The sequence below is a fragment of the Talpa occidentalis genome, unplaced genomic scaffold, assembly GCF_014898055.3.
Source record: "Talpa occidentalis isolate TD23 unplaced genomic scaffold, MPIMG_talOcc4v2.1 talOcc4.7, whole genome shotgun sequence".
In the NCBI taxonomy this organism is placed as follows: domain Eukaryota; kingdom Metazoa; phylum Chordata; class Mammalia; order Eulipotyphla; family Talpidae; genus Talpa; species Talpa occidentalis.
In genome coordinates this window covers 86,114,257-86,330,802 of record NW_023605083.1, presented here as the reverse complement: position 1 = coordinate 86,330,802, position 216,546 = coordinate 86,114,257, and the positions used below count along the sequence as shown (strand labels likewise).

Sequence of the window (216,546 nt, the reverse complement as noted above, 5' to 3'; positions counted from 1 at the left end):
CTTTCTACCCTGCAAGTAGCTGATCTACTAATGAGAAAATATTTCTACAAAACCCACTTACCATTAAAAAATCCTATCCAATATTTTTCTAATATAATTTATCAATTTAAACACATTGCATAATGTGATATTCTGTAGCATTCCATTAAAATGATAAATAGCAGTGGGGAGAAAAAAAAAAAGCAAGAGATTAAACATATTGCAGGCAGGATAACTGTATTTAAATAACCCGGGCCCACTGCCGAGGAAAACACATTGTTCCCATCCTCAAATACAGTCTAAACTCAGGCACGCAGCCCTGACTGTAAGGGTATTAATAGGACAGAAGAAGGGGGGCAACAAGAAATGACAGGCAACTTCAGAAGAAATAAAATTTCTATTAGGCTTTGTTATAAGATTACATCAAAGCAATTCATATGTTCTAATCTGGGGAGAGAGAAAGTAACTACTTGGGGTTTGTGCCTGGGGGCTGCCTCTGTGTATTGAACCAGACAGTTTGCATAATGAACAATTTTCATTCAATCAGGATGTCGGCATAGATAGCTCCCACTCAAAGGTCCCAGGCACTGGCTCATAGTTTCTATTCTCTCAGCTCCACCTGCTGGAGAAACAGCATTTCACAGGGGAAAAAGGATGCAGGGCAGAGCCTTTTCAAGCCAGCACTGTAAATTCAGGTCCATAAAGTTAGAGACCTGACTTTAAACACCTCCCAGCAAAGCCAAAAGGCTGTCTGTAAGACACCAGAGCCCATCTCCTCCAACAGGTCCTGGAGGAAGCTCCAGGGGTGGCGACATGAAAACCTCTGCCCTTCCCATTGGGGCATTATAGAAATTGCTGCTTCCATTCTGGGTCAAGCATCAGGGAGACTGAAGTAGCTGGAACGCAGCTTGTCCTGAATGCGGGTGGATGTGGTCACCATTTAAAACACCACCTGGTGAATCATCTTTCAAATTTCCCATCTGTCCAGGTTTTCATAAGATAAGGCCAAAGGTTGGGGGGGGGGGCCCTACCCAAATGCAATTGCGTTTTCATGCACAAAGGAAAACTTAAAAGCTGAACAAATCGTTTTGAAAAAACTGGCACAGACGGCGTTGGCTCGGAGGAAGGAAAGCCCTGGACGAGCTGGCGGTGCCAGGACCTGGGGCTGCAGCCTAATCCCCCTTGATCCCGGGATTTAGCGCGGGCCGCGGCCGCTCGCTCCCCGCCGCCGCGGGAAGGCTCTGCTCCACCTGGCTCGGTCCCCAGCGCGGCGGCGCGGGCTGCTCTCCCGGGGGGAGGCTGCTCGGGAGGGGGAGCGACGTGAAGCCGTGTGAAACTGTTTTCGAAAACCTGGGATGATCATTTAAATGTTTAAAATATGCACATGGTAATTCAAAACTAATTACCCTGAGCACATTTGAAACATTTATGCCATCATCTCTGGATCCTGCCTACTGATTGTGTGCCACGGCTCACTCTGCTGTTTCTATAAACTGCTCCAGCGATTTTAACTTCCAGGCTAAATCAGGCAGCCTCAGGCCCTGCCTCCGCCCCTGCCTGCGGGAGAGACCCTTCCCGACTTCCAGGAGGGGGGCTGCGCCCCATTCCCCGGGAGGGCCATTTGTCACGGTTGTGTGGTTCTGGCTGCCGAATCATTGCTCTCATTGCTGTCCATAATTGTCATTTCCATTATTTAATTTGGGCTAAAATGACCTCTCTTCCCGCCCGCGCGGTCCCCCCGGCCCTCGCCATTTCTCTGCCCTCCGCCTTTGCGTGGTCCCCGTGCCCTAATCCTTTCGGATGCATCAAAAAGTTGCCTTGACATTCGGCTCCTACCTGGTGGGTAGGGGGCGTTTTTTTTAGGAAGGCGGGGGTTGCAAGGTGGCCACGCCCACCTTTTGAGCCTTCTCTTTTGAGACGAGGGCTGGGGTGGGCCTCGCTGCAGGGTCCCCAGCCTCGGCGGAGCAGCTCCCGCGGCCGCGGGCACACGTGCACACGCCACACGCACGTGCACACATGCCTCGTACACTGAGCACACCCCGCTCGCCGGCTGGACTAATTAGACCTCGGCGGGCCCTGAAGCAAATTCTTCCCCCCATTTTCCAGAATAAAATGAGTTGTCTTCCTTTGGAGGCACGAGACAGCACGCGGGCAGCTCAGGGACAGAGAAGGGTGATGCGGCGGCCGAAATGACCGGACACCCCAAGTTTACTCAGAGAGGCTGACCCTAGGCTGGGGAGCTGGCATGGGAAGAGACACAATTCGAATCACGAAATGAGCACTGGCTTGCAAGTGTGCTCGGGCCGCCGCTGGTTCCTTATTAGCGCGTGTGAGACGCCAGTAGCGGGTTTTGGACGTTTAGGAATACAAAACTAGGTTAGATTCCCACAGCCGGCGAATGGTTGATAGAGTGATATTACTGGGTTTAACTAGAGCCATTAAGAGACTCTTCATTATCCCCACACCACCGCCACCAAAGTTATCACATGAGCCATAATGCAAGCGAGAATTTTCATTCCATCAACAAGAGAGGGAGCCAGTCTATCTTTGTCCAAAGAAAATGAGCAGCCCAGCATGAAGCTCGTGAGGAATTGAGTGTACAACACTCCAATAACATCCCCTGCAGGATTCCCTCAGCTATTTAGTTGGCTAAGCAGAGCGGGCTGCACAGGAGCAATCTTCCTGGGTACCTGGCTCGCCAGAACTCCAGCCCTGGGAGCCACTGAAAGGTCAATTAAAGACAAAGGACACTAGCTGAGACCTGCATTCCAAAGGGCTTAAGTACTAAGCTCCGAGGAAATCAAGGTCCAGGCCGCTCCCCTGATGTTCAGCAATCGCTTTTATTATTTCTCTACCAAGATCTACTACCCGAAGCGGCTAATCTCCTTGCTCTCACAGGCGCCGGCTCACATCTCCTCCTGTGCCTACGCAGGGTGTCCTTCCTTCGGCTTGAAGGGGGCTTCTCTCTTCCTGTCAATCCGTATTTCTCACCTTGACAACTCACACATTTTGTGACAACCTCCACCTTTCTGTTCCTTCCTCCCTCGCACTTCTTTCCCACACCACATACTCCGACTGCTCTATATTACTGTGCTTGTTTCGTGTTCTTCCACTTTGTGGGCCCTCCCCTCCCCGATTAGTATTTTGAGACAAGGGATCAAGTCTTCCGCTTTAATTTCTTGTGGCATCTAAATAGGGTTTTCATATTAGTGACACCCACGTTAGCAGCCCTGGCTGACCTAGTTTCACAGCTGGAGTGAGGAGACCCTGAAGACCACCTGGCACACTCCTCCCCACACACAGCAAACACCGCACCCCTCATTCAGATGTTCCTGGTGTCCTATAACTTGCCCAAAGCCAGATTTATTGCTCCAGCTGTAAAGTGTATCTTCTCTAAGCCTCACTTAAAAGCTACCACTTGGCAGAAGATCAAGTTAGAAGTGCCGGGTAGCAGGTGATGGCGAGGGTAGGAGGGGGTGGGGAAGACGGGGTGGAGCAAATAATTGAAGCTCTGTGAACTACCAGCTCAATATTTAACCTAACTGGTAATTTGCTGTGACAATTGTGCCATGAATGGAACACACTACTATGCAGGAATGTCACTCTCTAATTAAGAGGCCTCTGCTTTTCCTCGCCACCCGCACTTTAATAACACACGCAGAATGAGCCTCAGCTCCAGGAGCTAAGGGTTCTGTTAGGAGGCACGGGTGGCAGGGCTGTGGCCTGCACATCCGCCCAAATGATGCCGCCTGGGTGAGCCTGCCAACGCCCTTAGTTCTCCCCAGCCAGAGCGGGGAACAGCGGGGAAGAGCGTTCAGGCCCCTCAAGACTGGAGGCCCACCTGACTGGCAGGCCTCTTCCCTGAGAGTCAGTGCGTGCCGCCACTGCAAATGACAGCTTCCCACAGCTCTGCTCTCCAACCAGGAAGTGTGGGTGTGGGTTTGATCCTTCAAGAGTAACTTTAATAAGGATTTTCCTAACAATGAGAATCCAGGGAAACTCATCTTCCTCTTAAAGACGGCAAGACAGGAACAGTGAAACCCACACCACTCACACCCCTAACCGCTGGCTGAAAGACAAAAGAATAGTATTAAAATCACAGCTCTAAAGAAAGCTGCTGCCATCTTCTAAATGGACGGCTAGATTCATGGAATGTGGCTGAGCAAGACAAACCATTTTCTGCTTAATTAGCGGCTCCTTTATGGAAGGTTTGCTGCCTGGAGAGAACACATTAGAGGCGAGCTCCTTTACTGGGACGTGCCTTTCTAAAGCTATCCGCATTTTAAATAAATAGTGGAGAAGGAAATTGGTGGCGGTGGTGGGAGTAGGGGTGCTATGGAAGCAGAAACGCTATACAAAAGACAAGCTTTGCATTACAAGCCTAAGTGTTGAGGAGATCAGTTTCCCGAGGCAAACACATAAGCCTCTAAAATTTTAGGCCAACAGAAATGACCTCTGTACCATGGCTGACTGAAGATATAAATAAACTTCAATATGAACAGCAGTGTCAACTGTGAGCGGGGAGATGAGAGTCCAATTGAGGCGTATTTTTAAAAAGTCCCAGTTCTTTCGGGCAGGACATTCGTGAGCACACAGAAGCTGCTCCCTGCAGCGAGCTCTCCGGCTTCACCAGGCACCCAGGTGATTACCTAACCATTGAAAGGAAGCTGTACCACACACAAGTTAAATATAGGCTGAGTTATCTGCATTTTACAAGCACCAAGAATGTTATCTGAGGAAGCTGTCATTTTTAATGACAGCACAAGCTTCCAATTACCAGCTGGGCGATACACTAGGGAGAAGCGATGATTTTATAAGAACGGCTCACAATTATTAAAAGTTTACATGATTACTTTGAAATTGAATAGAAATGGTTCTCCTGAGGCAGGTGGGATTAAGTTTGTCACATAGTCTATAATCAAGGCTGAAAAAATTTGTTTTCTTGAAAATCAGACATTTTGAGATTTGTCAACGGGCAGGGTAGAGGGGAGGTGGGGGGACAAAGAGGCAGCCACTGAGAGCCGAGCATGGCTGAAAGGTTGTGAAGAAAAAATAGTCCAGCTGGTGAAGTCAACGTTTTAAATACACCTGCAAATTCACTGGCAAGTTGCAAACTCTTCTGTCAACCCAATGAGAGAGTTAGGGATCTGATGATTGATAAATCCTCTTACACCCACTGTGATCAGGCATTATTCACACAAGGAACCCAGTCTCTTTCGGTGCCGTCTACCTAATATTTCAAGGCATCTAAAAGCTTCATCTGTCGGTGATAAATGAATGACGACTCATTCATTTATGAATGATTATTATCAGGGGCGGCACACATTCTTCCATATAGATCAAACAGTCTCTGATCTAAATGAAAACTACAACTTAGGAGTTTCGAATCACCCGATTCTTTGTGAAATCCTTCCTGATGACTCATTTCCAATGAGCTCTCTCCATTTGTTGAATTTTAATTTGACTTGTACTATTACTACTTAGCCACAAAGCCTTGCTCCTCCAAAAAGACCACAGTTCTTGGGGATGGCGTATTTTCATTTAAAATCACTTAAGAGGGTAGAACAGGTGGACAGTGGACTATTCATAGCTTTAGATAAAAAAAATCAGGTTGACTTGTAGAGCTGACAATCAGAGACTGTTTCTGCCACACTAGCAGAAACCAAGAGGGTTTAGGTCACTTCACAGCCACAGCCCCATCCTGGTGACAGGTGGGACAAACCACCCATGGCTCCCAAGGTTGCCTTCCCCTGTCCTCCCTACGTTAATTTGCCTGCTTGTGCTCCAGAGGACTGTAGAGCCTGCTCAAATTATCTGCCAGCCCTTGATGGCACACAGGGCTAGAGTTATCACTTGACTAAGGCAAAGGAAAACCAATCAGACCCTAACAGAACAACAAAAGGCATGTGTTTTCATAGTGCCACAAAGGGCAGATGTTGGGCCCTCCCTGGTGGCGCAAGGGGTTAAGACACAACCTATGAAGCTATCCACAGCCACTGCAGCACAAGTTCGATCCCCAGCCAGGGAGCTACCCACATGGCGTGGCAGACCTCTCCTGTCCTGCCTGCTGCTCCCCTCAGTGTATTTCAGTACATCTGCCTGTTCTGTTCCCCACTGTGTCTCTGGTGAATCCTCTCACCCCCCAAACCTCTGGCCTGTACCCCAGTTCTTGTATGTATGAATAAATCTTTTTTTCAAAGAAGGGCAAATGTTTCTGCTCATCAAAAGCTGGATTTATAGCAATCAGAAGGTATAAGCACCCTGCAAGTCAACTGCCTCAATACATTTACACACCTAAACAGCCTAATACCAATTACAATCACACAGATCTGTTTTTATTGACAGAGATGTTTATCCTATATGCTGGGAGTGTTACAGATGGTTTGCATAGTATAATCCCATCTTTCATTAAAACTACATTTATATGCATATGTGCATAGAAAAAAGTAGGTTATTGCTGGTCGGTGGGATTGTGGGTAATTTCATTTTTTCTCATCTGCAGTTTATTTTTCTACGATCAATAAGGATTCCTTATGTACGAAATGGTCTTAACAGTTCCCATTCCCTTCCATTTATTTTATTATTTTTTATTTTTTTTAAGATTTATTTATGAGCTGGGGTACAGGCCACAGGTGCGGGGGGTGAGACAGTAGGGAACAGAACAGGCAGACTGACTGAAATACACCGCTGAGGGGAGCAGCAGGCGAGACAGGAGAGGTCTGCATCCCCATGTGGGTTTCTCCCTGGCAGGGCCGGCCCGGGATCGAACTCGTGCTGCAGAGGCTGCGATTGCTTCATAGTGCGGTACTTAACCCCTTGCACCACCAGGGAGGCCCCCCTTCCATTTTTTTAAAGAGATTAACAAAACTTAACAGCTTCATAATAAAGTATACTCAGTGAAGACTTTTCCAAAGAAATGAAAATGAGACATCTGAACTCCATCCTTTTGAAGAAAAACGGATTACTTCCAAAAGTGTTTATAAGAGCCAGAACTCTCACCATCAGAGTAGATTATAAAACTTAAGAGTTATCAACCACATAAAGGGAGGGGAGAAATTCTCTTTGAGAGGAGGAAACAATTTACTACAGGAGGAGCGGCCTTCTAACAAGTGAAAGGAGACTAAACAACCTGTTTCATGTTCTATAAATAAAACCCTGGAAGGCATATTGCCAAAGAAACACAGTCAATATAAACCTTTATATACTGGGTTGCCAAACTTCACTTTAGACAGTATATTAATTATGTAGTCAATAACCATGGGTTTCATTAGTGTATTAAATACCACAATCAATATTATTTATACTTTTCGAAGACAGGCCACTCAGGGAAAAAAGTGGGGGAGGGGGTAAGTTTTGACCCTGCAGTTCAAAAAAGTCAGAACAGTACACTAGAGATTAGCAAGGCTTTACTAGGAAGCATAAAACACTGGAAATATGGACAGAAATCAGATTACCTTTCCTCCCCTCCCCACCCCTACACAATGAGACTGAAGGGAACCCAAGAACCATTTAAAATAAAAGCAAAATTAGATTTTTTTCCCTAATTGCTTCACACTGATGTCATAGTGTATGCAAAATAAACATTGATCTCCGAGTGGAAGATGAGAAATAGAACAAGAACAGCCTTTCGAGGTAAACTAATATCCAAGAGAATTCTAAGAACTGTAGGCCAGAATCTATTTAGGCACTCCTCAGGGACCAGAATCTCTTAAAAGTGTAACAGTGGAGCCAATTTCTGATGCTCTTTTACTGGTGATCTGGCTTTTCAGTAGGGAAATCTGCTGAACATCCTCCGCGGGGGGGCCTCCCTCCCCCAAGATGCTCCCTCCCACCTCACCCTCCATGGATTTCTAATCACACCCCTGTAGACATGCTGCTTTCATCCTGTGGTCACCTGGCATCACTGCCAGTCAGCCCTCTTCCCGGGGTAGACAGATGTGGGAGAGGAGGGAATGCTGGGAGTAGTAGATATAAAAGACTGGTTACTGGACTGAAAGCTAGATCACCACTTCCAACCCACAATTGTGTTGAAGACTATAATTTTCCAGTCAGTGCTTTATAAGCAAGGTCAGACAGAGAAGAACTTCCATAAAAATCATTGAGGCCTCAGCCAGAGAATCAAGTGCAGCTCAATGAACATCTTCTGAGACTAGAATGTGTCCAAACAATTAATGGGTCTGAGAAAAAGACCCTCTATGTCTGCTCCGAGGAAAGGGAGAATCCTGCCTGGTTCATTCAAGAAGAGGACAGCAGAGGTGAAGCAGACAGGCTGCCATCACGGCCGTGACACACTCTTCCCCAAGCTGCACTTCTACCAATTAAAAACCAGGCCCCGACAGCTGTAGGTTGACTACAACTCTGCCTGGATACTTGGAGACAAATGTGCAAATGTCAAGCGGTGGGTTGCAGCAACCAGATAGATAATTAATATGATTAGGAACACACAGTAAGCATGCGCTTGCTGACAGAAAAGCCCAGTAGCATAATTACTGTTTTCTTACTAGCTCACTGTCTACACACATTTCAAAGCCTGGTTGGTGTTAGGCTGCTGTGTAAACATCAATAAAATCCCAGAGTGCGGGATCATCAGCATTTTTGGGCACAATGGCTTTTTGTTTTTAGTATTTTCATTCTTTTAAAGATGTATATCAGGGGCCTCCCCAGTGGCGCAGCGGTTGAGCGCTGGGTTGCGAAGCTGCCCGCAGCCTCTACAGCGCCGGTTCAATGCCCGGCTGCTCCCCGGCCACCAGAGGAGAGTCCCACATGGTGCGCAGACCTCTCCTGCCGCCCGCTGCTCCCCTCAGCAGTGAACTTCGGTCCCTCTGCCTGCTCTGCTCCCCGCTCTGGCTCTGGTGAATTCTCTCACCCTCCCGCGCTTCTGACTGCACCCAGTGCTTCTATAAATAAATAAAAATAAATCTTAAAAAAAAGTCTTAAGAAAAAAAAAAAGATGTATTTCAGGACTGCAAACATTAAAAAGAATGATCCCCATACCTTGGACTAATCTTCGAGTTTGTGACGAGTTAACATCTCCCCCAAGTGAACATTTATTATGAAGGCTAATTAATTGCTTTCCAGTTACAAGAACCCTTTGCATTCAAAGAAAGTAGGATTCACAAGCACAGGATATACTGTTTATTAAAACAAAGCAAGGGAAACGATAGAGTTCTCTCTTCACAATCTCCTCTGTTTAACATGGCTTTAATCAGGGAAAGAAACACATAAATACAAGAAGTATGGATAGGTAGGAAAAGTGTGCATTCACTTAACAAAATGCAACATTGATTGAAGTGAAAACTAAAGCAATGCTTTGTAGTTGCCTGGATGTCCCCAGGGGACAGCAAGCCAATGCTTATCAACCTTCCTCAGAAGAGACAATTTTGATTAACATCAGGCCCATCTGACTCAGTCTATTAAACCCTGAAGGAAGGATATTCTTTCAGATATAAGAGATATGTCTTTGATTAATAATTCTACCCTATTGGCATTCTAAGCATTAACAACTCTGTGGCACCTCTAGGAAGAAAGCCTTTGAATTCTAGGAAGACACTTACTAAAATACCCATGTTCCACGCAACCACTTCTCAGTTCTCCCTCATGAGAAGGAACCCAAATTGCGATGGTGTCACCACTGGAGAAGTGGAAACCTTACTTACATAATTTATTTCACTGTTGCAGATTTAGGGTCAATTGCCTGTGACATAATTCCTGCTTCCAAGATAATGAAATCTTTAAAAAAAAATGACAAAAGCCTGAACAGAGGGAGTGACTGGTACTGTACTGCCTGCCAGCTGACGCCCCCAGGTCTGACAGTTTATACCGCAGCTATTGGAGTGTATTTTCTTTTGCCTACCAATGGTTTCAAAAGCAGACAGAGGGGAAAATGCTTAGTCCACCACAAAGAGGCTCTATGCACTGTGCAGCTAATATGGAATTGTCATACAGGGAGTGAAAAGAAATCAATTTCATCTCAGCTCTTTATTTTCAAACTTCTGCCTAACACATTACTGCGTTTTTCCTGATGTTGGTTATCAGTCTCCTTCCATATTCTCTGTAGTCCACGGGCTTTGCCTCCATCACAGTGGCCTTAATTCGAGACTCATCCTTTGAGAAGAGAAAAGCAGTTTGTGAGTGTGGCATGTGGCAGCAGTGATAACCCCAGTGCTTTAGTGGTTTCAATGAGCCCGGCAGGACAATACATCAAGCCATGCTCAGTCATTCCAATAAAGAAAAAAATTATAAGCACCAAATCCAAGATTTTGGAGGCCGTAAAAATGGACAGAACCACCCTTTAACAGGAGCCCCTTTCCTCGTGTTCCCACACACAGAGAGAGCTACTGACAGAATCCAGATGGGCTCAACCTACAAGGGTGCCTCAAGTTCGATCACTTCTTTATCCGGAGGAGCAGACAGGAGCCCACAGAGGATAACTGTGCCTGTGGCCACATAGCTGGTTCTGAAAACTTTCATTTCATGAAAAGCTGAATGTGGTATAAAAGAAAAAGCCCCTGTGGCAGAGAAGACAAGGTTTGGGTCCCACGTCAATTCTGGGAGGCAACCTCTCTGCACATCACTCTCCTGTCCACACCATGAGGAGACTGAGACTGTTCAGATTCCTCCCTGATCCCACCCCACTCAGACATCCTATCACAGACACCTGAGGCCCTTATTCAATGCTTATTCAATGCTTACAAACATACTTATTAGCAAGTACTAAGGTTAAGGTCCAACAATAAAACAGAACGAGTAAACCCTGCAACAAGCAAGGTTGTTTTCAGAATTCTCCCTCCTCACTCATACATCTACATTCAGGTAATGATGAGCACCTACCGCAGCAGGACAGGCAGAGCATAGCTCACACACCTTCCCATGCTCAGTAATCACTAAATACAGTCACATTCATGAGTGTGGTTAAAAGTGAAGCTCTGAAGTTGGATTGGCTGGACTGGAATTTTCATTCCGCCACTTGCAAGCATGCCTAAAGTAACTTTAGGCAAGGAACTTATTCTCAGAGGCCTACTTTTTCCCATCAGTAAAATGGATTGCCTACATGTATGCAGTGCCTACATAAAGGGTAACTGTGGGGATCCAGTGAGATAATACATGTGAGGGCCATTAGGCCACTAACTTTCAGTAAATAAATGCTGTTTTATTATGACTATGCAATACATAATGCTACAGGCAACTGAGAGAATTTTTAAGGTAATTTTAACTACATGTGGCCTGTGTTTCACATACTGTTGAATCCAAATCGTGTGGAAGAAATTATTTCACCAGACACAGCATTCTTTGTCAGTACATGCACCAAAAAACCCCCAAGCTTCAACTGAATAGTCACACAGCATTTCCCTCTTCCTAGATGTCTGACACTGGATATGATGCTTCACCCTCAGTTTCCTCACCGGAAAACAGACAATGGGCAGGGGAGGGGCAATGAGTAATAAACACAAGGTGCTTAGCATTGGGTCTGGCACACAGGAAGCGATGAACTGACAGCTAACATTACCAGGTTGTTGCTGGTGACAAACTGTCCAACTACCACCCACCTGCTGTGTGGGTGATCTTACTTACATTGTAGGTCTCTAGTTTGACCCTGATCCTGAATATGAAAGTTCGAAAGCTGACATTCTGGAAAATCTCTGTAAATGCATGTGTATTCTGCAAAAACAAATGCAAAACTTTTAAGCATGGGGACTACTGACCATTTGGAAACATGTCTATACATTTTTTAAAAACACTGAGAAAAGTATTACCTGCAGTGATCTGAAATTAAGAATGACTAATCTATATAAAACTGCTTAACTGGAATTTTATTAAAAATTAAAAACATTCTACCTAGTCAAATTCATAGAGATAGAAAGAGAATAATGGTAGCCAGTGGCTGAGAAGAGAGCAAAGTGGGGAATCACTGTTTAATGGGTATTAAAATTCTGGAGATGAATGGTGATGATGGTTGCAAAATGTAAATGTACTTAATGCCACTGAACGGCACATTTAAAAAATGGCTAAAACAGGGCCTCCCTGGTGGTGCAAGAGGTTAAGTTTCAGCACTATGAAGCTATCTACAGCCATGCAGCATCAATTTGATCCTCGGCCAGGGAGCTGACCCACGTGGCACAGCAGATCTCTCCTGTCTCACCCGCTGCTCCCCTCAGCAGTGTATTTCAGTAGATCTGCCTGTTCTGCTCCCCACTCTGTCTCTGGTGAATCCTCTCATCTCCTGCACCTCTGGCCTGTACCCCAGTTCTTGTATGCATAAAATAAACCTTTCCCAAAAAATGGTTAAAAAGGTGAATGTTATGTATATTAAACTATAATTTAAAGAGTCAAAACACTCGTAGAAAACACATTTCTAAACTTTTAGAAGTTTGTGATGATCTAGCATCTTAATCATACATTAAGAGCTGGGGGGGAAACACTCAGAAGAAAGTTCAAAATGCTGTACACATTATTTCAGCCTCTATAATTATAGCTACTGATTTGGTATATGTGCTGCCGAAGCAAGCACTACAGCTACTGATTTGGGAGTAAGTAAACTAATGAAGTAGACAAAGGTTAGGGAAAGTTTAGAAAACAGTCTTCTCCCTCTTTCTCTCACCCCTCATCAGAAGTCTGGTAAACAGAGAAGGATTAGCATAGGCATTTTGTATAAATATGTATAAATTTGTATAACTATATAAGGTTAATAATTCACATCAGCCAAGTATTAGCTTTGCAAGCCCATAGAAGATAAAAACGGCTTTGTTACATAGAATTCTTTTGTTGGGCCTCCCTGGTGGCACAGGGGGTTGAGACGCAGTCTATGAAGCTATCCGCAGCCACTGCAGCATGAGCTCGATCCCCAGCCAGGGAGCTACCTACATAGCACAGCAGACCTCTCCTGCCTCGCCTGCTGCTCCCCTCAGCAGTGTATTTCCATCAATCTGCCTGTTTCCTCACTCTGTCTCTGGTGAATCCTCTTGCCCCCCGCACCTCTGGCCTGTGCCCCAGTTCTTGTATGCATGAATAAATCAATCTTTTAAAAAAACGTAACAAACAAACAAAAAAGTCAAAATTCTTCTTAGTGGCTTTTACAAGTATTCTAATCAATCTGGAGGAAAAAAGAAAAAAAAAACTAGAAAGATGCTAATTTGTGTGACCCAAAAAACACAGCTTTTATTGGTCTTCTTTATGTGTTTTATATGAACATATATTTTCCCCAAGTTTAGCATGATTAGTAATCTATTTTTCTGCATCAACTAAAATTAAATGTGAAAATACAAATGAAAATGAAAGTTATTTTAAAAAGTTACTTGATAAGAATGGCATCTGATGACTGAAATAGCAAATACCTCAGGTGTGAATTTAAACCAGGATTTGATTCAACTTTAGGAAGGTGGTTTATTATGTTAAAAGGCACAACCTGTACTTCAGGTTATTTCAGAAGACACCATATAGACTTCAAGCAATTGCAGGCACACCAACACTGGTGTCCTAACAGTAATATGAGAAACAAGTGGTTTTCTAAGTACTCTTATACATTAAGTCACCATTTCATTGTTAGCACATCCAAGATGGAGGAAATCAGACAAAATCAGATGAGCTCTCAATCATCAGATTAAGAAGCTATATACTAAGAAGCTCCCTCCCCGACCAGGGAGCTAACCTACACATCTCCTGTCTCACCCGCTGCTCCCCGGAGCAGTGTATTTTGGTCGATCTGCCTGGTCTGTTCCCCACTCTGTCTCTGGTGAGTCCTCTCAACCCTGCCTCTGCCCCCTCAGCCTTCTTTATTCTATGCATAAATAAATAAATCTTAAAAAAAAAAAAAGATGTGGCCAACCTTCTCTCTTAACTCCCCAAGATAAGCAGCACTCTGTCCAAGGATGGCCTCTGCAGAATCCTGGAAACAAGTGACCCACTGATTCTCATGAAAATCAGCAATATTTACCTGAAAACAAAAAACAAACCAAAAAAAAACCACCTCGGTATTATTTCAGGAGATAGGGAGATTAACTTTTCCCATTCATTAAAATAATTTTTAGGGGGAAAAAAACCATTACCACAGTATGTACTATCTCCTTTCTAAAGCATGTAACAGCAGCTTAAAATACTAAGGCTGGATCACAGCAGGAACACAACACACTGTGGATATGTGATTTCAGATCTTAGTTCCCTTAAGCTGCAAAGGCCTTGGAACTAAAAATTTTGAATAAGCCTCGAATGCAGGCTCTCTGCACTTTATATTTTACCTTCTCCAAATAGTAGGAGGAGTTCCATGAGGTTCCAGACACTACTGAACATCCTAGACAATTTAAAAGTCTGACCTAAGGGTTTCCTCAGTTACCAAATTTGCCTAGCTACAGAAATGGGACTCCAGTTGGACCATGGTGTAAAATTAAATGGGAGAGTGCCCAAGAATCCACTTGCTAAGGTAAATGGCCTACTAGAAGGGAGAGCAAACATTTTTCTTTAAAGGTGTCATTTTGATGATTTTACATATCCACTTTACATATACCTGGAATTTAACATTAAAATAAAAGAATGTATCAAATACTAGGGCTCACACCTACAGCTTACCCCATGCTGCCCTCCCTCCAGAGGCACTCTGTTCTACAGGGCAAGGAGAGCAACTGTGGAGGGGGCCCACTAGGAAAGCATCCCATGAAACCAGTGTGTCCAGCCCACTCCTTGGAAGTTTTTTTGTTTTTTTTTTTAAAGATTTATTTCTTTCTTTATACAAGCACTGGGTACAGTCAGAAGCGCGGGAGGGTGAGAGAATTCACTGAGCCAGAGTGGGGGAGCAGAACAGGCAGAAGGACCGAAGTACACTGCTGAGGGGAGCAACAGGCGGCAGGAGAGGTCTGCACGCCATGTGGGACCCTCCTCCAGTGGCCTGGGAGCAGCCGGGGATCGAACCGGTGCTGTAGAGGCTGCGGGCAGCTTCGCAACCCAGTGCTCAACCACTGCGCCACCGGGGAGGTCCACTCCTTGGAAGTTTAACAGAAAGTCTGATGGTGGGCCTCCCCTGGTGGCGCAGTGGTTGAGCGCTGAGTTGAGAGCCTGCAGCCTCTGCAGCACCAGTTCGATCCCTGGCCACTGGCAAGGGTCCCAGCAAAAAAAAAAAAAAAAGGAAGTCTGATGGAATAAACTACCTAAAACAATTTTCTTCATCTTACTTCAAAAAATCATTTGCAGAAAACAAGCCTAAATGGAGAACTTCCCTGCCATATATTTGAATGAGAATCCTTTATCTAAAGATTTTTTTCTTCAATTTCCTACTACAAGAAAATACATTGTAGGAAAAAAAAGGAAAATGCAGAAAAATATTCAGAAGGAAGTAAAAATCAACTAGTATTTGTTGGGCCTCCCCGGTGGCGCAGCGGTTGAGCGCTGGGTTGCAAAGCTGCCCGCAGCCTTTGCAGTGCCAGTTTGATCCCCAGCTGCTCCCCGGCCACTGGAGGAGGGTCCCACATGGCGCGCAGACCTCTCCTGCCGCCCACTGCTCCCCTCAGCAGTGTACCTCAGTCCTTCTGCCTGTTCTGCTCCCCGCTCTGGCGAATTCACTCACCCTCCCGCGCTTCTGACTGTACCCAGTGCTTGTATAAATAAATAAATAAATCTTAAAAAAAAAATCAACTAGTATTTGTTGCTTATTATGGTTTTTGTCAAGATTATATAAAACACACCATTTTAAATTTGCTATTTTCAATTAATAAAAGCTAAACACTTATTTGCCATTTAATAATCTTCATTAGCAATAGTTTTCAAACATGTTAACAGTAGAAACTGTCAAATAAATGGCAAATTCTAACAACTACTTGAAGTTGTTATTCCACTACTTACAGGAATTAACCAGAATATTAAGGATATTAAGTTGAATACAAGCTCTCAAAATAAACAACAGGGTAACAGACAACTTTATACAGATTAACATCTCTGATTTTTTTCTTTAGGAGATATCCCCTCCAAGTGTTTACTGTGTCAAAAAAAAAATTTTTTTTAAAGGCTTCTGATATATTAGTGCCAAATCACCTTTTAGAAAAAAAAGTGTCCATTTTCTTTACCTTTATTATAATTTAGTATAATTTAAAAAAGGACTTACACCTTCCATTTTAAAGACTTAAATGAGAAACAATCCTTATAATCAAAACAGCCACAATCCTACATCAGAGTGCAGTCACCTTCCTGATGTACATTCCAGTCAGCTCTAGGAAGGGCGAGAGGTTTTCCACAAGAAAAATAACAAAACATAGGCATCGGCTGTGAACATGTCATTACTGCCCTCCAAAAATGTCATTTCAAATAAATTTATCTTCTTAACAGTTGGTAGGTGAGGGCCACCACTGCTGTCTTTGTATATGCACAGCAGACTGAAATCAGGCAGGTACCTAAATGCAACTTTCTGGTATGCGAAAAGCTTTTAGTAACAGAAAACAGACTGCTATTTTGTTCAGTGGAAGGCTCATTAGCTCCATATTTATAGAATAATAAGCTCTTTAGCACTTCCTCATCTGCAGGCTTCCTACCACAAGTGTCCTTGTTTTTACGGTTGGGCCTGGCCTTTGGTGTGGACTCAAGATAACACCACAGTGGTTCTCATCTACCCATTCTACTTACTGACAGAATCATGCGGTACTTGAAATTGGGAAATTCACTGTCACATTTCTCGCAGCGGTATAATCCGTTCTGTTGATCAATCACTTTCTTATTGCAATCCTGATTTGGACAGGCTTGGTACATGCAGTTCTCTTTGCGAGCAAGAATCACTGTTGCCACAGAGCTAAAATAGTCGGCCTTCAAGAGAAAAAGGGTGACATGGAACACAGAGCACCAGGATTGGACTTAGAGGCAGTCCAAAGCTTGACTTTACTTGTAAGTGGTAAATGTTTACATATGGGAATTCTTAAGATCACAGTCCCATGATTATAGGGAATCATTCATACTGTAGTTTTAGAAATCATTGTGCTGACTACAAAACTCATGAAGCTACAAGTTCTAAAGCATACACTTCCTTAAAGATGAGTTAATTTGAAATTAGAATAAATTAAATACAACTGAAACAGACTACACAAAAGATAAAGATTTTAAAAACTTGTTCTTCCTGTTCTTCTGACCCTCCAAAGGTGACAGATTTAGGAAACAGAGTCATGCAGCAGAGCACAGTGCACATATGGCCAAGCAGCGCTCCCGCTTTAAAAATAACAGCAGTGATTTCTAGGGCCTAGATTCCTATCTATCTATCTATCTATCTATCTATCTATCTATCTATCTATCTATCTATCTATCTATGATGACCCTTTGTCTAAGTCAGGGGTCAGCAAATATTTCTGTAAAAAGCCATATAGTAAATATTTAAGGTTTTATAAAACCACTTGGTCATAGTCTGCTGCAGTTACTCAGTCCTGCTGTTGTGGTACAAGACTATATGTAAATGAAAGCATTTACATGGCTGTATTAAAATAAAACTATTTACAACAGGTGGCAGGTCTGTTTGCATTCTTAAATCCTGGTCTAAGAATGAACAAGCGCCGGGCTTCCCCTGGTGGCGCAGCGGTTGAGCGCTGGGTTGCAAGGCTGTCGGCAAGCCTCTGCAGTGCCAGTTCGATGCCTGGCCACCGGCGAGGGTCCCAAAAAAAAAAAAAAAAAAAAAGAACAAGTGCCTTCCAAGTGGAGAAATCACTGATAAGTAAATATAGTGAGGACTAAGTCACATGCTTGGGCTTTCTGTTGTTGCTATTTCTTTTGCTTTTAAACTCCATTATATAAAGGATAGGGGGTGGATGATATCAGCGTGAGCAGTTCCCTTGTGGTGTACTCTGGGTTCAGAGGTCAGCTAACCTCTGGGCTTCCTAGTATCTCAGCTCAAACAAGGTAAAACAGTAACGTGGATATTTAAAGAGTTTGGGTAAGTTCTCAATCTAAAAGGTTCTAGAGCAAGCCTCCTAGGAGAAGAATTTCCTAGGAGTTATTCAGTATTTTCAGGTAAGGTTTACATTCAAAGCAAGCCTTTAAAATTTGGGTGCAAGAAAGTATTCCTTGGCTTGATTTCTTATTATATACTTTAGATCTAAGAAAGAAAGTGGGTAACAACAGAGCCCTGAGAGAGGCTGGACAACAGATCTGTCCAATGTTTAAAATCTCAGGATGCTGGAGCATATGAGTTACAGTTGATGGCAACAATGGTCAAGGGAACAGGGTAAAATGAGACAGTGAGGGGTAATAAATATTTTGTTATGATATGAAAACAGTAAATTGGGAATTGCTATTTGGGGAGCATAAAGAGAAATCAATGATTTAGGGCCTCCCCGGTGGCGCAGTGGTTGAGCGCTGGGTTGCAAAGCTGCCCGCAGCCTCTGCAGCGCCGGTTCGATCCCTGGCTGCTCCCGGGCCACCGGAGGAGGGTCCCACATAGCGCGCAGACCTCTCCTGCCGCCCGCTGCTCCCCTCAGCAGTGTACTTCGGTCCTTCTGCCTGCTCTGCTCCCTGCTCTGGCTCTGGTGAATTCTCTCACCCTCCTGCGCTTCTGACTGTACCCAGTGCATGTATAAACAAACAAACAAACAAACAGACAAATAAATAAATAAAAGCATTAAAAAAAAAAAAAAAGAGAGAAATCAATGATTTAAATACTGAACTGCTGACAGAATACAGGTTTTGATCTAGATAGGAGTCATTCAATACAACATTGAAATGGAAACTGCAACTAAAGTCAAAAACCCAAGCCAGTTCTTTTCAGAATACTGGTGGTACGAAGTTAACATTCTCTAACCAATGAAAGCACATGTGAATGCCTGATAACTGACACTGAGTCTGACTAATGCTCAGTGTGAGTTATAACCTCAAAAATGATCTCCTTGGTATGTGAGCATTTCAACTGGCAGGAACAATCACAGTAAAGAAGTATGGACTCAGGGCCTTCCCTGGTGGCGCAGGCAGTTGAGCGCCGTGCTGTGAAGCTGTCTGCAGCCTCTGCAGCACCAGTTTGATCCCGGCCGGCCAGCTGGCCGGCGGGTGTCCCACATGACACGGCAGACCTTTCCTGTCATGCCCACTGCTCCCCTCCAGCAGTGTATTTCATCAGTCTGCCTGTTCTGTTCCCTACTCTGTCTCTGGTGAATCCTCTCACCCTCCCGCGCATCTGGCCTATACCCTGGTTCTTGTGTAAAATAAATAAATCTTAAAAAAAAAAAAAAGAAATATGGCCTTGAAGGCAGCTTGGATATTTCCAGTTCTTTAAGATCCCTCTAAGAATTAAATAACTTTCTAAATCAGACTTTCCAACATGTTTATGCCTCAACATACCCGAGGGAGGCAACATGCTATTAATAAACACCTTAACCCTGGCAGCAATTCTCAACCATTGCCACCCTCTGGTCAAAGTCCCAGTTACAAATCTTAGCTCAAAACTCATCTCTGAAAACAAGTGCCAGAAATCAGATCTGAAAACTTTTTGCCTACTTTTGTGCTCTTATGAAGAAAGTTACAAATGCAGGATACCTTGTCTCCATGGCCCAGGTTCTCTGATTTAACCTCGTATAAAGTTTTCCAATTGGTGTTGCTCCCTCCTGTTCCTCCACCCTTCAGATCAGAGATGGAAATACCATCTAAGGCTTGTCCTTCTGAGTCAAACCTGAAAAATAAATGGAGAATCATGACAGGACAGCACACTATATACAAACTAAATCTGTCCCTTCTTTCCATGTCAGATACAAACTATCTACCTTCCTTACCCGCAACTTTCATAGGTCACAGTCACATGAACTATACTATCTTCCTGCTCAATGACCTCTTTTTGTCTCAACTGCTTTGATGCCCCCCAGTGGTCAAGAAAGACCAAAGTACCACAGAACATTTTCTGTGGTAGCTCTGCACAGCAACAATGGCCAGAGGATTCCAATATTAAAAACAGTAACCTAGAATGCCAACAACAAAAAAACAGTACTTTGAGCTCTGGTGTAGTTGTTTGGGCTGCTGATACAATATCATTATTGAAATTTATCAGTACAGAAAGTGATAGCTGACATGTAACAGAGTAGCAAAAATGTTCCCACACCAAAGATCTTTTAAGCCTGATATAGAGTGCAAAAGATGATATAACTCCATGTGATTTCTTAGAAGGTATTATCTGTTTTCTTGCAGATTTATCTTCTTAGTGAGATTTCACATATGCCAAAATTAAAGCTAATTTTCTAAGTTGTTTATTAAAATTCACTATATACTTATTGATCATGGAAACTGCTTGATCATGTATCAGCTGATAGGAAGGAAAGGAAGCCAGGGAGAAAGTGGTTCAGAAACACACTTGTGGCATTGAAGAGTGAGTCTGAGATTAAATAAACAAAACACGTGCTAATGCAACCCAAGAGGAGGAAAACTAAAAGCTAACCAAACAGGTCCCTTAAAGAGGCCATCTAACAGAATGGATGTTGCCCTATGCTTGTAGACAATTGCCTTCTCAGTCTGTCAGGTAAGTGGCAAAATCTGTCACAGAGGCACAGAAAAGTCCATAAATCTGCTTCATCACTACTAGCTACACAAGTTTACGATTTCAAAAACTCCACAGAGACATTTGCCACCAGAGACAGCTTATCAGGAGTCAACAGGGCAAGAAGAGAGGCAGCCCTTCTACAATAAAAATTCCAGTTTGTTATAACTGAGATCTAAACATCCCCTATCCTTGCTTAGGTGTGGTGTTTGTATTCAACTTCATTTTAATGAATTCCAAGTTATTTACTCCTGAGGACAGCCATGTCTTTTTACGCTATTCATAGTTACCGACAAGGAAAATATGAAGACCTTCATCTGGGCATGCAATTAATCTGGGTCAAGCAGCTCCATAGCCCAAAAGTAAATCAAGCAACAAAGACAAAGTTGTGGTTCTTTCTGGTAAGATTATTAGTGGACCCTGCTTTATAATATAACATCAGCTATTAGAAGAGTTAAATAAAGAACATGTGGGTAATACCCATGACATGAACATGCCAGTAGACATTTCATGAAAATATTCAAATACTGGTGCTACTGGCTCGCATTACTCAAAACAAAAATGGAGGAATATGCCATATGAGCTAATTCTTTAGTCAAACCCTGAGGCGTTAACTGGAAAGAAACACATTCCCCCTGTGACTATAGCTATACAAATTATTTAAGCTCAAGCTAAAGTGTTTTCCCTGACCACATCAATTCCTGCATACCACACTTCAGTTTGAAGTGCTCTTTTAAGGCAGTTTTAACACCTAAAAAGCTAGACACAGTGAGGAGATTTTAATAGGCTCGCCTCATCTCTCGAGTGCTCTGGGAATAACAATATAATGCCAACAAAAGCCCATTGTTCCCACTGCACTTTATCAGAATCCAGAGAATACACACTAGAAGATGTGAGCCAGCATCAAAGACTGGATGGAATAACACGCACTTTCTCCCCAACACCACAAAAGCTCTCTGCTTTAAAACTAGGAAAGAAAGATGCCTTCAGGCCTCCAGTCCTTCAGCACATGGCTGCTAACCTGGCCTTACCCTGTTCTGGCAGGATCCTGGTGGGCAAGCAACACTTCCATTCTAATTGCCTCCTCAACTGTCCAGATCTGTCACAGGATTACAGGTTTGTCAGTTTAAGGGCTTTAAAACCATGCTCTCAGAAGGTGTTATACCTCCAAGAAATATAGGAACTGCTCCATTCGGGAAGGAAGCCTTCTGCTTAGCAGACAGTTCATATACTCATCACAATAAGCAAGAGAACAGGCTCTTCTTAAAGTTCCAGTCCACATCCAGCCCCATCACCCATGAAAACCTACCATCCACGAAGCTTATAGGCCTCCGATATGTCAGGATTCACAATGACCGTGCTTGAAGACAGCACAGAGAGGCTCCGACCACCAAAATCAGAAACTCTGGCTCCTTTGATAGCCATCACTGGTTGTCTGGAGCCATCAAATCTATCAGCCTGCATAGCAACAAAAGCATCAAACAGATACAAACAAGTGTCACTGGAAGGAAGAACACTGAACATTTTTATAGGAAACAAGGAAAACAGTCAATAATAGAGCGAATGCAATAAATGGCACACTGATTCTATACAAGATAACCTCGCACAGAAAAATCTGTTCAGAGATATATCAGAACTAATTTAGAGTTAGAGGAAAGAGCATTTCACCTGTAAAACTTAAATCCTAGCAAATCTCATAAAAGTAAATCAAATAAAGGATTTCAAATATTCCCTAGACAGCCAATCCTTCACTGGGAAGGGCCTACATGGCCAGAGCCCCACAACCACCGAATCCCTGAAGGTGCTCTTTCCATCTCCTTCTTCCTGCACATGCTCTGACTGCTCAGTCAAGTACTTACATCTTCTCCCCACAGAGTAGTGGTCACCACTTTCCCTGACATGTCAATCAAGTAGATATTTCTCTTAGAAACTTCTCTGTTGTTAGACTTCACTGTGATTTTAGTGGCGTCTTCATAGCTCTTGCAGATCGCAATGATGTCTGCAACGTTTGAGAGACAGAGAGGGTCAAGGCTCCCATTATAGCATGACCAAGGGTTGAACAACAAGCACTCTAAGTCTTTCACCTATGTGCTCCCCTACATGCTGTCAACAAAGCCAGCCATCACCACTCCCTTTATTCTCATAAAGACTTACCAACAAGCGAGTCTTTAGGCTTGCTCTCTAGGTCACCAATCCCTATGAAATCAAATTTAACTGCAGGTAAGTGATGTCCATCTTCACATGGCACAACAGAAGTTTCACTATTGAAGGTCATCTCATAATCATTCTTAACAGCGGAGAACTGTTTGTTAGCAATCTTCATGGTACCTTTAGAGAAATAATAGACCTGCAAAAGAGGCCAAGGCACGAACTTAGGACAGGTCACCAAAATGGACATAAGAACCCTTCACCATCACACAGCTCTTCAATGGGCAAGAAACCCTTCATCCTTACCTACCCAACATTTTCAGTCCCAGACTTGATACTAACATACCTTGTTCACATCAATAAGGGGAAAGAACTTGTCCACTTGCTCATTGAAAGCAGTAGCTCTGATTTCACCCTGAAGAAGCACACGGGAGGAGAGAATTGTGGCGTTCATTAAATTTTACCAGTGAAAAACAAGATACTTAGGAGTTAAAATGACACCTCTACAGCAGAACAGTTGCAAATGGGATCCATGAGAGGACTAGACTCCAGAAACACAAGTTATTAACCCTGATGAAACAGCACTCGTTTTACCAGCTGGTCCAATGATCATGCTTTGATAAACTTCAGTTAGAAACCTAAAAACAAGCAAACAAACCCCTCACCCCCAAAAGTGGATTTAATATTCTGATAACAAAAATAAAACAACTTTGAACAATGAGTGACACGACTGAAGCCCACAGGAAAGTGCTGAAGGACAATGATTCACCAGCTTCCCTCACGCCTGCATCCTAAGAGAGGAATTACTTCACATTTAGGAGTTGATGCCAAAAATATTATAATAAGTCACGTTTTCAAGCTGCTTGTGATTTGAGTTTTTGCTTTTACTTTTCCATCAGTCAAAATGCTACAGATGGATAAGAAACTTACATAAATGGCTGAAATTTTAGCAAACTGACAGATCAGACTAATGTCAAGTCAAAAATTAGTTTCTGATATTGACCCTGCCATCCGTCGTTACATTTGGGGTGTTAGTCCCTCCTCCAAAAACAAAAAGCAAAAACAAACCACCTGTGCTTTTTCTGTCCCCACAGAGAGCCGAATGAATGCTGGATATACACATTAGGAATTAAAGACAAAATGAATCGGCAGAGAAACAGCTGAAGACTGTCGAGATTCCACAAGTTGGCGATATTTTGTCTTTTCATCATGATTTGGTTTGGTTTAAGTAAAGCATATGGAGAATCTGCACAGCCAGAACCCACTGCCCACAAAACCAGCCACTTATCAAAGTGGCCACTGGATGCCTTCTGCTGTGGCTCAAAGCTCCATGTTGTTTAGAAGCAGATATCAGCTCCTATAGTCTTCACTTAAGCCTGCCAGTCAATCAGACAGAGAATCTCTGGTTTCGCTTGCCCTTGAGGCTATCTATACATTTAGAAAATTAATTTCTGCAGCTACAAATGCTTTAATTTAAGATCAAGGATTTTTATTTATGACCTCTAATTCTCTGCCCCCAGTTAGCATCAAAATACTACAACTGAGAAAACACAATTACCATTGTATCTTTTTGGTCTACTACTGTTTTCCACCTCATAGGATGGGCAAGCCCTCTGACCACGCCCATTTCCCCAGGTGACAAAGACTCACACTTTCATCCACTAGTTCCATAGAGAAGAGCTTCCCTTCCCCTCGGGAATTGCTCCAGGTGCGGATCTGACTTTTGTTGGTAACACGAGCACAAATAGTCCACCTGAAAACCATAGATCATGTTAGCGTTCACAGAGTCTTAGCTGGGAAAGATCTGAAAAGTTCCCTGTCCTCTTCCTACAGCCTTTCTTATCTTATGCATATTCCATTTATCAATGTTAGTTGTATTTTAATCCAGCTAATTAAAACCTCAAGATCACATACAGGTTTGACAGTTTATAGTAAAACATACAAGGTGATTTAATATTAACTCATTCTCTTGTCAAATAAGAAAATTTATAAACTCTCGCCCTTCTCCACAAAGCATCACCAAGGCAACAATATCCCCTTAATGAAAGGTTCCAAGTTAGAAAATGCAGTAACACCAGCAATTATATTTTGCCACTATTTTCAATTATGGGAATTGATATAACTGGTGTCAAACTGCTGTCTCATTTTTAAAATATTGAATATAAATACAAGATTATGGAACATGGAGTTGGTGAGCCACCAAGGCAAATACACTAACTAAAGTACTAAAACCTCAGAGAGGCGTCATTAAAAAAGAAGGCACAAAATCTGAGATCAAATCCTGGTGTCCTTATCTATCATTTCACAGGGGAACATGTTTTCTCTATGTTGCACAGAATTGACAAACAAATGCAAATATATATGAAAGAATTCTAACTAGAGAACTCACTAATTTTCAACTGCTAAAATGATTTTTTAATGGGAAAAACGCTTATGAAAGAAACATCTGTTTGGTTATATTAGTGAGGTTGATATATACAGAATTTTTTTTTAATTTATTTTTATTTATTTAAGCATACAAGAACTGGGGCATAGGCCAGAAGTGCAGGGGGTGAGAGGACTCACCAGAAACAGAATGGGGAGCAGAACAGGTGGATCTACTGAAATACACTGCTGGGGGGAGCATCAGGTGAGACAGGAGAGGTCTGCTGTGCCATGTGGGTTTGCTCCCTGGCCAGAGATTGAACTCATGCCACAGTGGCTGGCATTAGCTTGATAGTACTGAGACTTTAACCCCTGCACCACCAAGGAGGCCCTATAGGATTCTTCTTTTTTTTTTAGATTTATTTATGCATATAAGAGCTGGGGTGGAGGCCAGAGGTGCGGGGGGTGAGAGGAGAACAGGTAAATCTACTGAAATACACTGCTGAGGGAAGCAGCGGGTGAGACAGGAGAGGTCTGCTGCACCACGTGAGTCAGCTCCCTGGCCAGGGATAGAACTGGTGCTGCAGTGGCTGAGGATAGTTTCATAGTGCTACATCTGAACTCCTTGCGCCACCAGGGAGGCCCCTTACAGGATTCTCTTAACTAAATCATAGTAACAACTTTTAGACTAAAAGTCACCTATTCATATGATGAGAAAATGAATTATTTTTCCTCACAAGACTATTAACTAATTCTTTAAGCATCAAATATTTTTCATTTCAAATTCTTCAAAATGAGTAAAACTCCAGAGGCTATGGCAGATTGCTCTTCTTGCCATTTTTAAAATAATTAACAGTTTCCATAATTTGTACTCTCTTCCCCCTCAAGGGGGGGAAAAAAAAAAAAAGAAACTTATTTTGTGTGTGGTAATCTTGAAGCTCATACATAAATAACTCAAGAGCCCATAATAAGCTCTTTATACTGTTATATAAGTTAAATTCTGAACTTATTTATGGGATAACTCACTTGGACTGATAAGGGGTGAGGCTGGCAATGGGCACCACCTTGGACTGTGTTCCCCCAGAAGTGCTCACCAGGCTGCTACCTCCAGATTTGCCAAATATCTTTGAGGCACCATAAGCCTTAGTTAGAGGGGAGCCTTTTAAAACAGACACAAAAAGGACAATGATTATTCTACTTTTATTTTATAAATTGTTAATAACTCAATTACTGATGTATCACTGGTAAAATCACACAAATGAGAAGCAAAATTTTTCCTTTTTTAGTAGCCAATAGAAATGGAGATCAAATAGAGACCCAAAAGAGGCTAGAAAAGCAATCAAATATGAAAGCTGGGTACACAGAAATTCACTATTATATTTGCTGACTTAAGTCCTGAAGTCAAGATGAATAGTAATGACTCCAGACCACTCTTTCGGAGGGCCACCCTTCTTAAACTTTCCCCTTGCATCAATGGGCAAGAAAATGGGTAAGAGAAAGAAAATCAGTCTTCTTAACTAGTAAAATTGATGGCAAATCATTAGCTGCTTAAGAAGAAATGCAAAAGGGTAGGAAGCAAGGGACATAGTGAATGAGCCACCTGAGATAAAGGCTACTGTGACAAAGGGATCACCTCACAACATCCCCAGAGAACTGGACCAAAAAGTCCAGAAGTCTATGAAATTGGTTCCATTGGAAGCAAAGGGCAAGTTTTTGGTTTTTGGTTCAAGTTTTTGGTTTTTGGTTCAGTTTTTGGTTTTTGGTTCAGTTTTGGTTTTTGGTTCAGTTTTTGGTTTTTGGTTCAAGACAAGTAGGCTGCTGACCACCAAGATCTCTTCCGCCTCCTTTATCCAAACCTAAGCAGCAACCCCGCACTTGAAAACAGACAATTAAAGCCTAAAAGCAGATGAATTCCTTATAATCACACTGTTTCTGTAAAGCTTCAACTTCCAAATTGAGAAAATATAATTTAGTCCCATGATTTCATATCTTCTATATCAAAACATTTCTTCAGAATGGAATTTGGCTAGAAATGTAAATCTACCATTACTCAGCACTCATTTATTTATTGAGTTTCCACAGCATGTACTACTTTATGCTAGGTATTTGTAGCACTTAGTAAAAATATACACAGACTGTCCCAGATCTCAAAAATTTCCTATTCTAACTAGGAAGTCAAGAGAGATGACTAAACACATAACTGTAATAATTACCTCAAGATTATGCAAGGAAGCACATGTGCTTTGTGTGCATGCATACATACTAAATATATAATATACAACTACATAAAATACACACACACTCTTCCAGTTTTGTGCCAGATAGCATCACATACTTCCCAGCCTTTTTCTTTCACCACCCAATTGATGAGAACTTTAAAGATTTTTTTTTAAAGATTTACTTATTTATTTTATACAACAACTGGGGTACAGGCCAGATGCACGGGAGGGTGAGAGGATTCACCAGAGACAGAGTGGGGAACAGAACAGGCAGACTGAAGAAATACAGGGGAGCATCAGGCGAGATAGGAGAGGTATGCGGTGCCATGTGGGACCCTCACTGGCCGGCCCGGACTGAACCCACGCTGCAGAGGCTGCGGACAGCTTCACAGCACGGCGCTCAACGGCATGCGCCACTAGGGGAGGCCCAAGAACTTTAAAGATTTTTAAAGACAAACCTCAATATAAGCCAGACAGACTACTGGATTAATAATCTGTGGGGGGGAAGAAGAGTGGAATAACATACTATTTATATATCAGCCTAAGGAAGTGACTTTTATTTTCTTCTTCTTTTTTTTTAGGAAGTGACTTTTATACCATTTGCCATTTTAAGATAAACTATTCTACCACCTCCCGTCAACATAATTGGAGGTTTGAGTATAAATAAATCTATTTATAGAGGGAGGGAGAAAATAGGTAGGTAGATATTGCAAGATAGATAAAACATCAAAGACCAATGGGGAAAACATCACATGTCCAGAAAGTTTCATAGCAACATCAGTGACATCAACTTGGTTTTTCTTAGAATCTTAGCACTGAAAAATGCAAACTTATAGTTGAGGGGAAGAGTGGAGGTGCTGTATGTGAAGCTAGGACAGAAAAAAAGGACCTCAAAATATAAATTCTACAAATCAATTTTCTTTTTTCTTTTCTTTTTTTTTTTTTATTTATTTATTTATTTATTTATTTATTTATTATTTATTTATATATTTATTTATTTATACAAGCACTGGTTACAGTCAGAAGCACAGGAGGGTGAGAGAATTCAACAGAACCAGAGCGGGGAACAGAACAGGCAGACTGACAAAGTACATTGCTGAGGGGAGCAGCGGGTGGCAGGACAGGTCTGTGCACCATGTGGGACCCTCGCCACCGGCCAGGGATTGAACTGGCGCTGCAGAGGCTGCGGGCAGCTTTGCAGCCCAGCACTCAACTGCTGCGCACCAGGGAGGCCCTACAAATCAATTTTCAATGGCAATTCTTGACGTTCCTAAAGCAAAGGCCAGGAAGTAAACAAAATGATTCTGTGACGGCCTCTCAGGACCTGGTGCAGAGAGAGTTAAAAGAAGGATCTATTTCCCATCCATAAGACTGAGACACAGAACATATGACTAACATAAATGTCACTGTCTTCAAGATAAGATAAATAACCAAGTGTACAGGAAACTTGGAGAGAAAAAAGCCAAATTTAATAAGCAGATCCTAGACTGCTAAAAGGCAAGAATTTAAAAGGTATATAAATTCACAAAAAGGTATAAAACCTAAGGTAAGAGGAACTACCAGATAAATTATTACCAGAGAATAGTACATCGCTCTGATTTTTCAAAAAAAGCATATTAAGTATCTTTGAGAGACTATCTTTAATCATTTTTTTCAATCACATACTTTACAATGAAAATTGGAATTATTCTTTGCAAGAAGCAACTGGCATGAACAGCATTTTGAAAAATCTCTTTAGTCCTAGATTGAATTTCAAAATATTCAAAAGCATGATACATATAATCAGCACATGTACTCATGTGGCAATCTTACCCATTCCTGAGCTCCCATTCTGCTGTTGGGGCTTGCTGGTTTGTGGATTGGCTGCTGAGACTGGAGGAGGAACTACCTGCTGCTGTCCATGTCCTGAAGATCAAAAGAGAAAGACCATTTTTGTGCAAATAATTTGGATTAAAGATTTAAACCTAAGTAGAAGAAATACGCTTAAGAAAGTATAAATTTTTGATTTTGTCAAAGACTTTTATGGGTCAGAATTCATTCTGTGCACTCAATTGCATGCAGGATTTTCTAGGGACTCACTTTTGTTTTCATTACATAAAAGGTTGGTTCCATTTACCTTTCACCTGCTTATAATTGATAGCTTTCAGTTTTAATGAGGTGCTCCCCTAAAGCCTTGCCTATTTCTCCTGCATGAACCTGAATAAAGTTACTGGGCTGAATCTGTGACATTGCCATTATTTCCATAGCAACAAATCGATGTCATCAACAGAACTGTGTGTTCACGGCAGGATGTATCAGAAGAAAAGGCTGGGTGGTAAGAAAAACCTAAAAGCAGTTCAATTGTCTCTGAAGTGCTCCTGCTTCAAAGGAAAAGGAGACATTCAGAAAGGACTCTACCCTTCGCCCTCCCAAACAAAGCAACCTTATTTTGCAACTGACAGTTGGTAGAAAATAAGAGTTGAAAGAGCCTTAGGTACCGTGAAGTGCTAGTGAACTGTCACAGCAGGGAGACATGAGAATGGAGTTCAGAAGCAGGTGTGTCAAGGAAACAGAAAGATTAAAAGGAAAGAAGGGGAAATGAACATGTCTCTCAAGCAGAAAATAGTGCCATACCATTAGGGTATTTATTTATCCCTCATCCTTTCCACAAGTGTTTATGAAATTGAAGAATGTTAAAATTGCAAAATAAAAAGAAAATAATAGATTAATGGAATTTGATTTCACCTTTGCGACTGGCACTAAAGGTCGACGTCAACCTAATCTGGGTTGCTCACAGAGAGTGCTTGCAGCAGAAAGAGCAGCTCTGAAAATTTCCTAGCGTGCCGTAAGAACAAAAATGGTGAACACTGCTGGAAAAGCTCCCCCCACACCTGCCTAAGCCTGCTCTCATTACTGGGTTTAGTTCCTGCTGGGCTTTCCAAGGCCCTAATTCAAACAGGCATATGATACACCAATTTCATTTCCTTCTGCCAATATTATGCTTAACTGGTTCAACTAAATAAGAGTTAACTGTGCCATTAGAGTAAAGTAAATTTAGCATAAAATTAAAAAGGTTAAACAGAACTGTTTGTTCCTTACTTCTCCCCATGGAGCGAAAACTTGAGATTTTATTTAGAGGAAAAAAGTACCTAGAATATTTTTTTTTTTTTAAGATTTATTTATTTATACAAGCACTGGGTACAGTCAGAAGCGCAGGAGGGTGAGAGAATTCACCAGAGCCAGAGCGGGGAGCAGAGCAGGCAGAGGACCGAAGTACACTGCTGAAGGGAGCAGTGGGCGGCAGGAGAGGTCTGCGTGCCATGTGGGACCCTCACCCGGTGGCCGGGGATCAAACCGGCACTGCAGAAGCTGCGGGCAGCTTTGCAACCCAGCGCTCAACCTCTGCGCCACCAGGGAGGCCCAAGTATCTAAAATTCATTAACAATGAATTTTTGTGTTTACTTTTTAGTTTTTCCATTATCTCTGAATTTACAGCATCATATGAAATTGTATAGGAGAACTGGCTCTTCCTTGACAGTGTATCTTGTGAAGTAGTATTTTGAAATTCTACATTGAACTTTTTTTAAATCAGTAGAGAAAAGATGAGTCACAGTATTGGGGGTAAGTGGTGGGAAAAAAACATTTTACCTGCTTCATGAAATATATTAGAAATAACCAAAAAATTAAAATGTTCACAGATGGAATCATAAAAACACACAAATCTCTGCTAACCTGCCCCCGCCCAGTTCCTCCCGTCCTTCTACTCTCAAACATATCTAAACTCTAAAGTCCCTTCTTCATTACCAGCTCTGTTTTTTCCAGTATCTAGATGAACAAGTCATTGTCATGGGATCAATGCTAACCTCTTACATTTAATTTCTATCAAAATTTAACTATACTTTCTGAGATACCTAGAGCAGTCAAACTGACAGAAACAGAAAGTAGAATAGCAGTTACCATGAACAGGAATGTGGCGTTATGGTTTAATGGGCACAGAGTATCTGTTTGGGATGATTAAAAGATTCTGGAAGTGGATAGTGGTGATGGTTGCACAACATTAATACCACTGAACTGTACACTTAAGAATGCTTAAGATGTAAATGTTATAACACAAACAGGTAAGTACATATTCAACCACAATTTTTTAAAAAAGCAACTTATCTACCTATTCCAAGATGGACTTTTTTTTTTTTACATTTTTACATGTGAAGTAAAAATGCTTTTTCTTTTTAGTAGTACATAGTATTTACCATGTAGGATCTGATAGTAACTCCAAGTAGACAGTGTCAGAACTAAACTGAATTTTAGGACACCCCACAACTAAACTGAATTGTAGGTGTCCACAGAGAATTCAAGAATTACTTAGCATGGGGAAATGCACTCCTACCACATACATGCCACCAAACCTGGTCATGTTGTATGTGGAGAAAACCAGATTTTTCCTTCATGGAATTCTACCACCATTTCTCCACTATTAAGGAAAAATAAAGAATAACCTGGTTTCTACACCCCTAAATCACTAATTTCATTAAGACTAACAAATCAAGGTGCCTCCCTGGTGGCGCAAGGGATTAAGTCTCAGCACTATGAAGTTATCAGCAGCCACTGCAGCACAAGTTCAATCGCCAACCAGGGAGCTACCCACATGGCACAGCAGACCTCTCCTAACTCGCCTGCTGCTCCCCTCAGCAGCGTATTTCAGTAGCTCTCTGTTCTGCTCTGGTGAATCCTCCGAAACCCCATACCTCTGACCTGTACCCCAGTTCTTGCATGCATAAATAAATCTCTTTTTTAAAAGATTTTTTTATTTATGCATGCAAGAACTGGGGTACAGGCCAGAGGTGCGGGAGGTTAGAGAATTCATTGGAGACAGAGTGGGGAGCAGAACAGGCAGACAGACTGAAGTACACTGCTGAGGGGAGCAGCAGGCGAGTCAGGAGAGGTCCACTGCGCCATGTGAGTAGCTCCCGGGCCAGCCGGGGATCGGGAACTTGTGCTGAACTTGTGCTGAATTCATGCTGCAGAGGCTGCGGACAGCTTCACAGGGCTGTGAATGCAAAAGGTAGAATTCCAGATCTATAAACAGGTAATCAGTTGAGTGCAAAATCAAGTATAAAAAAGCATTTTACCTTCATTATAGGGCACTGGATTGCCAATCTTTAATCCAACTTCTTCAGCTGATTTTAAAACTTCTAATTCCATCAAAATAACTACTCTCCTATAAAGGCAAAGAAATAGAAACAAGTTAGAAAAAATAAATTCAGAAATTCTTCAAAAAACAAGTTACTTAAAAAGCTTTTCCCCAGTAATCATTTTGATAAAACCATTTTCCTTTGTTAAGTTTTTCATTACTGAATAATAACTTGAGAAATACATGGTATCAATTTCTATATAAATATTTCCCTTAATTTTTCAACGTATCATTACCATGGCTTTTTATGATTGCAGGCAGTTTTCATTTCTCATCTAGTCCCTTAATTAAAATGCAATGTCCTTACTACATACCCAAATGCCATGAAAAGAATTTAAATTATTAACACAAGAATATGTGACACAAGACATGATCTGTTTTCAGAAACATACTTTAAGTAATTACCTTTTCCCAGGGAAAACCAATGACTGCAGATTTGTTAACGCAATTATTATCTAACAATTTATACTTCTCTGACCTATATTTAACTTTAATTAAAGACTTTCAAGAATTTCCCAAGGACTTTAGGCCAAAAATAAAAACCTTTCATATAGCCTACAAGGTTCTATATGGTCTGTCCTTGCTGACCTCTTTCCTGCTCATTTCCTGCCCTCCTGCTCTCCAGCCAGCCACAGGCTTTCTTTTAGTTCTGGTATATATTACGCTCACTCCTGTCTTTGCACATGCCACTCTGGCTGTAATGGTCTTCCCTCATTCTGCCTTATCTGATATTCATTTTTTGGCTCTCGTCTCAAATATCACTTTAAGACACTTCCTTAATCTTCAGATTAGGCCAGGTTTCTATTATCCTTTTTAGCCATGAATTTTCCTTCAGATCACTTCTCTTGGACTTAATATATATTAATGTATAATTATGCATATAAAACTTAATTATATTGTCATTATTTGACTATTATATATTAATTTTTTTACATTTTAATTATTCATCATTTGATTATTATCTATTTCTCCAGCTAGACTGTACTTTCAGTAAATGCTAGTGCATTATTAATGCATTAACTGGTCCACAATTGTTGTTTAATGCATACTTAAATAAGAATGTCATGATGTTTGTATTTTACAGAGAACTGCAATAGAAAGAAGGAATTTGAGATAAACACAAGTGGAGGCAAGGAGACCACCGGGAGAGAACTGATGATGGCCTGAATCAGGGTAGTGGGGAGACCAAAAAAATGTGCCTGTTTTGGAACAATAATTAAGCAACAAAAAGTCCAACATCACACTGTATCCTTTTAATACTCTGCCATACTTGGAGTCTTATACAATAGATCAATGTGTGCTACCTTTATCAATTTATCTTATCATAAGTTTATATAATGCCAATGAAATAAGCCTGAAACTATCTGTTCCTGAAAATTAGATGCAGATTCCCTAAAAAAACTATCTGATAGATATTTGGCAGTTATCCAAAATTACTCAAATTACTCCAGAGCACAGAAAAGTAAGGTTTATCAATTACTTAGCATTACTTTAATACCAAAACCTAAGAGAAAAGACAGTCAAAAACTAAAACAAATTTTATCTTGTAATATACATACATTCTAAATAAACTACTTGAAAGATGAATCCAGCTGTGTATCAAAAGAATACACCAGAACCAACTTACAGAAAACACAGATGTCAAAAAAACCTGGAATAAGGGCCTCCCCAGTGGCACAGCAGTTGAGCACTGGGCTGCAAAGCTGCCCACAGCCTCTGCAGCGCCGGTTCGATCCCTGGCCACTGGCGAGGGTCCCACATGGTGTACAGACCTCTCCTACAGCGACCACTGCTCCCCTCAGCAGTGTATTTCATCAGTCTGCCTGTTCTGTTCCCCGCTCTGGCTCTGGTGGATTCTCTCACCCTTCCACGCTTCTGACTGTACCCAGTACTTACATAAATAAGTAAATAAATCTTTAAAAAAAAAAAACACGAATGAATAAAACTTTAAACTGATAAGAACAGATACTACAGTTGATCTTAGCGAAAAGGACGAGAAGCGACTGAAATAAACAAAACCTTAAAAAAAAGAAAACAGGGCCTCCCCGGTGGTGCAGCGGTTGAGCGCTGGGTTGCAAAGCTACCCGTGGCCTCTGCGGTGCCGGTTTGATCCCCGGCTGCTCCCCGGCCACTGGAGGAGGGTCCCACATGGCTCCTGCCGCCCGCTGCTCCCCTCAGCAGTGTACTTCGGTCCTTCTGCCTGTTCTGCTCCCCGCTCTGGCTCTGGTGAATTCTCTCACCCTCCCGCACTTGTGACTGTACCCAGTGCATGTACAAACAAAACAAACAAACAAACAAATAAATAAATAAAAACATGCCTCTATAAAAAAAAAAAAAAAAAAAACAGATGACAAAGGTACATTATGACTTTACAAAGATAAATAAACAAAATCCAGACAGTGGGAAACTGCCTTAGGACAAAGGACAAATGACCTGTATTGTTTGATAGTAAAGAAGAAAAAAAGATACGGAGGAGGATCCCAATGATTCAAAGAGAGTTAACAGACTTTATGCAGGATCCTGATTTAGATAAAATTATTTACACACATGTGAATTGTTGGAAACTGAACACTGACAGCATTATTTGCTATTTTACATATAAAAATGGTATTTTAAAAAGAATTCCTACCTTCTAAAGATATATTAAAATATTTATGGATGAAATAATGATGTCTGAGCTCTGCTTCAAACTTATAGAGGGAAGATATTGAAAGGATATAGAGAAAAAATTTTGGACATCAGGTGATAATGTGAAGCTGGGTGATGGGATATATGAGGATTCACATGATATTCTTTTTAAAAAAAAATAGGTAAAACTATTTTTTTTTCTTTTTTTTTTTTTTTTAAAATTTATTTATTTATATAAGAACCAGGGTACAGGTCAGAGGCGCGGGAGGGTGAGAGAATTCACCAGACACAGAGTGGGGAGCAGAACAGGCAAATGGGCCGAAGACACTGGTGAGGGGAGCAGCGGGCGAGGCAGGAGAGGTCTGCCACGCCATGTGGGTTTCTCCCTGGCGGGCTGGGAATCAAACCCGTGCTGCAGAGGCTGTGGACAGCTTCACAGCGCAGCGCTCAACCTCCTGCGCCACCAGGGAGGCCCTCACATGATATTCTAAAACTAAAAAACTTAGTATTAAATATATAAATTTATTTTGCATTCCAGCAAGATTTTAGTTTGCTTGCTTTGTACTTAACTAATAACTCTAGAATGTATATGGAAAAATAACCACAGGACTGCCAGAACAAAACTTCAGGGAGAAGAAAGGTAAAGGAAGATAACTCTAAGTTACCCACATATTCTATACATAATACTTTAACTGAAAACACTATGGCAGGTGTAATTATCCATATTGAATAGAGAAACCAGATCCCTCATAAATGCTAGTGGAGGGCCTCCCTTGGTGGCACAGGGGTTGAGTGCTGGGCTGGGAAGCTGCCTGCAGCCTCTGCAGCACCGGTTCAATCCCCGGCCACCAGGCAAGGGTCCCACATGGTGCGACAAACCCCTCCTGCCACACCTGCTGCTCCCCTCAGCAGTGTACTTCACCAGTCTGTCTGTTCTGCTCCCCGCTCTGGCTCTGGTGAATTCTCTCACCCTCCCGCGCTTCTGACTGTACCCAGTGCTTGTATAAATAAATCTTAAAAAAATAAATAAATAAATGCTAGTGGAACTATAAATTAGTGTAGGTACTATGTAAAACAGCCTAGTAGTTTCTCAAAAAATTAATCATGAACTCATCATTTGAGGGCCTTCCTGGTGGCCCAAGGGGTTAAGCACCACACTATGAAGCAGTCCGCAGCCTCTGAAGCACAAGTTCAATCCCCAGCTGGCCAGGGATAAATCCACATGGCAAGGCAGACCACTCCTGCCTCGCTCACTGCTCCCCTTCAGCAGTGTATTTCAGTCAGTCTGCCTGTTCTGTTCCCCACTCTGTCTCTGGTGGATCCTTTCACCCCCCACATCTCTGACCCATACCCCAACTCTTGTATGCATAAATAAATAAATCTTTTTTTTTTTAAAGATTTATTTATTTATTATTCATGCAAGCACTGGGTACAGTCAGAAGCACTGGAAGGTGAACGAATTCACCAGAGCCAGAGCGGGGAGCAGAGCAGACAGAAGGACCGAAGTACACTGCTGAGGGGAGCAGCAGGCAGCAGGAGAGGTCTGCGCGCCATGTGGGACCCTCCTCCTGTGGCCGGGGAGCAGCCGGGGATTGAACTGGCACTGCAGAGACCGCGGGCAGCTTCGCAACCCAGAGCTCAACCGCTGCGCCACCGGGGAGGCCCATAAATAAATAAATCTTAAAAAAAAAAACCTCATCATTTGACCCAGCAATTTCACTCCTAGATATATACATAAAAATGGAAACATGTCTACAGGAAAATGTATACACAAATGTCTATATTAATAATTATTGGAAACAAGTCAAACATCCCAACAAATGGGTATACAAAAGGTGACATATCCACACCACAGATCATTATTTGGCCATTAAAAGGAATGAAGTACTGACACATGCTACAACATGAATAAACCTTGAAGACAATATGCTAAGAGAAGGAAAACAGTCACAAAGGACCACATATTATATTTCATTTGTATGAAATGCTTACAATAGGCAAATCTATAGAAACAGAAGGTAGATTAGTGGTTGCCTAGGGCTGGGGAGGACGGAGGTTCAGGATCCTTTACTTCTGTAAAGATTACAGAAGTCATTTTTTGAAGTGATAAAAAATTCTAAAATTCGTAATGATTGTACAACTGAATATACAAAAAATTATTTTATATTTTAAATGAATGAGTTCTTTTGGTATATAAATTATATCTCAATAAAGAAAAAAACAGGGGCCTCTCTAGTGGCACAAGGGGTTAAAGTCTTAGTGCTATCAAGTTATCACCAGCCACTGAAACATGACTTCGATCCCTGCCAGGGAGCTAACCCATATGGTGCAGCAGACCTCTCCTGTCTCGCCCGCTGATCCCCTCAGCAGTGTATCTCAGTAGATCCACCTGTTCTGCTTCCCACACTGTCTCCAGTGAATGCTCTCACTCCCCTCACATCTGGCCTATAACCCAGTTCTTTTATGCATAAATAAATAAAAATAAATCTTAAAAAAAAAAAACAAAAACAGAACCTCTATGATATTGACAAAGGAATGAAAACAGATCAATGGAAAAGATGGCAAACTCAGAAAAGAGCCAGAAAATGGAAAACCAATTTTTCCATACTTACTTTTGCTACCAACCATCAATTTTCCACACAACCATCAGCATAAACTTTTGGTAACTTTCACCATTCCCTGCTCAAAACCTTATGGCTTCCCATTACACTCAGGATAAAATCTAAACTCTTCACTGGGTATTGTAGGTCCTCCATACTTTGGGCTATCCATTTGGAAAAAATTATTCCTCCTTCATACGCTATGTAAAAATAAACCTCAGATGAACTAAAGCCTATAGAAGTATCTAAAGAACTAGTTTTTTAAAATTCCTTAATACTATACTATGAGACACCATATACAAACTATAACAAAAATTGTAAATGATAATTAGCAATTATTTTTAAAAATTAATAGGCCCATGTATTGACAGGGATAAAGGGAACCAAATGCTTTTTTTCCTAATAATACCTTGATTAAGCAATTCATATATCATAAAAATCACCCTTTGAAAGTATAATTAATTCAGTGGTTGTTAGTATATTTAGTATCGTACAAGTGTCACTGATACCTAACTTCAGAACGTTATCACCCAAAAAGAAACCCTGTGCCCTACAAACGCTCCTCATCGCCCCTCCCCCTCACCACTAAATTAATTGTTTCTATGGGTTTGCCTCTTTAGAAATAAGACACTTTTTAAAAAAAATGTATTTATTTTATACATACAAGAGCTGGGGTATAGGCCAGAGGTGTGTGTGTGGGGGGCGGGGTGTAAGAGGATTCACCAGACAGAGTGAGGAGCAGAACAGGCAGACTGACTTAAATACACTGCTGAGGGGAGCAGCAGGTGAGACAGGAGAGTTTTGCTGTCCCATGTGGGTAGCTCCCTTGCCAGGATCAAACTCATGCTGCAGTGGCTGGCGATAGCTTCATATTGCTGATACTTAACCCCCGGTACCACCAGGGAGGCCCAGAAATAGATACTCTTATGCAACATTCATGAATGTGTTAATTCGTATATATTGCCCAACAGATAGCCCCTTGACCTCACAATTCTAGCTATCTAAATATTCAGAAATAACAGCACTAACACATAAAGATAAATATATAAGGACGATTGCTAACAGCTTGTTTGCAAATAAACCTAAATGACCATCGAAAAGGTAAAGAATAAATAAACTCAAGCATATGCATACAGATCCTTAGCAGAAGTAGGAAGAATACAAGGCATGCCACCATGCAGAGGTGGCAGATTAAGGCAAAGCCTATTCTGTCCCCGACTGGAGGCATATACTCAATCACAACAAAGCTCTCCACATTCTCCTACAACCATCCTTAGAAGGCAGAAAAGTGGATAGTAAGCACCACTCAAAGGTAGCCTGCAATGGAAGATAACAGGTCCCCAGTGGGAAGGTTGGCAAGGAGATGTGCCTAGACTATGTCAGAGTGAAAATGAAATCTGGACAGAACTGTCCACATTAAACATGAAAAGAGAGGAAAAAAAGAGAGAGAGGACACAGCAACAATGCAAAACACAGCACTCTATAAAAATGAAGGAGGCAGAGACAAAGAATTCAGTCTAGAATAAAGGATAAGCCAAGAAAGGAAATAATACTTCCCAAGAGTGGTTTGAAAAAAAATTCTTAAGACTAAGAATTCAATAAAACAAAAGTCAAACTGAGAACAAAAGTAACACCACTATATATTTAACATTTAAACTATAAACGTTAAGAAACAGAACAGGAAAAGCTAAAAACTAAACTATTATGCTTGAAAATCTTGAGGAAGTTAATTTATGCAAAAAAAACAAAAACAAAAAAAACAAAAACAAACAAAAAAAAACACCCCTGAAGAAAACTAACGACATGCACAGAGAACAAAGTTATCCTCAACGTCAGTAAAAACCGGAAATCAAATAGAAAACAGCATAAAGGAATAACACACGGAAAACGTCCTTGAAAAGAAGAATGGAATCTGCAGAATGAAAGGGCATGCCATATATCAGAGGGAAAAAAAAATTGACATTGAGACATAGCCTGATTTAAGTCATTAAACTTGAAGAATTCTTCTACCTAAGCCACAGGACCATTCAAGCTTCATCAATTGTCTCAAAGATGTCCTCAAAAACAAAAAGATCTGGTCCAGGATCACTTGTTCTATTTAATTACCACGTCTCTCTGGACTCTTTCAATCTGGAACAACTTCTCAGTCTTTTCTTTTCATGATTGAGATGTGCAGATCAGAGGCCAGTTTTCAGAATGCCCCTAAATCTACCCAAGGCTTTCTCCTGAATGAATACAGACTAGGAATCTTTGGCAAGAATGTAACAGTAATGATGCTGTGTTCTTCTCACTGCATCTTATCAGGTACTACACAACTTCTATTTATACATTATTGGTAATGTTAACATTGGAATAAGGTACTGCCTGCCAGTTTTCTCGAATGTAAGTAGACTTCTTTCCACATTGTGGGGAGGTACTTTAACCCTTAAAATAACTTGATCCTCATCAAACTTTCCCATTTATTCCAGATTGTGTAGTAGACTGAACGGTGCCCCCAAAAGATATACACATCCTACTGCCTGGAACCTATGAACATTGCCTTATATAGAAAAAAAGAACTTTGCAGATTGATTGAATTTAGGGTTGAAATGGTGAAGTTATCCTGTATCACCCTATGGGCTCTAAAAGCAATCACATGTATCCTAATAAGAGACAGGGAAAGCTGGGCCTCCCTGGTGGCACAAGGGGTTAGGACACAACCTATGAAGCTATCCGCAGCCACTGAAGCATAAGTTCGATCCCTGGACGTCCAGGGAGCTACCCACATGGCCCAGCAGACCTCTCCTGTCTTGCCCGCTGCTCCCCTCAGCAGTGTGTTTCAATCTGCCTGTTCTGTTCCCCACTCTGTCTCTGGTGAATCCTCTTACCACTCCCTGTGCCCCACCCCCTACCTCTGGCCTATATCCCAGTTCCAGTATGCATGAATAAATAAATGTTAAAAAAAAAAAAAGGAGAAAGATAAATATGGGATGGCTTCACTTACATGTAAATACAGAGAAACAAAAGAAAAGATTACATCAAACCAGTAACACATCCTATAAAAACAGATTGTGGGGTTGAGGGTATAGGGAGAATAGGTGGAGGAACAGCGGGGAAGGGAGGAACAACGGACTATGGTGGAGGACTGTGGGTGCTTGGTGGTGGGTATGGCAGGAGGACATGCATGTGAGGTGTGATACTACGCATTTAGTTCACATACAATGCTATAAACCAATGTTGCCACAGTAAACAAAGAAAAGGGGAAAAATATTAATGAAGTTATTCTGTAGCTTGTTTTTGTCATTGAATAGGAAGAACTGGCATTATTTACGTGTCATTAAATTTTCATTTAGAACTAATTCATTTCTTTAACTACTACATAATAATCTATAGTACGTACTTGCTCATAATTTATTTAACCATTTCCCTATTCATGAACATTTTGGTTCTTTTCAACTCTGCTGTTACAGTCAATATTTAAATGAACACAATTTAAATATATATATTTAAATTTTTAGATATTTTTACCATGCATAAATTCCCCCTAAACGAACTGCTAAAAGATGTTCTTCAGGAAAGTGTAAATTGAACAAGTGAGAAAGAAACGTGATAAAAGAGGCAAAGGTGAGGTAAACTATGGGTAACTCTAAATAAGCAATGACTTTATAAGAAAATACACTAATTGAAGGAATAAAAACAAACTTCAACTAAGACAATGTGCACAGACCATTTTAAGACCTTCATTTTATTTGGGAGGATGGTTAAAATATTGATCTATTTTAGAATATGTTAACTCAAATATGGATTTTTAAATATGTGTAACAACAAAGAAAATGTAAAATGAACAATTTCCAAATCAATTTAGAGGAAGAAAATTAAAGAAACCACCCAAGACAGGAAAAGAGAAAAAAGCAAGAACACAGTAGTTAACATAAAGTTTAGGGAAAAAACATAATTCTAGCAGAATAAACTCACCAATTAAATTCAAAAAGGATTCTAAAACTGGGCCTTCCTGGTGGCGCAAGGGGTTAAGCACCACACTATGAGGCAATCCAACGCCTCTGCAGCAAGGAGTTCAATCCCTGGCCCACCAGGGAGCAACCCACATGGCGAGGCAGACCTCTCCTGTCTCGTCTGCTGCTCCCCTCAGCAGTGTATTTCCATTAATCTGCCTGTTCTGTTCCCCACTCTGTCTCTGGTGAATCCTCTCACCCACCACATCTCTGGCCTGTACCCCAGTTCTTGTATGCATAAATAAATAAATCTTAAGAAAAAAAAAAGAACAGATAGAAAATAATATAACACACACTGATATACCCTTTTTAAGATGAGAATGTTTATTACAATTGCTTCTTTGTTTTGGCTATTTGTAATTGAAAATAAAAAAACCTGTAAGAAAAATGGAATGTAAATACTCTCCCCAACTAAAATCTTTTATTTTAGCAAGGGTTACTCATGAGGGAATTAATAGTTCTTCTGTTCACCATTTTATCTCTAGCATGTAGCATGGTGTAGTTACTCAACAAAGTATTTACTATGAAAGATTCAAAATTGAAAAGGGGAGCTCTATTAAGTGCCTCTTACTGAAAACAGATACCTTGAGAACCTTAAAACCAGTGTTTTTGAAGAGATTAGAATAAGAAGAGTTCTGCATTCAGCTTTAATCTTCTGTTCTGAAATCTCCAGTTCATTTCTACAGTTCTCTCCCTTTGGAGCCATGTTTTAATCACCCGAGCTCTGAACTCAATAGCTATAAATTCTTAGTTGAAAGCTCATCATTGCCTTTTTTGATTCCCAGTTATATTGACACCTAATGGAATTCTGCTCAAAATTAGTTACCAATCTGTCACAAAATAAAACAGGAAAACAAAAAACAACACATACCTTCCATCTTTCAAAGTGTTAACAATAAATCGGTTAATCTGGCAAATACAATTGCTAGATAATTGTTCTTTCTCAACAAGAGGGTTCAACTGTGTTGCCAACATGAAAGCTGAAAAGCAGAGAGATTACTTTAGTCTCCAAAACATTTCAGTCAAAACAATTCAAAAGCTGATCACACCTATGCTAGCAAAGAAAAGTAATGCCTTAAATATGTTCCTAAAATTGAAACCAGTTAGATTCTTCATAGTAAAAAAGAATAAGGTATAATTTGAGGTGCATTTAAACATCTGCTGCTACCCTGAATGTTATGTATTTCTTAAAGTGCCCAAATCATTTTTCCCATCATTCAGATTTCAAGATAAATACTAAATCTTTTCTACGTCCTTTACACTGTGACTAGAGATGGCAAATGAATCCTGCAAATTTTTTCCCTTCTCTCATGTAAAGTTTCCAACACAGAACTAGAACCTCAAAAAGGGAGGTATAAGATAGCTAACCCGTCATATTCACTAAATGTCAATATCATCCTAAGGGAAATTAATCAAAGAAAACAGAGAGCACCAGTTAGAGAAAATTAATTAAGCCAAGTGGCAGCTTTCCACTAGATTCAGCCTACTGCTGGAAAGTTCTCTGCCAGCTCCAATTGTCTCAATCAAGTGCATAGTCAAGCAAATGAATATTTCTGGAATGCCCCCAAATTACTGCAAAGTGTTGGGTGTGCTTTTATTATTTAATACAAATTCCTGGAATTTTATACCATACTTACAGGATAGAGTGTTCAATCCATCACTCATAAGCAGTCGGTAACGGGGTGGACTATTCCCTGTAGTAATAGGACGAATGTTCTAGGAACAGAAAATTTGATTCATTAACCAGATTGTGTGCCCAGTCTGTAAAGATAAGCAAACCTAAGTGGCAGGAGAGTGGGTTTGCCATTAGTCAACACAAACTTCACTTTTTGCCCATTCTCTTGATACCTAAATCCAAATAAAATTGGATTTGATGATTCTCCCACCAACCTCTTCCCACTAACATTAGTAAGGACTACACAGCTAAACATAAAATAAATTGCCAATACTCTTGCATTCTCTCTCCCCTATTCAAATTTAGTTGAAAATCAATTTTAAAATAACATATAACAAGGTACAGAATATATGGCAGGGGCTATGTAGGAAACATGCTAAAAATGCAAGAAAAAAAAATCCTTACCCTGAAGAGGTTTACAATAGGGTAGAGATAAGAGGGAGATAAGAAAGGTATACACATAATGACATAGGAATAGTCAAAAAACTTATCCCAACTTGAGGAAACCAGATAGTTCTCTGAAAAATAAGTGAAATACGGAAAGTCTTAAGGTGATCGACAGTTACTCTTAGAGTTACAAGGCAACAAACAGGCCTCCTGATTCAGCATCTGCAGGTATGTTCTAAGATTCAGCTTCTATTGACTTCTTAAATTCCCACTAAAATTTAAGAGCTCCTCACATGGATAGAGTTAATGAAGATTTTGAAGCAGACAAGTTCATTTTACTGAATTTTTACTACATAAAATTTTATTGGATTAATAGGTCTTTTCTCTTCCATACCCTATTCCTACTTCTGACACTTATTTTCTGATAAGTTCATTTTAGATAAATCTCTCTGGAGACCATATGTAAGGCAGATTTAATTAAGCCAAACCTACCGGCAGGAAGACAAGAAGGTAGTAAGGATGTATATAGCACTACAGCATCCATCAATTGTGGAAAGAACGAGGAAAGAAAAAGCCTCAAATTTGAGTCTCCAAAGGTCTGATTCTGGCTAACATTGGGGAAAAAAAAGCTTGATTCCTCTCTCAGGGTTTACAGCATGAACTGGACTATTTTTTTTGTGATGATGGAGACAATTTCCCAAAGTAGATAAATGTGTACATGCTTTTATCAAATGTAATTTATAATTACACATAAGTTTAAAAATGTTTGACATAAAACATATGTAGCTACTCACAATGACTTGGAGGATGGGTTTTATGGATGTATCTCCCTGTTGCATTATGGCCTGAAAGAGTAAAAGATTATTGTGACATATGTATGCAAATGATGACTAATATTGGATATATTTTCATAGTTTGGTATTTGAAATAAACTACTGATAATATTGTTAAGAGTTTCTTCAGAGCTTATCATCTGAAAATCTAGCTTACGATTTTCATTCTGGACAAATCATAAAATCATAAAACCGGGACAAATCATAAAATCATACATGTTGACCAGCAAAGACATATCTGAAATACTGGCATTACATCTGTATACATATTTGTAACATTTGTAACATATTAGCACTCATTAGTGCTCAATAAAGAACTAGGTAAGTACAGTAAAATGTTTAAAACAGAATATTATACAGCCTTAAAAATTTGTTCTTGGGCCTCCCTGGTGGTGCAAGTGGTTAAGACAGGACCATGAAGCTATCCGCAGCCACTGCAGCATGAGTTCGATCCCCAGCCAGGGAGCTGACCCACGTGGCACGGCAGAACTTTCCTGTCTCACCCACTGCTCCCCTCACCAGTGTATTTCAGTAAATCTGCCTGTTCTGGTTCCCACTCTGTCTATGGTGAATCCTCTCTCTCTCTCTCTCTCACACACACACACACACAAGCACCTCTGGCCTATATCCCAGTTCTTGTATGCATTAAAAAATAAATCTTAAAAAAAAATTGTTCTTTATATATAAGCGGTTGCCACTTGTGAGCAAACTGTGTGAGTGGGGGGCCATGAGAGAAGCAGACCTTGTACAGCATATTCTTTTGTACCTTTTGGATTTTTATTTTTAATTTTAATTTTTTTTTGGATGGGATTTTTTTAAAGATTTATTTTATTTATGCATACAAGAACTGGGGTTTAGGCCAGAAGCATGGGAGGGGGTGAGAGACAGTGGGGAACAGAACAGGCAGATTGACTGAAATACACTGCTGAGGGAAACAGTGGTGAGACAGGAGAGGTCTGCTGTGCCATGTGGGTCAGCTCTCTGGCGGGGGATCGAACTCATGCTAAGGTGGCTGCTATAGCTTGATAGCACTGACTTTAACCCACGCACCACCAGGGAGGCCCTGGACTTTTTGGATTTTAAGTCTCTTGACTCTTTTACCAATCATTAAAAAATTCTAAAAACACAGAATAACTATCAGGGTCTTAGTCTGTTTATAAAAAAGCCAACATTTCAAGGTAATTATCAGAAAACAGTAGTTAAAAATGGTTGTCTGACATCTGCTTGTACTCATGCTGAAATGATACCACAGAGCTCTTCCAAACATAAAACACTGGACAAAACTGTTTTCAAATATCAGATAACAGGGAGACCATGACCATGATCCCTGAAAGAAGGGAAACGATATGAGACCTGTAATCACCCTGCTTTCACACAGAGTTATTCTCTAGACCACACTGCAGGGAAGGGAATCTAAGGTGAACATGGCAGAACAGGTGAGCACCGCTCCGAATTCAGGGAGGTGAGTTAGCTGGAGTTTGTGGATGCAGAGTACTGGAGAGGGGGCTACACAGGGAAAGCTTTAGTAACCTACACAGGGGTGCCCTTGAGTCTTCTGACTGAATTCTAAGTTGTATATATATAAAGTGAGACTCCACAGGGCCAGGCAAAGAATAAATACAGGCATACCTCATTTTACTGTGCTTCATTTTATTAACAGTGCTTCATAATTTTTGTGTGTGTGTTAACAAACTGAGGGTTTATAGCAGGCAACCTTGACATTGAGAATAACTACTGGCACCATTTTTCCAACAGCATGTGTTCACTTCATGTCTGTGTCACATTTAATTAAGGTGTGTACATTTTTTTTTAAAGAAATAATGCTATTGCACACTTAATAGACTGCAGTATAGTGTAAACATAACTTTCACATGCACTAGGAAACCAAAAAATTCATGGGATTTGCTTTATTAGAACATTTGCTTTATTGCAGTGGTCTGGAACCAAACCCATAATATCTCCAAGACACGTCTGTAGTTGAGAGCTATAAGCTGAAAAATTACTGGCACTCACATTTGAATATATTTGAATTCTAACCAGCCAGAGTAGAGCGAATTCAGTAAATACCTAGTGCATAGTAAAAACCCAGAAAGACCATGCTTTAGAAAAAGGAGTAATCTAGTCCCAAAGTAAAAGCTACTCCACTCTTAAAAGGAGCAGCTGATTTGAAGGTAAATTAACAATCTCCCAATGCAACTCAATATTCTTTTTTTAAAAAAGATTTATTTAATTTTGCATACAAGACCTGGGGTGGGGCCTCCCTGATGGAGCAAGGGGTTAAGCACTGCACTATTAAGCAATCCGCAGCCTCTGCAGCATGAGTTCAATCTCTGGCCAGCCAGGGAGAAACCCACATGGCAAGGCAACCTCTTTTGCCTCGCCCGCTGCTCCCCTCAGCAGTGTATTTTGGTCAGTCTGCCAGTTCTGTTCCCCATTCTGTCTCTGGTGGATCCTCTCACCCCCCATATCTGGCCTGTACCCCAGCTCTTGTATGCATAAATAAGTCTTAAAAAAATAAAAATAAAAAGAAGAGCTGGAGTGTAGACCAGAGGTGCAGGGGGGGTTGGTGAGAGGATTCACTAGAGACAGAACAGGGAGCAGAACAGGTGGATTGACTGAAATACACTGCTGAGGGGAGCAGCAGGTGAGACAGAAGAGGTCTGCTGCGCCATGTGGGTCACCTCCCTGGCCCGGGATCGAATTCATGCCACAGTGGCTGCAGACTTCTTCATACTGCTGTGACTTAACCCCTTGAGCCACCAGGGAGGTCCTATTTAAATATGTATCTATCTTGAGAAGACTTTTTACAACTTATAAGAACACAACCCAACTTTTTAAATAGGCAAAAGACTTGAACAGGCCATTCACAAAGGAAGACACACAAATGGCAAAACATGAAAACATGGCCAACATCACTAGTCATGAGGGAAAGACAAATCAAATGACAGTGAGATAGTATTACACTGGAATTAAAGACTGATAAACCTAGGTTTGGTGATGATATGTAGCAACTAGAATTCTCATAGCCACTGTGATAGCAGTTTGGCAAATCCTTATAAAATTAAAAATTCATTTTACCATATGATTGAGCAATTGCACTCCTAGGTATTTATCTCAGAGGAACGAAAACCTATTCCCACAAAAGCATGTGTACATAAATGTTCATAGCATCTTCATAATAGCTAAAAAAGGAGAAAATAGCCCAAATATCCAACAACAAATACATAAACAAATGTTTATTCATACAATGGCATAGTACTTGGCAATACGAAGACACAAACTACTAAAACACCACGAATAAATCTCAAAAACCATTTTGCTGAAAAGTCAAACAAAAGAATATGTATTATTATTTGATTCCATTTATATTAAGTTTTACAACAGTGAAGACTAACCTACAGTGATAGATATCAGAACGAAAAAAAGCAGAAACCTTGGGTGGGGCAAGGGATGGGAAAAAGATGAGGGTGGTGTGGTTATAGTAGTATAAGTGTCTGTCAAAACTCAAACTGTGCACTTACAATAGGTGTATTTTATCATTTGTAATTAAACTTCAATAAAGTTTTTTTTTTTTAAGTAGCTGCTTGTGATACAGGCTGGGAAAAGGTGAGCAGAAGTAATTTCATTAAAAGCATTCTGTTCTATTTATTTTAAAACAGACACGTGTTACTTTATTCCTCTCAACTTAAAATGTGTAATCAAAAATACTAAATACAGGGGCCTCCCTGGTGATGCAGAGGTTCAAGTCTCAGCACTATCAAGCTATCACCAGCCATTGCGGCCTGAGTTCCATCCCCAGGCAGGGAGTTGACCAACATGGTACAGCAGACCTCCCATCTCACCTACTGCTCCCCTCAGTAGTGTATTTCAGTAGATCCGCCCGTTCTGCTTCCCACTTTGTCTCTGGTGAATGTTCTCACCCCCTGCACCTCTGGCCTACACCCCAGCTCTTGTATACATAAACAAACAAAAAAATCTTTAAGGAAAAAAAAAAGTTTAAAAACAAAAAACAGGGGCCTCCCTGGTGGCGCAAGGAGTTAAGCACCGCACTATGAAGCAATCCACAGCCTCTGTAGCACTAAGTTCGATCCCCGGCTGGCCGACCAGGGAGCAACCCACATGGCGCAGCAGACCTCTCCTGACTTGCTCGCTGCTCCCCTCAGCAGTGTATTTCAGTAGATCTGCCTGTTCTGTTCCCCACTCTGTCTCTGGTAAATCTGCTCACCCCCCACCCCCCCGCATCTCTGGCCTGTACCCCAGCTCTTGTATGCATAAATAAACAAATCTTAAAACAAAAAACAAAATGCCTCTATTTCTAAAATGATACATTGCTTCAGCTAATAATCGGAGTTGACAAAGGTTTTCCCATTCCATCATCAGAAACACAAAATTTTTCTTGTCATTTATCTATGAGTAAAACCTAAGTAATACTTTACCTAATACTAGTATGTTTTCAGAAGTTTGAATAGAGAAAACTAATCAAATATTTAAATAGCCCCATGTCATCATCTTCAAAGTGAAGAACACTTGCTAGTTTTTTTTCTACTACCCCCTCTACCCATTTGTCTTCAAGGCACCAGGTAGCAATTATTAAGAGGGTTACAATTTGCAATCACTTCCCAGGTATAATTATTCTTATTCAGATATTCATTCAATTCTCCCAACTGTTCTTCCCCTTCCTGTTTCTTCCAAGCTTCCTTTCTTTCCCATCCATGCCTGTCCCTTTCTTTTCATTTCCTCAGATGCAACTAGCAAGTACTTATTGACACCTAAAACTTGCCAGCACTGCTCCAGGTATGCTATGTTGAGCAGAGAAAAAAAAACTTCAGGTCTCAAAGAATTTACAATCCAATGAAGAAGACAGAAAGTAGCTGGTGTTAATCAAATCAACAAATAATTGTAAAATTAAATCTGTGATTATCAATAATAGGTAATATATAGTGAACATTTACTACGTATCAGGTATGGGCTAAGCACTTTAAATGTAATAACTCACTTAATCCTTGCATTGACTTCATGCAATAGGTATAGGTAATAGGTATTATTACCCTCATTAACAGCAGCATTCACTATTTTGCCCAAAGATACACAGGTAACAAGTGAACAAACAGAAATTAGGGCCTCAAAATAAAGGTATTTAGCCTACTAAGAGAAGTCAAGAAGGGCATCTCTGAGATTTGAGTATTTTGTTAACCAGTGAAGGGGAGCTAGGCAGAAGAAGAAAATGAAAGTTCAAAGGCCCTGTAAAAGAGAATAATATGGAAAACACCTGGAATTTTTTTTTTAAAAAAGCTGGAACGGAGGAAAGAACAAGTGGGGTTATGCCATGATGGGACAGACGGGAAGATGGTATGCTGAGTGGAAGTAGTCCAGACAAGAAATGCTGGTACCAGTGTGAATAGACAAGTAGATGGATTTAAGAGACATACTTGAAGGTAAAAATGCACTAGACTTAGTGATGGAGTGGGCATGCAGGGTGATGGAGTTTGTAGGAATAACGATTTCGGCATTTCTGGCTAGCACAATTTAATGGATAATGAATGGTATCACTCATCCAGAGAGGGTACATTAAGAGGCCTAGATTAAAGAAGATAAATGGGTTAGCTTTGGGAAATGGGTCTGCTTTGGGGATGAGTTGATTTTTAAATGTCTCAAGATTTAAGGCAAGCAGCGAGATTATAGAGGTTTGTCATTCAGAATAACAGTAGCCCTGAGCCCTGGACAAAGAAATATGCGAGCAAGACATGTAGATAAATAGACGGGGAGGCCGGGCCCTAGAGGACTGCCTTAAGTCAACAAAAATTACAAAGGACCTGCAAAATAAGGCGGGGCGGGGGGTGGGGTGGGGCGGGGACATACTAAGAAAGCTTAACCACGACGGTTAAGAGAGTGTAATGAGTAGGACATGACTCAACAGACTCAAATTCCGCTAAGAACTCTGGTAAGCTGAAAAATTGAAAGTGGGTGCTGCACTGAGCGACTTGGAGGCACTGCTAACTTCAGCCAGGGTTATTTCTATAGTGATAGGGGGAATGACTCACTCAAGGGGATAAAAGGGTTAACGACAGGTGAGCAAAAGAAAGCGCGCACAACAGAAAACTGCAGCAAAGTTTGGCAGTGGACGGGAAGGGGAGGAGACAAAGTGGCCGCTGGGGACTAGCAGGGGAGGCAGGTGAAGATCAAAAAGTTTATCCTGTTTCGTCTTCCGAAGCAAGAAAAGTGTCAGCATGTTTAAAAGCCAATGGGGGGGGGGAAATCCTTGGAAGACAGTGAGATTATTCAGTCACCGGCGGATCCCCCCCCAACCCCCCCAGGCCCCCCAAACAACTGCTCTCGCGTCCCTGCCCCCCATCATTCCGAGCCCCTCTCCCTTCTCCACTCCGCAGAGCCCCAGTGTCCACTGCCACCCCGTCCCGCCGGCCCAGGTCGCAGAAGACGACTCACCGTAATGGCCCCCTCGCTCAGGACACTCATGGCTCCGCTGCGCCAACTCCCGCGCTCCGGCTCCTCTGCAGCCGGAATTCACTCCCGGGGTCGCGCGCGCTCCGGAGTGATTGGCCCGAGCAGCTACTCAGAGCGCGCTGCTCCCGCGTCCTGACCTGCGCGCCGCATGGGGGCGGGCCTAGCAGCCGAGGAGCAAGCTCATTGGCCGAGGCGCGGCGGGACGTTCACGTAACCTGTCCGGGCGCCGCTTCTGGGCCTAGTAGCTGGATGGCGCCGTCTGATCGCCGCGCACCCGGCGCGCCAAGCGTGGTGCGTACGCGGCAAAGGGGCGGGTGGCGCAATATCAGAACTTTGTGACCCGGCCCTGGGAGCGTATCCGGCTGCGACTTTGGCGGGTAGACAGATTGGTAGCCCAGCGGAGAGTTAGTGCTGGTCCCTGGTGGCTGCTGCTAAATGTAGTGAAAGCTGTGACTTGATTCCTTCAGCAACCCAGTGCTGAGCTCCGCTGGTGCCCGACTCACTTTAGCGCAGTGAGGCCTCTGAAGGTAATAAGACCCTATCGCTGCCCTCAGAGGAGAATGCTGTCTGTGGAGGGAGTTTTCTTTTTGAGTAGTTCTAACTTCAGCTAGGCATGGTAAGGGCCCCCGAAGAAATAACGTGTGTAGGAAGCACAGATGGAAAATCAAGAAGGGCTTCCTGAAGGAGGTTCCGTTTGAACTAAATCTTGAAGGATGGGTGGAAATTTTCCAGGTGGCCTCCAAATGAGGGTAGGAATGCTCCTAGCTGAAAGAGCCTGGCAAACTGGGGATAATAGCTCGTTGCAGTAGAGCATAGGAAGAAGTGAGACTTGGGAATAAGCGAGTAAACAGAGGGTCAAATAATGAAGATCTGTACTGGGCTTCCCCAAATGCTAAGAGAAACAGTGATGAATTTAAGGCAGAGCTCTGGCAGTTGTCTCTGGACGATGGAATGAATTGGGGTTGGGTAGGAGTTAAGAAGCACAGATGGAAAATCAAGAAAGGCTTCCTGAAGGAGGTTCCGTTTGAAGTAAATCTTAAAGGATGGGTGGAAATTTTCCAGGTGGCCTCCAAATGAGGGTAGGAATGCTCCTAGCTGAAAGAGCCTGGCAAACTGGGGATAGCTCGTTGCATTACCTCGTTGCACTCAGCACACCATCTTCCCATCTGTCCCATCATGGCATAACCCCACTTGTTCTTTCCTCGGGTCCAGCTTTTTTTTTTTTTTTTTTAATTCCAGGTGTTTTCCAGATTCTTCTCTTTCACAGGGCCTTTGAACTTTCTTTTTCCTCTTCTGCCTAGCTCCCCTCACTGGTTAACAAAATCCTCAAATCTCAGCTTAGAGACACCTTTCTTGACTTCTCTAACTAGGCTAAATATCTTTATTTTGAAGGTAGGAGTTAAGGCATGGATTCTAATTAGTATACTTTGGAGAGAATGCCCGACAGAAGGTGGTCAGGGCTGGAACTGAAGGATTAACCTTAGGATTGAAAGAAAACTAAAGTATGTTTGAAATAGAAATATTCGTTAATTTAAGAGATGCCTGGATGAGTGAGAAAGGAAAATCTGGGATGTCTCTCAGGTTTCTGATTTGAATGACTAGGGCCTGAGAGAACAGGGATGGTGGCTCTAATCTGATTGATTCATTGTTATATAAGCATCACCTGACATGGTACCTGGCACAAAGTAGCTTTCAATAGGAATGAAAGATGTTGAGTGAACTGGTGAGAGTGAATATAAATTCTTTCTTAGCAAATAAGCCACTATAGAAAAAGACCAAAAAGTTTTGTTGTGTAATACTGGAGAAGTATGCATTTGTAGAATTCTAAATTCCTTATTTTCTTCCTCATTTTATAGATCTAAAGTAGCATGGATCTGCCTGTGGATGAGTGGAAATCATACATTCTTCAGAAGTGGTCTTTGCTCCCAAAGTCCATTCAAGTCACCATTTCTACAGCAGAGACTTTAAGTGAAATCTTTCTTCACTCCTCTTCACTTCTTCAGTAAGTGAGTGGAAGCTTTTACCAGGGGAATTTTGATCTCTTTTGCCATGTACTCTCAATAGTATCACTTTTGGTGAAAGGATTAAGTTCAGGTTTTTATATTTGGGGCATTCATCAGTTCTTGCTGTTTCCACAGTTTTTTCTAACTTACTATAGAACAGGTAGAGTTGCTATTTACCTTTTATGTTTAAATAATCACTGCCTTGCCAAAGTGTCTAAGTTGTGAACCTTGCCACATCCCAAAGGATATTGTGGAGTTTCACTAGCTGCACATAGAAATACATAAGTGTTGAAATTTGAAAAGGATCTTAGAGGTCATGTAGTCTAATCCCTGTAGCTTTCAAATACTTTGCGCTCATCAGGATAATTTTTTTTTTAAAGATTTATTTATTTTTATACAAGAATTGGGGTATAGGCCAGAGATGATGGGAGGGTGAGAGGATTTACCAGAGACAGCGTCGGGAATAGAACAGGCAGACAGACTGAAGTACACAGCTGAGGGGAGCAGCGGGTGAGACAGGAGAGGTCTGTCCCACCGTGTGGGTTTCTCCTTGGCGGGCCGAGAATCGAACTTGTGCTGCAGTGGCTGCGGATTGCTTCATAGGTTGCGTCTTAACCCCTGCACCACCAGGGAGGCCCAGGATAATATATTTTTTATATCATAACCTAGTATATACATAAATAAATAAAAACCTGAAACAAAGACCTCCCCGGGGGCATAGAGTTTAAGTCTTAGCTCTGTCATCCTATCACTGCTCCGGCCTGAGTTCAATCCTGGCCAGGGAGCTGAGCCACATATGGTACAGCAGACCTCTCCTGTCTTGCCCATTGCTCCCCTTGGCAGTGTACTTCAGTAAATCACATGTTCTGCTCCCCACTTTGTCTCTGGTGAATCCTCTTACACCCCCCCCACACACACCTCTGGCCTACACTCCAGTTCTTCTATGCAAAATAAATATGTTTTTTAAAAAAAGAAAACTGAAACAAGAGTTTCCCAAGATTTCATTCAGAAAATTTTTATTGATCACCTATTTTGTGTCAGTCACTGTCCTAGGTGTATAGTGAACAAAAAATACATCACTGGGCCTCCCTGGTGGTGCAAGAGGTTAAGATGCAACCCATGAAGCAGTCTGCAGCTGTTGCAACATGAGTTCGCTCCCCGGCCAGGGAGCTACCCACATGGTACAACAGACCTCTCCTGACTTGCCCGTTGCTCCCCTCAGCAGTGTATTTCAGTCTGCCTGTTCTGCTCCCTCTCTGTCTCTGGTGAATCCTCTCATCCCCCGCACCTCTGGCCTGTACCCTAGCTCTTGTATGCATAAATAAATAAATCTTTAAAAAAAAATACATCACTGAACAAAAAAGATCCTTACATTTGAGAACTTTAATTCTAGCAAGAAAGAACAAACAATATACATCAAAAATAAGTAATGTATATATTCTTTAAAGATTTATTTATTTATGCATTCAAGAACTGGGGTACGGTCTAGAGGTGCGGGGGGTGAGAGGATTCACCGGAGACAGAGTGGGGAGCAGAACAGGCAGACTGACTGAAGCACACTGCTAAGGGGAGCAGCACACGAGAAAGGAAAGGTTCAGTGCGCCATGTGGGCTACCACTCTGGCCGGGGATCGAACTCATCTTTGCAGTAGCTGCAGATTGCTTCATAGTGCTGACAGCCAACTCCTTGTGCCACCAGGAAGACCCAATGTATATTATATGTTAAAGGTGAGAAGTACAGTAGAAAAGAGAAAAAAATAGGAAAGGGAAAATGGTACAAATATTGGCCCTTCTTAGTCTGAGTATGAAGTTACTACAGGGTGTGGTAGCAGAATTCTAAATATGACCCCACCATACTCTTGTCCCCTAATTATTCAATTTAACATTAACTTAGGTACTGCTCTGAAGGGTTTTTGCAGATGTAATGGATATCCCAAAGTCAGTTGACCTTAAGGTACAATATTCTGGTTGGGTCTAATCCAATCAAATGAGACCTTTATAAGCAGAGTTAGGGCCTCCCCTGGTGGCATGGCAGTTTACCGCTGGGCTGCGAGGCTGCCCACAGCCTCTGCAGTGCTAGTTCGATCCCCAGCTGCTGGCGAGGGTCCCACATGGCGCGCAGACCTCTCCTGCTGCGCCCACTGCTCCCCTCAGCAGTGTATTTCGTCGGTCTGCCTGTTCTGTTCCCCACTCTGGCTCTGGTGAGTTCTCTCGCCCTCCCGTGCTTCTGACTGTGCTCAGTGCTTGTATAGATAGATAAATCTTTAAAAAAAAAAAAAAAAAAAAGGAGGGCCTCCCCTGGTGGTACAGCGGTTGAGCACTGGGCTGTGAGGCTGCCCACAGCCTCTGCAGCACCAGTTCGTTCCCCTGCCACCGTCGAGGGTCCCACAAAAAAAAAAAAAAAAAGAAAGAAAGAAATTGCCTTTATAAGCAGAGTTATTTCCACCCAGTAGCAAGCAGGAAGGAAAGTCAGAAAGAGTCAAAGCTTGAGATTTGAAAGCAACTTTCATGGCTTCTAAGATGGAGGGACCCACATAAGAAATGCAGGCAGCTTCTAGAAGCTGAGAATAGTTCCTGACTGCCAGCCACCAAAGAAATAGAGACCTCAGACCTATAGTCGCATGCAACCTAAGTGAGCCTGGAAGCAAATTGTTTCCCATATGCTCCATATAAGAAGACACCTTGATTTCATCCTTTTGAGACCCTAAGCAGAGAACTCAGACAAACCTACCATGACTTCTGATGGACAGAAATGTGAGGATAATAAATAGGTGTTACTTTTAGGCAGGTGAATGTGTGGTTATTGTTATACAACAATGGAAAATTAATTCACAGGGTTTTGAGAATGTTATGAGATGATTTTTTTTAAGTTTTTTTTTTTTAGGATTTATTTATTTATGCATATAAGAACTGAGGTACAGGGCCTCCCCGGTGGTGCAGCGGTTGAGCGCTGGGTTGCGAAGCTGCCCGCGGCCTCTGCGGCGCAGGTTCTATCCCCGGCTGCTCCCAGGCCACCAGAGGAGGGTCCCACATGGCGCGCAGACCTCTCCTGCTGCCCGCTGCTCCCCTCAGCAGTGTACTTCGGTCCTTCTGCCTGCTCTGCTCCCTGCTCTGGCTCTGGTGAATTCTCTCACCCTCCCGTGCTTCTGACTGTACCCAGTGCATGTATAAACAAAACAAACAAACAAACAAATAAATAAATAAACATGCCTCTATAAAAAAAAAAAGAAGAAGAAGAACTGAGGTACAGGCCAGAGGTGTGGGAGGTGAGAGGATTCACCAGAGACAGAGCAGGGAACAGAACAGGCAGATTGACTGAAAACACTGCTGAGGGGAGCGGCAGGCAAGACAGGAGAGGTCCGCTGTGCCATGTGGGTATCTCCCTGGCTGGCCGGGGATCAAACTTGTGCTGCAGAGGCTGTGGACTGCTTCATAGAGCTGTCCTTTTTTTATAAGATTTATTTATTTATTTATGCAAGCACTGGGTACAGTCAGAAGCGCGGGAGGTGAGAGAATCCACCAGAGCCAGAGCGGGGAGCAGAGCAGGCAGAAGGACCGAAGTACACTGCTGAGGGGAGCAGCGGGCGGCAGGAGAGGTCTGCGCGCCATGTGGGACCCTCCTCCGATGGCCGGGGAGCAGCCGGGGATCGAACCGGCGCTGCAGAGGCTGCAGGCAGCTTCGCAACCCAGCGCTCAACCGCTGCGCCACCAGGGAGGCCCCATAGAGCTGTCCTTAATCCCTTGCTCCACGAGGAAAGCCCTAAAGATTTATTTATTTATGCATACAAGAGCTGGGGTACAGGCCAGAGATGAGGGGGGTGAGAGGATTTACTAGAGACATAATGGGGAACAGAACAGGCAGATCTGCTAAAATACACTGCTGGGGGGAGCAGTGGGCGAGACAGGAGAGGTCTGCTGCGCCATGTGGGTCACTTCATTGGCCGGGGTTCAAACTCATGCTGTAGTGGCTGCGGCTAGCTTTATAGTGCTGTGTCTTAACCCCTTGCACCACCAGGGAGGCCCGAGATGATTAAATTTCAAAGAAGGAGTTGGCAAACTACAGCATGCAGGGTAGTAAATCCATTCCACAACCTGTTTTTGTGTGTCCATCAATTAAGAACAATTTTTACCAATAAATATTTGCTATCAGTTTGTGATAGGGAACATTGTTTTTGAACTCCAATTAAACAAAATGGTATCCATTTATTTTTAATTCCATTATTGAAAAAAAACTGTACTCAATTATTAAAAACATTTTAGAAAATTGTTTTCTCTTGTTGTATTAAGTACCTGTGCAGTAATCTTGATTTTGCCCATTGACAACCTACAAAGCCTAAATATCTATTCTCTGGCTTCTACAGGAAAAATTTGCTGACCCCTGTTTTAAAGGATTACTCTTGCCACTGTATTTAAGGATTAGGGTGGAAAGAGACTGTTTGGAGGCTTTTGCATTAATCCAGGTGAGAGATGAGACCAGAGTGGTGGTAGTGGGGATGATGAGAAGTGGTTGGATTCTGAAAGTACATTCAATATCATTTCTTGAAAGGTGGGAAATAGTGTATTTGAGAATAAAAGAAGTAAAAAGTGACTGTAGGGATTTATACCTGAAGAGCCAAAGGTAGAAGGATAAAATTACCATCACCTGGGAAAGCTTTTGGTGGAGCTATTTTAGGAAGGAAGATCAAGGCTTCATATTTCAGTTTGAGAGGTCTGGTAGATATTCGAGTGAAGATGTCTAAATGAGCATGGATTTAGGAGAGAGGCCTGGGCTAGAGGTACAGATTTGGGAGCTATATGTTGCATTTCAAGCCATGAGACTGAGGAAACAGATACCAACCTTTTGTCAGCCATTTGGGGCTGATTGATAAATTGGACACTAGAGGAAACCCAAACTCAAGCCCAAATGCGAAATCGTTTGGCTTTATAGAACATTTACTGATTTGTTAGAAAGTTCAGGAAGCCAAAGAAAATGACAAGATAAATTTTCCAGCTTCTTATAGTGCAGAGGATCAAAACCCTAATAATAGAAAGAGGCCTGCAACAAACAAAGATCTCCCTGTCAAGACATTTGTCAGATTTTGAACCTCTGTGGTGTGGTTAAGTTAAAGATATAAGCATAAAACCTTCTGAGACCAAAACTTTCAGGCATGAGGAGACAAGACTCCAATCAAAACTTTAGGCTCTCAATCAAAAGTTCAGGGGCCTCCCTGGTGGCGAACTGGTTGAGCGCTGGGTTGCGAAGCTGCCCACAGCCTCTGCGGCGCCGGTTCGATCCCCGGCTGCTCCCCGGCCACCGGAGGAGGGTCCCATGTGGCACTCAGACCTCTCCTGCCGCCCGCTGCTCCCCTCAGCAGTGTACTTTGGTCCTTCTGCCTGCTCTGCTCCCCGCTCTGGCTCTGGTGAATTCTCTCACCCTCCCGCGCTTCTGACTGTACCCAGTGCATGTATAAACAAAAAACAAAACAAACAAATAAATAACATGCCTCTATTAAAAAAAAAAAGTTCAGGAGGGCCATGTCCAAAGAACAGGGAGAAATCAGAAATTTACTGTTTTAATAACTTGATCCAATCCATTCTTGATTTGATAAAAGTAGGTCTGTCCTATCTATCTAACATAAGAAAGGAGGCACTTTGTGGTAGACGATGGATGTCATCTAGCTTCATTACATCTTCAATGTGTGCTGTCAAGTATACAATAAAAAAATACTAGGCATGCAGAAAGGCCATAAAAATAACCAATAATGAAGGGAAAAAACATTTTTAGGAAAAGGTTGATTGGTCCATATAAAGGAATAAGTGCACACGGGTTTTTAATAACTATGATTAATATGTTTTAGAAAATAGAGAAGATGGACAAAGTAGGAAAAAAGATAGATTTCAGGAGAACTGAATCTATAAAAAAATAAAATAAAATTGAAGTACTTAGGAGTACAGAGGCAAATAATACACCTTACCTTCTGAACATCATACCTCAGCCTTACCTTCCTCAAACATTTTTAGGATGCTTACATTGGCCTGCTAAAATTATCTTGAGTTGTTTTTTCCTTCTCATCCAAAGCAGAAGAGACAAATGGGCATTTGTAGACATGATGGGATGCGAAAACACAATATCCAAAAAATGCTGGCAACACAGTACACTGTAGAATATCAGTTGCTGTGCTACCACGGTGGCACAGCAGGTTGAGCACAGTGCTGTGAAACTGTCCGTAGCCTCTGCAGCGCAGGTTTGATTCCCGGCCGGCTAGGGAAATGCCCACATGGCGCAGCAGACCTCTCCTGTCTCGCCCCATGTGCCCCTCAGCAGTGCTTTCGGTCTGTCTGCCTGTTGTGTTCCCCACTCTGTCTCTGGTGAATCCTCTTACCCTCCTGCTGGCCTGTACCCCAGCTATTGTATAAATAAAATATAAATCTTAAAAAAAAAAATCAGTTGTTTACCCTCATGGCTGACTAGGAAATGGGGTTCACTGCCGTTGCCCAGCATCACAAGAGAATATTTTAGCAGTATTGCTAGCCCAGGAAAAGATCAAATTTCCAAATATGGTTTCTACTAAATGCTTATCATTTTCTTTTTTCTTTTTTTTAAAGATTTATTTATTTATACAAGCACTGGGTACAGTCAGAAGTGTGGGAGGGTGAGAGAATTCACCAGAGCCAGAGCGGGGAACAGAACAGGCAGAGAGATGAAATACACTGATGAGGGGAGAAGCGGGCGGCAGGAGAGGTCTGCGCGCCATGTGGGACCCTCGCTCGGCAGCCAGGGATCGAACCAGTGCTACTGAGGCTGTGGGCAGCTTCACAACCCACCGCTCAACCACTGCGCCACCAGGAAGGCCCTGAATGCATATCATTTTCACACCTTCCTAAGGTTGAAAAATCAAACCCATGCTTTAGTGGCTGAGGATAGCTTCATAGTGCTGCGACTTAACCCGTTGCCCCACCAGGGAGGTCCTAGTATCATATGTTTGTGGATAAATATGGACATATTTCTATGCTCTACTAGATTATGTGCTTTGTTCTGTGAGGCTTTTCCCCCAACATCATTCCTTAATCCTTCTAGCAACTCCATAACATTTTAGTATAATTATACCACAACTTACTATTTTTCTTATTGACAGGCAATTATGTCTTCTTTTTTACTGTTACAAACAATGCTGAAGTGAATAACTTATATATGTATTTTTGTGCACATATTTAAGCATTTAAGACAGATATTTAGAAGAGGAATGTGTCAGTAGTTATAAGCATGTCATATTTAATAAATGCTGCCAAATTGTCTTCCAAGATGACTTTATTTTTTAAAAGATTTATTATTATTTATGCATACAAGAGCTGGGGTACAGGCCAGAGATGCAGGGAGTGAGAGGATTCACCAGAGACAGAGTGGGGAACACAACAGGCAGACTGACTGAAATACACTGCAGCTGGCAAGAGTGGGCAAGATAGAAGAGGTCTGCTTCACCATGTGGGTGCTCGCTGGCTGGCCAGGGATCGAACTTGTGCTGCAGAGGCTGCAGATTGCTTCATAGTGCAGTGCTTAACCCCTTGCGCCACCAGGGCGGCCCCCCCAAATGACTTTAATAGCTTACCTTGAAGGCATATTTGAATTACTTTCCCATAACCTTACCAGCATTCTTTAATTTTGCTAACCTTGAGAATTAAAAAAAAAAAAATCTCGTTTTAATTTGCAGTTTTCTGATTATTAGTAAAATAATGCGCCATTTCAACCTAACAACCCGTTTCTGTTTCTTCCATGAATCATTTGTGTCCTTGATCATTTTTCTAGTGACTTGTCTGTCTTTCTCTTATTAATTTACAGATCTTTATAAATCTGGCTATAATTATTTGCTATATGTGTTACTAATTTTTCTCCTAATCTATTATCATTGTTACTTGTGGCACCTTGCATTTTGCAGATTGTGTGTATGTGTTCTAACTTTTATACAACCCATACATGTCATTTTCTTATAGGACTTTCGGGTATTGGTATTTTCTATGCTAAAACTTTTGCTTAGCATAGTCTACCCCAAGATTTTAAAATCTTCTTTTTTCATAGTTTTGCGTTTGACTTTTAGTTCTCTATAATCCATCCGGAATTTTTGTGTATGATATGAGGTATATAGTTCCATCTTTTTTTCCAGACAGATCATTTTTCCACAGCATTTATTGAATAGTCCATCCTTTCCCCCAGTGTGGGGCTTCAAAATCCACATTTATTAAAAATTAAATTCCTGGGCCTCCCCGGTGGCTCAGCAGTTGAGCGCTGGGTTGCGAAGCTGCCCGAAGCCTCTGCGGCGCCAGTTGGATCCCCGGCTGCTCCCCTCAGCAGCGTACATTGGTTCTTCTGCCTGCTCTGCTCTCCACTCTGGCTCTGGTGAATTCTCTCACCCTCCTGCGCTTCTGACTGTACCCAGTGCTTGTATAAATAAATAAATTAAAAAAAAAATTCCTGCTTATCCACAGATTTGTTTCTTGACTATTTTCTATGCTAAAACCAAAGTGTTTTCATTACTGTGATTTTATAGTATTATATTAGAATTCATACAGTTTCAAGTGACAGAAACTTAGCTCAAAGTAGGAAATTTATAGATTATGAAACTAGGATATCCAAAGGCATGTCTATCCAGGGACTTAAATGCTGTCATCAGACTGTACCTCTTCATCTATCAGACAGACTCTCACCACCTGATGGGCACTAGGACCATTGGTGCTTTGGGCATACACCGATGGTTTAATACTTAATAGCCCTATGACAAGAAGTTATCTTTCCCAAGAGTTTGGCAGAAAATTTCTGGGCTGCATTGTGATCATCCTAACTTTGATTGCACATGTGTCCTTTCAACAAAAGGTTTGGAGCTCCTCTGACTGGCCAGGCCTGTATCACATGCCAGCTCTGTTATGTGATTGGAGTCAACTCTACTTCGAGTGCAGGAATGATTTCCCCCATCCTGAGATTTCATTGCCAGAGTAAGGGAAGAAACATTCAAAAGCAGGGCAGTCTAGTACAAATGTGACTTTACTATCTATTAAGCTAGATTCCCATGCACACATCAAAAACACTTGGCTGTTTTGTCTGTGTTTCCCTCATGTGAACTTCAGAATTGACTTGTCAAGTTCCATAAAAAATGTTGAATTTTTTGGGGGGGCCTCCCTGATGGCACAGGCGGTTGAGCACCACACTGTGAAGCTGTCCGCAGCCTCTGCAAAGTGGGTTTGATCCCGGCCAGCCTGCGAGAATCCCACATGGCATGGCAGACCTCTCCTGTCTCGCCCACTGCTCCCCTCAGCAGTGTATTTCGTCAGTCTGCCTGTTCTGTTCCCCGCTCTGTTTCTGGTGAATCCTCTCACCCCCCGTGCATCTGGTCTGTAACCCCAGATCTTGTATATACAAATAAATAAATCTCTAAAAAAAATGTTGAGGGCCTCCCTGGTGGCGCAGCGGTTGAGCGCTGGGCTACGAAGCTGCCTGCAGCCTCTGCAGCGCCAGTTCTATCCCGGCCACCAGCGAGGGTCCCACATGGCGCGCAGACCTCTCCTGCCATGCCTGCTGCTCCGCTCAGCAGTGTACTTCAGTCCTTCTGCCTGTTCTGCTCCCCGCTCTGGCTCTGGTGAATCCTCTCACCCTCCCACGCTTCTGACTGTACCCAGTGCTTGTATAAATAAATAATTTTTTTTTAAAAATTAAAAAAAATATATTGAATTTTTGGGCCTTCCTGGTGGTGCAAGGGGTTAAGCACCACACTATGAAGCAATCCGAAGCCTCTGCAGCGTGAGTTCAATCCCCAGAGGCCAGGGAGCAACCCACATGGCGCAGCAGACCTCTCCTGTCTTGTCTGCTGCTCCCCTCAGCAGAGTATTTCACTCAGTCTGCCTGTTCTGTTCCCCACTGTCTCTGGTGAATCCTCTCACCCCCTGCATCTCTGGCCTGTCTGTACCCCAGCTCTTGTATGCATAAATAAATAAATCTTTTTTAAAAAGTTGAATTTTTGATTGGAGTTATGTTGGATTTATAGATTCATTTAGGGACATTTGACATCTTTAAAATATTAAGTTTCCTTGTCCAAGAAAAAGGTATGTCTTGCCATTTGTTTACGGCTTCTTTTATGTCCTTCAGTAAGGTTATATTGTTTTCTTTATATAGGTCTTGCACATTTCCTCTTAGGTTTATTCTTACTTGTAAGGTTTTTGTTGTTACTGTGACTAAGACTTTTTTCCTCCCAATTATATTCTCTTAACTGATAATTGATGGTATAAATTAAACCCAGGATTTTTTTATTATCATGTAATTGGCCATATAATTCTACTTTCATATTATTGCATCATATTTATGCTAATCCACTTCTAAGTTTTAGGTAAGTGACTATATCTGCAAATAGTAATCCTTTCCAATATTTGTAGCTCATATTTCACTTTTTAATTATAGCATCAGCTAGGCCTTTAGTGTATTATTGATAGTAGTAGCCATTTAGGACATTTGTCCTAGGTTTATTGTAGATGCCCTTTTGCAGTTTCAGGAAGTTGCCCTATATGCTAAGATGAATAGGTGTTGAATTTTATCAAATACTTTTTAAATATATTTTGGGAGGAATTATATTATTTTCTCCTTTAATTTGTTAGTGTAGCACTTATATCAGTACATTTACTCAAATTGAACTTTTTAAAAAATAATTATGCATACATGAGCTATGGTGTAGGCCAGAGTTGTGCATGTAGGGGGGGGTTGTTTGAGAACATTCACCAGAGACAAAGAATAGAACATCAGAACAGGCAAATTGACTGAAATACACTGCTGAGGGGAGCAGTGGGCGAGACAGGAGAGGTCTGATGCACCATGGGGATCAGGGTTTGAACTCAAACTGCCTAGTGTTGAGACTTAGCCCCTTTCGCCACCAGTGAGGCCCTCAAGTTGAACTGTTTTAGAGGTAAGCCATCTTTCATCTATCATTCTTTTAACAAATGACTAGTTTCAATTTGTTAATATTTTTAGAATTTTTATATATATCTCTGTTCAGAATTGATATTAACCTTCATGTTCTTTTTTTGTGCTCTATTTATTAACCTTTGGTACCAGGATTATGTAGCCACATAACATGAATTGAGAGCTTCCCTTTTTTGTGTACTCTGAAATAGTTTCTATAAATAGGAATTATTTGATTCTTTTTTTTAAGGATTTATTTATTTATACAAGATCTGGGGTTCAGGTCAGAAGCATGGGAGGGTGAGAGGATTCACTAGAGACAGAGCGGGGAGCAGAACAGGCAGACGGAGCAGTGGGTGAGACAGGAGAGGTCTGCCACGCCATATGAGTATCTCCCTGGCTGCCTGGGAATCGAACCTGCGCTGCAGAGGCTGCGGACAGCTTCATAGGGCTGTGCTCAACTCCCTGTGCCACCGGGGAGGCCTGGAATTATTTGATTCTTAAAGACTTCTAGAAAATCCTATAAAACCATATAGACCTGGTGCCTTATTAAGTAGAAATACTTTCCTTTTTTAGTTTAATTTTTCATCAGAATAATAATCATATTGTATAAGGAGTCAAAGAGTACTTCAAAACTTACAAAGAAAGCAACAACCCTTTTCCTACTCTTCTCCATTCCTGTTCCCCAGAGACTGGTACTTTAAATTATTTTATTTTTTTAAAGATTTATTTATTTATTTATTTATGCAAGCACTGGGTATAGTCAGAAGCATGGGAGGGTGAGAGAATTCACCAGAGCCAGAGTGGAGAGTAGAACAGGCAGAAGGACCGAAGTACACTGCTGAGGGGAGCAGTGGGCGGCAGGAGAGGTCTGTGCACAATGTGGGACCCTCCTCTGGTGGCCGGGGAGCAGCCGGGGATCGAACCGGTGCTGCAGAGGCCGCAGGCAGCTTTGCAACCCAGTGCTCTACCGCTGCGCCACCGGGGAGGCCCTACTTTAAATTATTTTGACTGTTTTTTCTTACATAAGTAAGTAAAAGAAGGAAAGGCGGAGACATTTGTCTTTACAGAAAAGTACCACTTAATAAATTTAGAAATAATGACAAAATTAGAAAATTGATATTTTGTAATATCCAATGCAATGACTGACTCTGGCAATGATGGTCAATGGATGCTGCAATCATTAGAAGAAAAATCATTAATAAACATTATTCACATGATCTCAAAATACAGCCCATATAATAAGGTATCTTTATATTGGAGAGATCCAATAGTCACCAATTTAACCAAATGACCAAACTTAGTATCACCATAGTAAGTTCTACTTGATATTATGTATCTCCTCTCTTGAAGCAATAGGATATATATGGATTTAACTGTATACTAATACTCTTGACAAAACTGGTTTAATATGAATCTAACCATCAGAAAACAATGAGACAAAGCCAGAATGTGGACCATTTCTCTTGAGTCTTCCAATAAGTTAGTTGTAAAAAATAAACAAAATATATAGGACTACATCAAAAGACACTAAATAACAACTAAATGCATTATATTAGAACATTGATTTTGGATCTGTTTGGTAGTTGGGGTAAGAAAAAAATATGAGACATTTTAGGAATAATTGAGAAAATGAAATGATTTATGAATTAATGTTAATATTTTTAGGCAAGATAATGATATTGTGATATCAGATTACAGGAGAATATCCTTACTCTTAGCAGAGGCTTACTGAAATTTAGAGATGAACTTCTGTGACTACGCTTAACTATTACATAGTTTAGGGAACAGAGGTGTGTATATTAATGTGTATGAGTTACCAAGTTACTGTGCCTCCGCTCCAGTCTTAATCTTGCATCCTTTACAATGGGGTTGGGACTTTCTGCTTTGACAGTTAACTCTATGAGAGGCTTTACCTCTCTAAGGCAAGACTAGAAGAAAGAGAACTTGGTTCTTTCTGTCTGCTTCCTAATAGAATCCACACATAAAAGAATAGTTAGGGACCTTCCTGGTGGCACAGGGGTTAAAATCTCAGTGCTATCAAACTGTTCCCAGCCACTGAAGCATGAGTGAGTTCAAATTTGCTCCCCATCCACAGCCAGGGAGCTGGCCCACATGGTGCAGCAGACCTCTCCTATCTTGCCTACTGTTCCCCTCGGGAGTGTATTTCAGTCGGTCTGCCTATTCTGCTCCCCAGTCAGTCTCTGGTGAATCCTCTCCCCCAAAACCTCTGGCTTACACCCCAGCTCTTATATGCATAAATAAAATAAATCTTAAAAAAAAAGACAAATTGGACTTCATGAAAATTTTAAGTTTTTCATTCATGAACGAACAATATCAACAGTAAGAAGACAAAGGATAGAATAGGAGAAAATATTTGTATCTCATTAGGGATTAATATCTAGAATATATAGAGAATTCCTAAGACTCAATACCAGCAAACAGCCTTGTAGAAAAATGGGCAAAGGACTGGAATAGAAATTTCTCCCAATATGTACAAATGGTCAATAAGCGCATGAAAAGATGCTCCTAGTGTTACTACTCATGAATTGAAGGAAATGCAATTAAAAACAGGAGGTAACTATCTGACTACTATCTGACTTCTATCTGAAAAATTGAAAATAGCAAATGTTGGTGAGGATGTAGAGCAAATTGGAGCCCTTGTGTACAGTTGGTGGGAATGTAAAATGCTATAGCCACAGGAAAATAGTATGGTGGTTCCCCAAAAATTAAAGTGTTATTACCATGTGATCTACCAATCCAACTTCTGACTTTAGTTGCAAAAGAATTGAAAGTGGAGGGGCCTCCCTGGTGGCGTAAGGGGTTAAGCATCAGCACTGTGAAGCAATCTGCAGCTACTAGAGCACAAGTTCGATCCCCAATCAGGGAGCTACACCCATGGCCCAGCAGACCTCTCCTGTCTCACCTGCTGCTCCCCTCAGCAGTGTATCTCAGTAGATCCACCTGTTCTGCTCCCCACTCTGTCTCTGGTGAATCCTCTCTGTCCTGTACCCCAGTTCCTGTATAGATAAATAAATAAATCTTACCCAAAAAAAGAATTGAAAGTGGAATTTAAACAGGTATTTATACACCAATATTCAATGGCAGTATTATTCACAATAGCCAAAGGTGGAAACAACCCAAATATCCATCCACAGATGAATGGATGACCAAAAGGTGGTATATTCATGCAACGAAATAGTATTCAGTTGTAAAAAGGCATGAAATTCTGGTACATATCACAACATGGATGAACCTTGAAAACATTATGCCAAATGAAATAAACCAAGCATAAAAGAACAAATATTGTTTGATTCCCTTTATGTGAAGCACCTAGAATAGACAAAGTCATAGAGACATAAAATATAAGTTACCACAGGCTGGGGGAGGGAGGAATGAGGAGTTACTGTATAATGAGTATAGAGTTTCCATTTGGGATTATCGAAAAATTCTGGAAATGAGAGTAATAATGATTGTACAGTATTGTGGACTACTTAATGCCACTGAACTATATACTTTAATATGGTTAAAATGAAAATTTGTTATATATATTTTTCACAATAAGAATTAGAAAAAAATTGTTCCATATCACTCAACCTTTTTTTTTTTTTTTTACATTTTAAAAGAACTGGTTTATTAAGAAAAGGAGAGGGCCTCCCCTGTGACACAGTGATTGAGCGCTGGGTTGCGAAGCTCCCCACAGCCTCTGCAGCGCTTGTTTGATCCCCGGCCACCCGGCGAGGGTCCCACTTGGCGTGCAGACCTCTCCTGCCGCCCACTGCTCCCCTCGGCAGTGTATTTCATCAGTCTGCCTGCTCTGCTCTCCACTCTGACTCTGGTGAATTCTCTCACCCTCCCGTGCTTCTGACTGTACCCAGTGTTTATATAAATAAATAAATCTTTTTTTTTAAAAAAAAAAGACACCTGCATAGACACAGAAATGACAGTCTAAAGGCAGTCTTGGGACCACTTGCTCAAAATTTTTATAACATTCCAGAAGAAAAATTGAAAAATTTAAAAAGAATAGAGCATCCATTTACTTTTCAAAACTTTGAATCATTTACTGAGTTAAGCTTGGTGTCTAAAGAAAATGAATTATTGCGACTTAGTTCTTCATCGCACTGAAGAACAATTATGAAACATGGTCTATTATCATTTTGGATTAAGTGTAAAGAATATCTATTGTTAGGTAAGAATAGTTTTATTACTATTTACAACTTCTTTGTTTGAACAAGGATTTTTCATGTTTAATCTAATTAAAACAAAAGAAAAAAAATAAGTCTGCAGTACACCAGATATGCATGGGGTATTATCCTCATTTTTTCTAGGGTAGAATAAATTTAGAACCGGCATGAACACCTTTGAATTAAATGAAGTACTATTTTACTTTTTGTGTTATTTATTTTGAGATTTCTACATATTGTTTACAAATACTTAAAATCACTTAATATTGACTTACAGTATATGACAAAAATAATGTTTTGTGGCATTTCATATACATACACAGGCATCATTCTGAATCACAGTGTAAAAGGATTTGTAATAGTAAGTCTTTTTTAAAAAAGATTTATTTTATTTATGCCTGCAAGAGCTGGCGTGTAGGTCAGAAGTGCAGAGGCGTGAGAGGGTTCACCAGGGACAGCGTGGGGAGCAGAGCAAGCGGAACTATCGAAATACACTGCTGAGGAGAGCAGCGGGTGAGAGAGGAGAGGGCCAGACAGGAGAGGTCTGCTGTGCCGTGTGGGTTAGCTCCCTGACAGGGGAAATAGAACTTATGCTGCAGTGGCTGGGGATAGCTTGATAGCTCTGAGACTTTAACCCCTGCCCAGCAGGGAGGCCCTGTATACTTATATTTTTAACTTGCTAAGTTAAGGAAATTTCAGTTACTTGCAAAAATAGTACAGAGGATTGCTGTGTAATACCTTCCTTCAAATTCCCCAAATGTCAATATTTGACTGTATTACTCTTATGATTCTCTCCCCATCTTCTTTCTCCTCCCACCCCCATTCTCTGCCTCCCTTGTCTCTGCCAGTCACTTACTCAAATATTTTGAACAGTAAGTGGAGAATACATCTTGGTGCAAAGACTTTATATTATTTCTTTCTCCACATCAAGGCTTCTTTGTGATGTATTATTCAAGGGTAGTTCATTGGCCAGTGCTTATGAAATAAAGAATAAAAATTAGCACTCTGACCTCTGAATTGAAATTCTAGTCCATATGTCTCTGAGACCACAAAATTTCTCTCCAAGTCACAGCATATAATACGAACAACCTCATGTGTCCCACGATTTTGCAAACACTCCTTGTTCAAGTGCAATGGTTAAGAACTTTCCTTAAAATAAGTTTGTATGTTGTTTCTCTGTTTGTTTGTTCATGAAGACCTGAAGATGAAATGTTTTTGAAAAGGCTTTCTAGAGGTTACCTTGTGGAAAAGGACCCTGATGCTACTCTTTTCTACAGAGAACAAGGAAACAAAAAATTTCAGAAGAAGGATTATATGGGAGCCACAGTACTGTACTCTAAGGTAAAGCAATCCCAGCTCAGCTCAGCTGTCTCAACAGTTTAACAATGTATATTTTTCAAAAGATAGACTCATATTGCAAAATTATATAGAGCCTGTGTTAGCTTTGTTTATAGTTTGTGGATTGACTTTTTTTAATTGACTTAAAAAAAAAAAACTGGTAGAACTGTTCCTTTAACTATATTCTGAAATAGGGCAGTTAAATAAAATGTCCTGAGTTCTATCAAGAAATTTCTATTCCCGTATTTCTTCAGACTCTTTGTAGCATGAAGCTTGTTGTCCTACCTTACCCATGTCTGTCAGTCTCTCATCTGTCATTGAATTGTATGCCATTTTTGTCTGAATGACTTATGAGACAGTTACTTTGGCCTTCTTGAAAATAGCCAGATTTTTGGTTAACCAGTGTTAGCTTGCAACCAGTATTACTTAGATTAAATTAGAAAGGAAAATAAGCTCAATTTCCACTGCCTGGTTGAATTCCATTTTGAAGGTTGTCAGCAAATATTTAAAATTACCCTAAGCAGTATTTTTCAGCCGATCTGCCTGTTCTCTTCCCCATTCTGTCTCTGGTGAATCCTCTCACCCTGCACACCTCTGGCCTGTACCCTGGTTCTTGTATACATAAATAAATAAATCTTTAATTAATAAATAAAATTACACTAAGCAATACTGAGCTAGATTTTGAGGAGGAATAGTGACTTTTCACAATCTGTTGCTCTTATTGTCCTATTTACATAGTAGGAACTGAAATAAGATCTCTGAGAGACTTCTTCCCATAACTTTTTATAGATAGATATGAACTTAATAGGTAGCATGAATATATGGACTTGTACCAACATCTTACACATTAAAAGAATGAGTGTAAAGTTGAAAAGCATACCTCTATTCTGAACAGGCCTGTACTTAAAGTTTGAAATTAATTTTCCAGAACTGTCATGCCCCAAATTGCAACTTCCATAATAGCTGATAAAAGTCCTGCTTTGAAAGGTTACAAGAAAGAATCTAGCTAAATAATGTAATCATTAGTGATTACAGAAGAATTAAAGTCCATTAGCTGTAATGATCTAATAAATAGCTTAATTTTTTTTAGAGCTAATCTCTTCAACTTTATGTATGTGCATCATGAATGTGTTTGTATGGGAAGTTGTTCAAGGAAAATAAATAGTGAAATCAGACACAAATTTGAGGTTTGCTCTGAATTTGGAAGAGATGAGCCTACTTAACTCATGAAGCTAATATTTTGATAATGACAGTCCTTTGCAATTTTTTTATAAAACTGCTATTTTCTTTTTTAAAATAATATTTGTTGGTTTTGTCTGATTGTAAATGTAATGTATATTTACTTGGAAAATATACAGAAGCACAAAGAGTGAAATATCCCATAACCATTGATAGGCACTGTTAACATTTTTGTTTCTGTCCATTCAGCCAGACTGCCTCACCTCAGAAAATGTTTTTCTTTTACAAAGTTGCAATAATGCTGTACTTACTGTTTTGTAATCTGCTTTTTTCCCTCAGTGATTTATTGAAACCATTTTGTCATGTTATTAAATTTTCCACTAGCACGTGATTCTTTACAGCAGTCTTAGTGTTCCATTATCAAGAACTGTACTTGGGGCCTCCCCGGTGGCACAGCGGTTGAGTGCTGGGTTGCGAAGCTGCGCGGTCTCTGCAGCGCCAGTTCAATCCCCGGCTGCTCCCCGGCCACAGGAGGAGGGTCCCACATGGTGCGCAGACCTCTCCTGCCACCCGCTGCTCCCTCAGCAGTGTACTTCGGTCCTTCTGTCTGCTCTGCTCCCTGCTCTGGCTCTGGTGAATTCGTTCACTTCCAGTGCTTCTGACTGTACCCAGTGCTTGCATGAATAATAAATAAATAAAAAAAAAAAAAAAAAAAAAAAAGAACTGTACTTGATTTAGCATCTCCTAATATTGGCAGATTGTTTGGTATCATAAAGCTGCAATGAACATCTTTCTCCATAAATATTTTTACACATCTGTTTATTCCCTTAGTATAAATTCCTAGAATGGCCATTCTGGGTCAATCAGATGCATTTTTTAAAGGTTTATGGTCTTTATACTGAATTTTCTTTAGAGTAGAACTGGTTAACATCCCTTCTAGCATAGTGTGGGAATGTTCATTTTTCTCTGTCCTCAGCAATACTGTTATTATGGCTTTTATTATTATTTTATCTATTTTTGAGTAGGAAATAATTCATAGCAAGAATATATAATGTGATCTACTCCTCCTATCCTCTAGACCTAACTTCCCATCCGTGGAAGCACCTTTGAATGTATCTTTCCAGAGGTACTTTGACATATATACATATATACAAATAATCTCCCACTCCTGCATACACATACTCTTCTTACATAAAAAGACCATTCTATACACACTGCCAGCACCACATTTCTTTTCACTTAGTATCTTTTTTTTTTTTTTTAAGATTTATTTATTTATTTATTTATACAAGCACTGGGTATAGTCAGAGGCGCGGGAGGGTGAGAGAATTCACCAGAGCCAGAGCAGAGAGTAGAACAGGCAGAGTGACGAAGTACACTGCTGAGGGGAGCAGTGGGCAGCAGGAGAGGTCTGCGCGCCATGTGGGACCCTCGCCTGGTGGCCAGGAATCGAACCAGTGCTGCAGAGGCTTCGGGCAGCTTCACAACCCAGCGCTCAACCACTGTGCCACCAGGAAGTCCCTCACTTAATATCTTAAGATCTTTCTTATATCAGTACTTGAAGACCTTCCTCACTCTTTTTTTTTCCAGTGACTACATGGTATTTCATTATATGGATATATAGTATTTATTCAGTTAGTATCCTGCAGATCAGTATTTAAGTTGTATCTTATTTCTGTTTCATATAATTCTGTGATAGCAAACTTTGTGTATTATTCAGTACATATCTATAGGAAAAGTGATTGTATCTGTAGGATAAATTCTTAGAAGAATTGCTAGGTCAATGGAGATACGTATGTTGAAAGATGTATATGTATACCTTAGTTGTTTCCATAATCACAATATCCATTTACCCTCCCACTGGCAACTTCTGAGAATGCCTATTATTCCATTCCTTTGCTCCAACTCACTGTGCTGTCAGTTTCCTTTTTGTCACTCTGATAGATTAAAAAAACATTATCTCAATAGTTTCAATTTGCATTTTACTGACAATGAGGTATTTCCCATTAGAACACTCTGCTCATATCATTTGCGTATTTTCCTGTTGACTGTCATTTTATTGATCTGTAGAAACTGTTCATAAAGTAAAGAAATGAGCCCTTGCCCATGATATGAATTGAAAATATTTTTCCAGTTCAGTTTTTGTCTTTTGATATTGCTCTTATTGGCTTCTGCTATAAAAATTTTTTTGTGTAGTCAAATTAGCCTTTTATGACTTCTGGTTTTTGTGTCACGAAAGAGATTCCTGGGCCTCCCTAGTGGTGCAAGGGGTTAAGCACAGCACTGTGACGCTATTCACAGCCTCTGCAGCATGAGTTTGATCCCCAGCCAGCCAGGGAGCTACCCATATGGCATATCAGACTCTCGTTTCTTGCCCGCTGCTCCCTCAGCAGTGTATTTCAGTAGATCTGCCTGCTCTGCTCCCTACTCTGTCTCTGATAAATCCTCTCACCTCCCCTCCTTCTCACAGGCCCTCCCCTTCCCCATCCCGCACCTCTGGCCTACTCCCCAGCTCTTGTATGCATAAATAAATAAATCTTGAGGAAAAAAAATCTGATTCCTTATTCCAACATTATTTTATTTATTTATTTATTAATATTTTTAGGGCCTTCCCGGTGGTGCAAGGGGTTGAGCACAGCACTGTGAAGTTGTCCGCAGCCTCTGCAGCACTAGTTTGATCCTCGATCCCCAACGGCCAGGGAGCAGCCCACATAGAGCAGCAGACCTCTCCTGTCTTACCCGCTCTCTGTTCTGCTCCCCACTCTCTCTGGTGAATCCTCTCACCCCCTGCACCTCTGGCCTGTACCCTAGTTCTTGTATGCATAAATAAATAATCTCAAAAAAAAAATAAAGATTTATTTTTATTTATGCATACAAGAACTGGGGTGTAGGCCAGAGGTGTCAGGGGTGAGAGGATTCACTAGAGACAGAGTGGGGAACAGAACAGGCAGATCTACTGAAATACACTGCTGACGGGAGCAGTGGGTGAGACAGGAGAGGTCTGCTGCACCATGTGGGCTAGCTCCCTGGCTGGAGATCAAATTCCACGGTGGCTGGTGATAGCTAGATAGCTCCACCGTCTTTAACCCCTGCACCACCAGGGAGGCCTTCCAATGTTACTTTAGACTATTGCTATTGTTTTTTCTGGTGCTTTTATAGTTTCATTTTTCACATTCAGATTTAGAGTCAGAATTTATTCTAATGAAGCTTTATCATCTATGCAGAGCCAACTTTATTTTTCCTCAGTGATTACCTAATTATTCCAATATTTTCGTTGAATGATCCCCATCTTTTCTCTACTGATTTGAAATGTCACCATTATAACTTATCAATCCTTGCCAATTTGGTGGTAAAAAGAAGGTACCTTTTTCTGCTTTCATTTTCATTTATTTGTCTGTCCATATGTGAGCTATCCTTTTGTTTTCCATATATCACTAGGAAATATGCTATTTTTTCTTTTTTGAAGTTCTGTGTGTGCCACTTACCATTTGTTATATGTAAGATTATGCTTGCAATATTTCCCTCCATTTTCATTTACCTTCAGTATTGTTTATGTCTGAAGCTGTGTCTGATGCTCTTATCTTCCAGGTTTTTTTTTTTTTTAAAGATTTATTTATTTATACAAGAACTAGGGTAAAGGCCAGAGGCTTGGGAGGATGAGAGAATTCACAAGAGATGGAGTGGGGAGCAGAACAGACAGACTGAAAACACTGATGAGGGGAGCAGTGGGCGAGGCAGGAGAGATCTGCCATGCCATGTGGGCATTTCCCTGGCCTGCCAGGAATTGAACTGGCAGAGATAGCGGACAACCTCACAGTGCTGCACTCAACCTGCTGTGCCACTGGGGAGGCCCTTTCCAAGTATTTTGAATATTCATTTCCTTACTCTAGCTTCACAGCATTGCTATAAGGTTGTTAAAAATAAAGCTAAAGCACGAAGAGATGCAGTAGTTTTCCCAATTTCTTACACACTTTAATAGTGAAACACCTATTGCCTGAAAAAAAAAATGCTTTCAAAATACTAGTTTTCATTTAAACCTTTAACCAGTTCATTATTTTGCAGGGAATATCACATTCAAGGCCGAACACTGAAGACATTTCACTGTGTTATGCCAATCGCTCTGCAGCCCTTTTCCACCTGGGTCAGTTTGAAGTGAGTATCACAGTGTGAATGGAGAGGGTCTGTGGAGGGGGTCGCTTGAAGACTAGACATAAAACACTAAAATTGAGACATGCTGCTGAATTGGTTAAATGGAAGCAAATTGACATCTTCACAAATTATTCTCTTTCTCCTGATTCATTTCACCTATCACAAGTGATCATTGGGTTGGTGTTGACTGACAAGGAAAAGTTATGGTACATTCTACAGGGCCACGTATTAAACTCAATGGGTCAGCGGTTCATGGTGTCCAGATCAACTGTGAGATATGTTACTAATAATATTTCATGTTCCAAGTATTGGCAGAATTTTTACTTGCTTGGATATTTGTTTTTTTAATTAAGTAGAGTATGTTCAAGATTATTTCTACTGGGGCCTTCCTGGTGGCACAGGGGTTAAAGACAGCGCTATCAAGCTATCACCAGCCACTGCAGTATGAGTTTAATCCCGACCAGTCAGAGAGCAACCCACATGGTGCAGCAGACCTCTCCTGCCTCGCCCACTGCTCCCCTCAGCAGTGTATTTCAGTAGATTTGCCTGTTGTGCTCCCTACTCTCTCTCTGTTGGATTCTCTCAGCAGCCCCACCCCCCCAACCTCTGGCTTATACCCAGTTCTTGTATGCATAAATAAATAAATCTTTATAAAAAAAAAGATTTCTATAGTAATGTAGCTCATGCATATATGCGTTTTGAGTTGGGAAAGTAAGAGTTGCCTTGAAATGCCCGTATATACCTATGAAGACATGGGCCTTATGTGAGTTACTTTCTCTTCATACCCTAATTGAAGTCTAAGAATAAGCTCTAAATGACATTTGGTATATTCATTTTGGTATTCCAGAGAAAGTTAAATTATACCCTAGAGTTAAGAACTGTTTGAATAGGCAACTATGAACCAGAGACACTTTTTTTTTTTTTAAATCGTCACTTCTCTTTTTTTTTTTAAGATTTATTTATTTATTTATATAAGCACTGGGTACAGTCAGAAGCACGGGAGAGTGAGAGAATTCACCAGAGTCAGAGCGGGGAGCAGAACAGGCAGACCGAAGAAGAAATACACTGCTGGGGGAGCAGCGGGTGGCAGGAGAGGTCTGCGCACCATGTGGGACACTCGCCCGGAGGCCGGGGATCGAACCAGTGCTGCAGAGGCTGGGAGCAGCTTCGCAAGCCAGCGCTGAACCGCTGCGCCACCAGGCGAGGCCCCAGAGACACTTTTTGTGGGGTGAGGGGTGGGAGGGGAGGGATTGGGGTCAAAATGGGGGGGTTGCAATTGTATGGGGAATATAAAAATAAAATTTATTAAAAAAAAAAAAAAAGAACTGTTTGAATAGGGCCTCCCTGGTTGCACAGGGGTTAAAGTCTCAGCACTATCAAGCTATTACCATTGCAGTATGAGTTCCATCCCCAGCCAGTGAGCTAACCCGCATGGGGCAGCAGACCTTTCCTGTCTCCCTGCTGCTCCCCTCATCAGTGTATTTTTTTTTAAGGTTTATTTATTTATACAAGAACCGGGGTACAGGCCAGATGTGCTAGAGGGTGAGAAGATTCACCAGAGACAGAGCGGGGAACAGAACAGGCAGACTGATGAAATATACTGCTGAGGGGAGCAGTGGGTGAGGCAGGAGAGGTCTGCCACGCCATGTGGGATTCTCGCTGGCCAGCCGGGATCAAACTCTTGCTGCAGAGGCTGCAGACAGCTTCAGAGTGTGGTGCTCAACCGCCTGCGCCACGCAGAGGCCCCTCTCATCAGTATATTTTAGTAGATCTGCCTGTTCTGCCCCCCACTCTGTCTCTGTTGAATCATCTTACCCCCAACACACCTCTAGGCTACACCCCAGTTCTTCTATGAAAAAATAAATAAAATCTTTTTTTTTTTTGAAAGAAAAAAGAAGTCTTCCCTGGTGGTGCAAGGGGTTAAGTCTCAGCACTATGAAGCTATCTGCAGCCACTGCAGCACAAGTTCAATCCCTTGCCAGGGAGCTAACCCACATAGCGCAGCAGCTCTCTCCTGTCTAGCCCACTACTCCCCTCAGCAGTATATTTTAGTAGATCTGCCTGTTCTGCTCCCCACTCTGTCTCTGGTGAATCCTCTTACACACACCCTCTACACCCCAGCTCTGGCCTACACCCCAGCTCTTTTATGCATAAATAAATAAAATAAATCTTTTTAAAAAATAACTAAAAAATCACTCAATAGGATATGACTTCAAGAAATAAGCAGATGGTTAGAATTGCTCCATTTTTAATAACTTTTAATAATCTTTCCTGTAGATTTTGGTTAAAATTTTTACGTAGGCATTGAAGAATAAGGACCAAGGGTCATTTGGGGATTTCCTGTCTGTTTTCAGACATGTCTTAAAGACATCATCAGAGCCCAGATGCATGGATATCCGGAGAGATTGCAACCGAAGATGATGTTGCGTAAGGCAGAGTGTCTGGTGACTCTGGGGAGATTACAGGAGGCAAGCCAAACCATCAGTGATCTTGAAAGTAACTTTATTTCCAAACCAACTCTAGAGCCTACCCAGTTTCAGAAGATGCAGAGAAATCTCTGTCATCTGAAAATGAAGATACAAGAAAAGGAGAATCTCACAGAAACCTTCCCAGCAACTCTAACCAAAACCTTTGAGGATATGAACCTAAGGGAAGAAAATGGACAAATTTCTGGCGCCTCATCATCTGTTAGCTTACACACAGACCCTTTAAAAGGTCGCTATCTGATTGCCACAAAAGATATTCTCCCAGGAGAGCTCCTGGTGAAGGAGGACGCTTTTGTGAGTGTCCTTACCCCAGGAGAAATGCCACCACTACATCATGGCCTAGAGAGCAAATGGGATACCACAATTACCAATGGGGACCTCTATTGTCACCGATGTTTAAAGCACACTTTAGCCACAGTTCCCTGTGATGGGTGCAGCTATGCCAAGTATTGCAGTCAAGAGTGTATGATGAAGGCCTGGAATCTCTACCATAGTATAGAGTGTTCTTTAGGGGGGCTGCTTCTTACACTGGGTGTCTTTTGCCACATTGCCCTGAGAGCAACTCTTTTAGCTAGATTTGAAAATGTTGGCAAAGTCATAAGTAATCTTTGTGATGAGATTAATGACAAGGACATCTGTCTTCCTAAAAGCGAGCATCTGGCAAAAATTCTCAGTTATGACCTGGGAAAGGAGAGTGAGAAAAGTGACAGAACAGCTGAGACCCCAATTCCTGGATGTGACATTAATGGAAAATATGAAAATAATTATAATGCTGTCTCCAGCCTTTTGCCTCATACTGAAAACCACAGCCCAGAGCACAAATTTCTCTGTGCTCTCAGTGTGACTGCACTGTGCAGGCAATTGGAAGCAGGCAGTTTGCAGACCTTCACAATGGATCTGAAGTCCTCTAAACCTGAAGCAGCAGAACCTCCTGCCTTTTGTCCAGAGTTGACTATTTGGGGAGTGGCCATGCTGAAACACATGTTGCAGTTACAATGCAATGCTCAGGCAATAACCACCATACAGCAAACAGGTAAGAGGGAAATTTTTTTTTTTTTGTCTGAAAGTATTCTTGACATACCAAATGTTTAGGGAGAATGAGTGGTAAAGGAAAACAGTAGTATTCAAATTAGTGGTCTTGGGCCTCCCTGGTGGCCTAGAAGTTAAGTCTCAGTGCTATCATCTCTATGACCTGAGTTCAATCCCTGGCCAGGGAGCCAACCCACATGGCACAGTAGACTTCCTGTCTCTCCTGCTGTTCCCCTTAGCAGTGTATTTCAGTAAATCCACCTATTCTACTCCCTACTCTGTGTCTCTCACCCACTACACCTCTGGACTACATGCCAGTTCTTCTCGACAAAAAAAAAAAAAAAAAAACACCAAATTAGTGGGCTACCGGGAAGGCAATGGTGTCTTGTATTGCTGTTGAATAGTTACGTGAACTTAACAAATTATTTAATCCCACTCTGCCTTGGAATTCTCATCTGTAAAATGGATAATCTCACCTAACTTTATAGAGATTTTGAAAACGATGTGTTTGTATATATACTTAAAAATCCTATGGATACGAGGGTGATGTGGCTGTAACTTGTCACTCCATTGATTACCAAGGTTGATTCATCTGATCTGACTGCCTGGGCCAATGTCCTCTTCCTCTCCCACCACTCCATATGTGTGTCTCCCTCCCAAAGCTGCACACTTTGTTGAAGAGGATGGCCTTCCCTGAATAGAGACAAACCATTCTTTGGTCAAGGGTATAGGAATAGCTGTGCTCCCCTGCTAGGAACTCCAGACTGGTTCTCAAGGTTAAAAACCTATTACTGAGGGGTTTTGATTGTAAAGGAAAACTGAAACAATAATCAAACCAGACTGTAGAAAGACTGGGGCCTATAATTGAGTTAAGGTATCAGGATCTTAACTCACTCTGTGACTCATCTGCTCTGTCTCTTCTCTCCAACTGAATTTTCTCTATTCTTCTGTTTTAAATTTCCAAGAGAGGAATCTCACCCAGCACAACTTTTCACATAATTCTACCATAAGCTGTTGGCTCACCTATATTTAGACCGCCCTCTGGTCAGGTAGCCAACCATATAAAGGCCACCTCAGGAAACAGACCAGCCTAGCCCTGCTTTCCTGAACCAGAACCTACAGATACCACAGTTCAATGTAGATCCGGAGATGCCCAGCATTGTGGTGGCATCTCTAATATCACTGTACTGACAACAGATATTGTTATTACAAAGGAAATGGTGATTCCAATATTTCTGTTGTATGAGCTCCATTTTATAGCAAATAATGTTTTTTTTTTTTTTTTTTTTTAGCAAATAATGTTTTTCAATTCAATCAATTTGTTTTACTTTTCTCAGTTTTCTAATTAACTTTTGAGAAGAGGAAGAGTAGCATATTAACTAAACCTAGAATTTATATACAGAATTAATATTTTTAAAGATTTGAGGTTTTTTATTTATGCATATAAGAACTGGAGTGTAGGCCACAAGTACAGAGGGTGAGAGGATTCACCAGAGACAGAGTGGGGAGCAGAACAGGCAGATCCACTGAAATACACTGTGGAGGGGAGCAGTAACTAAGACAGATGAGGTCTGCTGTGCCATGTGAGTTAGCTCTTTGGCAAGGGATCGAATTCATGCCACAGTGGCTGGCGATAGCTTGATAGTGCTGAGACTTTAACCCCTACACCTGGGAGGCCCTACAGAATTAATATTAACTGTGGTTTAACTAAACTGTGTACCCTTAATTCTTTTGATCTCACACTAGGTAATCTAGAATTTTGTCAATCTTTGGATTGGTTATTTTCATATTGAATTTTATTTCAGCTGCCAAGTTATATGATACATAAGCATTTCACAAGAGAGACTCTATTACCCACCCTGAGGCACATTGAACATCTAAAAATAGATGTTTTGGGCCTCCCTGGTGGTGCAAGGGGTTAAGCAATGCACTGTGAAGCAATCTGCAGCCTCTGCAGCACAAGTTCGATCCCCAGCCGGCCAGAGAGAAACCCACATGGCAAAGCAGACCTCTCCTGTCTCACCGACTGCTCCCCTCAGCAATGTATATCAGTCAGTCTGCCTGTTCTGTTCCCCACTGTGTCTCTGGTGAATCCTCTAACCCCCTGCATCTCTGGCCTATACCCCAGCTCTTGTATGCATAAAGAAATACATCTTTAAAAAATAAATAAATAAAAATAGATGTTTCATCCCATGATACTACGAAATTACATTTCAAGCTAGTCTCCATTTTCTTCTATGCCTTCTTTGGCTTTGAGCTATTGCCACCTTCTAAACTACATCTGTTGAGTATCCAGAATTATGTTTTCTTTTGGATACATATACTGTCATTTTTAAAAATAGTGTTTTCATTTGTCTGAATATTAAAAATAGTATAAGGAGCTTTCAGATTATAATTATAACTTTCTCTCACATGGGAGAAAGTTACCAGCTCTTGAGTCTGTTGCTTCTTGCCTCTAAAATACTTAATAGAAGGTACAAAAAAGATGCAAATGTCAGGGGCCTCCCCAGTGGTGCAGTGATTGAGCGCTGGGTTGCGAAGCTGCCCACAGTCTCTGCAGCGCTGATTCGATCCCCGGACACCGGGCGAGGGTCCCACATGGCACGCAGACCTCTCCTGCCATGCCCGCTGCTCCCCTTAGCAGTGTACTTCATCGGTCTGCCTGCTCTGCTCCCCACTCTGGCTCTGGTGAATTCTCTCACCCTCCCGTGCTTCTGACTGTACACAGTGCTTGTATAAATAAAGAAATAAATCTAAAAAAAAAAAAAAAAAAAAAAAGATGTAAATGTCAGTAGCTCTGAAAACTGTAGAAACTTATCCCTAACTCAAGCTGAATTGCTGAGGCAGAATGGCAGAGCTATGTTGAAAGAAAAAGTTTTCCTCGGAGGGGATTATGCTAAGCAAAATGAATCAGAAGGAAAAAAACATGCCACATGGTTTCACTTATATGTGGAGTACAGAAAAACAAAACAAAGGGTCAGGTAGAACCAAGCCAGTAACAAATACTAGAAATTTCTCTGTAGAATTAAGTTTACCAGAGGAGGAGTGAATGGGTGGAGAGCAAAGTGTGGAGAGGACTCAGTGGATTATGGTGGAGGACTATGGGTGCTTTGGTGATGGGTGTGATGGTAACATGCAGCTGAAGAGATGTGATCATGTACCTTTAAATTATGTACAGTGTTGTAAATCAGTGTTATTTCAATTAAAAAAAGAGCTTTCTATACACTTCCTCCGTTGACCTACCCCTTGCAAAGAATCTTAGCCTAAATGTTTTTCTCTATGTACTTGACATTTAATTATAGTCAGTGTTTAACTGCATAACAAGTTTTGGGTGAAATTTTTCACAAGTTTTTAGGAGTGAATTTTTGGATAGTGAAAGAATGTATAGCCAGGAATACCTGTATTTCTGTGGTTAGTAAGGAGTAGAAAATTAGATAGTATTCCGACTACCTGGCATGATAGAGGATTAGAGACTTAGGCTTTCTCTATAAAGTTATAATATTTCATGCATAATTATTCTTAACCTACATGATGCTTTAAAAAACACATACATGGGCCTCCCCAGTGGCGCAGCGGTTGAGTGCTGGGTTGAGAAGCTGCCCGCAGCCTCTGCACCAGTTCGATCCCCGGCTGCTCCCCAGCCACCGGAGGAGGGTCCCACATGGCGCGCAGACCTCTCCTGCCGCCCGCTGCTCCCCTCAGCAGTGTACTTCGGTCCTTCTGCCTGCTCTGCTCCCCGCTCTGGCTCTGGTGAATTCTCTCACCCTCCCGCATTTCTGACTGTACCCAGTGCTTGTATAAATAAATAAAAATAAATCTTAAAAAAAAAAAAAACACATACATAAAGGGGTGGGGGATACTAGAGAGCACAGTGTGGAGGGGTCCAGTGTACCATGGTGAAGGACTCTAAATGCCTAGGTAGTGGATGTGGTATAGCATACATCTGAAGAGCTGTGAACCTATGCCTTTGAATCATATACAGTGTTGTATACCAGTGTTACCTCAATAAAGCCAACAATTAGAAATAAATAATGTTGGGGGAAGTGTAAAAATATAATTTTGATTAAAAAAATAAATGACGGGCCTCCCTGGTGGCGCAGCGGTTGAGCGCTGGGCTGCGAAGCTGCCTGCAGCCTCTGCAGCGCCGGTTCCATCCCCGGCCGCAGGCAAGGGTCCCACATGGCGCGCAGACCTCTCCTGCCGCCCGCTGCTCCCCTCTGCAGTGTACTTTGTCAGTCTCCCTGTTCTGTTCTCCACTCTGGCTCTGGTGAATTATATCACCCTTCCGCGCTTCTGACTGTACCCAGTGCTTGTATAAATAAATAAATAAATCTTAAAAAAAAAAAATGACATATACATAGAATAAAACCACTGGAAGCAAAAATACCAAACTTAATTAATAGTGATTAATTCTAAAAGTGGAAATATGTGTGATTGCTACTTTCTTCTATGAACTTTTCTATATTTTTTCAATTAAAAACACTTATTCAGGATCTCCCTGGTTGTGCAGAGATTGAAGTCCCAAGCTGTCAGCCACTGTGGCATCAGTTCAATCCCTGGTCAGGAAGCTACCCACATGGCACAGCAGAGCTCTCATGTGTCGCCCATTGCTCCCCTCAGCAGTGTATTTCAGTAGATCTGCCTGTTCTGCTCCCCACTCTGTCTCTGGTGAATCCTCTCACCTCCCGCACCTCTGGCCTACACCCCAGCTCTTATATGCATAAATAAATAAAAATAAATCTTTAAAAATTAATAAATACACTTATTCACATAGTGATAACATCATTCTAGTGAATTTAAAATGTGTTGTAGGGCCTCCCCGGTGGCGCAGCGGTTGAGCGCTGGGTTGCGAAGCTGCCCTCAGCCTCTGCGGCGCCGGTTCGATCCCCGGCTGCTCCCCGGCCACCAGAGGAGGGTCCCACATGGTGCGCAGACCTCTCCTGCCGCCCGCTGCTCCCCTCAGCAGTGTACTTCGGTCCTTCTGCCAGCTCTGCTCCCCGCTCTGGCTCTGGTGAATTCTCTCACCCTCCCGCATTTCTGACTGTACCCAGTGCATGTATAAACAAAACAAACAAACAAACAAATAAATAAATAAATAAAATGCCTCTATAAAAAAAAATAATAATAATAAAAATAAAATAAAATAAAATGTGTTGTATACTTTCCCCATTCTTCCAAGGCAAAACAAAACAAAACCAACATTTTAAAATCAGTCACAGAGCAAAAGACAGGAAGATGATAAAAATGAGTCTATAGTAGTAAATACAAGTTAGTTAAGCTCTGTTAAAAAAATCTTTCAGGATGGGTCAAATTAAAACCCAAAAAATGCCTCTAACAATAACAAAGTGTTTGGGCAAAACATCATGAATCACAAGTTAATCAGGGTATTAGTAATAATATGAACCACAACTCAACCTAAAATATCTAGTGAAATGAAACTTTTTATTTGTATAAAGAGACTTCCACACAAATATGTCATCAGCCTTAGCTCCCAGAAACATACACATTGTATCTACAAAACAAAATGGTTGAGGATGCAAGGAAAAACTGGCAAAAACTCCGTCTTTGTGAGAAGCTTTAATATATTTCTCTGAGGCCTCGCTGGTGGTGCAGTGGGTTGAGCGCGCTATGAAGCTGTCTGCAACCTCTGCAGTGCGGATTCAATTCCCGGCTGGCCAGGGAGAGACCCACATGGCGAGGCAGACCTCTCCTGTCTTGCCTGCTGCTCCCCTCAGCAGTGCTTTTGGTCTGTCTGCCTGTTCTTCTCCCCGCTCTGTCTCTGGTAAATCCTCTCACTCTCCTGCGCTTCTGGCCTCTACCCTAGCTCTTGTATAAATAAATAAATCTTAATATATATATATTTCTCTGACTTTGATTAAATATATCAAAAATAAGGATCTAAAAACCAAAATAACAAATAAAATAGGGGATTCAGTAGTTATATTAAAGCTGTGTCGTACAGACCAAGCAGGCTTCATTTCCTGCGAAGAGCCAGATAGTGAAAATTTTAGGCTTCCCAAGACATATGGTCTCTTTTCTGACTACTAAACACTGCTGTTGCAGAAAAAAAGCAGCCATAGACAATACTCAAACAAATGAGCATGACTGAGTGCCAGTAAAGTTGCATTAAGGACACTGAAATTTGAATTTCTTAGTTTTTCATATTATGAGAATTATTGTTTTCATTTACTTTTCAATGACTTAAAAAACGTAAAAGCCATCTTCATGGTTTGTACAAAAACAAGCAACAGGCAGGATTTGATCCACAGGTTACAGCTTATAGACTCTTGATATAGATACAAGCAAATCTAATTAAATCTATTTAAAAAAAAAATCAACACAAAATTGGGGCCTCCCTGATGGTGCAAGAGGTTAAGTCGCAGCACTGTGAAGCTATCTGCAGCCATTTGAGCATGTATTCAATCCCTGGCCAGGGAGGTAACCCACTTGGCGCAGCAGACCTCACCTGTCTCTCCTGCTACTCCCCTTAGCAGTGTATTTCAGTAGATCTGTCTGTTCTGCTCCCCACTTGTCTCTGGTGATTCCTCTTACCCCCACCCTGTACCTCTGACCTGCACCCCAGTTCTTGTATGCATAAATAAATAAATCTTTAAAAAACACACACACACCCCTAATTTTAAACAATGAAGGAGTTACAGCCAGTAATGAACATCTAGGCCTCTGCAAAAATGACCACAACACTTTCTCCCACCCCTTTGTTTTCCCCTTTACATCTTGACATTGTCTTTGAATCTAGGCCAGTTCTGCAACTTATTTGACCAGTGGAATGCAGTAGAAGTAATGTGTGACTTTTGCATCTAAGCTGTAAGAGGCCTTCTTAGAATGATGGTGTGACCATCATTCGTGCCAAATGAATGCAACTTTATGAGTAATTCCCAGTAAGACCAGCAGAAAAATATGTTCAGCTTTGCTCAGGCAAAGTTGCTGGCGCACAGCATCGTAAACAAATGAAATAGTTTTTGTTTTTAACACCACTCCCAAGAAACCCCATAAACAAAATTAAAATGTGAATGACAAAATGAGAGAACATTTCTAGCACTCTACTTAAAATCAACTTTAAAAATATGCGTAGTGATGAAAATGTTCTAAAACTGGATTGTGATAATGGTTGCATAACTTATGTAAATTTCCTTAAAAATCATTGAATTAGTACACTTAAAATAGGGGGATTTTATGGTAGTTAAATTATATCTCAATAATGCTGTTAAAAGTTATACATAAATGGCCTCCCTGGTGGCGCAAGGGGTTAAGACACAACCTATGAAGCTATCCGCAGCCACTGCACCACAAGTTCTATCCCCGGCCAGGGAGCTACCCACATGGCACAGCAGACCTGTCCTGACTCGCCCGCTGCTCCCCTCAGCAGTGTATTTCATCAGTCTGCCTGTTCTGTTCCCTGCACTGTCTCCAGTGAATCCTCTCACCTTCCCGCACATCTGGCCTGTAGCCCAGCTCTTGTATAAATAAAATAAATCTTTAAAATATATATATATCAAATTATTGTGTTTATCATTGTAACATGATAATATATTATATATATATTTTATATATATTATATTATATTATATATATTATATTATATATAATATAATTATATATTATTATATATTATATATATTATATTATATATATATTTTTTCCTTTTATTTTTCGGCTTCTCCTCCCCCCTTCCCCCGTTGCCAATTATATTAAAAATTCCATATGTAAGACTGGAAAGACTAGAAGACTGCAAGAGACTGCATCAAACCTGGCTGATTGGATTGTAGATAACTGTTATTTTCTCTTTACTTTTCAGTCTTTAAATTTTCCTGATTACCATGTATTCCTTTTGTAAATTTAATTAGTTTTTTTAATAATAAAAATAATTCAAGTGATGTGAACTTTTTTCATGAGAATGTTTTTTTTAAGGCACTTGATACATATTGCAAAATTGCCCTCCAGGAATGTTGTGCTAGTTACATGCCCAACGGCAATGTACACTTTCATTTTTTAATTCAATCTAATTTTATTTTAGTCTGCTCATATTTCTAATCTTATTATTATCCCTTTTTATGATTTCTTTAGGGTTCCAACACCTCCCAATTTAGTGTTCTCATTGAATTTCATTAGCAGCTGTTTCATTAGTAGCGCAGAAGGATTAAAGTGTTAACTAAGATAGACTTTAACAAAAGCCTATAAAAATGTATATTATTAACTTTGCATAAGTCCTATTTAATCAGAGTTCCTCAGAAACCTCTATTTGGTACTTACCTTTTTAAAAAAAAAAAAAAATTATTTATTTATTTATTTGTAGAAGAACTGGGGTGTAGGCCAGGATGCAGGGAGTGAGAGGATTCACCAGAGAGAGAGTGGGGAGCAGAACAGGCAAATCTACTGAAATACACTGCTGAGGGGAGCCAGGAGAGGTCTGCTGCACCAGTATGTGGGGTAGCTCCATGGCCTGGGATGGAACTCAGGCCCTTTGCAGTGATAATGCTGAGACTTAACCCCTAGACCACCATGGAGGCCCCTATTTGATACTTATCTTAAGGAACAGAACTGGCCACTGCTGATATTCTAGACCTTGGTATTTGGAGTTCTGTCTCAGTGGGATGGCACGTTTTGTGTCTGGATTCACATCATAACCAGGCCTAATGAGGGTATATGTAGGTTCATTTCAGTTCACTGCCCTTTGCTTTCACTCTCCCACCAACCTAGGAATCTACCATCAGATTGGTTACTTGATTATTTGATAAACCTACAGATTTCTTGTTTTGTTAAATAGCTACCAGAATAGGTATATTCTGGAAGTATTATGAATGAATCCTTTTTTCTTTATTTGATTATCATTTTAAATGTACTAGGGATATTAGTGAGGTATTCTTTTGTTCATATAATCACCCCATCTTTTTTGTTTGTTTTGTGCCGAAAATGTCACATCTTAAATTTGTTTGAAAGGTACATACATATTCTCAATTTCTATTATCTCCACTACTAGATGACTAATGCAAAATAGTGAATAATTTTTTTAAATCAATACTTAATTTTTTAGAAATAGAGACCCAATTCTGGCATATTCAGTCCTCTCAGTTGCTGGGCCTTCTTCTGTTAGAGAATAATCTATAAATAATTCACGAAGCTGACATTACTCACTGTATTGTGATCATTTTTTTTCTGGGAGAATTTTAGCAACTGTTCTAATATAGATTGCCAGTTATCAGTAGTTGGGAATGCAAGTCAACTTTTAATTATGCAGAGGCTGATTATTCAGACTACAAACTGTTCATGCCCTGTATGCTCCTTCCTGCTGCCTACCTTTTAGCATTTTCACTGCTCATTAGCACATGTACCAGAAGGTAGGCATTGGACAAGGGGAGAGAAGGATGGGGAAAATCAGTTAAGCACATAGGAGAAGCTTTGATGAAAGATTTCAACACATTTTGTAGGATTGTTGACTAAAATTGTATCATTTGGATTCCCAGTGAATTTTATTTACTTGTTCTATTTTTGTCCTCCATAGCAACAGATAATAGAATTGTCAGCAGAGAGACAGCAATATTCTTATTTTAATGCTTTCCCTTCTAGAACATTTTTTACATGATGGTTCATGATACTTTCTCTATTTGTTACATTTGTAACTAGATAACTTTATTTCTTTGGTGATTGGTGTATTGAGATTCCTAGCATACACCTCAAATATCTAATGGTTTTCTGGAAAACTGAAAAGTATCCCTTTATGTCCCAGTGTTTCAGTTTTGTTGGAAATAAGATTTCCTCATGTTCAGACCAGTAGCTTTAGCCTTTCCAGATGCCCAAGGCTATCTTATACAGTGTATATTCCTGGGATATATGTGGTAAATGCAAAAAACCCTTGCAGGTATGCTGTCAGTCTAGGAGTCTCTGGTTAAGTGAAATGCTACAGTTGTAGTAAAACTCAAGTGGTACTAGTGTTTTTATTTCCCCTAAAGCTGTTATATAAGTTTTCTGCCTTTTTTTAAGTCTGTAACCTCTGTTACATTGTCTGAAAACCTGCCTTTTACTGGCTCTCTGTTTCTGAACTGTTGTGGGCGAGAAACTAAATAACCAAGCTAGTTAGAACTGTGTCTAAAATAAGAGCAAGTTAAGACAAAATACGCTAGCCAGGAACCCTGCACAAGAGTACAGAGAACTCACATTTGAATTGAAGTGCATGTGCTTTAGTGCAGAATCAGCCTCCCTGCTTGGGGCCTTTTTCATCTTTCCTTACTTATTTTCAGTCATGTAGTTAAGTTGCTTGATTAATTGTGTTTCAAAGAAGAATTTGGGACATGAGACTGTCTGGATGAAGCTAGTACATAGTGTTTTCTAGTGAGAACTACTACTGACTAATTCCCTATAAAGTTGGGACAAAGGGTACAATGAACAGGTCACATAAAAAATACTGATTTTTTTAATGTCTTTTCAACCAAAGTACTAATCAGGTTACCAGTCCTATTAACCACCCAAAGACTAGTTAATCAAAAACACTTGAATGCTGAGTAATATTCCATGGTGTGTATGTACCACATCTTCTTGATCCAGTCATCTATTTTTGGGCATTTGGGTTGTTTCCAAAGCTTAGCTATTGTAAATAGTGCTGCTATAAACATAGGGGTGCAGGTGCTCTTTGGAATTGATGTTTCTGGTCTCACTCATAGCAGGAATCTAGAAAACTTAAATAAGGGACCAGGAAAAAGAATAACTATAAGAAAGAAAATATCAAAATCAACAAATAACTATGAACAAGAGACACTCTACAGGGGTTGGGGGATGGGGGTGGGGAAAGGAGGGCTTGGGGTAAAAATAAAGGGGTTGTAATTGTATGGGGAATATAAAAATAAAATTTAAATAAAAAAAAAAACACTTGGACTGTAAAGTCTTTGGGAAATAACCTCAACAGGTACTCTGGTTTCTGTATCCTCATGAACATTATGAAACTATCCAGAAAGTTCCCTACTGACAACTTTTTTTTTTTTATAAATTCTAATCCTTGCCTTTTTTTTTTTTTTTTTTTATGGTACTAAGACACAGTGGTTAGGTTCCAGGAGCCGATGGACTTTTCATGTGTTCATTTGTTTTGCTTCCTGGGGACCAGTTTGCTGTGAGTCATGTCCCATCTGATTTATATCGGATCCAGCTGTGGAGTTGTGACTTAGATGGGCGTCAGGCCCGATTGCCCAGCTCCTCTTCTGAGGAATGGATGGCAGGGCCAGGACTAATGTCCTTACACAATTTTCCTTATTCTTCTTGCCCTTTCAGGATCTAAAGAGAACATCATTACTGACAGTTGGCAGGTACGCCTTGCCACAGGCATCTTCCCTGTTGTCAGCCTCCTGAACCATTCCTGCAACCCCAACACCAGCATGTCCTTCATTAGCACCATCGCCACTTTACGGGCATCAAAGCTGATTGGAAAAGGTGAAGAAATTCTCCACTGCTATGGTGAGACATCCCTCCTCACTACTGTCTTCCCTTCTCCAACAGAAAAGGACAGGGTAGATTACAATGAACAACCACTGGGCAGCTGCCTTCATCTGTCTAGTGCTTATTTCCTGGAACAGGCAGTGCATACTTAGGCAAAAAGATAGGCCTTCTTAGTAGGGATCTATTGTGACTTACCATGTATCTCACTGCTTAGCCCCTATAAACTTCCTTTTCTGAAAATGGGCTAGGAACAACTTTTTTACCCTGAAACTTAGAAATTTAGTTCTGTATCTTGTTCCACAAATGTTTGCAGAATGTTTACATGATGAATACTTAACCAGGCCCTCTGCTAATCTTGAGGGTTTTTTTTTTTTTAAGATTTATTTATTTATACAAGTACTGGATACAGTCAGAAGCGTGGGAAGGTGAGAGAATTCACCAGAGACAGAGCGGGGAGCAGAACAGGCAGAAGGACCCAAGTACACTGCTGAGGGGAGCAGTGGGCGCGGCAGGAGAGGTCTGCGCGCCGTGTGGGACCCTCGCCGGCGGCCGGGGATCGAACTGGCGCTGCAGAGCCTGCGGACTGCTTCGCAGCCCAGGGCTCAACCACTGCGCCACCAGGGGAGGCCCTAATCTTGAGGCTTTTTCAGCCATGCTTGATCTCTTTTGCTTTATTTTTTTTTTAGATTTATTTATGCATACAAGAACTGGGGCGTAGATGAGAGGTGCGGGGTCAAGGAGAGGGGGGAGGTGAGTGGACTCACCAGAGAGAGTGGGGAGCAGAACAAGCAGAGCTACTGAAATACACTACTGGGGGGGATCAGCAGGTGAGACAGGAGAGGTCTGCTGCACCATGTAGGTTGCTTTCTGACCAGCAAGCCAGGGATCGAACTCGTGCTGCAGTGGCTGTGGCTGGCAATAGCTTGATAGCACTGTGTCTTTAACTCCTGCGCCACCAGGGAGGCCCTTCTTTTGCTTTAAATATTGACCAAGTGTGGTCTCTCTACAGGGCCTCACAAGAGCAGGATGGGTATTGCTGAAAGGCAACAGAAGCTGAAGTCTCAGTATTTCTTCGACTGCAACTGCTCAGCTTGTCAAAATGAGAAGCACAGAATCACTGCAGGGCCCAGGTGGGAAGCATTCCGTTGTAACAGTTGTCAAGCGCTTATGCAGGTGAATCTCTCTTCTTTCTCTTCTCTGCTTTTCCTGGATGCCAGTTATCCAGGTCAAAGGCCACAAATTGTTAGGAAGAAGCCATTGTGACTTACATGTACAGAGAGCAGTATTGTCTCTTTGCTTTTAACCCATCTTGCCCACACATTGATTACCCCACTGCAGCAACCACAGGGAAAGATTGGATTTAGTGATTTTCCTCTTGCAAATAACAGAAAATTCAACCTAAATTGATTTAAGGGGGATTAATAAGAATGGGAATTTATTTGCTCAAGTAATCAATGAAGTTCCCAGGATAGGGATACTTGAGATACAGCTGGATCCAAGGGTTTAGATAATGTCACCACCAAGACCCAATTTTTCTCTCTTAGTCCCATTTTTCTCTGTAGCAACATTTTCTCTGTTAGTCCCATCCTCACACAGACTTTCTTCTTGTTGTGGGAGTATAGCTGCCAGGGGTTGCAGCTTTATATCCTCCCTGTGCTATTCTAACAGCAATCTGGCCAAAAATTTTATTGTTTTATTGATTTGATAACTATAGCTGGAAGAATATCAGAGCCACGTAAAGATTTCCTCCAGTCATTTGGGCCAGACAGATGGGCCAGATCTGAGCCACATGTCCACCTCTCTGCCTGTGGAGGTACTGCCTATGGAAGGTGGGAGAGGAGCCGCAGGAGAAATCAGGCTGATATCACCAAATGTGGACATATGTATAAGCATCTGAAAATCAACAAATGTCCACCTCAAGGTTTCCTGTGCTAGAGGAGACAGTATTCTTCAGGGAACCATAAGTGAAATGTAGAGCTGGTTGTACTGAAAAGCTGAAGTTGCAAACCCAAAGTCAAATGGAGAGGCCTTACCTACCATCTCTTCCTAAGGGTTTTTTTGTTTGTTTTGTTTTGTTTTAGCATCACAGTGGTGATAGCACTGAGACTTAACCCCTAGGCCACTAGGGAGGCCCTTTCCTAAGGGTATTCTTATGGTTTTTCATAACCATCAGAAAAATGTCTGACATCCAAAGTCCTGGCCTCCAGCAAAGTAAGAAAGGTGTTGTAGAGATGGAAAGAAATTGCATACTGGACTAGTTTGGTTGCAGGAATTAAATCCCAAGGTGGGATCAGCGAATGTTTTCATTAGAAATGCTGCTGTTAAAAAAAAAAAAGAATTGCTACTGTTAAATTCAGCGGGGCTTTGGTCACGGTGTATATTGCAGGAGTCTCTTTCCCCATAGGGTGAGAAGCTAAGGGACAATCCTATAATGTACGTACAAGCTGTATTGCTGACTACTGTGGTTTAGGAATAAAAACAAAACTGACTTCCACAGGGAAATGATGTGCTGAGCTGTGGCAACACGTCTTGTTCGGCGTCAGTCAGGAGAGATCACCTGGTCTCTCGGTTACAGGACCTTCAGCTGCAGATTGGGATGGCCCAGAAGCTTCTTAGAAATGGCAAACTAGGTGAGACTGGCTTCTTGCTTTGATCCTCCAGCCCCCTCCCTTTCATTCATTCTGAGATCACCTTGGACTCAAGGATACTCAGTGATGATTGAAGAATTGAATTATCCCCATGCCTACCACAAGATGGCTATGTAGGCCAGTGAGATTAAAACCTAACTAGCTCAGTTAGCGTGGTGTCCTTGAAAAAGGGCCAAATGATCGCTGACCTCTGATGTATGTGATGGCTATGTTAAAGTACCCCATGATGACTAAAGGGTTATTTCTGACATGTAAGTGTTTGTGCCAATCCAGAAGTACAGTGTCATTTATTTTGATTCCAGGCCTAGTGACCTAACTTCCTACATTGTGCTGCCCTCATCAGGGCCTCATCTCTCTTCTAGAGAGGAGTGGAGCGGTGCCTAATGGATAAAAACGTCCTGCTATTTTCAGGGGGGGAGCTATGGAATTCCTCATTACCCTTGAAAACTCTGCCTTGGAGCTTGCCATTGTGGTAATTTACTTTCTCTACTTTGGGAAAGTTGACCTTTAGCTTAGATTTCTGAGTCAAGAGAAATGGCTGAAGTAGAATGTAGTCATTCCACTTCAAACTGCAGTTAGAAGCCTAGAATAAATATAGGGAGCCCTCATCTAGCACTTTTTTCTATTGAAAGGGAACAACAGCTTTGTTGGGACAAACATTGTGAGCTAGTGACAACTTGAGGAGACAAAGGGGGATTTCCATATTCATTCCAGCCAAGATAGAATTTCAAAGCTAGGTTCTCATTTCTAGTACTGAGTTCATATCTTAATGAGGCTACTTTTCTTTGAATTAATAGAGCCAGCTATTCAGCTATTGTTGGGGTGCCAGCATGATGCTGAGAGCTTCCTCTCAGCTGAACACACGGTGGTAGGAGAAATTGAAGATGCCCTGGCCCAGGCCTATGCTGCTTTAGGTATGGAATGTGTCTACATTTTCTGCTCTGAGGAATAGATCTGCAACCAACGTTGGTGTGCTGGTTGTGACCCTAGCCTCCTGGGTTGTTACCACTTACCCTTTCAATAGAGGCTGCTCTCCCTTCCATTCAGCTTTCCTCCACCTGAAAGTGTTCACCCACAGTTAAGAGTGGTTCTTTTCTGGAACCAGATTTCTCTTTCCTTGTAGGGAACTGGCAAAAGTCAGCTATCCATCTACAAAAGAGTCTCCAAGTGGTTGAGGTTCGCCATGGTGCATCCAGTGTTGAAATGGGTCATGAGCTCTTCAAACTGGCACAAATCTTTTTCAATGGGTAAGCTTTTCTCTTGTCTCCTAACATTTCACCAGGACACATGCTGTTCTTTTATTAGGCATTTCTGTGTATTACTTTTTTTCTATAGTGTTTTTAGAAACTTCTTTATTTCCCCTTTAGGAGAGATCCTTCCCTTCTGTTTTGCTGACAAATTTGAAGCTTTAGAACTTCCTCCTGAGAGATATGGGGAAAGTTCTCAGCTCTGAAGGGAGTTTCCCAGGGAGAACTGGCCAAGCAGCCAGCCCCACCACCCACCATCGTAGCAGTCCTTCCAATCGTCCCTAGCTAATCACTCCTCCCTTGCTGTTCTCATTCCCAGCACCCTCAACTTGGCACTGGCTCTTCTTTCTCCTTAGTCCAGATCCTTTTAAAGCAGGTGTTTTCAACCAGTAGTAATTTTACTCTCTAGGGGACATTTAGCATGTCTGGAGATATTTTTGATTGTCATAAGTCAGGATAGATGGGAATGTAGAGACCAGGAATGCTGTGAAACATCTTACAATGTACAGGACAATCTCCCAAGCTAAGAATTCACTGACCTGTAATGTCAATAGTGTCATGGTTGAGAAACCTGATCTTAAGGGTTATTAAAAGGAAAAAACAATAAGTTTGATGAGTTGATGTGTCATCTACTTTTGTAACTAAGATCACTAAGAGATCCTACTTTCAGTATTTCTAAATGGAATATGTCCAACCTTGGTTGTACATTGGTGTGAAAAGGTGTTTGAAGCTTGATTCCAAGATTATGAATGGTGGGTAAGCCTGATACTTGAAACATAGGGGCAGTCCATTTGGTTAGAGAAAGAGAAAAAGGCTGCAGAATTAGGTCAAGGTATACTTGGTTACCCTAAATAAAGATTCCTGAGTAAACCTTGGGATGTATATCAAGTTAATTACTTTGAGATTTCTCTATTTCTCAGAATCTGTATATCTTTATACTTTTTTTCATAACTCTGTTCTGAAACTCTGCCATGTTGGGTGTTTGTAAAAGTGTCTAATCTGCCCATCTAGATTGTGAGAGCCTTGAGGACAAAAATGACCTTATCAGCTCCATATTCTTCAGAGTCTGTGAGTAGTGCTTAAAGTTTGTTTGGTTGAATGAGTGGATTCATTTCTCTTACTTCCTTTGGTTCAGGTTTGCAATAACCGAAGCACTGAGCACAATACAAAAGGCAGAAAAGGTTCTATTGGTGCACTGTGGCCCTTGGAATGACGAGATCCAGGAACTACAAAAGATGAAATCCTGTTTATTGGACTTGTCATCCACCTCTGTGGGACCTTCCGTGTAGGGTGTGCCCAGGGGAACTTAAACCCACGGGAAAGGAACCCATGGAAATTAAAGAGGTTCTGTTGCTGGTGAGCTGTTACTGGGAACTAGAGGACTTGCCTAACTATCAGTCTAGTGCTTGAGGGGAGGGAGGACTTGGAAAGTATTGCAGTTAGAGAGAGACACTTGCCTGTTTTGATGACTGTTTCCTGAAATAGTTAACCACCCCCCAGTAAAAATCCCAGTTCCCAGAAAAGATGGAAGACTAGTCTCTGGAGAGCCTAAGCCCTTGAAAAGGATGTCAACTGATCTGCAGGCGTCTGCATGTAAGCTGGGGTGTGGTTAGACTCCATCTCACTACATGATGATAGTCAGGTTCCCTGGAACATTCCTGTGGCTTCTAGTATTGAGGAAATGTTGTGTACCACTCCAGGGGGAGCTTAAACTCTTAGTACTTGTGCTGTAATTGAGAAATAATTATAAAGCAAGAAATCAGTGAGGCGCCTTACCCCCAGAGGCATAGCTTCGTTTATGGTATCTAGTTTCCTTGACTCCTTTGTTAAAACTGGTAGAATGTAGCATTTCCCTGGTGGTGCAATGGGTTAAGACGCAACCTATGAAACTATCCGCAGCCACTGTAGCACGAGTTCAATCCCCAGCCAGGTAGCTACCCACATGGCGCAGCAGACCTCTCCTGACTCGCCCGCTGCTCCCCTCAGCAGTGTACGTTGGTCAGTCTGCCTGTTCTGTTCCCCACTCTGTCTGGTGAAACACACACACACACACACACACACTGGCCTGTACCCCAGCTCTTGTATACATAAATAAATAAATCTTAAAAAAAAAAACTGGTAGGGCCTCCCCGGTGGCGCAGCGGTTGAGCGCTGGGTTGCGAAGCTACCCGCGGCCTCTGCAGCGCCAGTTCGATCTCCGGTTGCTCCCCGGCCACCGAAGGAGGGTCCCACATAGCGCGCAGACCTCTCCTGCCGCCCGCTGCTCCCCTAAGCAGTGTACCTTGGTCCTTCTGCCTGCTCTGCTCCCCGCTCTGGCTCTGGTGAACTCTCTCACCCTCCCGCGCTTCTGACTGTACCCAGTGCATGTATAAACAAACAAACAAATAAAACATGCCTCTATTAAAAAAAAAAAAAAAAAGTTTAAAAAAAAAAAAAACTGGTAGAGTGTAAATTGTGAATAGAGAAATAAATATGGGGCCATTTTACTGTTGGGCTGTTTCTTCCTGGGGTGGCAGCACTAAATTTGTTTTCTACTGGTTCTCCAGTAATTATCTGGATTTCATTCTATACTCTTGGCAGACTCACTGACCAAACAATAATAACATCAAACTTATAGCAATGATTTTTAACACATGTGCCTGCTTTCTTTGTTTGATTTATGAGCAAACTTGAAAAGAGACTACTTTTTTTCCTACCAGATAGCCTCCAAGCTGGCAGATGCAATACATACTGTGTAAGTACCTGGGGAGGGAGGCTCAGAAGATGCATGGGCACCACCACTTCTGGTTTCAAAGTTTGAACAGAAAGTTGGGGCATTAATTCTCTTCCACGTAGATATTTAGCAATAATCTAGACCCTATGCTAGTCAGAAGGCTGAGGTTCTCTGAGTCTCGACTCTGTTATATCACCACTGGTGACGAAGTGGTTCAGATGGTTGAAAAGAATGCCAAGTCCACACTGTTTCAAGAGCCCACCCACTCTGGCCATTCCCAAAGAGGCCCCATTGGTTGCCACAGAGTTATAATCAGGAAATGAATAACCCAGAATTTGCCCGGCAGACTCTTTGGAAGCAGAGCTTTTGGAAGCCAGCACTCAAACATTTGTTGAATTAAGGGTAGACCGAATTTCATTAATCCTCCTTCCTACTAAATCACTGTGGCAAGGCAGTAGCCAGTGAGATTTTTTGGTAGAGCTAACGTTTTCAAGAAAAGTAATTTAGTCCTGTAGTTATTCTGTTCTAGACACTTGTCATATTTCATATTCTTAAAAAAGGCTCTGCTGTACTTTGCAAAATAGGCATACTTCCTTAAAAGAATATATTTAGAGATTTGACATACCCAGTCCCATTTTATATCAACTTGAGAGCTTTCTTTAAATGCTTCATAAAACGAGGTATTATTTCCTGAAGTTATAAATGGTCTCCCTTACCAACCCATGTGTTATCCCAGATTGTCATATGACGTTAGCTTGACTGGGGGATAACTGTGCTTGCACTGAAACTTAGGGTCCGGACCCCTTACCTCCGACATCGCTGTGGCTGAGCTGACCACCATGAGGCATGTGGGCACTGCCACACTGGCCTCACCTGTACCTGCTCAGTGTTTGTTCAGCAATTTAAAGAGAAGAAAAAAAGGAAACAAAACTTAAAGTCTAGTTTTTTTTAAGAGTGTACTCCACTGATTGTGAGGGCAGGATGCCCTCCTGAAGGGATCAGCGGTACTAGTAGATAAACACCCTGAAGCATTATACAACATAGATAACCAAAAGTCTAAGTGGTGGCTGTATGTAGAGTTTAGATAGAAGCAGGTTGTCAGTATGGGAGCAGCAGATTCCTAAAGGGCAGTTTATCTTCATATTAAACAACCTCACTTAGAATACAAGGAGGAGAAAAGTAACACAAGTTATGAATACAGCACTTTTATTGCAAAGTATACATTGAAACATTATAGAGGCAGCCTTCATATGATTATAATAAACTGCCACCCTCTAGGATTTTCTTCTTCTAGAGTATTTTAACATTAAACTGGGCCACTAAGTGCCCCTGGGGTCCAGAATTTTACCTATGAAGAGAAGGGCCCCTGTATCCGTGTCCCTCAGTACAAAAATAAAAGGTTGGTTAAGGTGATAGTCCAGGGGGAAAGTGAGGCGGGCAGCCTGGAACCCCGGGCTGGGGCTGGTGCCTGCTCCATCCTCACTCCACTCGAAGACAGCACGATGTTCCACTTGAGTAAGCTTGATAGGTTTGCCTGTGATCTTGCTAAAGTCTGGTGAATCAAACAAGGATTGTAGCTCTGCAGAGATTGAGAGAGTTTCATTAAAACCATGCCTTACCTAACACCCCATGGAAGAGTACAGTCCTGATTTTTTTTAAAAAAATTTACTTTCATTTATGCATATAAGAACTGGGGTGTAGGTCAGAGGTGCGGGGGGTAAGAGGATTCACCAGAGACAGAATGGGGAGCACAACAGGAGGATCTACTGAAATACATTGCTGCGGGGAGCAGCAGGTGAGACAGGAGAGGTCTGCTGTGCCATGTGGGTAGCTCCCTGGCCAGAGATCGAGCTTATGCTGCAGTGGCTGCAGATAGCTTCATAGTGCTGCAACTTAACCCCTTGCACCACCAGGGAGAACCCCTAGTCCTGATTCTTAACTTTAAGATTTTTATTTATGCATATAAGAGCTGGGATACAGGCCAGAGGTGTGGGGAGTGAGAGGATTCACCATAGACAGAGTGGGGCAGACTGACTGAAATACACTGCTGAGGGGAGCAGCAGGTGAGTCAGGAGAGGTCTACTGTGCCATGTGGATAACTCCCTGGCCGGCGAGGGATCGAACTCATGCTACAGAGGCTGCAGACAGCTTCACGGTGCTGTGCTCTACCCCTTGTTCCACCAGGGAGGCCCCTGATTCTTAACTCTTGATTCTCAAGATGATAAGCAAGCTAAAAGTAGGACACAACTTGTGCTCTTTTGTGAGGTGTATAGAGCTCTGGGTTAAGGTTTAAGTGACTTGCCCAAGAACATATAGCCAGATTAGACCAGTCTTGAGAGGCAATGTCATAGTTCCTGTTACAGGAAACTTGCTCATGGGGCTGAGAAATGAGTCTGATATGGAAGACAGTTCAGAGTTCCCCTCCAGCATTATCAGAATTAAGCGATCATCTCTGGGCTCCGTACAAGGCCATGAGGCCCTTGAGCTCAGCTTGGCAAAGTGGAAGGCCTAAAGACTTGATCCCGCCTACCCCAAGAGCCTAAGGGTCTTGCAAACATACTCATCTCTTGCAGGGACTTGGTGACTTCGCCTTCGAAACTCAGCTTCAGCTTAGGAATGGTCAGAACTGCTTGAACAGTCTTCAGTTCTCTGTCTATGTCATGAATGAACTCAGCGGTGAGGCTTTCTTCTATCAGTGTCAAGTTCTGGGTCACTTTCAGAGGCAGGAAGAAGATAATACTCATGCTTCCAGTCAGAGGCAGCTGGGCAATCTGAAACAACAGGGAGGAAATGCATGGTTACTCCTGAGGCACACCCACAGCCCCAAGCTGCCTTCTCTTCTCAGGTAGTGCCCTGGCCTTGCTTTCCCTGCCCCAATCTAACAATTGCCCCTCAAGGCTACTGTTTTGGGGCCACAGGACATCTACTGATATTCCTCCCCAAAGTAGGCTGTTGCATTTCTGACCTCAGCCTAGAGGTAAGAAAGCATTTTCTCCTGTGGTTCTAAGGAACTAGAACTGATTTCCAGGGTTATGTTTTCTCCCAAGGTTTGTCTGCCGACAATTTTCAATCATCTGTTACGTATAGAGCCCTGGGCTAGAAAAGCAGGTGTTGCGCACAGCAACACAGAAGCATAAAATGAGTCTTATGAACAAAGGTTCTTAACCTAAGGTTCATGGGACAAATGGTATCAGGGGTCCCGGTAATCATATACAGAAGTATGTGCATGTGTTCACATGCATTTCCTTTTGTCAGATTCCTAAAAAAAAAGAAGAAGAACTACTGACTTAGAATTAAAAGTAAGTCAGGTGTATGTGAAAGACTTAGAATGCCACTACTTTGGCATTTGTGATGGGTTTTGAACATTTGGCAGAAAGAGAATATAAAGGAAAGTGGAAGACAAGAAATCATCGACATTTCTCATTACCTTTTTAATCCTTATAGAAACCCTGAAAGGATAAGTTTATCCCCTTTCATTTTAAGAAGACAGGGCGGCTATTAGCTTGCTGAAAAGAACTGAGCACTAAAATTTGACAGATGTCGAGTCTCAAGGGTCTCAGAGTCCATTCTATTCCCACTACACTATTCTGTCTTGTCTCTGTCCTTGCTCCCCACCTACCACCCACCCCACCCCTACAGACCTTGCAACTGAGATCAGAATCCAAGCCATAGCGTAAAAGGGCCTTAGGGTCTGACATCATGGGGACTCTTACAGTCCTCTCCTCATCCAAGTGGAAATCAGCCAGGGAAGTCTTTCTGGAGTCAAACTTGGTTACCCACTGCCCTGGAATGAAACAAATGGAGTGTCCTGAGCTCCAGAAGACCAGATGGGCAGTGGAACAAGGATGTCAATGAAACTTGCCTACATGGCTAAAGGAATCTTAGTAACCAGGGGTCCTGACACGCCAAGGAATAGCTTTATCTCAGAATGTGTGGGCTGACCCGTAATAGTCTAGGATCCTGGATACCATCTGCAAATGAACTCAGAAGGAAATATGTTGATTTTATCAATTTGAATGTCTGGGTTATACAAATTCTATAATAGACCAGAAGAAGGTAAACAGGCGTATACTTCTACAGTGGTGTGTATGGAAGATAGGATCAAAGGAGGTCAGAGCTAGAAAGGTCCTTGACATCATCTTATCCCCCTCTCAGATGAAAAAGCACTGGAGCCCAGAGAGGTGAAGCAGCCTGCCAATGCTCACACAGTGTGGTGATGACCAAGCTTCTTTAGTTTAAGGTGGCCTTTAACATGCTGGTCTGTAACTGCCTCTTTCGTTCCCTGGAGATCAGTGCCTCAAGTAGGAAGGCATTGGGCTTTTCTCTAGGAGTTTAGGGGTTCAGTCTCACTCTGCCTGATAGATGGTTATAAAGTACTTCTAGAGGAGGTTGCCAAAACCTACCCAACACTTCTCTGGCATGGGACTGACCTCACACTGAGCCCTGGGGATTGTTGGGCATACCACCACAGCCTAGCGGAAGAGTGTTGTAGCACTAACAGCAGTCTGCTGAGGACCTGCTGTGTCCCAGACACAGTGCCAGTGTTGATGTTAAGATGGGAGACAACTAGACAGTGCCTCTGAAGTCAGTGTATTGTCCACATGTTAGAGATTAAAAAATAGGCCCAGAAAGGCTATGAAGCTGTGCAGGGTGCTCCAGCCCATAAAGGCAAAGCTGGGCTCTGAGTCTGACTCCAGTCAGAATTCTTCTGATGTCCCCCCGCTCCACGCAGGCCCAGTAGCAGCAGTGCTTTCTCCCTCTCTGCTCGGCTTGGTCCAAGGCCTGTTCTGTTAGGTGAACACTTATCAAATGTTTGCCTTGGATTTGAATACAAGCAAATTGCACGTATCCGATACTCCTCTGCCTTCACCTCTGGGTTCATGGTGAACCAGTTCTTTGACATACCTTCTTTTCCCAGCCCCCGTAACACCCGCCAGCCACCCCTGGTCAAGAGAAGTAGCAAAGCCCTCACCCTTGAAATAAGCCACCCCAAAAAGGAGAACACTGATTCCAGTGGGCATTTCCCGTGTGGACCTAGCAATTTTCCCTTTCATCTGGGCCTGCACCCAGTTGTTCATTTCCTGAAGGTCCATGCGAGAGTTTCCAGTCAGGATCCTGGGCCTGGTCCCGTAGGACTTTTCCAGTGGTGCAACAAAACTCGATTTTATCCGCAGCTCTGGGAAGAAATGGAGCAGGGGTTAGGTACTCTGAAAGCTAGACATGCAAGCATAACCTCTTTGAGAGCATGCCAACCTTAGGTCCTAGTTTACCACTCAGCAGGCCCTGACTTCCTGCCTAGCTTCTCCCTGTGACTTGCCAGGACTTTATGCCAGCATCCCCAAGCACTGGACAAGGAACAACAGATTTGGCTCATTGCTGTTTCTTGCCACGTTAACTGCCCTCCCCAGCTCTCCCACTGTCTCTTTCAGCCCACTTCCTTTCTGACCCTCTTTGGGCTCATGGGGTCCCACACATGCCAGGCCTGGCCTGGGCAGACAGACTCTGTTGTTGAAACCCCCTATGTGAAGAATGGGGCCCCACTCCCCTCAGGCAGCCCCAGCTAGCAGGCCAACTCACTTCTTTCAAAGATGATTCGGGAAGCACTCCTAAAGTTCTTCTGGGGTGCAGTGACAGAAGCAAGGAGTTCCTTGTAGGTGCCATGAATGTCTGGGTTGCTGATCAGGTCATAGTAGAGAGCTCGGTGAAGGGTGGATTCTGTCCGCTGTTCCGCTCCTGCCAGAGAAAGAATATGAGTGCCATAATTTCCCACCAGGCCCTCCCCCAGAACAGGACAGGAACGATACACTCTTAGTGTTTTTGTCTGCTGATATCAGAAACATTCTCTGTGGGCAAGGATTTTGAAGACAATGGAAGAAAAATCAATTTTCCTAAATTAAGCTAAAGGCATCAGGCATAGAGAGAACTGTGAGTGTGGGACTGAGGACTTCGAGCCTTACTGTTTTGTAGTTACCTGTTTATTAGTTTCCCTGTGAACTCATCTGTGACCTTAGCGAGGGCAGAGACCATGCCTGCTTGTGTACAGTTAAATCCCCAGAATCTTGCCAGATGGCTGCCTGTGAAAGCTTGTTTAAGGAATGAATGAGTGTGGAAGTCGCCATGTCAATAAACAATCCCAAGGTCGCACACCCATGTGAGGAGTGCCCTCCCAGGGGACAAGGGATTGTGTGCACAGCCTTCGAATCCCACCCCTACGCTCAGTAGGGGCCCCTCCCTGAACTCAAGTGTCTCTAGGACTTAGAGAGCCATACATGTGCAGTTGCTGGATGCTGGGGCTTTCTGCATTGGAGAACTCACCCAGTGAAAGGGCAGAAAATGCTGTGGCCACACTGAGTGGAGACAGGAGCACGTTGGCAGTAGGACTCCCACTAGATCTCACGCGGTACAGGTCATAGCCAAAATTGGAGACAGCCGCTGCCAGCTTATTTACAGGGACCTTGTAGAAGGGATCTTCCTCTTCCACTGGCACCCCTGTGGTGTCTGGGGTCAGAGATCCCTGGGTTTGAGTACAAGAACCAGTGGAGATAAGCATTGGATGACTGCTCTCATCACTCTGCGTGGGATTGTCATTCTGGGCCCCTTAGGGACGTCCTGAGTACAGCATGTTTAACCTACTGTTGGAATGAGTTTGCACTCCCTGAGCATGCAGTTGCTCTCTGCTGGGGAGAAGCAACCCAGGAGATTAGTAGGTCAGCTTTAAACACTTGGAAACTGTGAGCCTATGACACACTTTAAAAAAATAAAAAAAAGACACCCTCCCCTTCCCAAGAAATCCTATTCTCAGGCCAGCCCAGGTTTCCTGTCTGCTCCCCCTGTACACTGCTTCCATGTTTCTTCCTAGACCCTCATATCAAATGCCCCTGTCATTCATGGCCCTTGTAGAAGGGATCATTGTAGAAGGGATTCATGGCCCTGGTCAGATATCACTTCCACCCCAAACTTGCCATGGATCACCCCAGTCGAGGCCACATTTTGGTTTTATGACCTTTTTTTCAGTCAGCTACCAATTGCTCATTAACCACCTTCCATATGCACACTGGGTGCTAGTTCTCTTCATTTTACTTTGTTTCATGCTTGTTTGATGTATTTGTCTAATACCCCAAAGACTAACACCTCAAAAGACTAATATCTCAAAAAATATCCATGAAGGCAAGAAATGAGTCTTATTATTTCCATACATCCCCAGCGCCTACAGAATAGGTGTTCAGTAGATGAAAAATAAGTGACTGGCCACAATGGCCCTATAAGAATGAGCATTTTTAACTCCATTTTGGGGTAAAAGTGACTTGCTTACTGTCACAAAGCTGGTGAGAGGCAGTCAGAATTCAAACTCAGAACTCAAGACTCAGTCCAGGGTTCCAGCCAGTGTGGTGTGCCCCAGTCTCCCTGGTCCCTGGAGTAACAGTCACCCTCCACTGTCACATAGCACCGGCTTCTCTCCTAGCATCAGCATTTACCTTTGCAGCCTGCCTCTGCTCCCTCTGGACAGAAAAGAGGTCTTTCCACACTATTACATCTCAGCTGTGCCCTGGCCGGTATCAGTGTGTGTCCAAGACCGTCACCCACTCAGTGAGACCCACAAGGAATGCAAAGCAATGAGAAAGGGTTTTCATAGAAGGGACAGTCCCACGCTGGCTAAAGTGTTTTTGCTTTTTCCCTCTCTTTTTAGTCTTATTTTTGTCCCTAAGCAAGACATTATCTATTTTGCTGATGGAGAAACAAACACCCTGTCTAGATATAAAGGGTCAGACCCTGCTCCGGAGCCTGAGTGTCCAGCTGCCTGTCCTGTCTGCCATGGGTTTGCGTGCACATGTACATGCACACATGCACACACACACCACATCCACACTGACCTCCTCCAGGCTGCCAGCATTGTTCTGGCAGCTGCCATACCCAAGGAGGGCTCCAGTCCAGAGAAGTAGCATGAGGGCCTGCATCCTGGACCTGCAAGAAAGTAAGAGACAGTAAGATGTTTCCCTCAGCCACCACCCTGCACCACCAAGACACCCTGGGCAGGGACCAGGGACTTGCCAGAACCAGGCACCTGTCCACCAGCCTCCCCATGCTGTGGACACTCAACTTGATAGAACTTTCTCAGCAACTGCTCACCCCGCCACCCACCTTCCAGCCCACAGTCACGTGATGAGCTTGTGCATTCATCCCATTGTCAGCCTCAGGAGACCCACCTTCCAGCCTAAAGCTCCAGAACAGTGAAGATCCAACAGTCGACTCCTCTGTGTAGGACATGTTGGGATACATATGCACACTAGGCTTTTCCCTGGACTACCTGACCAGCTCCTTATAGAGGATTTGGGGCAATATCTACTAACAAAACAGGGGCTGAATCTGAGCCTCTCAGAATATAGAGGACAGAGGCATCCGGTCCAGCCCTGGACTGGAAACTGCAGCCTCATGAAGAAGCTCATTCTCTTCTCAGTTCTGTGAAAAGCTCTTACTCTCATAGTTAGGGGTAATGGGTCTTGGGACAGAAATCCTGGGTTCAAATCTCAATTGTCTTAATAGCTCTCTAAATCACAATGTTTTCTCTTGTAAAATAGAAATCAAATAGTTCTAACCTACTGTGATCAGGATTAAATTAGATGATGTCTTATTAGCACTTAACAGTCTCCAATGAGCTGAAAAGTGTCTCCCCATAACTGGAACCTTAAGACCCTCTTCCCCTATGGGGCAGATCATCTTCCCCACCAGCTGGAAAATTGCTTTTATGCCATGCCCTAGGAATCTTCTTTCCTGGAAGTTAAACACAACCCCCTTCCTAATAAGACCACCCAAGTCTCTTCACTTCCCTAGAAGATGCCAGGCTCCTAGGGAAAAGGGAAATCTGGGTGCTGGCCCCCATTGTGCGACACCACCACTTATGCCTCCCTGCATTCACTACTTCTCTCTGCCCTGGAGTCAGGATATAGGGGTGAAGTGGGATAAGACAGCTAGAAATCACAGATAAGATCTTCCAAGAGGCCCCTGCTTAAAAAGTGAGAAAAGGTGCCTCCCTGGTGGCACAGGGGTTAAAGACACAGCACTATGAAGCTATCACCAGCCACTGCAGCATGAGTTTGATCCCTGGCCAGGGAAGTGACACACATGGCGCAGCAGACCTCTCCTGTCTCACCCGCTGCTCCCCTCAGCAATGTATTTCAGTCAATCTGCCTGTTCTGCTCCCCACTCTGTCTCTGGTGAACACACACACACACACACACACCCTGCACCTCAGGCCTACACCCCAGCTCTTGTATGCATAAATAAATAAATCTTTTTTTTAAAAAAAAGTGGAGACAAGGTCTCAGCACCCATGACTTTTGACGGGTCCACATTCTCCATTCTTATTGCTGAGTCAAAAATTTATAATCAGTCTTCCCTGCCCCTCACTTCCCCGCAAGACACACACACAGGCCAAGGGTCTCTGGCTCCTTCATTACCCTTTTATATGCCCATAAACACACACACAAGATATACAGACTTTCTGACTTCTCAGAGCAAATAGGTAAGTTGAGAATGCAGTGTGTAATTTTTGCCCAAAGTCCTTATAGTTAAGTCTGATAATCCACTGGACAACATTGTAGACCATTAAAGGCAACAAAAGGAAAAAAAAAAAAAAAAAACCTGCCTCCTGAGTTTGCTCAGCTTAGGGTTGGACTGTCAGTGGGAACCAGATGGCTTTCTTCCTAAACTCTCGTCTTGGGCTCGTGTCTCAGGGTTCCATGGACCCCTGTTTTAGCCAGCTGTTCTTCAACATAGCCTCCCCCACCACCCAGGGCGAATCTTCAGTTGAGACAATAGGAAAAGCTTTCTGCAGTGCAAGATAAAGACCTAACACCATCCAGATTTACAGCTCTCCACCCAGCCAGCCTCACCCAAGCTGGCAGGTGCCTTGCCTGAGCCTCAGCAGGCTGGTTTATTGGAGACTGAAAAGTCATCGAGATGCATAGGTGGCAAGGTTAGAGGTAAAGCTTTTATCTTTAGTTCCTCTGGCCAAGGTGAGGATTTGAAGGAAGGAAAGAGGGGTCCTTCTGCTGTAGTGTTTTTTTTTTTAAGATTCATTTTTTAATTTATTTTATGCAGACAAGAACTGGGGTGCAGGCCAAAGGTATGGGGGGGTGAGAGGATTCACCAGAGACAGAGTGGGGAGCAGAACAGGCAGATCTACTGAAATACACTGCTGAGGGGAGCAGCGGGCAAGACAGGAGAGGTCTGCCGCGCCATGTGGGTAGCTCCCTGGCCGGGGTTCGAACTCGTGCTGCAGTGGCTGGTAACAATCTGACAATGCTGAGACTTCAACCCCTGCGCCACCAGAGAGACCCTCCTGGTGTAGTGTTTAAGGAAACTAAATTCACAGTTCAAATGCACATGAGGTGAGATCTTCTCTATGGGGATCCCTGTGGAGCCTGAACCCAATCCCTCATGGTGGGGTTGATCATTGTCACCACATGGGGAGGCTGAGGCTGAAAGTAGAGGGGGCACCTCTGCAGGGAAAGACACATGGCCCCAAAGCTGGCTCAGAGCCTGTCTCTGGGACTTGTAGTGTTAATGAGCTTCTTTGGATCCCCCACCTCAAGCCCTAGGGGTGAGGGAAAATGTAAAGTTATTAAAAGTCCCCAAAAAGGGCAGTGTATAGCTGGAGAGTAAGAATCTGCTTGGGGGCCCCTCTGAGCACACCCAGGTCCAAGGTGATTGTTCTCTGAGCTGGGGCAGGCAGCCGTTGGCTGGCCAGGGGCACAGGGACAATGATGCCATCCTGTCCAAAGGGCAGTATCCAAACCAGACTCCCATCCTGCCAGGTGGGGGAGGGCACTGGCATGGGGCATATGTCCTCTCTGTTGGGCCAAGGTTCAGGCCTTACTTTCTGCTACATTGCCCAAATGAAGAGACACAGGGACTGGGATTTGGTGATCTTGTCTTCAAGCTGGGAGGATAAACTCGAGCCAATACATGTGTTTCAGATTAATCCCAGTTGTGAGAAAAATACCATCCCTCCTCCTCCTCCCAGAACCACACAGCCTCAAGCCACACGGTGGTGGACTTCATGTGCCGTGCAGGGAAGGGCACCGCCCTCTTCCCTGGCTCTGGGAGAGAGGTTCCGGGGGTCTCCTCCAGGCCCACCCCACCCATGGTGACCCTGCCAGTCCCAGGCGCTATCCTTCCAAGTCTTGGGACTTAGATCAGGCCAGGGTGCCCATGAGTTTTATCTCCCTACACCCCAAAAGGACCAACCCTAGAAATAATTCCCTGGCCTCCTCTCCCTCCCAGCCACAGCCTAGGGGCTGAATTCCTAGTGGAGAGGCAGTGGCCAGATAGTGATGGGGTTTCTGGGAAGTCTGCAACTGTTCTTTGGCCCTGACCCACTTGTTGCTGTGGCTTGTCCCAGGGAGCTTAAAGAGTCAACTGGCCGTTTTTCCCAGCACTGGCCGCTGAGCCCCCAAACCCCATACACAGAGCGGGCCAAGTAGCGCTCATTGTGAGAGATCAAAATCCCTGTGGTATCCCAGCTTTTACTCCCAGCTAATTTGGCCAAAGAAAAAAGGTGGGGGCTGGGTAAAGGACCCAGCTGCACTCCATCCAGTGTCCCACCAGGCTCAGGAGGCCAGCTGCTTGGCACTGCTGGGAAGAGAACTTTGAAATCAGCACCAGTTAATTTTGAAAAGAAGCAGCAGGGAGCTGAGCCCAAGCCAGGGCTGGGCTGCAGCGTGGGCTGTCTCCCTGACTGCCTAGTGGAAGTTCAGCTCAGGGCAGCCTCCTTCCCTGGGGGCTGTGGAGCCCCTCTGAATTGCTGCCCAGACCCGACCCTGCAGCTGAGCTCTCTGCTTCTCTACCACCGCTCCCCTCAAGATTTCCCACTCGCTTCATTCAGAAGTCTTTCCAGCTTTTCTCCTAGTGGTACAGTGGATTTGGGAATAAATTGCCTTCTGCACCCCTAGTCCCTCTGCCCTCTCATCCACTCACCCTGGCACCAAAGCTGCAGGAGCTACTGTCTCTCCACCTTCTCTCCCTTGCACCGCTGTTTTCTTCTCCCAGGATACCCCTGCCTCTCCCCAGGACCCCCAGCCCAGGAGAGCCTCTCCATCTTCCCCTTGTACTCAGACTAGACAGGGAGCTGCTTTACCTGTGGGTGCGCTGCAACTCCATGCTCAGCCTAGGTTTCTGGAAGCCTGCACACACTGAGGGGGCTCCTGCAAGCACAAGAGCTTTTCCTGCCACCCTCCCAATCCAGCGTCCAGCAGGCTTCAGATTACAGCTACTCCTTTCTTAAAGCGCCTGCACTCAATTTGGATTCTGTGATTGCATCATTGTCTGGTGTTAACTTTAACCCACTGCTGCTCTTCCACCACACATACACACCCCCCCAAGGCACACACATTCACACACTTGACTTGTGCCCTTGACCTTCCTTCAGGGCCCTGGCCTTCTTCTCTGCCTGCTGGCCCACCCTCAGAGGGCATGCTGGCCAGTCTCAGGAAGGGGGGAGAGAGGACAGCCTCAGGAAGTCTTGCCAGAGGAGGGGGAGGGAGGCTGGAGTGGAGAAAACACTGGCCAGGTACTGGGACCCTGGGTTTATCCTGCTCTGTTGTTTGGGATGTCTGAGGACTTTTTCAGCCCTAGGATTCTGTGATTTCTGAGTATCAGAAAAGGCAGTGGGGAAAATAGCTGACCAGTGGAAGAAATGAGATATTATACTATAAACATGAGTGCCCCGAGGAAGCCATGTGTGCACCAGGCATCCACCCGGCCATTAGCGGTTCCCTGGAAAGGAGAATACCTAGACCCTGCTCACCTTAAGATGCTTAGAAATTTTGCACTGTGGTTGTGACACCAAGATACTAACAGAGGGAAATTGTTTGAGAAGTTAACAAAACATTTTCACAGATCGGTAGGCATCTGTGAAGTATACCTGGCCAAAAGCCAGGTATACCTGGCCAAAAGCCCAAGTATACCTGGCCAAAAGTATACCTGGCCAAAAGCCCAAGGGTCTTTTAGAGAAGGCGTGATCGGAGAAGAAAAGGAGAGCACTCTGGGATATTTAGCTTGAAGAAGAGAACATTCAGGGGAATCCCACTTCACCTGGGACTCCAGGGACAAGAGGGAGGGGTCCTGGATGGAACTTGCCAATGGGTAAGTTTCCCCTCTCTCTATGGAAAGTTTATCAAGAGTTCAATCCTTCAACAAAAAAACTTCAACAAAAATCCCTCTATGCAAGTCACTGGCTAGGCACATGGAGGAGAAGGAGTACATAGATGAGAGAGAATCAGTGCCCTCCCTCCAGAAACTTACTGGCTAATATGAGAAGGACACATCCAATACAGTGTGGGCATCCTATGACAGTGGTCTCTAGAGCTGCCCTGGCCAAAAGTCGCATATAGGCCTGCAGCACTTGCAGTGGGGTTACTCTGGATTATGATGTTCTTTTTTTTTTTTAAGATTTATTTATTTATGCATAGAAGAGCTGGGGTACAGGCCAGAGGTGTGGGGGTGAGAGGATTCACCAGAGACAGAGTGGGGAGCAGAACAGGCGAATTGCCTGAAGTACACTGCTGAGGGGAGCAGCAGGTGAGGCAGGAGAGGTCTGCTGTGCCATGTGCCATGTCTGCTGCTCCTTGGCCGGAGATCGAACTTGTGCTGCAGTGACTGCGGCAAGCTTCATAGGTTGTGTCTTAACTCCTTGCACCACCAGGGAGGCCTCTTTATTTTTTTTTAAGATTTATTTTATTTATGCATCCAAGAACTGGGGTATAGGCCAGAGGTGCGGTGGGTGAGAAGATTCACCAGAGCCAAAGTGGGGAGCAGAACAGGCGGGTTGATTGAAATGCACTGCTGAGGGGAGCAGCAGGCAAGTCAGAAGAGGTCTGCTGCACCATGTGGGTTAGCTCCCTGGCCAGGGATTGAACTCATGCTGCAGAGACTGCCAATAGCTTCATTGTGCTGAGACTTAACCCTTGTGCCACCAGGGAGCCCCCACCTATTTTTTAACGTGCTGCCACAAAATGGTACATGTGATTCACATTACGCATTTATTGGACAGTGGCAGCACAGTTGAACTAAGTGAATCTAAGCTAAGTCTTAAAAGGGTAAGTAGTACCTCCCTGGTGGCTCAAGGGGTTAAGTCTCAGCACAGGGGTTAAGTCTCAGCCATGGCAGCATGAATTAGATCCCCAGCCAGGGAGCTAACCACATGGCACAGTAGACCTCTCCTGCCTTGCCCGCTGCTCCCCTCAGCAGTGTATTTCAGTAGATCTGCCTGTTCTGCTCCCTACTCTGTCTCTGGTTAGTCCTCTTACCACCAGCCCCCACCTCTGGCCTGCACCCTAGCTCTTGTAGGCGTAAATAAATAAATCTAAAAAAAAAATAGTAAAATGAGCTAAAAGTAAGCACAGAAATGTAGGAAGGACCTGACTATCTATGTAGACAATTTAAAATTTGATCCCTGTCTCATAATATACACAATAATTAATTCTAGGTACCATGGGGATTTAAATATGGGAAGCAATTTCTGTCTTTCTGCAGAATCTTTCTAATGAATTTTTATTTATATTATTTATTTAGTTTTCAATAGGGATTTTGTTCTTATGGTTCAAAATGCAAAACAACAAAAGGCAGACAAAGGAAATCTTCCTCTGACTCTGATCACCAGTCACAGACTCCACTCCCTGGAGACAGCAGATGTTAATCTCCTTCCTGTGTATACTTTCAGAGATATTTTTATGCTTTGAAAAGCAAATGCAAACACATATGCACAGGAAAATTTGTGAATGCTTTAGAGGAAAATATAGATGAGTCCTTTTGTAATGTCTGAGTAAGAAAGATTTTTTTAGAAGCAGCACAAATTACAAAAGGTTAATAAATTTAGTACTAAAATTAAGAAATGTTTTCATGAAAAGATACTGTAAAATAAAATTAAAATACAAGCCTCACACAAGGCGAAAATATCTGTAACAGAGATAACTGACAAAAAAATTACTAAATGTAATATAAATATTTTCTCCCATTCAGTAGGGTGTCTCTTTATTTTGGTCACTGTCTCTCTTGCTGTATAGAACCTTTTTAGTTTGACATACTGCCAGTTGTTTATTTTCTCCTTTATTGTCCTTGCTGCTGAAGAGGAGTCTGCAAGTATGTTTCTGAGGTTTAATGTCATGGAGTGTTTTTGCCTATGTTCCCTTCTGAGTATTTTATGGTTTCAGGTCTTACATCCAAGCCATTTTTTTTTTTAAGATTTATTTACTTATGCATGCAAGAACTGGGGTACAGGCCAGAGGTGTGGGGGTGAGAGGATTCACCAAAAGACAGAGTGGGGAACAGAACAGGCAGATTAACGGAAATACACTGCTGAGGGGAGCAGCAGGCAAGGCAGGAGAGGTCTGCTGCACCATGTGGGTTGCTCCCTGGCCGGGGATCAAACTAGTGCTGCAGTGGCTGTGGATAGCTTCATAGGTTGCGTCTTAACCCCTTGCGCCACCAGGGAGGCCCCAGATCCAAGTCTTTTCATCCATTTTGTGTTGATTTTCGTGTATGGTGTGAGATAATGGTCTACTTTCATTCTTTTGCATGTGGCAGTCCAATTTTATTGAAGATGCTTTCCTTGCTCCAGTGTTTATACTTTGGTCTGGTTAGACCAATGTCCTAATTATTTCCTAATAAATTAGATTCTTCATGCCTTTGATTACCAGGAAAAGAGTATGTCCTGCTCCTGGCCAAGGAGAGAGACTGCCCTTGTGCTCTTTGGTAGGTTAGCTCCTGCACAGAAGGATCACGCCACAGCCTCCAAATATCCTTATCACTCCCATATTTAAAGATACTTCCGGGCCTCCCTCATGGCACAAGGGGTTAAGCACAGACTGTGAAGCTATCCACAGCCTCTGTAGCATGAGTTTAATCCCCAGCCGGCCAGGGAGCTACCCACATGGCGCAGCAGACCTCTCCTGCCTCGCCCGCTGCTCCCCTCAGCATAGTATTTCAGTCAGCCTGCCTGTTCTGTTCCCTGCTCTGTCTCTGGTGAATCCTCTCACCCCCCACACCTCTGGCCTGTACCTCAGTTCTTGTATGCATAAATAAATAAATCTTTTTTAAAAAGATTTGAATAAAGGGCCTCCCCGGTGGCGCAGCGGTTGAGTGCTGGGTTGCGAAGCTACCTACAGCCTCTGCAGCGCCGGTTCGATCCCCGGTCACCGGGTAAGGGTCTCACATGGCGCGCAGACCTCTCCTGTGCCCGCTGCTCCCCTCAGCAGTGTACTTCAGTCCTTCTGCCTGTTCTGCTCTCCGCTCTGGCTCTGGTGAATTCTCTCACCCTCCCGCGCTTCTGACTGTACCCAGTGCTTGTATAAATAAATAAATAAATCTTTAAAAAAAAAAAAGATTTGAATAAAGTAGAAATTATACTTGAAATAAAAAATAAAGACACTTCCGTTTTGGCCCTCCCCTAAGCCACTGCCTACTTCTCAGTTCTCCCTCAAAGCCACACTGAAAAGTCATTTCCTCTTGTCTCTGCACTCTCTTGAGTTCTCATTCCCTCCTCTACCCCAGCCTAGTTTCTGTGTCCAACTTTCCTTTGTAACCGCTGTAGCCAGTTCACAGGTGACTCTGTGTTAACCACCGAACGGACATCTCTGCTCTTCGCCTGAGCCGGAATGGCAGAGGGTTCCTTTCTCTTGAAACCCTGATTCCCCAGTCCTGCCGTTTTCCTCCCACCTCTCAGGCTGCATCTTTTCTGTCTTCCTGGCTGGCTTGACACCTGGCTTGATTCTGGGACTCCTTTTCCTCTCTGTCTTTATCTCCTCTTAGGCAATTTCTGCCAATTCTGTGACTTTAAATGCATCTGTATGCTCCCAAATATATACTTCCAATGCTGACCAAAGTATCCAATTGCTCATTTGACATATCACATAGATGCCCAATGGGTAGGATGAACATATACTTTATCAGCAGTACACTCCTAACAGTAAACAGGGTGCTATTAATTAAACTGAAACCAGGGCCTCCCTGGTGGCACAAGGGGTTAAGACACAACCTATGAAGCTGTCCACGGCCTCTGCAGCCCAAGTTCCATCTCTGGGCCGGCCAGGGAGAAACCCACATGGTGCAGCAGACCTCTCCTGGCTCACCAGCTGCTCCCCTCAACAGTGTATTTTAGTAGATCTACCTGTTCTGTTCCGCACTTTGTCTCTGGTGAATCCTCTCACCCCCCACCCCCCACAACTCTGGCCTGTACTCCAGCTCTTGTATGCATAAATAAATAAATCTTTTTAAAAAATTAATAAACTGAAACCATAGGATAGCTCAAACTGTCCAGGCAGATGGGGACACGTGGTCACCCTATACAGTGTGGCATTTAAATCATAATAACTTGAAAACAGAAATCTCTAGTCACTCCTAAAGACTGTTCCTCACACTGATTCCCATCTCAGTAAACCCATTTCTCAAAACAAAGGGCTAGGAAGTTAAATGATAAACTTCACCATTCTGAGTCTTTCCTTCCCCTCATTTCCTGTACCATCTGCAATTCTGTAATGTCTATCTGCAAAATATATCTGAATTCTGACCACTTTTCTCCCATTTCTACACTCAGCACCCTGGACCAAGCCACCTACATCTCTTGCCTACTAACCAGTCTCCCTAGCTCCCACCTTCTCTGTCCCTCTGAGGCTGTTCTCCACCCAGAAGCCCAGTAAGCCTCTTAAATGTGCTTCAGTGGCACCCCTCAGATAAAAGCCTTCCCCGGGGAATGAGTTATGGCTCGCCACAGTACACTGATCAATCTCATATGCATGTGGTGAACGAAAGAAAGCAGACCCTGAGAGCACAGCCTGTGTGACTCCTTTATATAAAGTTCAAGATCAAGAAAAACAAATCTGGTGGGGCAAGGGGTTGGGACGCAGCCTATAAAGCTATCCACGGCCAATGCAGCACGAGTTCGATCCCCAGCCAGGGAGCAACCCACATGGCGTTAGCAGACCTCTCCTGTCTCGCCTGCTGCTCCCCTCAGCAGTGTATTTCAGTGGATCTGCCTTTTCTGTTTCCCACTCTGTATCTGGTGAATCCTCTCACTACCACCCCACACCTCTGGCCTGTACCCCAGTTCTTATATGCATAAATAAATAAATCTTTAAAAAAAAAGAAAAAGAAAAACAAATCTGAAATTACATGTCAGGGAGCACTGCTTCTTGACCTGGGTGCTGGTTGCCCAGGAATATTTGGTTCTTGGGAAAAACTCATTAAGCTTATGTATGCTTATGACTTGTGTACTTTGCATGTTCTATTTCAATCAAAAAATTTTCACACAAAACTCCCTTTATCCTCGGATATCCAATCCTCTTGCTCTGACCTACAAGACCGGTGTGGGCCCTGGCCCTAGCCTACCTCTATGGCTTCATTTCGCGGTTTCCCCTATGCTTGTCACAGTGTAGTCACACTGGCCTCCCTTCTGTCCCTGCAGAGACCCAATCTCTTTTCTGCCTTGGGGTCTCTGCCCTGGCTGTTCCCTCTTCCTGAGCATTCCTCCTTGCTCTCTGAATAGAACAGTCAGGTCTTTATCTCCCATCTCTCAGCTCCAGTGTCACCTTGGAGGGGCCTCCCCTGATCCACAATATGCCTTGCACGGTTAAGCAGTTACTTGGTGTCACACAATCTCAGAACTTCTGAAGCACTCCTCATTCTGTTTACTGGATCTGGTATTTCAATTTACTTGCTTATTGTCTAGAACAACTGCCACCATATATCAGCTTCAGGGGTAGGGATCTTGTCTGCTTGTCCAGTGCCGCAACCCAGAGCTTCGAGTGCTGCTGGCTCAGGAGGGAGCTCCATCCCTCCTGAATTTGCAGGGCAAAGGCTGCATCCCTGGAGCTCCATCCCTGCTTGCATTTGCAGGGCAAAGGCTGAAGTTAAGGCAGCCAGATCTTGGCTGGAGGGGGGTGGAGGGGATGGTACGAGACAATGGCAGGGACCCTTAGGAGTGATGACTAGACCCAACCCGGGCAGTGGGAACCAAAATGCAAAGGAGGAGAGACCTGAGCTGAGAAAGAATTACGGGGTAAAAGTAAGTGGTTGGGCTTGCTGATGTAACTTTCCAGGGATGCCTCGCCTCTTCTAATATAAAAACCAGTGTCTTTAGAGTGGCCCAAAAGCCCTACATCATCTGTCCCTAGTTCCTCTCTGACATCTTCCTACCCCAGCCCCCTCACTGCCCCACGGACACCAGCTCATCCGGAATTTTCCAGCACGTCTCCACCTCAGGACCTCTGCACTTGGCATACCTCTGCCCAGCGGGATGCTGTTCCCTGAGATTTCCATGGTGCTCATCCTCACCTTCAAGTTCTTGCTCCAGTGTCACCTTCCCAGGAGGCCTCCTGTCCCAACACTCCTTGTACTCCTCTAATTTATTCCTCACTAGAGCTCTTGTCTCCCGCTGACATATCATCTATTTCACTTGTTTATTTATTACCTGTCTCCCCACACTGCTAGTTTGTAAGAGACAAGATTCCACCCCAGGCACTGGCTCTTAACCCTGGCACTTCAAGCCTGCAGGTGGCTGCCATGTGGACACCCACTCCTCAAAGAAAAGGGCCACCCACGTGGACACCCATGCGGCCCCCCTCCCCATGCCACGGTGTCCCCAACTGTTTCCCCTAAATCCTCAGGTGCTGACAGCCTCTAGCTGGAGTCGGGTGCTCTCAGCAGCCTGCCCCCCGGCTGGCGGGCGCCAGCTCCTGGCAGAAGGGCCGGCATGTAATTAGAAACTCTGCAAGCTCCCTAATTGCCAGTTCTTCTCCCAAACCAGAAGGCTGGCGCTATTCTAAGCCACCCTGGTTGCCATCTGCCTGAGGCATGTAGAGAGGAGAGCCAGGCTGACGTGGAGGTGGCCCTGGAGAGGACTGCCCGGGTCAGAGGGGACTGCATGGGGGAGAAGGACTGGCAAGTGACCAGGGAGCAAATGTGGCACAGGGAAGGTTGTTGCCACTCCTTGAGACCCAGGTTCCCAGTGCAGGAGGCTCTGGGGCCTCCTCCCCACCTTTCTCCAGCCTTCCTACTCCCACCTTTGCCCAGACCAGTGTCATCAAAGCAGCCAGGCCCATTCATTCTTTATTCAGGTAGCATAAAAATCACTACAAAAACTTTATAAAAGAGCCTTAGGGAGCAAAGGAGCCCTTCCTGGCCTCAGCCCCTGAAATAGCAGGCAGAGGAGGAAGACAGGAGAGGAAGGAAGGGGGATCCTGGCAGTGGTATCTCCAAGAACTGGCAGGGAAACTGAGATGACAGGACATCAGGGTGGACTGGAGGCTGGTGGTGTTGGCAGAGGTGAGGGAATGTGGAACATTTACCTCCACCCACAGAGCAAAGGTGACCCATGGTGTCCGATTCCGGACAATCCTCTGCCTCCTGGGGCACCCCCACAACCTGTTTCCTCTCCCCAACCAGAGTATACACTCCCTCCTGTTCCCCCCCCCCCCCGGTAAACAAACATGGAGGTGCTCCAGCCGATTTAGGGAATAATCTACCTACCTTCCTGACAAAAGTGGATCCATAGCTGCCCCTCTGCCCAAGCCCCAAACAGCGGCACCCTCTGAGCCCCTTAGGAAGGAATGATCTGGGTTTGAGGCTCTTCATTCCCTGATGCCTGCCCTCATCCTGGCCCCACCCCACCCCAAATTCCCCAAAAGGAGTCAGAGAGAACTATTGTCCTCTTCTCCCCGCCTGTCCACCCAGGCCCCCCTCCCCACTTAATCCTATGAAGCTGTTTGGAAAGAGTCACATGAGTTGAGAGGTTGTCCAGGCAGGGAGTCAGGATGCTCTTGACCACTGCCCCTCACTTGGGGCTACTAGGTTGGGGATAATCCTCCTCCGAAGGGGGTGCAAGTTTCAAGTCAGGGCCAAAGAGCTTGTCTCCTTTGGAGGAGGCTTTCTGGTTCTGGAAGAAGTCCCTGCTGTCAGGGGAATCTTGCTGCTCCTTTCGCTCCCACTGTGCACCAGGGTTGGGGTTCCTCACACTGCCCACAAAGAGGGGCAGGCTCGTTGTGTCTTCCAGGATGAAGAAGAGGAAGGGGCGGTTCACGATGAATGAGGCCAGGGACATGCGGGACATGGCCGTGCTGGTTGCTGCTGCGGCCTCCACACCAGCCTCACTAAGCTCCAAAGTGGACTGATGCTGCACGCTGGATACCACCAGGCTCTGGTCAGAGATCCCACGCAAGTCTGGGGCATGGAACAAGTCCTGCAGGCCTGCCCAGGATAGGAAATGGGTGGTCAGAGCTGCCCCTACCTCAGAGGCTGCCTGGACCTGCCTGGGAGGATGGCTGTCATCCTGGCCAGGGAACACCTTGAATCCAAAGATTCCTAGTTAACTCCTATTTAACCTCCAAGTATCAGTTTAAAGATTGCTTCCTCCAGGAAGACTTCCCCGATGCCCTGCCCCAACGCAGGACAGGTGCCTTTTCAATATTCTCCTTGGCGAACTGGAAACAAACTCCCAGGTTGGAGTTATCATTTATGCTGTCTTATCACTTATGCTGAATTGTAAATACCTGATTCCTCTTCTGCCCACCTGATTAGACTAAGTTCTTTGCACATGGTGGGCTCCAAGTGCCTACTACTATGCCTGGAATGTGGAAGTTGCTTAGCAAATGCTCATGGGTAGATGTACCTCCTGAGCAGTGTGACACAGAGCCTTCTCCTCCTCCCCCTTCCTGGAGAGCCAGCAAGGCTCACAGGCCACACTGGGCTCTCCAACCAGGATTCTCTGCCATGTTCAGTCTTGGGTAGACTGGGTCCTCATTCACCAGCCTCCCCTAGGACAGAGGGTCCGGAGCTCACATCAAACACTCACACCTCCCTAGGTCCCAGAAAAGGACACAAGACTAGCTCTGACTGAGATCCGCTGCTAGCGGGGGCTTCCTCCCAACCAAGGCTGCCCAGCCTGACCTAGGGGTCTGTCCCATGCCCCGCCTCTTTACCCAGGCGGCTGAGGGTGGCCACCAGGTCCAGCTCATGTTTCAGATGCAGCTTGGGTAGTTGGACCTTGGTGGGCCTCTCCCGCAGCAAGGGCTGGTGCAGGATGTTCCAGCTCAGGTTGGCCAGCACCTGGGACATGTTCCACTCAAAGCGGGTGGGCACAACGACCACGAAGCTCATATTGTTCTTAAAGGGAAAGTAAGCCACCTACAAACAAGGAAGGAGACGACATGAGAACGAGAAGGCAGCCACACCTAGCTGGAGTCTAGGCCCAGGTGCGCTTCTGAGACAGGTGGGCTTGTCCCTCCCCCTCAGGTACCTTCCCAGCCTGACTGCCTCTACTTCCTCATCCATGACAGGGAATGACATAGCTACCCATGCGGCAGACTGACATGTGACCAAAAGAGAGATACTTGAAAGCTTCTGGCAGAGTGTCTGCACCTAGGCAGCACTCAGCTGCTGCCAGCTAGCCCTGTGACCTGGGGTAAGGAATTTCTCCTGTTCACCTGCTTCTCCCTGTGTACAATGCACTGGGTTGTTGGTTTCCAAACTTTCCAAGGAGCTGCTGCAAAGGAGCAGCTCCTTCAACAGTGACCTGCCCTGGGCATACATACTATGATTTGGGGTCAGACACCTGCAGCTAAAGAAGTAGAAAGTCCTGGACTCAGTGATCTCTTGAAACAGCGACCCCTGGGGCTCTGGGCAGGCAGGAGGACCCCTGCCAGTGGGAGGAGGAGAGGCTGTGCTTGGCAGCGGGGCCTGCCTGCAGAGTGTCTGAAGAAGAGGAAGACAAGGAACAGAAGGAAAGAGACCAAAGGGGCAGGAAGAAAGGGGAGGGCAGGGCATGGCCTGGAGGGGAGGAGCAGCAGGAAGAGAGCTGGTGGGGGGGGAACCAGGCCCCAGACCACCTCCTTCCAGGGTGGACTGGAGAGAAGCCAGGACTCTGCCATAAGTGCTTGGAGGACTGCAGAGTGGCTGTGGTCAGGTCTGACCTTGGGAAACTAACCAACACTGCCATCTCAGCTGCATCTGACTGGCCCAGGATCAGTGCTCAAGCCAAAGGGACCACATTTAGGCTGGAAGCAAGGGAGCCCACACCTGCGACCGCTTGGCAGAGCACTTTAGCCATTCAGAATGTTCCATCAGGTTACTGACAAACCCACCCCAATGAGATCCTCGCTTCAAAGGACCACTGAGGAAAAGCTCAGATCATCTTCCAGATTGCGGGGCTGGAGGCGGGGTGGAGCGTGCCCAGGTCCTGAGTGGCTCCATGGCTGCGGGATGGTTTCTGTGTTGTCCCACGGCCCATGGGTCCTTGTAATAAACCCTCATAATCAAAGATCACCTGGATCTCATCTCAGTGCCCCCTTCTCAAAGAATTCTCCCTGCGCAGTCTACCCAAGATACCCTCCCCAGTCACTAATAAATCAACTTTACTCCCCCTCTGTAGCATTTACCACTATCTGAAATTATCCTGTTAATTTATGTTTGCTCTTGTGTGTCTTCCTCCCTCCTGAGAGCAGGGATCTCATCTCCCTTGAGCCCCACTAAATCTCCAGTGCCTAAACAGTATCTGGCATACAACAAATGCCCAACGTATTTTTGTTGATTGAATGAACCTCAAAAAGCCTGAAGCCTTAGTCCACCTGGGTGGGGTCCTAGTGAGACCTTTCAGAATCACCTGCCCCAGGGACATGACTTTGAGGAAAGTGATGTTCTCTGTTCCCCCCATGCATGCTCCATAGCCTGCCTCCTCCCTGCCCCACCTCCCAGAACCCAGAGCCTGGCAATCAAGGTGACCTGTATCTCAGGCTGCTCCAACAAGAACCAACGCAGAGGGAATGTGTGGGCTTGCATCATGTCCACTGGCACTGTGAACTGCTCGTCCAGGTGGAAAACTTCCCTCTGGGTAAGGCTTGGGTCAAACTTGGTCCTCCAGAAACCTGTACACAGCAGAGGGCGGGGGCCGCATAGGCTGGGACCAGGGTGGGTTCCATATAATCAGCCTCTTCCCTGTTCCACTCAGAACCCATTGAAGAGACAAAGATGGAGGCCAAGACCCCAGGGGTTGCTGTACCAGGTTGATACTCAATCTGACATCTCTTCCCTGAGCTTTTTTGAATTCTGGGCTTGTATTCTCCCCATGCCTGCCATGCTCCCAGAAACAACCTCCTTCAGATTTGGCTTCCTCCAAGAGTATTCCTTCCACAACAGCCCCACCTGGGCCCCCCTCCCTGCCACACCATTACCCATCTCCTACCCCCCACAACCCAGCATGCTCCCTGCCTCCTGGCCCAGCCCTGAGGAAGAAGAGGGACCCCTGCACATCCCAGCTCAGCCTACAGGACAGGGGTGGGAAACATGAGAGGGGGTACACACCCTGGAAGTGGATGGCATTGAGGAGAAGCAACACTATGTCATCTGGCAGCTCTGAGAGGAAATCCTCAATCTTCCCCTCTGTGGCCTCTTTTACCCATTGATTAATGGTTGCCAAGTCATTTCCTTTCTTTCCCGTTAGGCTCATGGGCTTTGCACCAAAGAGTTGTTCTGATTGCTCCAGAAAGTCTTCTTTGATGGGAAATCCTGTATAGAAGGGACCACAAGTTGTTCCCAGGGCTCAGAAGCCACAGCTACCAGTGATCCAACCAGCTACCTGAGGCCAAGCCCATCTCCCTCCACCCTGTCCACCCAGAGTGCTATCCAAGGAGTGCCTGTCACCAGCACCTACCTTTCTGCAGGTACATTCTGGCAGCCAGTCGGAATGCCCCAGGGCCCAGGTCCCGGGAGAGGTGGCTCAGCAGGTATGGGAGGCAAGGCCCTGAGTCTGTATGCAGCACCTGCTGCAACCCCTGCAGCGTTTGGTTCTGAGCACCTGGAGGGGACCACATCAGCTGTGGCCCAGGTGGGAGTTCTTTCCCATCCCCACTGCCCACTCCAGTCCCTCTGGAAGACCCACAGCAATGGTGCCCGTGGGATCACACATTCTCCTCCCCTAACCACTGAACCGGTCTGCGTGACAGGACTCCCAAGGTGTACGTTCACCTCTGCTACTGACAGTCTGGGCGACCTCACCTCATACCAGTTGTCTTCCCTCTCTGGACCTGTTTCCCAAAATAAGACCCTCCAGTCCAATCGTATCTATCAGACTCTCACGTAAAAATCACCATAAGCAGATCCCGGGCCCAATACCTGGGAATCTGATTCACAGACTGGTGGTGGGCCCAGGAATCTGCATTTTACCAAACATCCAAGTGACCCTGATGGAGGAGCCACCCACTGGTAAACTCTGGAGTAATGAGTTCCTATTGGCCTCCCAGCTCTGCTGATCTGGACAGGTGCTGCCATGGTACCTAGTGCCAGGTGAGAGAGTGCCAGGGCCACACTCAGAGGTGACAAGATGAGGTTGGGGCTGGTAGACGTTTGGGCTACCAGGGAAAATAGGTCTCTGGTGAAGGCCATCATGGCCTGGGCCAGCCTGCGGTTCTGCTCAGGGGTTGGGGCACCCTTGCAGTCTCCTTGGGCGCTCTTCAGGGTAGTCTGGTCTCCAAGTTCCTGCAGGGACAGATCTGGGTCAGTGGGGTCAAGGGTCCAGCCCTAGATCCCAGATGGAAGAGCTCCTCATGTCCCCATTCCTCGTCCTAGTCCTGGTGGGAGAGGGAGGCTCTCGGAGACCATGGGGTTCTGGGCAACAGGATTCCCTTCCTCTGATCACTCCCACCCTCTCTCTTTAGAAGGCAGCTTCTTGGCTGCCAGTTCCCAGTTCCCTCACCCCTGCTGACTCGCCCTCTTCCCTCTTGCCCCTCCCCCTCTATCCCAGCCCCACCTGGTTGTACCTGGTTGCCCAACTTGAGAAGGGTAAGTGGGGACAGCTTCTCCTGGGCCTGCTGGCTCATTAGCTGAAGAAAGAAGGAAGCAGATGGAGCGTAACCTCCCCACAGGTTCCCCAACCTACACAAGCCCCAGGGGAGACCCTGAGGACCTTGTTCCCCATCATACTTCCCTTACTCCCCAGTACCTGTTGGTCCAAGCGCTCCATGGCATTCACAGGAGAGAACTGTTGAGAAAGGATGAGGAGAGACAGGGCAACCCCCTAAGAGCCAAACCCTCCTTAGACACCAACCCTTTTTAGCCTCTTGAAACTCTGACCTCTCCCACACCTGCCTCCATACCCCAACCAGACCGAAAACTTACCACAGAGCAGGGACCTTGCAGGCAGGACAAGCTGAGCACCAGTAGCCCCCGGAGCAGTGCCATGTTCCTGTCAGGGACAGGAAGCCTCAGTTCCCACCTCGCCCCCACACCCACAGTGGAATCTCACCCACCTTCACTGGCCCAGCCAAATCCTGAGCCAGCCCTGCTGAGGGGGAACACCAATTACAGCGACACGCGAAACACAGTAGCAGTGGGTCTCCTCTCCCCGTCACTCTGTTTCCCTTTATCTTTTCTGTTTTTATGTTTCATTCACTAAGAATGTTCTAATGGGGGGGAAAGACTATCAAACTAAAACTTATTCTGCAAGATCTGGGTTGTGAGTCAAACCAAGATTTGGATCCAGGCGCTGCCTCTTGCCAGAGAACTTGAGCAATGCATAGGTATTGTTCTGCCCTTAACCCCTCCTTGTCTTGTGAACCGGTGGCAACAGTCTCTACTTCCCCCCGTCTGTTGTGAGGACCAAAATAAGAGTTTTCAGAAGAACTGAGTACAATACCCAGCACTAATGGCTATTGTCTCTTCTGGGAAACCTTGTTCTGGGCTTCCTTCATACCAGGGCGCCTTCCCAGAGCTCCTATCCAATCAGCAGTCTATCCCGTCTGCCTCTTCAGGCTGGTTTGAGATCTCAGCAAGGCTGGTGGGGTGGACAGAGACCTGCTTTGTTGACCTAGTCGCAGAACCCAATGAATGACTCGGGCCAGAGCCACCTTTGGACTTACGGGAAACGCAGACTCACCCCCAACTCTGCATCAGGCTAGCTCCGGGAAGTCAGGCCAGCTGGTGGGGATGGGCAGGTCGTGGTCCGGCCTGGAGCAGGTCTCACCCCCACCCCGCTTCCCACCCTACTCCAATCTCGGGGCCAGTCCTTCTGGAGGATCCTTCTATCACCCCTGGCACCATTCTCATCACACACACAGGTACTTGGCCAGGGCCTTGACCTCCCACCTGGACTTTTGAATCTTTCTGGCAGGAAAAGGCCTCCAGTTTTTCAATTCCCAGAGATTCCCTGCAGAATCCCCACCTCGGTTCCCCATGACTCCATCCTCCCAGACTCAGCCCAGACCCCCTGAGCCAGGAGGGTAGCTCCCTACCTTCTCTCCTGCCCAAGGAGCATGCAGAGCCACCCCTCCCTCGTACCTCTCCAGGCTTCTTGCTGCCGCACACGATGTTCCTCTGGCCCCACTTGGATGCTACCCACACTGTCCAGACTCCAGCCTGCCCAGTCGAGCCCTCCCCGCCCACCAGGACCTTTGCTCTCAGCCAACCCCTGCTCAGATTGCTTTCTCTTCTGGTAAATATTGACCTGCGCATCCGGTTAAACATTGATATTGGGGCCAGAAGCCCCTTTCCCAGCGGGGCGTCTAGTCCTGAGATAGCCACCTGGACACCACAGATTTGGTCTCCCCTGAGCCTGGAGAAAGGTCCAGGAGACAACTGAGGAAGCTGTCCTCAAATGAAGGACAGAGCCAGGAGGGACAGGAGCCTGGCACTGTGTCAAGTCTCCTAGTGACCCCACAAGGTAGGGTTAGTTAGGCTCCCTGAGGCCATGTGACCTGCCCAAGGGCACAGCTGGGCTCAGAATCACATCCAGATTCCTACTTCTAATGTCCTTTTCTCCCCCATAGCTGCCTTCCCCTTCCAAGGGGAGAGAAAGGGAAACTGCAGGAAGCTATGCAGAGAATCCGGGATAGGACGCCCATCTCTAAGCCTCACAAGCTCAGGACCCTGGTCGGTTGTCTCCAGCCTGGGCCTGGAAGGCAGGGGGTAGGGAGAGGTGATGCCTAGGTAATTAGCCTGTCCCAGCCGCCTCCCTCCCTAAGAACAGTGCATCCTTACCGCCCCAAGGGTGAGGGTTTAGACAATGGCCTGGAGCTGCAAGCACCAAAAACCTTGTCCCCTATGCTGCCTGAAAAGTACCAATCAGGCCACCTCCTCACCTTCTGCCCTATTCCTCACTCTCTCCTCACTGCTCTTGAAGCTGCTGGGTAACAACTTTCCCCAACCCTGACACCACCATCAAGAAAAGCCTCATTCGGTTCCATGGCTCTTCCAAAGAATTTATTGGTCATATTTACATCTATTGCAAATAGTGAGGAGGCAGCAGGGGCCTGGTCTAAGACCTCATCTCTGCTCTGGAATGTGAGGACCCAGGAATGCCCGGGTCTTCCTATTCTCTGGGAGAGACCTGAGATGCAGAGATGTTTCTTCTCGACCCTTCCCTCAGGGTCTTGGATGACCTCCCAGGGTTACAGGGCCCAGGAGCTGCCTCCTCAGCTCAAGGCACAAACACTGTGGTTAGGAGTGGACAGGCAAGGAATGGGGTCATCCCGGCAGGCACCAGCTGGCCCATCCATCTTCCTTCCCCTACTCCTTCCCTCTTTTTTCCCCTACTATCCCCACACCGGGCAGGGCCTGGCTAGGTGGATACTTAAACCCCAGGCCAAGGCTCTTACCTCCTAGATCAATACCAGCCCTCCTTAGAGGCTGGAGTCCAAGCACCATCAGTGTCCTGGACTGGGGCATCTTCCCTGTCCTTGTGAAATGGGCAGAGGGAGTCCAGTAAGGGGGTGAAGGAGGCCTTGGCTGGAGACTGGCCTGGGCAGGGCCAGTCTCCCGTCCCTTTCCCGGAGCTTCCCCGTCACCATGTTGACCCAAAGGGGAGAAGAGGACAGCGATGCTTCTCCATACTCTTCCTCTTGCTTCCTGCTGACTAGGAGCAGCAAATCCCCAATCCATCAACGAGACCCCTTTTGGCAGCCTTGGTGGGCCTGGGGGTTCAGGTGCCTGGACCCTGCCTCCACCCTGGCTGGTAGACCATGGGTGCATAGGGCAGGGGCCTGAGGTTTTCCTAGAAGGAGCTGCTGGGAAAATGAGGGCAAAGGGATGGACTGCCAGGGGATGTCTGCTGACCCTCACTGGCCGCTCCCCCGTCAGCCTATGCCAGGAGGCGGATGACCCCATTGTCTGAGCCCAGCAGGAGATGGCGTTTGGTGGGTAGCAAGGCCAGGCTGGTAAGCGTGCCCCGGAAATTCTCAGAGCTGAGTTTGGTGGTGGCCTGGGAGGGGGGCTCAAGCAGTGAGCAGACGCCGATCTTGTTGGCCACGGTGCCAGTCACCACCTCGCTGCCATACAGGTCGAAGGTGTGGATCGGATCAGATGCTGACTTGTAGTGGTGTGTAGGCTTCGGCTCCAGCTCCTTCCAGACGGTCAAGGAATGGTCGGAGGAGGAACTGACCAGGATGCTGCCCTCCACCGCCTGCCCAGGGAGAGGAGAGGCTCAGCAGGGCTTGCGCCCTCCTATGTGACCACCGAACCCTAGGGTGTTCCATTTCCTCCCACAACACGTCCGGGGAAGACAGGGTATCCTTAGTGTGAAAGAGGCTGCCACCCCACTGTGTGGCATTAACGTTAGTTAATATGAGTAAACGGAAGTGTCGTTAACCTAGCCATCCCATAACTTGAGCACTTACTATGTTCAGGCCTGGTGTTAGACGTGCCGATGGCCACATTTAATCTTCATAACAACTCTGGATGCTGTCATCGTTCCCATTTTTAAGTTAAGCAATCATACCAAGGTCAGAGAGTCACTGAGTGACACTGCCAGGATTAACACCCAGACTGACCCCGGAGCCCTTCTGCCACTTTCTTGGAGAGTCAGAACTTAGAGACACCTGGAGCCCAGGGCCCCAGGGGAGTGAAGGCAGCATGCCCCCAGCAGGGGCAGGGCATGTCGCCCAGCCACCACTTAGGAAGGAGAATCCCAGCAGCTTGGAAAAATCTCGCTGCAAGTAGGCTTGTTCCTCCCTTCCTTTGCCTCTCGGAGTGGTTTCCCAAGGTCTGTGACTGAGAATGGGGTAAGGGTGGGGGCATCCCCATGCCTGGCCTGCCCCCACCCCCACCAGGGCAGTCCACCATGGGGCATGGACTCTGCTCAGTGGTCCTCTGCTCACTGGGGGCAGTAAACAGGCACCAGCTGAGCTTTATTTAACCTGAACTGGGTCATGGACAGGGCCCGACCCCTGATCCTCCAAGCAAGACAAATATGGACAAGGGTTACTCATTAGAACATCTCCAGGGAGCAGCAAGGTCAACTCAGCCCCCTGGTTGCCGCCCCTGTGGCCTGCCTCCTGTCGAGGCCCCCGAAGTGCAGGTGATTCCTGACCCTCCCTGCCTATCGGTCTTTGGGGAGATCAGCTTGAGCCTGTCCTGGGTGGGCCTTAGGCAGAGGAAAGGGCCTGGAGAACAGAGGAGGGGGAGGGGAGCTGGTCTGTCACCTTGATTTGTAGGATGTCACCTTCATGGGCTGGCCATCCTCGAAGAACCAGGCCCGTGCGGGTGTCCAGGAGCACCATGAAGCCCGAGGAGAAGCCGGCCACGACGCTACGACCGCTGGGGCTGACGGCCAGGGAGCGAACAAGCCCAGGGTTCAGCCCGCCACCCAGGCGGAACTCATGCTGTAGACAGAGGGAGAAGGCTGAGGTGCTACTGCCTGCCCCAATCCACTACTTCCTGTGGTCCTGCTCACCCCCAAGTCCACACAGCTGGAAGGCCTGAGCCTTTGTCCCCCATGAAGGGGAGGGCATCCCGAGTCACAGGCTCAAGTTCCATTTCCCAAAGTCCTCTGCTGTGGGGGATCTGTCTCCAAAGAGAAACGAGGTGTAGCTTTCTATCTTGGTGTCTCTCCTCCCTGCTGGGTACCCAGGCCAGGGTTCAGGGAACCAGACGCTCCTGACCTGCAGGCCAGGCTTCCTGCAGTCCACAAAGCGCAGGGTTGAGTCAGAGCTGGCCATGGTGATGCTGGTGTGGGGGGCGGGCATGACAGCCACAGCAGTCAGGGGCACCCGACTGTCCGATGGCTCCACCGTGCGAATGGTCTTCCCTGGGAAGAAAAAGTACAGTGGATCTGGGTCCCAGTAGCTGAACCCCAGCTCCTCCTATCCTCCCAGCCTGCCCAATACCTGCCTTACAGATCCCAGATCTTAGACAATGTTAAAGATGTTTCTTGACCTCCCATCACTCTGCTTCTATGGCGAGGTCAGGCTCCTGTCCCAGAGCAACCTTTTCTTGTCACAGAGAAGAATGCTACCCCCCTCTGTCCACCTCAGAATTATCCCATTCCCTCCCCACTTTTAACCTTATTTCTTCCTACCACGAGAGGCCAAAAAATAATCAAGCAACCATTTGCCAAACACGTGTTACATGCTCATGTTAAGCTAAACCCCTACATGCATTAGCTTCCAAATCAGTGTTCTGATACCCACTTTGCAGATGGGAAAATGGATGCTTCCAGTGGCCAAGTGACTCACTCGAGGTCACTTAGTAAATAATTTGGCAGAGTGGATTCAGACTCGAGTCAAATGATTCCAAGCCCTAACTGCCCCTCACTGGGTTGCCCCAAACCACATACTATTACTCCCCAGCCCTCTCAGCCTTGGGCCCCATTCTGAGAGGCCAGACAGGGCACAGGATGGCAGCAATAGAACAGACCTCACCTGGGCCCGCTCACCTGTGAAGGGGTCCCAGACGTGCAAAGCCCCGTCACAGCTCACCACACACTGCGGGGCCTCCAGCTGGCCCACAAAGAAGACACTCTTGCGGTGCTGGGCGTAGACGAGGCGCGGCGCCGTCTCACTGGTGCCATCCCCAGAATTGTAGAGTGGCCAGAGGCGCACAGTGCGGTCCTTGCTGCCACTCAGGAAGAAGTCCTCACTGCTCAGGGGCGCCACGCACTTGACGGCCCCCAAGTGGCCTGGGAAGCTCTGTAGGCGGATCTGGTGGAAGTGGAAGTGGGCGTCCTGCTGGCTCACACCAATCTCATACTGCCAGTACGCCAGCCAGTTCCCACTCAGTCCATGGGCGCTCCGTGGCAGCTCCCGCTTCAGCGCGTTGTCCTCACTCTCGCTGCTGAGGCCCCCTCCACCCACCCCGGAGATGGGGCCCAGAGGGCCGGGGCTCTCAGGCTGAGAGTCGTCAGGGATCTGGATCCGGTTCCCCACCAGGACACTCCCAAAGGTCCCTGAGTGACTATCATCCTGGGTGCAGTCCCCACCCTGGGGGTCCCACTCGGGGCTGGTGATGGGCACGGTGGGCTCCACGCTGGCAGGATTGCGACCGCTGGGGCTGATACTCTCCAAATACAGCCCTGCCAGCTCTCCAACTAGCTCGTGGTTGGGGATGATTTTCCGGATGATGTCACCTGTGTGAGATCAGGAGAGGTCCTAAGATTAGGTAAGATGGCAGACAGCTGCCACCACCCATTCACAGGAACCACAAAAGTCAATGCAGGTACTGGCTGTACAACTCTGGGCAAGTAACTCTTCATCTCTGAGCCTCTTCTTCCTCCCCAGTAAAATGTGGGTTCACTCAGTATGCACATGGGTGCTGTACTGGGCATCAGAAATAGAATGGAGGGCAGATGGGTGTGCTCTCGCTCCCAGAGTTTAGATTTCAGGGGAGGAATGACAGCACCCCTAACCACAGGGAGTTGTCAATGTCACCGGCAGTGGCTGGCCTGTGCAAAAATCTACATAAATGGTGGGCCACGCAGTCATCTCCGATAGCTCCTGGAGACACTGGTGCCTCAGCCCAACTTCTCTGCCTTCCCCAGGGCACACTAGCCTCCTTGCTGGCTAATACTCAGTTCCTGAATATATATATATATATATATATATATATATATATATATATATACACACATCACCTTGGGACTGAGTCTGGGGGCACAGGGGACATGGGGCCCTTCCCAGGGAAGAGACAAAGCTACAAAGGCCGTGGGACAGAACATGATGGGCAGTACCCAAAAGGCAGGAGAAGGGCACGTAGATCATGTATGCCATCTCTAAGGTGAACACCTTCTGCAGCTCGTCCAGCAGGGAAGGGTCCACCAGCCGCTGCTGCCCATCAGAGAAGGTCACCTCTGGCAGCTGGCCCTCGCCTCGGCCTGTGGGATCCAGCTTCAGATCCTGTGTCCAGGAAGCCCAGGGAGTCAGTCCACAGTGAGTCCATAGCCCCTGACCAGCCCACCCCAGCCAGGTAGGTATACCCACTTGGTGCCGAAGCTCATGCAGCTGAGAGAAGACTTGAAAGAAGGTAGCCACTGGCTCACTCAGGTGCTGCTGGACCATCTCCTGCCCAATGCGCAGGCAGATGAGGGCAATGAGGCTGATGGTTTTTACACACAGAACAGTCCGGGCCTGGGCCCCACTCGGGAACCTAGAAACAGAACTCATGAGCTCTGGTCCCCCACTCTGTGGGATGACCCAGAATCTATAAATGAAATGAGCTACCAGACCAACTGGTTCAAGCCAGATGAGGAAACTAAAGCACAGAAAGGTGTGGCTTGCTCAGGGTCACATAGCTGTGATTAGAACCAGGACTCTGGGGCCTCCCTGGTGGCGCAAGGGTCAAGACACAACTTATGAAGCTGTCCGCAGCCTTTGCAGCATGAGTTCGGTCCCCTGCCAGCCAGGGAGCAACCCACATGGTGCAGCAGACCTCTCCTGACTCACCCACTGCTCCCCTCAGCAATGTACTTTGGTCAATCTGCCTGTTCTGTTCCCCACTCTGTCTCTGGTGAATCCTCTCACCCTCTGCACCTCTGGCTTGTACCCTAGCTCTTGTATGCACAAGTAAATAAATCTTAAAAAAAAAAAAAAAAAAAGAACCAGGACTCTGGACACTCTGCCCACTGCCATTGGACTCCCCCCAAGCTGGGTAGCATCCTCAGCTGGCTACTCCCCCCAACAGTGATGGGGCAGCAGCCTACCCAGTGACAAGGGAAGTGAGGAAGCTGAGCACAGGCAGCAAGACCTCATGGCTGATACGGGGCAGGATGTCCATGAGGGTGGTGTCTGAGAGGTACACGATGATCTTCTGGGTCAGAGTCACCGCTGCCAGCAGCCCAGCCTCCTTACGGCTGTTCAGTCGACTGGGGCTTGAGGTTCCACCCTGGGCCACCTAGGATCACAGAGTAGGTGATGACCAGGCTGCCTCTGAGATCCCCGTTGGCCTTAGGCTCCTCAGCCTCCCTGCCAACTTGGTAACTGACCAGGTAGCTGATGTAGGGCAGGTACTGGTAGGTGAGAACAGGCTCCCCATACAGATAAGCAATATGGAGGAGGCAGCTGAGCACAGGTTCTGACACGATATCACCTAGTACAGGTCTCTTCTGGTAGATGTTGCCAGCACTCAGTGGGGGGCTCTCACCACTGCTCGCCGTGAACTGTTGCCGAGTGGGTCCTGCCAAGGAAGAGCCAGCAGCGAGTAGCTAAAAAGGGAGGTCAGCAGGGGAGCCACCCCGGTTCACCTTGCTAGGGTCTGCTCCATGGCCTCCCCAAGAAAGGAGCTTTCAGACTGGGACCGAGAAACTGACTGGGAGGTGACCAGAGATGGGAGTGGGCAAAGATAGGTAGAGGGTGGGGCCTTCCTGGGGGCACAAGGGGTTAAGAACAGCACTGTTAGGCTATCCACAGCCACTGCAGCACAAGTTCGATCCCACGCCAGCAGGGAGCTTCCCACATGGTGCAGCAGACCTCTCCTGTCTCGCCCGCTGCTCCTCTCAGCAGTGTGTTTCAGTCAGTCTGCCTATTCTGTTCCCCTTTCTGTCTCTGGTGAATCCTCTCACCACCCACACCTCTGGCCTATACCCCAGCTCTTGTATTAATAAATTAAAAAAATCTTAAAAAAAAAATATAGGTAGAGGGTCTAGGGAAGGGGCCCCTTGTCCAACACTGGTCACGGGTCTTACCAACATAACAAGATGTCAACAGGCGGAGCAGGTTCCGGGCCACATGGCGAGAGGCCACTGTGGGGCCAAGCTTGGCGGACAGCCAGCGGACCATCTTGCAGGCTGTATCTGCAGAGTGGGAGCAGGTCTTGAGCTCATCAGATAACGGCGGGCTCGCCTCCCCAACCACCCCAGCCCACAGCACCCCACCTAGCCAACTTGGCTGCAGCTCTGCCAAGGAGCCCAGCCCAAGTTGCTCACTCCACACTACCATCCACTTAACAGTGGCAGAGGCAGCCTGTGGGACTCTGACTTTGCAGGTACACTGGTTTCACTCCTCAGACACAACCTGTAGGTAGGTTGCCCCTTCAGTGACTCTTCCCCAACTCCTAAATGAGGACTAGTTGGGCCCTGGCTACTTCTCCCTGTCCTCTGCTTCCCTCTCTTTCTTCCATCCTCTGTTTAACCATGGCAGCTTTTCACTGATTTTTCAAAAGAACCATGACAACCTCAGATCCTCACATATACTGTTTCCACTACCTGGAATGTTCTTCCCGCTAAAGACCCTGTCTCTGCCTAGCTACCTCCTTTTCATTGAACCCCAACTGGCCCTATTTTCGAGGAAGCCTTCTGACCCCCGAAAACCAGATGTGATTCCCACCTTATATTCCCTTGGAGCACTCAGCCACATTCTTTGAAGCATGAATATAGTGTAACTTGTGATTATGTAAGATAGTCTACAATATGGCCTCTCCTCTGCTAGACATGTGCTCGAGGAGGGAGGCCCTCATTTCTGCTGCTTGTGGGCCGGTTAGGTCCACTGCTTGGCACAGAGTAGGTGATCAGCAAATGCTGAATGAAAACCAGATGACCGTTTGACCAACAACCCCAGGCTGAGAACTCACCAAGGAGGATCTTCTGTTCTTTGCCCTCCGACTGCTCTGTCAGCGACTCCTCCTCTTCCTCCTGGTCTGCCCCGTTGCCACCAGGAACAACCGTATCCATGGACAGCACCGTGTCGGAGAGAGTGATCTCAGAGGCCCCAGTGACCTCGTCTTGCTCCCCCTCCTCCTCTTCCAAGACAACACAGCCTTCCTCCTCCTCTTCTTCCTCCGAGCCTTCGCTTTGCTTCAAGTCCTGGCTGCTGTCACCTGACCTGAGGCTACTCTTGTCCACAGGGGCACCCCCTTCATCAGCAGCCCTCTCCTCTCCCAGGGAGGCCTCGCTGGTGCTGCTCTTGTCACTCAGCCGGCCAAGGCTCACAGCCTCAGCTTCCTGGGGCTGTGGAGACTCAGCCACGTAGAGCCCGGCTTGGAAGTCCTCTGTTTCAGGGAGGTCAGCCTGGTCATGGAAGCTGACGCCAGACGTGTAGTCTGGCAGTCCCAGGCCCGAGGAGGCAGCAGGCTCCCCATCCATCTGAATCTCTTCCCCAAAGGCACAGGAGCTGGGCCTCGCCCCTGGGAGCCCACTGTCCTCATCCTCAGCAGTTCCCACCAGGCCCTTGCTTTCCTCCTGGGAGGTCTCCACCCCAGCCAGCACCTGCAGGACATGGGGCAGCAGGTGGATGAGAAAGGCCTGCAGGCCCAGCCGCACCATCAGCTGGGCCACAAAGCAGTCAGTATACAGGTAGAAGCGGCCGTGTAGCCGGCAGGGGCTCTCGTAGGCACCAATGAGAGGCTTCAGTAGGTATTTATTAGCATTTTTGGGGCCCAATGCCTTGGCAACAGGTTCAAATAGGTACCAGGCCGTGTACACGGCTGTGTGTTCCTCAGACATGAGGGACAGCACGAAGGGCAGCAGGATCTCCAGGCCCTCGGGGGTGATATCACTCAACACTGGGCCCAGTTGCTGCCACAGAGCAAAGACCAGCTCCCGCCCCTGGACCTCGTCTTCCACTTGCCTCGCCTGGTACAGGAGGATGAACTTGTGCAGTGCCGGGAAGTATGGAGGGAAGGGAACCACAGAGCTGAAGGGGCTAAGGAGTTGGGCCGGGCAGGGCGGGGGCAATCCCTGGGAGACCGGCTTGTACTCAAACAAAGGGTCCAGCTTGCCCTTCCCCACTACCGTGGGGTTTTCAGGTCCACTCAACTGCAGGAGCACATCCAGCACAGGCTGCAGAGACACAGGGACCTCCTTGAGATGGCGTACGCAGAGCCCCTGAACAGCCTCAAAGCGTACCCACAAAGGTGCATCAGGCTGCAGTGTTCGGACCCTGGTTGCAAACACCATCTCAGCCAATAAGACACCCAGTGCCTGCATGTCCCGATAGAAAAGGTCCCGCAGCTGCACAGGTGGCTGGACCTGGGGCTGCTCAGCCACCTTCATTCTGCCCCCGAGGCCTTTGGTCAAGAAGTTGCCAAGTTTCTCCAGCTCCTCCAGAGCCTGAACAGGATTGAAGCCCTCAGGAAGAAGAATCTTACCCTCCTCACCTTCCCCAGGGTCTGGCCCAGCAGCTTTGTTCCTGCGGCCTGGTCGAGAGGCTGAGGCCACTGAGAAAGACAAAAGGCCTGGAGGGGCCTGGCTGGAGGAGGAGGAGCCCATTTGGTCACCTGCTTTTCCAGCCAGAGGGATGGAATCCAGAGCTTCTGTAGCCTGCTCCAAGTCATCTTCCCCTGCCACGGGCCTGTCTCTGGTCCAGGCAGCCTCACAGGGAGTGGCCTCCAAAACCAGCCTGCCCACCCCATTTGTAAGCTGTCCTGGGAAGTCCTCCCGACCTGTGCTCTCCTGGATGGTCTGGAACAATAGCCTGGGAATGAGTGGAGGCTCAGGGGCAAGGGCAGACACCCCCACCAAGCGTTGGGGGTGTGGCTGATCAAAGAGTTGCACCACACCATAGCTGGTCAGGTGTGTGTGGCCATCCACCAGGTGCAGACACACATTCTTCTCCTTCACAGCCTCCTTGCCCTGGAGTTTGTAGCCAAAGGTGAGGTCAATCCAGTGGTGCAGGTCCTGGGACACCTCATGGCTCTCCAGCAGTGCCCGGTGGGCTGCCACAAACTCCTGGCTGGAGCCACACCAAGCGGGCACATCCAGATCAGGCATGTCAGGGTGGATGGAGCAGAAGATAGAAGGATCAGTATAGAACTCAGGGATGCACTCGTCGGGTGTCCAGTTCTGCATACGCTCCATGCTAGCAGGATATTCATGGGGCTCCCATTGCGCCCGCACATGTCCACAGAGCACAGACCGGGGTGTGCGCCGAGCCTTGTACACATAGTAGGTGATGTCAGAGAGCACATCTGAGATGTGGTGAGGAACATGAGGTGGCTCACCGCCGCCCGCACCACCTGCCACAAACGCCTGCCGTGTCATCTCATACGTGAAGTCCAGCTGCTTATCCCCCTTGTTGAGGCGGAACTTGGACTTGCGCAGGTCACGGAAGCGCCCGTGGGGAGTGGTGAAGTCCACCACCCAGGGCAGCACTGGGTGGTAGTTGGGGTCCCCCTGTCGTCGACCTGCCAACCTATTCAACTGCATGAGGTAGTGGAAGTTGCTGATGCGGCCATGAACCCAGTCTAGCACAAGGCCCCTAAGTTCCTCCCGGCAGGTGGGACATTCAAGTCCCCCTCCTCCCTTCTCTGCAGCCTCAATGCCTAACTCATCCCTTGCTACAGTGATCTCCTCCTCCTCCTTGGGTCTCTCGTAAGCACTCAGGTCCAGGCGGAGCTCACTGCAAAGCTTCTCATCCACAGCAATGTGGTGCAAAGACAGGGCCCCACAGGCCAGCCCCTGGCGGTGACAGGCATCCATGGCCCTCAGTACACGGAAGAGAATGAAGAGCACCTTGGCTTGGCTGTTGGTCAGCTTGGCAGGGCTGAAGGTGACCACATCGTGCAGGGAGAACTGCACATAAGGATGTACCACGTACAGCATCTCTGGAGACTCCAGCAAAGCCTCTGCTCGCAAAAGACTGGGACAGGCAGGACTGCTTCGAGGGGGACAGGAGCCATCTCTGGCATATGATGGGCACTGGCTGGCTTCACCCACTGGCAGGAAGGAGCAACCATAGACCCTCTGCAGAGCCTGCCGTACAGAATCCAGGGCAGGGACGACTGAGGGGGTAGGACTATGACTATAGGGTTGCCCATAAGTATGATAAGCATGGTGCCACAAGTTTCGATAATTCTGAGCAGCCACATCCTGCATGAAGCGAGTGAGGGTCTCGGGGCTGCAGGACCCCTCCTCAAAGGGGAGGCCGCGGCCCAGCGGGTAAGACAGCCTCCGTTTCCGCAGCCCGTGCACCTCCACGCGCGTCCAGCCTGGGGGAAGCCTCTGCACAGAGCGTTGCAGGAGAGTCCTGACTTCCGCTTCGCCAAGGCCCTCTGCCCGGGGGCAGGGTCCCAGAGGCAGCCGGCGCTCGCGGAGGCTGGCCAGCCAGCGCGCGGGCACTAGGGCCACCACGTGGGTGCCCCCCGGGGCCGGAGCCAGCTGCCGGGCGTCGATGTTCAGGTCCCTCTCCACGCTCCGGAGCAGCTCCTCCATGTCCGGGCTCGGGGGCGGGGACCAGCCCTCCGCCCGGGTGGCAAGAGCGACTTCCCGCCCCCTGCTCCCCGGGGTCATCCCCTCCTGGCCGCCTGGGGGCAGCGCAGGGCAGAGCCCAGCCGCGGCCCTCCTCCCGCAGGCTTCCGGGATGCCGGCCCGGCGGGTCGGGAGGCGCGAGGGGCTGGGGCCGGGGCGGGAGCGGCTGGCTGGGGCGGGGACACCCTGGGGAGGCCAGCGGCGCGCTTACCCCTCCGAGGCTCCGGCGCTCCGGCGCGGCGGGGCTGGGGCAGTGGGGCGCCAGCGCCAGGCTCCACCGTGACGGGTCAGCTGATGCTGCTCACGTGACCTCCCGGCACGGAAACAACCGCACGTGGATGGAAGGGGCGGGCCGGACCCCGCCTCCCGCCGGCGCCCCCCCACGCCGCCGCGGCCGGGCGGCCTCAGCACCCTCCCTCCCGGCGCGCCGCTCTGGCCTGTGGCGGCCCCGCTGCCTTCCAGTCTGGAAGGGAGATGCTGAACACCCCACAAGATTTCCTCTCCCCTCCCGGCTCCTCCCTGCGCGCTTCAGAACGCTGATCTAGGGAGGCTTTGCCCAGACATCCCAGCCTTTAGCGGGCTGATCCCCACTTCTGGTTTTACAGATGAAAAATCTGGGGCTCAGACAGGGAAAGTGTTAGCAGCACCTCTAGAGGCAGCGCGGGGGCCTTTGACATCAAGTCCTTTCAGCGCCTTCCTGCAGCCTTCGGAAAGAAGGAGCTTTGAATATTCCAAAACATTTCTCTTTTTTTTAAAGATTTATTTATTTATGCATACAAGAACCGGGGTACAAGCCAAAGGTGTGGGGGTGAGAAGATTCACCAGAGACAGAGTGGGGAACAGAACAGGTGGACCTACTGAAACACACTCCTGAGGGGAGCAGCGAGCGAGACAGGAGAGGTCTGCTGCCCCATGTGGGTAGCTCCCTGGCCAGGGATCGAACTCGTGCTGCAGTAGCTGCGGATAGCTTCATAGAGTGAGTCTTAATTCTTTGTGTCACCAGGGAGGCCCTCCAAAACATTTCAACAATAACATTACATTTGGCCTCACACCACTCTGCGATAGGGAGGATGGTTAGTATTGTTTGCATTTCTTTAACCAAGATCCACTAAGTGGCTTGCCCAAGTAGCAAATCTGGTACACAGACTTTCTGCCCCAGAGCTCTTTCCTCTAACCACCTGTAAAGCTTAAAAAAATAATAATTTTTTGTTTATTTTCATTCTGGGTGAACTGAGGGAGAGAAGTGAACTAGGCCCAGAGGCCTGGAGTTCTTGGAAGGAAGGAAATGTTCCCCCAATACTTCCTGTTGAAAATCTACCTCAGCCTTGCCACAGAGACTGCCTACTGTGGTCTGAGCTGGGCAGCTGCAACAGTGGCTGAGGGGAAGGGGGCAGCACAAGACAGGGAGCTGAAGCTAGAGTGCTGGCATCAAAATACATGCCACCTTTGAGGGGTCTCAGTTCTGACATTTGCAGGACGATAGGCTATTGTCTGCAGTGAACCCACTGGCTCTGTTTTTTGAGTCTCACTCCAAAGAGAGTTTGCCACATGTGGGAATTGGGTGTTGCGTTTGGGCATTACATAAAGGTGCTTAAGAAAAAAAAAAGAAAAACTAAAGTTCTTTAGAAAGAAAACTGGAATGGCTCATCCACAATCCAATTCCCTCTGCTTCCTCTTTTTGAATGGACACATGGAACCCTGATGTATTGGGTCATATGACCTTGGACAGTAATTTGCATGCACATTTACCAGAGCACTGACTAGAAGCCAGGCACCGGGCTAAGCACTTTGCACACCTTGTTTTTGTTTTGTTTTGTTTCATCAGCACACGGCAAGTTTATTGAGGAAAGGAATAAAGGAAAGAGGGATGCCTACATAGACAGAGGCAGGCAGTGAGCTGCATTTTTGAAAGGTAAATTTAAGAAAAGAAGCGCCTGCATAAACACAGGCAGGCAGGAGAGCTGCATTTTGAAAGGGATAGGTTTAAGAAAGAGATACCTACATAGACACAGGCAGGCCGCATACCTTGTTTTATTTTAATTCTCACCACAACCCGCTGAAGAGAATATATGTTTCTTATTTTTAAGATTGATTTATTTATACAAGAACTGGGGTACAGGTCAGAGGCATGGGAGGGTGAGAGAATTCACCAGAGAGAGCCGGGAGCAGAACAGGCAGACAGACTGAAGACACCGCTGAGGGGAGCAGCGGGTGAGGCAGGAGAGGTCTGCCATGCCATGTGGGTTTCTCCCTGGACAGCCGGGAATCGAACCCGTGCTCAATCTGCTGCGCCACCAGGGAGGCGCAGGATATCTGTATATCCATTTTAGGATGAAGAAGCTGACAACCTTAGGTAACCTACCCAAGGTGACATAGCTAAAAAGCAGTAAAGCCAAGATCCAAATCCATGCCTATCTCATTCTAAAACCAATGGTCTCTGTACTCTTTGTTCATGCAGTTTTTTTCATTTGGGAAATGAGATGTCCCTTGACAAGCTTGCATCCCCAACTTTTGTGTGAGTACCGTGAGATCAGAGGACAGATTTTGATGGTCAGGAGGTAAGCCTGCTTCTTAAGACTAACAAAATTGGGTCTAGCTAGTCTTTGCTCTGGTCTAGGTTTACCTAGCTGAGCAGGCACTCCTTTTTTTCTGCAAGTCTGTTTGTGCTCTGCCCTCTAGTGGTTTTGGCTTGCAATGCAGCAATGACCTTGAGTGTAACTCACCTATCCTCTTAGATTCTTTCCTTCTTTTTTTATTAATAGATTTAACTAATTAATGTAAAACTATTTTAAAGATTTATTTTATTTATTTATGCATACAAGAACTGGGGTACAGGCCAGAGGTGCAGGGGTGAGAGGATTTCACCAGAGACAGAGAGGGAGCAGAACAGGCAGACTGACTGAAGTACACTGCTGAGGGGAGAGCGGGCGGGTCAGGAGAGGTCTGCGGCCCCATATGCGTTAGCTCCCTGGCTGGGGTCGAACTGATGCCACAGTGGCTAGCCACAGCTTGATAGCACTGAGACTTGAACCCCTGCACCACCAGGGAGGCCCCTCTTTCCTTCTCTTGAGTAGGAGTGTGCTTGCTGGATACTAGTGCACTGAGATTTGTAAAGCACTGACTCCTTCCCCAATATGAGCCCTAAAAAAAGTGTTTTTCATACTTTATGATGTATTTTTGCTTCAGCAGCCTGGGCTAGACCTGGGAATTTGGATTTTTAACAAGCACTGCAAGCTGTCTACATGCACTCTGCAGGCCACATCTTTAAATAAAATGCTCTGTGAAAGCTCTATGACCAAATTCCCTCTGAATCCCATCCCAAGTAGCCTGGAATTTTGGGAATCTGGGACCAAATTAACAATTCCCCTTCACCAATCTCAATACTGCGCTTCCCGGAGCTTCAGGAGTCAGGGAGGGAAGCTGCAGCTGTCCCAGCAGTTAGCCCATGAGGCTGTCTCTTGCTGATCTGATAAGGAGCAAAGTGAAGGAAGCTAACGTTTCCTACATAAACTGTGCACCAGTGGGCCAGAATTGTGCTAGATGTTTTCAAATACGATCTTCTTAAAAATTCCAACAATAGGGGCCTCCCTCATGGCGCAAGAGGTTAAGACGCAACCTATGAAACTATCCGCAGCCACTGCAGCATGAGTTCGATCCCCAGCCAGGGAATTGACCCACATGGCGCAGCAGACCTCTCCTGACACCCGCTGCTCCCCTCAGCAGTGTGTTTCAGTCTCTCTGCCTGTTCTGTTCCCCACTCTGTCTCTTGTCAATCTGTTACAGGGCAGGGAGAGGGGCAGCCCAGACCCTGCAAACCTGCCTGCTCTAAATAGGTTCTGCCACCCGCCACATCAACACAAAACATATGAGACCTTAATGGGAAGGAACTTTAATACAATTAGGAAACAATACAGGAAAGGCAAAGAATATAATTTCTAACTCAAGTACCCAAAGTTACCTGTCCCCTTGTGGGTAAAAGTCCACCCAAACAGGATTGGCCCAGAGCAAGGCCCCAAAGCCTGCCACAAGTCTAAAGCATCTTCTAGTGGGGACCCACAGAAAAGGATCAGAAACAACCAGACAAGTCTGGAAGGAAAAGAGCAAAATCAAAATCAAGACAAAAACCACCATTGTCACTCCCCACAGGTCTCTCACCCACATCTGTTTTAACCAGTCCACCACCAAAAGGCAAACGCAGTTTCTTTATGTGTCTCTTGGCTCCATGTGCCTCTTCCAGGTCTCCTTCTGGCTCTCCATCCTGCTTCCCTCCTTCCTCAGTCTCCTCTGTAACTTCTTCTCTTCCTGCTCAGCTCCACCCTCCTTTGGGTGGGGCAGGAAACCTGGAACCTCCCCCTTTCCTGGGGACCACCCTGTTAGAAATCCTCTTACTCCCCACACACCTCTGTATGTATAAATAAATAAATCTTTTTTAAAAATTCCAACAATAAATCATGAATTAGGCCTCCCCTGGTGGCGCAGCAGTTGAGCGCTGGGCTGCGAAGCTGCCCGCAGCCTCTGCAGTGCTGGTTCCATCCCCTGCCGCTGGGCGAGGGTCCCACATGGTGAGACAGACCTCTCCTGCTGTCATACTGGGGAGAGGGAAGACTTGCCAATAATATCTAGTGGGCCAGGAAAGCTGCTAAAGACACTACTACTGGGCACACTCTACAAGACAGCTCCCACAACAACAAATTATCTGGCCCTAAATGTTAATAATGCTGAAGTTAAGAAACTGTGGGCTCAGGGCCTCCCTGGTGACGCAAGGGGTTAAATTTCAGTGCTATCAAGCTATTGGCAGCACAAATTCCATCCTGACCAGGGAGCTGACACACATAGCACAGGAGACCTCTCCTGTCTCACCTGCTGCTCCCCTCAGCAGTGTATTTCAATAGATCCGTCTGTTCTGCTCCCCACTCTATCTCTAGTGAATCCTCTCACCCCGAGCACCTCTGGCCTACACCCTGGCTCTTCTATGCATAAATAAATAAAATAAATCTTAAAAAAAAAAACAAAACTGTGGACTCAAAGCCTATGCTTTTGCCCTATAGAATGGGAGGATAGGATGATGGAGAGTTAGCCAAATAAAATGGAGAAAGGACTTGGGTGGGAAGGAGATGGGACTTCTATGTAAGGATAATGGAGAACGAAAGCAGCTGATGAGATTTCTTCCAAGCTTGGCCAAGGCCCTGCTCAGTTTCTCCTAACCTTGCCAAGTCAGTCCTGGGACTTCACACTAAGCTTGTCCTGGCGTGACCCTGACTCCCAGCTCAGGGCTGGGACAAAACATTACCTGGGTCTTTCTGCAGCCAAAGCCCCTGGTTACTGGGGCCCGTGTGTTCTATCTGCAGTCCCTGAGATACTCCACATTAGCACCCTTGCTGTGAACTAAGAGTATAAAAAATGGAGCAGCCAAGGACCTGGTGTTATCTAAAAAGTTAAAAGTGGAGTGACTGGGCAAAACCAGGATGACCCCCTTAAGAGCATCCTGCTAGGGAGGAAAAAGGTAACTAGAGCAGGGGGTAACTTGCTAGGGGAGGAGGGTTCTTTCTCACCCCAGTAATCTTGCTCTGCATAGCCACTCCTCTCCTCTAGGCTTGGTCTTCTGTTTCACTGGACCCAATAGCTGTTCCTGAAGCACCCACATCCCAGTCAGCCACTTTTCTGGGTCTCCCCAAAACAAACCTCACAGTAGACCAGGGAGGGTGGGTCTGAGCTGACAGTGCAGACAGGAAATACCTCTCATTCCAAGATCAGAACCTCTGAAGAGCTATCCAGCAGATGGGGGGAGGGGGAAAGGAAAGACAGTCTTGGAGTGAGAAGGATGAGGAAAGAACAAAAAATGAGGTTCCCCATATTTGGGGTTCCATCTCCCTTCCAGCAACACGGGATGGGGGGGCGTGATAAGAGGATGGAGGAGGGCAGGCCAGAAGGAGGATGTGGTAACAGCTGATTCGTCCCCTGAGGTCACACTTTCCAGCAATCAGCTGGGGTAGAAGACAGGAAGTTTCCTTAAAGGCACAATGTTCTGAACACAGGCTCGGAATTTTGGTGCTCCTAGGAACTACAACAATCACTTGGTGGAGCCCGTTTTGAATACAAAAGGAACTAACTCAGATTCCAGCCTCATCCTTCCGGTTCGGTTACCCTGACACCCAACTGGGAATTCATGGAAAAATCAAGAGTCCCTGTCCACACATCCTTTTTTTTTTTGGTGGGGGGGAGGGTTAGTAGGTGGTGCACGCAAAGAGATGGAATGGCCCCAGTCTTGCCCCTTTAAATAAGCGGTTCAGCAGCTTTTGCCAAGTCATTGGGTTCCTTTCAGTTTTTGCCCATCCCCCGCCTCTGTTGGCTGATTGGTCCCTGGGGAAGGAGCAGCCTCCTCATTGGTCTTCACCTTTGAAATCTCTTCCCCTAAGTAGGCCTGAGTCAGTGAAAAGCTTCTGGAGGGCGGACAGAATGGGGTTATTAGGCAAAGGATGGGATCACTGGCCAGTTGCACTTTGGCACGGTCCATCACCCAAGTTTCTGACCACAAGTCTATTTTCTATTCTTAGGTGAAGACTGCGCTATTAATCTCTCTCTCTCTCTTTTTTTTTTTAAAGGAAGCTGCTGCTTGAGAGACTCTGCCCCTCTTGCCTTTGGAACGAGACATTGTCTACAAAAGCAGTATCCTCTGTTAGGAAGTCCCCTGCCCACCCTGGTGGACTAGATCTAGCCAGTGAAAGCTGGCCTGAGGCGAGGTGAGCGGACCTCCCACCCACAAAAGCCCCCAGGTGGCATCCAGTGGAAGAGTCTGCTGCCTTGGGGGCTGATTTCCACCGTCATTTTCTGCCCACACCGGCTGCTTCGCCTGCCCCACCTTTCCTTAAAGACCTATCGCCTACTGCAGAGATCAGCGAATCAGTTTTGGGGGTGTCTAAAAGAAGCACTCACAGTTCCAAAAAGGAGGGGCTATACCCCTTTAAGGACTTCGCCTGGATGGATTTGGAGATGTGTTTAAAAATGCCAACTCACAGAGCGCGCTGGATTCTGGGAACGAAGTGTCGGACCGAGAACTACACTGACCAGTATGCACTGCAAACACACACGCCTTTACTTCCTTCTGCTCTTTAGGACTCTAGTTTGACGTAGTGATCCTGTAACCGAGGTCCCTAGGCGGAGGCCTGAGCCACACCTTTTCACTCATTGGCCAGTTTGTGGGTTGGGGCGTGGCTTAGCGCAACCTCACTAGGCGAAGGGGTGGTCTCCTTGCCAATCAGAGCTAAGACGCCCGAGGAGGCGGGACCAGGACGCAGAGCTGGCGCCTCCAGTGGGTGTGGTCACGCTGCCCAGCAGTGGGCGGTGATTGGCCCTGGGCGGTGCAATCGCAACTTGTGCGTCACGACGCCGCCAGCTGATCGGAGACTGGAGCCGGTGAGTGCTGGGCGCTGGGAAGAGACAGCGCCGCCGGCCGTGGGGGAAGGACGCACAGATTTGCTCCCCTACCCTCAGCACCCCACACACACACACCCAGCACCAGGTGGGTGTGAGCTGGGGCCCTGACCTCACTGGAGGGAACCGTGTTAACGGGGTAATGGGAAAAAGTAGGGTCCTGGCGGCCACACCCTACCCTTCCGGGGGAGGGGAGAGGGGGCGGCGGGGGCTGGGGCGCTCCGGGGACGAGGGCCCTGGGCTGGCTGGAGTGGTGTGTCAGGTTGTTTAAGGAAGAAGTCCGGGAACGGAGTCGTGGTGGAAGGTCTTACGGAGTAGCTGGGAGGAAGACGAGGGGCCAGGGGGCTGGGGGCAGCTAACCTCGGCGCCCTCTGGTTCGAGGATACGGGAGTTGGCCTCCCAGCCTGGACAGAATTTGGACTGGGATATTAGTGGGGAGGTGCTTTGCCTCTACTGGCACTCACTGGGTCAGGGCCAGTTGAGCGCCCTGGCAGGGAAGGGGTCTTTGGGCAGGCCGGCCCCTCCTCTCGTTCCCTCCAGAGGATGTTATGTAAGGGGGGAGGGGAGAAGAAAGAGTAGGGGGCGGCGATGCGGGGGGCCTTATGCAATCCGAAGGTTAGGGTTTCATCACGGTTGGTGGGGGGGGGGCGGTTAGGAAAAGGGCCTGGAAACTCTAAACCGCCCCCCCAGCCTAACTTGACCGTCTTGGGCCGAGAGAAGGTCACCTCTGCACCTCCCCCCAGCCTGTTCGGTTGTGGGGCCCCCTAGCACAGGCCTGGCCGTGACCGCCTGGGAAGCAGGCTAGCTGGGTGGGGCGCCTGGGTTAGTCATCACTGGGCTCCCTCTCTCCCCACCTCTCGGCCAACTCTTAGCCCCTCCCCGTGGCCTCTGGCTAGGCTATTGCCCCCACCTCCCTTCGGCCCCAGTTCCAGCTTCCAACTCATTTGGCCTGTCATCCTGGCTGTCAGACTGGGTTAAGAGCTGTCAGGGTGCCAAAGGGTTGATGGAGCAGCTGGTCAGAGGGTCAGTGCCCTGGGCCACCCCGCCCTGCAGCCAAGGGCACCTGCTTGGCACAGACTCTCGGCAGTTGAGTCCTAAGGACTAAAAAGAGCCAGCTCAGACATAGGGGAATGGGAAGGACTTGGCCTGGTCACCTGGGGAAGATACCACAAAGTTCATATCTCCCAAGAGGGTTTTGTAATTTGAAAGCCTCCCACCCTCATCTTTCATACTCTCTGAGTATAGAATTCTCAAGGCACAACCACCTTAGCCCCCTGCTCTGGCATGGACCATGCCCTTGGGCCTGGTGTCAGCACAAACCTGCCCTCCCCAGCTCACAGTCTTGGAGCCTGCCACACCCCCAGCCCCCTCCCAGGCCATGCTGCAGGGCCGGGCTTTTCCTGCTGATTCATGCGTTGGAACTGTGGGGGCGGGGCTTGGAACTTGGAACAAAGTTCAGACTTGGAGGGGCCGGCAGACAGCCTGGAATTCATACCAGATGTACCCAGAATGCGCAAGCGGAATGCCTGGCATTTGAGAGTCCTGGGGAAGCTGCCCAACCACCCTACCCATACCTCCCTCTCCTCCAGCATTTGATCTCCTTTCTCTCCACACAGTCCCAGGAGCCTCTGCTGACCTTCCAGAAATTCTAGACCTCCTTCCTTCCTTACTCTTCCCCAGATGTAGGCCCCCAAAACTCTTCTTCCAGCTGAATTCCCTGGAAACAAGTCATTTGAGCTGATCACTGAACTAATATTTCTAGACCTGAAGTGCAGCTTCTCACTTAGTAACTGGGTGACTGGTGGGTTGTATCCAAGATTCCAGGTCCTGCCCTTTCTGAATGCTCAGGAGACTGGGGCCCCTCATGGGTAATGCTGCTGGTCTGGGTTTCTGTAGCCTTCAATTATGGAAAGGGAAGCAAAGAAAATATGTTTAGAGTGGCCTCTTGCGTCTCACTAAAGTTAACAGCTCAAACAAGCCAGGTGAAGAGTCAAGAATCCCTCACTAGACGGTTGGGCTTCTCCTGGAGCTAGTCTTTCCTGGCCAGTTTGACAGTGTTCCTGTGCCATGGCCCTGCTCAGATCTTGCCCATTTTTCTTCCTTTTCTCTTTAGGTACCCGTACCTCCCACATCCTCACCTGGCTGAGCCGCAGTAGTTCTTCAGTGGCAAGCTTTATGTCCTGACCCAGCTAAAGCTGCCAGTTGAAGAACTGTTGCCCTCTGCCCCTGGCTTCGAGGAGGAGGAAGAGGAAGAGAAGGAGCTGCTTTCCCCTTCATCTGGAAGGTGACAGACTGGGTCTGGGAAAGTCTGAACAGCGAGAGTGATAGTCTTTTGGGAAAAGGAACCTGTTCAGTTAGAAAGTGTGCACCCAGATTGGCCTAGCAAGAGAGAACAATTTTAAATTAAGAGACTCTGGCTGAACTGGGGAATAAATGACTGCCTAACATTATTTGGTCTCTGTGTGAAGAAGTGGAGCAAAGAAAATCTCTTTACCCACATTTCTTTTTATGATCCTCCTTCTTTATGCCCCATTCTTTCCTACTGGCCTTTCCAAGTGAGGTCCAAAAATAAGTTTCCTCTTTAGAGAAAAGGTCATATTGTAAGTAGTTATCCCCCGTTCTTTCTTTTCTTCGTGTTTCCTTAAAGTGATCCAGACTCTAGATTCAAAGACACCCATCTCTGTGTGGGATCCTTAGACTTCCTATCTCAGACCCCCCAATTGTCAGATAGGGAATCACCCAGCTGAGTTCAGGAGAGAATAAGAAGTTGTACAGACTCAAGAGCCTGGGCTCTCCTCCACTAAGGGTGGGAGGGTGGGAATAAAACCTTTGCATGTAAATGGTTGCTCCGCCTCCATCCCTGACCACAACCCCAGGAGCTAGGAAAGGGGAGCTTGGTAGGGGAGGGGCTAGGGTTAGACCAATATAAGGGCTAAAAGGCCCTCAGTCTCTTCACTGCTTTCCCACCATGCAAGGGTGGCCCCAGGCCTCCCCTGCCATTGAAGCAGGGCTGTAGCCCCTGATGAAGTTCCAGCTGCTGCTGCTACTTCGTTCCTGACTTTACTTTCCATTATAGTGTGTGGGACTCAACTGTGGCCTGTGCAGGCAGGACACTCTCCCCTCCAGCTGCCAGGAGGGATGGGTTGTGGAATATGACTTCCAAATAGTGTAAACCTGCCATCCCCAGCTCCTGATCCAGTCTCACCCTTGGACTCAGACTCTGGTGTGATTTTAACCTTGATCCAGCCTCTCTGCATGAAAGAAGCCAAGTTCAGGGGCTGAGGAAGCTGTTTGCAGGGAGTTAGATTTTATTCTTCATTTATGAGAAACTGAGAGTTGAGAGGGAAGAGTAGACCTACTCTTTCTGCAGCTAAGTTGGATGTGTGTGGAACTGTGGAAGGGTTGGGGGGTGGGTGGGTAGACTGAGTCCGCTCATAAGTTGCAACAAAGATTGCTCTGTCCCTGGACATTGCTTTGCCCTTTCTTCCTCACCTTGCTTTACTGGCCACAGTGTCTCTGTCTAGCCCTGGGTATGTGGCTTTGTGATCCTCACCCATCATGGAGCAGCGATGAGCAAGTGCAGCTTGGGAACACAGAGGCCTGGAGAGGACAGGGACCTGTTTGGGCATCTTGCAGAGGGTGCCCATATAGACGAGAAGTACACCAGGAGAAAGAACAGCCAGCCCCCATCATGGACAAGCTTCCAGTCCTGTACTTCATTCACCATTTTCCTGCAATCTTTCTGCTTCCCTCAGAGATGTGGGACCATATTATAGTGTCTGGCTTGTGGCTCTATACTCCTACTTCCACTTCTCGATCACCCTCTAATTTTTGTATAAGCAGTCTCCATGAGGAAGAGCCAGCTGTAAAAGGACATACAAAGGAAATTCTTAAAATAAATTCAAGGATAAATTCATGAAAAAAAAAATGTGTGTGTTTCATTAGTAATTAAAGAAAAGCAAATAATGCTGAATGCATTTTTTCCCATAGCAAACTATAACAGAAGAAATAAGACTCAAGTTATTGGCAAAGGAGTACTAAAATAACACTCCCATATAATGCATATGGGGATACAAATTGGTGAGACTCCCTGGATATCAGTCTGGTAATATAAACCAAACACCCTGAATTTTTCAGTGGCCTTTGACCAAGTGATTCTACATTGGGGAATTTATCTAAAGAAAATAAAGATTCAGTTATAAGATGTTCATCCTGCCATTGCAATAGAGAAAAATGGAAAGCAACTGTCAGACTGGGAATTCATTTCTTTTCTCCTGTAATGAAAATTCACAGTAGGGGATTGCCTAAGTAAATTATTGTATATCCATCCAGATGGTGGAGTACTGTGCAGCCATTAAAAGTCATGTAAAAGAACATTTAACTGGGAAGAAAAATGCTCTTTGAATATTAAAAAGGCTATAAAAATAGTGTATATTATGTGATCTCATTTTTTAAAAATACTTGTATACATAAAACAAACTGAAGACATACTTCAAAATGTTAATAATAGTGGTTATCTTTGGCAAATAAAGTAGTTCTAATTTTCTTCTTGGTTTTTCAGTAATTTCCAAATTTTCTACATTAATTGTGTATGTTTTTTGTTTAATAAAATTTAAAATAACCTAAATTTAAAAATACTGGGGGGTGGGGGGGTCAGAATGAAGAGATGCTCCTAGTCCCTTGGATATAATGGAGTTTGGGTGGAGGAAGGGGGTTATGAGGACATTTGGGGAAGATCTAACAGCTAATGAACTTCATTCTTAAGGAGGATCTGGAATCCACTCTCAGTGTACAGGGAAGGAACAGCTCTCTGAATTGCTGGCTGTCTTCCAGGTTAAAGAGGTGTGGACTTGAGTAAGACAGAAGGAAAAGAGTAAAAATCTGTCACGCTTCAGAAGATGGGGGAGGGGAAAAGATTTTCCTCTCCATCTGAAAGGTTCTAGAATCATAAAGGATACTGCTGCTGAAAACAAGATGAATCTTCATTTTTCTCTTTGAATCTGCCTGAGCCTTGAGGTTACCCTAAGTGACCTCTCCTTGGCACCTCAGATTGGAAGACATATTCTCCTTTCCATCTAATAGGCACTAATCCCTGGGGAGGAGTGCTTTTCAGGACGATGGTGCCGTGTGGCTCCCTTATGGCTTCCCTTCCTAATAATGACTCTTCTGGAGGGCCCAAAAAAAAGATTGGGGAAGAGTCCCCAGTGAGTCGCTTCTCCAGAATGGGAGTTGTTGCGTTTGAGAGGTACTATGTAAGGGAGCAGGACACCTGGAATTACAGTTTCTAGGATATGTTAAGATCTGGAACCCTCAGGAGGTAGAAGGGATGGCTCCAAGAAGTGAGGCGCCTCCCGCACATCTGAGTGGGGGGGCGGGGGGGAGGATGCATGCGAGGCCAGGTTTAAGTAGGTGGCCAGGTTTAAGTAGGTGGGAGTGGGATTGCGCTGGTTTCTAAATTCAGGGCTGGGCTGTGGGTTGGGTGGGAGGTACAGCCAGCTGGTGAGGGGTTAGAGTAGGGAAAAGAGGTGAAAGTTAGTGGGGCGGGGCTTCGGGAATATCAGTGACATTAGTGACCCATTTCTGAAGCTCTTGAGGGTTACAGAATTCGCGGGGCTGGGAAAGACTCCTAAGGACATCCCAAAAGACCCCCGCTGAGCTCGCGCTAGGCTTAGTCCCCCCGAAGACCCCAGCCCGCCCTCCCACGCTGGAGCGGGACGCTCTTGGTTGCCGTGGCTCCAGGGGCGGTAGCCTGGCGCCTGCTCCAATCACCGCCCAATCGAGGTATGGAGGCGTGGACGAGCCCTGGAAAAGTTACAACCGATCCCGAAGGCGGAGCGAGCGGGGGAGCCCAGGGACCCAGCACTGCGATGAAGCCAGTTCACGGTCCCCGCAGGGGGCGTTGGGTTCATTCGGCAGAGAGCGCGGGCCCCCAGAGGACGCATCCGAATCTAGTCCCGCAGCCGAGCAATGGCGTCCTCCGGGCTCCTCGTGACCGGAGCCTCCTTCGCCGCCTTCAGGGGGCTGCACTGGGGGCTGCAAATACTGCCCACACCTGGATCTGCTGCTCAGGACCGTTGGAAGTGGCGGAACATCTGTGTCTCGCTGGTGCACAGCACGCTCACGGGGGCAGGGGCGCTGCTCGGGTGCGGGGTTTAGAGGTTTGGGAGGCACCGGGATGAGGGCGAGGGAGGTAGAAGGTTAAGATTAGAAGACCCGGGCACCACCTTTAGTTTTACTACGAGATCTTGGAAAGTCCAAGACTGGAATGGGGCTGTGGATGGAAGGGAGGGCGTGCACAGCCTGAGGATGAGACCCGGGTCTGCTCAATGTTGACCGTGGCCCCCCAACTCCTCCAGGCTATCACTGTACCCTCAGATGGCTGCCGACCCGATTCGTGGCCACCCGCCCTGGGCCCTGGTGCTGGTGGCTGTATCTGTAGGTGAGTTTGCAGAGAAGATTGGGTTAGTTTGGGGTGTGGGGGGACAGCTTTCTAACAATAATTCCAGGTCCCCTCTCTCTCCCCTGCAAAATCTAATTGTTTTTGGTTGGTTGATTTTTGGTTTTCAAGAGAAACTAAACTGGAAAAAGGGAATGGAGATGTCTCTCCAGGTTGTACACCAGCTTGAGGGAAGCCTAATTCCACCCCAAAACCCCCACCCCATGCCCACAGGTTATTTCCTGGCTGATGGAACTGACTTGCTGTGGAACCAGACCATGCGCCAGGCCTGGGAACTTCTCTGTCACCATTTGGTGGTGAGACTCCGGGAAAGGCGAGCTAGGAAGGAAGGGAGGTGTACCCAGTATGGGATCCCCAATCTCTTTTTAGCTTTCTGTCATATGATTTCCCAGAGTCTCTGACCCCCACTGGTGCTTGATCCTGCTAAGGATGGACTGAATTGGGGGATGGAGATGATTGATGGTCACAGCTGGAGGTCTGAGCACTGCTTAAAGAGCTTGGGTCCCTGCAGGTGTCCAGTCAGTTGCAGAAATATTGACTACAGATCTTTTCTTAGAAGGGCAAGTCCCAGTATAGAGAGCAGTGGTGGGGCATGATAGTCCATGAATAGAATGGAAATTAGAGGGGGTACTGTGCAGATGCTGCAACCTCAGGAGAGACAGCCTCTGAATCAAGACTGCTCCCGTCTTATGGAAGGGTTGTTTTAAGGCCATCCAGGTCCCCAATGTAAGGGTAAGCATAACGGTCGGGTGTTGTGAGGGGTGCCACAAAATGCTTGGGAGTCCCTCTCTTTAGGACTGGTATGTTGGGAGATGATGGGTGGTAGGTCATAGAAAATCCTCTGTCCTCTGTCCCTGGCTCCCCAGGTAGTAAGCTGCCTCAGCACCGCCATTCTGTCTGGCCACTACGTGGGCTTCTCTGTGGTGTCTCTGCTCCTGGAGCTGAACTCTGCCTGTCTACACCTACGGAAGCTGCTGCTGCTTTCTCACCAGGCCCCATCCCTGGTCTTTAGCATAGCCAGCTGGGCCACTCTGGCCACCCTTGCCCCCTTCCGCCTGGTGCCACTGGGGTGGATGAGTGTGTGGCTGTTCCGACAGCACCAACAGGTGCCTCCTGCTCTGGTTGTCCTTGGTGGAATTGGGCTGATGACCGTGGGTGTCATGAGCATCATATTGGGTGTCCGCATCTTCGTCAGTGATGTTCTGCGGTCTCGGGCCCACCTGCCCACTCTGAGGGACAAGGAAAGCAGGGACACTGGGACATGTGATAGTGAGCCTGTCACCAGGGATGTTTCCAATCTTCGCAAGAAAGACTAAAGAGAAGCCTCAAACTTCTCTTCTGCCAGTCCTGGGGGAGATAGAACCAAGACAAGATGGTGAACTTCATGTACATTTCCCCACGGGGGTAAGAGCTGGACTGGATTTTCAGTATCTCAGTTCCTCTTCCAGCCAACTCATACCCTTCCTCCATTCCTAGGAACTGAGAGGAAATGTGGAAATTAATGTTTACCGAATTCCATCATCAGATGACCATAGGTCCAGTAAACGACCTCAAGCAATGTAGTCAGTGCTATCAGTAAAGTGTGGCAGGAGGCATGAAGCTGGATAAAACTGCTAGTACAAACAGAATTTCTTTGCTTTGGCACAGGGACAGGTGAAAAAAGGTGAGGTCCTGTTAGGAGCAAAGAGATCTGGTGTGGAGGAGGTGGGATCAGAGGGTAAAAGAGGCCTCAACTACAACCAAATTCTGGCAGTGGCAGGAAGCACAGCAGATGCTATCTCTAGTCAGTAGGGATGGGCAAAATAGTTGCCAAGAGAAAGAAGAACCTAGGCCATAGCGATTGCTGCTAATATTTCTGGTTCTCTATTTTTTTTTTTTTTTTAGATTTATTTAAGCAAAAAAGAACTGGGGTACAGGCCAAAGGTGTGGGGGGGTGACAGGATTCACCAGAGACAGAGTGGGGAACAGAACAGGCAGACTGACCGAAACTCACTGCTGAGGGGAGCAGTGGATGAGTCAGGAGAGGTCTGATGTGCCCTGTGGGCAGCTCCCCAGCCAGCCAGGGATTGACCTTGTGCTGCAGTGGCTGCGGATGGCTTCATAGTGCTGCGGCTTAACCCCTTGCACCACCAGGAAGGCCCATATTTCTGGTTCTTAAAGCTACACTATTGTGTTTGTACTTAACCCTCATCCTACTGTGGTCTAGCATCTGCCTTTTCAGGTTTTTTTTTTTTGAAAATTTATTTATTTATACAAGAGCTGGGGTACAGGCCAGAAGCACGGGAGGGTGAGAGGATTCATCAGAGACGGAGCGGGAAGTAGAACAGGCAGACAGACCAAAGACACTGCTGAGGGGAGCAGCGGGCGAGACAGGAGAGGTCTGCCGCGCCATGTGGGTATCTCCCTAGCTGGCCGGGAATCAAACCTGCACTACAAAGGCTGTAGACAGCTTCACAGTGCTGTGCACAACCTGCTACACCACCGGGGAGGCCCCTGTCTTTTCAGTTTTTTAGTATCTTCTGACCTTTTCATATTTTTAGAGCAATGAGGTTGGAGCTAGGACAGTCTTCTTTCTTAGTATAGCACTGAATTCCAGAGCCATAACAGGTACTCATATACATTCTGGGTGCCTAGTGTAGGGTCTTCCCAGGCCCAGGCTTTGATGGAAGCAGAGTGAGGGCAGAGATGGAAGCAGATGAGGGGAGACTTCCACTGGTTGCAGAGGTGAATCCTCTTCTTTCTCCCCTGCCACTTCTGCTAAAAATTTTTTATAGCACAAGGCCCCTCCCCTTTTCAGGAAAAACATCCAGGTTATGGGCCTCCCTGGTGGGGGCAAGGGATTAAGTACCGCACTATGAAGCGATCTGCAGCCTCTGCAGCACAAGTTTGATCCCCGGCCAGGAAGCAACCCACATGGCACAGCAGACCTCTCCTGACTTGCCCACTGCTCCCCTCAGCAGTGTATTTCAGTCAGTCTGTTGTTCTGTTCCCCATTCTGTCTCTGGTGAATCCTCTCACCCCCCACCCCAGCATCTCTGTCCTGTACCCCAGCTCTTGTATGCAAAAATAAATAAATCTTTTTTTTTTTTTTTTATTTGTTTGTTTGTTTGTTTGTTTGTGTCTATACATGCACTGGGCACAGTCAGAAGCGCGGGAGGGCGAGAGAACCCACCAGAGCCAGAGCCGGGAGCAGAGCAGGCAGAAGGACCGAGGCACACTGCTGAGGGGAGCAGCGGGCAGCAGGAGGGGTCTGCGCGCCATGTGGGACCCTCCTCTGGTGGCCGGGGAGCAGCCGGGGATCGAACCGGCGCCGCAGAGGCCACGGGCAGCTTCGCAACCCAGTGCTCAACCGCTGCGCCACCAGGGAGGCCCATAAAAATAAATAAATCTTTTTAAAAAATCCAGGTTATTAAGACTGCTATTCTACTAAACAGTGGACAGAAAAAGATAACGCTTATCATTCACAGAGACAATACAGGAGTGAAAGGAAGGGGATGGGGGGAATCCTTTCAAAAAGTTGCACTGAAGAAAGGCAAATGGGGTGATAGAGACAGACACACAGGTTGAGGGCAGAGAAAAATTCAGTGCATAGAAGAGACAGAGGAATCTTTGGCAGAAAAATCTAGAAGATGTTGTAGATGCTTGAGAGGAGCCAATCATAAAATTATTAAAATGGTCATAAACAAAGAGGATAAGAAAAATAGAAATAAAGGCAGATAGAAAGGGATTCCAGGGTGTAAAGTACAGACAGGCTAGACAGTGAAATAGTGAGAGTGAATGATTGACAAGGAGAAGCAACCAGACTCAGGAGAGAGAGAGTTAATAGAAGCAGATAAAGGGCAGGAAAGAAGAGAAGTGAAAATAGAGAGGAGGGAGATTAGGCAGCAGAGCTGAGAAGCAGGAGCGGGAGGAGGCAGTCAATGCAAAGATTTGACTGAAAGAGAAAGCGTGAAATATGTTGAGCTGGAGACAGGCAGAAAGACAAAGGCCAAGCAGCTATAGTGCAGATAGACAGCGCATCAACAGAGACTGGTAGTAACCTATAAGGAGAGGTTGGTTGGAAGATGAGTAAAAGTCAGAATTTGGTGTCAATTGAGATAGAAAAATAGGCAAAAGAACTGAGAGGAATCACAGAAGAGTAAGGCGGAGGGTAGAAGTATCCAAAGGAAGGAACAAAGATAAAGAAAGAAAATAATAGAGACATGGAAACAAAATGAGAGAGGGTAATTGTGAGTGATGCCCATGGTAGAGTTTTTATTGATTTATTTTTTAAACATTTATTTATTTATGCATACAAGAACTGGGGTATAGGCCAGAGGTGTGGGGGGTGAGGGGATTCACCAGAGAGAGTGGGGAACAGAACAGGCAGACAGACTGAAATATACTGCTGAGGGGGACAGCGGGGCAGCCAGAAGAGGTCTGCTGCACCATGTGGGTCAGCTCCTTGGCCAGCTGCAGAGGCTGCTGATAGCTTCACAGTGCTGTGGTTAACCCCTTGCACCACCAGAGAGACCCCATGGTAGAGTTTTTAAACCATGGCAGAGTGGGGAAATAACAAATAGCGAGGGAGGAGAAGGAAACACAGCAAAAAAACAGTTTGGAGGTTTAAATGCAACAAGGTTTAAATGTAACAGGAAAAAGTATAAAAGGAGAAACAAAGAAGTTTGTTAGAGTTTGTCCTTGATGGAAGTAGTGTTTTCAAGAATTTAATTTGCCATCTTAACTGAATGCCTTGATAAACAAAATCATATTTTGAGTTTTCAAAGAAAAAGAAATGTGACAAATCCATGGCAGGGAGCTATTCCTAAATGTGTGTGGACATTAATATGGATTCATTCTGTTAGGGGGAAAGGATGCCCTGAGCAAACTCCATACAGGCTTTGTGTACTCCACCCCCACTCCATCAAGACCCTGGGAACTACAAATCCCATGACCAGGGAGAGTTGCAAGGACCTGAGGGCGGAGTTAAGCAGCCATGTTCTCTGTTTTGGATATTTAAAAAGCCATGTGAGTGCCCTCTCGCTCTCTTGGCCAGGCAGCACTTGGTCTCAATGGGTCATTTGGAATTCCAGGTCAGTGGAATGGGTAGGACGCATTTATGAATTTAATCTCCCTCTTTTTCTCCCTGAGTTATTCATTTCCTCATTTCCCCTTCCCTTGTAAATAAACCTTTTGTTAACCTTTGGTGTGTGCCTGCAGTTTAAGTCCCCCTTAAGCGCGCGGGTGAGAACCCAGAGTCAAGCAACCCATTTATATCAGGGTTGCCCTATAACATTCCAGCCCTATTCCTTTCCTTTTGGCACTATCATAAAAATTCATGGTCCTGGGCCTCCCTGGTGGCACAGCGGTTGAGCGCTGGGCTGAAAAGCTGCCGCAGCCTCTGCAGCACTGGTTCGATACCCGGCTGCCGGGTGAGGGTCCCACATGGCATGCAGACCTCTCCTGCAGCCCACTGCTCCCCTCAGCAGTGTACTTTGCTGGTCTGCCTGTTCTGTTCCTGCTCTGGCTCTGGTGAATTCTCTCACCCTCCTGTATTTCTGACTGTACCCAGTGCTTGTATAAATAAATAAATAAATCTTTAAAAAAAAAATTCATGATCCCAGCACATACCCTTCTTGGTAGCACCTGAGTGTATCTATGAAGGGTGTCAAGAACTTGACCAGTAAGGAGATATGGCTATTTAACTGGATTAACTGAAGGGTGAGCTTAGCTGCTGGCTGGGGCAAGATGTAAGTGGATGCCACAGAATTTGGAATCACACATATGTAAGTCATGATGACCCAGTGAAACTCCAGAAGGCAGAGCTGAGTTAGTGGATATCTCACCAACTGAACCAGTATCGATAGTATGGACCAGATAGAGATGATGGGAATCAGAGAGGTATGCGTCCCAATTTCTCTTCTGAAAATCCAAATTAAAAAATGCAGAGGTTGGCAGATGCTACATTTGGTCCAATGAGTCAGGTCTTCATGGCCCAGTAAAGTGCTCCAAAAGACTGACTTCATGCCTACTGAGCTACTGGCTGATGAATGATTTACTTTCTGGAACAGGGGAGGGGCTTTTCTGGATGGGACACATTGATATTTTATGATCTCAGAACATTATCCTGATCATAAATTAATAAATTGCTATGAAATAATTGCATCTGTCTGTTGTGAGCATGGTTACATGGAGTCAACTTTCTCAACTCCTGATTTATAAAGCACTGCTAGATAGTGGAATCTTTGCCTTGGGAAGGTTTCCTTTTTGTCCATCAAAGCCCTAAATTCTTCTAAGATCATCTGTCAAAAAGCAAACCTAATTTATTCAGCAGAGTGTACTGAGAAGAAAAGAATGAATTCCAACAATTTGGAGTGACTATGCTGAGGGTTGAAACCAAGAGTCTTTTAACAAAAATTAATCTTTTTTAAAGATTTATTTATTTATGCATACAAGAACAGGCCAGAGGGTGGAGGGGGGTGAGAGGAGTCACCAGAGACAGAGTGGGGAACAGAACAGGCAGACTGACTGAAATACACTGCTGAGTAGAGCAGTGGGTGAGGCAGGAGAAGTCTGCTGTGCCATGTGGGTAGCTCCCTGGCCAGGGATTGAACTCATGCTGTAGTGGCTGCAGATAACTTCATAGGTGCCACCAGGGAGGCCCAACAAAATTAATCTTGAGGCAACAAGAAAATTGAACAGATGTTTCCATAACTGAATTATTAAGGTTTTGACATATGTAGAATATGAATTTATTGGGTGAAAACCGGACGTCCTTACTCTCTAAGAGATTAAAGGGCAGTTATTCTTTAAAGAGTTGCTCCTGTATTGAGATGAAATGTTTGTTTAAAATCTTTAACGTAAAGTCATGGTTCCCTGGGCTAAGTGTTTGTTACCCTCCTACCATATGTTAAGTACCTTTTATACTTTATCCTATTTAATTTCACACACTAGAGATTCATCCCATTTTTTTAGATGAGAAAACGGAGGCTCAGAGAGGCTGAGTAACTTACTGAGGTTACTTAGCTAGTTAGTAACTAGGTCCAGACTCAAACCCAGACTTTTTTTCCATTATACCACCTGTGGCCAACTCTGCTCTTCTTACCTGACTTGCAGTATGGGGATCCTCAGTCACATGAGCCAAAAACCTCCCAGATTTGCTTAAGTGAGATGAGTGGAACGTTTTTTCACTTGGACCAATGAGTCTAGTAAATCAGCTTCCAGTCTTATCATTTCATTTTGCAGAAAACTGAAGTCTAGAAATTTAAATGACTTATCCAAGCACACTTAGCTAGTTTGTGACATTGGCCAAATTAGAATCTAGGTCTTTGATTTGGGCCAGGACATCATCTTACACACTGCTTTGCCTCTTTCTTTATAGTAAGGTTGGGGAATGAAGAAACTTCATGGTAAAAAGATTGGAGCCAACTGACAACTGAAGATCAATTAAGCCAGATAAATTGCCTCTGAAGTGGTATTTATAAATCAGGATGCTGCAGTTTGAAAGCCATAGTTCTATTCACCACGTATTGATTTCTGTACTTTTCAGGAATGCAGCAACTGCAGGGCAAAGATCTATCTCAATTTTCCCCTGTTGATGTGAGCACCACTTAGTTGAGTGTTGTGAGCACATTCTTTTCCTGACTCTAACCTGGCAGGGACAAACTTTGACTTGCCACATCTGCAGGAACTGGTCACAGAAGTGGTTCTCAGACGAGTGACCGCCTTCAATTGCAATAGAATGTATGTCATCTGAAATTTAGAAGTAGAAGAATGAAAGATCCTTCAAGCAGTATGACATGAGGGTCCTGGAAAGGGATCCCTTCCTATCACTACCCAACCTCTCCAAAACAGACTCTAGGGTAGTATCAGATATTCCAGGGATTTTTTTAAAGGATTTATTTATGCATGCAAGAACTGGGGTACAGGCCAGAGGTTGCGGGGGTGGGGGGCGGTGATAGGATTCACCAGAAACAGAATAAGGAGCAGAACAGGCAGACTGACTGAAATACACTGCTGAGGGTAGCAGTGGGCAAGACAGGAGAGGTCTGCTGCGCCATGTGGGTAGCTCCCTGGCCAGCCAGGAATCGAACTTGTGCTGCAGTGGCTTGGATAGTTTCACGGTGCTGTGCTTAACCCCTTGTGCCACCAGGAAGGCCCAATAATCCAGGGATATTAAATTATTTCTCTGGGTTGAGCTTTTTCCACCTGACTCTGATCTGCATGTCCATTCCCTTAAAAGGACTCCCTCACCTCCTTGAACCTCCCTGGTTGGCTTTGCTAGTGCTAGGAGCTGTCACTGGTACAGTGGTTTTCTGCCCCAGATCCAGGTCAGGGGGACAGAGAAGAGGAAAAAGAAGTCTGAACACTGGGCCTCCCTGGTGGTGCAGGCACCACACTATGAAGTAATCCGCAGCCTCTACAACACGAGTTCGATCCCTGGTCGGCCAGGGAGCAACCCACATGGCGCAACAGGCCTCTCCTGGCTGGCCTGCTGCTCCCCTCAGCAGTGTATTTCAGTAGATCTGCCTGTTCTGCTCCCCACTCCATCTCTGGTGAATCCTCTCACCCCCCGCATCTCTGGCCTGTACCACCAGCTTTTGTATGCATAAATAAATAAATCTTAAAAAAAAAAAGAAGTCTGAACATTGCTATTCAGCTAGCTATTCACTCGCTCCCTTTGGCAGCTCATCTAAACATGCCATTTTCTTGAAGTTCTTGTCCTTCTTTCTGACATATATTGAATTTTAAAAATTCATGTGAATTTGGGCCTCCCTGGTCGCATAAGGCGTTAAAATCTCAGTGTTACCAAGCTATCACCAGCCACTGTGGCATGAGTTCGATCCCCAGCCAGGGAGCTGACCCACATGGCACAGCAGACCTCTCCTTGTTTCTCTTGCTGCTCCCCTCAGCAGTGTATTTCAGTAGATCCCACCCAGCTGTTCTGCTCCCCACTCTGTCTCTGGTGAATCCTCTCACCACCACACCGGCATCTCTGGCCTACACCCCATCTCTTATATGTATAATAATTTTTTTTTTAATTCATGTGAATTTGCTTTCTGCTTCAAAATCTATCCCTCTCTTTTTTAACATAAAATTCCAGTTGAAATAACTTAAAAGTTACAATACTTGATTGTAAACATTGTCTGCAAAATGTTGAATGATACTGCCAGTTTTAGGATCCAGGAAGATATGCCATTTTGTTCTGTGGTTCCTATTTCCACTGGCACACTTTACTTTTCCTTATTTTGCTTTTCAACATTACTTATAAAGGACCTACTATGTGCTAGGCACAGAAGAAGATATATAACAGTGACAGAGCAAGGCAGAGCTCTGGCTCCTGATAGCCTGCAGTCAGGATTTTGTGAAATTGGGAAAGTAGGAGTCATTTAGGGAGGAAAAGCAGATGTAGGGGATGTGGGAAAAAGTCATCGAATGACTCACAAAGAGTGAATGGACGACCTGCTGTGTCAATAACAGATTGCTGCAGACATACTTCCAAGGGGTTGTCTACAACCTAACTCATGAGCTATCCTCCTAAATCTGCATACTTTCTGGTATTTTCCCAGTCTGTGGGAGACAGCACTGCCATCAACGCCTGTGTAAATCAGGAACTTAGGAATCATCCTCAAGTCAGTTATCCCATCTCCTACCCCAAATACATAGATCCAATGAATCTCTGAATTTAGAATGACTTTCACATCTGTCTATTTCTTTCCATCTTTGCCATGCTGGTGAAAGCCACCATCCTCTCTAGCCTAGGTGACACAATCATGACCTCATAATTCTTCTTCACATAGTGATCAGTCTGTGATTGTTAAAATGCAAATGTGCTCATGTCATTCCCTTGCTTAATATCAGCCAGTGGCATTTCCTTCTTTTTGAAATAAAATTCTTTTTTTAAAAGATTTATTTATTTATGTATACAAGAGCTGGGGTACAGGCCAGAGGCGTGGGCGGTGAGAGGATTCACCAGAGACAGAGCAGGGAACAGAACAGGCAGACTGACTGAAATACACTGCTGAGGGGAGCAGTGGGAGAGTCAGCAGAGGTCTGCTGCACCATGTTGGTAGCTCCCTGGCCGGGGTTCGAACTTGTGCTGCAGTGGCTGTGGATAGCTTCATAGGTTGCGTCTTAACCCCTGGCACCACCAGGGAGGCCCTCATTTTATTTTATTTATTTATTTATTATTATTTTTTTTATAGAGGCATGTTTTATTTATTTGTTTGTTTGTTTTGTTTATACAAGCAGTGGGTACAGTCAGAAGCGCCAGAGGGTGAGAGAATTCACCAGAGCCAGAGCGGGGAGCAGAGCAGGCTGAAGGACCGAAGTACACTGCTGAGGGGAGCAGCGGGCGGCAGGAGAGGTCTGCGCGCCATGCGGGACCCTCCTCCGGTGGCCGGGGAGCAGCCGGGGATCGAACCGGCGCTGCAGAGGCCCCGGGCAGCTTTGCAACCCAGCGCTCAACCGCTGCGCCACCGGGGAGGCCCCTTCATTACATTTTAATTGAAGAAACAATTATGGGTAACTGAGAAGAGCCTCTAATGAGAAATCCATAGGAAAAAAAGAAAAAAATAAGGAAACACACAGAGTATAGAGAATACGACTTCAGAAAAGGTCTTCTTTTACTCAGAGAGACAAGGAATTAGATCATAACCAAGAAACAAGAAATATCAGGGGGGAAAAATAGGGCATTTGGGAGAACTAAAATGAGTACTTGGAAAGTAAAAGTGGAGATGCACCATGGGGGAGTGTGTGTCACGTCTCCTCTGGCCCCCACGATTGGCCCTCTGGGTCTGTCTCCCAAATAAGTTGCTGATGATATCGCCAAGGATACCAGTCATTGGTGTAAAACTGACCATTCAGAGCAGAAACTCCCAGACTGAAGCGGTAACTTCAGCCTCTGCCCTCATTATTAACACCCTCAAGAAACCTCTGAGAAACAGAAAGGAGGAAAATATTAAGCACAGTGGAAATAAGACTTTATTTTTTTTTAAATGCAATTCAACAAGTTTTGTTATTGTTGTTTTATTTAATTTTTTTTGTTGTTGTTAAAGATTTATTTATTTATTTATTTATTTATTTATTTATTTATTTATTTATTTATACAAGCACTGGGTACAGTCAGAAGCGCGGGAGGGTGAGAGAATTCACCAGAGCCAGAGCGGGGAGCAGAGCAGGCAGAAGGACCGAAGTACACTGCTGAGGGGAGCAGCGGGTGGCAGGAGAGGTCTGCGCGCCATGTGGGACCCTCCTCCTGTGGCCGGGGAGCAGCCGGGGATGGAACCGGCGCTGCAGAGGCTGCGGGCATCTTCGCAACCCAGCGCTCAACCGCTGCGCCATCAGGGAGGCCCGGAAATAAGACTTTAGATGAGATTGTCAACATAGCCTGAAAGAGTCAGCTCTGATTTCTAGCTAGAGAACTCAGGCACCATTAAAGAGATCCTGGACCCCATTCAGTCTGCGGGCTGCCATGTTGACCACCACCACCCTCATGACATCAGTGGTGGTGAGGTGGCGTGCCAGTTAAGAGTTAACAACGGAGGACCTACCTGGTGGTTAAGAGGTTAAGTCTCAGCACATATCATGCTATCCCCACTCCTGTGACTGAGTTAGATCCCCCGCCAGGGAGCTAACCCACATATGGCACAGCAGACCTCTCCTCTCTCCCATGGCTGCTCCCCTCACCAGTGTGTTTCAGTGGCTCTATCTGTTCGGCTTCCCACTATGTTTCTGGTGAATCCACTCACCCCCACACCTCTGGCCTACATCCCAATTCTTTTTTTTCTTTTTTTTTTTTTTTTAGAGGCATGTTTTTATTTTTATTTGTTTGTTTGTTTTTGTTTATACATGCACTGGGTACAGTCAGAAGCGCGGGAGGGTGAAAGAATTCACCAGAGCCAGAGTAGGGAGCAGAGCAGGCAGAAGGACTGAAGTACACTGCTGAGGGGAGCAGTGGGCGGCAGGAGAGGTCTGCGTGCCATGTGGGACCCTCCTCCGGTGGCCGGGGAGCAGCCGGGGATCGAACCGGCGCCACAGAGGCTGCGGGCAGCTTCGCAACCCAGCGTTCTACCGCTGCGCCACCTGGGAGGCCCCATCCCAATTCTTGCATGCATAAATGAAACTACATTGCTGAGGGCAGCATCAGGCAAGACTGGAGAGGTCTGCTGTGCCATTTGGGTTAGCTCCCTGGCTGGGGATCGAACTCATGCCACAGTTGCTGAAGATAACTTGATAGTGACTGAGACTTTAATCCCTGTATCATCAAGTAGGCCCCATTAATTAAATTTTAATTAAAAAACGTTAACAAAGGAAGACTCCATTTATAAAAATAAAATCTTAAGAAAAAATAGTTAACAAAGGAGGGCTTCCCTGGGATTTAAGTCTCAGAGCTATCAAGCTATTGCCAGCCACTGCAGCATAAATTCAATCCCCAGCTAGGAAGCTAACCCACATGGTGCAGCAGACATCTCCTGCCTTGCAGGAGATTAAAAAAAAAATTTTTTTTAAAGATTTATTTACTTGGGCCTCCCCGGTGGCGCAGCGGTTGAGCCCTGGGTTGCGAAGCTGCCCGCAGCCTCTGCAGCACCAGTTCGATCCCTGGCTGCTCCCCGGGAGGGTCCCACATGGCATGCAGAACTCTCCTGCCGCCCGCTGCTCCCCTCAGCAGTGTACTTCGGTCCTTCTGCCTGCTCTGCTCCCCGCTCTGGCTCTGGTGAATTCTCTCACCCTCCCACGCTTCTGACTGTACCCAGTGCTTGTATAAATAAATAAATAAATAAATAAATCTTAAAAAAAAAAAAAAAAGATTTATTTACTTATGCATACAAGAACTGCAGTACAGGCCCCAGACGTTTGGCGGGTGAGAGACTTATCCCCTTGCACCACCAGGGAGGTTCCTCAGTCTAAATTCTTGTCTTTCATGCCTAAATTTTCAAATGAATGGTTAATTCCCATGGCCTCCATTGTTTCATAACCTCTTTGGCAACCTGGAAAGTTTCCTATTATTTTTTTGAAACTGCTCTCTTAGGGTAGAGAATTCTTTCTTGCCAAGCCTGTGGTTTTTCTCAGTCCTCACTTGCTCCACATAAATGGTACAGAGGGTTTCCTTTTCTTGAAATTCTTCCTTCCTGTGACTCTCTCCCAACCTTCCCAGCTGTTCCTTCCCTGACTTTCTGGCCTCCTCCTTTCCCAGATCATGTGTCTCAAGTCTTCCTCATCTACTTTTTTATTACTCTTTCAGTTTCTCTAAGCCTCAGTTTCTTCATCTATAAAATGGAGCTAATAATAGCACCTACTTCATTGGATTATTGTGACAGTTAAATGCATATGTATTATTATATATTAATATATAAATTAATATAGTCATGTTTGTTCCTCTTCCTAAACTGTAATCTAGCAGGTTCCACCATCTGTTATTCCTGTTTCCTTTCTCTTTCTTTACCCCCTCAAATTCTTCACATCCACCCATCTCCATCAAATCTTTAATGCTTATTTTCTTCCTTGAGTTGTATGAATTGCTACACCATCCAACACTTGCCTGGATTTACATTTGCATTTTTTCATTAACTATTTCACCTTTAAGTCCTAAATTCCCAACTAGATTGAGAGGATGTGTGGGTTACCATTCCCTGCATCCTCCGCAACAAAACTGATGTGAGTTCAAACAAGCTTAACTGTTGACTAAATGAGATTCAAGGTTGTTACAGACTTAGGGACAGTGAAAAAGCCTTGGCCGGAGATAGAGAGTAACTCAGGAAGCAAGACAGAGGCAGAACTCTAGGAAACCAAGAAGCATTTATAGGCTGTCCACTATACAGTCCACAGTGTAATCATTGTCAGAGAGGAAAAAGAGAAATGCTAAGGGAAGGGTAAGGCATACAGCAATGTAGACCGCCACGGCCTCTTTTATTTTTCTAGATTCATTGACTAACTCCAAACTCCCAGCTACTATGAGCTGAGAAGGTGGCTTTTCCCCTTCTATGATCCTTGACAAAAAGTGGGCAGTCAGCGGCCTCCCCTGGTGGTACAGGTAGTTGAGTGCAGTGCTGTGAAGCTGTCCGCAGCCCCTGCATCACGGGTTTGAGTCCCAGCCGGCAAGGGAGATAACCACATGGCGCAGCAGACCTCTCCTCTCTCGCCCGCTGCTCCCCTCAGCAGTGTATTTCATCAGTCTGCCTGTTCTGCTCCCCACTCTGTCTCTGGTGAATCCCCCCACACCTCTGGTCTGTACCCCAGTTCTTGTATGCATGAGTAAATAAATCTTTAAAAAAATAAAAAAAGAAGGGGGCACTCAGTACACAATGGCTGAACGCACCTATGCATGCATGAACAAAGAACTGATTGATTCGGCGCTAGCACTGCACCTCATCTACATTTATGAGACTCACGCAGACTCGTACACATTTTGACACACTACTTAAAAATTGTTCTCTGGGGGCCTCCAGGCAGTGACTACTCGCTCACTAAACAACAAGGCCTGCCAGTGGCCCTACCGCAGTCTAGGAACACAGGAGGCGGGGCTTGCGTCCGTCCGACCACACCCCCCCGCGTTCACGTTCTTCCGCCTACCGCCCGCCCCCTCCGGCCCGAAAGACAACTCTAATTGGTGAATTCTCTAATCCGTCTCAACACAGCGGCGTCTATTGGCTCAACTGCTGAATCGAGTTGCGCACTTCCCGGCGTCGGGTACGCGCAGCGGACGTAGGTTTGCCGCCATTGTGCTTTGAGGGAAGGCTGTCTGTGTGAGGGGTATGTGGTGGCCTTTAAAGGCGGGCCTGGAGGAGGGCGGGTGGGATGCGGCCGAGTAGCTGGAGGACTGGGTCAGGCCGGGCGGGGCGCATGCTAAACGAGGCCGGACTGCGGGCCGTGGGGTCCTGGCGCGGCACCGCTGCACATCTTGTGGGCTGGGCCTAGTTCATCCTTAATTTTTTTCTTCCGCCGCCCTCCAGATTCTCCGGGGATGGCCGGAGTATTTCCTTACCGAGGGCCGGGCAACCCGGTGCCCGGCCCTCTAGCCCCGCTGCCGGACTACATGTCGGAGGAGAAGCTGCAGGAGAAAGGTGAACGCGTGCGCGCGAGGCGCCTGCAGGCCGGGAGGCTTGGGGGTGGGGGTGCGCGTGCGCGTAGTGGGTTTGTGGCCATTCTTCCCGTTCAGCGTCAAAACATTCGATGTCAGCTCACTTGCTAGCCCCGTTTATTTTTTCATCTAATCGAGTCTTGCAGACAGACAGTGGTTGAAACATTGGGGCGACGATAGCGATAAAGACAAAACCCACCTTACATTGCAGTGAAGCAAGTATGCACACACACCAAAAAAACCCTTCAAAAATCTGTAACAGAAATGTGATAATGTGATGAGGGAAAAAGTAACAGCAGGAGATGACACAGCTGACTTAATGTGCAAACCCCTGTTGCATTTACCTGACAGGAGCTTACCTAGAGCAAGAGGTGGGGATGATTGAGCTAATGTCGTATAGTCCTTTTTTTTTTTTTTTAAAGATTGATTTATGCATACAAGAACTAGGGTACAGGCCAGAGGTGCAGGAGGTGAGAGGACTCACCAGAGACAGAGTGGGGAGCAGAACAGGCAGATTTGACTGAAATATACTGCTGAGGGGAGCAGCGGGCAAGACGGGAGAGGTCTGCTGCGCTATGTAGGTTGCTCCTTGGTCTGCTGCACTATGTGGGTTGCTCCTTGGCCCACCTGGAATCAAACTCGTGCTTCAGAGGCTGCAGATAGCTTCGCAGTGCTGTGCTTTAACCCCTTGCACCATCAGGGAGGCCCTGTTGTGCAGTCCTTTAAACCGAGGTGTCTTTGTAGCCCGAAAATGGCAGCAGTTGCAAGCCAAGCGTTATGCCGAAAAACGGAAATTTGGATTTGTGGATGCTCAGAAGGAAGACATGCCCCCAGAACATGTCAGAAAGATCATTCGAGACCATGGAGACATGACCAACAGGAAATTTCGCCATGACAAAAGAGTCTACTTGGGGTAAAGAAATATTTTATTTGATGTTTCACCCGTTTTCCTTACCCCATATTGCAGTCCTGGATAGCTGTTCTCTTGCTTTGGGACAAAAATCTTTGACAACCTTCCTTGGAGGATGTGAGCGAGGGGGAAAAATACTAGAACTCTGTCACGATTTCCAGATCTTTTAGTTATGTTCTTTAGTGCCCTAATTTTTCTCCCTGATCTGAAACGAGAACTTTAATTTGTCTTGTTGATGCTTTGATAAGATGTTCCTATCTGAAGCTCACAGTAGAAGTTTTGGGCGTTCTTGTGCATTCTTTTTAAAAATTAATTAATTTTTTATTTTAATATTTATCATTTTTTTTTAAATAGTTTTTTTTTTTATATATATAGAGGCATGTTTTCTTTCTTTCTTTATTTGTTTGTTTTTGTTTATACATGCACTGGGTACAGTCAGAAGCGCGGGAGGGTGAGAGAATTCACCAGAGCCAGAGCGGGGAGCAGAGCAGGCAGAAGGACCGAAGCACACTGCTGAGGGGAGCAGCGGGCGGCAGGAGAGGTCTGCGCGCCATGTGGGACCCTCCTCCGGTGGCCGGGGAGCAGCCGGGGATCGAACTGGCGCCGCAGAGGCTGCGGGCAGCTTCGCAACCCAGCGCTCAACCTCTGCGCCACTGGGGAGGCCCAATATTTATCATTTTTTAATGTGCATTCGTGCCTATAATTTCTCAGTGACCAGAATTTTGAGACTTTGAGGTATTTAACTCCTGAGGTCCCTGTATTCTTGTTTTTCTCTCCCCAAACTGGGTGATCACAGGTACAAAAAAATGCCTTCGCAGAATTTTCTCTAGAATGTGGTGCTATGATACCCTGTGGCTTCTTTGCATGGGTACAGATAGCAGAGCACCTTGTCATTTCTAATAATCTCTTTTTTTTTAAAGGCATGTATTATTTATTTATTTGTTTGTTTATACATTCACTGGGTACAGTCAGAAGCGCGGGAGGGTGAGAGAATTCACCAGAGCCAAAGCGGGGAGCAGAACAGGCAGAAGGACAGAAGTACACTGCTGAGGGGAGCAGCGGGTGGCAGGAGAGGTCTGCGCACCATGCGGGACCCTCCTCCGGTGGCCGGAGAGCAGCCGGGGATCGAACCAGCGCTGCAGAGGCCGCGGGCAGCTTCGCAACCCAGCGCTCAACCGCTGCGCCACCGGGGAGGCCCTAATAATCTCTTCTTAATGTTGCAGTGCCCTAAAGTACATGCCCCATGCAGTCCTCAAGCTCTTGGAGAACATGCCGATGCCTTGGGAGCAGATTCGGGATGTGCCTGTGCTGTATCACATCACTGGAGCTATTTCCTTTGTCAATGAAATACCTTGGGTCATTGAGCCTGTCTACATCTCCCAGTGGGGGTGAGAAGGGCTGGAATATGGTGGGTGGTAGAGGTGTATGGGTGGCAGTGGGCAGAAATGGTTGTGTGACATTGTTGACTTTCAGGTCTATGTGGATTATGATGCGTCGAGAAAAAAGAGACAGGAGGCATTTCAAGAGGATGCGTTTCCCCCCTTTTGATGATGAAGAGCCACCTTTGGACTATGCTGACAATATCCTAGATGTTGAGCCACTGGAGGCTATTCAGCTAGAGCTGGACCCTGAGGAGGATGCCCCTGTGTTGGACTGGTTCTATGATCACCAGCCGTTGAGGGACAGCAGGAAGTGAGTGATAGTTGGAGTTTACCACTCCTGGGAGAGTTTTGGACCTCCAGGAGTCCTGAGAGTACAATATGTACTATGACTTGGCTAGTTGGTATACCTACTTGACGTGGGCCTCTCTTTGTTATCTAGGTATGTGAATGGCTCCACTTACCAGCGCTGGCAGTTTACATTGCCTATGATGTCCACTCTCTACCGCCTGGCTAATCAGCTTCTGACAGACTTGGTAGATGACAACTACTTCTATCTATTTGATCTGAAGGCCTTCTTTACCTCTAAGGCACTCAATATGGCCATTCCTGGAGGCCCCAAATTTGAACCTCTTGTTCGGGACATCAACCTACAGTAAGTTAGAGTGTAAGGCTATTAGGTACCTTGGGTTGAATAAAATCTAATCTTGGCCTTTAAGTTCCCATTGTAACTTTCAAACTCACCAGTTAGTGTGCTTATCTTTGATTTTGTGTCCTAGGGATGAGGACTGGAATGAATTTAATGATATTAACAAGATCATCATCCGACAGCCCATCCGCACTGAATACAAGATTGCTTTTCCATACTTGTACAACAACCTTCCACACCATGTCCACCTCACCTGGTAAGAGCTGGAATAAAAGCAGGGGCAATTGGAAGGATGGCGTTTAGGAAAATCATGATTGAGTCTTCTTTCATTTTAGGTACCACACTCCTAATGTTGTGTTCATCAAAACTGAGGATCCCGATTTGCCGGCTTTCTACTTTGATCCTTTGATCAACCCAATTTCCCATAGACACTCTGTTAAGGTGAGAGAAAGGAATGTTCGATCTCAGAGCTTCCAAGAGAAATTCCTGGGTATGGCTGAAGTGTTAGCAGATAAAAATCCAGCTAGCTGAAGACATGTTTTTTATCCCTCTAAGTGTTCCCCTGGAGCTGTATGTTAATTTGAGTGTTTGGCATTGGACTCAATCCAAGTTGTTGGTATAATCTTGGTTTCTGTGATGATTCATCTGGGGTTCATCGTTATTCCTCTGGGACTCTCTAGTCTATTCTGGTCTGTTTCTGTTGTGTTCTTTTTCTTCACTCTTAAATCCTTTTATTGAGATGTAACTCACTGTAACATACAGTTCGCCCACTTCAGTGTTTCTTTGTTTATTCAGAGTTGTGCAGTCATTATCACAGGTAACTTCAGTACTTTTTTGTTATCCTAAAAAAGGTACCGTACTTACTAGTAGTGACTCCCGTTTCCACCCAGTCTCCCTTCCCTAGGCAACTTCTGATCTATTTTCTCACTATAGATTTGCCTATTTTAGACATTTCATACAAATGGAAACATACACTATGTGATCTTTTGTGATTGATTTCTTAACACTTAGAATCTTGTTTTTGATGTTCATCCACATTTCATTGTGTTCTTATTATGAACAGAATGCCTTCCCTAAGCCCAGTGCTTGAAGCTTGAGCAGGAGGTGACTGCAGTGTTTACCTCTTATGATATCGGGGCTCCTAAGGGAGGCCTTTGGTGGTGAGCCATTTGGGGTGTGAGTACTGGTGCTTGCTGTTCTGGTTGGCCCTGACTTGTTCTCTGCTCCCTCGGCCCCCTTTGCCCTGGCCCTTTAGGGCTTCTTTTGTCAGGCAGCCCAGTTTCCATGGCAGATGTAGCCACTGTGCTTGGCCCCAGAGAGTTTCCCTCTCATCCCAAGTCTCTGCCCAGTTTAGTGGGAGCTGAACCCTTGGGGTTCTTCTTTCAGAGCCAGGAACCGTTGCCGGATGATGATGAGGAGTTTGAGCTTCCAGAGTTTGTAGAGCCCTTCCTGAAGGACACACCCCTCTACACAGACAATACAGCCAATGGCATTGCCCTGCTTTGGGCTCCAAGGCCCTTCAACCTACGTTCTGGTCGTACCCGCCGGGCCCTGGACATCCCCCTTGTCAAGAACTGGTAAGGCTTCTGTGGGAGGCAGTGGTAGTGGATATATCGGAGAAAACACTTTCAGCTGGATGGGTTTAAAGCCTGGACCAGAGTGACTGGAAGGATCTTATTTTTCTAGGTATGACTAACTTGTTTTTCTAGGTATCGTGAGCATTGTCCTGCTGGGCAGCCTGTGAAAGTGAGGGTCTCCTACCAGAAGCTGCTTAAGTACTATGTTCTGAATGCTCTGAAGCACCGACCCCCAAAAGCCCAAAAGAAGAGGTAAGTACCTGAAGGGCCCTGCTCAGACTTCTCTTGTTCCTAAGATACCAAGAGGCTAACTCTCCGTCTCCTTCTTTCCACCCCAGGTATCTGTTCCGCTCCTTTAAAGCTACCAAATTCTTTCAGTCCACGAAGCTGGACTGGGTAGAGGTGGGACTGCAGGTTTGCCGTCAGGGCTACAACATGCTCAATCTTCTCATTCACCGTAAAAATCTCAACTATCTGCACCTGGATTACAACTTCAACCTCAAGCCTGTCAAGACGCTCACTACCAAGGTGTGTGTATTGGATCTTACGGGGTCTCGAACTTGAGGGATGGACTGGTTTTGCCCTGGTCCCTAGGGAAGATATTTATCCAGTTAGAACATTTTCTGAATATTTTTTCTGTTTTTGTCATTTTGTCTAGGAAAGAAAGAAATCTCGTTTTGGGAATGCTTTTCATCTTTGTCGAGAAGTTCTGCGTTTAACTAAGCTGGTGGTGGACAGTCATGTGCAGTATCGATTGGGCAATGTGGATGCCTTCCAGGTGAGGCTAGGTAGCCCCAACCTCTGTTCAGGGAGGGAAACTGAGTAAAGTCTGCACAGATCACGGAACTGGCTCTAGCATTAAAGCTTCATGGGCAATTGTGTTGCAGCTAGCAGATGGATTGCAATATATCTTCGCCCATGTGGGGCAGCTGACGGGCATGTACCGATACAAATACAAGCTGATGCGGCAGATTCGTATGTGCAAGGACCTGAAGCATCTCATCTACTACCGCTTCAACACGGTGGGACTCTACCCTGTTATATTTAACCTTCTCAGATCCATTGTAATTTTTATATCTATTCTGGACTTTTTCCAGGGACTTATTTATGGAGAGGCTCTGAGTATGTCATTTTGTCCTCACCTTGTGGATCTCAACACTTTCCCTTAAAGCGCACCTTTAAGTCTAAATGTGAAAACCCAGTTACTGGTTCCTGCTTTAAAATTGCTCATTTACCACATTTTAGATTTTGAGGTTCCAGAACTTTCCCTTTTCCCCCTTTACGGCCCCACACCTGCCCAATTTTTTTTGTTGTTGTTGTTCTCTAAATGAATTGCTAACTTGTTGATTCTTGATCTCTGCTTGGGATTACAGGGCCCTGTAGGGAAGGGCCCTGGCTGTGGCTTCTGGGCAGCTGGCTGGCGGGTCTGGCTGTTTTTCATGCGTGGCATCACCCCTTTGCTGGAGCGATGGCTGGGCAACCTTCTGGCCCGGCAGTTTGAAGGTAAGTGGTTTTTCTCTCCAACTCCTGTATTTGCTTCAAGAACAGCTCCTGTGACTTCCCATTCTTTCCCCTGCCAAGTTTGAATCTGTGAGAACCTCTTCTTGCTGGATTCTCTCTCTTCAAGTTTGAGCTGCTTCTTGGACTCCTTTTTGAGATCTTGAGGTTATTATGCATTTGTGGATAAAAATTCCCGTGAAGCATAGTTGAGGATATTTGAGATAGCTTGTTTTTTTTGCATGTGCCGGGTATGTGGATGTTTTGTTAATACTTAATGATTTCATTGTAATCAAGAGTAATTGGTGGGGTGTGGGGGAGGCTTTAAGAAGTAAACATAATGGCAAAGACTCTTGAATTTAGTCATTTTGACTTCTAAACCAATGCTTGAAGGAATCTTTTGATCACTTCTAGGCCGACACTCAAAGGGGGTTGCAAAGACTGTAACAAAGCAGCGTGTTGAGTCTCATTTTGACCTTGAGCTTCGGGCTGCTGTGATGCATGACATCCTGGACATGATGCCTGAGGGGATCAAACAGAACAAGGCCCGGACAATCTTGCAGCACCTCAGTGAAGCCTGGCGCTGCTGGAAGGCCAACATTCCCTGGAAGGTAGGCCTCCCCAAATCATAAGGGTGCATGGACTCATCTTCCAGGAATTAGGATTATCACTCCCGGAAGGTCTTAGAGGGTTAGCTGGCTCCCATCACATTCTCATTGTACTTTTTGCACTTTCAGGTTCCTGGGCTGCCAACACCCATAGAGAATATGATCCTTCGTTATGTGAAGGCCAAGGCTGATTGGTGGACCAACACTGCCCATTACAACCGAGAACGAATCCGCCGTGGGGCCACTGTGGACAAGACTGTTTGCAAAAAGAATCTGGGCCGCCTCACCCGTCTCTACCTGAAGGCAGAACAAGAGCGGCAGCATAACTACCTGAAGGTCGGGCAGAGTAGGCTGGGCTGGGGAGGGGTGGCAGGAGAGTAGATGCGGAGTTGGAATCATACCTTATCCTGGAGGGCTTGAGCCATAGGTGGGAAATCTAATTATTGCATCTACCTTGTAGGACGGCCCTTACATCACTGCAGAGGAAGCAGTGGCGGTGTACACTACCACTGTGCATTGGTTGGAAAGCCGTAGGTTTTCACCCATCCCGTTTCCCCCACTCTCTTACAAGCACGACACCAAGTTGCTCATCTTGGCCTTGGAGCGGCTCAAGGAAGCTTATAGGTGAGTAGAGTAGATGGGTTCCTTTGAGGATGTGACGGGAGGGAATGGCATTGTTTCAGAGTCCAAAGAAAGAAGCCAGTCCTTTCTTGGCTTGAGTTCTTCTTGGTTTTCTCATTTATGTTTCCTTTTGCCTTGCCAGTGTAAAATCTCGTTTAAACCAGTCTCAGAGGGAAGAGCTTGGTCTGATTGAGCAGGCCTATGACAACCCCCACGAAGCATTGTCCCGCATCAAACGTCACCTCCTCACACAGAGAGCTTTTAAAGAAGTAAGTGAGATGCCCTACAAGTTATATTTTGGCAATGTTCTTTCTTTATGGCAACCACAGTGGCAAGTTGACTCACATGATTGGTGGATTGGTGTAAGCCAGCTTCCCTGTTCCATAGGTGGGCATTGAGTTCATGGATCTCTATAGCCATTTGGTGCCAGTGTATGATGTGGAGCCACTGGAGAAGATAACTGACGCATATCTGGACCAGTACTTGTGGTATGAAGCTGACAAACGCCGCCTTTTCCCGCCCTGGATCAAGCCTGCTGACACAGAACCACCACCTCTGCTTGTTTACAAGTGGTGCCAAGGTAATGGGATTGTTCTCTGAGGAAGGTGAATTGAGTTCTCCATCAAAATTCTTATCAGAACAGCACAATTGGTTTACTGTCTTGTTGGGATAGAACCAAGGAAATAGCGTTGTTAAACTAAGCAAAGCTGACACTCCTGGCAGTGCAGATGAATGAATGGAGTGGTAGTGGGGTTGGGATATTTATGAAATATGATAGTCACTCTAGGCAATAATCCTGAAAGGGAATTTCTAATTTGCTGGTGCCTTGTATTACCTACTTCCCAGGCATCAATAACCTGCAGGATGTGTGGGAGACAAGTGAGGGCGAGTGCAATGTCATGTTGGAATCACGCTTTGAGAAGATGTATGAAAAGATCGACTTGACCCTACTTAATAGGCTGCTGCGACTCATTGTGGACCACAATATAGCTGACTACATGACAGCCAAGAACAACGTTGTCATCAACTATAAGGTTTGCTTTAGGCTCAGGGCAGCATGGAATTTGGTGATGGGGTGGGGGGCGGGCATGGATGTCTGTCCTACTGACATAGGACGTCCTCAGGGGAAGATAAAAGAGGATAGGCCTTGGAGAAGCCTGGTACTTGGCCTAGGTTTAGAGTTCTTAAGAATTCTAAGTCTTTCTCTCTAGGATATGAACCATACGAATTCATATGGGATCATCAGAGGTCTGCAGTTTGCCTCCTTCATCGTGCAGTATTATGGCTTGGTGATGGATCTGCTTGTATTGGGACTGCACCGGGCCAGTGAGATGGCTGGACCTCCTCAGATGCCAAATGATTTTCTCAGTTTCCAGGACATAGCCACCGAGGCTGCCCACCCCATCCGTCTCTTCTGCAGATACATTGATCGTATCCATATTTTCTTCAGGTGCGGGCTTGCCTGGCTTCTTATCCCTGCAGGGCATTGAGGCATATATCCTGCCTCTGGAGAAGTACCTGCCGTGCCTTAGTAGAGTTGCTGCTGTGTTGGGGTCCTAAAATGGAATCAGTCCTATGAGTAGGGTAGAGGTTAGCGGGGGCGCTCTTACCTATGGGGCTGTGTGTCTCGGGAGATCCCTGTGTATTTAGGCCTCAGCAGTACACTTTGCCTGATGTAGGTTCACAGCAGATGAGGCTCGGGACCTAATTCAGCGCTACCTGACAGAGCACCCTGATCCTAACAATGAAAACATCGTTGGCTATAACAACAAGAAGTGCTGGCCCCGAGATGCCCGCATGCGCCTCATGAAGCATGATGTCAACTTGTGAGTCTGAGATGGGACCATGGGGACTGGAAGGAGCCAGCTTGAGGGGCCCAGAGAGCAATTAGCGGGAATTCATGAACTTGCATCCTGGCTGGGAGGAGTGTGTTTTGTTGGGGTCTCAGTCTGGCCTTTGAGGGGGAAGCTGCTTCTAGGAGACTGATGTGCTCATCTGTTCTTTGTGGGCAGGGGTCGGGCAGTGTTCTGGGACATTAAGAACCGCCTGCCACGGTCAGTGACTACAGTTCAGTGGGAGAACAGCTTCGTGTCTGTGTACAGTAAGGACAACCCCAACCTGCTATTCAACATGTGTGGCTTTGAATGCCGTATCCTACCTAAATGCCGCACCAGCTATGAGGAGTTCACGCACAAGGATGGGGTCTGGAACCTGCAGAATGAGGTAGAGTCTGGGAAGGGGGCTAGGAGTAGCAGTAGTTCCCCTGTAACTTGGGGGTAAGTGTGGATGAGGAACACCGGTACGCCTTTTTATTATCACTCTGTTGATCCTTGTTGGGTGAGTAGGTTTTTTAGTGGTGGGCAGAATTTGTCCTGCTCCAATGGCATTTTCAGAGATAAGTTAACCCTGACCTTGTGGTTTAGGTTACTAAGGAGCGGACAGCTCAGTGTTTCCTCCGCGTGGATGATGAGTCAATGCAGCGCTTTCACAACCGTGTGCGTCAAATTCTGATGGCCTCTGGCTCCACCACTTTCACTAAGGTACAGAAGGCAATTAACTCCAGCCTCTTTCATGTCCTCTATCCATCTTGCATCCCTCTCAAGTCTTCCTCTGTGTTTGCTGTTGTGTTCAAGGCTTTATGCACACATTATCTGTAAGATAGGGTCTCTACCTTTGTTGCGCTCACTGCCTAATTGGGGGAACAGATGTTGCGGAGGGCATTGCCTGCCACTCTAAGAAGTCTGTTTCTTAGCATGAGTGACATTTTCAGACCTTTTGTTTAATTCTAATTGTAGGATTACCCAGGGAAAGTATAGATTGATAATAGTTGAGGGATGGGTTTGGAAGAGTAGGGAGCACTGAGAAGCAGTGTGGTCAGACTGGAGAGTGCTGTGTCATGGGAGCCAAGGTGTCAGGAGTGTCCAGGATGGGAGTCAGTATTTAACAGTGTTGTTGCCTTGAAAGTGTTTTGGTTAGATATGACCTGAAATGTAGCCATTCAACTTGGCAGTCAAGACATTGGTGGGGCCTCCCTGGTGGTGCAGGGGTTAAAGACAGCACTATCAAGCTATCGCCAGACACTGAAGCAGGAGTTCGATCCACAGCCAGCCAGGGAGCAACCCACATGGCACAGCAGACCTCTCCTGCCTCGCCCGCTATTCCTCTCAGCGGTGTGTTTTAGTAGATCTGCCTGTTCTCTCCCCATTCTCTCTGGTGAATCCTCTCATCCCCTGCATCTTTGGCTTGCACCCCAGTTTTTTTTTAAAGATTTATTTATGCATACAAGAACTGGGGTACAGACCAGAGGTGTGGGGGGTGAGAGGATTCACCAGAGACAGAATGGGGAGCAGAACAGGCAAATCTACTGATATACTGCTGAGGAGAGCAGTGGGCGAGACAGGAGAAGTCTGCTGTGCTATGTGGGACTCCTCCCTGGCCGGGGATCGAACTGGTGCTTCAGTGGCTGTGGATAGCTTCATAGGCTGCGTGTTAACCCCTTGTGCCACCAGGGAGGCCCCTACACCCCAGTTCTTGTATGCATAAATAAATAAATACTTTTTTTTAAAAAGACAATATTGGTGACCTTAGCAAGAACTGTTTCAGAAATGGGATAAAAGCCAGATTGCAGTGGGCGAAACTGTGTGTGAAATGAGGGAGTGGAATGGAGACACCCAGAGTTGTTGATTGCCAGGCTTGGATTAAGAGAGGAAGGACATTAGATGCCATCTAGAGGGAGATAAAGTCAAGACAGCTATTTTTGAATAGTTACGACTTGAGTATGCTTACATTAAGAAGGAACAAATAGCTCTTCAGAGTACAACAGAAAGTGTGGTATTGATCTATCAATGTTCTGGAGAAGCTGAGCAGGACAGAGTAAAGGGCAAGCAGAGAAAACATCCTTGGGGGGCCTCCCCTGGTGGCGTAGTGGTTGAGCGCTGGGCTGCAAGGATGCCCACAGCCTCTGCATCGCCGGTTCCATCCCCGGTTGCTCCCCGGCCACCAGAGGAGGGTCCCACATGGCGCGCAGACCTCTCCTGCCGCCCGCTGCTCCCCTCAGCAGTGTACTTCCTCAGTCTGCCTGTTCTGCTCCCCACTCTGGTGAATCCTCTCACCTTCCTGCACTTCTGACTGTACCCAGTGCTTGCATAAATAAATAAATAAATCTTTAAAAAAAAAAAAAAAGAAAAGAAAACATCCTTGGAATCTAATAGAAAATTGACACAGATTTCCCATTTACTTTCTGCCCCCACATATGCATAACCTACCCCATTATCAGTGTCACTCACCAGACTGGTACATTTTTTACCAAGGATGAACTTTTATTCACATCATAATCACCGAAGGTCCTAGTTTACCTTATGGTTCACTCTTGGTGGTGTTTAGTGGGGTTAGAACAACTGTATAATGGCATATATCCATCATTATGAAATCATACAGAGTATTTTCACTGTTTTGCAAATCCTATTCTCTGCTCACCCCCCACACACATTTATTTTTAAATGGAAAAAAAAGTGTTGTCTAATGTACCAAGGGTCAAGAGGATACAGTGAAAGCTCCCAGTTGATTTTTTTTTTAAGATTTATGTTATTTATACATATGAGAACTGGGGGGGTAGGCCAGAGGTATGGGGGTGGAAGGGGTAAGAGGACTCACCAGAGACAGAGTGGGGAGCAGAACAGGCAGATTGACTGAAATACACTGCTGAGGGGAGCAGCGGGTGAAACAGAGACCTGGTGAGCCATGTGGGTTAGCTCCCTGGCCGGGGATTGATCTCAGACTGTCATAATGTTAGCGCTGAGACTTAACTGCTAGACCCCAGGGAGGCCCTAATTTTCAAATACTTGAGGATTTTCCAGGTATTTTTGTTACTAGTTTGATTCCATTACAGTCAGAAAATATACTCTCTATGTTGCTAGTTTTTTCAGGTGTACTTGTTTTATGGCCTAGCATGTATGATGTATTAAGGTGATTGTTGTTATTGGATAGGATGTTTTGTAAATACTGATTAGTGGATTAAAAGAAATTTAAAGATTTATTTATTTATGCAAAGAAGAACTGGGTTGTAGGCCAGTAATCCCATCAGTATATTTTTTACTTCTACATATTCTAATTTTTGGTCTCTGTAAGTTCCACTTAAACTTGTTTTTCTCTCATTTTCATATTTTTCTTTATATACACAAACATAATTACAAGGTTTTTGATAGCTTTTTTAAGGTCACTGTCTATTCTGTTACCTGTAATGTTTCTAGGTCTATTTGTTGAGGATTTTTCTCCTTTTTTTTTTTTTTTTTTTAAGATTTATTTATTTATGCATACAAGAACTGGGGTACAGGCCAGAGGTGTGTGTGTGGGGGGATGTCTGAGAGGATTCACCAGAGACAGTGGGAAACAGAACAGCAGATTGACTGAAATACACTGCTGAGGGGAGCAGCTGGCGAGACAAGAAAGGTCTGCTGCACCATGTGGGTAGCTCCCTGGCTGGCTGGGGATCAAACTCTTGCTGCAGAGGTTGCAGCTAGCTTCATAGTGTTGTGCTTAACCCCTTGTGCCATCAGAGAGGCTGCGCCATATGTGAGTTAGCTGGGGATCCAACTCATGTGGTAGCATTGATAGTGCTGAGACTTAACCCCTATGCCACCAGGGAGGCGCCTATTATATTCCTCTTTTTTTTTTTTTTTTTTTTAATAGAGGCATGTTTTTTATTTATTTATTTGTTTGTTTGTTTGTTTGTTTTGTTTATACATGCACTAGGTACAGTCAGAAGCGCGGGAGGGTGAGAGAATTCACCAGAGCCAGAGCAGGGAGCAGAGCAGGCAGAAGGACTGAAGTACACTGCTGAGGGGAGCAGCGGGCGGCAGGAGAGGTCTGCGCGCCATGTGGGACCCTCCTCCGGTGGCCTGGGAGCAGCCGGGGATTGAACCGGCGCCACAGAGGCCGCGGGCAGCTTCGCAACCCAGCGCTCTACCACTGCGCCACCTGGGAGGCCCTCCTATTATATTCCTTTAAAGAGCATTAAGTTGTGGGCCTCCCCAGTGGCGCAGTGGTTAAGCATTGGGTTGCGGAGCTGCCTGCAGCCTCTGCAGCACTGTTTCGATCCCTGGCTGCCGGGTGAGGGTCCCACATGGTGCACAGACCTCTCCTGCCGCCCGCTGCTCCCCTCAGCAGTGTACTTCGTCAGTCTGCCTGCTCTGCTCTCCGCTCTGACTGGTGAATTCTCTCACCTTCCCGCACATCTGACTGTACCCAGTACTTGTATAAATAAATAAATAAATCTTAAAAAAAAAAAAAGAGTATTAAGTTGTGTTCTTATGTGCAGTTTAGCCATTTGTAAATTATTATAGTTTGTCCCTTTTGAGCCTTGCTTTTCAGCTTTGTTATAGCAAATAGCAGCACCCTTTATTTTTTATTTATTTTTTTTTAAATGCTTTCCTTTTTTTTTCTCCCTGAAGATTTATTTATTTATTTATTTATACAAGCACTGGGTACAGTCAGAAGCGCGGGAGGGTAAGAGAATTCACCAGAGCCAGAGCAGGGAGCAGAACAGGGAGATTGTGGAAGTACACTGCGAGGGGAGCAGTGGGCAGCAGGAGAGGTCTGCGCGCCATGTGGAACCCTCACCCGGCGCTGCAGAGGCCGTGGGCAGCTTCGCAACCCAGCGCTCAACCACTGCGCCACGGGGGAGGCCCAGCACCCTTTATTTTAAGGCTAATTTGCCTTCATTATTAAGTTGATAACTTTCTGGGTACTCTACCCAATTTCCATGTATTACTAGGTCTCAGCTCTGGCTGTGGGAACACAAAATTTTCTAGGCTTGTCTGAGCTGTGGAACAATTCAGCCTACTGCTTTTGGGTCTTTCTTTGACATCAGGGAGTAATGCGTACAGATAGGTATTCAACCAAAAACTAAGGGACATCGGCTCATGAATCTCCGGACCTCTTTTTTTTGTACTTTTTTCAGTCTCTTTATTCTCTCCGGTGCGCTACCACACAAATTCTAGCTGCCTTGACCTCCTAAACTCTGGCTCTTAATTTCATCAGAGCCATTAGAATCTGTTTCCATTATCCCTTCATGTATGTGCTATAATTTGAAAATGCCACTAGAATGTAAACTGGGGCATGTGTAGGACTCACTTGGTTTGTTCCCCTTTTCTCAAGATTTATAGCCTGTGCTGCTTGTTTGTCAGTTGCCTGAAAATAATGTTTTATGTATCTCATTTAGTTTTCTACTTCTTGTTGGGAAGGGAGTTTCTGTGGTCCACTAGTTTTTATTCTCCCATTAAAATTTAATAGTTTTTTCACCTCTCTTCCTTCTCCCCCACCTACCATGGGATTACTAACTGTATTTGGTTTTATTTTAATAGTGATTATAGTGCCTAAATTTTTATTTGAAATGAAATTAACACTTAAAGTATATGATTTATAGCCATAAGAAAGGAGGAAATGCACCCATTTCAACAAAATGGAGGCAATATTAATTATATGCAGCAAAGTAAGTCAAAACAATAAAAACAAATACTGGGCCCCTGTGTAGCAGACAATTCGATAACAGAACACTTTCAAAAACTAGTGCACATAAGTAAGCATTGTAAGAGCTCTGAGGTTAAGAGGTAAAAGAGAGGGAAAGCGACAAGAGACACAAAGGATGGTAAATGTCTAGTGAAACCCTAGCTACAGAGAGGTCTATAGTGGTTTATGCGGCACTTAGAGATGTAAATAGGTTTTCAGAGTCAGGTGTCATAGTCAAGATATTAACAGGAGCCACCAGGGGGGTTCTAAGAAAAAAAGAGAAGTCATAATAAAAAATAAAAAAGGTATACAGTTGTGGTTTTCAGTATAGTCATAAAATTGTGTGACCAACACTTCTATCCAATTCCAAAACATTTTTATCACCCCCAAAAGGAATACTATACCAATTAATCACTCACTCTCCATTGTCTCCCACTGACCAACTCCTGGCAGCTGTTATTCTACTGTCTCTATGCATTTGCTAATCTGAGCATTTCCTATAAATGGAATCTTGGAATACGTGGCCATTTTTTGTGTGACTTTTTTTAAGCACAATGGTTTCAAGGTTCATCCTTCTTATAACTTGTAACATGTACCCTGTTACTTTTTGTGGCTGAATAATACTCCCTTATAACCATTGCAGTGTATGTGAAAGAGTTATCTCATCATGGTTTTAATTTACACCCCCCTAGTGGGAGTGAGCTCAAATCTTTCTTGACAACTAGGGAGAATGTAACTAACTGGACCAGTTAGTCACCTACCCCTACCTCTAATGACTCATCTGTAATTCTTTCCCACTATCTCAGATTGTGAATAAGTGGAACACAGCTCTCATTGGCCTCATGACATACTTTCGGGAGGCTGTGGTGAATACCCAGGAACTCCTGGATTTGTTGGTGAAGTGTGAGAACAAGATCCAGACACGTATCAAGATTGGTCTCAACTCTAAGATGCCAAGTCGATTTCCCCCGGTTGTGTTCTATACCCCTAAAGAGTTGGGTGGACTTGGCATGCTCTCGATGGGTCATGTGCTCATCCCTCAGTCCGACCTCAGGTAGGACTTATCTGAAAATTTTGCTAGACACTGAGGGTAAGGGATGTTTCTTTAAGACTTTTTTCCCTTCTAATCCTGGTTGTGCCCCAAAACAGGTGGTCCAAGCAGACAGATGTAGGTATCACTCACTTTCGTTCAGGAATGAGCCATGAAGAAGACCAGCTGATTCCCAATTTGTACCGCTACATACAGCCATGGGAGAGTGAATTTATTGATTCTCAGCGGGTCTGGGCTGAGTATGCACTCAAGAGACAAGAGGCCATTGCTCAGAACAGGTAGGCATCCAGAAGATGATAGCAGTCCTGTAGAAGGTGAGAGGGTACCTGTTTAGCCCTGTCCGGAGGTTGGGAGAAGTGCACACAGCACACTGTATTTTAGTGAAGACAGGAAGTAGGTTCTAGCTCTGACCCCAATTGTTGGCCAGGGAGAAATGTTAAACTCTTTATATCAGCGTGTATTTGACTTTATTATTATTATTTTTTTTTTGGGCAGACGACTGACCTTAGAAGATCTAGAAGATTCATGGGATCGTGGCATTCCTCGAATCAACACCCTCTTCCAGAAAGATAGGCACACATTGGCCTATGATAAGGGCTGGCGTGTTCGAACTGATTTTAAGCAGTACCAGGTACCAGGAGGAGATAGTTGAGAGATTTTTCTCTGAATTAGGAGAATACTTGGCCATGCCGGGATCCTGGGGCAGTAGCTTCTCAGAAGCTTGACCATATCTGTCTTCTTGCCATCCAGGTTTTGAAGCAGAACCCTTTCTGGTGGACACACCAGCGGCATGATGGGAAGCTCTGGAACCTGAACAACTACCGTACTGACATGATCCAGGCCCTAGGTGGTGTAGAAGGCATTCTGGAACACACACTCTTTAAGGGCACTTACTTCCCTACCTGGGAGGGTCTTTTCTGGTGAGAATCCTCCTCTTCCCTTAGAGTGACTCATTACAACCTTTTGAGTTCTCCTTCTATGCTTTTGTGGTCTAAAGTGGTATTTCCACTGCCAGGATGTCGCTAGTGCTATAGGAAATGGCAGACCTTTCCTGTTTTCTTGTTCCCAGGGAGAAAGCCAGTGGTTTTGAGGAATCTATGAAGTGGAAGAAGCTAACTAATGCTCAGCGATCAGGGTTGAATCAGATTCCCAATCGTAGATTCACCCTTTGGTGGTCCCCAACCATCAACCGAGCCAATGTGAGTGTGGTTTGTAGACATGGGAAGCTAAAAACAAGTGTTTCTACTTAGCTATGTCCTAAGAACTGAAGCCTCACACACTTTTCCCTATCAGGTATACGTAGGCTTTCAAGTACAGCTGGACTTGACAGGTATCTTCATGCATGGCAAGATCCCCACTCTGAAGATCTCTCTTATCCAGATTTTCCGAGCTCACTTGTGGCAGAAGATCCACGAAAGCATCGTTATGGACTTGTGTCAGGTGGGCTAAAATTGAAGGGGGAGGAGGCTCCCAAACAGGTCACCTCGCTCCTTTGGGTGTGGAAGCACTGATAACAAGATTTCTGTTGTGGTACCTGTTATAATAAATTCGACAAGCCCTTATTCTAAGTGGGCCTTCAAATTAAGTCATAACTTTTCCAATTTTGCTTCCAGGTTTTTGACCAGGAATTGGATGCACTGGAAATTGAGACGGTACAGAAGGAGACAATCCATCCCCGGAAGTCCTATAAGATGAACTCTTCCTGTGCTGATATCCTACTTTTTGCCTCCTATAAGTGGAATGTCTCCCGACCCTCATTGCTAGCAGACTCCAAGTGAGTGCCTATGACCCAGCCCTCGGCATTCAGAAATCTTAGTTTTACTGATCTAGCAGTACTACTTGGGGAATTACCCTTAGTTGCCTTTTTCCCAAACTTGGAGCCAGTGCTACTTCTGAATCCTATTAATACCAACATCCAGGTCTGCTGATTCCCTGAGGGGTATTACTGATCTAGAACAGGCAGAGGGGATGGTTTGGGGGCTTAGATGTGATAATTGGGAGAATTCTGGTTCTGGGGACATCAGTTGTGCTTTCTTGGACTCCTAATCCCTCTCTACCTGCAGGGATGTGATGGACAGTACCACCACTCAGAAGTATTGGATTGATATCCAGTTACGCTGGGGGGATTATGATTCCCATGACATTGAGCGCTATGCCCGGGCCAAGTTCCTGGACTACACCACAGACAACATGAGTATCTACCCTTCACCCACAGGTGTGCTCATTGCCATTGACCTGGCATATAATCTGCACAGGTAAGCTGGGACTGACAAGCTTGTATTTTCCATTAGCCCCATGCTTTAATGTACATGTAATTTTTAGTTTGTCTGGTAAGATGAGGTTTGGGATATTCTTCTGGGTTACTAATTTTTCCCTGTCTCTGTGTACATAAGGAGATGCTTGTCAGTCTTGCCAGCAGTCTGTCTTCTCTAGAGTTGTAGTTTGCCTTATTCTTAAACCTGTCAGTGGGTCTTATCTTTTCTTGCCTCTTCTACCCTCACAGTGCCTATGGAAACTGGTTCCCAGGCAGCAAACCTCTCATACAACAGGCCATGGCTAAGATCATGAAGGCAAACCCTGCCTTGTATGTGTTACGTGAACGGATCCGGAAAGGACTGCAACTCTATTCTTCTGAGCCCACTGAGCCCTATCTGTCCTCTCAGAACTATGGTGAACTCTTCTCGAACCAAATTATCTGGTTTGTGGATGACACTAATGTCTATAGAGTGACTATCCACAAGGTGAATTTTGAAGCATTGTAGGGTTGTAGGACTCTAGATATGCCTACTTGAGGGTAATTGGGCAAGTGGGTACATACTGGGATGGAGACAGGATGATTGTGTCTAGGCCATACTAACTGATGTGATCATTTTTTATTCCACCCCACACCACCCCTATTCTTCAGACCTTTGAAGGGAATTTAACAACGAAGCCCATCAATGGAGCCATCTTCATTTTCAACCCACGCACAGGACAGCTCTTCCTCAAGATAATCCACACATCTGTGTGGGCTGGACAGAAGCGTTTGGGACAGGTGAGTAGATGAAGGATAGACTGTTGGACCTTGTTGCCTCTTGCTCTTTAGTGAGTGGTTGTGGGTGTGCTCTGTACTATTTCAACCTATTAATATGGTTGGACCGGCCTGTGTGATTACTATGATTGCAAGATGCCCTTGGCAATAATCATTGAAAAATAAAACTTTATTATTTACATGACTTGGAAATTATGCAGCACACCTGGGGCCACATAATGAAATAAGTGCATAGAGTGTGTGCATAGGCCTGGGGTTCTGCTTTTATTGGGATTGAGAGTGGGAGAATTTAGAGTTTCTCAGGCTTGCTCTTTATTGGTAAATTTGAAACATAAAAAATGAGAATGGAAAGCACAGGAGAAAACGAATAGCCCAAATGGTCAGTTATAAATCAAGATCTTTAAAGTAAAGGGGTCTTTGTGGGAATAGGAGACCTGACTCTATAGCTACTCTTGTGGCTGCCACTGCGTCTATTTAAGATAAGCTGAAGTGGAAGCCTCTCAAATCAAACCTTAAGTTAGGCACTTGGATTACCGGAAGACAAAACCCAACTTTAAGGGCTTATGCTACAGAGGTTGTACATGAAAGTCTCCTTTTTCCTCTGTTGAAAGATTATGGGCATCTCATTTCAACTGTTTCCCTGAATTACTTAGGAAATTTTCTCCTGTAGGAGGCTGAGTATGTGTGGTCCTTCATTACCAAGCAGCTGCTCTCTGCTTCCTGACTCTTGAATTTATCTTGAACTGGGCTGCCAGAAAGGGAACAAACATTCTTAAAAATATCACTTTAATCAGATTTCTTAGATTTTTTTTTTTTTTAATAGAGGCATGTTATTTTTATTTATTTATTTGTTTGTTTGTTTGTTTTATACATGCACTGGGTACAGTCAGAAGCGCGGGAGGGTGAGAGAATTCACCAGAGCCAGAGCGGGGAGCAGAGCAGGCAGAAGGACCATAGTACACTGTTGAGGGGAGCAGCGGGCGGCAGGAGGTCTGTGCGCCATGTGGGACCCTCCTCCGGTGGCCGGGGAGCACCCGGGGATCGAACCGGCGCTTCGGAGGCTGAGGGCAGCTTCGCAGCCCGGCGCTCAACCACTACGCCACCAGGGGAGGCCCATAACCAGATTTCTTAACATCAAAATCTTTGGTCATCCCCCTTTTGCTGCATTAACTTTTCTTTGGCTTCTCGTACACTTGCCATTTGCCTGGGATGTAACCTGAATAGCTGCAATTGCTTTTCCTTTATAGCATGTCTTCTCTTGCAATCAGTCCAGGGTCCTAGTATCCCACATCCCTGTTGCTCATCTCCACTTATGTGACTTTGCTCATATAGCTCTCACTTTCTAGAGAAAATTCCCATGTTCCCTTTGTTAGTCACAGTCTTACTCATCCTTTCAGAGCTATTTTTAAAAAAGATTTATTTTATTTATTTATGCATATAAGAACTGGACTGCAGGCCAGAGGTGGGGGTGGGGGAGGGTGAGAGGATTCACCAGAGACAGAGTGGGGAACAGAATAGGTGGATCTACTGAAATACACTGCTGAGGGGAGCAGCAGATGAGGCAGGAGAGGTCTGCTGCACCATGTGGGTTAGCTCCCTGCCTGGCTGGGGATTGAACTCGTGCTACAGTGGCTGGCAGTAGCTTGATAGTGCTGAGACTTTAACCCCTGCACCACCAGGGAGGCCCTCAGATCTCTTTTTGAGGGCAGTTTTTTATCACCTTTGTCCACCTTTTGTACCTGCTGTATATAGCATATACCTGTACTGACTTAATGATGTTGTACGAGTTGTTGAGCCGGCTAGGTTGAAACATTCCTTTTGGGCAAAGCCATTTGACTTTTTTTTTTTTTATTATTCGTGCATATAAGAACTAGGGTATAGGCCAGAGGTGTGGAGGGTGAGATGATTCACCAGAGGCAGAGTGGGGAGCAGAGCAGGCAGAGTGTCTGAAATATACTGCTGAGGGGAGCAGCAGGTGAGTCAGGAGAGATCTGCTGTGCCATGTGGGTAGCTCCCTGGCCAGGAATCAAACTTGTGCTGTGGTGGACAGCTTCATAGTTTGCATCTTAACTCCTTGCTCCAACAGGGAGTCCCCCCCCCTTTTTTTTTAAAGATTTATTTATGCGTACAAGAACTGGGGTACAGGCCAGAGGTGCAGGGGGTGAGAGGATTCACCCAGCGATAGAGGGAAACAGAACAGGCAGACTGACTGAAATACACTGCTGAGGGGAGCAGCAGGCGAAACAGGAGAGGTCTGCTATGCCATGTGGGTTAGCACCCTGGCCGGGGATCGAACTCATGCTACATTGGCTGTGGATAGCTTCATAGTGCTGAGACTTAACTCCTTGCACCACTAGGGAGGCCCTGGATCTTCTGTTTTAGTCCATCTGGACAATTAGAGACTCCATTTCTATTTTCTTCTTTTTCTCTTATAGTTGGCCAAGTGGAAGACAGCTGAGGAAGTAGCTGCCTTGATCCGATCTCTTCCTGTGGAGGAGCAGCCCAAACAGATCATTGTCACGAGGAAGGGCATGCTGGATCCATTGGAGGTGAGAAGTGAATGATGTAGAAGAAAGGAGGCCTGCAGGCAGGCTCTGTTTCTAATCATAGACTTGACCTTATCTCAGGTGCACTTGCTGGACTTTCCCAATATCGTGATCAAAGGATCAGAGCTGCAGCTCCCCTTCCAGGCTTGTCTCAAGGTGGAAAAATTTGGGGACCTCATCCTTAAAGCTACTGAGCCACAGATGGTTCTTTTCAACCTCTATGATGACTGGCTAAAGACTATCTCATCTTACACGGTATGAAGCCACCTCAACAAAAGGGTCACTCTAGGAATGGTTTGGGGCCATAAGATCTATGTCGTTATCTTTTTCCACAAGTCACTTGTCGGGCCATTTTTACATCTTCAATTTGTAAATTAGACAGTGACGCTGTGCCTTTCATAGCACCGTGATTTGTGAGAGGCTGAGGGCCAGGCAGCACCTTAGAGTTTGAGATCAATTCCTAGGTTCTCTGGAAGGATAGAGTAGTGGGGAGGGAAAGAACATCAAGTGGTTGGCCTGCCCCCATACTGCCACATCTCTTCCCAGGCCTTCTCCCGCCTCATCCTGATTCTGCGCGCCCTTCATGTAAACAATGACCGGGCAAAGGTGATCCTAAAACCAGACAAGACTACCATTACTGAACCACACCACATCTGGCCCACTCTGACGGATGAGGAATGGATCAAGGTGGAGGTGCAGCTCAAGGATCTTATCTTGGCTGACTATGGCAAGAAAAACAAGTGAGCAGTGATGGGGGGGGGGGAGGCCAAATGAGTGGCTCAGTCTATGGTTTCTGGGGTTTTTTTAAGGGATTTTTTTTAACACAGGCTCAAATGTTACTCAGAAAGTAATCCTAAAAATTGCCATTTTGACCAGGGCATTTCTTTACTGTTTATGCATTGCAGGAAGTTTTAACATCCAGACCCCCACATATACTGCTTATATCACACTCATGTGCATGCAGATACAACCCTTCCTGTCATTATGGAAACAAAAGGTCCATAGATTTCCCAGTAACTCCCTAGGTTGACTGACAATACCAACTCTGATTGGAAGCATTGTTGTGGGGGTTCCATATTTGACACCTGTCTTGTGCCATGGCACTTTATGCTGAGGAAAAGTGGACGAAGTGGACGGGTTCCATATTTGACACCTGTCCTGTGCCATGGCACTTTATGCTGAGGAAAAGTGGACGGGTGCTGAGCAGGTTTGAGTGTGACTAAAAGGTATACATGCACAGGGCCATCCTGGGAGGTGACAGATTTTACCATTGTTAGTACATCTCTGCTTTATGTTGAGGATAATCTGGGGCAAGAGTATGGGGTTTGCCTATCCCACTAAATTATACTCTTGCCATTAAGATATACATGACCCGGGCCTCCCCGGTTGCGCAGCGGTTGAGCGCTGGGTTGCGAAGCTGCGCGCGGCCTCTGCGGCGCCGGTTCGATCCCCGGCTGCTCCCCGGCCACCAGAGGAGGGTCCCACATGGCGCGCAGACCTCTCCTGCCGCCCGCTGCTCCCCTCAGCAGTGTACTTCGGTCCTTCTGCCTGCTCTGCTCCCCGCTCTGGCTCTGGTGAATTCTCTCGCCCTCCCGCGCTTCTGACTATACCCAGTGCATGTATAAACAAAACAAAACAAAAGAAACCAGCAAACAAATAAATAAAGCATGCCTCTATTAAAAAAAAAAAAAAAATAAGATATACATGACCCAAGGGGAAGGGATTGTTGTGGTATGACCCTCACTTGTTCTGCAGTGTGAATGTAGCATCACTGACACAGTCAGAAATTCGAGACATCATCCTGGGTATGGAGATCTCAGCACCATCACAGCAGCGGCAACAGATAGCTGAGATTGAGAAGCAGACCAAGGAACAGTCACAGTTGACTGCAACTCAGACTCGCACTGTCAACAAGCACGGAGACGAGATCATCACCTCTACTACTAGTAATTACGAAACCCAGACTTTCTCATCGAAGACTGAATGGAGGGTCAGGTAATGGTAAAAGGCGAGAGGGGTAGGGATGGAAAGACCTACTGTTGCTACCTAAGGTACTTAGATTAAGAAATACTGACATTACTTACCTAATTTTAGGGCCATTTCTGCTGCCAATCTGCATCTAAGGACTAATCACATCTACGTTTCATCTGATGACATCAAAGAGACTGGTTACACTTACATTCTTCCTAAGAATGTGCTTAAGAAGTTTATCTGCATATCTGACCTTCGGGCCCAAGTGAGTAAACTTGCTCAGCTAGGTCACAATGTGTGTCCACTGTTTTATGGATAAAACTCAGCTGAGATTTCCTGGACTTTTAGATGTGGGTTTTTATTTTTAATATTTATTTCCTTATACATACAGGAGCTGGGATGCAAGCCAGAGGTGTGGGGGGGGGTGAGAGGATTCACCAGAGACACAGTGGGGAGCAGAACAGGCAGATCTACTGATACACACTGCTGAAGGGAGCAGCAGGCGAGACAAAGAGAGGTCTGCTGCGCCATGTGGGTTAGCTCCTTGACCAGGGATCAGGGATCAAACTCATGCTTCAGAGGCTGCTGATAGCTTCATAGTGCTGAGACTTAACCCTTTGTGCCACCAGGGAGGCCCATGAGATGTTGGTTTTAAGATTTATGGATGAGAAAATATACAGGGTTAGTGAAAACAGGAGGAGGGTTTTGGCACTCAGAAGATGTCAAAATATACTGTAAAGCTATGGCAATTAGAATGATGTAGTTTAGCCCTAGAAGTTACTGAAAAGGGCCTTGCAGATAGTTAGAAATCAGGTCATGTTTATTTATTTATTTATTTTTAAAGATTTATTTATTTATTTATACAAGCACTGGGTACAGTCAGAAGCATGGGAGGGTGAGAGAATTCACCAGAGCCAGAGTGGGGAGCAGAGCAGGCAGAAGGACCGAAGTACACTGCTGAGGGGAGCAGCGGGCGGCAGGAGAGGTCTGCGCGCCTTGTGGGACCCTCCTCTGGTGGCCGGGGAGCAGCCGGGGATCGAACCGGCGCCGCAGAGGCTGTGGGCAGCTTTGCAACCCAGCGCTCAACCGCTGCTCCACCGGGGAGGCCCTGAAATCAGGTCATGTTTATATAATAAATGTAGTGTGGCAAATTTGGGGTTAAGGATGCCTTACATGGGGCCTCCCTGGTGGTGCAGGGGTTAAAGCCTCAGTGCTATCAAGCTATTGCCAGCCATTGCTACAGGCCTTCGATCCCCAGCCAGGGAGCTAACCCACATGGTACAGCAAACCTCTCCTGTCTTGCCCACTGTTGCCCTCAGCAGTGTATTTCAGTAGATCTGCCTGTTCTGCTCCCCACTCTGTCTCTGGTGAATCTTCACCCCCGCACCTTCTGCCTACGCCCCAGTTCTTGTATGCGTAAATAAATACAAATCTTTTTTTTAAAAAAGGGATGCTTTACAATATTCAAATAGGAAAAGAAGGGTAGACCCCTATCTTATACCACTTACAAAAATCTAGATAAAGATCTGGGTGTAAAATATTAAACTATAGAATATATGAGAAGATGCTTGACTTTAACTTAGGGGAAAACCCTTTTTTTTCAAATGATTTTTGTGTGTGTGTGTGTGTGTGTGTGTGTGTGTGTATAAATGAGCTGGGGTGTAGGCCATAGGTATAGGGGTGAGAGGATTCACCTGAGAGAGTGAGGAGCAGAAAAGCAGATTTACTGAAATTCACTGCTGAGGAGAGCAGCGGGTGAGACCGGAGAGTCCTGTTGCGCCATATGTGGGTTAGCTCCCTGGCTGGGAATCAAACTCATGCTGCAGTGGCTGGCAGTAGCACTGAGACTTAACCCCTGTGCCTCCTAGGAGGCCCTGGAAAACCCTTTTTAATAGAAAACACAAAGCCATAGGTCCTCCCCGGTGGCGCAAGGGGTTAAACACAGCACTGTGAAGCAGTCTACAGACTCTGCAGCACAAGTTTGATCCCTGGCCTGCCAGGGAGCTACCCACATGGCATAGCAGACCTCTCCTGTCTCACCTGATTTCCTCAGCAGTGTATTTCATTCAGTCTGCCTGTTCTGTTCCCCACTCTGACTCTGGTGAATCCTCTCACCCCCCCGCACACACACCTTTGGCCTGTATCCCCCTGTACCCCAGTTCTTATATGCATAAATAAATAAATCTTTAGAAAAAGGAAAACAGAGCCATAGGCAAAATAACTTGAGTAAGACAAAGTACTACCAAAAAAACCCTAAAATCGGGCCTCCCTGGTGGTGCAGGAGGTTGAGATGCAACCTGTGAGGCTCTTGGCACCCTCTGCAGCATGAGTTCGATTCCCCACCAGGGAGATACCCACGTGGCGCAGCAGACCTCTCCTGGCTCGCCCGCTGCTCCCCTCAGCAGTGTATTTCAGTCTGCCTGTTCTGTTCCCTGCTTTGTCTCTGGTGAATCCTTTCACCCCCTGTACCTCTGGCCTGTACACCAGTTCTTGTATGCATAAATAAATATTAAAAAAAAAAACCTAAAATCAGGAAGAAAATATGTAATTCTAAAATAATGGATTAGCATCTAGAATAGGGAATCCTCAGAAGTTGACTTTTTTTAAAAAAAAAGATTTATTTATTTATGCATACAAGAACTGGGGTATAGGCCAGAGGTGCGGGGGTGAGAGGAGTCACCAGAGACACAGTGGGGAGCAAAACAGGCAGATCTAATGAAATACACTGCTGAGCGGAGCAGTGGGCGAAACAGGAGAGGTCTGCTGTGCTATGTGGGTCACCTTCCTGGCCGGGGATTGAACTCGTGGTGCAGTAGTTATGGATAGCTTCATAGTGCTGACGCTCAACCCCTTGCGCCACCAGGGAGGCCCAGAAGTTGACTTTTAAAAACAAGGTTAGTATAAGGCCTCCCTTGTGGTGTAGGGGTTGAGTCTCAGTGCTATCACCACTACATCCTGAATTCCATCCCTAGCCAGTGAGCTCAACCGCATATGGTGCAGCAGACCTCTCATGTCTTGTCCACTGCTCCCCTCAGCAGCATATTTCAGTAAATCCACCTGTACTGCTACCCACCTGTCTCTGGTGAATCCTCTCAAACCCCCCCTCACCCATTGCACTTCTGGCCTACACCCCAGTTTTTCTATGCATAAATAAATCTTTAAAAAACAAAAACAGGGCCTCTCTGGTGGCGCAAGGGGTTGGGATGCAACCTATGAGGCTGTCCGCAGCCACTGCAGCACGAGTTCAATTCCCAGCCAGGGAGCTGCCCTGGTGCAACAGACCTCTCCTGACTCACCCACTGCTCCCCTCAGCAGTGTGTTTTGGTCAGTCCCCTTGTTGTGTTCCGCACTCTGTCTCTGGTGAATCCTCTCACCCCCCTACACCTCTGGCCTATACCCCAGTTCTTGTATGCATAAATAAATAAATCTTTTAAAAAACAAAAACAGGGTAAGTGTAGAAGAATGTCAAAGAAGAAGGTAATTCAAAAAAGCAATTACAGATGGCAAATATTGTAAAAAAAAAGATACTTTACTACTAATCTGGGACATTCATATTTTTAAAAATACCAATTTGTAACTCAAGAATTTAAGCTTGCTGGGCCTCCCCGGTGGCGCAGCGGTTGAGCGCTGGGCTGCGAAGCTGCCCGCAGCCTCTGCAGCTCCGGTTCTTTCCCTGACCACCAGGGAGGGTCCCACATGGCATGCAGACCTCTCCTGCCGTGCCTGCTGCTCCCTTCAGCAGTGTATTTTGTCATTCTACCTGTTCTGCTCCCTGCTCTGGCTCTGGTGAATTCTCTCACCCTCCCGCGCTTCTGACTGTACCCAGTGCTTGTATAAATAAGTAAATAAATCTTTAAAAAAAAAAAATTAAGCTTGTTAATGTAATGACCTGTGTGAGTTTTACATTTAATATTTAAATTCTTAAAATTCACTGAGTGATCAGTTTGTTTATGGATGTTATAATCAATTGGGAAACGTGTGCAGTGCCAATTCTAGGACTTCACTTGAGATTCTGATATAAGACTGAGATATGAGGTCCATGTTTTAACATTTTGTAAAAGTGCCCCAGGCGATGATGCTGACACTTTGAGGAACTCTGTCCTCGCTTTTGGGGAAGGAAAGGAAACACCTGACAGCTTACGTCTGGACTGATACTGAGAATTATTTTGGTTCTTGACTCCCTTGCATCTAGATTGCAGGATACTTGTATGGCGTGAGTCCACCAGATAACCCCCAGGTGAAGGAGATTCGCTGCATTGTCATGGTACCACAGTGGGGCACTCACCAGACTGTGCACCTGCCTGGCCAGCTGCCTCAGCATGAGTACCTCAAGGTCAGTGATGATAAAGCTTAGGGACAGTGGTGACTTGGTGATGACAGGGGCATATTACACTTAGGGTAGGATTCCTGTCTATAGACGGGGCACTAAATAGCTTTTTACTCCTCTTTGCTTATAGGAGATGGAACCCTTAGGTTGGATCCACACTCAGCCCAATGAGTCCCCACAACTGTCACCCCAGGATGTCACCACCCATGCCAAGATCATGGCTGACAACCCGTCTTGGGATGGCGAGAAGACCATTATCATCACCTGCAGGTTGGCGTGGGCGCACTTGGGAGGAAGTATATTGGGGTAGGCATTGCAGGCTCAGATGGTGTTGTGAGCTGACACTCTCCTCATTCCTCTTCCAGCTTCACACCTGGCTCCTGCACTTTGACAGCCTACAAGCTAACCCCTAGTGGCTATGAATGGGGCCGCCAGAACACAGACAAAGGCAACAACCCTAAGGGCTACCTACCCTCGCACTATGAGAGGGTCCAGATGCTGTTGTCAGACCGCTTCCTTGGTTTCTTTATGGTTCCTGCCCAGTCCTCGTGGAACTACAACTTCATGGGTAAGTGGTGGAATACACAGAAGTGGGGGCGGGTTAGACCGTCACTTTGAGCACTTAGGGCGCAACTCTGGTTCAGAGATGGCCCCAGGGCCAAGAATGGGTGAGGAAGGTAGACCTTACTAACACTGGATCTTTCCTTCTACCCCAAGGTGTTCGGCATGATCCCAATATGAAGTATGAACTGCAGCTGGCAAACCCCAAAGAGTTCTACCACGAGGTGCACAGGCCTTCCCACTTCCTTAACTTTGCCCTCCTGCAGGAGGGAGAGGTTTACTCTGCGGACCGGGAGGACCTCTATGCCTAGTTCTGCTTCAGACTCCCTAAAGGCTGGAGCCTCTTGCCCCCGCAGACAAGCTGGTGACATTCAGCAGCGTGGTCCTTTTTCCTATTTTGTGCTTGTGATGTTGACCTTGTATCTTGTAACCGTGAACAAAGTAATAATAAATTTTGTATAAATACAAGTGTTTGAGTTTTTTTTCCCCCGAGCTCAAATTCTGGGTGTAGGGATGGCAGGAGGCTGAACTTATTCACCATAAGGTGCTGGGCTCACTCTTGACTGGGGCAATAGAGCTAAATAGTCCCTAGATTTAGGAACTACAGGGCTGGGACATGGACTTTGACTCTTACTGTTTGACCTCACCTGCTAATTTCCCTACAGCATACTTGGAAAACATTGCCCCCTCTTCAATATCTTGCAACATTTGCCAGGGGTTTTTTGTTGTTTGGTTTGGTTTTGGTTTTGGTTTTTGTGAGTCTTGGAAGTTCTGTGGCTTGTTCTGTGGCCCCCCAGCCTAGCCCCTTAAGTTCTGTGGCACTTCTGGGAGGGAACAGGAACATAGCTGAATCGGTTGACCGCCTCTCAGAGGGCAGTAGCAGCTGCCTAAGTCTCACCTTTCCCCTCAAGTATTTCTCCGCCAAATCGTGCTCATGACTACAGGCGCGGGTGGCGCCTGGATTGGGCACTGTGTGGGGAGGGCCTGGTGAAAGTGGCCACTTACAGCCCTGAGCCTGGCTCCTGGATATCTGGCTGGAAGTTTACCGTCCTATTTCCTGTGACCTTGGGGGCTTGAATGGGACTGGACCTAGGAGGCCTAGGGCATGGTCTTTCCCTGCCTTTCCCCCTAATCGCTCCTCCCACGTGGCTTCTACCCCGCCTTCTACCCTAAACTGCTTCCTGGGCGGGAACTGTTTGGTTTTTTTTCCTGTCCCAGCCGGAGCGGGGGCGGGGGTGGGGGTTGGTGCCACCCTAGGCTTTCGGGGGACATGGAGCCCAGGAGGATGGCGCCGGGGGCTCAGGGCCTGGGGTCCCGAGTGGCGGCGGGGTCAGGGACGGCGGCGGAGCTTGTGTATCACCTAGCGGGGGCCCTGGGCACTGAGCTACAAGAGCTGGCGCGCCGCTTCGGGCCGGAGGCGGCAGCCGGGCTGGTGCCGCTGGTGGTGAGGGCGCTGGAGTTGCTGGAAAAGGCTGCTGTGGGGCCCGCCCCTGACTCGGTGAGCCACGGCCCCCTCCCCGGCCACCCGTGGGGCCGCTGGGGACCTAACCTTGAGGGCCTGGACTCCCCAGCTGCAGGTGTCGGCGCAGCAGGCCGAGGTGGAGCTGCGGCGTCTGCGGGAGGAAAACGAGCACCTCCGCAGGGAGCTGCGCGCCGGGCCGCAAGGTGAGCGCAGGCCCGGCCAGGATGCGGCGGGTCGGGGGCCGGCTCCCCCGGCGCGAGGCCGCCACTAAGAACCACCCTCCCTCAGAGGAGCGCGCTCTGCTGCGGCGGCTCAAGGAGGTGACCGACAGACAGCGGGACGAACTCCGGGCGCACAGCCGCGACCTGCTTCAGCGGAGCCAGGAGACCGAGGCGGTGAGGGCAGGCGGTGCAGAGCGCGGCGCCGGGCGGGGCGCCCCCGGCCATCGGCGCCCCGCCCAACAGCCCGCCCTTTGCTCCGCCCCCAGCTACAGGAGCAGCTGCAGCGCCTCCTACTGGTGAACACGGAGTTGCGGCACAAACTGGCGGCCGTGGAAACCCAGCTGCGCTCCGCGCGTGACCGCGAGAGGGAGCGAGAGCTGCCGCGCCGAGGGGCGCCGGAGCCGGGGGGCGCACCCGAGCCCGCAGGCGCAAGAACCCCTAGGTCTCCTGAAGACCCGGTGAGTGCAGACGAGGATGAGGTCAGGGGCTCAGCCCGGTATTCACAGCGCCTGTGATTTGGTGGGTATTCCGGAAAGGTTTGCTCTTTTGAAGCAAGTTTGAGCCCCCAGCCGGCCTCTACCCCGACTCTTAACCGGATTACGGATCTACTGCAGTCTCCCTTCCAGCGACTGCCTCTTGTTCCCGTGATGGCCTGCAGGCAGGGGAGCGCCAGTAGAGGCCACCCAAGTCTGTCCTTCCGCAGGTGGATGCCCAGCAGCCAGGATGCCCCTCCAAGGCAGTGCAGTGCGACTTCAGTCGACAGGAGCTTCAGCAGATCCTTCGGGAGCGGAATGAGCTCAAAGCCAATGTGTTCCTGCTGAAGGAGGAGTTGGCCTACTTCCAGCGGTGAGGGTCCCCAGCCTGGGCTGGGGGAAGCTGAGGGGGCTTCATTCACACCTGCTTCTGGGCCTCAGGCCACCCATCATAGTCTTTGGTTCATTTATTTATCCACAGTGACATGGGCCAGCCTCTGTGCTGGGCTCAGGGAGGACATGAATCAAACAACCCTCCTGGAGCTTCATCCAAATGGGGGAGAGAGACAGTGCAAGGGTCACAGCACTAGTGGTCAAGGAAATATTCCTAGGAGGGAATATTTAGCTAAGGTCTAAGGAGTGTTAGCAAGACAGAGTGTTTTGAAAAGGTGGGGGGGCCTCTCCAGTGGCACAGCGGTTGAGCACTGGGCTGCTGCGAAGCTGCCCGCAGCCTCTGCAGCGTTGGTTTGATCCCCGGCCTCCAGGGAGGGTCCCAGATGGCACGCAGACCTCTCCTGCTGTGCCCGCTGCTCCCCTCAGCAGTGTACTTCGTCAGTCTGCATGTTCTGCTCTCGGCTCTGGCTCTGGTGAATTCTCTCACACTCCCACACTTCTGGACTGTACCCAGTGCTTGCATAAATAAATAAATAAGTAAATAAATAAATTAAATAAACAAGGTGGGGCACCTTATGTACAGGTTGTGGGGGTTCTACTGTTGGCATCCCCACTACTTCCTCTGCTCCTCTTTCTCTATAGGGAGCTACTCACAGATCACCGGGTTCCTGGACTTCTACTTGAAGCCATGAAGGTAGCTGTCAAGAAGCAGCGGAAGAAGATCAAGGCCAAGATGTTAGGGACCCCAGAGGAAGCCAAGAGCAGGTAAGTCTCTGCCTTCATCCCCTGTGAGCCAGCCCTCCTTCACTCATTCTGCTAAGCCAGCTGACCCCACCTGGTCATGGCTAACCCAGTCCTGCTATCTGCTGATCTAATATGGTCACACCATTGAGCCTCCTGACCCAGCCTGCTCATCTCTGTTACCCCAGCCTAGTCACCTCTTTGAGCCTGCCTCCCTAAGCTAGTCACTTCTTAAACCTGCTAATCTGGCCTGGTAACCCCCCGAACTTGGTGCCTGTCTGAGCCTGCCACTCTGACCTGGTCACCCCTACAGCTTGCTATCCAGCCTGCCCTGTTCTGATTTGGTTACCCCTTGAGGCTGCTGCTGTCCAGCCTGCCCTACTGAGCCAACCACTCTGGCCTCATCATTCCAACCGGCACCCCCTACCTGTTCTCCAGTCCAGTCTGGCTTGATCCAGCCTATCATTCTGGCTGAGCACCCTGGCTGGGCCTGGTAATCTGGTCTGGTCACCCCTCCAGCCTGCCGTCCAGTCTGCTGTTCCGAGCCAGTCACCCTTCTCTCTGGATTGTACTGCTCCCACTTGTCACACTTGCTATCTAGCCTGCTGAAGAAATAGCTTCTCCGAAGTTACATCTTGGTTTGCCAGGTTCTGTTCGTTCTTAGAGGGGTAAGACTATAGCTGCAGCCCTGTCAGGGGCCATTGTCTGTCATACTATAAAATAAAAGCTTCAAACCGTCCTTCATCTCCCCAGGTCACATTCTCTTCGGCCTTCGCTCTATCCTCCTCAGCCCGTTCCTGAGGGCTGCACATAGGCCAGATGTAGGCTGGGCTCCCGTTGTCCCTCAGGATCTTGACAAATGGTCCTCACGTCTCCTCTCTCTGTCTCAGTGATGATGAAGATGACTCATGGCTCCTGCTCTCCAGTGATAAGGAAGACCACCCTCCACCCCCTGAGTCCAGAATACAGAGTTTGTATGTTGGGAGAAGAAGGTGGCAAAGGCGGCAGGGATGATAGAGGGCCAATCTTGGTTCTTTCCAGCATGCGCTTTCCCCTCCAGTGACTCTCGCCTTGCTGTCCTGTGCATCAAGCGTTCCTCTCCTCCTGCTTCTCCAGCCCTGGCCCCTCACACCCCCACTACCGCATGCTGCCCTTTCTTCCTACCACACCCCTTTCCCCACCACTCCTTGCTCATAGCCAATATCCTCTTTCACTCTGGCTTTGAGGCTCAGTCTACCTCTTGGCTTTCCCCCCAGCTTTAGCCTGTGGTATCAGGGTGAAGCGAAGGCCCCTGAAGCTGAGAAGAGCAGCACAACTCCCAGCATACCAAGGAGAGAAGATGTCCCACAGCACCCCCACTTGGAGCCTGTGGACAGCCATACAACTCCCAACTCTTGATGGGCCCTGCTCTGTGCACAATGAACATTTGTCTGGGGTCTCAGCTGCCCCAGATGCCTGACTTTGGAGTCTGGCTGTGGGTGGATATGACCTTAAGTGAGGACAGAGCTGCTCCCTCCTTCCTAGCCCCAGCCTCTTTCCAGTCCTGACCTGAGCCAGGGCATATTAGGGAGCCCAGCCACCTTCCTTGTCTCTACCCCAAGCCTCTGAGTCAGATCGAAGTGCTTCCTCTCTGACTCTCAGGTTTTCCCCTTCTGTGAAATGGAGAGCTCACTACCTGCCTCCAGGGGTTGGTGGCTTAAGCTAATGTAATAAAACAACTTCCTGTGATACCCAGAAACTGCTGCGTGTCTGTCTGTCCATGGTCTGCCCCCACTCAGCTCTGCCAGGAGTGCCAGCAGGCTGACGTCTGCCCTTCGTGGTTGTCACTGGATGGGAGACTTCTCCCAGCTCCTGCCGCCCTTTAGGAGTGTGACCTAATGAAAAGACATGGCTCCCCCATGGCTCTTGCCCTTACCCTCTCCCCTCCCCTATCCCCAAAACCCTGGGACTTCCGGCTTCATTCTTTTTGCCCCCTCCAGATTAAGCCCAGCTCTTAAGCTGGGATTGGGGCCTCCCCACTGACTTGCATTTCCCTTTCATTTATGTGGTGTTTGGTCTTCTCTGTACCACCCTCTCAGGGAGGTGCCTCATGGCAGCCCGCCCCCTCAGGCCTGGTTTCCTCAGGAAAAGCCTTGGGAGGAAGCAGGGAGGGGGTTGGGATCAGTGGGGGCCAGAGGAACCCAAGCCTCCGGCTGTAGCTGCACAGGTCGCCATGGGGCTGGGAATACTGCTCCTGCTGCTGTTCTGGTCTGGGGGGACGCAGGGCTCCAAGTTGGACCCCAAAGGGAAGCATGTCTGCGTGGCCAACAGGTGGGTCCTGTGGGATTCTTATGGGAAAGTGATTGAACTGACGTGGCACTGGAGGGAAAGAGTATGTGGAAGGGTTCATGGCACTGAGGGGACGGCGGACTTGAGAGTCCTTTGAGAAGAATCTGGAGGGTATTGAGTGGTCAGGGCAAATAGTGGGAAGGTCAGGGAAGGAGAGAGGAGATTGGGGACATTGGGGCTGTGACACTTGGCTGGGCCTGCCTGATGGGGCTGAGACAGCCTCCCGCATCTCAGCCAGGGACAGTGATCCATACCTGAGGAGTCAAGCTGTACCCGCACCCGCCCCCACCCCACCCAGCTCACCCCTCTCCACCCCACAGCACTTCTGCTGAGCTCCAGTGTTGCCCAGGCTGGAGGCAGAAAGATCAAGAATGCACGATCCGTGAGTAGCCAGCCAGATGGACCCCCGTGGAGGAGAGGGGAGAACAAAGCCCAGTGACCCTTCCTTTCTACCCTCCTGGGGCCTGTTTTCCCTCCCCTAGAACTAGGGGCCACCCTGTGACACCCGTTCTCAGCCCCAAGGGGACCAAGAGCCTGAAAGAGAGAACCCCTCTTGATGGCACCCCAGTCCTTGCAACATGGGTGGGGTGTTTTTCAGCCATCTGTGAGGGCGTGGACGCCTGCCGAAAAGATGAGGTATGTGTGAAACCAGGCCTCTGTCGGTGCAAACCTGGATTCTTCGGTGCCCAGTGCAACTCCCGTGAGTCCTAAGTTTCCACTGGAGGGTAAAGTTGCTGGGCAGAACTGGGGGAGTGGGAAGGCAAAGCAGGTAGGAACGCAATCTTAGAACAGCAGGGGCAGCATCCTTTCTGAGCTTCCCTGAGGAAATTGAGGCCCAGGGACAGGAAGTGACGCACTTCTAGGAGATGCCCTGAGTCATCTGGTTTTCCCCCCCCCTGTATCCACAAAGCCCTACCGACTGGTTCAGTTCTGGCCTCTTCATCTTCCTTTATAACTTCTCAGAAAAGATGCTGGTGATCTCTGTTAATTGGCAAACGATCTATTTCTCAGTCTCCCCCACATCTACCTTGGCCATGTGTGGAGAGCGGAAGGTCTCTGGCTAGACTGTACCCCATCCGGTACAGAGGGTCATGAGAAATGGTTGACACCGTGGTTGTGTCAAGAGGGACACTGGGGGGAAATGAGTCTCCTCCTGTAGACCCTGATGGGCAGCAGGATGGACACGTAACTCACTTCTAACGCTTGGGGGAGCCCAGTGCAAGGGAGGAGGGGGCATGAATGAAGCGGCACCCACTTCTGTATGATTTTTTTTTAAAAAAGATTTACTTATTTATTTATGCAAGCGCTGGGTACAGTCATAAGTGTGAGAGAGTGAGAGAATTCACCAGAGCCAGAGTGGGGAACAGAACAGGCAGACCGACTAAGTACACTGCTGAGGGGAGCAGCGGGCTGCAAGAGAGGTCTGCGCGCCATGTGGGACCCTCGCCCGGAGACCGGGGATCGAACTGGTGCTGCAGAGACTGCGGGCAGCTTTGCAGCCCAGCGCTCAACCACTGCGCCACCAGGGGAGGCCCTTCTATATGATTTCTTTTTTTTTTTTAAAGAAGGCCCGTTTTATTTTTTTTATTTATTATTTTTTTAAACATGTATTTATTTATACAAGCACTGGGTACAGTCAGAAGCGCGGGAGGGTGAGAGAATTCACCAGAGCCAGAGTGGGGAGCAGAGCAGGCAGAAGGACCGAAGTACACTGCTGAGGGGAGCAGCGGGTGGCAGGAGAGGTCTGCGCGCCATGTGGGACCCTCCTCTGGTGGCCGGGGAGCAGCCGGGGATCGAACCGGCGCTGCAGAGGCTGTGGGCAGCTTCGCAACCCAGCGCTCTACCGCTGTGCCACCGGGGAGGCCCTTCTATATGATTCTTGACAAGCCCTGTCCCTCCAGGATCTTCAAGTGTATTCTAGAATGTGAAGTGGGAGGCCAGGTCACTGCTCAGGGTTTTGTAGATCAGAGTCTCAGCAGGAGGAGAGCTGTGCCCAGGAGGCTAGGTACCAGATCTTCCACGGGTTTGTCCCTGATTCTGGGAGGGTGGGCCTGGTGCCCCTCTTTGGTGTAAAAAAGGGGCAGGAGGCAGGAATCAAAGCCCAGGCCTCACTCCTTCCCTTCACCCTCCAATCCTCTCCCCCTTCCTCCACAGGCTGCCCGGGCCAGTACTGGGGCCCCGACTGTCGTCAGAGCTGCACCTGCCACCCGCATGGCCAGTGCGAGCCGGCCACGGGCGTGTGCCGCTGCCAAGCTGGCCGCTGGGGCAAACACTGCGAGTTCGCCTGCACCTGCGGCACCCGCGGGCGTTGTGACCCCGCGACGGGCGCATGCCACTGCGATCCCGGCTGGTGGTCGCCCACGTGCCACCGCCCGTGCCAGTGTAACCTGGCGACGGCGCGCTGTGACCCGGACACGGGCGCCTGCCTGTGCGAGCCGGGCTGGTGGGGCCGCCGCTGCAGCTTCCAGTGCACTTGCAACGGCTCGCCGTGCGCTCAGGAGTCGGGCCGCTGCGCCTGCCTGCCCGGCTGGCGGGGCAACAAGTGCCAGCACCCTTGTGAGTGTGTGCGCGGCCACTGCAGCGCCGACTCCGGCCAGTGCACCTGCCCACCCGGCTTCCGCGGCGCGCGCTGCGAGCTGCCCTGCCCGCCCGGCCGCTACGGGGAGCAGTGTCGCGACCAGTGAGTGGGGGGACTCACTGCGGGCGGGGGACCGGGCCAGCACGTAGGAGGAGATGGAATTGGAGGGGCGGGCAGGGAGGGGAGCGAGAGAAGGGAGGGCAGGAGGGGAAAGGCAATGAGAGAAAGGGGGCGAGGCAGGAGGAGCTGGCGTTTCAGGAAGAAGGTGGGGAAGCAGAGAGGGTGCTCAGTGCTCTCCACAAAAATACACAAGGACAAGGTGAAAGGGGGAGGGGAGGGCCATCCATCTCCCTAGACCAGCCTCACCCACTCTTCCTTTGGTTACTTTTTTTTTTTAAGATTTATTTATTTATTTATGTAAGAGCTGGTGTACAGGCCAGAGATGTGGGGGCCTGAGAGGATTCACCAGAGACAGAGTGGGCAACAGAACAGGCAGATTGACTGAAATACACTGCTGAGGTGTGCGGCCAGGAGAGGTCTGCTGTGCCATGTGGGTAGCTAGCTCCCTGGCCGCCCGGGGATCGAACTCATTCTGCAGAGGCGGCGGATAGCTTCATACTGCTGTGCTTGACTCCTTGTGCCACCAGGGAGGCCCACAACTTTTAAACTCTGACCACCTTCACCCACAATAAGAAATACGTTTTGCACCCCAGCTAACACACACACACAATTGAAGTAAAACTTTAACCAGACAACACATACTTATCTTTGCTACAGATGCACATACATACACTGTATTGCATTTATTTATTTTTTAAAAGATTTTATTTATTTATTTATGGATGCAAGAACTGGGGTCTAGGCCAGAGGTGTTGGGGGTGGGGTGTCTGTGTGAGAGGATTCACCAGAGACAGAGTGGGGAACAGAACAGGCAGACTGACTGAAGTACACTGCTGAGGGGAGCAGTGGATGAGACAGGAGGGGTCTTCTGTGCCACATGGATTAGCTCCCTGGCCTGGGATTGAACTCGTGCTGCAGTGGCTTGATAGTGCTGAGACTCAACCCCTGAGCCACCGGGAGGTCCCTACTTATTTATTTTTGATGTTGGATCTGCTAAATTGATTTTATGAACCCTCACTCTTCCCCCCACTGATGGGTCTCATCCACACATATATCCCAGATAAGTATCTGGAAGAAGAAACTTCAAGTAGTAACTATTAGGGATCAGTGAGAAATTAACCTATGTTTGAATGTTGTTGAGAATTATCCTTCATCACAAGGAAAACATTTTTTGACTTTTTTTTTGTTAAGTAGACTTATTATGGTCATCATTTCATAATGCACAGTCTCTATGCTGTACCACTTGATTTATGCAATGCTCTGTGTCAATTATGTCTCAATAAAACTGGGGGAGGGAGACCTCCCTGGTGGTGCATGGGGTTAAGGCTCAGCATTATAAAGCAATCCACAGCCACTTCTACAAAAGTTCTCTCCCCAGCCAGAGAGCTGACCCACACGGCACAGCAGACCTCTCATGTCTCACCCCGCTCCCCTCAGGAGTGTATTTCAGTAGATCCACCTGTTCTGCTCCCCACTCTGTCTCTGGTGAATCCTTTCACCCCCACCCCCACACCTCTGGCCTACACCCCAGCCTTTGCATAAAGAAATAAAAATTAATCTTTAAAAAATAAAACTGAGGAAAAATTAAAAAGATAAATTTCAAATTATAGTGGCAAAAACAAGCATTTTATGTTTTTATTTTTATGCATTTTTGCATTTTCATGTTATAGAAAGATAAATTGCCAAGTCCCAGTCATGCCAGATCTCAGAGATGGCAGGGACAAAAGGAAGAGAAGGGAAGGCAATGGAGGGGGATGCTGGGCAGAGGGAAACAGAGATTGGTGGCCACTTGGCTGATCCAGCTGGCCTTGTAGCTCCTGATTGACCCTGCACCCCAGGATAAGATGGATCCCAGAATGGGATTGTAGGAGAGGGTTGGACTCCTACTAGAGCTTATAGAGCTCATCTCCAGACTCTATTTTGTCCAGCAATGCTCAGCGGTGCCTGAAACCCAGCTGCACTCTGGTTGCTCTCCAGCACCCCTTGTGGCCTGGGTAGGCACTGCATCCACCCACCTCCACTGTTCCCATAAGCCTCTTCTCTCTCCAGTTGTGGCCACTGCAAGCAGAATGAGCCTTGCTCTGCAGACACAGGCAGCTGTCAGTCCTGTGAGCCCGGCTGGAATGGGACCCTGTGCCAACATCCCTGCCCATCTGGAACCTTTGGCGAGAGCTGCAGACAGCAGTGCCCCCATTGCCGGTTTGGGGAAACCTGTCAACCAGACAATGGGCACTGTGAGCATTGTGACTCCGGCTGGCTAGGGCCCAGGTAAGGGAGTCTATCTGCTCAGAGTGGAGTGCACCATCCTTCAGGACTCTCACCCCTCTCTGGGTTAGCTGCCCTTCCTGCCACACACATGTTCACACATCCTGCTAAGGCCTGCCTCCTGACCCAAACTGAGAGGAGAGGCATGGGTGATGATGAGCTCCTGGGCAGGGCTCTCTTCCAGCTTCCCCACCAATCAGACTTCCTGCCCTGTTCTTCCAGGGATCTATAATCTGTCAGCTGTTGGGTTTGCTCCACATTCAAGGCCCTGTGTGCACCTGAACTTCATTGCTGAGGAATAGACAGTCAGGTTCCTGAGTCCAGGAGCGTGGGGGAAAATGGATACTGCCTCCCCTGTGGGACCAGGCCTGTCCTGCTCCCTCATGCTGAATCTTGCCTCACCTTAGGTGTGAAGACCCCTGCCCTATTGGCACCTATGGGGAGGGCTGTGGCTCTACCTGCCCCACCTGTGTTCAGGGGACCTGTGATGCTGTGACTGGGGAATGTATCTGCAACACCGGCTACTGGGGGCCCAGGTGAAAACCAGGGCCCTGGGGGTGGGGAGGTGCGGGGGAGGCAGGGACCTAGGCTTCTTTGTAATCTGTTTTCTAAATTTCTATTCCTGGGCTTCTCCCTCCCAGACACTGAGAAGTCTCATAACTAAAAAATGCTTATGTTATCCTTATAGCTAAGAACATCTCCTGTGGGTTCTGCATATTCCAAGGGAAGGTCAGAGTGATGCTGAATCTAAAAGGACTAGTTCCCCAATGGGATGGGAAAGTTGTTTAGGGGTAGGACACCAAGTCCTACTATTGTTTCCCGAAAGTCTTTAGGTGGTAAAAAAATGAATAACAATGTCGCCAATATCAGATTATCCTCCTATAGGACAGACTATAGTGTCCAATAGAAGAGGTTTCATTTTCTAGATGAGAGGATGGAGGCCCAGAGAGTAAGGGGCAGGCTGGGCCTCCTTAGACCTGCAGACCCTGAGGATGTTTTTCTGAATGCCATTGGCCTCTTGCTTATTTTATCTCAAATAAGTGCTGGGTGACAGGGATGAGGATAATGAGTGGTATACCACCCTGAGGGCTGTACCCCGGAAAAGTGGGAGTCTGGGGGCAGTTTGGCAATTCTAGGGATGATCTCCCTAGAAGACTGGCTTAGGGGCTGAGTGATTCTCCCAAACACTGCCAGGGTACTTAGAATATGGCTCAGATGAGGGGGGATGGGTGTCTGCTTGGTACTTATCCAAGGTATTTGGCCTGATGTGGGGGGGATGAGGAGTGGGGAATAGTTCACCCAGAAATCTACCTTCCCCTGTCCCTGACCACCTCCATCCCTTCTCACCCAGCCTGCCACCTGTCTCTTCTTGTCACTCCATAGCTGCAACATTTCATGCCCATCTGGCTTCCACGGAAACAATTGCTCTATTCCCTGTGAATGCCTAGAGGGACCCTGCCATCCTGTCTCTGGGGCCTGCCAGCTTGGTAAGGTGGAAGGAGAGTGGAGGGTGCAGTACCCAAGGAAAGATTGGGCTCTGGTGGCACATCATTTGCCATGGAGGCTGGGCCCATTTCAGAGACATTCCTATGCCCGAACACTGTATGAATGCTTTGGGGCCCCCTGAAGATGTGACAGAGCCCTGGCCCTTTCAGAAACCAAGCCAGAGCGGAGGAAATGATTAGGCAGGGCTGGACATTGGGATGAGGCATGATAATTAGGGGCCAGATTTTGTGGAACAGGCCAGGGACCATCAGGAGGGGACAGACTTGCCTGGAGTTTGCCTGGAGGAAGGGGCTTCCAGGTTGAACAGTCTACATCTCTCAGAAGAGGGGGAGGGACACACAGGTGGAAGATTCTGGGGAGGAGGTGCACAGAGCTAGAGATGAGACAACATGTTTGGGAGACAGCGAAGTCCTGAGTATTTAACTATCCCCTTTTCTCCCCAGGATCTCACGGCCAGGATGTGGCCCTCATTGTGGGCATCCTTGTACCTCTGCTACTGCTTCTCTTAGGGATTGCCTGCTGTGTCTGCTGTTGCTGGGCTGCACGACTGGACCCCAAGGACAGGTGAACACTGGCCTGTCCTTTCCTTGCCCCATAGCTCAGTCTGGCCTCCTTTCAGGGATGGGGAAAGTCAGGCCTTGTCAAACACTTAGGTCAGAGGTAATGGCAGTTGGCAATGGCCCTGGCCTGGAGATACAAGGTCAGCTGCCTGGTTTCCTCAGAAACCTTCATAGGAGAGTTTCTGACTTGCGAGAGCATGAGCAGGGGCACTGGGCACCAGGCTGGCAGGTGGTCAGGGCATGTAGAAGCAGAGCAGCTCTGGGCAGGAAGGGGAAGCGACTAGGCCTCAAACCCCATAGAGAGAAAGTGACATAAGAATCTGAGCAGTGGTTTAGCAGAGAAACGTGTGGTTTTCTGAGAGAGGAGGAGAGGAAATTTGTGGGGCCCACCACTGAAGAACGTTGCTTGCACAGACTTTGTTCCTTTACAAAGTCTTTCTCTTTTCTTTTTCTCAAAGACTTATTTATTAATGCATACAAGAGCTGAGGTGTAAGCTAGAGGTGCGGGGGGTGAGAGGATTCACTAGAGAGAGAGTGGAGAGCAGAACAGGCAGGTCCACTGAAATACACTGCTGAGGGGAGCAGCAGGCGAGACAGGAGAGGTCTGCTGTGCCATGTGGGTCAGCTCCCTGGTGGGTCAGCTCCCTGGCCGGGTATTAAACTCAGGCCTTTGTTGTGGACCATCAGGGTGATAGTCCTGTGACTTAACCCCTAGGCCACCAGGAAGGCCCTCCTTTACAAAATCTCTTTACACCCTTTCATTCCTTTGAGACCCTCCACAGTAGAGGTTTGGAGCAGGGAATGACGGACGGGCAAGAGGATTAGCATTCTCATGTAACAGAGGAGGACACTGAGGCCTGAGGAGGCCTCACTGGTAGGCACCTCACTGGTACCTAGCTAATCACTGGTAGGCACAAAGCTCATCCCCTGTTTCTGGACTCTGTTCATGCTCTAATCCTGAGGACCTCCTCCTTGGTGCTGTGGGCATTCACACATGAGCAAACCCCTTTGTTGGTCTCTTGGGGCACAGAGCCTGTGTTGGAGAAGTTCTTCCTACAAGGAGGAGGACATATACAAAGGCTGACAGAGTAATGGTATTGAGTGGAGCAGTCACTCCCAGCTTGGTGAAGGGGACAAGTGCAGGCTCCTGGAGGTGGTGCCACTTGAGATAGGTGTACTGGGGATCCATGAGGATGATGAATACATACAACTGCATTTTGGGGATGCCTGGCACTGTGCTGGATTTGGGGGGAAGAAAACAACTCAGATAGGCATTGTCCCCATTTTACACATGAGGAAACTGAGGTCCAGATTGGTGAAGTGTAACAGAGTTGCTACCCAGTTCTGTTTGACTCTAGAGTCACACTGTCTTCTGTGTCAGGCTCATATCTCAAGCTCAAGAGTTTGGATATTACCTGTAGTCATCGGGAACTGCTGAAGTACACAGAGTCACTATATCACCCTGCTTCCCTCACTATATGCTCAGGACCACAATGGTCCTGGCTCTTTTCTCCTGCCCCCACCTGGCCCCAACCAGGGATCCATGCACTGACCATCCTCCTGTACCCTCAGACCAGTGAGAGATGGAGCTGCTGTGTCCAGGATGAAGCTGCAGGTCTGGGGGGCACTGGCCAGCCTGGGCTCTGTGCTTCCGTGTGGTTCCCTCAGCAGCCACAAGCTTCCCTGGGTGACAGGTAAGTGGGCACTGAGGGACAGGGCCTGGGATGGGACAAGCTTCCCATCAGGCTCTCTGCCTAACCTGGAGCCCCTTACAGTCTCCCACCACGACCCGGAGGTCCCCTTCAACCACAGTTTCATCGAGCCTCCTTCTGCTGGCTGGGCCTCAGATGACTCCTTCTCTTCTGATCCTGAGTCTGGAGAGGATGATGAAGGTCCTGCCTATTGCGTCCCACCCCAAGAAGGTAGCCACCCAAGAGCCCACTCACCCCTGAACAGCCCTGCCCAACATAACATTTTCTTTTTCTTTTTTTTTTAAGATTTATTTATTTATGCATACAAGAGCTAGGGTGCAGCCCAGAGGTGTGGGGTGTGAGAGGGTTCACCAGAGACAGAGTGGGGAGCTGAACAGGCAGATCTACTGAAATACACTGCTGAGGGGAGCAGCGGGCGAGACAGGAGAGGTCTGCTGTGCCTTGTGGGTTAGCTCCCTGGCCAGGGATCAAATTCATGTTGCAGTGGCTACAGATAGCTTCATAGTGCTGTATCTTAATCCCTTGCACCACCAGGGAGGCCAGCATTTTCTTTTTTTTTTTTAAAGATTTATTTTTATTTATTTATACAAGCACTGGGTACAGTCAGAAGCGCGGGAGGGTGAGAGAATTCACCAGAGCCAGAGTGGGGAGCAGAGCAGGCAGAAGGACTGAAGTACACTGCTAAGGGGAGCAGCGGGCGGCAGGAGAGGTCTGCACACCATGTGGGACCCTCCTCCGGTGGCCGGGGAGCAGCCGGGGATCGAACCGGCGCTGCAAAGGCTGCGGGCAGCTTTGCAACCCAGAGCTCAACCGCTGCACCACCAGGGAGGCCCGCCAGCATTTTCTTGATTCCATCCATAAATGTGCATCAAGTCACTATACCAGTCACTATTCCTGGCTCTGGGACACAGGAAAGAACAATACAGATTCCTGTCTCATCAAGTTTATTACTGGTGAACAATAATCAGATTCTTAAAGAACAAAGTAATACATGCTTTGATGGAGACATACCAGTAGGGACTCATGACCAGTATCAGAGGTGCCTGGGCTCCGGGAAGATGACTCAGTGTTAGTGATAATGGAGTTGAGTCTAGCAGAATCTGTAGGCATTAGCCAAATGAAAGTCAGAGAGGTGAGAATGATGTTTCAGGAAGAGGGAACAGTGTATACAAAGGCCCAGAGGCAAGAGGGATATGGCTGTATGGCTGTATGGCATAACCAAGTTTTTACTTGGTTAGAGTGTGGCGTTCTTTCTTTTTTTTTTTTTTTAAAGATTTATTTATTTATGCATACAAGAACTAGGGTACAGTCCAGAGGTTCAGGGGGTGAGAGGATTCACCAGAGAGAGAGTGGGGAACAGAACAGGCAGACTGACTGAAATACACTGATGAGGGGATCAGCAGGCAAGACAGGAGAGGTCTGCAGCACCATGTGGGTAGCTCCCTGCCCAGGGATCGAACTCATACTGAAGTGGCCATGGATAGCTTTATAGACTGCATCTTAACCCCTTGCACCACCAGGGAGGCCTGATGCTGATCTTGATAAGCAGCATGGATTGGGGTGGCCCGCCCAACTCTGGCCAAACTCTTATGTCTCTTCTGCTAGGGATGGTCCCTGTGGCCCAAGAAGAGTTGCCAGGGGTCAATCTAGCTGGAGGTCCCTTCCCACCCCCTGAGGATGCCTCTACACCTTTCGTCATCCCACGCACTTCCAGTCTAGCCAGGGCCAAGCGGCCATCAGTCTCCTTTGCTGAAGGCACCAAGTTTGCACCACAGAGTCACCAGAGCTCAGGGGAGCTCTCCAGCCCACTTCGAAAGCCCAAGAGGCTGCCCCGGGGAGCACAGCCAGGTTCTCATGGCCCAGAGACTGAGGACTCCACTGGCCCAGAGCAAGCAGAAGTGAATGAGGCCCCTCCTGATGCCGCCAGCCCTAAGGACTCAGCTGTTGGCCGCCACCGGTTCCCCCTTGGTGGCCGGACAGTGGCTGAGCGTGTGGAAGCCATCGAGGGCTGTGTCCAGGAGAGCTCAGACTCTGTGACCACGATCTACATGCTGGCAGGGACTCCCCGGGGCTCTGAGGGCCCTGTCAGGTCTGTCCTTCGCCGATTTGGTAGTTTCCAGAAAGGCCAGGCAGAGCCCAAAGTCAAGAGTGCTATCCCTAAGCCTCCACGCCGGGCCCTAAGTAGGAACAAGGGCAGCCCAGGGCTGGCCTCTGGCACTGCCAATCAGAGTCCTGGTTCAGCACCCCCAAATGAGGTTACTGGAGCCTCAGAGTCTGCAGAAGCCAGGCCAGAGGAAGTGACCAGGGGCCTAGAGGATGGCATCAAGGGCTCAGGGAGCACCCAGGAGCCAGCCCCCACCAATAGCCTCCTGGAACAGGATCCTCAGAAGCCAGCTGAAGAGGAAGGGCAGGAGGAGCCTCAATATGAGAATGTTACACCTATGTTTGGGCCCCCAGAGCCCTGAGGACCCTGACATTGGAGAATATTAAGACTATGGATGGGGGTGCATTTGAATTAGCCCTGGATCAGATTCTGTTTTGAGCTAGAAAACAATCACAGGGCCAGGACAGACATACCAGAGGTCCTGCCCTTCTACAGGGAATAGTCAGGGTTGGACGCCAGTTGGCTCTGGGTCCTGGCAATGCTCTGGGAATGATCTGGAAAGCCTGGCAGACACCTCGCAGGATGGGGTCAGGAAAGGGAAAGAGATGACTGCAGGGACTTTTTTTTTTCTGTTATCTTGGACTCTGTTTGCCCCCAAAAGCAATTTTCCCCCCTTTATTTGCAAAACATTTTCCTGAAGTGGGAAAAAACCTAAATGTTTGATGGTTAAAGATAGGTTAAATAAATATTTCATATGTAGGTTCCAAATAATCCTGAAAAAAATCACGCTGTGCAAAAATATTTAATGTGGGAAAATGTTCACACTATACTGTTGTATAAAGAATAGAGAGTAAGTTTCCTTTTTATGAATTGATTTTTCCCTCAGAATACGTATTTAGAACTCTCTTTTTGTGTGGAGTTTGTGTTTTACAAACTTTAAAAAAAATGATATTGTGTGCATAAAAAAGATTTGAAGGAAAGGCATCAATTGATATTTTTCTCTGGTAAATTGATTGTGTCTAATATTTATTTTCTTCTTAAACTTTTGTATAATTTGCAATTTCCTACAGTGAACTTTCTTTTTACTTTTCTCACTAGATGGAATTTTTTAAAAATATAAAAAGCATTTTTTTTTTTTTTTGGTTAAAAATTACTAACATTGCAGGTGTACATATAAAGTAAAAACGAGATTTCCCTTCTTCTCAGAGGAATCAGGATATCAGTAAGGGACAGATTTACCTTTCATTGGATGCCTTTTGAGCTTGTTGTTGTTGTTGTTGTTGTTTTAGGTGTGTAGAAGATCTGGGGTGTAGGCCAGAGGTGCAGCGGGGAAGTTGGGGGGTCGGTGGTGAGAGGATTCACCAGAGACAGAGTAGGGAGCAGAACAAGCAGATCTACTGAAATACTCTGCTGAGGGGAGCAGTGGAGAGGTCTGCTGTGCCATGTGGGTTAACTCCCTGGCAGAGGATTGAACTCAGGCCAAGGGGGTAGTAATGAGACTTAACCCCTGCACCACCAGAGAGGCCCCTTTTGATCCTTGTGTTGAATTCTTTCCTCGCCTACTTTTATTACCTAATCAGAGATAAAGAGTGATTTCCCCTTCTATGGCAGTGCTCAAAGAATCCCTTTAACAGCTTAGGTGCTTTCTTTCAGATTTTTTTTGTGTACATGTAAACAAATATTTACGACAAAGGAAAGATGATATGAAGCATACTATTTGCAATTTGCCTTTTAACTTAATGTATCCTGGATACCTTTTGATGTCAGTAAATATAAAACTACCTCTTTTTATAAAATTAAAAAAAGGTGAAATGAGATTCCATCATGTAGAAATAACAGGTTAAACAATCCCCTACCTATGGGGAATTGGGTTGTTTTTAATTGTTTTGAAACAATAAATGATATAGTATACTTATTTTGTTCATATTCCCTACGTGGAATTTGTGCAAGTTTTTTTCTGCAGAAGAGGTTCCTAAAAGTGGAATTGCTGGTTTAATGGGGTACAACATTAAACATTTTTATACTTATTCTAAATTATTCTCCAAAAAAGTTGTAGGTTGTATATGCTCGCAAATTATAGTGGTATCTATTTCCCCACACCCAATCTGATAGGTTAAAAAACTGTGTCTATTTTAGCACAATAAAGTAATACATGTAAAATCTTGAAAGTTAAATCCTTGTATAGATAGAAGTTTTTGTTTTTAACCAACAAAAATATTAAAATTTTGATTTCTGTGATTACAAGGATGAACTTTTTTTTAAAGATTTTTAAATTTTTATTTATTTTTATTATTTTTTAAAGATTTATTTATTTATGCATACAAGAGCTAAGGTACAGGGCCTCCCCGGTGGCGCAGCGGTTGAGTGCTGGGCTGCGAGGCTGCCCGCAGCCTCTGCAGCGCCGGTTCGATCCCCGGCCGCCGGGTGAGGGTCCCACATGGTGCGCAGACCTCTCCTGCCGCCCGCTGCTCCCCTCAGCAGTGTACTTCGGTCCTTCTGCCTGCTCTGCTCCCTGCTCTGGCTCTGGTGAATTCTCTCACCCTCCCGCGCTTCTGACTGTACCCAGTGCTTAAATAAATAAATAAATAAATAAATCTTTTTTTTTAAAAAAAAAAAAAAAAAAAGAGCTAAGGTACAGGCCAGAGATGCAGGGGGTGAGAGAATCCACTAGAGACAGAGTAGGAGACAGAAACAGGCAGACTAACTGAAATACACTGCTGAGGGGAGCAGCAGGCGAGACAGCAGAGGTCTGCTGCGCCATGTGGGTTTCTCCACGGCTGGCTGGGGATCGAACTCATGTTGCAGAGGCTGTGGATTGCTTCATAGTGCAGTGCTTAACCCCTTGTGCCAACAGGGAGGCCCAAAGATTTTTTTAGTTATGCATACCAGAACTGGGGTACAGACCAGAGGTGTGGGGGCGTGAGCAGATTCACCAGAGACAGAGTGGGGAACAGACAGATTGACTGAAGTACATTGCTGGGGGGAGCAGCAGACAAGTCAGGAGAGGTCTGCTGTGCCATGTGGGTAGCTCCTTGGCCAGGAATCAAACTCATGCTGCAGTGGTTGCAGATAGCTTCATAGGTTGCATCTTAACCACTTGTGCCACCAGGGAGGTCCATAACTTTTTTTTTAAAAGATTTATTTATTTGTATTTATTTATGTATACAAGAACTGGGGTGTAGGCCAGAGGTATGGGGGTGGGGTGGGGGTTGTTGGTGGTAGTGGTGAGAGGATTCACTGGAGACAGAGTGGGGAGTAGAACAGGCAGATCTACTGAAATACACTGCTGAGGGGAGCAGTGCACCAGAATGCAGAGGTCTGCTGTGCCATGTAGGCCAGTTCCCTGGGTCAGGGATCAATCTAATGCCTCAGTGGCTGATGATAGCTTGATAGCCCTGAGACTTTAACCCCTGCATCACCAGGGAGGCCCTCAGTAGTTTATTTCTTTATGACATACCAAGAGTGCTGGTAACATGACAAAAAGACTGAAAAAAGAAATACAAAACTGGAGTTTTAATTCAAATAGTTCACATTTCAACTCAAACGTACTTGGTTTGTGTCTGGGGAGATATTATTTATTTATTTATTTATTTATTTATTTATTTATTTATTTTTAAAGAATTATTTATTTGGGCCTCCTCTGGTGGTGCAGGTGGTTGAGTGCCGCGCTGTGAGGCTGTCTGCAGTTTCTGCAGCACTGGTTCGGTCCCAGCCGGCCATCAAGGGTCCCACATGGCACAGCAGACCTCTCCTGTCTCGCCCGCTGCTCCCCTCAGCAGTGTATTTCGTCAGTCTGCCTGTTCTGTTCCCTGCTCTGTCTCAGGTGAATCCTCTCACCCTCCTGCGTATCTGGCCTGTATCCTGGTTCTTGCATAAATAAATAAATAAATAAATAAATAAAATAATTACTTATTTATACAAGAACCGCTGAGGAGAGCAGCGGGCCAGACAGGAGAGGTTTGCCTTGCCATGTGGGTATCTCCCTGGCTGGCCGGGAATTGAACCCACACTGCAGAGGCTGTGGACAGTTTCACAGAGCAGTGCTCAACCCACTGAGCCACTGGGGAGGCCCTGGAGATATTATTTAAAGTCTCAATCTTTTCATCTGAAAAGTGAAGATAAAGCCTATATGTAAAGCACCTAGTAACTTTTGAGCTTTCAATAAAGGTTAAGTATCATTGGCATCACCATCATTCTCCCAGCTTTGAGCCCTTTGTCCCAAGAAACTGGTATCTTCCACCCCTTTCTGTTTGTTCATGTTTTTATTCAACACACTCATATTATGCATATCCTTTGTGTTTATGTCTGTATTAGGACTGAATAGAGAAAGCTGAATAAGATAGAGTTCACTTCACTATAAAAAAATGCAGTCTTGCCATTTGCAACAACATGGATGGAACTACAGTGGATTTTGCTAAGCAAAGTCAGGAGAGAGACAAATAATGTATAATTTTACTCATACGTGGAATATAAAGAAACAAAACCAAGGAACAAAGCTAAACCTAAACAAACTCTAGAAATCTGATTGTAGAATTGTAGGATTGAGGCTATTAATAACAGAGGGAGGGTAGGAGTGGGAACAAAGGGGACAGGGAGCCCAAAGGACTATGGTGGAGGATTATGGGCACTTTGGTGGGGGTGTGTGGTAACATACCTCTGAGCAGGTATGAACCTATACCTATAAATATAATTAAAACACAAAAGAAATTATAGCTACTAAAAGACATACTTCAAAGAGGAAAACATTTTACATTCTACTACATTAATTATTGCAATTTTTAGTTTTTAAGACTTCTGTGAAAAATTTGTTCTATTTTTCACAATAAAGCCTATAAAGAGGGCCTCCCTGGTGGCACAGGCAGTTGAGCACAGCGCTGTGAAGCTGTCCACAGCCTCTGCAGTGCCGGTTTGATCCCCACCCACCGCGGAGCAACCCACACGGCGGCAGACTTCTCCTGTCTCCCCCGCTGCTCCCCTCAGCAGTGTAATTCAGTCAGTCTGCCTGTTCTGTTCCCCACTCTGTCTCTGGTAAATTCTCTCACCCTCCCGCATATCTGGCTTGTACCCCAGTTCTTGTATAAACAAACCAATCTTAAAAAAAAAAACCTATAAAGAGATTTTTTAAAAAGGATTCATTTATTTATGCATACAAGAACTGGGTTATAGGCCAGAGGTGTGGAGGGTGAGAGGATTCATCAGAGACAGAGTGGGGAGCAGAACAGCAGATTAACTGAAATGCAGTGTTGAGGGGAGCAGCTGGCAAGTCAGGAGAGGTCTGCTACGCCATGTGGGTGACTCCCTGGCTGGCCGGGTGTCGAACTTGTGCTGCAGTGGCTGCAAATAGCTTCATAGCACTGTGTGTTAACCACTTGCACCACCAGGGAGGCCCCTAAAGAGATTTTTCAAAAAGACAAAGTTCATGCCCCCAAAGAGTTCATAGTCAATGGGAAAAGGCAGAGACAAACAGAAGAACAGATAATTGCAGGGAACAAAGTAGAGAGTACTCTGGGGAATGATTAGGGAAGGCTTCCTGGAGGAGGTGCTAAGAAGGGACTTTGTTTGAGGGTCAAAGACCAAAGAACAGCATGTACAGGAACCACAAGCAATTCTAAGTGATCTGTGCCTCTAGGACCAGGCAGGTCAATCAGTCTTCACAGGAAGGAAGGGCTGGTGTGGAGGAGCCTGTGTAGGTCAAGTTGGGGAACTTGAACTTTATCCTGCAGGGCAAATAGTAAAGTTTCTGAAGGATTTTAGCGGGGTCAGATATACCAAGGTCAGATTTACATTCCTCATACCTCACTGGGAATGGGGAGATATGCACTTAAGGGGCTGACATTGGAGGCTGATGGAACAGCAGTTGCACTCCTAGGGACACAAATGGGCAGATTAGATAAATACTTAGGAAGTATGACTGCGGAGGCCAGGTAAAGGAGAGGGACAATAACAGCAGGTGCCCAACGAATATTTGTTGAAAGAATGGATAACGGTGTCTAATGTCAATAGGTCGTGGTGCTATTATCTGAGAGAATAGGGGGATAGTCTGGGGGGGAGAGTAAATTATTTTAGAGAAGGGCTTAAAATAGTTTAGAGATATGTATGGAACAGCTACCTTGAAGACAGCCCTTAAGCAGGTGGCTCTTGGAAGAGGAAGGGAAGACTGAAATTTGTCAGATGGCACTCGTAAAATGGGTGAGATTGTGCAGGGTAGATACCCAGCTAAGTAGCCAGGATCCCCCAAGTCCAGGGCTCCAGGCGCGCCGAGTCCGCTTGCCAGCAGCGGGTACGGGGCGGCAGAGGGCGCCCTCGCTCTGGAGGAACAGCCGGCCCCAGGAGGCTCCCGCACTAGTAGGAGCCGGGTGAGCTGAGATGTTGGGAACTGGGCCCCTGGAGAGGGTGGACAAAAGCCGCACTAGTGGGACTTAGGGAAAAGATATGTGAATACGAGAGGAAAGAAAGTGGGTGGATAAGGAGTGACTCCAGAACCCTGGGGCGAGAAGCCACCTCGCAGAGCGTGCCAGGGAGGCCAAGCTGGGCTGGGGGGAGACCGAAGATTCTCCGAGGTCAGAGTAGGGTCTCCGGTCCGGAGACACATTCGGGCAGCTGAACCTTCAGCGCCCGGGCTCCATCCACCTGTCCTGGCAGTTTCTCCGAACAGGTCCAGCTTGGCTGACAGGACTGGGAACCGGGAATCCCAGCCCACGCTCCTTCCCGGAGGTCCGACTACGGCTCGCAGCTTGGCGCTGCCCCTCGCATCACCCCACATCGAGGGCCCTTGGCTGAAGGAGACGTCCGCGAACCGGGCGGAGGGGGTGGGAGGCGGCTCGGGAGAGGGGTGTGGGATGGTCAGCGCGGGCGGAGAGCGCCAGGATGGTCAGCCTGCGTGGGGCTGGGGCGCTGACTCCGAGGGGAACACGGGAAGCAGGACGCGGAGAGGGATGAGGTACCAGAGAAAACGCGGTGCCAGGGCACGAACAAGTCCCAAACTCCCACCTCAGTCTCCTAAGTGACCCCGTCCGGGGACTAAGCAGACGGCTTCCCAGAGGCGGGGATGGGTTAGGAGAGCGGGCAGAGGCACACCGGCCCTGGACCGCGATCCTCTCTCCGGGATGGGCGGACGGCGCCGCGACGGGGGACACGGGGAGCCCGAGCGCGCGGACTCCAAACACAAAGCCCGGCGCGGCCGGCGGCCCTGCGTGGGAAGGAGGGGACGCGGGCGGCGGGCGCAG

The 216,546-nt window shown here is 46.2% G+C and overlaps 9 protein-coding genes, 1 long non-coding RNA gene and 1 pseudogene across 18 annotated transcripts; 6 read left to right on the top strand and 5 right to left on the bottom strand.

The window, feature by feature from the left end:
• Nucleotides 1-9,069: 9,069 nt before the first annotated feature.
• Nucleotides 9,070-51,035, bottom strand: RPA1 (replication protein A1). The gene is made up of 17 exons (XM_037492274.2): nt 50,907-51,035; nt 44,424-44,474; nt 43,205-43,283; nt 42,439-42,547; nt 32,286-32,374; nt 28,990-29,082; nt 25,985-26,117; nt 24,245-24,347; nt 22,941-23,009; nt 22,601-22,793; nt 22,306-22,445; nt 21,756-21,904; nt 19,459-19,591; nt 16,579-16,755; nt 13,802-13,909; nt 11,551-11,637; nt 9,070-10,083 (listed from the first exon to the last, which is right to left on the bottom strand). Exons 1-17 carry the CDS (start codon nt 50,934-50,936, stop codon nt 9,976-9,978), a joined length of 1,851 nt encoding a protein of 616 aa, XP_037348171.1. The 5' UTR covers nt 50,937-51,035; the 3' UTR covers nt 9,070-9,975.
• On the bottom strand, nt 34,189-34,351 carry LOC119233217 (U2 spliceosomal RNA; annotated as a pseudogene).
• Nucleotides 51,036-51,156: 121 nt separating the features above from the next.
• On the top strand, nt 51,157-100,575 carry SMYD4 (SET and MYND domain containing 4). Of its 6 annotated transcripts, none has more exons than XM_037493478.2 (11): nt 51,157-51,215; nt 52,781-52,926; nt 69,222-69,366; nt 74,605-74,694; nt 77,046-78,210; nt 89,484-89,666; nt 90,658-90,821; nt 92,146-92,278; nt 93,094-93,210; nt 93,420-93,543; nt 94,679-100,575. In XM_037493478.2, exons 2-11 carry the CDS (start codon nt 52,793-52,795, stop codon nt 94,830-94,832), a joined length of 2,409 nt encoding a protein of 802 aa, XP_037349375.1. In that variant the 5' UTR covers nt 51,157-51,215; nt 52,781-52,792; the 3' UTR covers nt 94,833-100,575. The 6 variants fall into 6 exon arrangements, with proteins under 6 accessions (XP_037349375.1, XP_037349374.1, XP_054544669.1 ...); XM_037493477.2 differs by lacking the exon at nt 51,157-51,215 and adding an exon at nt 51,225-51,451; XM_054688694.1 differs by lacking the exons at nt 51,157-51,215; nt 94,679-100,575 and adding exons at nt 51,225-51,451; nt 94,555-94,672.
• Nucleotides 97,436-108,513, bottom strand: SERPINF1 (serpin family F member 1). Its single transcript, XM_037492536.2, has 8 exons — nt 108,393-108,513; nt 104,128-104,218; nt 102,572-102,770; nt 101,834-101,989; nt 101,229-101,432; nt 99,898-100,040; nt 98,817-99,027; nt 97,436-97,835 (listed from the first exon to the last, which is right to left on the bottom strand). The coding sequence occupies exons 1-8, from the start codon at nt 108,413-108,415 to the stop codon at nt 97,576-97,578; spliced, it is 1,287 nt and encodes a 428-aa protein (XP_037348433.1). The 5' UTR covers nt 108,416-108,513; the 3' UTR covers nt 97,436-97,575.
• An 8,445-nt stretch (nt 108,514-116,958) lies between these two features.
• SERPINF2 (serpin family F member 2) lies at nt 116,959-123,687 on the bottom strand. 3 transcript variants are annotated; one of them, XM_037492226.1, is made up of 10 exons: nt 123,572-123,687; nt 122,414-122,480; nt 122,238-122,276; nt 122,056-122,118; nt 121,573-121,774; nt 120,951-121,094; nt 120,602-120,805; nt 120,023-120,165; nt 118,225-118,429; nt 116,959-117,493 (listed from the first exon to the last, which is right to left on the bottom strand). In XM_037492226.1, the coding sequence occupies exons 2-10, from the start codon at nt 122,474-122,476 to the stop codon at nt 117,081-117,083; spliced, it is 1,476 nt and encodes a 491-aa protein (XP_037348123.1). In that variant the 5' UTR covers nt 122,477-122,480; nt 123,572-123,687; the 3' UTR covers nt 116,959-117,080. The 3 variants fall into 3 exon arrangements, with proteins under 3 accessions (XP_037348123.1, XP_037348121.1, XP_037348122.1); XM_037492224.1 differs by lacking the exon at nt 123,572-123,687 and adding an exon at nt 123,526-123,564; XM_037492225.2 differs by lacking the exon at nt 123,572-123,687 and adding an exon at nt 123,171-123,223.
• A 576-nt stretch (nt 123,688-124,263) lies between these two features.
• WDR81 (WD repeat domain 81) lies at nt 124,264-135,737 on the bottom strand. Of its 2 annotated transcripts, XM_037492223.2 has the most exons (10): nt 132,065-135,737; nt 131,181-131,288; nt 130,482-130,672; nt 130,200-130,390; nt 129,481-129,646; nt 129,231-129,396; nt 127,941-128,630; nt 127,168-127,313; nt 126,709-126,888; nt 124,264-125,690 (listed from the first exon to the last, which is right to left on the bottom strand). In XM_037492223.2, exons 1-10 carry the CDS (start codon nt 135,717-135,719, stop codon nt 125,370-125,372), a joined length of 5,814 nt encoding a protein of 1,937 aa, XP_037348120.1. In that variant the 5' UTR covers nt 135,720-135,737; the 3' UTR covers nt 124,264-125,369. The 2 variants fall into 2 exon arrangements, with proteins under 2 accessions (XP_037348120.1, XP_054544936.1); XM_054688961.1 differs by lacking the exons at nt 124,264-125,690; nt 126,709-126,888 and having other exon boundaries at nt 127,222-127,313; nt 127,927-128,630.
• Nucleotides 135,738-143,081: 7,344 nt separating this feature from the next.
• Nucleotides 143,082-147,625, top strand: LOC119230713 (uncharacterized). The gene is made up of 3 exons (XR_005121797.2): nt 143,082-143,196; nt 145,222-145,392; nt 146,620-147,625. It is a non-coding gene; the product is annotated as an uncharacterized LOC119230713 (long non-coding RNA).
• A 1,387-nt stretch (nt 147,626-149,012) lies between these two features.
• TLCD2 (TLC domain containing 2) lies at nt 149,013-151,029 on the top strand. The gene is made up of 4 exons (XM_037493094.2): nt 149,013-149,251; nt 149,465-149,547; nt 149,779-149,861; nt 150,432-151,029. Exons 1-4 carry the CDS (start codon nt 149,076-149,078, stop codon nt 150,879-150,881), a joined length of 792 nt encoding a protein of 263 aa, XP_037348991.1. The 5' UTR covers nt 149,013-149,075; the 3' UTR covers nt 150,882-151,029.
• A 13,203-nt stretch (nt 151,030-164,232) lies between these two features.
• Nucleotides 164,233-193,322, top strand: PRPF8 (pre-mRNA processing factor 8). The gene is made up of 43 exons (XM_037491494.1): nt 164,233-164,295; nt 164,496-164,606; nt 165,368-165,536; nt 166,757-166,921; nt 167,007-167,225; nt 167,355-167,567; nt 167,692-167,817; nt 167,897-168,002; nt 168,948-169,138; nt 169,271-169,390; nt 169,477-169,666; nt 169,797-169,916; nt 170,026-170,160; nt 170,512-170,641; nt 171,050-171,246; nt 171,373-171,579; nt 171,704-171,867; nt 172,007-172,133; nt 172,252-172,444; nt 172,711-172,898; nt 173,076-173,314; nt 173,544-173,690; nt 173,877-174,087; nt 174,288-174,404; nt 180,177-180,424; nt 180,520-180,699; nt 180,917-181,052; nt 181,172-181,341; nt 181,491-181,620; nt 181,715-181,861; nt 182,035-182,195; nt 182,485-182,676; nt 182,925-183,162; nt 183,327-183,455; nt 185,888-186,001; nt 186,080-186,253; nt 186,545-186,738; nt 187,754-187,993; nt 188,093-188,234; nt 192,162-192,302; nt 192,427-192,566; nt 192,662-192,864; nt 193,014-193,322. The coding sequence occupies exons 2-43, from the start codon at nt 164,507-164,509 to the stop codon at nt 193,166-193,168; spliced, it is 7,008 nt and encodes a 2,335-aa protein (XP_037347391.1). The 5' UTR covers nt 164,233-164,295; nt 164,496-164,506; the 3' UTR covers nt 193,169-193,322.
• Nucleotides 193,323-194,127: 805 nt separating this feature from the next.
• RILP (Rab interacting lysosomal protein) lies at nt 194,128-197,876 on the top strand. The gene is made up of 8 exons (XM_037492537.1): nt 194,128-194,355; nt 194,429-194,522; nt 194,608-194,714; nt 194,807-194,998; nt 195,244-195,386; nt 196,049-196,171; nt 197,038-197,121; nt 197,404-197,876. The coding sequence occupies exons 1-8, from the start codon at nt 194,128-194,130 to the stop codon at nt 197,543-197,545; spliced, it is 1,113 nt and encodes a 370-aa protein (XP_037348434.1). The 3' UTR covers nt 197,546-197,876.
• Nucleotides 197,877-198,324: 448 nt separating this feature from the next.
• On the top strand, nt 198,325-211,239 carry SCARF1 (scavenger receptor class F member 1). Its single transcript, XM_037494213.2, has 11 exons — nt 198,325-198,457; nt 198,796-198,857; nt 199,074-199,175; nt 200,630-201,155; nt 203,223-203,441; nt 203,846-203,974; nt 204,822-204,925; nt 205,388-205,508; nt 207,077-207,198; nt 207,280-207,426; nt 208,822-211,239. Exons 1-11 carry the CDS (start codon nt 198,360-198,362, stop codon nt 209,679-209,681), a joined length of 2,490 nt encoding a protein of 829 aa, XP_037350110.1. The 5' UTR covers nt 198,325-198,359; the 3' UTR covers nt 209,682-211,239.
• Nucleotides 211,240-216,546: the final 5,307 nt, after the last annotated feature.

Coding starts and splice junctions, on each gene's coding strand:
- RPA1 (XM_037492274.2), bottom strand. CDS start 50,936: ATGAGTGTCCTGAGCGAGGGGGCCATTACG. Junction 42,548..43,204: donor TGGATTGAACACTCTATCCT/GTAAGTATGGTA, acceptor TCTGCTTTTCAG/CTTTCATGTTGGCAACACAG. Junction 26,118..28,989: donor GAATGGGAGCTCAGGAATGG/GTAAGATTGCCA, acceptor CTGTTTTAAAAG/GCTCCCCTCTAACTAAGGCT.
- SMYD4 (XM_037493478.2), top strand. CDS start 52,793: ATGGATCTGCCTGTGGATGAGTGGAAATCATACATTCTTCAGAAGTGG. Junction 69,367..74,604: donor CCACAGTACTGTACTCTAAG/GTAAAGCAATCC, acceptor ATTATTTTGCAG/GGAATATCACATTCAAGGCC. Junction 93,211..93,419: donor CCAGGCCTATGCTGCTTTAG/GTATGGAATGTG, acceptor CTTTCCTTGTAG/GGAACTGGCAAAAGTCAGCT.
- SERPINF1 (XM_037492536.2), bottom strand. CDS start 108,415: ATGGAGTTGCAGCGCACCCACAG. Junction 100,041..101,228: donor TGGGGTGGCTTATTTCAAGG/GTGAGGGCTTTG, acceptor GTTTCATTCCAG/GGCAGTGGGTAACCAAGTTT. Junction 99,028..99,897: donor ATTCTGATCTCAGTTGCAAG/GTCTGTAGGGGT, acceptor CTGTTGTTTCAG/ATTGCCCAGCTGCCTCTGAC.
- SERPINF2 (XM_037492224.1), bottom strand. CDS start 123,548: ATGCTCCTTGGGCAGGAGAGAAG. Junction 121,095..121,572: donor ACTCTCTCACCTGGCACTAG/GTACCATGGCAG, acceptor GGTCCCCTCCAG/GTGCTCAGAACCAAACGCTG. Junction 117,494..118,224: donor GGCCACCCTCAGCCGCCTGG/GTAAAGAGGCGG, acceptor TATCCTGGGCAG/GCCTGCAGGACTTGTTCCAT.
- WDR81 (XM_037492223.2), bottom strand. CDS start 135,719: ATGACCCCGGGGAGCAGGGGGCGGGAAGTCGCTCTTGCCACCCGGGCG. Junction 130,673..131,180: donor GTTGACATCTTGTTATGTTG/GTAAGACCCGTG, acceptor CTTCCTTGGCAG/GACCCACTCGGCAACAGTTC. Junction 128,631..129,230: donor GCCCTTCTCCTGCCTTTTGG/GTACTGCCCATC, acceptor GATCTCACACAG/GTGACATCATCCGGAAAATC.
- TLCD2 (XM_037493094.2), top strand. CDS start 149,076: ATGGCGTCCTCCGGGCTCCTCGTGACCGGAGCCTCCTTCGCCGCCTTC. Junction 149,252..149,464: donor GGGGCAGGGGCGCTGCTCGG/GTGCGGGGTTTA, acceptor CAACTCCTCCAG/GCTATCACTGTACCCTCAGA. Junction 149,862..150,431: donor TTCTCTGTCACCATTTGGTG/GTGAGACTCCGG, acceptor CTGGCTCCCCAG/GTAGTAAGCTGCCTCAGCAC.
- PRPF8 (XM_037491494.1), top strand. CDS start 164,507: ATGGCCGGAGTATTTCCTTACCGAGGGCCGGGCAACCCGGTGCCCGGC. Junction 167,568..167,691: donor GTTCGGGACATCAACCTACA/GTAAGTTAGAGT, acceptor TTTGTGTCCTAG/GGATGAGGACTGGAATGAAT. Junction 186,002..186,079: donor GCATGCTGGATCCATTGGAG/GTGAGAAGTGAA, acceptor ACCTTATCTCAG/GTGCACTTGCTGGACTTTCC.
- RILP (XM_037492537.1), top strand. CDS start 194,128: ATGGAGCCCAGGAGGATGGCGCCGGGGGCTCAGGGCCTGGGGTCCCGA. Junction 194,999..195,243: donor CTAGGTCTCCTGAAGACCCG/GTGAGTGCAGAC, acceptor GTCCTTCCGCAG/GTGGATGCCCAGCAGCCAGG. Junction 196,172..197,037: donor CCAGAGGAAGCCAAGAGCAG/GTAAGTCTCTGC, acceptor TCTCTGTCTCAG/TGATGATGAAGATGACTCAT.
- SCARF1 (XM_037494213.2), top strand. CDS start 198,360: ATGGGGCTGGGAATACTGCTCCTGCTGCTGTTCTGGTCTGGGGGGACG. Junction 201,156..203,222: donor GGGGAGCAGTGTCGCGACCA/GTGAGTGGGGGG, acceptor TTCTCTCTCCAG/TTGTGGCCACTGCAAGCAGA. Junction 203,442..203,845: donor TCCGGCTGGCTAGGGCCCAG/GTAAGGGAGTCT, acceptor GCCTCACCTTAG/GTGTGAAGACCCCTGCCCTA.